The sequence below is a fragment of the Anabrus simplex genome, chromosome 12 (assembly GCF_040414725.1).
Source record: "Anabrus simplex isolate iqAnaSimp1 chromosome 12, ASM4041472v1, whole genome shotgun sequence".
NCBI lineage: Eukaryota > Metazoa > Arthropoda > Insecta > Orthoptera > Tettigoniidae > Anabrus > Anabrus simplex.
The window spans coordinates 74788403-75032418 of record NC_090276.1 but is presented as its reverse complement, the minus strand read 5'-3'; the positions used below and the strand labels follow the sequence as shown (position 1 = coordinate 75032418).

General features: G+C 39.6%; 2 protein-coding genes and 1 long non-coding RNA gene across 5 annotated transcripts; 1 reads left to right on the top strand and 2 right to left on the bottom strand.

Moving 5' to 3' along the window:
- Positions 1 to 28207: 28207 nt before the first annotated feature.
- Rab21 (RAS oncogene family member Rab21) lies at positions 28208 to 47133 on the bottom strand. Its single transcript, XM_067156569.2, has 4 exons — positions 46811 to 47133; positions 46531 to 46698; positions 34270 to 34388; positions 28208 to 28667 (listed from the first exon to the last, which is right to left on the bottom strand). Exons 1-4 carry the CDS (start codon positions 46955 to 46957, stop codon positions 28430 to 28432), a joined length of 672 nt encoding a protein of 223 aa, XP_067012670.2. The 5' UTR covers positions 46958 to 47133; the 3' UTR covers positions 28208 to 28429.
- A 31972-nt stretch (positions 47134 to 79105) lies between these two features.
- On the top strand, positions 79106 to 152596 carry LOC136884533 (SIN3-HDAC complex-associated factor). Of its 3 annotated transcripts, none has more exons than XM_067156774.2 (6): positions 79106 to 79138; positions 126280 to 126394; positions 129732 to 129885; positions 130616 to 130811; positions 138348 to 138558; positions 148178 to 152596. In XM_067156774.2, exons 2-6 carry the CDS (start codon positions 126321 to 126323, stop codon positions 148512 to 148514), a joined length of 972 nt encoding a protein of 323 aa, XP_067012875.2. In that variant the 5' UTR covers positions 79106 to 79138; positions 126280 to 126320; the 3' UTR covers positions 148515 to 152596. The 3 variants fall into 3 exon arrangements, with proteins under 3 accessions (XP_067012875.2, XP_067012876.2, XP_067012874.2); XM_067156775.2 differs by lacking the exon at positions 79106 to 79138 and adding an exon at positions 100770 to 100796; XM_067156773.2 differs by lacking the exon at positions 79106 to 79138 and adding an exon at positions 114422 to 114539.
- A 1748-nt stretch (positions 152597 to 154344) lies between these two features.
- LOC136884293 (uncharacterized) lies at positions 154345 to 240715 on the bottom strand. The gene is made up of 3 exons (XR_010861341.2): positions 240558 to 240715; positions 181639 to 181704; positions 154345 to 157526 (listed from the first exon to the last, which is right to left on the bottom strand). It is a non-coding gene; the product is annotated as an uncharacterized lncRNA (long non-coding RNA).
- Between the last annotated feature and the right edge of the window lie 3301 nt (positions 240716 to 244016).

Below are 244016 nucleotides of genomic sequence, written 5' to 3'. Positions count from 1 at the left end.
ACTGATCGATGGTTTTCAGTCCTTCTTACGTAAATTTTGCAGTCCATTGTCCAAATATATTTACACCCATGTTGCCGTAGATCCCTGGCCATCTTGTGAAGATAGTTATTCCCCGATGTCAGATGTTCGTTGATATATACAGCTCGGTTAGCTGCTTCAAATACAATGTAAATTAAAACACTATAAACATATCTGTAAAACACACACTAACATACAAAGAATGACATGTTTCGTTCTACAAGAACATCCTCAGATTCTATCAAATCACTTAAAAACAAGTTTATATATCTACAGTATTGTTTACGTAGCGTAAACTTTTCAATGTTAGAGAGATTAGTGATAACATGAAACAGAAATGCCAAATATAAAATATATACAATTATTAATATAATGAAAAACTTACGTATTTATCTAGACTGCCGATGTTAAGTCCGTTGTCACCAAACACTATTTCAGGACTGTGGTCATGGAAAGTTTTTGGTGAGCCACGCTGCGCGTGGAGAGGGGAGGCAGGAAAGGGAGGGGCCTTGTAGAGCGATGTGGATCTCTCCTACTGGATGATTAAATCGAGTAGACTATAGAGTGGAGAGGGGAGGGAGATGTAGGGTGGAGCGGCTGGAGCGGCTGGAGCGCTGTGGAACCTTCCATCAACATTGGAGAGGGGAAAGAAGTTATTGACCTATTTCATGTTAATTGTACGTTTATGTAATAAGGATGAATGCAAATTAATAATTTAATTTATTTATAGGTGAATAAAGTAAGGAACGGTATTATTATTATTATTATTATTATTATTATTATTATTATTATTATTATTATTATTATTATTATTATTATTATGAAAAAAACAATTTACCTTCTATCAACATTGGAGAGCGGAGAGATGTTATTGACCGTTTTCATGTTAAATGTACCTTTATGTAATATGGATGAATGCAAATTAATAATTTTTAAGTGAATAAAGTAAGGGACGTTATTATTATTATTATTATTATTATTATTATTATTATTATTATTATTATTATTATTATTATTATTATTATTATTATTATGAAAAAAGCAATTTATCTTCCATCAATATTAGAGAGGGGAGAGGTGTTATTGACATTTTCCATGTTAAATGTACGTTTATATAATATGGATGAATGCAAATTAATGATTTTTAGGTGAAAAAAGGAAGGGACGTTATTATTATTATTATTATTGTTATTATTATTATTATTATTATTATTATTATTATTATTATTATTATTACGATAGAAGAAATTTAATGAGTAGGTGTTGTAAGATATTATGTGAGTAGAGCGAATAGGGGGGAATTATTTAAATGTGAATGCTCATTCAGGTTATTGGCATTAGCATTTTTGCGACGTAAATTTCTATTGCTTCTTTTATATTCAAAGATTTACTTTTATTTTCGAAGTGTAAAATTTTTAGATCAGTGTTAATGTCTGTGAAATGGTGTGAACAGTCGTAGATGTGCTCCCCGAAGGCTGAATGCCGATTATATCTGATCGCGTTTTTGTGTTCTTTTTATCTTGTATGGAAATTACGTTTTGTTTGACCTATGTATGTGGCGTTGCAGTTAGGTTCTTGGCACTTGAGTTCATACACTCCTGACTTTGAGAAAGGGTCCTTTTTGTTTAGGTTGCACCTGCTGAAGTGTCTCTGTAGTGTGTTATTCGTTCGAAAAGCTACTTTTAAACCTTGTTTCTTGAAAATGTTAGCTACTTTGTATGTGTTATTGTTAACATAGTTGAGAACCACGTAGTTTTCTTTGTCGTGTGCGATGCTTTCCCGGCGACTTTTCTTATGTTTATTTAATAGTTTATCCACTGTGCCTGGAGGATGGTTGTTTTCTTTCGCGATTTGTTTAATGATTTGCATATCTTCATTGAAATCTGTTGTGCTCATTGGTATGGAAATAGCTCTATGTATCATTGTATTCAGTCCTGCTATTTTGTGTGTGTATGGGTGGTTCGAGTTGTTGTCAATAGTGTGCGACGTCTGAGTGGGCTTTCTGTATACTTTGTAAGATAGGTTGTCATTATTCCTGTTGATTGTGATGTCTAAATAGTTTATTTTCTTGTTATTTTCTGGCTCCATTGTGAAGCTGATGGATTTGTGTAAAGAATTTAGAGTGTTTAATAACTGGTCTGCATTAGTGACGTCATCATCATATATGCATATGACGTCATCCACAAATCTGCTCCAATGTAAGATTCCTTTTGAAAGCTGGCCCATTAAGAAGATGTTTTCGAAGTTATTCAGAAAAATGTTTGCTATTATAGCTGATAACGGTGAGCCCATGGCTATCCCTTATTTTTGGCAACAGATTTTGTTGATGCTTGTTGTTTAAAGGGGCCTAACATCGAAGGTCATCGGCCCGAATAGATTTTGTCGTTAAATGCAAAGCAATTTTGGTGTAGTGTTGTTCTAAGAAGGTTAATAATTTCTTTGGTTTCTTGTAGAGATTTAAAGTTAAGAACTTCATATTTGGGTTCCGTATTGAAGCAGAATTCACATCAAAGAAAAGTACTATAAGTTCCACCTTTTCAATACATTATATTATGTGACAGTTTTACGTTACAGTTAAACCTTCACATTTTTATACACTCGGGACCGGTTTCGACAGTGTCCCTGTCATCATCAGCCAAGAACAATTAATCGAGGACATTAAACCTTACAATATTTCAGGTATGATATAACAGTGAATATAAAATTATACATTATCTATCTACAAAAAGGTGTGAACATATCCAGGTAAAAAATCACGATTAAGAAAAATCATGTCCTGTAGGGTGTACATTTATAAAAATTTCTAATTAAAATAACGTGTTAAAAATCTGCTGTTATATTATAGCTATAGCAGAGTATGTTTATAGGTGTAAATCTATGAAATTTTGGCACTCAAGACATATAGCTATGTTTGACAAGTTAAAGGTGTTCAAGCATTTAGTTAAATGGTGTTCCACTTAAAATATGTAATGCAGTTCAGCTGAGGTTGTAGTAAATATGTTTGTAGGTTTGATTTTGGTATTTTTGAACACTCGAGACATATAGCCGTGTGTGACAAGTTAAAAGTTGATAAAACATTTAGTTAATGATGTTCCACTTAAAATATATGGTAAAGTTCAGCTGAGGCTACAACTTGGACTTGAGGAGCAGATGATTATGTAAAATATCAATATAAGTAGAAATGAACAATTTAAATGGGTCACTGCTTGTTGATGTAGATGATCAGCAAGTCCTATTAAACAAATATACATGTCGACATGTGGTTGTATATCATCTTGTTGAGAAGTAACAAAAGTCCTGGCTGAAATGGTGCTTGTAGATCTTATATTGTAGGTTGTAATTATATAAATTGATTAGAAGGGATCCTGATCCAAGTCGGAACCTATAAGAAATAAAACGCGATATAAAGTTACCGTATTTAAGAAACGAAAGGGAGTTAAATTTCGCGAAGTATTGGTGAATGAGAAACTCACCTCAGGTGCCAAGTTGATGGTAGCCGGAACGTAGTGGAACTGACAGGCTGAAGAGAGACGAGGCCTAGAAGGGAGCAGGGAGGGGCGGAGTTACTGAGTTAGGGGAAGGAGGCAACGCTGTAGAGGCGGGACTGTGATCAGGTGGGCGCGTGCGATGGTAGGGGAAATATGTAAGCGTGTTGTGTATTGTTTTGAAGATGGATCGGTTTTTTGGTATTTTAAGAGTGTTCATTATTTTGATAAAAGTGTCAAAAAGTATTGTAGGTTTTTCGGAGAGATCGTTAAGGTTAAAATTTGGGTTATTGTATTGATCGAGTGAGATGTAGAATTGTTCGGTGAAATCGAGTATGGGGCCTTTATTTATTATTTCAATGATGTCTATGTCGTTATTCATACCATAAAATTTATGTTTATAATCATGTATATGTTGGCCTATTGCGGAAAATTTTCTGTATTTTATCGCATTTACGTGTTCAGTATATCTAATTTTGAACGATCTACCGGTCTGTCCAAGGTAGGTGCTGAGACAGTCGTTACAGTGGAATCTGTAGACGCCTGATTTGTCAGAAGGGTTGGAGGTATTGATTGAGTTAGAATTGTATAGGATATCTAGATTTCTGTTATTAGTTTTGAAGGAGATGTTAGTCTTCTGTTTCTTAAATATATTTGTAATTTTGTAAATATTACGGTTGTAGGTAAAGGTTGAAAAAGATTTCGATTTAGTAGCTTCTTTAATTAGGTTCGATTTTGGGCGATGTCTGAATTTGCTGATTATATTTTCTATAAAATTCTTGTTGTATCCATTATGAGCTGCGATATTGCGTATGGTATGTCGAAATCAGACCTTAACAAAGAATTAAATAGAATGATGTTCAGTTGTTTGCTTAAATTGTAACTTGGCGCATCTTTAAAATTTACTATTGGTCTAATGGGACACAGCTCTTTGTGTATTTTGGGCAGGGCTCTCAGTGTGGGGAGATTAGGATTTCTGATGGTGAGGCTTTCTTTTCTTGTTTTGTGAAAATTAAGTCTGTTTCTTTGATAGCTTGCTTTATTTGGTTTTGAAATTTATTTGTAGGGTCGCGTTGCAATTCTTGAATACCGTTGTTGTTGATAAATTCTATTGTTTTTTCTATGTATTCGTCTTTCTTCATTATGACTGGTGTGTTACCTTTATCCGCTTACGTAATGATAAGGTTGTCGTTTTTAATTTTGTTTTCAACTGTTTTCAATGCCGAATATTGAGTGGCGTAATTCGGTTGTTTAGTGGAATTTTCATGTGCGATTATTTTTAGGGCTTCGTTGGTGGCTACGTTTTTTATTATTATTTTGTGGGGAGGGTATTTTGTCGCAACCAATTTCTACGTCAGTGATGATCTGTTTTTTGTTGTTTTCGTTATGACGTTCCTGGCAGTTGAATTTGAGACCTTTCTCTAGCAGATTTATTTCATTCTTTGAAAAGGTAGTGTCTGATCTGTTAATTAATCTAGGGTGAAATTTCGCGAATGTGTTGTGTAAATCTTTGAATATAAAAGAAGCAATAGAAATTTACGTTGCAAAAAATGCTAATGCCAATAACCTGAATGAGCATACACATTTAAATAATTCCCCGCTATTCGCTCTACTCACATAATATCTTACAACACCTACTCATTAAATTGTTTCTATCGTAATAATAATAATAATAATAATAATAATAATAATAATAATAATAATAATAATAATAATAATAATAATAATAATAATAATAATAACGTCCCTTACTTCTTTCACCTAAAAATCATTAATTTGCATTCATCCATATTACATAAACGTACATTTAACATGGAAAATGTCAATAACACCTCTCCCCTCTCCAATGTTGATGGAAGATAAATTTCTTTTTCATAATAATAATAATAATAATAATAATAATAATAATAATAATAATAATAATAATAATAATAATAATAATAATAATAACGTCCCTTACTTTATTCACCTAAAAATTATTAATTTGCTTTCATCCATATTACATAAAGTTACATTTAACATGGAAACGGTCAATAACGTCTCTCCCCTCTCCAATGTTGATAGAAGGTAAATTGTTTTCTTCATAATAATAATAATAATAATAATAATAATAATAATAATAATAATAATAATAATAATAATAATAATAATAATAATAATAATAATAATAATAATACCGTTCCTTACTTTATTCACCTATAAATAAATTAAATTATTAATTTGCATTCATCCATATTACATAAACGTACAATTAACATGAAATAGGTCAATAACTTCTTTCCCCTCTCCAATGTTGATGGAAGGTTCCACAGCGCTCCAGCCGCTCCGCCCTACATCTCCCTCCCCTCTCCACTCTATAGTCTACTCGATTTAATCATCCAGTAGGAGAGATCCACATCGCTCTACAAGGCCCCTCCCTTTCCTGCCTCCCCTCTCCACGCGCAGCGTGGCTCACCACAAACTTTCCATGACCACAGTCCTGAAATAGTGTTTGGTGACAACGGACTTAACATCGGCAGTCTAGATAAATACGTAAGTTTTTCATTATATTAATAATTGTATATATTTTATATTTGGCATTACTGTTTCATGTTATCACTAATCTCTCTAACATTGAACAGTTTACGCTACGTAAACAATACTGTAGATATATAAACTTGTTTTTAAGTGATTTGATAGTATCTGAGGATGTTCTTGTAGAACAAAACATGTCATTCTTTGTATGTTAGTGCGTGTTTTACAGATATGTTTATAGTGTTTTAATTTACATTGTATTTGATGTGTGTTTGAGAGACTGAAAAGCCTTTGTTACATTTAACTAAGTCAACACTGGAAAACATGGCTTCATTTTTAACAAATTGTTGGATTCAACAAATACAACAAATGGGACACAATGTGAGGATGGATAATATTCTTGATCAAAATTGGATGGGTCCTGTTGTCTATCACTGTCTCTCTTATTAGTGAGAGGTTGCACATTATCGTTTTTCCTTTGATTGATGGATGATTGAGCTTGTTCGGTTTCTCCCTGATTTATTGGTGTTTGCGAATGGTGAGAAGTCACAGAAGGAGGATCCACGATAGCGTCTTCCTCTATATTCACTATTTCTTCGTGACTTACTGGTAGGAGTAACTGTACAGGCGGTTTTAACCCTCCACTGGAGGCCGCCATCACTCACACTTAGCACAGTCAATAGGTATGTTACGACACACGCACCGGTTATTACACACACACTTCCGAATTCGTATTGGAAGAACCGACTTGTATCGCTGTTCAAAAAAGGATTTAAATACTTATTTGTGATTTATTTGGGAGAACACGCTTTCGCGAACATTTCCAAGATGGCTGCTGAACAACAATATGTTGTATTCTTTCCTTTGAGTATCTCAACGATGTCTGCTGTCATTATGTTGAACAACAACGAAATTATGGGGTCGCCTTGTAGGTCTCCATTGGTGATGGTCAGAAAATTTTACCTAGCAACTATGCAGGCTTTGTCTTACGGCTGGTTGCCATTATGAAATTAGCAGCCGCTGTTAGATTGCCATGACCGGGAGACATATGAACATTTGATTTTCGTATTTTCGCAAAGAGAAAAGTTTTTTTAATGGTGATGTCATCTTTCCAAACCTTCCGCAGACGGATCATTGTTACTTTTCCTATTTGGATCCTTCGGCTCTTTTTAATCTTTGGCACCACAAGAATTGGACAAAAGTAGTATAAATGTATGTACTGACCTAAAATTTCACGATCTACAATCTGCTGGATATGTGGACTTTTGTTGTTTGTATGATCAAGAATCATGGCCATGGTTTGCAGGCGTAATCCAATTTCTAGGCTGTTTCCTCCACTGTCTTGATCAGCTCTGTCAATTCCTCTTCAGATGATGCTATCAAGCTGGTGTCATCAGGAAATCTCAGGTTGTTCATCTAGCATCCCACAATGGAAGATCCTTTATCCCAATCATCTAATGCAGTTCCCGTTGTATGTTCACCATAGAGATTGGAAAGTTGTAGTGACAGGATACATCTTTGACGGACTTCAGCCTCTGTTCAAAACTCCTGGAACTTTTTGTATTGAATCTGCACAGTGGCTGTACTTCCCTTATAGAGAGACGGTTGGAGTACTTAATCCATAATCATCCAACATTTCCTAGCATAGTTCCGTTTGACGGTATCGAAGGCCTTGTCCTAGTCAATAAAAACAGGTATACCGGAACATTGAATTCCCTAGCCTTCTCAATTATTCGTCTTAGACTAAAGATCTGTTCTTTTAAATTCTGCTCAGTGTTCTTCTCCCTTTATCACGACTCGTGTCCGTTTCTTGAGTGACGCACAATAAAAGCATGTCGTATAAAAAGTACAATCGCCACTGCACGGACAATTACAACCGCAATAATGAAAGAGCCAAATTAAATGATTTGGCAATAAAGAAGGAAAGGAGGCAGTCACGGTCAGAACCCGTACATTCCGGTACAGATTAATGTTTCTTTAATTTGTTGCTCTGTCTTCCATCAATACATTACATCGCAGCCTGCAGGGTTGCTACGTTACACCTCCACTACACGTTTTGTGACGGATATTTTTCAGATGACCACAGGCATTAACTCCAAAACGGTCAGACTGGGACTCTGAGATCCAGCAGCATGTTATTATGCAGTTACCCCAAGGCCACAGCATTCAGACGTTCGGTCGTCTTTTTACCTTCCGGTAATGGTCATAGGAGTGACTTGCAGTTCTTATCTAGGAGCTACATCATTTAGTTTTTTCCTGTTACTTGCGCAAGGTAACAGTGAGTCTCTCGGGCGCGTCCCGACCGTTGACGCACCTAATTATCAATCTAACATGCTGACAAGGTTATTTTCTATGGTTTAAGTTTCAAAATTCTTACATTGTTCGTATTTCAATAAATGATAGCTTTGGTGTTTTAATAAAGTTTTGAACATGACAGCATCAAGTGGAAGGATTTAAACACATGAAATAGAGGAAATGTTTTACAATGAGTAATTTGACTATTTGGTGATAACCAGTGATCATAAATCCAATAGTGAGTTTAGTGAAGGAGAAGAAAAAAGATCAGAGAAGCAACTATAGCAACTTCCAGCGTTACGATGTTAACAGACGATTCAAATGCAGTTAGTACTCCTCATTAGTTTGTTGATGAAGACAGAGAAAAAGCTAAAGAATCTGACCCGGCTGGAACTTCTTTAAGTTTTAATGAATATTGAATATTCACCACCGCATTGTAATCGAAATCGACTTCCAACCTATTAGGTCGTGTTACGTACATTTAGTACGTGTTGAAGAGATGTTAAGTACAGAACAAAAATGGCCAACTGGACACCAGTGGGATCCGAACACACAACCTCCCGATTTCGCGTCTGCCATTTTTGTTCTGTACTTCAACACGTACTAAATGTACGTAACACGACCTAATAGGTTGAAAGTCGATTTCGATTCTTTAAGTTTTATTTACATGTTACATTTTGCTCGTCATATTGAGAATCATTGGATTCGTTTTTGAGAAATTATGTAGACAAACAGATATGCATTAAGTACGGTACATTCTGTTTGACACAAATTTTCATATCGGTGTATGTTTTGAACCCTAAGTAGTATGTTAATTTTTAGTTGACTTCTTTGAATTTGTTACGAAATAGAGAAATCTAAAAAATGTTCTTAGCATATTGATATTATTGTAAAATACCGCCGCATGTTTCCTGGATAAGCGTTTTTACGTTTAAGATTCAGTAATTAATTCTAATTATCACTTACAATCACGACCGACTTGATGCGTCGCTCTAGTTAGCTCCTTACCGGCCTTGACAAACGGGTCCACGCACTGTAATCGTAATAGTTACACAACTCGACACGTGGCGCTTGCGGCCTAACTATTAGCGGCAGAAATGCGTACTCCTTTATGGAAAAAATATTGATTTTCATTGTCAATTTATCGTAACTCGTATGGAGAATGTTACATAGGTCAAAGCTGTTAAAATGATTAATCCTAAAGGCTACTTTCGTTTGTATTTGTCAAAATAATGTCGTGAAATGAAACTGCGGAGAGATGGAGTAGACCAATTGACGTTCCTTAACTGTGAGGAATAATAGTAATCACTTTTTTATCCATAGCATTTAGATACATAGCAAAACTTACCACAACACTTTGTCTTCAGATTTTAATCTTGAGATTAAGAGTCATTATTAAATTAGAGTGCTATTAGGAGGGGGCTGGACAAAACATAAAAGTCTTACTTTTTTACATTTTCGGTGTATGGATAACAAACATTTTGACTAAAACATGCTTAAATTTTAATTTCAATATAGTTCCAGATTACATTTCATTCATACTTTGCAATAGAATTTTAAATACAGGGCGAGTTGGTCGTGCAGTTAGCGGCGCGAAGCTGTCAACTTGCATCCGGAGATAGTGGGTTCGAACCCCACGGTCGGCAGCCTGAAGATGGTTTTCCTTGGTTTCCCATTTTCACACCAAGCTGTAGCTTCATTAAGGCCACGGCCGATTCGTTCCCACTCCTATCCAACCGTAAGTGTCTGTGTCAGTGCGACGTAAAACAAATTGCAAAGAAAGACAGAAGAATTTTTAATACAAATGCAGTGGGGGAAACGTATTTTGAGTAAATACATTGTAAACTGTTCATTGAACACATTGGCCTTACCGTCATAACATAACTTGTCAGTGTTTAAATGTTTAAGTTCAAATTATCTTGGATATAATTTGTGTTACTCTCATGTGGTAAACATGACTCCGACTAAATAATATGATACATTTCTCACAATGTGCATTTAGTTCTTACAGAAACTTGTCAAAGAGTTTTGTCTTTTGTTGCACTAAAGGATTGTTCAATGAAATAAAATTTAGGGGTAATAAATATCAGCTTAGCTGCCACCCCCGGGGGCCCGGATTCGATTCCTGGCTCTGCCACGAAATTTGAAAAGTGGTAAGAGGGCTGGAACGGGATCCACTCAGCCTCGGAAGGTCAGCTGATTGGAGGGGGGGATCGATTCCCACCTCAGCCATCCTCGAAGTGGTTTTCCATAATTTCCCACTTCTCCCCCAGGCATATCCGGGGGCGGTACCTAACTTAAGGCCACGGCCGCTTCCTTCCCTCTACTTTATCTATCCCTTCCAATCTTCCCAGCCCTAACACAAAGCCCCTGTTCAGCATAGTATTTGCGGCCGCCTGGGCGAGGTACTGGTCATCCTTCCCAGTTGTATTCCCCGACTCGAAGTCTCACGCACCAGGACACTGCCCTTGAGGTGGTGGAGGTGGGATGCCTCGCTGAGTCCGAGGGAGAAACCGACCCTGGATAGGTAAACAGATTAAGAAAAAAAGAAAGAAAGAAAGAAAGAAGATAAATTCCCGAAATAGAAACGGAAAACTATAATGAAAGTGCTATCTGCTTTGAGCCATTCCGTAGTTTTGTCCTGCTCTACAGAGAATTCGTGAAATGACGGTGTCCATTTGCTCTTTTTTTTTCCTGTTTGAAGTGCAAAAAGACACACAGCAAAACATATTCGAATATTTCCAAACACCGTTAAAGAGATGTAAATCACTACACAATAAAAAAAGAGTTAGGGCATAAATAAAAATTCTTGTTTAGGACGAAGTTACGGCGATAAATCACTTTGAGCCTCTCATTACGTGTGTCCTTGTTTGCAGAAAATTTCTGTTCGAAGTACAGAAAGGCGCACAATACTATCATATATTCCTAGATTTCTAAACACAGTTTAAAAAATCAAATCGCCACACTACACAATAAAACAATAAACTGACAGCGCATAACTCTCAGGTCTCACTATCAAGCCAACAAATACCTCATTGCGAACATATTGCCAACATTTACGAGAGTAAAACAATATAAATAAAACTGGAAAAGCTGTCATTTTCGGTATACAGCTTCCTGTCAGTGTCTAGGCGGCCAGCACTCCAGCGGCATTATGGTGAAACTTTCCAATTACAACTTTATGCTGGGCTTCACAACCGATTGTCAAGGCCGGTATAAGATGCTATAATTGCAGCAACGGTACCAGCCAAATAAGGAAATCGAAACCACGGTTTGACACTGAGTGCTACCAACACCGAAGAAAAACGTTAGATGCCCTACACAAAGCAAGACTAAAAAAATGTAAAAGATGACCTAGAGGAATATGCTAAGAAGAGAAAGGAATACAAGATGCTCTTGAAAAGCAAGAAATCACAATTTATAGAAAAAGAAGCACTAAGAGAAGCAGATGAAGCACGCAAGGACCCCTACATAGCACTTAGAAGAAAGGTCACCAGAACATCAGATGAAATCCAAATGGAAAGTTGGTAATGCCACTTCTGTCGAATTTTAAATAAAAGACAGAAAAACAAATCACATGATAGTAGGACACCGAATGAGGAGGAAAAGACCTCCCAAATTACAACAGAAGAGGTTGAAACAATAATCAAAAACACAAAAAACAAAAAGGCAGCAGGACCAGACGGTATTTATAATGAGATGTTAAAGGAATCAACAGGAGTGTTAATTGAAATATGGACAGAGTTATTCAATAAATGCCTCAGCTCAGGAGAAATTCCAGATAGCTGGAGAAAGTCGAAAATCAAAGTCCTATACAAGGGATCAGGGGATACAAATAATCCGAATTCTTACCGTGGTACAGCACTTGAAAATAACATATTTAAAATCTATAAGGAGCGCAGCGAGGGATACAATCGGCCGTGCTCACAATAAATCTACTTCTTCACGCTATTTCATAGTCCGCGCCACTGCCTGCTCAATCTGCTGCAGATGCCATCGGATGCAGATCGAGCAGGCAGTGGTCTGCGATCACGTAACTTTCTACCGTTTAATTTCCTCTCTGTTTTTCCGATCACAAAGTCGAGGAGTAAACGGGCGAGCCATATAGTGACGTCATTAGTCACGTCCCTCTTAAATTGGCATGGCGGACGCCATAACCATTACAATATGTTTTGATATTAAACATGTATCGCTACAAATGTTTATATTAATGTTTTATATTGGGTCTGCCAGACACAGCCCGACCGTTCACGCCACGTTTCCCACCCGACCGCTCTTGGCTAAGGCATATTTATCTCAAAATTTCAACTTGTTTATCATAGCAATTATAATACACGGGAGAAGTGTCTCGTACATAACTACAGTTCCTGAATTATTTTGCTACTCCCAGGAAACGTGTGTGTAAGAGGACATATTTTCGCCCAGGATCTCTCATCTACTTGATCAAAAAGTAAGATGTAAGTTACCTAATACAACCTACCACACTCCTTGCTAGCTAGCCTTCATAGGTTTGGAATTAGTGGAGGAAGTCTGGTACTAGTATACACTTTTACTGTAAACACTGATTTTTACCTAGTGACCCAGCTCTCGAACGAAACGACGGATGCAATCACCGTTCAGATGTTCTACATTTTAAATGGCCATGGTTCCTATGTATTAAGTAATATTAAAGTCATTGGTAATAACAGCAGACGCCTTCTCAAGTTGGTGCCCTGGCTAGTTTACGTTTATGCCCAGGCATGGCCAGACTACACTAAAGTCCGGCCACGGCTCAGGTCGTTAATTCTGGCACGAATATGTCTTATGTTTCTAAAACGGGCCTTACACGATCAATAATATTGGTAGTAAGATTTCTTAAAAAATAAAACAACGTCCTCCAGTGAGGGTGACCATAAAGGTACCGGAACGTAACTATAATAATGAAATCATACCTTTTCTGGAAAATTCATCGTAAGGAGATTACGATTTCAAGTATAAATGCAACTGTATAATTTGCAGATAATCTCTTATGATCTGTAATAAGATTTTCTCTATGTCGTTAAAAAGGTATTGTTAAATTTTGAAGGATAGTGGCTGTGTTCTTCGGCAGGATACCTCTGGATACAAACAGGCGGCCTCTGACAAACCACTGACCAAGAGGAATATTATATTTGGCTGATAGAAATGGCAGCCATGGTGCATACATCGCTTATTTTTTTCAGATTAACGTCCTGAGCTTGTTGCAGGTCCCTCTGGGAGCGAATGGTAGCATCCAACACCATCGCTTTATTCTCTTTGTTATTGATGGCTATGATGTCCACACTTCTCGTCGAGTCATCGGTAGAAACGCAGTGAATGTCTTCATGCACCACCCATCCACGCTGCCTCAGGCCTTGAGCACTTGATATTCTTACTCGATGGCAGTAATTCGGTGCTTCTGCAAAACCCCAGCACATGTCCAAGCGTTTGGGTCTCGTTGAAACCATTTTGGCGACAACGGATTGAGCTGAAAGTTCTGCCGGGAACCGATCTTACTGCGGTCAAGTTGCACGACATTTTTATACCATTTAAGTATTCGGATGAAGATAAGGGTGACTTGTGAGACATCCAGGAATTTGCTTCCGGGTGATCAGCGTACAAAACCACTCCCCTCCTTTTATGGGGTCATTGGCACTATAATTGAAAAGATCGATCTCTCATTATCAATAAAAGTGAGGAGTCACCTACATGGCTCCAAACGGTTCCAGTAACATTGATTTAATCTTCTACCGAGGAAGAAATATTAAATTGATGGACATCGGATTATGAGAAATCAAGGTATCGCCGCACAAAGGAAACATTTACCAGTATCGGCAAAATTCTTAATTAGACAAAAGGTCCCACATGAAACAGAAAATATACACATAAAATCGATAAGTATAGACGAAAGCAAACTCAAGAAAAACAGCCAAAGGATAGAAGAGACTCATCAGCTCATTGAGGAAGGTAATCTCGAAACAGCTTTAGGTATCATCAATGGAATAATGAGGGATTCTTTGTCCCACAAGAAACCTCGGAAGGCCAAAGAATGGTTGATGTGGAATGTTACATAGAAAGAAGAAAAACGCTTAACTTACTACATATAGCCAGAAGACTTAAAACTGTGACCGTCTTACAAGCTTATGCAACACAACGACGAAGTTATAAAAAATTATTGAAAACGAAAAGGAATAATCATACCGAAATACAGGCAAACAAAAAGCACTTATAAGCTTTAAAAGATACTTTTCTGACATTAAAGAGGAAAATAGTGAATCCAGCGTATCAAATAAATATGAATAAATGGGAAAACCACATCAATAATGTATTAAATACAGAATTACGTACTTTAGCACTAGATATCTTGAAATGCATTTCGACAAAATATCTAGAAGTAACAATAGATGAAGTGATGAGAACAATTCAAGACACTAAAAACACAAAGCAGCCGGCCGGGATGGAATTTACAACGAGAATCTAAAATACACTTTACAATTGCTAGCACCTTATTGGACCAAACTATTCAATAAATGTTTAGAAACGGGTAGAATCCCAGAGAGCTGGAGGATGTCCTACAAAAAATCTTATATAAGGGAAAAGGAGAGCCTGATGATGAAAACTCGTATGGAAGGATAGCACTAGAGAACATCATGAAAGTAAAAATCAATACTCAAAAACTTAACGAATTAATAGAAGATCATCTTCCAGAGGAACAATTCGGGTTCAGGAAAGGCAGAGGAACTCTATAAGCTGTCGCTAATTTACTAGGTGAGGTGCAAGAAGCGCTTAGGCATCAAAAAGGAAAATTTTATGCTGTATTCATTGACTTTAGTAAGGCCTTTGACTTGCTCAACAGATCGAAGCTAATGGGAAAATTAGACGGTATGATTGGAGCAGACAATGCACTTAACATTGCAATAAATAATCTCCTAGCCTACAATAGTGTGAGAATAGATGATGGGATATCACTCTCTTCTTCCATCACTCAAACAAATGGTGTGTTACAAGGAGATCCCAATAGCCCTACGCTTTTTAACGTAGCTACAACGGACAGCGCAAGAATAACAGATAATCTATCAACAGTGCTTTATACCTATGCAGATGATATAGTAATAGGATCGAGAAACAGAAAAGACCTTCAGATCGCAGCAGATAGATTACAACACTGCCTTCGTGATGTACAGGCCGTACTGTACCTCCTATGACGTCACACAAAGAGGCGAACTGCTTCCTCCGTCCGACCCGTATAATGCAAGAACATGATGCGTCTGTACCTTTTGTAATTGTGAAATACTTATAAATGTTGTATTAATATTACAGGTGAGATCACTAAAACCTGTAATCGCATCATAACTCGTAAGTCAGGTCTATGTCTATGTCAAAGGATAGAAGAGACTCATCAGCTCATTAAGGAAGGTAATCTCGAAACAGCTTTAGGTATCATCAATGGAATAATGAGGGATTCATTGTCCCACAAGAAACCTCGGAAGGCCAAAGAATGGTTTGATGTGGAATGTTACATAGAAAGAAGAAAAACGCTTAACTTGAAGTGCGATCTACGCGGTCAAAGCTTCAGTGCTTTACTCGTCAATGTACCCAACAAATAATTGTTATGCATTAATACAAATATGGAGAAAATAAACGTCCAGTAATAAAGTTTACTTCCATACCACTAGATGGCCATAAATGCAGTAGCTTTCTCGGATGTTTTTTTTTTTTTGACACTTCTGGCACTATCCTTCAAAGACTTTCTTGATATCCTTTCTTCTATATATTTGTGTCATTTTTTGTTTAGGAATAGCCCATGTTTTCCCAAATATTAGTGCTCTGATCAGCCAGATCTATTAGTTACTTCCCACATTCACGGAAACTGCCGAGGAATGGTTTTTACTCGCATTAATTTTGGGGAGAAAAGGCAGCGCGTACTCAACATAACGAACCCAAGAAATAACCATATGTAGGTGCCATTGGTTACTGTCCACTTTTATACTTGTTTTGTACCAACAATAAAGCGCTCTGCTGTAAATCTGTGTAACAGGAAAGGCAAAAGCAGAACTCATCACCAGCTCCGGAAAAGGAGTGAAACATACACCTTTATTCTTCGTAACAAGTATTTTTTCGGTTGGGATTTTCGTTTTACATTAAGGTAACCTGCCTCCATACGAAGAAAATGAAAATATTTATGTATATTTACTTTTATAATTGTATTTTCGCCGTGGTACGCACACTGTTCTTATCATTGTGGCAAATACGAAATTTCACACACTGTATTCAAATTTGTAGCACATTATATTTCCACAAAACGTGGTATACGATAACAATGAAATGAGTAAATTACACGAGAAGTATTACGTCCCTTGAATTTACATTACTCACCATGTGAAGATAACATGCCGAACCTAAACTATGAGGTTTCATTTCATTATCTTATAACAGCTGTTTACGTAAATCCTGATGTGATAAATTTAAAGAAAAAACACGCAATATACTTAAATATAAATTTTTGTCTCTCAACGGTCAAAATTATCCTAAGATTGCCCCCAGTCCTTATGGATTACATTCACAAGTATAATTTGTAACATTCGCTTAGCCCGCCTCGATTGATCGGCTGATTGGCTTGGCGCGCTTTCTGCAGTACGGCCTGTATATTACAAAGGCAGTGATAACAAGAATGGGCCGAAACAAACGACTTCCAGGTTAACAATGACAAGACGGTCTGTATGGTTTTCAGAAAAGGAGAAAGAATAGCAGCGCCAAACAGTATTTTACTCTACAAACGCCAGGATCTTCGTTCAAAATACATGTGAGAGAAAGATCAGCAGCAGCAGCAGCAATAAGAGGAATTTACGATGTACAAGAACAAACCAAAATATCAATAGGCTCGGCAATGAAACTTTTAGGCTATTTCGCGCGAATGAAATGGTAGTTTAAGGGAAGGCTTAAAGTGTAATTCTCAAATATTTATGTTATTAGTGGCCCTACTAATAAATACTACACAACTAGTTATATAGTATTAAATTTCCGATCATCTGTGATTTTACCGTACCGGCTATGGTAACAGAGACATTCATGAATTTGGATTTTCGTTGCAAAGTCCATATCAGCGCCGATTCAAGAGAAATTGGGTAAAGAGAATTTAATTATTTTTTTTTTTTTTTGCTAGGGGCTTTACGTCGCGCCGACACAGATAGGTCTTATGGCGACGATGGGATGGGAAAGGCCTAGGAGTTGGAAGGAAGCGGCCGTGGCCTTAATAGAGAATTTAATGAAAATCAGTATGTTAAGTCGGGGAATAAGGAACTATAGTCCACGCTATAAATAATTTTATATAACTAAATGTGAATGCCTACAATATAGAAAGCTCATAATACTGATCAACAGTAACATTACTTTGACCATTGTTTGTTGTGACGTGCTTTGTGTCTTCTGTTCTTCTGTCATCAATTATCTCCGATAGTTGGTATTACTGCTGCGTACCGATTATAACACCCCGCCTGAATATTGGTGGGAAGTACATGAGGAGTTCGATCTTTTTTTTTTTTTTTTTTTTTTTGCTAGTGGCTTTACGTTGCACCGACACAGATAGTCTTATGGAGACGATGGGATACAAAACGCCTAGGACTTCGAAGGAAGCGGCCGTGGCCTTAATTAAGGTACAGCCCCAGCATTTGCCTGGTATGAAAATGGTCTCTCTTCTATAGCATGCCATTCCTCTGGTTCATGTATTTTCTGATAGTACTGGTATGTCCGCCTTTGCTGGCAAGACCTAGTGTTTACAGTGCACTATGTCTTCTGGTATAGGCTAGAGCAATTTTGTTACTTTCATAGATCTGTCTCTGTCTTATCCTTGGCTTTGGCAATATGAAAGTGACTGAGCTATGAGCGATGCTAGTAATGCCAATCCTTATGCAGCCAGTCCCTGCTATGAATGGTGTGAAAATGTTGCTCATAGGGTCGGTTGGTGTATGTATTTCAGTGGGCTTGGCAGACTGATATGTAATAGCTGATGATGATGATGATGCGTGTTGTTTTAAGGGGCCTAACATCTAGGTCATCGGCCCCTGAAGGTACGAAATGAGACGAAATGCAATGACAAAATAAAAATCCAAAATCCTCCACTGACCAGAATTCAAAGCGCGAGGACGAAGAATGAACGGTTAGATATGAAGTTAAAACAATCAGTGGAGCCGACCCGCAATGCCTGAGTCTCAGAAACTGACGGAATACAATAGTAATACCGACTGACCAAGGGACTGCTTCTATAGATCAATACTGAATCGATGAAGCTTACAAGTTAAAAGGGTCCAAAATATAGGTTATCGGCCTTTCATAATGGTACTTATCGCTTGGAAAGTAGAACGATGGTATTTGTCATGGCGCGGTACCAATCAAAAGTATCGTAGACTCGCGATATTCCACACATTATGGTACTACTCACAGGTTATGAAATTCGCACATGTAACCCGACCTGTGGTGTTTCGAACGTAGCGGCGCCATTTACAGGCAACGCAAACCTATGGTTTTCATCACATAGTGTACTAACCACAGGGACTCGTACTATCCCGTGGTATTCCTTACATAGTGGGTATTAGTCATAGGCAAGCCAGAACCCCGGTGTCGCTCATAAAGTGCTACTAACCACAGGTACCGTAAAAGCCTGACCGCGCGATGCTCCTGCGTGCTACTAATCACAAACCTATTTGGTACCTGACATAGTGGACTACGCCCAAGTAATTGCGACCCTTGGTGTTCCCCGCGTGGTGGTACTAATCACAAGTAGTTTCATGGTTCTAATCTAATTATCCCTTGGTCGCCCCTTTTAGTCGCCTCTTAGGACAGGTAGGGGATACCGTGGGTGTATTCGTCTGCGTCCCCCACCCACAGGGGGTTGTGTGTTTGGTCCGCGAGAGGTATTTTATTTCCCTCAAGTCCGCCGGTAAGCCGGTTAGGACCCACCTATCCGCCTGGGAGTATCACCTCTCCCCCTGCTACGCCAGCGTTGTAGGTTCGTGGGATTTGTAATAGCAACTCTGGCTCGGTGAGGAAAGCAACGGGAAACTACCTCACTCCTCATTTCCCTAGTACGCCTCTTCAGTGATGCGTATGCCATCCATGACAGCTGATGGCAGAGCTGTTTATTAGTAATGGGCAACGCTCTCGCTCGACACTCTCGTGACTGACGTCACAGATCTCGACAGTCTCGCGTGAATCTCGAGACCGATCCTCCTGAAGTGCAAACTGTGCGACGTACCAGTAACTATGACTGTAAACTTGATAGTATATCATTGCCAGTTATTGCGCGAAATAACGTTCTCATATGAAAACGTGTGAGCCAATACATTTTTCAAAAGCCTGGAAAAGTACTGCACGTTCAACTATGAACCCCTTAATACCATTAACGAAAGTGAAAACAGAATGTCAGTATCTTAAACTGTTCACGATTTATTTGGGGTGGTCATCTTAGCTGAATAATCCTGCATAATTTGTGAATAACTGTAGATATGATGTACACCTACTCTGGATAATGGAGGCGTGCATTATTCGAACTCGAGACGGGAAAGATGTACTTTGATACATATGCAACCTTCATTACACATGAGTGGAACGTGTAATCCAAAACGCCCGACTTTGCTCCAATTCTTTCAGCAGATGTGATGGGTAACGCTCTCGAGACCGATTCTCGTGTGGTGCAAGCTGTACGACGTTCCAGTTACTACGAGTGTGAGTTTGATAGTTATCATCAGCAGTTCTCATATAGAAACATGTGTGACTACAAATTTGGTCAAAAGCCTAGGAAAACCCTGCATGTTGAACTATGATCTCCTTAATAGCATTAACGAAAGTGAAGACAAGAATGCCAGTATCTTAAACTGTTCAAGAGTTATGTCAGGTGGACTTCTTAGCTGAATAACCCGTATAATTTGTTAATAACCGTTATTAGGATGTAAACCTACCTGGATGCCTCGCAATCTTTGTCAGCAGGGTAGCTTCCCGTGACTATTCCTCTTCATTTATAGTATGTGTTTTTAAGTGTCAGATCATCCCAGAAGTATATCTGCCGACGTATTTTACTTCTTTTGAATAAACAACACAGCGGGCTGTGCTATGTGGCATCTCTTCAAAATAACCGACATCCACGACTTACGTTGCATTTCGGACATCGTCTTCAAGTTGTCGCGTACAACTAGACACAATTACATATTGCACTGTCATATACCGAAGTACCTAATTATTATTATTAACAAATACATCGCAAATGGAAAATATACCGGTGGCAATGGTCACTTACGGTAGTGTAATAATAACCAGCATACTGATGTGGGCAAGTTTTCCTTCGTAAACAGGACCATAAGGGATTGGAATAATAATAATAATAATAGATTCTCTTCCGGTATCATATCGTTTAAGAAGATTAGCGCTAGTGTAAAGTGGGAAGTAAAAGCTGTAAGGCTAGTTACTTTACGTCGCACCGACACAGATAGGTCTTATGGTGACGATGGGACAGGAAAGGGCTAGGAGTGGGAAGGAAGCGGCCGTGGCCTTAATTAAGGTACAGCCCCAGCATTTGCCTGGTGTGAAAATGGGGAAACCACGGAAAACCATTTTCAGGGCTGCCGACAGTGGGGTTCGAACCTACTATCTCCCGAATACTGGCCGCACTTAAGCGACTGCAGCTATCGAGCTCGGTGTAAAAGCTATAAACGACGGACACTGAATTGGTGATTTTCTGCTGGATTTAGAGTGTTAAACTAGTAGTATTTCTTCTAATATTTTCTCTCCATGGAATTGCTTGTTGTACTCTTGTTGTTGTTGGGAAGTTATGTTTTAACTTTGATATCACCTGTAGTATTAAGCTAGTAGTAAGTTCAACCTATAGTATTGTAAGCCATATTGTTAAGTAATGGGAATGGGTAAGTTGTGTGTGAATTTGTGTATAATGATGCTGAATTTCGGTAGTCAAACTTCTTGTCATATTTCCTTTCGTTGTTGTTGTCGTCGTCGTTATAGTTGTAGGATAATGAATGATGGTTTTTTTAAGTTCAGTTTATTATCACTTGCAATGTTAAACTAGTAGATTGCTCAACCTATAGTAGTGTAAGCGGTAGTATTAAACACTGGAAATACTGAATTTGTGTATGATGAAGCTGGATTTAGAATGTTAAATTAGTGGTACCTTTTGTAATATTTCCTTTCCATGGAATTGCTTGTCGTACTCTTGTTGTTGTTGGGTAATTATGCTAACTTTACATATGACGCGAATACTCCATAACATGTTAAGGAATTATTTCCTTCGTCACCAAAATATCGGTAAATAAAAGCAGTGGTCATAATGTGATATTGAATGTGGGATCTGATAACGATAACATTTCGAACGAATTGGGGCAAACTCAAGCATTTTAGACTACACATCCCACTCATGCGTAATGGTGGTTGCATAGATAGCAGGGCACATCTTGCCTCGTCTCGAGTTCGAATAATGCACGCCTCTAGTATCCAGGTCGGTATACCTACAGTAGCCGTCAGTTTCTGTACTTAGCCTATTCATTCGTGTACTTACAATACCACTGCATACAATGCCAGAATGTGTAACATTTATACTTTGTTATACTGCGTCAAAATAGCCTTGGATAGAAATGAGAGAAATGAACGCCCTAGTCGCTTGTTGACATGTATTTACGAAATGGATTAGGTCCGTGGTTGGCTATTCGCATACTCGGCACAAACAACATTCAGCTCCGACTATCTGTAGACCTACGGCACGCTGCTCGCCGCACAACGCTCTCGAGATCTCCCGAAATTTCTCGCGAGAAATAGTGCCTGCGCTAGTCTCGAGAAATCCCGAGACCTCGTCTCAGACTGCCCATCACTACTGTTGAGGATCCCACCAGCGGCATCGCTGACGGACTGAACATATACACATACATACATACATACTGGTTCATCATAGCATTCCAGCTATACAGTCCCTACTCTGAGGCAATGAAAGGAATGAGCAGTGTGCACATTTAGCTGTCACCCTCTCCCCCACTTTGTGAAGAAAACATTACATTTGTATTCCATTTTAGCCAGCTGAAACTAGAAACTGCTAAGAAAGGCCGTTTGTACAAGCCCTCTTATCTTATCAGTTAATTTGTTCCTTTATTTTCTTTAATTAACAAAATTATGAATGGAAATACGCACAAAAAGTCGTTCATCCTGGCTAACCGATTTGTATAGCGCCACAGCAGTACTGTGACGGTAGCAGATGTGTGTGTGTGTGTGTATATATATATTGTCAACTGTGACAAACAGAGATGAGTACGAGGAGTACACCGGAACGACTAGTATCGGAACTGCTCAGTCCCTGAAATTAATAGTTCTTTGGGAGCAGTTCTTTTAGTTCCTACTCTTCTCCTTCACTAACTTCGCTGGCAAGAGTCCCAGATGCTGGGCTGCCAACAATGGCCCGTGACCAGCACATGGGTATGTTATACCTGCCCACGCTTCACACCACAGCAGCTGAATGTACCTTTAAAAATTAACGATCATGATTCTTGTAAAGGGCATAGCAATGAGATAAATATCTATAGAAACAATGCTTTCGGTATAGTTGAAAGGAAGCCACACAGCACTTCTTCAGTTGGACATCTTCACCTGTGACAAAGAAATAAAGGTCTACGCTTTGAAACGTATGAAAAGGTTAGGCCCCTACTTATTTTTTGTGATAAACTGCAAAAAAATATTGGAAATCTATTTGTAGAGTCTACTCATTCTTAATGGTATTTTTTCCCTAAGTGGGGGTCAGAAAAAGAATTTTGAAGGAAACAGCCATAGCTTTTGAAGAAGGTACTGTACTGTTCTAGCATGCTCCTGGAGGGAAAATGGAAAACTACGGAAAACCCTTAAAAGAACAGCCGATGGAGAGATTCAAACACACAGCGCCTCCCAATTCCAGGTTACAAACAAGCAATGCTTATCGTCACGCTACACTGGTCGGTGATAAACTATGAGTTCGGTGATTCCACATTATTAATATTTTGATTATGAAATCTGGGCTATGATTTCAAACCCTCAAAATATCGCATAACGTGCGTTTGAATTCGGCCTATTTTGGCTTTGAGTACTTTACTATATTCAAGAAAGGCAGCAGACGGAATTGTACCAACTACCATGGCATCACTCTACTCTCACATAGACTAAAAATTCTGGAAAAAATTATAGAGAATAGACTACGAGAAATAGTAGAACCACTTTTAGAAGAGGAACAATATGGCTTTAGGCCTGGAAGATCAACAACAGATCTTATATTTGCTCTAAGGATGCTGATGGAAAAACATTGGGAAAAAGAGAAGCCTTTATATCTACTATTCCTTGACATCGAAAAGGCCTATGACAGCATACCAAGGGAGCTTATTTGGGAGTGCCTGAGAAAGCTCAAAGTTTGACAAAAAAAAGGGGAGTACAACAAGGTAGTGCTTTGTCGCCCTTGTTATTTATCATTGTAATGGATACCATATTAAAAGCGCTAAAAGAAAAGGGGCAACAAAACTTAAGAGCATTTGCATTTGCAGATGATGTAGTAATTTGGGGTAACTCAGAGAAAGATGTGGAAGAGAGACTGCGGGGGTGGAGTCAGGAGTTTGAGAGATATGGATTAAACATCAACAAGGCTAAAACGGTGGTGTTGAAGGTACAGAAGGGTGACAAACAGCCAGAAATCATGCTAAATGGCACTAAGCTGGACAGTGTCACAGAATTTAAGTACTTGGGTAGTAAAATGTCCAAGGATAACTTAGCTAAATATGAAGTAAATAGTCGAATCAGCAAAGGAATACATTTGTACCTCCAAGGAAGACAGCTTCTATGGGACAAACAAGTACCACTCAAAACCAAGATGACACTGTATAAATCATACTACACCCCTATCCTCACATACAGCCTGGAAACCGGTACATTAACAAGAAAGGACAACTCGAAACTCCAAGCAGCAGAAATGAAGTTCCTACGCACAATGATCCAGAAGACCAGGAGGGATAAAATAAGGAATGAAAAAGTCAAAGAAGACGTATGACTAGAAGACTCCTTACTCCAGAAGATCCAAAAGGCAAGACTGAAGTGGTTTGGTCATGTGAAAAGAATGAGTGCCAACAGGTCTGCCAGAAAGGAGTATGAAGGAGAAATCAGGGGAGAGAGACCAGTGGGCAGACCTAGAGAAAAATGGATAGAAGGATGTAGAAGAGAGAGGTCAGGATTGGGAGCGAATTGTGAATGAAGAATGGTTCATGGACAGAACAATATGTAAGGGGGTTGTATACCACACTTGGGATAGTGGAGTTGGTCAACAATAATGATGATATCACAAACACAAAAATGTAAAAAATTGTGGTATCGATATTTACATAAATTTAGGCCAAGTATTATGGTTTCCCTATTGGTGTTTCGTATTACAATCAATCTACACAAGTAAATTTACCTTTCACTAGGAAGTTCTCTCCGCGCAATCCTGTAGAAGAGTCCCGGGCCAAACTTCTGGTGAGCCTTATTCCAACTCCTACTCCCAGTCCCTCTCACGTACCGCTCAAATCGCATACAAGCGTGTCTTTGGTCAGTTGGGACTTAAAGAACAACTTCGTAGCTAGTGTCCCGACGGGAAAATGTAATAGATTATGTCGACACTTACATAAATATAGGCCAATTTTTATGTTTTCGCAACTGGTATCACATAATACAATCAATCTACAAGAGTAAATTTACATTTCACTAATCACTGGCCAACCTTCTGTTCTGATTAGTCTTACTCCTACTCTTAGTTCCACCATACCCCACTCATATCGCATGCAAGCGTGTCATTGGTCGGTTGGGACTTAAAGAACAACTCCGTAGCTAGTCTTTCCTTGAAGAGTTACTTATCCCAAGGAGTTGTTCTTTAGGAGCAGTTCAGTCACGAATGACACATCACTTGGGACAAAACACACGAGCGAGCGCGACGTTAGATGAGGCATGAAAAACTACAATTTTCAGATCACAATACAGAATAAACATGGCTGCCGTACCGCACCGAAACTGACGTAGCGAGAAGTAACCTAATAATGTATGAATTGATACTCACCAATGATGCTGCGTAAATTAAGCTGGATGCATTCCGTGTATGGCGCTAGGGCTCACACAAAGTCTTCAAAATGCTGGCTACACCGCCAGCAAACGACAGACAGAGTCGGCAAATCTGCCGCCTGTTGGTGAGCTTCGAAGTGTCTGTTTTATCCCATCTGATATAATAGAAACACGCGCTGACTCGGAAAAAACGCTCTGTGTGTCATCAGCCTTACTGGAACGATAGCAGACGAGTGTTTATGGCTGTCTCCGGCCTGGTCATTCCAGCAGTGGAAATTTGGACTATTAGATCGGCATCGTAGTACTGTTAGTAAAATTCTTTCAAGAATAAAATTTACTGTGTCCACCTATTCAATACAATTATATTCTGTAGTGGTCAATTTCTAGTCAATGTGAACACATTTGCATAAACTTTCATCCAAACAGTAGGAGAAGTTCAGTTTATGCTTTGGACATTTTCTAGTCATTGTAAGATAATTTTAATTGCTTCCTTGTCACAAATTCTGGGTTTTAATTAATGTACACCCTGTAAACTATGTAAGCATCACCTAAAACACAACTTTTTATAATAATTTTTAGCATAAGACCATTGTATTTAGTTTTAGGTTCTAATGTTTAATAGGTTTAAAGACTTAACCTTAAGATTATTATTAGGCTGAAGATGCCCAAAACTAGGGCAAAACATGTTCCTAATTAGTGTTTGTAATTCATGTAGGATTAATCACTACAGAATATAATTGTATTGAATAGGTGGACACAGCAAATTTTATTCTTGAAAGAATTTTACTAATTGTTATCTTCAAAACGGAATAAAATGAGATTAGTTGCTTGTAACCGTAGTACTGCTCGATAAAAGTGAAAAAAAATGTGCGGTTTTTCGTTTGATCGAGTATTTTATATCATAACATTGCTTTTAATCGCAATGTCATTGTAATGGCCTATATTGACTTCAGTTGGGAAAACCACAAAGACAGTCTTTCTGAGAATTCTGTAGCGAAGCATGGGTACATCGGCTAGTTGTCAATATTTTTAACCATGTAGGGACAAGCGTAAATATTTCCATCTATCCTCAGTTCAAATCTCCCTTGGGAGAGACAAAAAAAAAAATATCAAGAATAAAATGTCCGTTCTCAAAGCTAAACCATGTACACTTTTGAGAAGCTCATCAAACCCTTCGGGAGAAAAATTACTGACTTTAGAATCCAGACAAAGAGTCAATCTTGTCAATCTTATGTTAATTTTAAGGTCACTTCCTCTAAAGCATTACTTTGCCAATTTTATATATTTTTCATCTAAACAGTGTTATGTGGCTGAAGATGTTGATAATATACGAAACATGTACCACTTTTGACCATTAAAAATTGCCTTAAGCAATTATTGTATCGACTAGGTGGAAAATAAATAAATACTTAATTGAGAAGGCAATAAGCGACAAACTTGGGAACTCTTCACCATTAATAATGGCACATTTAAATACAGTGGATCAATAGTCAACCAGCTGTATCTTAATACAGACATTTCATAGATTTGAGACATAACAAGAAAGATTTTCACGTTTTAATTTTTAATATTGTTGTATTGTCGTCATCTTGTCCGCAATCTGTCGGCACATAGTTCATTATAAATAAGGTCTTTGATACAAGTGATTTTACCAACAAGCTGAAGAAGAGAATTTGGTTTTCTCGAAACATGAACTTGTGAGTGTATGCAAGTGTGTATATAAGTAAATGATAGTTTAAATTATATTACATTCTGAATTGTATTGACAATGCGGAACCTGGACACAATTAACTGTAATAAATAAGTCAATATGGACCATTTGTGGCCATCATGGTAAAGTTAATAGATAGAGCCGACTAAAGCAAACAAGATATCATGCAGTACATCAGCAGTAAGAGTGGTATCAGGGTGTTCGCTGTCTACCATTTGATGTCACTACCCAGAATGTGAAGAAACATGTGCTGGGCCACTGCTCCAGCAACGGAGATTTACAGAGCAAAGTGTGCCATCACAAGGTCTGTTCTTTTATTGTGATGCCTCTGCAGAAGTCAAACTGGAAGTCCACAAGGAAATGCACTGCCTTTCAGAAGATGGAGCAACCAAGCAAGCAGATATCACCATCATCCACAAGAAAAAGAAATGCCTCCTGTTGAACCCACCTATACACTCTGAGAGGTCAACTCAGAGCAGGCATTGGTGGCGAATGAGGAGAAGAGAGCCATCTACTGCCCATGTGTGCCTCTACTAAGTGAGAGCTATAACACAATTGGATATGCATGGGGACTTTTCTTTGGAGTCAGGGGAACAGGACACGAGTTCCTATTGTTGATAGATATATGACATCTTTCATTAAATATGCTGAGGATTTGTTGACCGTATTAAACTACCATTTATAATCTTGTCATTAGATAATTTTTATTATGTATGAAAAAAGTCTTCTTCTGGATGCTTGTGGTCACCCGCGACTGTGATTGGATGAGTCTTTTGTTTAGAATAAATAAAATGATGAGTGATAAAACATCCCACAGGAAAATGTAGCATAGTCCCCTCCATATCTGATATGGACCTCAAGGTAATTGGGCAGCTAACCCTGTACAGGTGTGCTCACTGATGGGGTAGCCAGGGAACGCTGAGTCTTCTTTGCCCACCCAAGCACTTTTGCGAGGACAGGTAGCGCCTTGCTGCATGTGCATTGCAAAAGTATCTTAAATTAAAAAATATAAAAAAATTGTTATTTCTTCAGCACATTTTTTTGTGATGTCCAGCTTACCCTAAGTACTAACAAGCTTCTCTAATGGACATCTCTGTACAGGGATAGAGTTTTGGTTTATTTAACACTTGTTAATGGGGTGGAGCAATTTACTATATAAGACTATATATATATGTATATATAAATTTAGTTGAGAGATGGTTATAAAACAACAGAATAAGCCTTGATGAAGCCAAGGAGATGGTTATCACATCTCCTGGATAGAACACACGCACACATTCGTACACAGCTCAAGCATACATCAATCAGTTCAGTCAGGTTAGGACGCCACGCCACAGCAGCTGGACTTGGTCTGGGCTGCTTCGTCCTCCTCGTCTTCCACGACGACCACGTTGCGCCGGGTGCTGCCCGCCCGGCCCAGCGAGCTAGCACGCTCGTTTTCTTGCACCTGCGCCCGCTCCATCATGCGCTGGCTCAGTTCTAGGAACAATTCTTCTATGCCACGGTTCATCTTAGCTGACGTGTGAAAATGTTTCGCACCCACCGTGTTGGCATACCTGCAGCAGAAGACACATCTGTGTAAGTTTTGTGACAATGAAGTACTACAATGACTGAAGGCCATCGGCCAATACCACCGGGTAGTTCTTGAGGCTCGTGATAAGGAAGCTGGTTAACACTTTGCCTACCCAACCAGAATTACTGTGTTTTCTGACAGGGGCATTTAAATCCCAATAGACATGGCAACATAAATGTCGCCCTTTAAAGGAAACAACACAGAAGTCAAACAAATAAAAATGTGAATGTAATTTATTTTGCATTATGCTTCTAAATGATCAGTGCATACATATTTGTACTCACCCTTATTTTGAATCTAAATATTGCCCAGTTTCCTAAACCATGTCAGTGTCATCGCCTGCCTTGCTAATGGGCACACATAGAAGTCTCCTAGGAAGTAATCATCAGTTTTGGGTAAAACAACCAAACCCATATACATCAGAATAACATATACACCCTCATACCCTCAGTGTAAGGTATGGCCAGGTATTATCAACAGTGCCAGGTTTTTTGTAAATACAGAGGGGTCCAGAAAAATTTAGACACTCTCTGATAGTTAATATCCTTGGAACAAAATGACATATCATTGCAATTCTTGCGCAAAAGCATAGTCCATTGTTTTTTCAACGGATGATGGTCATGTGAATAACGCGAAAATCTTGGTGCGCATTTTCCAGCAAATGACAGTGTGGCAATGAATGAAACACAATTATCGTCTGAGCAACGCAAGGCCATATTGAAGTGGTACTGGAAATACAAAAACATGATGGAGGTACAACGGCATTGGCATAAAGTGTACGGAACTCAGCCACCAACACATACAACAATTTTTCATATTCGCCATAAATTTGAAGTTGATGGAGTGTTAGTAAGATACCTTCTAGGGGCAAAAGTTCCACAAGGGTCGACGCCCCAAATAGAAAAAAAAAAAAAAAGTACCTTCTGATTGAACAAAATCAGTAATTGCACCTATCAGGAAGGATTGCAACAATGATCAAGGTATCTCATTGATCAGTATACCAGGCAAGTTGTTTACTGGGATTTTCAATCAAAGATGGAGAGGAAGAGACAGTTATGTTTCGTAGATGTACAGAAGGCATATAACAGAGTACGAAGGGAAAAGAGGTTCGCCGTAATGAGGGACTGTGGGATAAATGGTAGATTAATAACATCAATCAACGGCATTTATGTTGATAATTGGGCTGCAGTGAGAATTGATGGTAGAATGAGTTCTTGTTTCAAGGTACTTACAGAGGTTAGACAAGGCTGTAATCTTTCACCTTTATTCTTCATAGTTTACATGGATCATCTGCTGAAAGGTATTAGGTCACAGGGAGGGATTCAGTTAGGTGGAACTGTAGTAAGTAGTCTAGCCTATGCTCACGCCTTGGTCTTAATGGCAGGTTCTGCCGAAAGACTGAAGTCTATTACCTTGGAACTTGAAAATAGGTGCAACGAGCATGGCATGAAAATTAGCCTCTCCATGACTAAATTGATGTCAGTACTTAAAAAATCTAAGAGAACCAACTTTGCTTCATGGGAGTGAAAGCTAGGTGGACTCAGGATATCTTATTCATAAGTAACAGGCATGAAATAGTGAGAATGATTGAGGGCACAATCAGGTGGGAACGATGGCAGGAAGGTTCTAGAAATGAGAAGATAAAGGCTACGTTAGGAATGAACTCTACAGATAAACTGGCTTCAGTGGAGTAGTCATGTGATGAATGGAGGGGGACAGGTTACCTAGGAGAATAATGGAGTCTGTTATGGAGAGTAAGAGAAGTAGAGGGAGACCAAGACGACTATGGTTAGACTCAGTTTCTAATGATTTAAAGGTAAGAGGTATAGAACCAAATGAGACCACAGAACTGTAATAGTTACAATTAGAGGATTGTGGAGGCAGTTTGTAAATTCACAGAGGCTTGTAGAAGTCTATAATTAAGATGTATGTATGTCTTTATTCAAGGATGTATACATTCATTAATGACAAACAGTTTCTCAGTATCTTTTCATATGTTACTCTGACAGCAACAGAACAATTTAATTTTAAGATCATACGTTCATAACTGAACAACAGAGTCCTGCACAGCAGCCCAACCCATGAGCTGCTTCAGTAATAAACGGCAACAGGCTTTAGAAAGCTCGAACATACGAAGCCCAGGACGTCATCGCACGGGCCGGTCTGGGCGGTGAGCCAAGGACAGAGCTGTGCTAGTGCTATGGGCTGCCTGATTCAATGCGTACAGTGTACTGCGTGTCAGTGAAGTGCGTTGCATTACGGTCGAGTGGAGACGATCAGGTATCAGGTTTGCTGTGATTTTCTGTTTGAGTCCTCCCGTCTATCCTGTTATCGGAAATGAATGTGGAGTGTGGTTCCAAAAGAAAAGAATCCGTGAAGTGAAAGAAAAACTAGAAACCGGACAATACAAAACTTCAAGCCTGTAGTTGACAGTGATGGAAGAGACGTTAATTTTGTGTGCTGCACGATCTGCGGTGAACTTTATGTACACACTAAAGGGTTGACAGGCACATTGTAAATTTCCTGTCATCCGTGTGTATCTAACAACAAATTATCTCCCGTCTTCCTAAATCTGCCGAGGACGTCATTGTTGCTCAATGTGTTGCTATGTGTGCTCGAGACTTAAGGTTGTGTGTGAGAGTTGGATGTGATGGCTTTCTGGATCTCGCTCAGACCTTGGTTGACACTGGATCGATGTATGGAAAGGTATCCGTAACAGATATTATATCTCATACGACAACCGTGTCCCGACACATAGCAGAAAGTGCTAAACGTCTACGAGATTCAATTATGCCAGAGGTACTCAACCTTACAAGTAGAAGGGAATGCACAACCACCGCGGATATGTGGACATGTAGCACAAAAAGATTATTATGTAACGTGCACGATTTCTTTTTCTTTTTTTTTTTTTTGAACGGGAACTCCTCATGTCTTGTTCACGACCAGGTTTCCAGACAAGCCTAACACAGATGATAATATTAAAAGAGAATTGGCGAGACAATTTATAGTCCTGGGTGTCACCGAGACCGAACTTAAAGGCATGCCTTTTACAACTGATCAAGGTGCCAACATAATTGCCGCACTGCGTGATTATAGGAGGCTGAATTGCGCCTGTCATATGCTCAACACGGTGCTAAGAAATGCGTTCAATTTCCAGTTTAAGTCAGTTCGTTGCCTTCACATTGATACCCATATGTCTGCGACGAAAGGACTTGTTACATACGTAAAACAAATTGGCCTATTAAACGCTCTTGATAAATCATTGCAACAATCCAACGACACTTGCTGGAACACTCATTTAACGATGTTAGAATCTGTACAATGTCAGTATTCGGCTTTGTGGGAAAAACTAGCTGAAAACGTACAGGCAATTATATGGTTGCAATCGATATCAAGCTGATGAACGAAGTGATCCCACTCCTTCAGGTATGTATTTTGTTATGTTATGTAGCCTTCTACATTCTTTTGATTTGCCATCTGAAATACCGGGCAATTTAAATTTGTTCCATTTAATACCTATTTTATGTAAGCCTATTTTACAGCCCTTCAAGGAAGCATCAAAGAATTGGAATGAAGTCACAGACACATCACCTTGTCTTACCATGGAAAATGACGCTCCTACAGCATCTGACTCAGGAACCTAATACCGGGGAGGCTTCTGAAATAGACCTTTTGGGGAACCACATCAAATTTTATATGGAAGAAAAGTTCATCATTCATAAGTACCATAATGTGGCGACGTTTCTGTGGGCACCATTTCGCCATCTGAAAATGATATCTGACAATGAAAGATGTGATGTAACAGCAGAGGTAAGGCACGTGATGCACTAACGTGTGTGTTCTTCAGGATAGTAGTTTGTCCAGGAATCAGATGTATAAGTACTTTCTTTGCTTCTGACTAATTCAATATTTCTTGCATGCAAATAGCGTAAGAGTTGATACAATACGTACCAATTCCTACACCTTCTCACCTACTAGCAGCCACTGTCTGCGTAATATTTTTACCTCATACAACATCCTCTGATGCCGACTTACATAGAGACGTATTTGATTTTTATTTCTTTTTTACGTAAAATGAGACGTTCATGAATGACGACCATTCTAATCTTCCCGGGTCATCAAACTCCACAACTATGCCACAACCTGCCAAAATAATGAAGTTTGCTTCATGGGCTATCGATGTTGGTCCTACGCCAACAGATGAGAGGAGCTGGAATAGTGGAATGGAAGAAGATATAGCATCCTAATGGAAAACAAATGGACAAAACTATTCAAAACTTCACCAGGTTGCAAAGAAAGTATTATGTATACAAGCATCAAGTTCAGCTTCAGGGGGAAATTTCAGTTCAGTGGGCTTCATTCTCAACGCATGACGGTCTCTTCTACACCCAGACAATGTTGATGCCCTCCTTTTCATTCACGGTAATTTCACCACTAAAAGAAATGTTCAGGATGTTTTTGTCGTTGGCATATTGCATGTCATGTCAGTTTGTATTTTATTTTAAGTTAAACGCAAATGAGGCCCCATGATTCGTGTTATTTAGATTCATTTTCATTTAAGTTGTTGTCAATTGCAGATGAACATTAGTTTATAATAAAGTTTCTGTTTGTTTTTAATTATTATTATTATTATTATTATTATTATTATTATTATTATTATTATTATTATTATTATTATTATTATTATTACAGTGCAGGAGAAATCTCTACCATTTAATTTCAAAATGCAATTAGCCTAGTTTGAAATATGTTATTAGCGTACAGGAATTCTTAGAGTGAGTGATCCGAATAGTTATGTGACGTGAACATTTCATTGTGCACGGCGCACAGGTTATTGTGGAGAAGTACTCAAGGTTATCCTAATGAGCCTGCCCAGTGCTGTGGGCCAGTTACGCGGCCGCATCAGAAGAGAACGGCAGTGCACGGGCTGGGCTGCCGGAGTCCGTGGGTTTGAAGTGTGGCGCGGTGGGCCTCACTGCAGGACTCTGACATGTACTTTATGTAATTCATCAGATTGAGCATGGAAAAGCCCCCCCCCCCCCCCCCACACACACACACTTGCACTCTCTCTCACTCCTAAGGTGAAACGCAATACTGCTCACGACAGCAATCACCAATCAATCACCACTAAACTGCCCAGGTGGCAGATTCCCTATCTGTTGTTTTCCTAGCCTTTTCTTAAATGATTGCAAAGAAATTGGAAATTTATTGAACATCTCCCTTGGTAAGTTATTCCAACCCCCAACTCCCCTTCCTATAAACGAATATTTGCCCCAATTTGTCCTCTTGAATTCCAACTTTATCTCATGTTGTGATCTTTCCTACTTTTCAGGACACCAGTCTAACTTATTTGTCTAATGTCATTCCACGCCATCTCTTCACTGACAGCTCGGAACATACCACTTAGACCCGTAGTTCAAATGGCCACACACCGGGTGCGAGAAACATTACAAAATCAGTTGGATATAAACCGAACGGCCTTCTGCATTATAACTACAATCTTTCCATAAAGCTGGAAGCCATAGGAGAAGTGTAGGTTTGATGACGAACTTACCAACACATGAATAAGATTATAATTGACTTACTCTTCTGCTTCCTCAACCGCGACTGTCCTCTGCTTCTCCAGGTCCACTTTATTGCCAGCAATAGTCAAGCAGATATCACTGCCTAGCATCTTCTTCAGTTCCTTCACCCAATTCTTCACCTACAACAAGGGTGAAGCAGTCGTCACAACATGCGGAGGATAAAAACGAGTGGAGATACTTAGAAAAGTGAGAGGAGTAGGAAGGTGTATGTGCAAAATCCTCCAAGAGCCTCAGTCTACTTGTGTGCATATCAGGCACTCTGTTAAATGGCATGGTCTTCCTACGAACTTGAAGTGGGAGCCATTTTCTTTTCAGTTTTGACATGGTTGACAGAAGATCATGCTGCACTGTTCTTTTGCTGTTAGCAGCTCAACTCACCTGCCCGCACAATGCTATCGACTGTTACTGAAGCACTCCTTGGTGTAACACGTCAGGGTCTCTCAAAGGAAGGGTGGACACTTGATCTAATTAATTATAATTACATACTATAACTTACATTCTAAGTTTCAATATAAAGTGGTGTGACTGTGCTGCACAGCTTCCAGCCATCGACTGTTGTCACTCTGATCTGATTATTGTTTTAAGAGGAAGTACAACGAGGCAACCATCCTCTATTAACACTATCAGAGAGAAAAAATGGAAGGGGACCGACACTTTGAAAAGTGAAGGTATCAGCCAAAGAAAGACAAGGGCTATGAAGAGAATGAAAATTAAAGACTCCATAGGCCTGGAGTGCTCTAATAACGTCGGGGTTGGAAAAGAGCAAGAGTTGACCAAGGGAGGTTGGATAGGATAGATGAAAGTGAGGAGCCTGCACAAGTAAGTGGAAGCAATGCCAGGACTTAGCTAATGGCCCCTTGTAGTCGCCCACAGCAGGGTCCTTTCAGCCATCCACCTTCCGCTCTCATCTCATGCATCTCCTGGATATAGTCTACACATGTCCACGCCAACTTAGCCTCAATTCCTCTAGCCTATCTCTCTGTGGATGGGCGCAGGAGAATAACACCCACAGTATCCCTTGACTGTTGTAAGAGGTGAATCAACTCAAGAACATTTGACTGCTGTGGGAGCGACATAGTTCAGCATCAACTACAACAGTTTTGATGTGTCATTTAGTTTCAAGTTTGGATGTATTGTTTGGACTTCATCAACGTTTTAAATTCAGATTGTAAATTGTGGTATACCAAAGTGTTTATTATTGGTTATATGTGTGCATATGTCTTCCAACTGTAGTGAGGCTGAAGATGACCCAATATATATGGGGTCGAAACTAGTCCCAGTTTTATAAGACAATATACAAGCTTATGGTTTTGAATAGGTGGACCCTTCTCTACCCTTTGATAGTGATGTTAGGTCATATAATAATTATTATTGTACGCTGACACATGTCAAACTTGTAACCTCGATAGTTTTCAGAACAATAACAAAGATTGTAATGGAAATTGTCACTAACTGACTCATGATACGAAGTCCTCGTTAGAGATGTAGTTCATTCCAAGTCCTCCAACTCAAGGAGGAAGATGTTGACGAGTGAACTATGGAGGGTAGCCATGATCTACCGAGTATATAGCCGTCACCTTCATTAAAAATTCAAGTATTAAGCAATTTCAATCGCCTCACGAATGATACTAGGTGTTAATTAATTCTCTTTACAAATGACAGATGTTACATCAAAATTGATTTGATGGTCATCATGTATGACATGCTCCGCCACAGCAGACTTCTCTGGCTGGCAAAGAATTAACTGCCTGCGATGTTCCTTAACCCTCAACGCCACCTTCGTACATGTTTGGCCAACAAAAACTGATCCACAAGAACAAGGATATCATATATATTCTATCACAGCTTAAACAAATCCGATCTTTAAACAGATTGCAAGCAACTGCCTATGATGATATTAGGCTTCAAGTTGGTCTTGATATTGTACCTTCTGAGAATATTGCCAATCCTATTCAAGACAAGTAAAGACTGTCCTGATTGCAGGTTTGAAACATGCCAGTGTACAATAATAATTATTACACAACCTAACATACCAAAAACAATAAAATATATATGCCCCAATGGATGGAAAAGGGCCTAAAGTTGTATTTTTCAGTTTTGAGGTTTTTGTGTTTAAAAAATTCACGTAAGATACTGCGCATTTAAAAAAAGAGTTTGTGCAATCCTTCAGAAAATATTACGTATCGACTGTTGTGACTAAGAAAACTGTATTTTGAGAAAAAAATCGATTAAAATCAATTACAGCAGACTTCTCTGACTGGCAAGGATTTAACAATTGTACAAGGTTTTCATTATGTCAAGTGGCGAAGATTTCAGCTGATGCATAACTTAGTTTGTTACGAAGACCCATAGCTAGCACAAGAAATCAAAACACAGAAATGCAATTTTTACACCCCAGACACTTTTGTTGAGCTCTAGGCCCCGATCCATGAACGAACTTTGCAACTTTTCACTTTGCTCTTTTCAGATTTGAAAACTTAGAAATCTTTTCAGTTTTCAAGCCTATTATGTTCCTCCATTGGTACAGAAATGCAAAGTGTAAAGAAATGAAGTGAAAAGTTCTCAGATATCTTGCAAAGAGTAGATTCACTTTTTAGCTGTTAATTAACAAGTATCTACACTAGTTTCTTGGCGTAGAATTTGATTTAGTAATATAAATTGTTACGACAAGAACTTTTATTATCATCAAGTGAGGATAGTGACGATGAATCCAACAAGAGAATGTACAAAGACAGGATTAATTTTCATAACCTCACTCTGACAGAATTTTGTGAGTGTTTTTGTGTTACCCCAATACAAGCTAACTAAATTCTTTAAATGATTGGTCATTTATTGACATCTGCAGCAAAAAGAAGTTAACCCCTTACAGAAAAGGAACAAAATCTTATATTCTTACACTGGTGAAGAAATGGTGTCCAGCTGCACGGTGTAGCAGCAATACATGGGACATCAAAATCAACTATTCGCAGAACTGTTACGAAAGTCGTATATGCTATGTAATATTTCCTAACATAATACGTTGGCCTTTCAATCCACATAATATAGTGAAGGAATTTCTAATGAACGGTGGCTTTCCTTCTGTGTTGTGTGTGTTGACGTTATTCTGGTTCATTTTTAATGCTCCTACTGAGCACGGATAGACATGGGCATCAATATTATTTTTAAAGTTGCCAAAAAGGATGTCCTATTCCTCCTCGACAACTTCTAGCACAGCCAGCTTCTTGTAATCATCCTTCTTTCCCGTTATCAAAAATCAAATCTTGAAAACTACTGGTACAACATTTATATCGTCTTTACCGTAAAAAAATAAAATATTAAAATCAGGGAGTATTATAAAGTTTGTTCATGGCATAAACTTGATCGATTCACACTTACACAAAATCTTTTCACTTTGCAACAACTGAAAAGTGCAAAGTTGAAAAGTTGCAAAGTTTGTTTGTTGTTTGTCAAATTTCCATTGCTGACTTTGGGTCACAAGTAATGCCATTCAGTGGTCGTGAAAGTCTATGTTTTAATATTATATAGTTTTGTCATTCCTATTCTACTTCTCATTGGTCTGGATCTTGCTTCCCTCCCTTCCCCTCATTACCAAAGTTTCTGAAACATGTCATACATCTGGTATATCACTCCTCTGCTTCTTTGGGGGACATCGTTACTCCACACTAAGCTTCTAACATTTTAAGGAATGTTTCTGCTCGACACTCCGACTGCAAAATCGCAGTGATTCTGAAAAAGTGGAAAGTAGACATTGCATGAGAGCAAGAAACATGTTGTGACATTAGAAATGCCTATAAACCAATCTACCATGGAACATCCAACAGGAATGGTGTTGCCGGCATCGTTTGTGCAAACCTCCGAGATTGAGTTGCTGAGGTCCAGTGCCATTCAGACCGCATTTTGTGTTTTCTCTGCATATGCACCACAATCTGGCTGTGATGACCTAGAAAAGGAACAGTTTTGGCAGGAGTTACAAGATCGTGTTTCAACATGTCCTCAAGATGTGTTCCTACCTCTCTGTGGTGATCTTAATGGGCATGTTGGTCACACCACGGACAGTTATAACTGACATATTGTCGATGGCTACAGTATCCGAAATAATGATGGAACTCAAATATTGCATTTGCCAAGGCAAATTACTTGGTTATTAGTAATACGTTTCTCAAAAATCGCATCAACTACCTCATCGCCTACACCAGTGTTGACTAAAGCAACCAAATTTATTTTATCTTTATTCGACGCCGTAATCTCCGACAAGCAACTTATGTCAAGCTCATTCCATCTGACTGTGTAGCCACTCAACATAAGCTGCTCATAGCAGACTTAAGAATCTCTAAACACTGTAGAGGTGGACGGATAAATGCCCCAAGAAGATCAAGTGGTGGAAGCTTGAAGACCAGAAGGAGATCCTAGCAGGCAGTATAAATTTTCCTCCAGTCGACCTGAATGTGACTCGTAACACGTGGACCGCATTTTGAAAATCTGCCACAGCAACCTTGGATGTAGCAAAACCTACTGACAAACAAACATGTTCATGGATAGTCCAAGTCCAGAAAAACGTGCATGAAAAGAAGGCATTTAGAAACTGGATTACACAAAAGATTCCAAAGAACAAGTAAGATATGTCATAGCCAAATATGACGCTAAGAAAGCTGTCACCAAAGCTAGGCTCAGTCATTATAATGGTCTGTATACAACACTGGACTCAAAGTAAGGAGAGGAAAGTGTCTCCCGGCTGACCAACACTAGAACAGAGTCACCAAAGGATACAGAGCACTATGTGTGCAACAACATTTTGAAGAGATTTCCAACACTGAGTTCCCACACTGTCCTACTCCAGAAGGTAATCCAACAGCAGGTCCTATCTTACACATCACGTAAGGAGAAGTCACCAGTGCCGTCAGGAGTATGAAGAACCAAAAACCGCCAGGACCAGATGACCTTCCAGCAGATTCTGGAAGTTGTACGATCAACTGGCTGACCAACATTTTCAATGCCGTAGTTGACTCTGGCTCTGTTCCCAGTGACTGGGTTACAAGAATTACTATTCCTATCTTTAAGCAAAAAGTTGATACAGCAGAATGTCCAAATTATTATCCAATACGCCTCCTGTCGCACACAATGTAGATTTTTGAAGCAATCCTTGATTGATGACTGCACGACATTGTCCGCATTAGTAGCAACCAGTGCGGCTTCTTCAAGGAACATCCGATGCAATCTCCGCTGCAGAGTTCTCATTGAAAAGCACCAAGAGAAACAACAGCCACTGCATACTGCCTTCCTTGATCCTGAAGTGGCTTTCGACCATGTTCCACTGCGTGTGATCTAGTATACACTTTGTGACCATGGTGTACCAGAAATGCTTATCAATTGGATCAAGATGCTATGTACAGACACCACAAATTGTGTACACTGTGTTGTCGGCACCTGGGAGAGCTTCCCACCAAAAGTCTGTGTACACCAAGGCTCCACACTCTCCCCACTGATCTCTGTCCTTGTCATGAACACAATCACATGGGACCTGCAAAGGAATGTCCCTTGGAGACTCGTCGCATTTGCCGATACCACCAGAAGAGGATTGCCGCTTCAAGTTGAAGATTGGAACAGCCATCTCTCACAATATGGTCTTAGACTTAACAAACACAAGACTGAATACCTGGAAACCATCCCAAGCAATAGCTCTATCCAAGTTGATGGAGAGAGCCTAACAAATTCTGTAAGCTTCAGGTATCTAGGATCTCGCCTACAGACTGGTGATGGGAAAGGTGATGAAGTGCGAAGTAGGATAAAGGCAGCATGGATGAGATGGAGGGAGGTCATAGGCATGCTCTGCGAGAGAAGGATGCCACTAAAGTCCACAATATATACTGCATAGTAGTACGTCCTGATGAATCTCGACCAGCTGACAAAGCTATGGAGCGCCAATTTCATAACATGGAAATGCATACGATACGTTGGTCGATGGACATCACACTCCTGTATCATATCTAAAACAACACCGTTCACCAGCATCGAACCCGTCACTGAGAAGGCGTGAAGGCCGCACCTGGAACAGTTGGCAATTTCACGCACTCCTTTGAAATTAATGGGCAACATCCACAGCACTGCTTACATGTCACAGAAAACGCTGATATGAAGACTTTCAACTTAAAACCACACAATGCTCAAGATCATGCAAAATGGAAAGCCAAGATTAAAACAATGGACCCTGAACCAGTGGGGAACAGTACGAAGAAGAAAAGAGCTCTGAGAATTGGAGTGGGTGAAGAATTATCTGATCCCGTACCATTTACAAAAACCGGACGAGTTGGCCGTGCGGTTAGGGTCGGGCAGCTGTGGGCTTGCGTGAATAATGGTGTATGAGAGTTGAAATTATGTATATTACTTAGACTTTGGTAAGGATTCTTTTATTATAATATTGATTAGTACCATAGTGGTACTGGCTGCTATAACTAAGAGTGCTCAGATTCCCTTTTCTTCATGACTACCAGCGGCTATGGCTGCTCCAACACCCGTATCAGCTTTAGTACATTCGTCAACATTGGTTACAGCGGGGGTTTATCTATTGATTCGGTTTAATAGAGCATTTGCTGATACTGCTTATAGCTGGTCTTACTATATTTATAGTGGGTTTAGGAGACAATTTTGAATTTGATTTAAAAAAGACTGTTGCTTTATCAACTCTAAGTCATGTCCAAGTAATAAAGAAATGTAATTAAAACAGTCAGGGAGTTTAGAGAAACCACTTCGTCCGGGATAATTTTTTTTGTTGTGAATTAGGATTTTGAGACATCATCATTTATTAATTTGTTAAATTCAGTGGAAACGTATTTTGAGAATTACCTTAAAATCAAGTGACTAACTTGAAAATTTATTCTGAAAATCTTAGTTTTATTTGCTAGGAAATTTGAACTTATTAACATAACGATTAAGTGGACATGCCCGATGACAAGGGACTTTGCTGCCACAAGTGTTGTGAGTGTTTGTTGTTGTTAATTTGATTTTGATCTCTTGAGCATCAGATGTGCTAGGGATTTATTAATGTGGAAATCTTGGTCATCAACTACTGCATCTTAATTGTGTTCAGCCTTCGGCGGGAGATAGTGGGTTCAAACCCCACTGTCAGCAGCCCTGAAGGTCTTCCGTGGTTTCCCATTTTCACACCAGGTAAATCCTGGGGCTCTACCTTAATTAAGGCCACAGCCGATTCCTCCCCACTCCTAGGCCTTTCGTATCCCATCGTTTCCAAAAGACCTACCTGTGTCGGACGACATAAAACAAGCTGTAAAAACACTGTTTACAAAAGGGGTTCCACAGGGAAGTATTATTGAACCTTTCTGTTTTCTTATGTATATAAATGATATGAGATAAGAGCTATAATGACAGATAAAGCTTTTTGCAGGCAACGATATAATGAATAGAGCAGTAAATACGTTACAGGATTGTGAGCGACTACAATCAAATTACGACACTGTTGTGAGATGAACAGCGGTAAACAGGATGAAAATTCCTCACAGTTTTAATTACTGTGTTGATCGGATGCTAATATAAGGAATGGTCTTCACTTGGGGTAACCATGTTAACGAGGTTGTACACAAAGGTTGCAGATCTCTTGACATGCTTATGAGGACATTTAAGGGTTTTAGTAAGGATGTAAAAGAGAGAGTGGTAAAATCAATGGAAAGACCCCATTTAAAGTTTGGTTCATATGTATGGGACTCACACCAGGATTACTTGATATGAGAGGAAGCAGCACAATTTGTTCTGAGTGTTTTCTGACAAAAGAGCAGTGTTATGAAAATGTTGCAACTTCAGGCTGGGAAGACTTGGGGGCAAGGAGACGAGATGTGAGCGAGTACAATTTGAGGGTCCACCTAATCAATACACAATATACAATTTTGTGAATTGGACAGATGGACCCTCAAATTGTACTTGCTCATACACAGTAATTTTCAATACGGATCATAACAATGAAATTTATTACTTGTACTACACGCAATGTTCCGAGCTGTCACTGGAGAGATTGTGTGGAATGACATTAGTAGACAAATATACCTGACGGAGAAGTGCACCACCTGCAAAATTACTGAATCAGTGATGGACTTGAAACACCTACTGGTTCTTCAGTGGACAGGACTCAACCCAACCCATCAAAATCAAGGCAATTTACCAGCCCTATACTGGAGAGTCAGAAAAAATGAAACAAGACTCTGTAATTTATTAATGTTATTTGTATATTACTGTTCTTCTGGAGTTACTTCCCAATAAAGCCGTAGGGTACACAACATTAGTAGCAAGTAAGTTTGAGTGGAGCTTTTAAAAGTAGGAAAGATCACAATTTGAAGATAAAGCTGGAAAACAAGAGAACACAATCGACCGAACACTCTTCTACGAAGAGGAATTAGGGATTGCAGCAATTTCTAAGGGGAAATGTGAAAAAATTTCCAAGTTTTTTGAAATAATTTAAGAAAAGCCTAGGCTAAAGGAAGCGACCATGGCCTTAATTAAGGTATAGCCGCATCATTTGCCTGGTGTGAAAACGGGAAACCACAGAAAACCATCTTCAGGGCTGCAAAAAGTGGGGTTTAAACCCACTATCTCCCGAATGCAAGCCGAGAGCTACGTCACCAAACTGCAAAGCCACTTCTTCAGTTTGTCTGGTACCACCCACATTCATGCCAAGAAAAATAGTTGCCATAAGAACTGAGGCCGCAACCCTTGAATTTGAAGATGAAAGTGAAGATGAAGAGATTGTCCTGGTCTATTATACCCTCTTCTCATGTTGTTGTGTTTATATTATTATGAGTTCCTTTTCATGTACCTATCTTTTTATAAATTATTTGATTTCACATTTGTGCATTCCTCTCCAATACTTAAAAGGCATTAAATGTTCTGAGAAGAAATTTAATGAGGCAGGGGAGAGCTGCCTTTTTCAATCAGTGGTAGAGATCGGGCCAGGTAGGAAGACGGCCGATGAGCAGAAACGTGAGAGTGAGAATGCTAATCCTCAAGCCCCTTCATGCTTGGTGTTGTGGCAAAGTACAATCAAACCAAAATATTTGTTATGATGGACATCTAATACTCCACAGATTTTCTTGACAGAAAACATTTTTAGGTATTGAAACTCCCTTCTGGCTGTAAATAAGAGACACAGGTAGACGTCCAACTAGCTACTTTTACAGTTTTCAGACACACTGATGTGCCGGAATTCAGTCCCACAGGAGTTCTTTCGTGTGCCAGTAAATCCACCGACATGAGGCTGACATATTTGAGCACCTTCAAATACTACCGGATTGAACCAGGATCGAATGTGCCAAGTTGGGGTCAGAAGGCCAGCGCCTCAACACTCTCAGCCACTCAGTGAGGCAACACAATGAAAAATTAGAAAGCAGCGCGCACACCTAGACTTATGGACTCTTCTGTCATTGTAGCAGAAGCTCTGGTTGGAGGGACTATGCTATGCTGTATTGTTCTGAGTCTGCACGCGCAGCCAGATGTCTTCCTAGCTGGCCCGATCTGAAAAGCGTCGACCTCCAGATCCCAAGATAGTGGATTCAAACCAACCAGAGGTAGTCCAATAATTTAAGAGTGGAAAAAGGTCCATCTGACACTTCATCTTTTACAATGTCGGCAAGTAAAAGTTTTCAGGCAACACGTTTGACGTTTACACGAAAAAACTCATTACCAACTCAGCCACAGACGCCCAAGACAGATTCGGTTTACTATGCCATCTATTGGGCCAAAAGTAAAACGGAACATTAAAAACAACTAGCAGACCTCCAGATGGCGTCAAATTAAAAAACGTCTCTACAAGGTAGCAGAGGCGAAACTATTTTTTTAGGGCGGAGTATATGTTCACCCCTTCAATGTCATGTCAATAAATTGCAATGTGATGCGGAATCTGACCAAAAAAGTGTAACATTTCTCCTCTAAAATGATACGTAACCTAAATGGTGGTAGTGGTGACTTTTTTTTTCTATTTGCTTTACGTTGTACAGACACAAATGGGTGTTATCGCGACAATGGGATAAGAATAGGGTAGGAGTGAGAAGGAAGCGGCCATGGCCTTAATTAAGGTACAGCCCCGGCCTTTGCCTACTGTGAAAATGGGAAACCACGGAAAACCATCTGCCGACAATGCAGGCCAGCATGCTAACCATTTAGCCATGGAGCTGGACTTAAGAGGAAGTACAATTGGGCAACTATCCTCTATTAACACTAATCCGAGAGAAAAAATGGAAGGGATCTAACACTTCGAAAAATGAATGTCTTGACCGAAGGAAGACAAGGGTAAAGAGTTGAATGATAAACACTCAAGATCACACCTGTAGTTCTCAACATTTTCTTCCAATCTGAAGAATGTACCAGGTCAAAGACAAGGGTCAAGAAGGGTGTGAAAATGAAAGACTACCTAGGTCTCCATACGTAATACCGTTGGGGTCGGAAAATATCAAGAGATGATCAAGTACGGCTGAACAGGATAGATGAAAGTGAGAGGCCTGCCACAAGTATGTGGAAGCAATGTCAGGACTCGGCTAAAAATCCTGTGGTCGCCAACCCACACTTCAAAATTAAGAGCATCTGGGACGAAACGATACGTAACCATTGATTACAATCTGAAATTGCAGGTAGAGCTCACCAGGAGGTCATAGATCTTGCGCACGGGTTTAGTTTCGGTCCGCGGATGCAGTACCACCGAGCAGCATCTGTTCAGACCGTAACTTCACTGCGCATGTTGGTGCTGTAACATTCCGGCCAATTAGTGTTCAGATAGTGAGAATTCAATCATCAAATTATCTGGCTCAATGGCTAACCAGTTAGCATCCTGGACTTAGGTCCAATGGGGTTCGATGTCTGGCCCGATCAAGAATTAATTTGTTATTTCCTCTGGTTCGGAGACTGTGTGGTTGTTTTGTCTTCAACATTAGATTTCATCCTAGGTAGAGGCAGATTCTCAAAGGAGTGCAGATCGCCCATCAGCATAAACAACCGGCCTCTCCAGAAGCCACACATTATTATTATTATTTTATTTTTTATTTTTTCAATTTGCTTTACGTCGCTCCAACACAAATAGGTCTTATGGCGACGATGGGATAGGAAAGACCTAGTATTGGGAAGGACGCGACCGTGGCCTTAATTAAGGAATAGCCCCAGCATTTGCCTGGTGTAAAAATGGGAAACCACAGAAAACCATCTTCAGGGCTGCCAACAGTGGGGTACAAACCCACTATCTCCCGGATGCAAGCTCACAAATGCGCACCCCTCTCCGCACGGCCAACTCGCCCGGCCACATTATTATTATTCATCAGATTTAACTAGGCCTATATACACTTTAATTTTTAATGTGTGAAGATCATTCAAAACTTCAATGCTCATCAGAAGAATTTTCAGAAAATGTGTGTGGACATCCTTTCAAAAAAGCTGTTTTTAGAGAAATTTATAGAAGTAAAAGGAGAAAGAACGATGGAAGGCCAGCATAACATGACACTAGAATTCGTAAAATTTTATGAAGTATACCTCAGCCTGCACGTACAGCTGTATAACACTCGTTTGTTGCAAGTCACACTTGGTTCGTAGGAACCGCCACCAAGCGAAGAAATGTGTGCACAGCTTGAGAGGCGAAGGTGTCCTTCCTATAAGGGGTTACAATTTGTTTAGATGCGAGTGTGTATTGATTTATCAACACTACTTTAGGAGTTTTTATTGTGACGTAGTTGGTAATGACATCCGAGTTGAATTCTGGAAGTTACTCAATACAGTACCATATAACTTTCAGCCAATGGCAGTGGCTGCTGATGCCAGCAATACAGAAAATGTTACATGATTCACAATATGATATTAGGTTACAAAAAAAAGTGTATTTCTGAGGAAGAGCTGGTAGTCTCTGGTCATGGCAACGGACACATTACACTCTTAGAATAATATGAGGCAGGATGTATATGATTTGACTTTTCAAATTATGTGATTCATGCTCCAGAGCTTTTCGGTTTTGACCTGAACTATTTGTTCTATTAAACCAGAAAACACACACATTTTAAAGAAATCAGCTTAAAAAACCTAAACTGACAACACGTTACTTCATAATTTACAATAATTACAAACATTTTGTCATATTTAACTTCACGTCTTAAAAAACTGGCCAACTAAAGATATGAAGAAATTTTCCACCATCCTAATCAGAGGCGTCCAAACTAAAAGAAAAGAAAAAAATAGGGATAGGAATATTCAGAGAACTGATAAAGGGTTATAGCCCATCAAACTCACCTTCTGAAAGGAATCTTCATCAGTAATGTCATAGAGCAGAACAGCGCCATTTGACATTCTGTAGTAAATTGGTCCTAAAGCATGAAATCGTTCTTGTCCAGCTGTGTCCCAAATTGAAAGGTTAACTCTCTTGCCGCCAATGTTCAATTTCTTATTCAAAAAAGATGCCTACAATGAAAAGAACACAGTTGGCAATTACTTATTAGACACCACCAGATAGTTACATAACCTTGTATTTGATATTTTGCTTCACTACGAAACAATAGAGATAAATACGAACATGAAGTGTGGTAACATGCTTGTCGTTGAACTTGTCTTCAACGTATCGTAGAACTACCGAAGTTTTTCCTACACAACCTTCACCAAGAAGAACGACTTTGAAGTTGTAACTTCCCGAACTAGACACGGTCCCTGTTGTACTGGCCATTTTTATATCTTACTATATGTTCGAACAATATTACTAGGGATCTTCTAAAATTAAGCAGTCTTTTTCCTTTTTACCCACAATATCCTTCTTTCTTTCATTTTGACATACGGGAACTTCCCATTTTTGATCAGCTGTTCATAGATTCATTGCCAGAGGAATAAACCGTCAACTCTGACCCTAAGACTTTGAATGTCAAAATCTAGCCGCATTGCGAGTCATCTAGTGAGAGGGCCTGAATACTAGATCTTATTTTTCCATATAAGTGAACGGTAGCTAGAAAGAACTACACATGTTATATAAAAAGACCAATAGATGGCAGTATGCTTGATTCGTGAAGCTATGCGGTACTTCTACAGCTTTATGCATTCCATAATCACTGCAACATAAGTCAACTGACGTCTTTTATTACCATATTATCATATTAATTGCCGAATTCTAATTAAAATGAAAAACATATTATTATTCAAAATATTTATAAATTAGTTTATTAGTCAAAGTAATTTGAGTTGTGATTAGAATAATGGAAACACCATCAAAATTTAGATTCTCTTTTTATAATAGGAAGCCATCGACACCACTGGTAGCGCCACTGACTGAATCTTTTCTATTTCATGGAACTCAAAGCAACAAACCAATCGTCGTCACAATATTATGCTTCTCGGGAAACAGATTACCCTTCCTAAATTGCTCGACTTCCTAACAAGGAATACAACAAGGCCAAGCTTGCCTTCTGCTCCTCAGCTCGAGAATCAATATCAATCAGAATCAATACCGGTACCGGTACTGATCTGCATTCAGGACAGTCACCCAGGTGGCAGATTACCTATTTGTTGTTTTCCTAGCCTTTTCTTAAATGATTTCAAAGAAATTGGATATTTTTTAACATCTCCCTTGGTAAATTATTCCAATCCCTAATTCCCCTTCCTATAAACGAATATTTGCCCCAATTTGTCCTCTTGAATTCCAACCTTGCCTACACATTCTGATCTTTCCTCCTTTAAAGACACCACTCAAACTTATTCATCTACTAATGCCATTCCATACATCTCTTCGTTGACAGCTCGGAACATACCACTTAGCTGAGCAGCTCGTCCTTTTTTTCCCCAGTCTCCCAGCCGAAACTAACATTTTCGCAACGCTTCTCTTTTGTCGGAAATCAGCCAGAAGAACATTAATCTAGGGACACTTTACACTGAAATCTGACACGACGGTTTAGTTCCGTTTATAAACTACGTTCAGACAGGTTCAGAAAGTGCCGTACGAGGTCTTACCGAATAGCTCAATATTAAGCTATTGGATTTTACCTCCAAACGTCTCACCACCCTTCCTTGCGGATCATAGAACGCTTCGTCCTTCGTCCCTTCATCTCATCCATCTTTCACCTGGTGGTTCTAGCCTGAAGACCCTTCCTTCTGGGTCAATATTTTGGTCAGTACCAGTGCACTAGCTAACCATTGCGGCATTCTCACTTTACAAATAAAGTCAATAACCGTCACTACGGAATGAGATTTATAACATGCAATTGCGGTATTCTATCAAAATGGATCGTAAAAGACGGGCATTTTGTAGCTATCATATTAGTACTGCACGAAACGCAGTTTTAAACGTAAACGATGGGTTAAAGATTGGCTTAGGAAAAGAGAAGAGTATTCTCATATGAAGTGTTGAGGGTAACACAATATACCGAAGCAGAAAGATTATCAGAACTATCTCCGAATGCGTGAGGGTATTTTTGCGAAATTACTACGAATGGTAGAGCCTTTTGTAATAAGGCAAAAAAAAACAAACATGCGGTGCTGTTTATCGGTGGCAGAGAGATTAGCGGTGACAGTAAAGTATCTTGCAACTGGTATAAATTTTGAAGATTGGTAGAGCCTTTTGTAATAAGGCAAAATACAAACATGCGGTGCTATTTATCGATGGCAGAGAGATTAGCGGTGACAGTGAGGTATCTTACAACTGGTATAAATTTTGAAGATTTAAAGTTTTCCGCTATAATGTCACCAGTTTCCATCAGTACAGCAGTTGTGGAAACATGTAATGTATTGTGTTAAGTACGTTTATTCTGGCAGCGTTTCATATAGCTCGATAAACTTTTGCAGTAGGCCTACTTGACGGTTCCACAAGCACCTCTACTTGGTAAGAAACGCATTTGTCGTCCACCGCTGCTCCGTTGATACTGACAGAAATAATGACAAGCGCACTCACACGGTCAGTATAACTGTCAGTATCCCCACCACTCTACAGTACTGACGCTCGCAGATCAGGAAATCCGGATCTGTTTCAGTACTGGCCTTCATTCCATCATTCCAGTCCACACGCGATCAGTATTACTGTTAATATTTTTCGGCACTGACAGTTTTATTGATCGTGTAGGGTCTGCTTTTAAGAAACTTCTAACATCTTCCGTGGGTTCGACTTGACCGGATATTTCTTGTTTTTGTTTTTTCTCCCACGACTCGGGAACACACCTGATCTGTGCCCTCCCCCCTACCTTCAGCCAAATGGATTAAACCTCACTGGCTCGTAAACACATTAATACTTATTCTCTTCACGACATCCACAGAATTCTAAGTTTGTGGTAATTCTAGAGGTATTAAATCAGCACCAGGTGATTAAATTATAGAAAAGTTAGCCAAGAATGGCGACATTACCTATATAAATTGTCAGGTGTCATAGCGAAGCACAATTAGCCTTCCAAAATTGACCACCTTCAGGATTTTATTTATTTATTTAGCGTACGGCTATATACAATACATACGTAGATGATTTTGTTAAAAAGCTATATCTGAATGTCTCGGTTGTGTATGTACCTAACTACAATAAATTGTCTCCGGAAACGGATGAGCAAAAAACGATGATGTCGCCACTGTACTTTCTTTTTGAACCCTTGGTGATAATAAGCTGAATGGTCTGGTTAGAGGCAACATAATCGCAGTTAGGTTTAGAAATTATTTTCCATTTGTAGTGGAAAACTGAGCAGTTACCATGGCCTGATCGTACCCTGTTAGGAGTAGACCAGGTTTTCCGAGGAAGCTCAATCCAGGTGGCAGCAACGAACGAATGTGTGGCAGAATTGACTCGTGCCTAAATCTCGTCTTCCCTGCTATTATTTACTTATATTGAAGTTGGTGTTTTTCAATTCTATTGCAGTTTTTATTGCTAACTAACGGATTTCGAGGCCGTAGACGCCATGTATTGGTACTCGAACTCGCTGAGGAGAGCGTTTTTTTACGTCCAAGATCTGGTGGGGAATTATGGCTGAGGATAGGTAGACAGTATGGAGGTGTAGAGCTTACTGTGATCCAACTGTGATCGACTGATCAGACGTGCAATACGTTTCAAATAACTCGCCTGCAGGCATTTGGCCAGTAAGAGGGGCTAGCAGCGTGCAGCTCGCAGTAGTCGTTGCCTTTCGAAATGACAATAATATTGTACAGCGTCCAGTTGCATCCTACAGTCTATGGGCTCGCTGATTAAATTGTCTTTTAGCTTGATGCAGCAATGAACCTTGCTATATAACGCTTCTTTCGCTCGTATCGTTTTTCTTGAGACCCCTAACCTGCCTATCTTTTCTACCAGTGCTTTTCTGTTGACGGTAGCAAAGGCTTTTTCAAAATCAATGGCCGCTAGGTACAAGTAACCTCTTTCTCTACTTAAACACTTCATCCTGACTGTCATAATGTTGTCTACTGTTTGTCTTCCCTTTCGGAATCCTCCTTGGAATATTGATATTGATTGGCTTTCTGCCCAGTTCTATAACCTATTAGGCAAAACCCCTGCATAAATCTTACTCAGCGAGTCCAGTAACGTTATTCCTCGATAGTTACTTGGTGTGTTCCTGCTCCCTTTCTTTTTGTAAATTGGGCAGATTATTCCGCTTTCCCATTCTTTTGGTATGATGCCGCTATCGAAGATCCTGTTGAATAATTAACTATTCCCTCCCTAAATTGACTGTAATTCCATACTTTTTTTTCAGCATGAATTATTTATGCTGTTCCTTCCCCCCGCCTATTTGTTCTTGAGTTAACTTATTACCTCTTGTACTTCTTGTATAGAGATCTCTTTGTCTAGTTTGTATATACTAATTCCTGAATTTCTGCAATTGTTCGTCATCCCGTTTTCACATTTCCATCTATTCCTGACACCTAACAAGCCACTGAAGTAGGTTACCCATTGATCATAGTCGATTACAGCTTTCTCAACCCTTTTCCCTCCTCTGTTATTTCCGTTTATTCTTTCCCATAAGGTACTCTCTCTGCTTGGTTTAATTTGCATTCCCTGTTAATCGCCTCTGTTTGTTCTGTAATCCATGACTTCTACCTGTCATCAGTTTTCCTTTTGTATTCCTTCCTTAACCTACAGAAAGATTCTGTATCCTCCATATCTTCACTTGATCTATATCTTTTTAAAACCTTCATAACTTGCCTCCTTAATCTCATGCATTCTTTGTCATACAATCCATCCATTCCATTCTTCCTCCATCTCTTTTCTTGCTCCGTCGTTGCCTCCCTCCTTATAGGATATTCAATTAGGTCCAAATCCCTATCTATATTATTCTCATCTGACGCTACTTCCCACCCGCATTTTATTAACTGCATCTCCTGCTTCAAGAAATCTTCTATTTCTCTATGTGCCCTATCGGTCCATATATACTTAAAATACCTTTTGCCCCTCTCTTCCACTCTAGTTTTAAGTCCTAACCTTTCTTCCCTTATATTCCTTTCTATCCACACCCCTATCGGTGTGTGGTGTGACTATCCAATCTGCAATTTCTATCCTTCTAATTTTCCTTATAATATCTCCCGAACACAACACTACGTCGATCACACTTCCCCCATCAGCTGCTATATATGTCAATTTTCCTTCTTTGTCCCCCTCCCAGGAGCCATTTAAAATATAGAATTTCCCGGCCTCACAGAACTCCATTGGCAACCCTCCATGCCTGTTTCTTTCCTTATCTTTGCTTTTTCTTACTACCTTTAAGCCTAATTCATCTTCTTTGCAAAACATTGAGTATAGTTCCCTTAACCTGGCGTTCCAATCCCCAAGTAGTAATATTCCATCTTCTTCGAACTTCCCCCTGATCATACAGACTTCCAAGAGTAGCTCCCCTAAGAGTTTATCATTAGCGTACGGAGATCCCTTAGGGTGCCAATAAACTCATGCTATACATATCTTTCTCTCTTTTCCCTCCTCCCTTCCTATATTAAATCTCAATCAGAACACTTAATCTAGATCGTTATCAATATACTCTACCAACTCGTTAATTTCTTCTTTAATTAGCACCACTATTCCTCCAGGCGCTCGTCCTTTCTCCTTTTGTTTTCTTCTTGCTTTGCATTTAACCGTGCAAACCCCCTCCCCCAAGTTATCTCTGTACCCGGTTGTATCCAAGTCTCCAGTAATGCTACATCATAGCTTTCAATTACCTTTATCACTTTGTTATTATTTCTTTTGCTTAGCAGGCCTTCAATATTTATAAATCCTACTTTCCGATCTAGTTATAACTTGCCCTCTTTTCCTCCTCCATTACCCTCTCTATTTTTGCCTCTCGTCATCATTAGCGTTTTTCCATCTGCCTCGACCCCTTCATATCTTGATGATTTAGGGCGTTCTTTCTTATCTTTTCCTTCCATATCCTTTTTTTCCTTACCACACAAATCTTTTAAACTCCTACATTTTCCCTTCAAGATCATGTCTCTCCCATTTTTATTGTCCTTCGATCCACTTCCTTCCTTATTGTACCCATTCCCCCTTCGTTCTGTAATTGATTTTTCTTGGGTGTCCCACTTACCCTTTCGTTGGATTCACTTCTAGTCTCTGTTCCTCTCTCCTCTAGGTCTTTCACCTGTCTTCCGTCTTGTCTTGAACCCAGGTCCTCTTCTTTCAGGTTCGCTTCCACAACTTTCAGCTCCGCTACAGTTCATGAACGTCTCCAATTTCCGTTGCCCACTATTATACGCTTTCAGCCCCTGCGCTCTGGCTCGCCCTTGATGTCACTTCAGGATTCTTAGGATCTCGCTGCCTTATCTCCCCGTGTCTCTCTTAATCCAGATTTTTTAATCCCTTGTAGGTTGCTCATGTTTCTTACTATTATGTCCATCATTATTGTAGAAATCAGTTGCACTTTCATCGGCCTCCTGCCCTTCACTTTCCCTACTCTTGCCACTTCGTCGATATCCACCTCACTGAAGTTTATTTTCATTTTGTTTTGAATAATGTCCACTACTTTATATATAATGTCTATCTTCAATTCTGCCCCCCTCTTCCTGCACTCCATATATGAAAAGGCATTTCTTCATCCTCTCCTGGCTTGTGGCCACCACCTCTCTCTTCAGTAGCACCACTTCTCTTCAAGACTTGTTACTTTTTCTCTTAATCCCTTTCTCAAGTTTGCCTGTCTTGGTCTCCACCTCTGCCTTAATCCTTTACACCCAATCTCTATGTTCCTCTTGTCCCTTGTTCAATTCCTCCAGCTTCACCATTATCTTTTCCGTATCGTTTTGCTCCTTCATCACCTTGCGAATTCTCTCTATATCTTCCCACTTCAAGTTGCCGTTCGGGCCGGGGTTCAATTCCACTCCCACCCCCATCACCAACAGTACCGCTATCACCGCCGCCACCATAAGCATCTCTCCAAACTTCCCCTTTCCATCATTACTTGCCGTCTTCCCCGCAGTTAACTTCCACCTCCTCTGCCAACCCCCGATAGCCGCCCGGTATTGTTCCACTTCCACCAATGTCTTGCCGCACTCCTCTCTCCACACGTCTGCACTTGTCGCTAGCTGATACAAGACTGTGGTCCAGTTGCATCTCTTACCTAATACCAATTTATTCTCTTTGATACCAACGAGCAAGAAATAAGTCTATACGAGTTGCCTATTTGAAAACCATCTATTTGCATTTTAATTAGGAATATGGGATATTAAAAAATAAAAGAACCAAAAAACCCATGGTGCAAGACCCCCGAAAGGCTATGGCCTACCAAGCAACCTCTGCTCAGCCCGAAGGCCTATAGATTACGAGGTGTCGTGTGGTCAGCACGACAGATCCTCTTGGCCGTTATTCTTGGCTTTCTAGACCAGGGCCGCTATCTCAAAGAACATGATGATAAAACGCCGATTGTACAGTTTGGCTGTATGTACTAAATTATACGGATATTCGACTGTGATTTTCTCCAAATACTTTATTGTTCCTTTTTCTATTGCTCCCTCTTCCCATTGTTATCCTTTCCAATTTCCTATCTCCGTACATACCGGTATTACCTGACCAAGGCGGGGGGGTCCTGCACAGCATAGAGCCACCAGTAACGAACATGACGTCATTGCAGTACAATCAGCCAAAGAGAACAACTGGAGCACTAACAAAGACCGACTACAATAATCAGACCTTAAGGCAGGTTTTGATTAGTGGCGGTATGGCCGCAAAGGCGGGCCATGCATAGGTTATAATTATGTGATCGCTGTTACGAGTTTAAAGTAATAATTGTAAAATAATTATTACGACTCTGCTTGTGATCGTTCTTCGTGATTTTTAACACTGATAAAGACGTATTTGAGGTACATATTTCAGTCTCTCGGTGCTTTTACATGGGAGCTCAAAATACCTGGAGGTTAATTATTTCGTATTTGCACGTTGTATCATATAGGTTTTTTTTTTTTTCCATTGGCTGTTTACCTAGTGAATGGAAAATAGCAAAGATAATAATGATCCCCAAGCCCAGAAAGGACCATCTTTTCCCTCAAAATTATAGACCCATCTTATTGCTGTCCCATATTTCAAAGATACTTGAGAGATGCCTCTTAAGACACCTCATTTCTCACCTCAACAGTCATGACATAATACGACCTGAGCAGTTCGGGTTCAGGACACAACGTAGTGCCACACTACAGGTACCTACTAGGACTGGCATACGACATAAGTGCCATAGACACCAGACATTTGATACAGTGTGGCACCCATTGTTGTCATATAAAGGCACTTTGATACCCATGTTCCACCTTACCTGACTCCTGGACAGAAGATCGTTCTTTGTGATTGTAGATGGTGAGCGCTCCTCCATTCGCGAAGTGGAAGCAGGAGTACCCCAAAGCAGCACACTTGCATCGGTGCTCTACAGCCTCATGGTGAACGATCTTCCAAGATTACGGCATGTACGTATAGCGCAATACGTAGACGATGTTGCACTTTACGTTATAGCTAAACGACATTTGAGCTTTAAATATGTATCTGAATATTTAAAGCTCTGGACTGGTGCGACGTTAACCGTGTTAAGTTTAACGCGACAAAGACGGTTGCCAGGACCTTTACTAGACACAAAATAGATCCCCCGCCACTGACTTTTAACAATACCTCCCTACCATGGCAACCCAGGACAAGATATTTGGGAATGACCCTGGATAGGAAACTTTTATGGAGAGATCATATTGCCCAGGTGATCGCTAGAGCGAAAGTCCGTATGTCCACTCTGTACCCTCTCGAGAGACAGACATCTGCCTGTTCAATTCAAAAAGAGGATGTACCTAGCCTACATTAGGCCTTTCTTAATGTTCGGCTGCGAAGCCTGGGGATATATCCCCAAGAAACACATTAGAGCAGTACAGGTCGTGCAAAACAGGTCCATATCCATTATGACCAAGTTAAAAACGCGTATCTATGAAGGGAAATCGTCACAGAAAGCCCCTGTTGGTGGGGGCAGTGTAGTAATACCCACGGTATCCCCTGCCTGTCGTAAGAGGCGACTAAAAGTGGCTCTTAACTTGGGAGCGTGGGTTGGCGACCATGGGACCCTCAGCTGAGTCATGATATTGCTTCCACTTATTTGTGACAGGCTCCTCACTTTCATCTATCCTGCCCGACCTCCCTCGGTCAACAGTAGTTCTTTTCCAACCCTGACGGTATTACAGCACTCTAGTCCTAGGGCGTTTTTCATTTTCACGCCCTTCGTGGCCCTTGTCTTCCTCTGGCCGATACCTTCATTTTTCGAAGTGTTGGATTCCTTCCCATTTTTTCTCTCTGATTAGTGTTGTATAGGGGATGATGCCTAGTTGTCCTTCCTCTTAAAAATAACCATCACCACCACCAATTGTCACGGAACACCTCCGGTTTGGTCTGCACCACAAGGTATGTGCTGTGTTTGGCTGCAGTAACTATGAAGTAGAGAAGAATGCGTGGTCTTTCTTCCGTTCCCCTCGTGAAAAGAAAATGTAAGTAATATTGTGTTTGCATATATATTCTTCTAGTGACAAAGAGATTTTTATAGTACTTCATAATCTTCTGACCTGCTCGACCCATATTTTAACTGGCTTAAAATATAATACGCATATTTTATTGTATAGTGCAGCAGTTAACCTTCGATACCGAGGTGTTGTTGTAGGTGTGATCTGTGGGTTTGATTTAATTCAGGAAAATACATATGCATATGAGTGTGGCTGGTTGTGTTCCAAGTTACCGTACCCCATTTGGAATGCCGTAATGCATTGTCAAGCACTGAAGAAAATATGGGTGATTTAAGAAATGTACATATTTTGTTGAAAAAATATGATGATGCAAATTTGCTTTACCCTAATGTAATGGCATTATGGCAAGTATTGCTTATAGGGAAAGTTTGAATGTTTTTGAGACTAAATTTATAGATTTTCTTTCTGTTAGTAGGCTTCAAGTTAAAAGGAAAACTGTCCAGCTCTTAAATGTAAATTCATTGAATCATGTGTGTAAGGAATGTGCCGATATTTTTGTTGACAAGTCTTTTTAATATGATGATACAATGCTTTTAAATGAGAAAAAAAGAAAAATCTAGCCGTGAACGTTCAGGCAGGAATTCTAAAGCTAAAAAAGTAATATATAAATGAAAGATCAAGCCCTTTCACAGCAGTCCATTTAACATCTTGATTATATCTCTAATTTCAGTCTTTAAATAATAACCTGTTAAATAATTCTTCATTCGTTTATCCAGAATTGCTTTAGCAACTTTGAAGTTAATATCTTAGTAACACTTTCCTTCTAGTCGTAATTTAGTTTTGTCCATTTCCGTATATACATTTTCATTGATATTTGAATTTAGCGCGATTTTTCAGGTCAAGCCACTAGGAGCGCCACTTGCGACTTGTCTCCCATTTTAACAAGGCTAAAACTGAAAGTGTCTCGTATTGTCTCTACTGCATTTGCTAGCAGTCACATGAGGAAAACATGATATTTGGATATGATGTTATGAGACCATGGTATCATAAATTTTTTAATGCGTGGGGAAAGGTTACTTATCTCTTAGTTGACGAATGACGACAGATAATGAAACTTGAGAGAGTAGCATTTATATTAAAAAGGAAGACCGTTTAATGAACTGGCCTGTTCTGTGTGTGGCCCTTGAGGTAGGGGATTCACCTAGTTTGCACCCGGCAGTAAAACGCCTACAAGTTTTAGCTCGCCGGCTCGCAAGCAGGGGGATAATCCCAGTGAAACTCACAGATCAAGTGAGTGCAGACATTGACTTTTATTATTATTTATTATTATTCATTATTTGAGATCGGATTTCTTGGCGGAATTTTAGCGGATTTTTAGTAGTATTTAGCGGATCTTAAAAATATAAGTTGGCAACACTGATCTCAAGTTCGAATATTGTGCGCCTCAAGTATCCGGGTACGGGTAGGTGTTCATCCTATCTGCAGTTATTCACAAATTATACAGGATTATTCAGCTAAGATGTCCACCTCAAAAAAGTCGTGAATAGTTTAAGATATTGACATTCTCTTTTCACTTTCATTAATGGTATTAAGGGGGCCATAGCTGAACATGTAAGTACTTTTCCAGGCTTTTGAAAAAAATTATCGGTTCACACGTTTCCATATGAAAATTTTATTTCACGGAAGAAATGCTTAAGGTATACTATGAAGTTCACACTCGTAGTTGCTGGGACGTGGCATAGATTGCAACACGTCAGTCTTGAGAGTATCGAGCGAGAGCGTTGCCCATCACTACTTAACAGCACTCCATAGAAATGAAAATATATTGAAATTGAAAGAACTGGTATGAATAATTAAATAAACTAGGTTTTTTCCTATTTGTTTTATGTCGCACCGGCAGAGGCAGGGCCTACAGTGTCGATGGGATAAAAAAAGGGCTAGGATTGGAATCAACCATGGTCTAGGAGACAGGCTACAGCCCCAGCATTTGCCTGATGCGAAATCACAGAAAGCATCTTTAAGGCTGCCAACAGTAGGGTTCAAATCCATCGTCTCCAGAATACAAGCTCGTAGCTACATTACCCAAACTGCACGATCCACTTGCTCGGTACTGTAAGTTTCACTCTGTGTTTAAATGTTAAGGCATGCATTAATAAACTGCACTATGATGTCAACATAATAACAAGCGTATCATTTTGAAACGAAGTTTGTAACTTGTAGAACCATGAGCCTGTCGATTTCCTCGATTGCACATCTGTCCTGTATTTTGATTTCAGGTATCCGACAATTCTGGTGGACGCAGATTCTTCTGTTTATCATTGTTTATCATTGTCCAATTCAAAAAATTTCAAATTGTCAGCTCGTTTAATTTTCAGACTATAGAGAAGTGGGTTTGACTTGTCAATGAGGGAAGTGAAATGTCTGAAAGCCCAAAGCTAACCAAATTCAGATTATTCTCATGCCTTTCTGTTAATGAGATTAAAGGATATGAAAAAAAGTAAAGCTCTGGGATTGGATGGGCTAAGCTTGACGAGGATGAAATGGTGATGAAGAGGACACATACACTGAGCCCCCGTGCCAGCGGAATTAACCAATTATGGTTAAAATTCCCGACCCCGCTTGGATTCGAACCCGGGTCCTCTGTGATCAAAGGCCAGCACGCTACGCATTTCGCCATGGAGCCAGACTCCTTCAGGGCACTGGACGCAAACAAACTGGTGGACATGATCTGACGGTAGGTTCATGTATTATCTGCTGATGGGCAGGAGTATCACAGGCCTCATTTCATCATGTGTGAATAGTCCCCATACGAAGACACTACCATGAACAGCCTGAACTCTTCCTTGCTGGTAAGAGGGCTCCTTTACTTCATGTGCTTGGCAACGCATACCCAGCATTGCCAACTTCCAAAAATTGAAAGACCAAACAGAAATTCAAAATAAACCGTATTATTGTAAAACTGTGCAGTACCAATATTCACTACACTAAAATCATATAGAATGTATGTAATAATAGCAAGATGCAATTTATAGGAATACTTAACTTAAACATATTATTAGAAGTAAGAAAATGCAACATATGTACACTTTGCCCTTTCTTCACATGTTGGATCAGACTCTCCCACGACTGCCTGTACTTTTGTTACCTTCTGGGTGTTTTAACAGAATTTTTTTTATTTTTGGGGTGTTGAAGGATCTGCTTTATTTTTGGAATCAGAAGTTAACCGCATCTTTACTTATTCAACATTCAAAATAAAAGCCAAAGAAAATAATATATACTTAGTAAGCCAACCAACAAGAAATTGAAGCACTGCACTGTCAAGCAAAAGAATTTGTAAGTACATCACAATATTATTAATGAGTTTGACAAAATCATGTTATCCATAAGATTTACACATAGACGCTGCACTGTTACATGTTTGATGTTACACCACACTTCACGATTGACAGAGTTCAATGTGGACTGATTCGAGAGTGTGACTGTGAACAAATATACGACTACAAGATTCACCGCTGATAAAGTTTGAAGTAAGGTAATCCTGCTCGCAGAGTGAGACAGAAAAAACCCACATGCGCTTCATTGGCTGATCAGAAACCAGCTCAAAGGTGAATCACAACATTCAAAGTTTGGGAGTCCCCTGCAGAAATGGAGGCCACGTCATACATGTCCAGGAATAAGCAGGGAAAAAAAAAAAAAATTTTTGCATACAAAATCTGAACATTTCCAGCAATACAAAATGTTCATTGAGAAATTTTGCAGAACCGTATATAACGAGTACATTTTGACATTCGAACCGTACACCGCACATAAAGGGCTGAAAACCGTAAATGTACAGTTCAAACTGTACGGTTGGCAACACTGAGTGTGCACCAACTGGTACCTTGACTCATCTCTCCAAGCGAAGATTTTACAATGCTTCGAGAAGCCAATGGCGCTGTTCTTTTGCCCATACAGACCCTGTATTTCCTCTTACTATCCGAGTCAGCCGACGGTGACCCCTGTCACCAACACACAGCATACCACCCTGGTGGTTGTGGTTTTGCCTAAATCCACGTACTCTGGGTACACTCTTGACGTATGTGTTGTCGGAACAACTGTGCGCTCATGGTTTCAGAGATTGAATGGTCATTACTTATGGCACTGAAAATTTGGTTGCAATCAACTGAGCTGAGATCTCATGTTTCACCCATCCTGTGCTCAACTGCTACTCACATGGACAGTGTGAGGTCTGACATCATCATAGTCGTGTTCCATGCTGTACCATTACATTTGCCTGGCTGACCACAGCATCATTTTGAAAAATAACAGCCACTGTAATTCAATCGCTCATTATCTTGCTGGACCATTCTGTTCGAATTCATATTAACCTTTAGAAATTTCTGCATCCACATGATCTTTACCACCCCACACAAAAATGTGTATAACAGTAAGGAAAGTCTTATTACTTTAATTCTAAAAACAAGAGCATGCACTTATGACTTTGTGGATTCCCATCAAGACATGCATCACAAGAAAGAGCAAGTACACTTAAGGTTCTTTTTCCCCCCTAATATAACTTCCTTTGATTTATCTCTTTTTAACTGTCCAGAGCACACATTGGGTAGTGCTACATCAGTAAATGTGCGTCGTGGAAAAGACCACAATTTATATTTCGCAGTATTATTATGGTAGCATTTCTTTTACTCATATTAATGTTTTATTTTCTTGGAAGTAAGGTACATAGCCACTTATTTATACTCATTTACATTTACAATGAGAGGCCAAAAGTCATGGGAAGGGGTGTCCCATTAGAAAATGTGCCAGTATGACCCCTGAGCATTACGGCTAGCTGCGGTGTCTGTCAAAGACACCAGTGTTGTGAAGATGGCAACACGTCGTGAGTTAACCGACTTTGAACGTGGGATGATCATAGGCGCATAGCGCATCCAATAAAATAAATACTTAATTGCCCAAGTAATCCCATAATAAGATCACGGCAGTCCAAAAATTGTGCTTTATAAGCGTGTTGCTGTTTTAAGCTGCAATTTTTCTTCGTAGCTGCTGCTGCTGCCTGAAAAATACAGTAAAATAATTGGCAAATTTCATCTTGTATAGAATATATTTCAATTGCTAAGGTTGGCTCAACTGTACACAACACTATCACTTGTTGGAGTTGCAGCCTTAAAACAAAACTGGAGCCTCTGATAAGAAATATACTTGCAGAGAACTAGGTACAAAATGGCAAGGTCTTTTCAGTTAGAACAAACAACAGGAATACTTCAGGGGCATCCGTTGAGCTCAATTCTGTTCAACATAGCGACGATGGACGCAGTCAGGGGAGTAAGTGCCGAGAATGTAAAAATGTACATCAGTGCGGGTGATATGGCAATTGGCTCTTCGTCAAGCGAAGATCTACAAGCAGCTTTTGATAGATTAGTGGAATGGGCAGGTAGAAACAATTTACAACTGAAACGCAAGTAAAACAGTAGTTTTGACATTCAGACCAGGAGAAAAAATTGCATTGAAAGACAATTAATTATAAGAGTGAGAGATTATTGATGCCTTGCTTCCTGCAAGTATCTGGGAATGACTTTACAGGTCCCGGGTACCAACTTTCACGGTACATACAAAAGACAAGGTCGCTGCCGCGGTAATAGCCATGAATGAAATCAAGCATCTGCAGTCTCTCTCAGTGCATACTGTGATGAAGCTCTTTAAAGTGAAGATCTCGCTAATAGTGAGTTACGGAGTACAGCTAATATGGGACCATCTTACCATGAGTAATTTAAGAGTTTTAGGGAAGACCAAAGCTGTTTATCTAAACAAGTTCTAAGCCTATCAAAATTTACTCCTTCATGATTGGTGTATGAACTAGTAAGAGAAAGGTTCTTCATGGATTATCTACAAAAATGGCTGCTTCCTTCATTGTACACCTGTCTACGAGAGTGTTCTACAAGAACTTCATTCAAAGAAGAAGGAAATATGGAGCACATTTTATACCACGGATGCCATGACGATTCAAGATTGGAAACAACCAAATTATGAGCTACGACATGTCACACAATTTGTGGTTCATGGTTTTCACCACAGAATATGCGACAATACAAAATATCATGATCCGCAGCAGGATTGTGCGTGTCGGCTGTGCAAGAATCATTGCGATCGCTATCACCTCCAGGAATGTGGAAAAAGAGTGGTGTCTTAGACCAAATTTTGTAGTGATTAACACAGAGAACTGCATACTGTGTTCTAAGTGAACATTTATGAATCTATTTCTTGGCCACTGGCTGCATTAAATTATATTATTAAAACAAAATGTAAGTTATTCAAGCTCTCCATCTGTTCGCAAGATCATTAGTGGCAAACAAGAAGAGCCCTCGGAAGATATTTCACCCAGCTAGTTTTAAAATATGTACCGGTGACTTCCTGTTGAACGTTCTTCTCAGCCTACAAGAGAATTGTATCAGATCAGCACCAAAACATCACAATAGAAAACATGAAGTACTTGGTGACACAATGTGCATCACGATAACAAAAGGTTACCATACTATTTGTATAGGGGTTTAAAGTCAGATTCTACATTAACTTTATTTAGTAACATTTAATTGTTTCATTTTCAGAGTATGAGGGCAATAGGAAATTAGCTACAACAATACATTGTGTAATTATCTCTGCAATTTACAGTGCATAATTATATTTTTTAAATATCTGAAGTATTTTGATCATGCCTTTTAGTGAGATTATTTAACACTGTCAGAATTAGTAAACAGGAGACTACATAAATTATCTAAAGGAACAGTGATGTCTCTTGTCATATAATATGGAGGTGTAAGTCATAATAAAAGGAATATACTAATTTTATTGTAAACTTAGTGCATTAATACTATTGCATATTTTATGAATATTACATATTTCGAACTTGTGTTAAACTCATTTGTCTTTTTTTCAACAGGATGCAGCGATATCCCCGTCAGTAACCTCCATCACCGTCTGCTTCCAACCAACTTTCGATGTCAGAGAAATCATGAGCCGCTCCTGAAACATACATTCTCATTATTATGTGTTTCAGTGTCCAGTCTGCAAGCCTCATTGAATTAACTAAATACCTCAACAATCCTCTATTAGAATCCTTTGTGGCCTCATTTTTTCCTATACATCTTATCTTTAAATCATTATAAATTTACTCTAACAACCACGACCTTGGTCTCCTTCTACTTAGCCTCCAGAACCGAGTCCACTATTCTCCTAGGTAACCTATCCTCCTCCATTCGCCTCACATGACCCCACCACCTAAGCCGCTTTATGCAAAATGCTTCAGCTGTAGAGTTCACTCCTAACATGATCTTGATCTACTTATTCCAGGTACCCTATTGTGCCGACCAGTTCGTACCAGCGAACATTCTCGCTACTTTCATGTGTGTTGCTCCAAAAGACAAGGTAAGACAAAACACTTACGTACTGCTCGGCGTTACTATCCATGTACGTCCTTGGTCTCCTTAATCACCTGCCTCCATTCATCTCGGTTCTCCGCTTTCCTTCTCCAGCACTTAACTCCCATCCTTCTAAGGTCATCTTCAACATCGTCAATCCATCTTTTCCTGAGCCTTCGTCTCCTCCTCCCAAGTTTTCCTATAAAGACCTTTTTGACAGTACAGGTTTCTTCCATGCTCTGGACGTGACCAGCCCACCTAATTGTTCCTTGCTTGATTTTAACTACAATATCTGGCTGGCCAAATAATCCTCGCAACTCTCCATCCATCCCGACCTCTAACTGCTCCACCGTAACAGCCTTTCTTCTTCTCTGGTGTTCATCGCCCAGCATTCTGAGCCATACATCGCTATAGGTCGCAGTACTGTTGTGACTATTTATTTACCCATTCCTACTAACATTTTGCAAGGCACCGGGTGAGTTAGCCGTGCGGTTAGGGCTACGCAGCTGTGAGCTTGTATCCGGGAGATAGTGGGTTCGAACCCCACTCTCGGCAACCCCAAAGATGGTTTTCTGTGGTTTCCCATTTTCACACCATGCCAATGCTGGGGCTGTATCTTAATTAAGGCCACGGCCGCTTTCTTCCCTTTCCTATCCCATCGTCGCTGTAAGACCTATCTGTGTCGGTGCGACGTAAAGCAAATTGTAAAAAATTGTCATTCTTTCCTTATTTCCACAGAAGTTTTATTGTCCAGTGTTATTATTGAGCCTAGATATTTGAAAGTTGTAACCCTTTGATATTCCTTCCCATGTAATCTTACTGTGATCCTTCCTCTTGCTCCCTCTGTATCTCCTGTCTTCATATATTGTTTTATTTATATTCACTTCAAGTCCTAGGTCCCGTGCTTTCTCTTCTAACAAAGCATAGTTCTCTGCCACATCGTCAGCAGTAATCTGTTCAGAATGGTTCCCCCTCCGTGTCTCAGCCCTCTCTCCACTGAAAATTGCCTCCGACGGATCCTGTTCCACTCTCACTTTGCATACTGTTGTTTACAAGGTCATTTCTGTCAAGGTAAGACAAAATAAGGAATGAAAATATTTGGCCATGACTTGGATTGGACAAGAATCTGTCGGAAAAATTAAAATTAAACAGAGTATGATGGTATGCACACGAGAAGGATGGCTGCAATTAGGGCCCTAAGAGCATACTATGAAAGAATGTTTTTGGTAAGAGGCCTGTAGGGAGACCTCGTAAAGGTTGAGAAAAGTACTTTTTGAAAGACCTTGCAAAATGTGATGTAAATTGACAGGAAAAAGTAGAACATCAGCTGTGGCTGGACAGGACAAACTGGAAGAGGCTTGTAAACACCCGTACTCGACTTGCTGGAGCGGAGAATTGATGATGATGGGATAGGACATGGTTAGGATAGAGAAGAAAGAAATACAGGCTTTAATCAAAGTACCGCTCCTGCATTTGCCTGGAGTGAAAATGGAAAACCAATTGAGGGCTGACAACAGTGGGGTTTGAACTCACTATCTCCTAAACCCAAGCTGACAACCACATAACCCGAACTGCACAGCCAAGCTGAGAAAGTTTGGTTGGGAAATAAAAAAGAAAATATGGTGTCCATCCAATCAAGAGGCACTGTGACAAACAGATAATTTTACCACCTACCCAGGCAATTCCAGAGCGTTCCTCCGTTCCCTTCCTAGCCTTTAGTAGATTTTTAAACATTTAACTCCTCCCCCCCCCCATCATTTCATGTTAATAACAGAAATCACAATCTATTTTCCTTCTTTTGAGAGCACTCTTGCCTTCATGCGGCTGATACCCAACAAATTCACACAAATCTAAAACAGCACTGAGCCGACAATGTGTTCTTCGTCAAACTTCCCTTCTCTGTAGCAATACAAATCCACAACAATTTCTACATATTTCAAAAATTATATTTGTTGAGGTTGAAATTGGATACAATTCTTAGAGTTTATGAACAATCACTGACATTCTGGTGTCAAGCTCTGATATCTAATGTTAAATTCCAATACGATGCCCAACGGTTTTATGAAATGATTCAAAGTGCATTACTGGGCCAGAAATATGCGGGGATGTCGTGTTCATTAGAATAAGAGGTTTAGTAATCTGTACCATATGTATATACCTTAACGTTAAGTTTTTTTTTCCTTTGGTATAGTGGCATTCACTAACATGTTTTTCAGCATTGATATTGACTGAGAATAAGCTATGTATCTGTAAACAGATTACTGAACCTCTTATTCTAATGAATAAGACGTCCCCGCATATTTGCTGCCCAAAAATGTACTTTGAAACATCTCATACAACCGTTTGACATAGTATTGGCATTTAACACAGATATTCGAACTTGACACCAGAATGTCAGTGATTCTTGATAAACTCTTAGAATTGTATCCAACCTCAGCAAATATGATTTTTGAAATATGTAGAAATCATGGGGTTAGGGAAAAAGCCCTCTAACCCCCAAAACTGTACCATATGTATATATTTTAATCTTAAGTATTTCATGTTTTTAATGGCATTCTTGTTTAATTTTAATTTTAGTAGTATTTATTCTGTACAGTTGCTATTAAGCAGGTTCTTCAACAGCTGAAGATGACCTATTTACAGGTCGAAACCAGCACTGTCCTTTTATGTAAATAATATTGACACTATGTAAAATAAAGTATTGATTAGGTGGAGAACTCATCCTTCATACTTTGTCTACATACCACTAAGTCGAACAGCTCGTCTTCTTTCTCCCAAGTGTTCTCAGCCCAAACTTTGCAACATTTTTGTAACGCTACTCTTTTGTCAGAAATCACCCAGAACAAATTCAGCTGCTTTTCTTTGGATTTTTTCCAGTTCTTGAATGAAGTAATCCTGGTGAGGGTCCCATACACTGGACCCATACTCTAGTTGGGGGTCTTACCAGAGACTTATGTCCTCTCCTTTACATCCTTACTACAACCCCTAAATACCCTCATAACCATGTGCAGAGACCTGTACCCTTTATATACAATCCCATTTATGTGATTACTCCAATGATGATCTTTCCTTATATTAACACCTAGGTACTTATAATGATCCCCCAAAGGGAATTTTCACCCCATCAACACAGTAATTAAAACCGAGAGGACTTTTCCTATCTGTGAATCTTACAACCTGACTTTTAACCCCATTTATCATCATACCATTGCCTGCGGTCTATCTTACAACATTATCGAGGACATTTTACAGTTGCTCACAATCTTGCAACTTATTTATTACTCTGTACAGAATAACATCATCTGCAAAAAGCCTTACCTCTGATTCCACTTCTTCACTCATATCATTGACATATATAAGAAAACCTAAGGTCCAATGTTATTGCCTTAATTATTACAGGGACAGATAAAGCTTCGCCTTCTCTCATTATCAGAGTTCTATTTTCTTTTTGTTTTTTTTTGCAAGTTGCTTTACGTCGCACCGACACAGATAGGTCTTATGGCGACGATAGGACAGGAATTGGTTAGGAATGGGAAGGAAGCGGCTGTGGCCTTAATTAAGGTACAGCCCCAGCATTTGCCTGGTGTGAAAATGGGAAACGACGGAAAACCATCTTCAGGGCTGCCGACAGTGGGGTTCGAATCCACTATCTCCCGAACACTGGATGCTGGCCGCACTTAAGCGACTGCAGCTATCGAGCTTGGTAGTTCTATTTTCTAGAAACATAGCCACCCATTCAATCACTCTTTTGTCAAGTCCAATTGCACTCACTTTTGCCAGTAGTCTCCCATGATCTACCCTATCAAATGCTTTAGATAAGTCAATCGCGATACAGTCAATTTGACCTCCTGAATCCAGGATATCTGCTGTATCTTGCTGGAATCCTACGAGTTGAGCTACAGTGGAATAACCTTTCCAAAACCCAAACTGCCTTCTAACAAACCAGTTATCAATTTTGTAAGCGTGTCTAATAGAATCAGAAAGAATGCTTTCCCAAAGCTTGCATGCAATGCATGTCAAACTGACTGGCCTGTAATTTTTAGCTTTATGTCTATCACCCTTTCATTTATACACAGGGGCTACTATAGTAACTCTCCATTCATTTGATATAGCTCCTTCAACCAAACAATAATCAAATAAGTACTTCAGATATGGTAGTATATCCCAACCCATTGTCTTTAGTACATCCCCCGAAACCTTATCAATTCCAGCTGCTTTTCTAGTTTTCAAATTTTGTATCTTACTTTAAATGTCATAGTTGTCACAGGTAAATTTTAATACTTCTTTAGTATTAGTCTCCTCTCTCTGGACATTATCCTTGTAACCAACAATCTTTTTATACTGCTGACTGAATACTTCTGCCTTTTGAATATCCTCGCATACACACTCAATCAATCAATCAATCAATCAATCAATCAATCAATCAATCAATACTGATCTGCATTTAGGGCAGTCGCCCAGGTGGCAGATTCCCTATTTGTTGTTTTCCTAGCCTTTTCCTAAATGATTTCAAAGAAATTGGAAATTTATTGAACATTTCTCTTGGTAAGTTATTCCAATCCCTAACTCCCCTTCCTATAAATGAATATTTGCCCCAGTTTGTCCTCTTGAATTCCAACTTTATCTTCATATTGTGATCTTTCCTACTTTTATAAACGCCATTCAAACTTATTCGTCTACTAATGTCATTCCACGCCATCTCTCCGCTGACAGCCCGGAACATACCACTTAATTGAAATAATAACATTAAGTTATTTATTAGACCACCTAATCAATACAAAATCGTCTTGGATGATTTACATAAATTTGTTAGCTAATAGTGGTACATGTTTCGCCTTCCCTGAAGGCATCATCAGCCATAGTCTTAACCTTAAATTAAAAATAAGCGTCTAAATAACATGTAGTAATGAAATGAATTTTAAAATCTTGAAGAGATTTGAAGTAAAATAACATTAAAAATAACAATGATGGTTTGAAAATACAATGTGATGAGATACAATAGTGGAAGTATTAACAAAATTAACATTAGAAGGCTGCTAAAATAAGTACAATGGATAAAACAACAGATTGTTATACAACAAGTAGTAAGATTGCATAAAAGTAAAGTTGATAGTCTGGCGGTTATAATTAGATGATGGCGAAAAATCTTATATAATCAAAGTAAAGAAGAGAGAATAAAAGTCAAAGTTAGTCGAGAGATCCGAAGTTAATCATGATCTTGAAGATCATCAAATATCATCAATACGGACCAAAAATGATATTTATTACATGTAACATACCACTTAGTCGAGCAGCTCCTCTTCTTTCTCTCAATTCTTCCCAACCCAAACATTGCAACATTTTTGTAACGCTACTCTTTTGTCGGAAATCGCCCAGAACAAATCGAGCTGCTTTTCTTTGGATTTTTTCCAGTTCTTGAATCAGGTAATCCTGGTGAGGGTCCCATACACTGGAACCATACTCTAGTTGGGGTCTTACCAGAGACTTATATGCCCTCTCCTTTACATCCTTACTACAACCCCTAAACACCCTCATAACCATGTGCAGAGATCTGTACCCTTTATTTACAATCCCATTTATGTGATTACCCCAATGAAGATCTTTCCTTATATTAACACCTAGATACTTACAATGATCCCCAAAAGGAACTTTCACCCCATCAACGCAGTAATTAAAACTGAGAGGACTTTTCCTACTTGTAAAACTCACAACCTGACTTTTAACCCCGTTTATCAACATACCATTGCCTGCTGTCCATCTCACAACATTTTCGAGGTCACGTTGCAGTTGCTCACAATCTTGTAACTTATTTATCACTCTATAGAGAATAACATCATCCGCAAAAAGCCTTACCTCCGATTTCACTCCTTTACTCATATCATTTATATATATAAGAAAACATAAAGGTCCGATAATACTGCCTTGAGGAATTCCCCTCTTAATTATTACAGGGTCAGATAAAGCTTCACCTACTCTAATTCTCTGAGATCTATTTTCTAGAAATATAGCAACCCATTCAGTCACTCTTTTGTCTAGTCCAATTGCACTCATTTTTGCCAGTAGTCTCCCATGATCCACCCTATCATATGCTTTAGAAAGGTCAATCGCGATACAGTCCATTTGACTACCAGAATCCAAGATATCTGCTATATCTTGCTGGAATCCTACAAGTTGAGCTTCAGTGGAATAACCTTTCCTAAAACCGAATTGCCTTCTATCGAACCAGTTATTAATTTCACAAACATGTCTAATATAATCAGAAAGAATGCCTTCCCAAAGCTTACATACAATGCATGTCAAACTTACTGGCCTGTAATTTTCAGCTTTATGTCTATCACCCTTTCCTTTATACACAGGGGCAACTATAGCAACTCTCCATTCATCTGGTATAGCTCCTCTGACCAAACAATAATCAAATAAGTACTTCAGATATGGTACTATATCCCAACCCATTGTCCTTAGTATATCCCCAGAAATCTGATCAATTCCAGTCGCTTTTCTAGTTTTTAACTTTTGTATCTTATTGTAAATGTCATTGTTATCATATGTAAATTTTATTACTTCTTTGGCCTTAGTCTCCTCCTCTATCTCGACATTATCCTTGTAACCAACAATCTTTACATACTGCTGACTGAATACTTCTGCCTTTTGAAGATCCTCACATACACACTCCCCTTGTTCATTAATTATTCCTGGAATGTCCTTCTTGGAACCTGTTTCTGCCTTAAAATACCTATACATACCCTTCCATGTTTTCACTAAAATTCGTATGACTGCCAATTATGCTTGCCATCATATTATCCTTAGCTGCCTTCTTTGCTAGATTCAATTTTCTAGTAAGTTCCTTCAATTTCTCCTTACTTCCACAGCCATTTCTAACTATTTCTTTCCAGTCTGCACCTCCTTCTTAGTCTCTTTATTTCTCTATTATAATAAGGTGGGTCTTTACGATTCCTTACCACCCTTAATGGTACAAACCTGTTTTCGCATTCCTCAACAATTTCTTTAAACCCATCCCAGAGTCTGTTTACATTTATATTTACCGTTTTCCACCGATCATAGTTACTTTTTAGAAACTGCCTCATGCCTGCTTTATCAGCCATATGGTACTGCCTAACAGTCTTACTTTTAAGACCTTCCTTTCTATCACATTTATTTTTAACTACCACAAAAACAGCTTCATGATCACTAATACCATCTATTACTTCAGTTTCTCTATAGAGCTCATCTGGTTTTATCAGCACAACATCCAGGATATTTTTCCCTCTGGTTGGTTCCATCACTTTCTGAATCAGCTGTCCTTCCCATATTAACTTATTTGCCATTTGTTGGTCATGCTTCCTGTCGTTCGCATTTCCTTCCCAATTGACATCTGGCAAATTCAGATCTCCCGCTACAATCACATTTCTTTCCATGTCGTTTCCCACATAGCTGACAATCCTATCAAATAATTCCGAATCCGCGTCAGTGCTACCCTTTCCTGATCTGTACACTCCAAATATATCAAGTTGCCTATTATCTTTAGAAATGAGCCTTACACCTAGAATTTCATGTGTCTCATCTTTAACTTTTTCGGAGCTTACAAATTCTTCTTTCACCAGTATGAACACTCCGCCTCCCACCCTTCCTATCCTATCTCTACGATACACACTCCAGTGCCGTGAGAAAATTTCTGCATCCATTATATCATTTCTCAGCCATGATTCAACTCCTATTACAATATCTGGTGAATATAAATCTATTAAATTACTTAATTCTATTCCTTTCCTTACAATACTTCTACAGTTCAACACTAACAATTTTATGTCATCCCTACTTGATTTCCAGTTCCCTGTTCCCTTATCATCGCTCCCTAGGCCATCCCGTTTCCCTGAATGTACCTCCCTATTACCCTTCCAAACAAATTTCCTAACTTATACGTACCACTGCGGTTTAAATGAAGGCCATCTGAGCGCAGATCCCTATCTTTTACCCACCCATTTGGATCTAGAAATTTCACTCCCAGTTTCCCACATACCCACTCCATAGTCTCATTTAAATCCCCAATCACCCTCCAGTCAGTATCCCTTCTACACAGTATTCCACTAATAACAATCTCCGCTTTCTTAAACTTCACCCGTGCTGCATTTACCAGATCCCACACATCTCCAACTATGTTGGTACTTATATCAGCTTGCCTTACGTTGTTGGTACCAACGTGAAACACTACCACCTTCTCCTTCCCCTCCTCCCTCTCTTCTACTTTCCTCAACATCTGCCTCAACCTAATTCCTGGATAACACTCTACCCTGGTACCCTTTCCTCCACACACTTTCCCCACGTGTCTAACGATGGAATCTCCCATGACCAGAGCCTCAACCCTACCCACCTCGTTTGATCCCCTCCCTTCCTGGTCAGCCCTATCTTTCCTGATAACTGCAGAAGCTACTTCTTCCTCCCTTTTCTCCTTCCCATGACCCTGTTCCACCTGTCTTTTCCTATCATCTACTCTACATTTTCCTTTCCTACCTTTTCCCTTCCTCCTACTTCCACACATCTCAGCAACAGTTCCCTGTCCCTCATCTTCCCTCTGTTGTTCTACCTGGAGTGACTCGTACCGATTTTGCACAGACACCTGTCCTGAATTCTGATCCTGAATAGAGCTCTTAGCCTGCAATCTCCTTCCCCTTAGAACATTAGACCACCTGTCTTCTACAACTCCTCCCTTTCCTTCCCCTCCCTCTTGTACACCTACTGTAACCTGTACATTGTTTGAGGGAGTCCTATCTTCCTTCCTGTCTTCTGTGAGAATCCTAATTATCTCCCTCAAACTTTCCAACTCCTCCCTCATACCCCTCAATGCCTCGCCACACCCACAGAAACTACACTCGAGCTCCTTAGCCATTCTTTACGGGGGGAGGATATGAAATTAAAAATAAAATAACTTATTTGCAAAAAATAAATGAATGGAGGGATATATTGTCTGGGATAGTACACAACAATAAGGTAATTAATATACGACTACACTACAATACTACTTAGTCGTGCTCTATTTTTTTATCCTACAACCCCTGACAGGATAAAAACTGCTGTTAATTACTGAATATCGAAAGTAATAACCTACACAAGAACTACACAATTCCAAACTGCAATTAAGCCTATTCTAATTACAACAACAGTATTTTAGTAAGAGTTTCTACGGATACCTCTACTACACCAGTACTACACAAATATTTTACAATAATAAAATAATCACACTAAATTCTAATAGGATATTACTCGTATACTACTGTACAGTACACTGCAGTAATGTTAAACTACTTTCAGACGTATCCTAATTACGGAACCGTACCGTATGTCACTAAACTAAGCACAACAGAAATGAATTTGCAAGAACTACTGTACTCAAAGATTACCAACAAAGCTAAATGCTTAGACAAATTATTATTAGTATTACGGTCTAATAGATACACACGAAAAATAACACACGAATATAGCAGGCAAGATACGGCACTATCTAAATGTACTGTATCTATACTACAATGTATCTACACTACACTACCCTGCGTTTAGTTAAATGCTCAAGTATCGAAAGGATTGCCATACACGAAGATTCCTGGAATATCTTTCTTGGAACCTGTTTCTGCCTTAAAGTACCTATACATACCCTTCCATTTTCACTAAAATTTGTATGCACACCAATTATGCTTGCCATCATGTTATGCTTGGCTGACTTCTTTGTTAGATTCGATTTCCTAGTAAGTTCCTTCAATTTATCCTTACTCCCACAGCCATTTTAAACTCTATTTCCTTCCAACCTGCACCTCCTCCTTAGTCTCTTTACTTCTTTGTTACAATATAGTGGATTTTTACCATTCCTTAGCACATTTAAAGGTACACTAACCTATTTTCACATTCCTCAACAAGTGCTTTAAACCCACCCCAGAGTCTGTTTACATTTTTATTTACCCTTTTCCACCGATCATAGTTAATTTTTAAAAACTCCCTCATGCCTTTTTATCAGCCATATGGTACTGCCTAATAGTCCTAATTTTATTATGTTCCTTTCACATTTATTTTTAACTACCACAAAAACACCTTTTTGATCACTAATAACATCTATTACTTTGGTTTCTCTACAGAGCTCATCTGGTTTTACCAGCACCACATCCAGAATATTCTTCCCTCTAGATGGTTCCATCACTTTCTGAATCAGATGCCCTTCCCATATTAATTTATTTGCCATTTGTTGGTCATGCTTCCTGTCATTCGCATCACCTTCCCAATTGTCATTTGGTAAATTGAGATCGCCTGCTACAATCACGTTCCTTTCCTTATCGTTCCCCACATATTATCTTATCAAATTATTCAGAATCAGCGTCTGTGCTACCCTTTCCCTGTCTGTACACTGCCTATTATCTTTAGAGATGAACCTTACACCTAGAATTTCATGTTTTTCATCTCCATCTTTTTCGTAGTTTACAAATTCTTCTTTCATCAGAATGAATACTCCCTCTCCAACCATTCCTATCTCTACGATACACAGTCCAGTTCCGTGAGAAATTTTCTGCATCCATTATATCTTTTCTCAGTCATGATTCAACTTCTATTGCATGTTATATGTAGGTCACTTTAGCAATGAAACAACTGCAGCTGACATCACTCAATACCTGAAGGAGAATGGTATTGATAAAGTCACCGAATGTACTATGTTGACCACCCAAGGATCAAATAAATCCTTTAAGGTTGGAATTCCCATCAAGTTTAAAGAGCGAATATTCAGCCCTGATTTTTGGGCAGAAGATATGACTTTTCACTGCTTTCGTATCCGACAGCAGTGAACTTATATGCCTCCTGTGGAACGTCGAAGGCGTCAAGTCACTTATGCGCACTCCTGAGATATCTGTATTAGTTCAAGATTTAATAATCATGACAAACTTTCCTCCTGGAACCAATGAGCATTAAGGGCTATTATTCGGTTCACTCACTGGCAACGATAGGACATCAAGGCAGACCGTCACGAGGAGTATCCTGCTTCTACAAGCCGTCTATAGGCCAAATAGTAAGTGAATACACAGAATTCAACATCGTGATCATCACTTTTAGTCACTTTGCTGTAATCAGAATGTACATAAGATCCAACGTTTCTGCAGAATTTGGCATAGAAACCATTTTGCATGCTTTACAGAAAGTGAGTAACAACATGCCAATACTACTAACAGACGACTTTAATTGCCGTCTGGACAAACCCAACAGTAAGGCTCTAGCTGTTTTCGAAGGCCTTGAAGAAGGATTTTCCCTGGACAACCAAGAACAACTCCCAACGTACATAGTTTACAATGGCTCGAGTGTCGGACTTAATATTATATAGAGGCAACTAATTTCACATACTACAACAGAAACACATTTGGTTACCGATCAGAAAGCACATTCCAATACATACTAGTTTTAAAATAGATGACTTGAACATCATTGACATTAAGCAACAATGGGCCCCACGGCACATCAACACAGTATTATTGGAAGAGTCACTAGACAAAAACTCAATAACCTCATGTCTATCTAGAGGGAATATCGATAGGGCCTTAGACCTACTAGAAAATACCTTACTAAACTCAGCGGGAAGGATGCCCCCGAAAAGAATAAGGATGAGGATTGTTACACCCAAAGGAAAGTAACCTTGGAGAAACTCTACAGATGGAGAGAACACAAAACAGATATAACTCTGGAAGAAAATTCAGAAGAAAGGAGGAAATACAAGGAAATAATCAGAAAGAAGCGACAAGACTTCATTGTAAAGCAAGAGCTGGAGACAATAGCAGTCGCAGAATCAAAACCGTACAGAATACTTGAACCATATAGAACGAAAGTAATTCCCACTATACCGATGAAAATATGGGAGGAGTATTTTTCAAGTATATATCAAAAGACCTAAATGGCCGACATACAGGCTAGGACCACGCATCATAATCCAATCGTGCCAATCACAGTGGAAGAAGTAAGGAAGGCATTTCGAAGATGTAAACAAGGAAAAGCACCAGGTCCAGACAACCTCACATACAAGCTTCTAAAAGAATCAATTTCTCTAACTGTAGTTATATGGACAGCAATATTCAATGAATGCATCGTATAGAGGAAAATCCCCAGGAGGTGGAGGGAATGTACAATCCAGGTGCTCTATAAAGGAAAAGGGCCAAAGGACTCACCTGATTCTTATCGTGGGATAGCCCTCGAATGTGCTTCTTTTAAAGTATTTACCAAGTAAATATTAGATCGCATTCTGCTACAAGCCATGATGTACATACCACAAGAACAATATGGATTTACTGCTGGTAGATCAACAGTCCAAGCAATTGAGAGGGTATTTGGCATCATATAGGATGCTACAAGCGTAACTGGAGACTTTGTTTATGCATCTTTGTGGATTATACTAAAGCGTTCGATGGAGTTAACAGAACAATTCTAATTAGGAAACTATCTGATATCTTAGGACCACGGAATCCACTATTACAGTTATTGAAAGATATACTAAGTTTTAATTGGCTTATGGTTAGTGATAAAGTAGGCCGGTCTGGACTTGTAACCCAGACTAATGGCGTACTCGAAGGGGACCCACTCAGCCCAATACTTTTTAATCTGTTGACCCACAATGTCATCAGTGAGGTGGCCTCGGAAGATATTGCAATGTTCCTGTATGCTGATGACATGCTATTGCTGTTAAAAAAAACAGAAAATCCCTGTAGCAAACTAAACGAATGGTCTCTGAGAAATGATCTAGAGATAAATACTGGCAAAACAAAAAGTTGTGAAATTTAGACGAGGAGAAAATATCTCCACAGAAGATGTTGAGTGCAGCAATAAAAAACTAGAACTGGTAAACTCGTATCGTTATTTAGACTTAACTTTGCAAGTAACTGGGAAGACGTTTACTAAACACATAGAGGAACGATGCACTGCAGTGATCAAATCCATATTTGAAAAAAGAACATTGAGAAACTATCAGTAAGAACTGCCCTCATTCTCTTCAACACTAAGATAGCACCAATAGCTTGCTATGCTATCAGCATAATATGGACACACCTCATTGTGGCCAATCTGAGGAGACTGGAAGCTGTGAAAGCCACCTACTTGAAAAGAGCATTATGGCTATACACAACAGTTCGGACACGGTTAGTGTACAAACTGGTAGACACGGACTTTTTCATCAGCCAGATAATGATAAGTAATAATCTAGAATCCACTGCAGCATGTGAGGCCCACATCGAATAAAGACAGCAAAAGCTTGCAGCAATAGATCCAGACTTTGTTTACCAGTAAAAAAACACAGGTTTGCAAATTCTTTAATTTGCCAAATGTGCAGCTGCTTTGCTTAATGCTTGCAGCGTGTTGCAACCTTACAATTTCTCTTTATGTCTGAAGAAAACAATTCCAAGTGTTTGTTACACCTTCATACTAAAGCCAGTCACCTAAAATTTACAACAGAACACTGCTATAAAAATATCCACAAAGACAATAATTTAGTAATTTATATTAAATAACTGTTTGATCTATTTCATTTCTTATATGATATTCTTGTAACTAAGAGGAAAGCAACGGGAAATTAACCTCACTCCTCATTTTCCTAGTATGCCTCTTCAGTGATGCGTAGGCGGTCTATGATAGCCTTTGGTGGAGCTGTGGACAATCAAACCACCCATCGGGCTGAATACCTAGCAGCTTGTAACTAAGGAGTTAGGGATGTAAAGGAATACTTAATAACAATGACTGCAGCATGGCTGTGTTATTTGTTGAGATTTCACAGTTTCTTTTATCAAGTAGTGGGAAAAAAGTTGAGGAATGTTACATATGTTACATATTCCATCTGCAGCCACCTTGTAAAAAGAGTTACACAGTGGGAGAGTTAAAAAAAGAGGTTGGAGGGGGGGATAAGAGATAAAGGAACAGTTACAGTACACACAGCCGCAAGATTCTTGGCCAGTGCTAGTTTAGACAGTGCCAATTTAATCATTAAACTTGATATATTCAATTTCAATTTTAACTGCAAATGGGAAGAATCTGTAAAAAGAATAACTGTGTTTACGGTTAACTTTTTTCAAGACTACAAAAGGTCAGCACTGGAACTATGGCGTGACCTATTAGACCAGAATAAAGGTTAACAAAACTGGACTACTGTACCATAAAGTTACTTCATAATACATAAACATTATGATCTTTCATGTTTAACATATGGGAAGGCCGATCTTTCTCTCGTGGTGAACATCTAGGAAGGCAGTTATTGCAAGAAGTGTCTAACTGAAGTTACGAAGACATTTTCCATGATCGGATTTACAGGTGCTCGACCAAAGGCATACGAAAAATTAGGGAATGAAAACGAAATGTTCACAGAAAGGTTATTATTATTATTTTTTGCTATTTGCTTTACGTCGCACCGACACAGATAGGTCTTTTGGCGACGATAGAATAGGAAAGGCCTAGGAATGGGAATGAAGCGGCCGTGGCCTTAATTAAGGTACAGCCCCAGCATTTGCCTGGTGTGGAAATGGGAAACCACGGAAAGGTTAAACTGCCGTATAACCTAAAAAACTTACCTTCTGAAAATAGTCAGTGATGCCTTATAGCAGAATAACACACTTTGACATTTTGTTGTAAATCGGTTGTATAAGGCATGTAATCGTTCTTGTCTAACTGTGTTCCAAATTAAAATTGGCGCCAATGTTAAATTACTATTTTTTAAAAAGAAAAGATGCCTACCATCGTATTTACGTAACATTACATATGATGTTATACTTCACTACGAAGCAATACAGAAAAAATATAAACTGTGGTAATGTACTTCTCACTGAACTTACCTTCAACGTCACACAAGGATCATATAAGAGAACTAGAACTAGCGACGTTTACCTACCCTACGCAACCCTCTCCAAGGATGGCTTTTAGCCTTAGCCATTGTAACTTTCTGAATTAGACACTGGCCCTGTTGTAGTGGCCATTTTCTATATGTTACTATACGTTAGAATAATATTAGTATGGGTATTTCAAAATAAAATTAGTTCTTCCTTTTTACCCACAATATAATTCTTTCATTTTGACATAAGGTAACTTCTCATTTTTGATCAGCTGTTCATGGATTCATTTCCAGAAGAGTAAACTCTCAAGCGTAACCCTCATCCTTTCAATGTCAAAATGCTAGACGCATTGCGTGTCATCTAGTGAGAATTATTGAATACTACGTAGTATTCGACCGTAAGTAAACTGTTGAGAGAAGGAGCTACACATGTTTTAGCTACTGGCCTGTAGATGGCAGTATACACGCTTCGTAAAACTATTCAGTACTTCTACAACTTTAGGCATTCCATGATCACAGTAACGGAAGTCAAGTGGAGTCTTTTATTAAAATTGTATGAGATTATCCGTGGAATTCCGATATAAAACAATAAATTCATATCGTTATTATATATAATATTTATATTTGAATGTATTAGTCAAAGTAATTTGAGTTGTAGTTTGAATCATTGGACCACTATCCGAATTTAGGATCTATTTTGAAGAAGCGTGCGCCATAAATCTGCGCAGTCAAGCTCTTGAATCTTGCCGTCACCTGTGTTGAAAAGGTAAGATGTAAACTGAATTTCAAATCTGTTTTGTACACACTTTACTTAATATTTATTGAAACTATGGATTAAATACCTTGAATATTGTTTGTTTAGACAATTTCTGTAATTGTCATAGTATATTATCATTGCACTTCTGTTATATGGGAGCCAAAAATTCGGCGTCTGAAACGTCTCCATTGTGCGTTGGTTATAGAAAACGTGAGATTTTGTAAAGGGGTCAAGCCGAAAATGAACGAGTTGTTTTAAATGATGTATCCTTATAGCTTTACCGTCGTTCCTAATGTATTGTAGGGATAATTTCATTGTGTATGGTTCGTTGGTTTTTTTCCTGTGATATGCTTCTGCCGTCAAAAGACAAACGTTTGATAGCTGCTTGTGAATTATTCTCAATCGAGCATCCTGAACATTTTAAAGATTTATATTAGTCGTCGTACAGTTCTGTTGAAGTTAATAATTTGTTTAGAAAGTATCCATAGAGTTTTCTTAATTCCTTCAAATTGTAATGTGTATGAAACGGATGTTGTTCTGAAAATCGATTGGGTATATTATTTGTGATTTTCTTGGTGTGTCTCAAATACACAGTTTCTTTCTTTATTTTACTCGTCTCCGTAGCTTGTATCTATATACTTTAGTCTAAACCTTTGTGGATGGCATCCCTTGAATTGTCTTTATTCAATTGTAATTTACGATTGCAGTTTACGATATTTTTCAGTTGAAATTTCACAGTCGTGTAAATTTATTATCTTTTCAGTAAAATGAGAAAAAAATTCTTGCTTACCATTGGACTGGTTTAAGGGGAATTCATCGGTATAAGTTCAAATGTATCTGGTTTGGCAACTCAGCATCTATTATTTGAATTTGGAGGGAGATACAATTTTTGTTTGTGACTTTCCACGTCTGTGAATTTTTTTATATTAAAGGTGCAGATTGTCCATTCTTGAAGAATGTTGATTAAATAATGAGATTCGAAATACAGTAACATGGTTTACATAATATGAATCTATGATTGCCAGCCAGTTGAAACCAAAAATCATGATTGTGAGTTTTGAGTGTTGGTTAGTAAAACCAAGGTGGTTTTTTTTTTTTCTTTTTTTTCTTTTTTCCAGCATAATATATTTTAAGAGTTGATACATCTGTTAAATTTTATGTCTTACATATTGCTGTATGTTGTTGACGTTTAGTGTACTTTACTTCTTGGTTGCTTCCCTTTGTCTGCAATATCTTGCCATTTGGGTGACTATAATTTTGCTTGATAAATTGAAATGATACACGTAGGAAAAGGGTTTTGAAGAGCCTCCATTGCAGAAACATGTTGCTGGATGTTAATTCTGTAAAGAATTAAGAGTTCTGTTATCTTCAAATTAAAACTGTTTTCATTTCTGCTATAATTACACATCAAATCTTAGGAGGATAATGGAAATCACACATGAAGGATAAGATGGATCACAATCAAGTTCAGCACCTTCGTGGGAATTGGCGAAAGGTTTGAGAAAGTAAACTTTTCACTCTGTAGACCTACTCCTCCAAGACTGTGTCCATAGCATTCGAATTCAGTTAAATAACAGCATCAGCAGATCTCTAGGTTTTGATTACTGCTCCCTGAACTGTAATTACTCTTTAATTTATTTTCCCACTTGTTCTGTTTGAGCATTGAATAGGTGTGTGTGAGAGGAAGGGGCAAACCGCAGCCCTGTCTCACTTATATTTTTGCTACTTTTTTCATATCCCTCAATTATTACTGCCGGCTGATATTTCGGCAGATTATGGATAATCATCCTTTCTCGGTATTTGATTCGGATCGTCCTCAGAATCTCATGTCAGTTGATCGAAACGTTCTCCATAACAAATTGTTTTCAGTAGCTTTTGAGGATTCGCTGATCATCATTTTGAGGTTTAGCTGATCCTCATTTGAGGTTGGGCTAATAATGTCATTGTGATCCAATCCAAGGCTGCACTTGGTCTTCCTCGATCTCTCTTCCCCTCCAGCTACGGTTCCAAACTTTGTTTCATCATCCTTTCTGTGCTCATCTGTGTGGTGTGTTCAACCTGTTCCTCTCTCTCTGTCTTATCGTTAAGATTTCCACTTTACTTTGCTTCTCTTATGCCCTCATTTCTAACTCTTGTTTCCTTTTGTCTTCTGAACCCTGATTCCTTTTGTCATAGGCCTAGTCAACTGTGTACTTTGATATAGGAATGTGTTCAGGCATACCTTTATTCCACAGTAAATTTTTTCACTTTCCATGTTTATTCTGCTATACACACATAGTCTAGCATTTGCCATTAGTTCACCTAAGTGCTACTTTTGGATCCACCGGGCGAGTTGGCCGTGCGGTTAGGGGCACGCGGCTGTGAGCTTGCATCCGGGAAATAGTGGGTTTGAATCCCACTGTCGGCAGCCCTGAAGATGGTTTTCCGTGCTTTCCTATTTTCACACCAGGCTGTATCTTAAGGCCACGGCCACTTCCAACTCCTAGGACTTTCCTATCCCATCGTTGCCTTAAGACTATCTGTGTCGGTGCGACCTAAGGCTACTAGCAAAAGCAAAAAAACCTTTTAGACTTTGCCTCCTATTGTTATTCCTCCTCTCCCCTCTGGTCATTACCATTGTTTTACTCTTCTCTGCACTGATGAAGGAATTGGTCATTGTTTGAAAATTTACCAAGATGCTGTAAGGAAAGTAATGGCTTTTGCCTTTTAGATAATTGACTTTTATTGGTATATTTCTCATTGTGGAACTGCTCCATCTTGGTTCCACTCTGAACATTCTTACAAGTTGCTTTACGTCAATCCGACACAGATGGGTGAGGGTGGGTGTGAACCCACCACCTCCCGAATACTGGCTGTAGTTGAGCGACTGCAACCCTTGAGCTCTGTCCACTCGTGAACAGTCAGCAGACTGAGCTGATGTGTGTCGTTCCCCCGCCCTGCTTGAGGATAGCTTACGCAAGCCTGGGGGAGTTTTCTGGGTAAGAAAACTTGCTGGGAAGCTGCTGGTGTTTAAGATGCAAATCTAAATCAGAAAATGTGGTTCCAAAACTTTTTATTGGTGATTTTTAACTTGTAGCAGAATTTCAACTTTCTAATTTCTTTGATATTATTTGAGGTATTCTCATTGAAAAGTTATTTTATTTTGAAACTTGGTTAACACTTTGGCATTTTCCCTCAGAAGATTGCGGTTTATAAATCTTGCTTCGTACCTATGCACGTGGAAGAGATATACATGTTTATTGCCACTGCTAAGAACCCCCTTTGGACTTACTCTTCTAGTTAAATATCACATCAGCAATATTTTCGTAAGTAGCCTGCTGAGCAAACACTATTGTTGGCTGAAATTAATTTAGTGTGATGTCAGTCCCAGAATTCAACACAATTTCATTACCAACCAGGGAACAATAAAAACCATCTCAACAGAATAGGTGCTAAAGGCCCCTTGGTTGTGGGGATTTGTCAGTGGCCAGGAGGTGCAGACCAATAAATAGAGTGCTTCGGTTGATATAATAGCCTGAACAGGTGAGTGTTGCGCTGACAACAAGAAAGCCCATCGCAGTGAATGGGGTGCTACTTGGGCGGGGGAGATACTGAAGTTCTATGGGAAGCTTAGAAGAGGGCAGTGTTGATCTACAGGATCCTCTGTTCTTGGAGTTCAAAGGAAAAGAATTTGTTTGGTCCTCTGCCCATTTCATAAGCCTAACTCTTTTACCCACCCTTCTTTTTCCAAAGTGTTTCTATGTTTTGTATTAAATTTTTTCTTGCTTGTTTTAAGTATGGAATTCAGGAACGTTTCATTTTTCTTGACCTGTGAGCTGTCAACTCGTTCACTGAATCCGTTTTGTCATTGGACAGAGGCGCTCGTATGTTGAGTCACACAACTTGTAATACAGCTCAAGTATGCATTATGCATACATGTTTTGCTTTTTAAGGGTTTCTTCACAGTGAGCTACTTTGGAAGAATGTTATCAACATTATTCATCGTTAGAAAATCTACATAGTTCTGTTATTTATAAAACTGTAAAATGAGAAGTTATTCAAGACAAAAGTGAAGTGTTTAGATTACATTAAAAGTAGGGAACTGAAGAATTATTATTATCGGCACACTTTATCTGGATGCATTTACACCCTAGTGCTGAATCGGTCGACCTCGGCAGTCTTCGAGATTCATACTGGCAACCTTTGAAACACACACTGTGAATCGCTTATGCATCGTTGTGCGACATCTGGCGTACACTTTACGGTCTAGTACTGTTATTGTTTACACAGCAAAGTCAAACTATAGAATTCATGCTAGGAACAAGATTCGAATCGAGAAATGTTATATAATGTGTATGTGACACAGTTGTTGGCTTAAGGTAACTGTTTAGAATTTTCATATCGATCGATCATATTCTCGATTCAATTCAGATTTCATTTTCATTCAGTTGGCAGTACTACCGGAACAGGGACAGCTCCCTCCTTACTCCTCACCCCCGTACACAAATGAACCAAGATAAAGTGTGCCGATAATAGATGCTGTTGTGTCTGGAAATATTCTAATCTAAAATTGTGTATATTTACTTGACAGGTGAAATACTTGTATTATGAGCTAGCCTAGTTGACAGGTCGGCAACATATGTGGTTCATGTAAATGGAGAAAACCAGTCTGGCTTGTGGCTATTAAGTCTCCATTGCTATCAGCACCTCCATAGCATGGATTGAACAGCTCTAATACTCTACCAGTAGTTACCAGAATACGTGGAGTGATAAAACGTTTTCCTTAATCCCCACCAGTATTCAAAGGCACTACAACTCTCTTTATGACAGTCCGTTCATTCAAGTACCTTTCTGCAACATTAAAACTGTAAAAGGCATTGGGCATAAGAATTACTATTTCTCACTTTTTTAACGAAGTATTCTTTTATAGGACATATGTAATTATAAGCAATATTAAATCACAAATATTTGTTATTCTTTGTTGAATAACTTCGTACTGTGCATATGACCGGAAGTGTCATTTTCCACAACTTTATGTAGCATGTATTGATAGTACAGTATTAACGGAGATGTTTGAGAATTAATTTTTGGGGCTTCCTCTTAACTGCTGTTTCACTCAGTTTTGAAAAAAGAAATTGTGGTCGAAATCACAGTGTCATCTCCCTTGACCTAAATACAAATTTTCACTAGATTCCTTTCAGCTGTTTTCTGGTGGTTCATGTACAGGCATACAGATAGACATAGCAGAAATTAAGAAATAGCATTTTCTCCTTGTTCTGGAGATGAGAGACAAATACCAATTATGACAGATGTGTAGACAAGGAAATGTCATTTATTTATTCATAATTAAAAAGTGGCGTTGAGTTTTAGACATTGATAATGTTAATCAATAATGGGTGGCATTTGCAGTGCCACAAACAGCTCAACGTTGATGCAGAATTATTTGGTTTCTATCAAGTAGAAATGTATTCCACAAGCAAATGTGCACAAAACTAAATTTTCATTGTGAGGAGTATGCGACACTAAAAGTGTCATTACTGATGAATGCTGCATGCATTACCACATACTTGTCACCAATGATGGAACTCTTTCTTATTCTTTTTGTGAGAGTATGGATGCTGTGTTAATTTGCAGATGCAGGAGAATAATTTTGTTGCTTCTTGTAAAGCAAGCTTTTAAATCTATTTGCCTCCCTGGACACCGTTTTTCCAACCATTATAATTCACATGTCTCTTTGTCAATTATACCTATTTCCAGCCCTCCATATTGTTTTATCATTCTACCACACTCTTCAATCTCTGTTCTCTCTGTACATCTTCATTCGGTGCTTTCCATTTTAGAGTCTACTCATCTCATTGGAGGTTGTACTCTGGTTTTCTCTCCAGTTACTACTGCAAAGCTAAGGTTGTTTGGACAAATGATGAGAATGCAAAACGAGACTTCTCGTTTGTCTAGTGTTATTTATATTACATTTGAACAGTCCAGGTAACTTTTACCTCCGTGAGCAATAACCTTTGTGCTAGATTGTGGACCATGTGCGACCCCCTCGTGTCCACCAGCTTCCTGCTAAACTTCTATCTTGCCACCACTTCTCCTGTATCTTCTGTCTTGGGCTCCTCGTGGCCAGGTCTTAGTCTCCCTCCCAATCTTTTTTAATCTGAGGCTTGGGCTTTCTTATTGCAGCCGTTCTCATAATGTGGCCAAACCATCGAGCACTTTGTTTCCTCAACTTAAGGAACCTCGTGTTGCTTGTAGTCAGCTGTTCTCCCTACTCGTCAGGTTTGCAGTCCATAGGTCAGCAAGTGAATAGCAAGTGGTTCATCATGGATACAATGCTTTCTCTAGACTGGTTGTGTTTTTACGTGTCTGTCCTTGATCCAAACTTTCCTCAAAAGATACAATCCATTTGTTATGAAATAATTTGTGGTTTCCTACATTGAAACAGGGTATCTTTAAGATAATCCATGTTTAAAGAACTGCAGGTTTACACTGGTACTTTGTGTAATGGACACGACCCTGTAGGAGTAAGAGACCAGGGCAACAATAGTTAGATTCAGATTTAATAAGTTGTTTGGAACTAACCGAGCCCACAGAGGATTGTAGAGGCTCATAGCTAATTCATAGAGGCTTTGCGGGCTGAACGCTGAAAGGTATAATAGTCTACAATGAAGATGTATGTAATGGTTGGTAGTCAAAATTTATCAGATAGTCCTTTCTGTTTTGCTGCATTGTTTGGAGACGTCTTTGAGAATGCTGGTACTAGTTTATTTGTAGAATAAGAACATTGGCAACTTTTGTTTGACATCAGTTGACTTTAAAAAGGTAGTCCTTAAGTGTTGGGTGTTCCTAGAACAGGGCTGAGTTATGTAAAACTAGGCTGCTCTTCTCTAGGTTCATCCGGAGGAAGGATTGATAATTTTCGTATTTCCCTTTCCTTACTGAGGGATGTACAATTATTGGTCACCGACCTTCTATTTTACTGCTTGCAGGCTAATAAGAATGGGTATTTTGAATGAACTGTGAAGAAATTTGATTTGTAATGCCATTCTCTGTTGGCTATACTGATGGATTGTGGGAACAGTGGTATGTTAAGTTACCGTTGTCATTCAAAAGAGCATTTATATTGACAATTGGTCCTCAGTAAGAAATGGTTGTAGATTGTGAGTTCTTGGTTTAAGGTAGCTCTGAGGTTTAGAAAAGGCTGGTATCTTGTTCATTTTGGTAGAAATGTGGCAAGCATTTTGGCCTGTGCCAACGACTTCGTTATCTTTGGGCTTGAGAAGAGGTGCAGCAAGTATATGAATATGATTAGAGTGATAGTGACCAGTTGAAACTGAATCAAGCTGTAGGAAAGCCAATGAAGTGAGCTCTCAGACAAAAGTTGGGACGAGAATGATTCCTGGTACAAGTAGGTGGAAGCAATGGCAGGAGGGCATTTGGGATGAGGATATAGATGCCAATTTAGAAGTGAACACTGGATGAAGCTGTATCTATAAACCGGCGCATGGAGGGCGGGGGTGGCATGTCAGGCAGATGAAGATACGTTACCCAAGAGAATTATGGAATTGGCTATGTAGGTTGAGAGAAGCAAACCAAGGTGTTGAATGGTGTTAGCATCGGCAGTAGGGCGCGTTTTAGGTTTCTCGCTGTATCTTGCACTGGGTTCGTCTGTACATGATTAGGTTTTAGAATTGAGGAAAATTATATTTTTCTTCCTCTTCTCTCCCAGTTATCCAGTGTCTCCTCTAATGCAGATTAAGCCTACTTTTACGATCGGATGCTCTTCCTGACGCCGAGGAGGAATGCGTTCACTATCATGTGTTTCTGTGGGGGATTGTAGTGTGATGTGTTTTTGGGGATGAATATGTGTATTAAGATGAACGCACACACACCGAGCTAGAGGGATTATTATACTGTAGTTCCGTCTGTGGAGCAGTGAATCCAAAGCCGGCAGAGGTCGGAGCTTTCAATGGCGAAAATGGAAGTCCATTCGGCACTCCCAAGTGAATGTGTACGTGTAAGAGATCTGACACTTTTGGTGTTTACTCGATAAAAATGAATTAAAACTCGTCTGTAGATCGCCCAACAGATTTGTGGATTCTCTTCCGCGTGGTAGAGTAAAACGGAATATCGAAATTGACATGCGGGCAGTCTAAATGGCATCCAATTTAAGTGCCTGATATACAATTATTATGACATATTCCTTTATACCACCATTTCATGCCACAGGCTAAATTTTCATGGACCCGTTTCATTTTGCGGGAATGGAGTTCACTCTACTTGACAGTCTATTTCTGGTCTGTGGCGTGTTTGACTGGATCTAGCAAGTGGAGAGGGATGCAATTTCATGTAACCAAAAGTTGTCTGCAAGCATTAGATTAGAAAAAAATGTGGGTACAAAATTACTTCGTAACTGTTCTGTCCGGCACTCTGCAGAGCCAGAACTCTTACGACACGTGCCATGCGTGTTCTGTCTTCGGAAGATAAGTGGGTTTGAGCCCGTTCTTTTGTGATTTCCCATTTTCACTTCCAGGCAAATGCTGGGACAGTTCCTAGCCGATTCCTTCCACCTCCTTACCAATTTCATTCTCCATTATTAATTTAATCTTCGTTAGGTCAATTGGCTGGCGTCAGGAAGGGCATCCAGTCGTAATATTATGCCGTATAATTCTATCTTACCTCCTCCCCGACCTCGTATCAGGAAACCCGACTCTTTTCATTGTGATCTCTGAGTAGCTCGTCCACGATCCTTCTGTTTCAAGACTACCATCCACACGCCGCACGAGTGACCAAAGAATTGGGACTTCTTTGTTAGTGAACTGCCGATACTGGTGCTTAACTCCTTGAGAAAATTGGTTCATTGCTATGAAGTGCGCTATGTAAGGTATGCGAAGCATTCATCTCTTACCACCTCTTCTCAGAGAGCTTGTTCTTTCATAGATCTACAGCTCTTAAGGTTCACGTTTCAGCAGCGTAGAGGATATTAAATACTAGAGCTTGTGCTAATCGCATCTTCAGTAGTACTATTATGACTTCCTCTTTGCAGTTGTTGCTACTCATAACAGAACCCATTATCTGAAATTGCTTCAAGTTGCCTATAGGCACTGGATACATTCGGTTTTATGGCCCTAACAACTGTTATCATTGTTGTCTTCGCATGTTCATCTGCAAATCCATGTTCATGCTGTCTCATTTCGGACTCTGTGCAGAAGCTCGTGTCAATTCTCCCTCATTTACTATGAGTAGGCACAGTGTTGTCTGCATATCGGAAATTCTATATATTTGTACCAACAACGCAAAATATAGCAGCCCATCCATCGAGGGCAGCTTTCGAAATGTATCCGTCATAAATATTGATGAACGCCGGTGCCAGTAGGCGTTCCCTTTGTGTGTTGAAGGTTCGAGATATCTTCGTTATAGGGCATGATGAATTAAGAACTTTATCTGTACTATATTCACTTGGCTTATTGCATCCTATACACCATTGCGATTGAGTTGTTCGTTTGCCTTATCTTTAGTGCTTGCTACATGAGGAGATACCCGTTGTAGAGTTTGCTGCACGTGCTCAATCGTCGTCGTAGTAGTAGTGTGTTGCGTACGTGAATTTTGATAACATACCTTCTTGACCAAGGTGCGGGCTGATACGCAAATATACACGCTACGGGAAGAATCGATAGGCGCGCTAACCGGAAGTTGTAATTAACATTACTGCGATCGAGATAAAATGTATTCAAGTGCAATGGGAATTTCGGTTAGAAGGATATGCGATAATGCGTGTTATCTTGTTTGTTTAATACCTTGCTTGTGACACATTAACAGTGGCTATTGCCGACCTGTTATGGAAATGAATAAAGTTATAGCATCGTAATTTGTTTTGTCTCGGATTAGCTATAGAAAAGACGAAAGTATGTTCTGTCCAATTGTCCGTTTGTTTGATACACGATGAAACAAGCTATCCGGAAAATCGTTATTGAAGTTCAGGAATATCCGGCTTGTGCTGTGACAGTGGCGTCATCTGTATCAAAACAATAAAAAGTTTTACAGAATATAATTTCCGATCTTTTATGTTGCATGCATTTATACCGTACATGAACTCATACCAGATGTTGGCGATTGTCAAATTTTTCACAAGCTTCTAAATATCTCCGGAAATATTACTTGTGTTTAAGTTTGCATAACGACAGTTGTATAAAATATAGTTGCTAAAATTTTATATAAATGGTACATTTTTACCTTGCGAGCGAACATGACTGGTACGGTATGTTACACATTTCACATAGAAATATTTTTCGACGTTTTGGTAGCGAGTAAACTGGCGATGATGTGACAGGGTGAAAATGACGTGATCAGCCACTGTTGATCAGAGTCCATGCTGTAAAGGATATAACCATTTTATAAGGCAATACAAGGAGAAAGTAGGTCGCTCCCATGAAGGAACAAATAGCGCATATCAAAATTAGAGTAGATTTCTGGAGAAACTGATTCATTATTTTATCCGCCTATGAAATAATTGCGTTCTTCTGTAGCACCACATCTCGAACACGGCATTCCATTGTTAATCGAACGAGCGAATTCCACACACACATTCTCACCGGACGTTGTCTTAACAATTTTATGCTGATACTTTCGGATGTGAATGGCTTGCTTTTCTTATTGAAGGCAGTTTTGGCTTTACTGATGCCGCATTTTTCCATCGTCTTGTTATTTTCCTACCGAGATATGTGAAGTCCTTGCACTTTGAAAACAATGACGGCTGCAGAGGATGTTTTAATCCAATCGAGCCTGTCGGATGATACCGAAGGGAAGAACTTTTCGAGTTTTTCTGACCGAGAAATCCGTGGTATATCTTCACGCTTGTTTGTTTTAGATAAGAGGGTAAACATTTCAACACTTCGTTTCAAAATATGTTTACTGCATTTTCGCGGAACGTGTCCCACAGTATTCGGATCATGTTGCTGTGAGTTTGCATTCGGGAGGCTGTGGGGTTCGAATCCTGCGTTGGTAGCCCCGAAGATGGTTTTGTGTGATTTCCCACCCTAAGATCACGGTCGCTTCGTCGCCATTATCACCCGTCCGAGTTGGTTTGACTAAAGATGTGTCGCGAGACGCCGGTTGGAAATAGCTGTGGTAGGTGTTTTGAAGCAGAAAATGCCGTACAGTTCTTCTCATTTTTACTTTATATTACAGAGAACCCTCAAAACCAACATATTCAGGGTTTTTTTGATACTGTTGCTGCCATTTGTAATGTGTTCCTGAAAGCTTACGTGCTCTATCATGCTGTGATGTTTTTCTCCCCATCGACAAGTTACAACCGAACTGATAGAATGATCAATTGAGGCATCCTAAACTGAGAATAGTCATATTGCCGCAAAATATGATTTTGTGATATGGAGGGTATCGATTGCTATGACACTTGGTACGACGATCAATAACACATCAGAACATAAGTTTCACATAGGCTGTTGGCTGTTTCCTTCTTCGTTTGTGCTAATGGCATGCATGTTTGTGTAGACGTCAAAGATTTAATACGACATAATATTTTAATAATAGTATTTGTTTTACGTCTCACTAACTCGTCGGAGACGCCGATGTGTCGGAATTTTGTCCCGCGGGAGTTCTTTTACGTGTCAGGAAATCTACCGACACGAGGCTGTCGTATTTGAGCACCTTCAAATACCACCGGACTGAGCCAGGATCGAAACTGCCAAGTTGGAGTCAGAAGGCCAGCGCCTCAACCGTCTGAGCCACTCAGCCCGGCACGTAATATTTTCGCTTCTATTATAAGCGATACAAAAGTACTAAAACCTTAAATATGTTGATATTTTCATATCGTGCACGTGTTAATAAAATAGTTTTGTACAGCGTAAAATTCTCGTGCTGTAAAATATAACTAATTTCCACGGTACATACGAAAAGTCATTCACGTATTTGCCAAGTTTTCCGAGCTCCGCCCCCCTCTTCCAGCTACCGTTGATTTTACATTGAAATTATTATCGTTATTGCATTTAGGGTAGATTAGTTGATTATTCTTCCAAGCCTCATCAAAATCTGTCTTGTCCAGCTCAAACAGTTCTGCTGTTACCGTATTGATATTGTCGGGCCTTCGATGCATGTTGCTTCTCCTTCACTCAACATCGAACTTCCTATCCAAGTTATTGAACTCTGGTATTAGGATCAATATCTGTATTATCACTATCCAGAGCCCACGCAAACGAGTTTCTTACACAGGAATGAGCTGTTGCTTGTAATGTATTAGTGTTACTTCTATTTACCACAATCATTCTGGACAGAAATACAGAAAGTCTAGTGAAATAGGGAGAGCCGTATGCACATATAAAGTGTTTTCTAGACGTAATCCAATGAAATCCTCCATTGAATAGTTCTCTGCCGAGACTATGTTCTAGGTCTCTTCTGTATTTCTCAAATCACATTGTATTTTAGTGATATAACTGCGCTTTTAAGGGGATGGTAGGTATACTAAGCGTAAGTGAATCCTGGTGTAATAAGACTAACGGAGTGAGCTCGCAGTTCCGATCAACGATCAGCTCTCGGAAGAATGTTGCTTCACATCGGTGTGTTGTTAGAAAGACTTCATTTTATTCGAGTGAAATTGGTGGTAGAGATTGTTTTAAGAGGAAACTGGGCGGCCATCCTTCATTAACACTAATCAGCGAGAAAAATATGGAAGGGATCCGACACTGCCACAAAAGACAAGGGCCATGAAGGGCGTGAAAATGAAACTCCCTAGTCCTCGAATGCTCTAATAGCGTCGGGGTCGGAAAGGAACAAGAGTTGACCAAGGGACGTCGGATTGGACAGCTGAAAGTGAGGAGTCTGGCACAAGTAAATGGAGGCAGTGCCAGAACTCAGCTACGGTCCCCGTGATCGCCAACCTACACTCCCAAGTTGAGAGGACTTTGTGCTTCTTTTAGTCGCCTCTTACGACAGCCAAGGGATACCGGGAGTGTTTTTACCGCCCCCATCCACAGGGGGATAATCGAGTGAAAGCCGGATGAGCTCGATGATACCTTATAAAGTAGCAAACATGAACGAAGCGAGAATCATTGCTGGTACCCGTATGGGAACAGTAGCAAGAGGAAGCAGTTGGAGGAGTTTGGGGAAAAAACGAGGTAGACAAAGCGTACTCATCCGCCTTCCGTGGTAGTGGTCAATAATGTACTCCGTCCAGGAGGGTAAGGACAATTAGAGGGAGAGTTGTAGAACAAAATTGCAAAAAGGAAGTTTTTGATGGCGCTTAGTAAATTCAGTCTTGCTGAACACTGAAATGTTTAACAGTCAGTAATGATGTATTTGTTTCCAGAGATTCCCTTTCTACTGTCTCTCCATATACGTTCTTTCGTGCATCGTTTTGATGCAACAAATTTGCGTTAAAAATATCATTAGGGTTTACAGCCACTTTCAGTAATACGTGACGTTACAATTTAAATAGGAAATTATAACCTGGTGTTACCTTTCGTTCTGTAATCGGGTCTGACCGTGCCTCAGCATAATACCTGCCGCGTAGAGGTTGATAAAATAATGGTTTAACATTGCGTGTGTCATTAGAAAATCAGTTCAAGTCCGTCGGTGCAGCCGTCCTTGTGCTAGTTCGCGCGAACGTGGCGGAGGCTCGTCGTGTGAGATAGCCAGCGTGCGCTCACATTGATCATTGTGGCAGTGGAGCCCGGCTTGCGCGCGGCTGAGGGATCTGGCAAGCTTTTAAAAGCGGTATGGGGAGCAGCAGATCGATGGAACCGTGCGTGTGTTTAACTTGGTACTTACCACGGGAGCTTCCAAGCACGGCTATTGGAATTACATCGTGCTCTAGCGTGCCTTCTGTGCAGAGAAGGCAAAGCAGATCATGTATGGTGGCATACGTTTGATGTGGTTTTTTTTTTTGGTCATACGTAATACTATGCTTTCGGAAGAACTGTACATAGGGGGAGATGACGAGACGTGGCAACGCTGCCGCCAGTGGAGGAGAGGACTGACAAGCTAACCATGTTGCATCGATCGATGGTGTTGCACCGCACGTGTCGTCGGGGCAGCAACGGGCAGGATAATTTGCGACTGCTCGCCCCTCTTAGCTCCGGTGGTGGTAGCAGCAGCGGCGTCTGCTCATCAATCAGACGTCTACGGTGGCGGCTGCGTCATCGCAAGCTGCCCGCCACTAGTATAGTAGTAGTAAGTATGCATCCCCCTGTTGCTAGGTTCTGTGTCTTATCTTCTTTGCGTGGCCGACTGACTGCTTGCTTTCAGGGGGGCCATGCGCCCGCGCGCGCGCGCAGTAAACTCTGACATTGGCTCTTTCTGATGGACAGCCGTTGCTTGCCTCAAGGCACAATACGTGACTCGCTTTGAGACCTAACCGACGCTCGGGTTTGGAAAATGCTTCGCGCGATTTACGGGAGAATCTTTCCTTTAAAAAAAAAAATCAATACCCACATTCCATTTAACCTGCAAAATCTATTAGTGGCTTGTGTTGAGAATTATGTGAAAATATAATTTCGTTGAGCTGAGGACGTATGTCACGGTGACAGATGAAAGTTAATTCTATATCCGTCTTTCAAATATAGAGTAACAGTATTAAAACGCGGCACCTTTATTTTGAAAATCATATTAACTTAAATTTGGTAACTTTTAACAGTGGTTGTTAATTTTCATTTGCTTGTTCTCCATGTTCTTAACTTTGGTGTGTTTTGTCGGTGCACTCTTTCAGTCACTTCAAGATTAATTTCAATTAAATTTTCAGCGGCAAAAATATAATAAAAACGGGTTTTGTATAGTTCGTGAAGTCTTGCTGAGGCGGTCAATTAATTCACAAAAGATGTTTGCGAGGGTTACTTCCAACGTTAATGCAGAAAACTGAAACTTTGCAGAGTGTTGCGAGAACCCAGCACCTAGCGTTCGTGAGTTAATTAAGATTGTCATCACACATTCATTATTTATGTGTCCGTTGAAATTCCTCCTATTGTAAGATGCAGACAACTGGCCCACAACATCGCACGTGCCTAGAAAATGAGAGTCTTGAGATCTGGTGGCTGATACTCAACCACTGATCCTCAGAGGGAATTGAGTAATTATAAAACGGAAAGTAGGGAACCGAACTGTTGAGTTCGCCCAACACAAATATTTTAAACTGCGTGTTCTCGAAATGAGCCTTTGTGGAGTTCGCACTTACTATTCAAAACGCATTATGTCTTCCTTAGAAGACGTTGCTTGGGGATTGGTGGTTTAGTTACGCTGACACATGTGCTGTGTTGTATCCTTAGCATTACTGACCAAATTTTGAAGCACAACTCACCGAACCGGTTGGCCGGCAGGAGGATACGTGCTAGAGTTGTAGTTTGACAGACCGGCTCTGTTACTCCATTGAAACTTTTTTCTTTCCATCCGAATGGACAAGAGGTTTCCCTGATGAGCCATTGCAGGATAATTAGTGTCATGAAAGCGCTATAGATGGTTTGTATTCCTCACGCATTGGGATATAAGACTCGAGATTCAGCACTACACTGGCGGACTAACAAACGAGTTCATCTGTCTCGGGCGGGAATGGAGGATTATAATTCACGTAAATCTTTGTGTGTGTTTGCGTGTGTCAGAAAGTAGCCTACAGCTTGTTCGTTACGAGGAAATGACTACTGCATTGGGAATATATTTTGAAACTTTCATAATTCTAATCGTAATTTTCTGATTTTTTTTTTTATTGGTTTCAATTCTTACCCCATCGGATCTTAGGCGACCGTGGACTTAACGTAAGGGCCCCAACATTTGACTGGTGTGAGAATGGGAAACCATCTATGGTTCCCACCATCTCCCGAATGAATGAAAAAACCACGCGATCCGAACTCCGATCGAACTGCTAACTGAATGCTATAGCATGTATACCAAATTTAATTTGAATTGGACAATTAGTTTTTGATCTAATGATTCCACACATTGTACCTCATAATTGAAACTTACCACTTTCATTAGAATTTTCGTTTGAAAAACGAATTGTTTATATTACATACACAGACCCTGATCAAAAGCTTCAGAGGGATATTTCAGATAACTTCAATTCAGCTGTAATCATTTTAATGCTATATATGACGTTTTCTTTTCATTGTTACTTTTTCAGGAAAATAGAAATCTTGCCACAGTATGATGGTACGTGAAATTATTATGGTCTGGAATTTTATAGTTGTGTACCTTACGGCCACGGCCGCTTCCTTCCCATTCCTTGGCCTTTCCTATCTCATCGTCGCCATAAGACCTATCTGTGTCGGCGCGACGTAAAGCAACTAGCGAAAACGAAAAAAAACTATGCCACCGAGCGAGTCGGCCGTGCGGTTAAGAGAGCGCATTCGAGAAATAAGTGGGTTCGAGCTCCACTCTCAGCAGCCTAGCTCTTTCCTATCCCATCTTTGCCATATCTGTGTCGCTGCGACGTAAAGCCAATGGTAAAGGAAGGCCTATGCCTAAACTCATCCGTGAATTAAAATGCTCTTCATTTTTCTTTCCTTTCTGGTTTTTAGTATTAATTTCCCCATCTTCTGCCTCCTGCTCCCCCTTGACAAAAATCACATTACAAGTTTTTGTATTGTCCCATTGTTACTCGAGTAGTCATTGGACTGTGTTTTACATTTCCTCAAACTTCAGCTTTGTTTAAATACTGGTAATTAATTTTTAGGTTTTTACTACATAAAACACTGGAAATATGAATGCAAAGTATGACATAAATTGAAAATATGACTTAAAAGAAATTAAATATTGTACAAAACTTGTTTAGAAGACCAAAAGCAAACTGGTCACATTTCTAACATTGTCCTTTAACCCTGAAGTATTTCTAAGGGAAGGAAATCCAGAATAATCAACTGCTGGAGTTGTATTTTTTTAATGGGTTCTACATATTTATGGACTCCTTTTGGTTCTTCTGAACTGGTAATCTGGTGCCATCTATCAGGACTTAACGCAATGAGAAGAATGAATAAGATACCAGTTTGCATAACTTGACTGAACATGTTCAGCGTAAATCACAGTATTTTAAGTTTTAGTGAGAACCCGTCCCGGAGCAATTTTGAAGGTAGGGGCTAGGCCTTAAGATTTCTTTGTTGACGGTATTGCTTGTCCTTCCTCATGTACGTGCACAGATCAGAACGATGTTTTTTAAAGGCCTACGTGTTGGTTCTCTTCTTTCTCACCATTCGATATTTAAACCATTATTGCATTTTACGAGGACGTTAAGACCTAAACTGTTGTTTCTTATTTGAGATTACAGTCCTTACCGACCGCAACCTTTTACAGTCAGGTGCGATATATACAATCGCGGACTCTTTTCATTGAACTTTTTATTGTCAACAATTTTCTTTCTCATATATTTGGAGTTTGTTGACAGTATAGGCAGCGTCAGCCAGGAAATTGCTCGGATGTTCTTTGACTTCATTAAGATCCCGACAGCTTGGCTCTTTTTTTTTTTTTTCAGTTGTAAGCATTGTTTTTATTGAAGTCCTTCGTTTCTGGGAACATGCGGGCAGTGATACGGATATTGTGATGCATCAAGGCTGGAATGAACGGCGCAGTTATGTTGTGTGCGCCCTGAGCTCCCCTCCCATTCTTATTGGCGTCACCTCCGAGGTCGTTGACCTCAGTAGAGGAGGGTTACATATTCCGGAGGGCGTTGTTTGAAGCGCACTCGTCCACCTTGAATTAAAGTGATTAACCAACATTGATGTTATAGTCTAGTGTTCATTTGTTTCCGTCTGGGGTACGAGAGTTTTAGAAGCCTTAACTCCCTAACTAGTTTGGACGAATGGTTCATACCGAATGGAAACAATATTTGTCGCGGTTAAATTGCAGACTCTGTACATTAAGGCTTAGCTTTTGGCCGTCTGTTCATATCCCCTATACATGGTTAGCTTTCCACAGACCTTACTCCTATTCTGAATTGGTAAAGGAAACGCGTTAATGATAGAGCACCCTTATATATGCAAATTGATCTTCCATTTGGTTGGCCTAGCACCTCGTTGTGGCAACAGCGTTGAGTACGAATGAATAAAGTAATGTCTGAGTGTAGGAATAATCGTTCTCCTGTAACCAGCACGAATCTACGTAATATGTTAACATTCTCCGCATGGCTTTCATTATCGGTTCAATAGATTAGCTCTAAATCCGTTCTTTTTTCCCGGGCAAAATATCTTGTACTTGAACTAGAATTAAGTATAGTGATACATCATCTTGGAGGATGAGTTTCACATCTTGACACTCAAAATGGAACCGGGACCGCACCTGGCGGCCCTATAAGGGAACTTTAATACGCTTCATTCCGAAACCTAGCTTGAAATTTTTGTCGCATAACTACGAGAAGATTAGGCGCAAAAAATAAGGTATGCTGGAATCCTATGGGGCGCAGCTGGACATCCCTCTAGCTGTTTCCTCGCGGATTTCTGCTCGCCGCTCCATTGCTGGATTTCTTACATAGAGGGATGTACAATCCAAGATGTAGCGACTAATATTACTTTCCTTTTGCTTATATGCATAATTCAGGAGTTTACTTCGGTGCCTTGCAGTGCAAAGATGCAGGTACTTTGTTGCATGTGGTTCTCTCGTAGCACCCCCCCTGTGGGTGGGGGCGGTAGAATAACACCCACGGTATCCCCTGCCTGTCGTAAGAGGCGACTAAAGGGGGCCCCAGGGGCTCTGAACTTTGGAGCGTGGGTTGGCAACCATGGGGCCCTCAGCTGAGTCCTGGCATTGCTTCCACTTACTTGTGCCAGGCTCCTCACTTTCATCTATCCTATCCGACCTCGCTTGGTCAACTCTTGTTCTTTTCCGACCCCGACGCTATTAGGTTTGCGACGGCTAGGGAGTCTTTCATTTTCACGCCCTTCGTGGCCCTTGTCTTTCTTTGACCGATATCTTCATTTTTCGAAGTGTCGGATCCCTTCCCTTTTATTCCTCTGATTAGTGTTATATAGAGGATGGTTACCTAGTTGTACTTCCTCTTAAAACAATCACCACCACCACCTCTCGTAGCACATCTGTTACGACAGCGAAGTTTTGTCATGAGAGTTGTGGCAACTTGGCGTGTTAGGTCGGTACTTCATCGTGGGCATATTTCCATATTAGTGCTAAGAAGTCGTCCAGTGCTTGGGTCGATGGTAAGAAATTTTCTCTCTTTGTTGTGGACGAGACGTTACGAAGAAAAAACACTTCTTGGTAGAGTGCGAAGTAGAAGCGATATGAACTAGTAAAGATCTACTCCAAGAGAGCGAAGTGGAATCTTGTCCAGAAAGTGCAGGGTGAGAGACGAAAATGGCGTTTTTTTTTTTTTTTTTTTTTTTTTAAGGAATAGCTGTGGGTGCGACGGGGTCCACCTGTTGACCAGACTGGATCTCACATTCCCTTTGGACTGGATGGGGACTGTGGCGACCTTCCGTGTCAGGTTGTGATTTCCCACAATAGCTGCCAACCCTCTTTAAGAGCAGGTAGAGAGCGGCAGCACCTGTTAACATGACCCACATTGGGGTAAAACCTCTCCAAGGCAGTCAGCCGAAGTGCTCTCCATAGTTCCTTCATCGTCCAAGAATGTCATCAATCATTTTTTTATATACGGTACGCTAATTAATGAACATGGTAGAACATTCTTCGACTCTGAAATGTAATAACATTTCCCAACGGTCCAGATATTCCAGGAACAGTCAAAAGGTATGTCCAATCCTTGTCCCGTTTTTCTACCGGGTCGGGTATGAAGTGGGATAAATCTTCGTAGCGAGTTTTTACGCCCAGATGTCCTTCCTGACAACCTCATGTGGCATATGACAAGAAGGGAGAGGGTGCCCGCACATAGTCTGTTCCTTTGGAACAGCGCCGAGTGGCTACTCAACAGCGTCACATGGAGCACTGCAGAGGGGTTTGGAATTAAATCCAGGCTTTTGCACGCAATCTACTTATTATACCACAATCTCTATCCTGCCGGCCAACATTCTGATGGCATTTTTTTGAACCAACGGGACTCGAACCGGCTATGTTCGGTGTCAGACCATCCAGATGATGTGATCAATGTTTCAATGTAACAGATAAGTTGTAAGGAAAATTATAGTCACGTACTTAAGGAGCAGTGTCATTTGTCCGGCTCTCGAAATGCCATATTTGAACTGCTTATAATCCATACCTTAACATAAATCTTTCTCTTCTTCTTTCAATGCCCTCACCCCATCTCTTGCGAATACCGTTATCCTCCCCCCTCTCCCGAGTTAAGAGAAGATTATTTGGTGTCCAGTCTGCAACAAGAGCCTCCACAATCCTGGCTCCATTCATTTCCACACCTCTTTTCTATAAATCATTAAAAGCCGAGTAACCTCCATCCCGTTTGTCTCCCTCTACTTCTCTTTTCTCTCCATTGTGATCCATTCACATCACATGACCCACCGCCCAAGCCGATACATGCGTTCATCTTCTTCCATCGAGATCATTAACACAGACTTGTCTCCTCACTCCGAATACCTCCTGCCATTGTCCCCACCTGTTTCTACCAGCAATAATTATCGCTGCTTTTATGTCCATTTCTTCTAATTTATGAATAACATAGGCTGTCCTGAGTCACTCAGGTTTCACTTCCGTTCAGTAGACTCGGCCTGAACGCAGGCTTGCTTCTTTCGCGTGTTCACTTCATTTGTTTCTCTGTTACTTCACTTTGTACACTACAATCCTGGAGAATGTTCATCATAAATATTTGAAATGTTCTGCTTGTTCCAAATTTGTATGTCTTATCTCCATTCTCTCCTGTTAGGTTTCCTCCCAACTTGAATTTTGTCTCGAAAATCCTAATTTTTATTTATCACACGCACTTCTTTTCCATCTCGAAGGCTTTGTTGAGCTTTGTTTGGATGGCTAAATTACGTAGCGGTACTGTTTAACCAAGCTGTGTCCCTCGCCCCGTCTACCATTTTGTACCTTTAGTAAGTGAACCCCGTAAACTGTGACAATCCCGTGTGACTACTATGAACCAAGAACTGATACTACAAATAAGTCCCACAGAGGCGCTATTGTCAACATTTAGATTGCCTGTAATAATATCGACCCTTGATCTTATAATTCCTCAACACTCTTTAAGTGCATTTTTTTCAGATCTGCGAAACGTAACTGTCCGTTCATGTATGATTTTCAGTTATTTCCTGCATATTGAAAACCCGTTCCAGACAGCTCCTCCGTGGTGTGGATTCTTGATAGTTTTCGTCCAACTTACTCTCCACTATTGATCGCACCTTCCTTTCCAAGTAAATATAGTTTGTAGCAAGACGCCAGAATCCCTCGATCGTTCAGTCTCGTTCACGGCAGTCTAACCTCGTCTACTCCTCCCATTTGCAACCAGTTTCGGAATGAAGCCTTTCTGTACATTTTTTAATTCTCTTTAATTCTCTGTTAAACTGTAGATATCATCCCAGTAAAGTAAAACACGTGTTCCAACATTCCACGTGCGAATTTCTCGGCCGTTGGTGCATTGTTTCGTTTAGTGATAACCTTATCTCTTTTTAAGCAGGTGGTTTCTTTTATTTCATATGTTCCTTTGTCGAACCATGGTGCATCACTTACTGGAGTCGTGAATACTTGCTGTGTTGGAGGAACGTGCAAGTCCTTAAATACAGCTGTCAGCCGTGTCCCCGTTGAAGTCTGCCCTGTGTGCAGTTGAGTCCAAGTCTGTCCAGTAGTAAGTAGAGATTCCGCAGCTTTTCGCATTCTAAGAATTTCTAACATAAAATTCGCAAAACTGTGGCGTGTGGACTGCGGTCTTTGTTGTGTAGATAGTCTCGCTGTGCGGGCTTATCTCGAGAACCGCCGAACAATTTCTATTTGGTTTTCACAGCTGAGGTCTCTATGGTCGTATATCATGGGTCACCGGTTGGAGTTAGAGGATAGGTGCGGTGCGGTGGTGGTACGCAATTTCTAAATACTAGATTGTGTGCCAAAAATCCTGGATTCTACTGCAGACCTCTCCGCAGTGTTCCTGTGGAGTGAGGGCATAAGACGCTGTTGGTGATTCGCCCGTGGGTGAGGACGTTCAGCCTTGAGCTGACCCCTTGATGTTGCTCCGACAGGAGTAGGCTGTGCCGGCACCGGGTTTCACCCTCTCCCTAACTCATCTCACAATCAGGCGCGCAGGTCGCCCATGGGAGTCAAATAGAAAGCCTTGCACCAGGTGAACCGAACCTGTCCTCGGACACTCCCGACACTGAAGTTCATACGCTAACGTATCGAGGGAGATGTAGGTGTGTGAAACATTAGTCTGATTGGAGCGTTTTGTCAGCTTACGCTGCCTGAACCTTCAACGATAGACCCTAACTTTGTGTAGAAGAACATTGTTTAAGGAAAGGTACTGGAGGTAAATCTGTAGAAGGTAGCTCCCAGTAAGTAGTCTGCGCAGGAGTAAAGCCAACCTTCAAGTTAGAAACCTTCTTTTGAGATTATTCGAATGTAATCCTTACCAAATGAAGTTGCTTACTCCCCTCGGTAACCTTATTAAGACAATATCTTTCAGAGTATGCTTTAGGAGTTATCGTATGTGGGAATAGTTTAAATACCTGGTGGAGCGAGCTAACTGCCAGGTCGCATACACCGCGCGTCAGAAGGATGTCGTCGACAAGGAAAACTCGTAAATTCAAAATTGCTCCGTTGGGAGGCCATGGCGGGTAGTTAACATTTTCTGACTTGTGAGTGTTTTTTATTTCAGTGACAATCAACCCTATTTTTCTTCTCAAATTTATTTATCTAAAATACAGAGCAGATTTCAGTCCTGATATTTTCGTCACAGAAGAATGCCCCTGTGTTCTATTCCGTGATTGAAAATGCAAGTGATTTTGTTCGCATCTGTACAGAACCAGGCCAGGAAGAGGGCGGGCATTCTTTTTCAATGGTACACCGGCGGCGTGAAGTACTGTATGACACGGCAGTGGAAAGCGAGCTTGCTTACGAGATGGGCAGACACGGTCATCCCGCTGCCGAGCGCCATGTTACATGTGCTCTGAAATTCATATACACTGCTCAAAGCTTCGTTTAGTACATTTTCCTCTGCTCATTTACTGAAAGAGTGATTCATTTACGTGGAAATGCAGTAAGCAGTTTGACGTGTGCCGACCACGTGGACTGTGCCGAAAGCCTTCAATCTGAAAGACGTACAGCGAATATAAGAAAACTAGCATTTCCGAGATTGAAGTGATAGTAAGGGGAAAGTGTGAAGAGAATTGAGGTCAGGTCGGGAATATGTGTATGGGTATTCTTCAACTATTGAATCAATATACTCGAAAGCTAATGCAGTGAGCTCGCGGTTGCGACCAATGATGTTCTGCAAGAAGAAAAAAGTCAAACACTTTGACGAAATGTTCTTTACCTAAGCAGGATTTACTGTACGGGAGTGCAAGATGGATGTATTTATTTATTTATTTTTGCCTTTTGTTTTACACACGACACAGATAGGTTTTACGGCGACGATGGGGTAGAACAGGGCTAGGTGTGGGAAGGAAGCGACCGTGGTACTACAGTAAGTTATCGGCATACACCTCATTCTGGGGAGGGAGGCAAATGTAGGATCATAAGTTACTTAGGAGAATAATGAACTGGGTCGTAAAGGGTAAGAGACAAAGAGCTCACAGAGGACTGTGCAGGTGTGTAGTTAATTCTCAGTGCTCTGTAATGAAGATGTGCATTAGTTTTTCATCGTTTTATCCATTCTTCGTTGCTCGGTGAGACTACGCTTCCTTCCAGTACGAGCCAACTAGATGCGTGACGGTCTGTACTGACACTTTCTCCGTGGAGAGGACGCGTTCAAGTCGCTTTCTCACCCGCTGTTCTTTCAGGTTCGAAAATTTGTAATTGAAGTTTCCACGTGTGGCGTTGCGTTGTACGAGACTCCCGAATTGTCTACAGCCTACTATCACATATCTTGTCCTTGCGTACCGAAAACGGTATGTCGTATATCAACATTTTGACCAACCTTTTGATCATTATAAGCAGAATTATGTCTTTGTTGTGTGCAGCATTAATAGCATCTAGCGAGAATAAGTGACAACAGAAGGGACAGTCACTTTGTCGGTCATTGTTATGTTATTGCTAATCAGGTGTAGGTCATCAGTCATATTTTGTTTTCTTGTGGCTCCGCGATATTCGAGGTCCAGGCTTTTTATCCTCTTTTTACTTTCATTCCATCTCATTTTCGAATGATTGTTCTTCCTTTCATTTCGATGATCATCTTCCTGATAACTATCAGGCGAGTTGGCTTCCTGCGACATCACCAATTAGTTCATTACCAAGAGGACTGAACAGTATTTTGTTTCCCAGAGATAGACTGAGCGAAAGGAGACGAGCTGCTCGACTAAGTGGTAGGTTCCGAGCTGTCAGCGGAGAGATGGCGTGGAATGACATTAGTAGACGAGTAAGTTTGAGGGGCATCTTTAAAAGTAGGAAAGGTCACAATATGAAGATAAAGTTGGAATTAAAGAGGACACATTGGGGCAAATATTCGTTTATAGGAAGGATAGTTTTCAGACGGTTGAGGCGCTGGCCTTCTGACCCCAACTTGGCAGGTTCGATCCTGGCTCAGTCCGGTGGTATTTGAAGGTGCTCAAATACGTCAGCCTCGTGCCGGCACGTAAAAGAACTCCTGCGGGGCAAAATTCCGGCACCTCGGCGTCTCCGAAAACCGTAAAAGAGTAGTTAGTGGAACGTAAAGCAAATAACATTATTATTATTATTATTATTATTATTATTATTATTATTATTATTATGAAGGAGAGTTTTGGATCGGAATAACTTACCAAGGGAGATGTTCAATAAATTTCCAATTTCTTTGAAATCATTTAAGAAAAGGCTAGGAAAACAACAGATAGGGAATCTGCCACCTGCCCTAAATGCAGATCAGCATTGATTGATTGAAAAGATTAAATTCTCCATTATTATTGCTCGTAGGTCACAAGGTCGTTAACGGGTTATGACTGCGCGGTTTTGCAGCTTATAAAAACAATGACGGCAGCGACCTTCTAGTTTGTAATTATGACGACTGATGATGCTGATGGTGTCAGCATTACAAATCTTAATATCTGCATTATTATTATTTTATTTATTAATGCCTTTTTTTCAGTGGCGAAGTTAGGGCTCGAGGCCCTCTCTTCCACTTAACCACATACTAATCAAAATCATAAATAAAATACTGAGACATTTAAAATAGTTAAAACCAAACAAAAATTAATAGAATTGAGAACAAATTTAAATGCATTACTCAGATAATAATAAAACTAATTAATAGTAAAAACTCTTAATGACTAATCCTCTGGCGCGCGCACATTCATACTTCAGCCATTCAGTTAGCTGTTCTCAGCAGGTGACCTTAAATCTTTGTAAAGAGCTAGTTTATTTGACCTGAGCTGACAGGGAATTCCATAATCTGGCACCGGTCACTACAAACGATCTATTAATTTTATTTGTGCGGTGCACTGGAATAGAAAGTGAGGATCTGGAACGTGTATTTAAGTTGTGAAATTATGATAAAAAGGTGAATTTAGAAGAAATATACAGTGGCTGACTTTCAGCTAGTACTCTAAACACCATCGTTAAAAGTGTGTAGCTGCCGACGTTTATCAGGCTTCAGCCATGAGAGAGCCTTATAGTATGGGGTAATATGAACATCGTACCCGATATTATAAATAAATCGGAGGCAGGAATTCAGTGCTCGTTGAAGTTTTAAGTGTTTCTTCTCTTGTCATATCAACTAGAACAACGTCACAATAATCAAGAATATGGAGAACCAGTGTCTGTATCTTTTTACAGACGATTTTCGTGTGATCAGACCAATCAAGTGTTTCATTTACAATTACGCCGTTGACGGTTACTCAAATAAGAACTAAAAAACTTAAGTGCAGCCAGGTCAAAAATTAGCTGTTCCATTTTCTTTATCATGGTCTGAACGTCTATAGTGAAGGCGCTACTAAAGTCAAGAAGGATACGTATAGTAACCAGTCGTTTGTTCATAGCATTTCTGATGTCTTCAGTAACCTTCAAAAGTGCTGTCGCGGTACTGTGCCCCTTCTTAAATCCAGACTGCAAAGGGTCCAAAAGAGCATTTTTATTTAGGTACTCCAGAACCTGCTCGTATACTAAACGTTCAAAGGCTTTAGAAAGTGCAGGGAGTATGGACACCGGACGATAGTCAGAGGGTGATTGTGGGTCTAAACTCTTAGGTACCGGTATAATATTGGCTGTTTTCCAGACAGTTGGGAAAGTTCCGTTTAGTAAACAATAGTTCAGTACGTGCATCCGTATAGGCAGGACAGCACCCATAATGTTATGTATAAAACCAATGGGAATATCATCTACACCTGTGGCCTTTGATTTAGGGCCGGTTCTACCACCTACTGGTAAAGTAGCGCGTAATTTGCCCTCCGCGTAAAAGGATGTTTCCGTCCGACCCCTCCCAGGTAGCGCTATCGGCAGCATAAATCGTCGTTAGTCGTTACCCGGCGCGTAATTTCTCGGCCACTTCGAGGGCCCGATAAGACTTTACCTGCCGGGCAAGTTCTGAGAGCTGAACATTATTAGCTGTATTTCTGGTGATATGCAACTCAAATTAGCTTAGTATACTGAACAAAGCAGTATACTGTAACAGTGATCGATAATGTATTGCAGGATTTTGAACATTAATGCTTCCCTTCACACCAGCCTCTCGCATCGGTTGCGCAGGGAACACATTTTATACGTCAAGCTTTCGTAAAGAAACTCTAAAAGGATGTAAAATCAAAATCTATTTGGAAATCATTTCAAATGGGCTTTAGTTTTGTACTTTTTCAGTTTTCGAACACGAGCTATATATTACTGTATGTGTCCTGCACAACCCAAGCGTTTTCGTAGCGTAATGGTTAACACGTTCGCTTCGTAATACGAAGTGTGCAGGTTCGACTCTTTATTATGACGAATCTTTTTTATTTCCATTATTAGCGTTGTGTTAATCTGTATGCCTCTTTTCATACGTTCTTATCACAATATTATGTCTACTAGGAAAATTGCTTTATATGTATGCTACCTATAGCAAGTGATGTTATGCTTAATAGCACATAGGACTGTCGCCCAGGTAGCAGATTCCCTATTAGTTGTTTACATAGGCTTGTAAATTATTTCGAAGAAATTGGAAATCCATTCCCGAATTCCTCTTCCTATGAATGGATATTTATCCCGATTAGTTCTTTACATTTACAGTACCTTCCAACTTTATCTTCATAAAGTTAAAAATTAAAATGAAATGCTTTATCAATAAATGGAAGCATCTGGAACTAAACGAGGTCACAGAACTAGTTGCAAATAGAGCATCGCGGAGATACTTAATCAATTCACAGAAGCCTGCAGATAGAATGCTCAAAGGCAATAAGTCCGTAAAGAAGATGTGTGTGTGTGTGTGTGTGTGTGTGTGTGTGTGTGTGTGTATACGTATATGGAAGCGCGTAAAAGAGAGTTAAGAACAACGGCAGGGAACGAAAATACACTTTAAAATGTAAATTAGAAATACGATGAAAACCTGCGTACCTTCTATTACGGAGCGAGCGACTTGACCAGTCTACTACGAGAATACCTTTCAAAAACGCTGCCTTGCATGACAGGTTATAACTGGCGTAAGAAAATGTAATCTCGAGATTTTAATCCCAATTAGGTATTGATATTGAAAATCATAGATTAAAATACGAAAGCTTGACATGAATCGTTGTCCATAACTCTTAAGACTCCCCTTATTAGGTATTTTGGTGATAATCAGCAGACGCAAGCACAGGGAAATAAGACAATCGAAATGGGTTTCATGCATCTGACGATAGATAGCACCACACTCGAAAGCGAAAAATCGCTGAAAATCAGTCTAGCCAACCTCGTATATCGGTGTCTAGCTCCGGGTAGCTACCTAGCGCTTGCGCGGAGGTGGTTGGACGCAAGCCAAAGTACCAGCCGATTTACACCTCCAGGTAGTTTACCTCCCGGGCAGCTGCCAGCCACTTTACCAGCAGATGGTAGAACCGGCCCTTAATCGAGTATAAAGCTCGTGGCCTAAAAATGTATTTTAAAAATTACAATTTGCATCGACAGAGATAACTCTTATGGCGACGAATGGCCCAGAAAATGTAATAATTGCGAATACCTCGGTGATTAATTCCTGTATACAAAACATTGTTGCCAGATCCAGAATAATATTCCTCTATATAGCACGGTTTGCCAGATATTTCGGAAGGTGTTTTAAATATATCATAGTTACTAACAATTATATTTGTCGGTTTTTCATATCAACATAGTCTATCGAACACAAGATACAGTTACTAAACACGAGAACATACCTGATAGTGTATTAGTGTTTTCTAAATTTGGTTCTGTATTCGACAGACTGGGTTATTTTTAATCTAAATAGTCATAAAGTCCACATTGAAATATTGTCTTTCACAATTTTCCCCTCATTTATCTCTGCTTCTCTCTCGTCCTGCCAGTCTTATTTGCCGCTGTAGGAAATGTAAACACATATTCATTCAGGCACATTGAATGATATTACTGTTTAATTATATATATATCAAGTGAAGACAGAGAATAATTCGGATGGTCTCCGGAAATTTCGCAGAGCCTAACAAGGATACAGCATATAATGTCGGAAGTTTTATTGTATCCTACGTTTTCTACGTACAGTTTTTCGATACAGCAAATATTAACAGGGAAATAATCAGATCATATACGGAGTGTGGGAAGTTGACGTGAATAGTTCAACTCCAAAACAACACAGATGTAAATATTCGTTTTATGGTCGTGTTGGTTATCGGTTGGAATGACACGCTATTTGATATTAATTTTGCAGCCTGGAATATTCTGTCTGAAGGCCCCGTATAATTTAAATTACCGTCTAATCGTGTTGAATTCCTCCATGACCAAATGAGTCTCTCATTGATAACATCATGCGCAGTTGGGATCAGTCGAAAATATGGTGTTCTGTACAGCACATCCTTTTAGCCGTTTTCCCGTCATGTCGCCAAGCAGCAAGCAAGCAGCTGCATGTCATTTCGACCTCAACATACCTAACTAAATCGGGATTAGAACAAAGTTTGAGGCATACATAAGTCTAAAGACGAAATTATAATGTAGATGTCATTTGGCAACGTCTGCGGAAGAGCATTCGCATCCCTCTCTCGCCGGTCGGCATGACAACCAACTGAGAGCGTGTGGCCCAGACAACATTCACATCGTCCCTCTTGTCGATCAATAGTCGTTCCCCTGGTACAGGTGGCTGATCCTGATGGGTGCGAGAAGTTAGCTGAGCCGAAAATATCAGTGCTTAAATCATGAACAAGATCAAAATAAACTATACCTTAGTTCAGGTAGCTGTGCTCGTACAGCTATGACCGCAAATGTGATAATGAATTTGTCCCATCTGTGGAAAGATCGCTGCCTCTTGTTACCGCTGAAAATTGAGAGTAGTATTGTCAACTTTCCTCTACGGACTCGTGCTACAGACCTGAAGAAATGTGGTGCCGGTAAAGAATGCTACGCCTACGCTGACAATATTTCGCACCATTTATTCCATTATAATCCAGCTTAACCCCAGAATCAGGTTATCTATAAGCAAAGAAATAGTTCTACAAATCGTTGAACAGACTATGCGACGTGGAAATGACAGCGTAGAGAAACTGATCGTTCTTGGAAATGTTCTTTGCAAGAGAGATCGTACATTATCTAGAATCTTATAACTGCGATGATCCTCTTTGGTGCAGCACGTCTGGCTGAAGACCGCGAGAAACGAAGACAACACAGCAATCCTCAGAATTGAGGGAACGATAAGAGAGGGACCCTTCACTGGAAGACATTCGAGATTATAATTATCTCTGCAAGTATCAGACAAGGTGTGCATAACAAAAGTTGTAGTGAATGCATTTTTTTTTCTCTTTGTACAGTGTAATAACGCGAACAATCAAGTTTCACTTGGATTATCAACGGTGAGCATACCGACATAGTGCAGCCAGCAGCCATTGTCTCCGAACACCTTGTCTCTGCCCATTCCGTTATTGCCAGAAACGCTTATAATTTATACTAATGGGAAGACTTTAGAATTCGCATTAACTCATTTGAATAGAAACTGGAACGAGATTGTGATAACTATGAAGGTCAGTATTGATCTTCTGCTATGTCGGTTTCAAAGCAAAATTCAGCCTGTTCTTTAGTACGTAGACACTCGCAAACAAGACCGGAAGATACTTGTTAGGATTAGGAGGGTACCGAAATTGCTTACAGGGCAAGTGTCTATTGGGCTGAGACCGTGGTCTGATAATTCTCTAGTGGATGATCATGAAGAATTCAAATAAAATAATCTCGCTCACAAGAGTAATGGAGTGTGCGTATTAATTCCTCTCTTTAGTCCGTGTCCCCTCTTGTAAATCTGACACCCCACCCCCCCAAGTTTGTAAACCATTGTAGTAGCTCGGTTCAGTCGTATGATGGCGCGTCCGTCTATCTTGTCTCTACATCAGAACTGCCCAGCAGCAAACACATGTGTATGTTGATAAAATAATGGCTGTGAAGAAATTAAAGATAAAGGTATGACGCCCATCGCTTGTTATTGTTTCTGTTCTTGCAATAACGAGAGCGCTGGCGATTGCGACACACTTTACAGTAATGTCAGCTGGGGTAAGTAAACATCGCGACCGGAGTGGGGACACTTTCTCCCGCCCGCTGAATGCGCCGCGGCCAGAACCTGCCGTTGTGGAAGTATTCTTTTTATATATATACATACAAAAGTTGGTTCTTCTTTAACCCTGTTTTTTTTTTTTTTTTTTAGGGCTCAGATTTCTGTGACACGCCATATTGTATCCTGGTCTCTCTCCCCTTCTGCTATCCCTAGCTGCCGTTTGCTGTTGTGGGTATCAATGGATGTCGGATCTTGTTGAAAAGCTCTTTCCATGGCTGTAATTCTAACATTATCAGGTTGAGTCTGTGGTTCCTCAAGTCATCTGTAACATGTTTGACCCAAGTTTTCTTTGATGCTGTCCGTTGAGTAGGTCTATTTTTCCTGGGTAACATGCTTTGATGTTTTACTCTATTATATTATCATGTTTGACTAAAGGTGTTATAAAAGCATACTATTGTACTGTACTTGTTTTAGCCGTTCTCCAAATGCCGTTCGCATGTTTTCTGCCGATAGTGCGAAGCGATTTTGTTTTTATTATGGATTTCCTTTCCATAAACATATATTGTTAAGTGGAGTTTGATTTTTAAAATTAGGGTGTGTAATCTGCCAGGATGATGACCTGAATGAAGGGGTGGCAGAACTAATGCAGTTAGCTCGCAGTTACAATCAGTATTATTCTGTAAGAAAGAAATCTGCTCCTGGAGAAAACTGACTCTACGCTGGTCTGTTTTTAAACTGACTTTCGTGTATGGGAGTGAAAGCTGGGTGGACGGTACATATTAATTAGAAACAACACAAATGAAATAGGAAATGCTCGCTGGTATATACATGTGGAAACAATGGCAGGAGGGCACTCAGAATGAGGCGTTAAAGGCCGCTCGATTGATGAAGCGGTACGCATCAACAGGCTTCAGCGGTGGGGTCATGTGAGGCGAATGGGGGAGGGTAGGTCAGTGATGGCGACTAAGAGAACTAAAGGGAGACAAAGACGACGATGGTTACTCAGTTTCTACAGATAGCGGTGTGGAACTAAACGATGCCACAGAACTAGTTACAAACAGAGAATTCTGCGGGTAGTTACTAAATTCACAGAGGATTGCAGACTGAAGGCTGAAAGGCATAAACGAACAAGTTCTGCGAGCAGAAAGTTGTCAAAATACCGAAGGCAGAAAGAATATTAAGTACAGTTTTCCGCTGGTCGGCTTGTCCCCGTTTGTCCTTTTAAGTGGTTCCAACCCCTCTGCTGCCTTGCGTTCGACATATTTCTCTTATTTTTTCTCATCCTTCCGTCGTCCCTAAAGCGAAGTGGGAATTCAGTTGTATAGAATACAAATCTGCTTTTAACACGCCGAAAGTGAAGTGCATTTTTGCGTTGGTTTTTTTTTACAGAGTTTGGCGAAAAATATGTTTAGTACGGATGGGATTCTCTTTTCCAAAATTTGTGTGAATGAAGTTTATGGCTCAGAAACGTTTTAGGACGTAACATTATATTACTAAACATCAAAGCTAATGTGTAGGACACACGTTTTAAATAATTTCTTTCCTTTGCGTCTTATTTCCAGGTAATGTAAATACCAGCGCTATTAATGACTTGCTTGTCATAATAATAATAATGATGATAATGATACTACTACCATGACAAATAAGCCAGCTGGTTCCAGAGACCCCAGGATTCATATTGGGAAAAGCTGGCGAAATTGTTTATTTTAGAAAAGGAAGTCCTTTCCTGAAATCTGCCAACAGTCACTTCAGAACTAGTTGCCCGCACCTGCTTACGAAGCATTGTTCCTATTATAGGAAACTCAACCAATTACTAACGAAATATAACGAAATCCGTTTGTAGATAAATATACGGACATCGCTCTTGCACAACAACCGAATTTATAGAGCTTTCGTGCATTTGGTTTTGAAACTTGCCGACTACCGCCGGGCGTATAGGCTAGTGTTAAGTTATAAATTTAAGAGTTCATTCCCTTGTTACTGTGGACATGACCAATACAGAAAAAATCTTTTTAAATTTTGAACTGTGTACTGACAAAACGATTTTATGTATATATACTGTTGATCGCCTCTGCGGGCATATTGGATTAACTTTGCTGCACTTTAATATACTGCCAGCCACTTGATTGTGTAAAAATTCAATAGATGTCGAACACGCTGAAGCTTAGGCTATCATATGCTCATAAGGAATGGAGATCGACGTGATCGTTGTCACATCTAGGCTAGCTTTTCTTCCAGATTAGTCTGACGAAAAGCCTATTTTTAACAGCGTGATGCACGTCTTCGCGACTCTGTATCAGTCGACGAGGTTTATGTGCCTTTTAATTATGGTTAGTTAACTTACTGCACACGCAGGTATCGTCGTCTCAGTGCCCTACTTATGAACTTTTTTTGGTACGTTTGTTGAAGTGTAGAACTTCTCCAGTGGTGACAGAACCGGCCGGCAGGTTCGCGCGCGCGCCAAAGCCGTCGCTGACAACTGGCGCTCGTCTCGAACGGCGGCTTCTGTCCGCACTGTCCATTTGTGACACGCGTGGGCTGCGCTTATAAAACTAACGGTGGGGGCTTCCTCGAAAATATGCCTGGTTTCTTAGAACTTACGTCCTGTGGGACGGCGTTCTGTTTACCATGCTGTCTACTCTTTAAGTGCGCATGTTGCAAGTTCCCTGCACCGTTATTTGGAAATGTTAGTTGCAGACTCAATATGACGTTCCTGATTCCAGGAAATGCTGGAGTCACTCGCCCTCTATCCATAAACCTGTAAATACCTACAACAAAAGGCGACCCTCATTAGCGGTTAAGAAGCTGCATTGCAAAGTGCCATATTTTCACTTTTCCTTTCATTCTTCAATTTTGTTCGTGTTGAGTGCACGTTAGTTGGGATCTAGTATCAAACATGTCGATCTTTTCCCGACTGTGGCGTACTAATCATTAATCAATCTCGCTCTGGTGATGTTGAAGCAATGCAGTGAAAACAGGTATACGGGGAATACCTTAAGTATCCTTATTTGCGCAACAAATCTTAATTTTCAAATGTCGGGCTGAGTAGCTCAGACGGTCGAGGGCTGGCGGATTCCATCCCGGCTCAGTCCCATGGTATTTAAAGATGCTCACGTACGTCCATAGACTTACTGGCACGGTAAAGAACTCCTGCAGGGCAAAATTTCAGCACCTCAGCTTCTCCGAAAATCTTTAAGTAGTTGAAGGGACGTTGAGCCAATAACATTAATTTTCAAGTGCAGGAGATTTTATATTTACCGAAACGTGTCGACAGCCGCTGTTATCAGGATTTAGCTGAGTATATATATAATGAAGATAATAACGAATTAAGTTATATAAAATGGAAGTTACGAAGTTTGGGTTCTGTGTAAATTATTACGGATACTTAAAGTAAATATTGCTGATAAAATTAATCTAGTAATACATAAAGATTAAAGCAGTACAATTAATTGTAAGCATTTCTCTAATTTTAAATGAGTCGTAATTGGGTGGAGAATTTATCTCCGCGTTCTTAAGGCTTTAGTAGCAGAATGCGTGGGGTGAGACGAGGCAGTCCTATTCGCTACTACGGTATAATGTTAAGTTGTAAACCGAGGTTAATTTTCACTGATAATGAGAAGCTTCTTGCACCAGATTGTAGACATAATTGCCCTAAATGAAAGTATTTAATAACCGGCAGAACACACATGTCGATGACAATCTGATATTCCGCGATGTCGCTACATTCCTACATAGGAATGACCCTTTCGAAAGGGTTGAATAGTTTAAAATAATCCTTTATGTCAATTGAACATCTCAGATGTGTGCCCATACCAAATGTCAGCTCATTCGGGCGAGTAATTTTGACGGGGTTGCTCGTAATCCGCACAGCCGCGAGCGTTCGATGGGCAAGGCTCGCCATGTGCAGGTCTTTTGATTTGATTCCCGTAGGCGACCTGCGCGTCGTGGTGGTGGTGGTGATGATGATGATGATGATGAAATGACAATGAGGACAACACATACACCCAGCCCTTGTGCCAGTGAAATTAACCTATGATGGTTAAAATTCCCGACTGTGCCGAGAATCGAACCCGGGACCCATGTGACCAAAGGCCAGCACGCTAACCATTTAGCCATGGAGCCAGACAAAAGGTTGTGACAGTGGTACTTGGAATGTGGTGATCGAGGCTAAGATAGAAATCGACTTCCAGCTGTGCGCATAAACCAGCTTTGGTGGTGCGGTCGTTGGAGACGATCCTAGGAGAAAAAATCAGCTAATTATGCAGGGTGTGTGAGAGAAGCAGATTGTTTGCATAGGCTTGCGGAATGAACGCTATAACAGTTTATAATGACGTGTTTTTTTGTTCACTCCGAGGCTGCTGGGTTTCGAAGATGAGCCGTCCGAGAGCAGAACTAAGCTACTGCTCTATAATCTGGTAGATTTTCCCTTCCTCAGTTATTTCGTTTTCCCACATCTGTTTGAATTTTAATGGTGTACTGACATGGAGGCTCGAGGTGTTGAGTTTACGGTGGAAGCTACAGTGCTGATCCACCTGTTGAGGCTGTCATGTGGGGTCGTCTGGCTAGAGGTCATCCCCGAGGAGCTCCATGCCAGACGACCTGACTCGCACGTAGCGCTGAGCGTGCCCCAACTGAAAACATGGTATAGTGTTGTTTCTCTGGATCACGTTCAGGGAACTACTCGCAGTTCACTTAATACGGTCATCGATTACACACACTAGCAGATTCTTATGTGTTCTTCAGCGGGTCTTTCCGAGTTGGGAGAAGGTAAGGCTGTCGCATTTCATTTATCATGTCCACTTTCTGTTCCCTCGCTGTCATTGTAGTGTGTCTTCTCTCGGTCGCTTATCGTGTTGGAGGACACGTTTTCTGAGGCTAACACAAGCCGTGGAGTACATCCACGCTACCCCGCACTGCTCCTCGAAACTCATTCTTGTGGGTTCGAGCTCGCGTCATTCGTAAGGGTTCGTGGTTCTCCATGTACCGGTAACACAGATACGGAAAAGCTCCTTCGGAATAGAACTCGCACCCTCCGAAGTCTGTGTCGTCGACTGTTGCCAGGATAGCATTTATTGTAGGATGCAACTTGTAAAGTTTGCATGACATATTGTAGGTTTGTGGTCTATTAGAATTTGTGACATTGTCCTACCTCTGCCATTGTATATTCACATTACCACAATAATGCTGTGGATAATTAATCATTTCAAAGTTCCAGCTGAAGCAGTCTCTGAAAAATGGAAACTCTTATGTGAAAAAATAGTTCTACGGAAATCGCTGTCAAATCACTGTGCAACCAGTGTATGCAACGCTATGTCTTCTATAATTCAAGAGAAACCTTAATAAATTATTATTTTGCTTTACGTCTCACTAACTATTTTTACGGTTTTCGGAGAATCTTAACCTTCTGAAGCTAATAGTTTTTTTGCATTTTTAATTGAACAGGTGTTCGCCAACTCAAATCACAGGCACTTATTTTACAAGTTATTTAAAACTGATAACATTAATGAAACTACACCAAATCAAAAACTTCGGAAGTTTTATTATCCGCGCCTTTCTTGCTCCCGTTCATAATCCGCTTACTTGTTTCGGACGGAAGATCTAAGGAATATTTCCTCTTATGTTGAACCTCTGCGCTGTGAAAATGAGGGTGTGTGCAGGGGGAGAATTGGTTGTTGATTTGACCGGCAGGTGGGCCAGTTATCTCCATAGCAACAGAGCATCCCTCCGTCGGTGGTGGGTCAGAGTCAGCGGCGACCACATCGTTTTCACATCCCTTATGCTTCTAGGCTGATTTTCTTCTTCACTGTTCAGGGGCGAAGTATGAACTAATTCAGTCAGAATATCTCGACTGCGAGTTGTGTTTCTTGATGTTTAAGTGAATAATGATGTGATGCGTTTCAGTTACGAGGATCAGGACGTGGTAAGGTCCACCCTGTAGATCCGTATGTAACACACTCCCAAACATCACTTGGAACAAAATCAGATCACATTTTAAAACAAATTACTTTTAAGTACAATTTTAACTGAAGATATTACTTTTGAGTCTTAACTCCTTTTTAGTGCGAGGTAATAATACTAGCAGTATACCTAAAAGTATTTTACGCACTCAGTTTGATTGTTCTGGAGCTTATGGTTCGTGAGAAATATGTACGTCACTTTCGAAAATGTATTTGCTTACAGTACCGCAGCTCAGTACACTGCCTAAGGGCTGCAAGAGATACACACGAAGTATTATTTTTATCATTAGTATGGCATCACTTCCGAATTTTTAGGTGTGGGTGGATATTTTTGTAACAGTTTTTAGTAGCGCAAAATATGTTTTTGGATACAGTTGTCGCTATTGCAACTAAATGTGTTATTAACTTCCACAGAAAGAATGAAATTATGACAAATTATCTTCCGTGAAAATTGTACCGGAAGGTGTGGCAGAAACTTGAATGCGATTTATTACTTTCCCCGTCCATGCTGTTGAACGGAGGGAGGTATTATGCATGAATTTTGTTAAAATATTAGCAAAGTTAGACATGAGCCAACGAAGTGGGCACTAAAGCGTGCAGGTGCAAAGTCGTTCCATATATTGTTGCAAATAAAACACCGACTGTTCTGTTGAACTAATTTAATTCAATACAAACACTTCTCTAATTACTGGCTGTCTCTTCTCACAGCTGGCCGTCTTTATTTGGAACGGCGATCCTTCCGTAACCTTCACTGCACACGCACCACAATCACTTCACACAGCAGTGCCATGAAGTCAGGTTCGAACACATGTCCGTTGGCTACCACTACGAACGACTGCTATACACTTGGCTCGACTCCAGACAAGACCGATAACTCTCACATTCAACTCACGTGACGGTTCTTAAGCTCACCATTTGTAACTTACTACTTAACTCTCTTCGAGGCGTGCCTGCTTTTATATAGCTGGTGATGAAGTTCTAATATCTTCGGTGTGCGGCCAGAATACGAGTGTTATAATTTCGCCACGGACGCTCCAGACGAATGGGACAACAGAAGCAGACCGGCCCGGTTAACACCCACTCTTCCCTTCCAGGAACTACCGAAGAGAGCTAACATTCGCCTTACGAGGCAACAATTTAATAACTATCGGGATCCGAAAGTAGATTCACAAGACGTAAAAATAGCCGGCTAAAATTTCAGAAATGGATTTCTCATAAATATCTGTTTCTTAGTTATGGCTGTTTTCTTCTGTAGTTTTTTATTTGGTCCGAACAAAAGATCTGATTACCTTCGTATCAAACAATAATAGAGTTTAGTCATCCTTGGTTGTGGTCAGTTTTATGCTGGATACTTCGTTGGACAGTTCGATAGCAAAATAGTTTCTTATAACGAATTATGCAACGCATGCACATGACATTCGTAGGTCGGAGAGTTATGTAACTCTCGTCTAACTCGTAGATTTTCAAATTCAAGACTAGGGACAGTTTGGCTATTAGATTTTTAAAATTTGAAATTATACATACTTAGACAAATATGGAATATTATTTTTAAAATATAGGTTTAGACATGAATAACTGCCCTTTACTACTTTTTTTAGGATCTGCAGAAATGCATCAAACTACCGAAATTCGCCAATTAATTAATATTGCTGTTTCGTTTCTTAATTCCGTCTGATACTGAAACGGTGATTCACAGCTTGTGTTTCTAAATGTTCAAATGTAAAGCTTGTATTATCCTGCATAAGTTATTTGTACTCACTGCAGCTACATCATGATGTGATTGGTACTGACTTAAAATTGCAGATTAACACATGTCCATCTGTTGCAAGAGCTTACTACCATGTTTTTTAAAAAATTTGGCAATTATAGATCAAGCATTTTGAAGGTAGTAAGCTTGCTGGACAATACTGACTGACTGGGTTAAGTGATGGATTGTCTTGTCAATAACTTTCTCTGCTTGACTCAAAGGGATGTGTTCAAGGTACTGCTGCATACTTTAAAATCTATCTTTTTCTTCTCAAAGAATTCACATTCAACAACTATTTTTGCTTTTGACTGCAGAAGAAAAATGTATGAATATTGCTTTAAAACTGATAAATATGAAAATGAAAAAATATCCATATTTATATGTGCTAAGCCCAGAAATATGTCAAACAAATTTGTATATCAGATATGACAATTATAAGTTAAAGATATATTTGTGTATTTATTATGTAGTATATATACTAGTCCTGGTTGTGAGTTTCTAGTTTAGCATAGTAATAGGGATTGGACAAAGCTATGATCTACCGGGCGAGTTGGCCGTGCGGTCAGGGCCGCGCGGCTGTGAGCTTGCATCCGGGAGATAGTGGGTTCGAATACCACTGTCGGCAGCCCTGAAGATGGTTTTCAGTGGTTTCCCATTTTCACATCTGGGGCTATACCCTAAGGCCACGGCCGCTTCCTTCCAACTCATATGGCTTTCCTATCGTATGGTCGCCATAAGACCTATCTGTGTCGGTGCGGCGTAAAGCCGCTATAAAGAAAAAGCTGTGTTCTTCCACCTTTGTTATTCACAGCATACAATATGTACTGGCGTTGATGAAGGCCCTTGGAGGGGTGGAAGATAAAGGCTTCCATTATCCGAAACCTCGGCCGCTGTGGGGTAGAGTTGTTAGCTCTACACCCGGCCACCTTTTCCCCCAGGAATTAACGTGGTACTCATTTTGGTGTAGGCTTAAATGTGCACGGTATAAAATTGCAGGGAAGTGTAGTAAACTGTTAGCCCTGTGCGCATGATTTCGTCTTGATGGAAGACCGTGTTGAAAGCATATAATCTAATACTGTATCTTAGAAATACATTCATCGTGTGTGATACAAAAATTCGATAAACTCTTAGTGAGTGAAACTAGATCTAGATGCTGCAGAGCTGCAGCTTTGAGCTCGCAGTTGGAAAAAATATAGTTACTTCGATTGTTTTCAGACCGACTTCTACGGGTGGAGTCAAAATAGCGAGAATGATTGCAGGTATAAACAGACGCGGCAGGAAAGTACTCGGAATGAGGGGGTAAAGCCTACGTTAAAAAATAACTCTGTTGATAAAAGTGTGCGTATAAACAGGTTTCGGTGGTTGTCAGTTGCGTTGAATGGAGGAGGACACGTTACCTAGAGGAATGATAGATTTTGCCGTGGAGGGTTTGAGTCAGGCGAGTCGACAGAGCTTGTTGCAAATAGCGGATTGTGGAGCAGCATGGTTAATTCATAGAGGCTTACAGACTGAACGCTGAAAGGCGTAACAGTCTATTATGAAGAAGGATGTACGTTAAAAAAAAATAGATTACTGTCCATATTATTTTACGAAGTTCTTTTGAACAAAATCGCTTACAGAGTATTACTGGCCCGCTAGCTGTTGAGGAACTGTTGGTTCCATGCGAACTCTACGTTAAATTGATGTTACCGGGGTTTATTTACTTGCGTGTAATTATTTGCTAGGAATATCGGCGAATCGTTCGGTGCCGTCTGTTACTGTAGCTCGTGGCGCAGTAGTAACAGGTGTTTATAAATAGCGTGCTGGCGCGGTTCCAAACGTCTCTTCATTGGTTGACTGGGAGGCAAGACCCAAGACCACGAACCAACGGCGGCTAGAGTTGAGGTCTTGACCCCAGTACACACACGCACACACGTGCGCTTCTCCAGGGAACAAAGAAGGTTTGTGTTGGGCGTGTTCTTAATCGTTACACCCCGCTATTCATGGACAGGAAATATTTTATGTTGAACATACTGTAATTTTGACTCTATTTCTGCGAAACCAGGGGTTTCCAACTAGGGTGCGTGGGTTGGCGATCACGGAGCTCTTAGCCGAGTCCTGACATTGCTTCCACATTCTTGTGCCAGGCTTATCACTTATCACACTTCCGTTCAGCTTCTAACTCAATTGCAGTTTCCTTTACGTTTTCTTCTTTATCGAATCTATTTAACGCTTCTAGTTTAATCTCCTTAATCCTATTGTTTCTTACTCGACATCTTTATAAAACGACACAGCACTCAACTGGAAGATTTTCCCGCGTAACGAATCGCTTAAGAAATAAGTCCAATCGACGGATAGTTTTCTGAGAGAAAATCGTGTAGGTAGTCCAAGCAATTCAAACATTATAGTTCATCTATCACTGGAAAATCCACCATATACGACCGCTCACCAGTTGTGTACCTGAGAATGGTTCTCCATTTATACTTTTAAAACAGTAATCACCACCACCATTCGTGTCAATAGAGGATAGTTGCTCAGTTGCACTTCCTCTTAATCTTCCAAGATTAATCAAGGTTAAGAAAACACATGCAGATTACCAAACAGAATATTGTGTATTTCTCCACATTTTATTTAAAAAATTAAAATATTGTCAACTTACACACCCTAAATTAATCATGCTTATGAGACCTAAGTCACCCTAAACAAGTTTTGATTTTTTCCAGCGTCTGAATGTTACTTAAAAGCAAAGGATAAAAACTGAATACATTTCTTTTTACTGAGCTCGATAGCTTCAGTCGCGTATTCGGCACATTTTGAACCCCACTGTCGGCAATCCTGATGGTGGTTTTCCGTGGTTTACCATTTTCACACCAGGCAAATGCTGGGGCTATACCTTAATTAAGGCCACTGCTGCTTCTTTCCCACTCTTAGCCCTTTCCTGCCCCATCGTCGCCATAAGACCTATTTGTGTCGGTGCGACGTAAAGCAACTTGTAAAATTAAACGTTTATTTTTCGGATTTCCTGTCTTTCTTCTTTGCACATTTATTTCACAGTTTAATAGTAGAACTTGTTTCCACCATACTTTTCTCCGCAAGTTGGGTTCTCATAAGTCACTTCAGTTCAGTTACCATGGTTCATGGTGTGGGTTACTGTAGTCCCGTCCTAGTTTGTGAACCATGGGCAACGGCTGAGTGGCGTAGTAAGTGGTCCTGAGAGATACCAGTTGCTATGGAATGGGAGTCGGCATCTTGGGTCATATTCTGAGTCATGGCCCTCCTTGTGCTCAGGCGGCTAGGACTATACAATCCACCGTGGTCCATAACCCGTTGAAGGAGATATCCTCACCTGGACTATGTGAAAGTAGGGTATCATCCTGCTTCATGAATTTACCGAGCTCAGAACATTTTAAGTTAGCCTCGGACCTATGGGGATAACGGAGTCCCACCCCCATTTCACTGGCGAGGGATTCCTTGGAAACAACTTGGCGAACGAAATGGAATTCGATGGGGAGCTATCAATATTAATCGGGCTTATAGAAGAAAGTAGAAACTGGCTGAGTCAGCAAAGAGGATGCATCTGGATGTGCTGGGAGTAAGTGATATTCGGGTAAGGGGAGATAATGAGGAAGAGATAGGAGATTATAAAGTATACTTGACGGGTGTTAGAAAGGGAAGGGCGGAGTCTGGGGTAGGGCTCTTTATCAGGAATATCATTGCACGCAACATAGATTCTGTTAGGCACGTAAATGAGCGAATGATATAGGTACATTTGGCAGTTGGAGGAATTAGGATTAGAATTGTGTCCGTGTATTCACCATGTGCGGGTGCAGATGAGGATGAAGGTGCAGTAAAGCTGATGCAGTGAGCTCGCAGTTGCGAACAGTATTCTGTAAGAAGGAAGTCAGCTCTCAGACGAAACTATCTTTACATCGGTCAGTTTTGAGACCAACTTTGCTTTACGGGGGCGAAAGCTGGGTGGACTCCGATATCTTATTCATAATTTAGAAGTAACAGATATGAAAGTAGCGAGAATGATTGCTGATACAAACAGGTGGGAACAATGGTAGGAGGTTGCTCGGAATGAGGCGATAAAGGCTAATTTAGGAATGAACTCGATGGATGAAGCTGCACGCATAAACCGGCTTCGGTGGTGGGGTCATGTGAGGCGAATGGAGGACGATAGGTTACCTAGGAGAATAATGGACTCTGTTATGGTGGGTAAGAGAAGTAGAGGTAGACCTGGCGACGATGGTTAGACTCGGTTTCTAACTATTTAAAGATAAGAGGTATAGAACTAAATGAGGCCACAGCTCTAGTTGCAAATAGAGGATTGTGGCTACGTTTAGTAAATTCACAGAGGCTTGCAGACTGAACGTTGAAAGGCATAACAGTCTATAATGATAATGTATGTTCCATTACCATGTTAGTCGAGTACTCCCGAAGAGGATCTGCATGTTGTTTCAGTTTTTATGTTTGGATGTTGCTCACAACGAAGCACGAGCACTTATTACACCTTTCTTTCTCACACACAGTTTACAGTGTCCGATGCTTGATCTTGTTTGCATTCTCTCTGCCACATGTTCTGCTCCCAAAAGTTTGTTTCTTCATTGCAGTCAGATGTTACTCTACCAAGCTGGGTACAAATATACCTCACATCATTTTCAGATGCATACTTTTGAAAATGCCGCTTTGTTTTTACTTTTGTCTGTATCATGCTATTCAGCAATGCTTATTTAGCAATTCAATCGTTTATGAAAAACCTACAAAAATATTAATGCATATAATAATTATGAAATGACAACTGGGGTACAATTGTACCTGGCTTGTTATATGTAGATTTAGTTGTACTTCCTCTCAAAACACCGACTGCACCATCATACTGGAAACTAGTTGTCGTGTAGTTGACGGGTTAAACATTTTAATTGCAGCAGTAATGCCATCTAGTGGGCACGCTTGGCAGCAACAGACACAAAGGCCATCTGAACATTCGGTTTGACGTTTGATGTTAAGCTCCATACACAATGCAAACGTAACGTTAGAAGTTAGCGGTCATGTTATCTAATGGAACCATTCACATTGCGCCGACGTAAACTTGGCGAGTCCGTAAAATTAAGGGATTGCAAACTCCAAGTTCTTGCGGTTAATTTTACGTTAGGTTTAAGAACCAGCCAATCAGAGCAGACGTAAACATTGTATTTTGTGCGCGATATAATTACTTCTTTCGACGAAACACTTGTAATTCTCTTTCAGAATAATCTTTGTGTATATGATAAAAGGAAAAGGAATTACAAAGACGCTGTACCGAAAAAGAATACGTGGAAATAATAATATTCTGTAGCAATGAAATCTGACGGTAAATGGCGGGAGACACGCTCGCAGCGCCGGCGACCAGACCAGAGACAATCCCTGTCGTAGATAAAACAGTGCCCCTGTATATTTCTTAACATTATGACAAGACTACTAGTTTAAGAAAACGATATCATCCAAACATCTCATCGGAATGTGATAGCTAGGCGCATAGATGTCGATAAAGGAGATCTTACACTTCTTTGTATTAGGAAAGGGGAATCAAATGGTAAGATGGTGTCAAACACTTCAGGTTTCATCCGCATGTACAAAATGAACTTATGGGGGTTTTTTCTTACAGTAGATTACCAAAATCGCCCTGAGAATAACTTCCTTTGATTAAAGGAATGAACCCATTTTCTGTACCGTTGTTTAGTTCGCCTTTTCATGTACACAGCTTCCAGGAGTAAAGCAAGAGATGTTTGAAGTAAAATGTATTCCGCTACCACGTTGTTTGATTCCATCGAGATATTAAAATATAAAACTGCGAGATAGCCTAAAACCCGACTTCCGTACTATATAACATGGCAGTGTTTTAATTGGCTGCTGTGTACTCTTCATGTTCATGTTACGTTCCTGCAATGTGAATAGCACAAATTTTACGTTTACGTTATGTCGTTAAGTTCACGATTACTTTTGCATTGTGAATGGGCCCTTACAGTGGAACTTCGTTATCTCTAATCACCTCGGGAGCCAAATTTGATTTCGAGTTATGGAAATTTCGAGATATAGAGAATACTGTTTTTGAGCTTGTATAGCACATAATTGAATCATATGCATCTACGGGTTTATATTGATTACATTATTTTTAACAGTATTTAAAAGAGAGTCTATACAAACAAACTATTTTACGGCATCACCTTTATTATAACCGTTATTATAGTAACTTTTTAAAGACATTGTACAGTAGTGAAGTAAGAAACATACCTCGTTAAACACCTTTCGAAAAAATCCATTGGTGTCTTCTGTTTGGTACTGTTAACCTTTCCTCCCTTCACGTTGAAACTTCTCGTCATTACTACGCAACCGAGATTCGTAAATGGAGCTTGTCATCCGCGACTTCGGGGGTTGCTTTTGCACGTGACCGGTAATGAATTCACACCCGAGAAACAGCGAGGCTTCGCCGATTTTCCAGTCATTAGAAGTTTTAGTTTTTTGGTTCCCGTCATATTAGCTTCCAACATCGCTTCAAACTTTTCTCTACTTGTTAACCCGTTCCTCATAAACCACAAATGCCGTATTGCACACTTAATTTTGCATAAAATTCGAGTTACAGAGTAGTTTTTGCTTCAAGGGAGGAAATGTTTGCTTCGAGAAATTCGTGTAACCTCATTTCGAGTAATGTGGAAATAAATACATGTGAAGAATAGGACAAACGGCCGGGAAATTTAAGTTACTTCGATATACAAAATTCGAGTAATGGATGTTCGAGATTTCGAGGTTCGGCTGTAATAAGTTTTGGGCTGGGGTCATTGTACGCCAGTAGACGAATAAGCCGTAATGGAGTTTTTACAATGAAAATAAGGTTGGAATTCTTCAACAAGACAAATGGGGGCAAATATTCGTTGTCTATAGGAAGATGAATGAGCTATTCGAAAAATTTACAGAGGGAGATCTTTGCTAAGTCTTTGAAATCATTTGAAAGAATATGAGATAGACAACTGATAGTGAATATGTGCTCGGCGGTATTAGGCCTGAAACACACACACACTATTATTTGTTCCTGTAATTTTTCAAGTGATCGTTCCTTCACGTGTTTCATCATCTTCTATCAATAGGTATCTTCAGTTTTTCGATACAGCCAGTATTAATGCCGAACTTGGGACAGTCCCTGTTTTGGCATCGCTACGCCACTGTGTAACATATAGTCCAGCTATCTCTAAGAAATTATTTTGAGCCTTAGTCCCGCGCTGTTGGAATGGACAAAAATTGAAAGGGACGTACTTTTGTGATCTAATCAGAGATGAAAAGGAAATATGAGGTAGAAATTTGAAGAATACCAAAAAATTATATGGATGCGTCATTAAATTTGTCCGGCTGGTTGGCGAATAACCACCTCGGGGGCGCGTCTGGCTCGGGGACTGCGTACTCGTGTTACCTTTTTCATAAACGCAAACTAAACAGCCGACAATAAATTGGGGAAAATGTCAATAACAAAGGAGTTATTAATTTTGCTCTGGCAGCAAACATACAGGTAGGAACACACAGGACTGAGGTTGCCATTGCCTGGTGTACTTGCTTTCTTCATTGGATAGAAATGTCTGCCTGATCAGCAACAGGATGTGGAATTCTTTGTTACAAGAGTTGAGTTTGAAATCAGTACAATCTCTATTTTTTTTTTTCTCCAAGAGACTTTCATCGTGAATTATTTTCGCACTAGTCCACTGTTGGATGTGGAAGCCTTTAGACTGGACATTTCTGTAACTATGGCAACGTCGGCGGTTGAAGGCAAATCGGTGTTTTACAAACTGTCGGTGGTAAATTAAATAAAAATTGATTTGTTCAGCGAATGGTTTGCCTGGTTAAAAAACTGTTATACACTCCAAGTCGGGCGATGGTAATAATAATCATCGTATGACCTTACCGCTTGCAGATCTTACAGTTCGATGCCTTTTAGGCTGCCTGTCCACCAATTTCGACATTGCATTCAACTCTACGTTGATCCACATAAGGAGTTTAAATGGCATAGTACAATGTAGAAAAATATGCTTTTATATGACCAAGAACATCTGTCATCCTGTTCACACAAACTGGAAATGTGTTTAGTTTAAATTTATAAAAAAGGGATCTGGATAACAATTACTTAATAGAAATTCGACCAATAATTTATTATTATAATCATCAACAACAACTACGAAGGCGGACTATTTGTACTTCTGTCATCTCCCCCCCCCCCCCCCTTCCCTCCCGGTATACACGTGTGCTCGCCGACGGTGTTGGTGGAGGAGTGTTTACTGCGCAGTTGCTGGCTACGACGCAGAAAGTGCGTACGTGCGTGGCCCCACGAGAACATAGAGCTGGGTGGACTGTGTTTGTGTCGGTGATGTTCTCTCTCTCTCGCCCTCCGCCTACTACAAGCCCTTCGTCTACAGCTTCTGCCCCTTCGCTGGGCGCGCTCTTTCCCCCTGTCGATCATCTGGTATTATGTAGCATAGGAGTCTGGGTACTGTGTTGCCAGACCGTCAGACGAGTTCGTTGGTCGCCAAGGCCGACTACGTTAGCTCTCTAGGGTCAATGTATTTGTGAATAGAGATGGCAACGCTGTTTCGCCGCTTGCTGCCCCAGCGTCAACAACAAAAGCAGATGCAGTACTTTTTCGTTTCAAAACACTCTCTTACAACGGGGTTGTCTTTCACGGACTGTTGATGACATATCTGTGTGTTGTGATTATGTGACTGAGCAAGTTGTTGTGGACGATCATGTGGAGAAGGAGTGTTGGACACATGTTGACAAAAGCCGTTGTATTCTGTTGTTTTAGAAATTGCCACCAGCGACGAGGAGAAGAAGCAGCTAACGACAATGTTTAGCTTTCACAAACCGAAAGTGTATAGGTCTTCCACGGGCTGTTGCATATGCAGGGCAAAATCTAGCAGGTAAGTTTCATCAGTACCTTCATTGCATGCGTTTCTTTCTTTTTTTAAAAAAATAGGATGCCGTCGCCTGCTATTTCGTTGTAGCTGTCATTGCGCGACGGCGGCATCAAGAAGGTTGGCCCGCGGGAGTGTGCCATCTATTTATAGAATTGTTTGTGTGCGTGTCAGGTTTTCTTCCTAACGAGCATTTCCTAATTCATCTCGGTGGAACTGTTTTAACTAATGCTTTGTTCAATAATGTTTCATCATATGGGACGGATGTGGCAAAGCCGGTTTGCAGTATTTTCTCTCGTTACACTAGAAACTTACCTTCCGCTAATTGTTCTACTCACTATTGACATACCAATTTTAAAATAAAGTTATCAATAAAGTGCAGAAGGTTTTGGTTTCGAATCCTAAAGCGTCCTCCAGTAGTCCTGGTTTTGAAATTATCGTAATGTTAATTATAGATTGTTCCCTTCCGTGTTCTGTCGGCTGTACTGTAAACTTTCTTTGAAATTTTATAACGGATTTTACAGTTAACTTATTACGTAGTGTCTTTCACCGGGTGAGTTGGCCGTGCGGTTAGGGGAGCGCAGCTGTGAGCTTGCATAGTGGGTTTGAGCGCCTCTGTCGGCAACCCTGAAGATGGTTTTCTGTGGTTTCCCATTTTCACACCAGGCAAATGCTAGGGCTGTGCCTTACTGAAGGTCACGGCCGCTGCCCTCCCACTCCTAAGCCTTTCCTATCCCATTGTCGCCATAAGACCCATCCGTGTCGGTGCGACGTGAAACAAATCGAAAAAAAACAGTCTCTTTTAATATAGTTACGACAATTCTGGTATAAACTGACGCTATTCAGATGCTGTCTCTCCACGGAAGGTTGGCGACCATGCCTGTATGTTTCAGCAGAGTTATGAGAGGGGAAAAGTATTTCTATGAAATACCGTAGCCCGCGAGGGATAGGAACACTCCCGTACGGAAGTAGGCAGAATGTGTTGTACTTTTTGTGGCTGCTGGTGTTTAATCTTTTGCTCAGTTTCACATGTCATTTTGATACTAAATTTGGAACTGAAACTTCTCAGTTAATAAGGCATCACTGTCCTCTACGAAGTTTTTTTTCCTCGCCGGGCGAGTTGGCCGTGCGGTTAGCTGTGAGCTTGCATCCGGGAGATAGTGGGTTCGAATCCCGCTGTCGGCAGCCTTGAAGATGGTTTCCGTGAAGGAGCTGTCATCTTTGTTGTTTAGCTTTTTCAGTCGTACTAATGTTTGTGTGGCACAAATGTGAACCATTTTCAGCAAGTGCATCCCAAATTCACAATACGTTCACGTTAGCTTTTGTAGGACTTAGAGGGACCGATTTAGGTCTCATGTCGAAGCAATGTTCACTTTAAAAGATTTGGACTAAGCGTGTTGACCACACAGTTCGTGACGTGTAGCTTTGAGCTTGCATTCAGGAGATGATGCATTCAAATCTCACTGTCTGTAGTCCTAAAGATGGTTTTCCTGGGTTGCCCCATTTGAGACTGATGCTAGGGATGTACCTTCATTAAAACCACAGTCCCTTGGCAAAGGGTCAAAGTTCCACAGCCTTAAAGTAACATTAAATATACCATTAGTTTGTTATGCACTATTAGGTCTTTATTCATGAAGATGCGCAGTGTTAAACTTCCCAGTGCTGCTTAGGCAACACCAATTCTTTTCTCCATATCCTGTTCGCAGATTGTCTTGGATAAGATACATCCTACAGACAAAAAATGGTCTACCTGCTCTCCAAAATGGTGACGGAAGTGGGGGAGGGTTTTTCGTGATGGAGATTGAGCAAGTGCTTTGGTTTTATTAATCGCTGGTAGAGAGGCCAAAGCGACTATACCCATTCTTGATAAGACTTCGGTACGCAAGCCAGCACTACTGCTGTCACACTCCAGCTACTCCAACTTTGCTTGTGATTAGCCTCCTTTTATATTGGTGATGGAGTTCAAGAATCTTCGGGGCTCGTTTAGAGACAGATCTCTTTTCGTCTTGAGAAGCCGCACGGAGGAACCAAATGAATGCACAATAGGACAGTGTGGCATATCCTCGGGCTGACTGAGATGTGGTGGGGATTATTATTTTAAGAGGAGGTGCAACTGGGCAAAGGGAAAAAATGGAAGTGTTCTGGCACTTGAAAAATGAAGATTGACAAGGGCCATGACGGGCATGAAAGCAAAATATTTCCTAGGCCGTGGGGCCTGAAAAGAACAAGAGTTGACCAAGGGAGGTTGGATAGGATAGATGAAAGTGAGGAGCCAGGTGCTAGTGAGTGAAGTACTGCCAAGACTTGGTTAAGAACTCCGTGGTCACCAACCCACGCTCCCAAGTTATGAACCCCCGGGGCGTCTCTTATCCGCATATTACAGCAGGCAGGGGATACCATGGGTGTTATTCTACTGCCCCCATCCAGAGAGTGTCGGCTGGGAATTCCCTGGCCTGGCTTACTCGTCCCTTTGAGGAAATACTGACGGGGAGCTACGAAAGGGCTGGCGTATAACATTATAAATCAGATACGTATTTAATCTCAAAATGTATTTCGTACTTGATTGGTATATATATTTAGACATTATTATGGCAGCCTTGTTCCAGAATCATTACACAAGTAGCTTTGTTTCTCTTCAATAGTGTATCACATGTCCGGCTCCTTGACTGTACTGGCCTTTGGTTCGTGAGAACGCTCGATTTGGGGACCGGGCGTTCCACTTCCTCCACACACCACTTACTGTATTGTGTGAGAACTCTCACACTTTTGAAGATAGTATTGTTAAATATGATCTTTTTTTTTTTTTTTTTTAAGCACATTTACCAAGACAGATGTAGAAAAATGACTGGAAAAACTTTGACATTAAAATCTGTTCTGCAAGACAAGTTCTTTGAGCAAGTAAAAATTTTAAGTATATTTCTGAAGAGGGTTAAGTCAGTTCAGCAGGTTGAATAATTGAGTCAAACATTCTGAAATTCTAATGTTTGTAATATTTTGATATTACAAATAAAGAAAAGCATAATCTTTGACTTTTTCTTGAATGACCGTAATACATAGCTATGTGACTTAAAACATAGATTTTTATTGTACTTTTTAAAAGTAAACAATTTTGGATGTTTATAAATATTATTAGCACCTTGAAGTTATTCTGCCCATGAGGCTGGTTGTAAATACCACCACCACCACCAAACTATTGGCAGCACTTCAATTAAGAGTGAAGTAGTTGACCATTGCTTTCCCACAGCTTAATTAGCAATTCGGTTTATATTATTTACTATAGAAATTAGATTGTGTATTCAAATTCTTCTTTTTCTTGACTTCAATTTTCTCATGTTAATTGCAGCTCAAGGTTCACAGATAGCAAAAAGTACGAGGATGACTTCATGGACTGCTTCCAGCTGCACGAGAGACGTTCAGGTGAAATCTGTAATGCGTGTGTCCTGCTGGTCAAAAGATGGAAGAAGTTACCCCCTGGCAGTGAACGCAACTGGCGACATGTGAGTAATTTAATTGTGCAGAGATCTTTTGGGAGAAATCTACTGATGTGGGTTTTCACTGCCTGCGCCAGGTTTTTTTCTTGGCTGTTAGATTGTAGCCCCTTTTTTAGAGACATTTTGGTCTGTCTACACTGGTCAGCATGCAACTGTAAATTACCTGTATGCATACCTCGTTTGCTTAAGGACTTAAGTTATTAAGGTAATAAATATGACCATGGAAATAACTCTGCATGCAATTTTTGTTGAGGAGAATGAAACATGATTGTGATATTAATCGTATGTACTTGGCAAACGTGATGCAGTAAGAATTTAATTCAGTGCTACGAAAAAACATCTTCCTCATTTTATATCTCTGTATGATTAAATAATTTCAGTTGGGCAGATGGCCAAAATAAATAACATTGCAGACTGGGCTGTATATTGTACAAGCATGATATAGAGTAAGAAGTACACTATTATATAATCATTGACAAATCTTAGCGTTTTAATTACCTCACCTTGAAGAGTGATTCCTTTTCCAAATTGCATTTGATTTTCTTTACTCTTTTCTGTTTTGTAAGGGTAAAAACAGATCTGTAAGAGAGATGAAATAATACTTTCTTTGATTATCACTTAGTGGAATTTGGTGACTTGGTTTTAGTGTTCCAATGTTGTGGAAAGCCTGACTAGGTGGGTCATAAATGCAGCTGCTGAGCCAGAAGTTGTCACAGTGGTGTTTTGTGTTCTTTAGGTTGTGGATGCGCGGGCTGGACCAGGTACCAAATCCCTCACCAAGTTCAAGTCAAAGAATAAGAAGAAACTGAAATTGAAGACTGAAGCCATTCCAAAGGTAGAGAAGCTTGTCAAGAAAAAACATATCTACCTGAAGAACGACCGTTCGAGTCGTGAAGAGAGCCCTGGCGTTCTCAGCGGGGATGAGATAAATGGTGAGTTGGACATGTTATTGCACTTGAAATATGTGTTACAACCTCACAGGTTACATTGATAAATGAGTCGTATAGCACCCTTGTCACAAAAGAAAGTAGAGTTTTAAAAGTTCATGTCTGCGTTTTTATGCATGACTGAAGGGGATGGCACATTGGCTAGTTAATATGTCTCTCTCTGCCAAGAAATGAGCACTACTTTAAAACAAGTTTTGATGATACCATTTACAGCAATTTAAAAAAAAAAAACATTAATTGTTCAGTCTTTTTCTGGGCTTTTTTGCATGGTTACTTTGTAACATGTTGGATTTGCCCCAAACACTTGACAGATACCTCTCAATATCTTGAAACGAATATGTAATTTAGTCAGGAACCATCTTCAAATAATGACCTGTACTTCTGCAGAGTATGCTATTATGCCAAATTATCTGCTGCTGTCTTTCGGTCATATTTGTGTCATTCACTGTGTCACGCCTCCATTAGTACATGAACCCTTTAGCTGTGGCATCACCTTCAACAGATGATATACACGTCCCTATTAGAATGCAAAATTAAGTGTGCAATACGGCATTTGTGGTTTATGAGGAACGGGTTAACAAGTAGAGAAAAGGCTAATATGACGGGAACCGAAAAACTAAAACTTCTAATGACTGGAAAATCAGCGAAGCCTCGCTGTTTCTCGGGTGTGAATTAATTACCGGTCACGTGCAAAAGCAACCCCCGGAGTCGCGGATGACAAGCTCCATTTACGAATTGTTCATTCCTCTATTACTGTACCCATTGTAATTACAGTAAAAGCTTGTTAAAATGTTTCTGCGGGGGACAAGGAAAAAGAACGTGTTATCGAGAAAACATACTACTGAATACACAAATAAAAACTATCCCACACTGATAATGGAAGCAGTAGATATGATTTTTTGCCCGGCATGACTTCGTTTTACATTTTGTATCCACAGGTACAATGAAAACTATATGAGATGAGAGTATTAAAAGGTGTAAAAAAAAACACGAGAGAACAAATATGAAAACCTCTTCCACTGGTCCTTTTAAAATAACTGTGCACTGGAAGACGTGATAAACAACAAATATGATAACATTTGCACGGGGCCCTTAAAAATATAAAGTATTATTGCAGATTACACTCTTAAACAAACGTTAGTAGCTCGCACTTTTGATTTCCTAGTACCATATATAGACTATGGTTACGATGGTGTTGCCACTCCCTTAAAGTACTCTAGGGATAGTGAAGATATTTTAAAAAAATGCAGCTACACATACAGTGAACCATGGCACACCGAAAGAATCGTGGGCACAAGCACATTCATAGACCTAGTAATAACAAATAACCCCCCAAAAAATCCTTCACCACGGTCAAGTATCTTTTCCTGACATATGACCTTGTATACTTTCTCTTCGTGTGCCAAGTACCGACGGAAATATGTAACGTTTAGATGCTTTAAAAGCATGAATTTAAACATCTGAGACAGTATGCACAACTCTGCCCCTGGTATGACAATGATAAAGAGCGACATTGACAAGAAAGTGGAAATATATAATTTCCATCTATTCTAATTGTACTACAAACACGCACGAATGCGTAATGTGAGAGTAACACGCCCGCCTTGTCTTTGGGTGACTACTGATGTTAAGATTATGATGAAAGAATGAGAGGCACTACACCGACAATAAGCAGACTCAATTAGCTGACGTACATGAGCAGTACCGTGTTCTTCGAAACCGAATTAAGCCTCTAATTTGTAATAAGAAAATTAATTATTTCCAGCATTTAACCTTTTTGATGCCAGGCTGTAATGTAGTGGTTGCGCTGAGAATCCCAGGACAGTTTTAATGAAAATGCACGCTCTAAGGAAAATCATTCTCCTGCATATATTTTGGTGGCAAATCTTTTTTTTTTTCCTCCCACAGCACACATGTGAATAGAGAACGCATGAGTGTGTCTATAATTGCAATAGAGTTTAATCTTCATAATTTAAGTGTTCTTTTTTAAAAATTAAATTTCAGATTTGACCTAATTTTTACTTATATCGTGTATTTTTATTACAGGTATGGTACCTTTGTGAGAATATCCACTTAATTTTGAATAGACAACTAAAGTCTTATGTAATTCTTGGTAGTAGTTTTTGAGAATGACAAATTTTTGCAAACTCATGCACACGCAAGTTAAATACACGACCTCTGGTATGGTGGTATTAGGTGGATTATCTGTGTCACCTGGAACTTCCTCCCAATCACTGTTTGACCTATCAACAGAATCTGAGGAAACATCTCTCAGTTCGCATTCACAATCAGAGCTACTTGGAATTATTCTTACCTACGTCGGAGATACATTCGTCATATGGCATTGCCTAGGTAGCGGCCTTACTGAAATATGACTGTAGTCAGAAGATGCAAAGTCATCGCTGTCATCGGGCTATGAATCACTAATGAATCGCTAAATATTAAAACATTGCGTATTTCATCCTTTTTCATATACTTGGCTATTTTTGCACTATCGGAGGTAAATAAACGTATAAACAAGCGAGATAACAAGCAAGTGACACAAAGCGGCAGAGCGCAGGGCTACCACGAGCAAAACTTGCAATGCGTCTGAAGAAAGCTTTTATAAAACTTCACTGATGTCGATATCGCACGTTATCGATATCTCCAGGAATAAAAACTTCAATGTTTCCGTTGGTATTATTTATGCTGCCACTGTGCAGCAGGGAATGAAGATACAGGTGATAGAAAAACATGGCCAATAGATCGGCCCCCGGGATTTTTAGCAACAGCTCGCGTGGCCGATAGATCGGTCGGCTGGCACTCTTAAGAGATAAACAAAAATATTAACACTGTTTCCACATGGCAACAACTTTGGTCCCTGGGTATTGGCAAACCACTTGCAAAGCATACTGAATTAAACACGCAATTCTCCACGGAACGTCCTACTCCTGACGCACTGATGTTACAAAACATCATTGACAATGTATTAAGGCAACAATCTCATACTGTTACAGAGCATGAAGTAAGAAGGGAAGTTATGTCAATTAAATCTCACACAACAGGAGCTGATGCAATTCCCATTTCATTTCTGAGCTACGTAATCGACATAACATTGCCCATCATTACACATGTATTTAATACCTGCCTTACTTCAGGCAATATCCCAATTAAATGGAATGATGCACTCATTGTGCCAGTCCCAAAAATCTCTCCTGCGAGCAATACATCTGACTACCGACCTGTCTGTATTCTCAGTACTTTGTAAGGTTCTGGAGAAGATAATGCAAAAACAATCGATAAATACTTGGAAAAACATTCTGTACTTGATCCCTTACAGTCTAGTTTTAAGATAGGGCACAATACTGCAACGGCACTAATCAAAATCACGGGTGACATTAGCCGGACTATGGACGAAGGAAAACTAACTATACTTATCCTTCGAGACTTCAGCTGTGTGTTTGACACTGTAGATATAGACATATTGTTAGCCAAGTTACAAAAACTTCACATGGCTCATTCTGATATATTCAGCTCTCGGGCTCATACCTCAGAAATAGAAGACAGCGAGTTATATCAAGCATAACGACTACAGAATGTAGGACCAAGCTATCTGGCGTTCCTCAAGGGTCTATTCTTGGACCTCTTCTATTCTTAATCTATATTAATGACATTTCTTCTTAACTGAAGGACTGCAAATATCACCTTTACGCTAACGATCTTCAGATATACTCGCACTTTAAAGTCTCCGACATTGACCAATCCACCAAATGAACTAGACTTTAACTCTTATACGCTCAGCGAGCCGATCTATCGGCTCGAGTGGTATTGCCTAAAACACTCAGCGTGCCGATCCATCGGCTCTGTGTTCGGATGGCTGTTATTTATTTATTTATTTATTTATTTATTTATTTATTTATTTATTTATTTATTTATTTAGTATTAGTACCTTAATGGACTCCCACATGTAAGAAAAGGCAGCAATAGTACCTTTTGGATTTAGTGTACACTTTTCTCTAAAGATAGAGACACTAAGTACATCTGTTCGAAACAAATGAAGTTATCAAACCGCGTATGTTTACCGCATGGCGAGTTGAAGTCTTCTGCTTGCGAGTATAGTCGTCTTTAGGCTTTAAAATACGTATTTTCCTTCGTAATATTGTTTCCATTTTAATAGTAATTTATTGTTTGTTATCGGTGTTCTCGAGTGAAGTTCGGTTTAACATTCCGTGTTAATAGATTATCGTGCCACCGGTAGGCCTAATTTTTTTAGATGGCTGGGCCAAATTCTAGACTAAATAATTCCGAAGTCTGGGATTATTTAGATGCTTTAGACCATGACGGTGCCTTTATAGCCGATACTGATTCAGATTTTAGTCCGACTCTTTGGCTGAATGGTCAGCGTTGAGACCTTCGGTTCAGAGGGTCCCGGATTCAATTCCCGGCCGGGTCGGGGATTTTAATCGCCTTTGATTAATTCTTCTGACCCGTGTACTGGGTGTTTGTGTTTGTCCCAACACACTACACTACCAACCACCACAGAAACATGCGATAGTGATTAAAGCCCTTCATATAGGTTTGGCGTCAGGAAGGGCATCCGGCCATAAAACAGCCAAATCCACATGTACAACACAGTCCGCAGCCGCGACCCCACAGGTGTGGGGAAACCGATGGCAAAGGAAGAAGAAGAAGAAGGGTGATTCGATTTTACAGATAGTGATGATAGGAGAATGTTTTCCAAAACATAAATGCGGACTCCAGAAGTACGTGTACAGTTTTTTACGTCAGGTGCTATAACTCATGACTAAATAAGAATACAAAAACCAAAATTATATTATGTTATACAGAATTAAATGCTCTTATTTTCAGAATGAGTGATCAACAATATCACTAAAGAACAAATTACTTTTTTAGTATTTGAAAACCGATTTTTATTTTTTGTAATATATTTTTCAAATTTCAATTTATTTTGTAGTAAAATATGCCGTGAACAATTTTCATATATTTTTTTCCTAAAACTATATTGAATGGTGTACTATGGCAAGCTTTTTCAATTTTGTATCTGAGGATTTCTCTATACGGCAATTTTTTTTTTATCATACCTAATCATGAAAAATGGTCCGAGTGTTTTGGGCTTGACTGGTGAAAATAGCCTGAGAGCAAAAGGGTTAAATTCAGTTAGCTCGTATGCAAAAGAGAACTGCCTCATAATTAACCCGAAGAAAACGCAAGCAATCGTAATAGGACAATCTATGCTTGTAAATACGCTAATCATCACACAACAGCCTACTCTCATGCTAATTCAATTCAATTATTACCAGGTTCTAGATAAGTCATAAAACTTCTGCAATCTTTCAAATATACAGCTTCTTGCATTGTCAATTGTTTGCAACCATTATAAGAATTTTTACTACGACACCAAACTTTAGATAAAATTTCTTTTTAAGTGTATCTTATTCAGCTGTTAAGGGCGTACAATTAGCCTTGAAGAGGCATAAAAAAAATTTTTAATTTCTGTCGGACACTTTTTTAATTTTAATTTTTTTCACTTAAAAAGAAAGACTTTTCTCAAGAGCTTCGTTAGCTCAATATTGCTTCCATTATTAATGTTAAGGCACTGTAAGTTATAAAAGCGCTTGAATGGCCATCGTTTCTTTGATGTTTTTCACTAAAATTGCACCGCTCAGCTCTTTTTTTCTTTTAGATTTGTTTTGTTCACCTAAACTACAACAGTGAAATCCGCATTAAAATCAGTGTAGTGATTGTCGAGATTAACTCGCACTAACAGAGATACCTACAGGGGACGTCATTTTATGATATGTATATTCTGGTATCGTACCAGTGAAATTAATTCTGAAATTAGATTGAATGTATTGAATTTGAACTGTCAAAATCTGTGTGCATACTAGATATTTTAAGCGTAAATTCAGTGAAAATTAGGTCTCTGTGTAGCTTTCAAGTAATTTGTACTTTCTACACTATCTATGATCCTAAAAATAATGTATGTTTTATATAGACAACTGTACCTAATGGGAAAAGTGCAATTTGTTACATTTTGTGTATCAGTTAGGACCTTTGCAGCCTATTATCCTCTTGGGGTCCACTTGCATCTCCTTCCGGTATGGGAAATAGGAAAAATACTTAGAGGTTTATTTGATACAATTAGCACTTCAAAAATAAATCTGCAAAATTTTATGTTGACAATTCAGCAACACTGAAGTGAATGTTTGTCATCACATAATACTTACTCAACTATTTCTTAGGTTGAGTCCTGCATCCAGGGACATGTTCCACAGAAAAATGATGTCTCCCTTCAACTATCCTGTCTGAATTTATGGTACAATCTTTTTTTCTTGTGTAACTCCATGTGGAAATGAAAATCAACATCAAAGTAACTATTACCATTATTCCATAGATGATGCAAGTTTCTCTTTTCAGTTTGCTGGTAGTCACACTCCCTGCTCTGCAGCATAGCAACAAACACAACACTTCCCCTCTTTGCCCGTACATTACACGGCATAACAATTAAAATTATGAAAATAAGCACTTGCGTTACGACAGGAGTTGTTGGAAACGTTCTCGTACATCCACACGTTTTTGGCATCGTAACTCCAGTTTACGCTCATTAGTTCGTCTTCTGTAATTGAGGCTATGTCTCCCCTGATGTGTTCTGTTGCTCGCCATACTGAGCTCTTTGATACACCGATTTCTTGTCACAGTCATCATAAAAATTTTGTTGGCATGTGTTCTGAAAATTTTCTGCGATTTCATTTACTTCTCATTAAGCACATGTTTTTACCCTCAGCTTCTTATTAAGTAAAGAACCCTTTCAATTTGTTAAAGAGTTTAGGTGCGTTATCTCTACATGGAAGGCGTACGCCTAGAAATTGTGTTACAAAGCATCTAACACTTTCCCTGCAAGACTCGCCACTAAGTATCATCCACTTTCCTGCACTGTGTATACTTGGAGGCATTACGAGAATTACTAACACTTCGTAACTGAAGAACAGTTGGAGTGAGAGATTAGCACGTTCTAAGCCTGGAGCACAACCAAGACAATGAAGGAGTTGCCGTGTCAGAGGGGGGAGTGAAAAGCAAGTGGCAGACCGGCCCTTTGCACCCGTGAACTAACCTATGAGAGAAACTCGCTGTGCAGACGATTATAAAACATAACAGATGAATCACACTGCAAAGGAATAGCTATGCTATATAGAGGGTTAAGCACATCCACCATTTTCCCCCAAACGTTTCGAGAATCCTAAGCTTAAGGTAAAGTTGGACCAGTGGTCCTGAATTGTGTGTTAGCAATGTTCAACCAAGTCCAACAAAGGATCCCAACATTTGTGTGACAGTACTTTTATATGTTGTAGTCATATTTCAAACTGTGTATAAATGCACATAGGAACATGCTGAAGTGAGTTATTGCATTCAATGTAGAAAGTCAAATGTGTGATGAGCTGTCAGAGTTGTGAATTATCATTGGAAAGAGTTTTCTGTATTCTGGTTCCAATTATGAATGTGTATCTTTGTTTGTTGTGATAGGAGATGACTTCCTGTCTGACCTCAGTGGGTTGAGCATTCCGTTGAGTCCAACTCCCAGCCCCACTCCAAGCGAAGACTCGGCAGTTAGGCCAACCAAGCAGCGTACAAAATCTCGTTCTCCGCACCGGCACGGGGAGAAAGGCAACAAGCGTGGACGACTTTCCCTCTCTCCAGCCATCAGCAGCTTCTTGGATATGAGTTTCTGGAAGAGGTCAGTATTCAGGTCCTTCACTTTTCTATAGCATTTTTACTTGAATGCTTATATTTAGTGCCCATTCTCACGAAAAGGGCAGACTGTTACGAGTGCACAGTGAAGTGCTGATCAAACTAACATCTGTCATAATATTAAAGACAGAAATGTGAAAGTAATTCATTGTATTTAGACCTCTTGTTTACTCTTAAGTCCTTTTGTATATTGTGGAAATATTTAAGGGCTCATTGCAACTCGTCATTACACCAGAGGAGTCAGCAAGGATCCCATCAACTTTATACATACAAATAATCGAGTTGTGCTACCTAGCGTTGACCTTGGTATTATTTTTTCTAATCTAAGCATTTGAACTGTCCAGAAATATGAAAGGGAGAGAGTAGGATTATTAGCTGTAAATGCTAGTTTCAGCTTTATGTTACAAAATTCTACAGGTATTACAATTACAGCTTTACAATGTTGCAGAATAATTACATAATTCTTGCATGGCCATTTTTGACCACGGAGGTTTCTTATGGTCTTGCTACTAAGAAAACTACTGGTCCACATCCCTGGATCAAATTCCTTTACTGCATGTCAATTCATGTGTCATCAAATTGTGCAAAATGTTTTTCTAATGCCTATGTATCTGTCTTTGAGTAAATACTCGTTAACATGATACTGTAGAGTTCGGAAGAATGCACACAATATATAGTATCTGTCCCAACAGGTCAAACAATTTTCTTCCAAGAAATATAAAGATGATTTTGTATGGATTGTGTGTAGTTCCTGCCATCTTCACATTTTACAAGTGGTTCCCTTGAATGTACTGCCAACATTGAGACCTCACAAATGGCATAATTATCCAGATAAGTTCCAGTTTGTCATGCAAAGGTATCAAATATGGTTGTGCACTTCTGTACGGTACTCTGAATCTGAAATTTTTTGGGCAAGTGTCTGACACTGTAATTATTCCGTTATTCTTTCTGCAAATCGACAGCAGAATTAGTAACGGGGCTAACGCCATTCAGCTGTCTTGGAAAGTGCCGCTAATGCAGGTGGTTGTTACAAATTTCTCTTCATTTGGGTCAGGAGTAGTTTTTGAGTAATTCAGGTGGTGCATGTAGTTCAGTAGTGCTGAGAAATAGTTGCTCGCTCTGAACAAAGAGAGTCAATACTTCATGATTTAAAAAAAGAAAAAAAATCCAGAAAATCAGCATGTTGTGGACAAGTTTAAAATTGTCAATAGACCTTTTGCCACTGGAGCTGCAGTAACACTTCCCAAGTGAACATTGACACATTTCTTAACAGTTACTAGAGCTGATACACGACCAGCCTTACTGGCCACTGTGCTAATATTGAAATTTCTGAAATCTCATCTTGAGTAAGAATGTTTTCAGTTCTAGCCTCTTGGGAAATTGCTGGTAGTATTTGTACAGCAACTTCTGCAATGAATCAGGTTGATCAACATAGTCCACATTTTGAACAGATACTTAATTGAAGCCCATGCGCTATGCAGTTCGTAGCAACAATATGTTTGACCTTTTCTCTAATGTTGACTTAGTCCATTTTGTGCACCAAGTAGAGAAGCAGCACCATCTGTTCCAATACAAACAACCTTTGAACAAGCTAACCATCTGAAATGCCAAGTTCCTGTGCTTAATGCTCACTCCATTTTTCGATTTTATAACAAATCTAGGGTGCATTTTTTATGCAAGGAAAAAGGTATGCCAAAAATTAAGAAAACTAGACTTGTTAAAAACACACCATCTGAAATGTGAAATAATCAGTAGCATCATAGCAAACCAGCAGAGACTGTAAACAATGTATTTATGTTCTCGCTACAAACCGATTGGTAGCTAGCTTCATCTGTGTAACTTGAGTAACGGAAGACAGATGCCATATAGCATACCACTATTGTGCAGCAGTAATTACTATCTGTAAAACGGAACATTATTAACTTCTTATTTATTTTGTTTCTCAACATGTTCTTTCTTCCTCAGTGTGTGTTCATCTTGTACTATAAGCTAAATAAATAAATAAATAAAATAAAACTTGTTAGAAACACAAACTCACCTCACTTCATTCCTGACTACTGCAGCTGTTTTTAACTGTACACTCCTGGCAAGGGCTTCATTTTTAGCTGAGTGTATTTTTTGGGTGTTAGAAAGAATCAGTCATAATTAGTTTTTTCATTGTTTAAAAACTTTCAAGTTCAATATTACAACTCTGTCCTTCGTTTCTCACTATACAAACTTGGATGTTTTAAGGGTACATGGATCCGCTTGTTTTAGTTATTTCAAATTGAGCATTCATACCAAAGTCAGGATGGATGTATGGGTAAGTCATAACTTCCAATGGAATGAATGCAGAATTTGAGTGTATTACCTTTATTCGTTAGTATTTTCTGCAGAGATTTACAACGGGAAGTCCACTACAAACAAGGGAAAGTTCACCACCTCGTGAGTGTTTGGTTCATATATGTTAAATGAAAGAAGATTCACGCGAATATTTTAATCCATCATGACATAGTGCCATATCACGTTGATGAACGTTTTTCAGATTTTTATTGGATTGTTGCATCAGTGAATCTAATGTATTTATGACATAGACATGTTTATCCATTCATTGAATTATGTTTGGTTTGGTTAATATACAGAGTATCTAATGGGTCAAGTACTTGATGCCCAACAGGGAAGTTGGGAAGATTTCCGTCATTTAACCCTGTAATGTTTTAATCGAAAAGGTTTTGTTCTTTTATAATATGTCGTGGTTGAAGTTGTCCAAAATTTGGATTAAAACCTGTACTACTAACTGTTTAGTCCATGATTAGAGGCTAATCCATACATTGACTACTTCACTTAAAGAATTGGTGGAATCCCCTATAGATGCACAAGAGGCAAACTTTGAGCAGTATTCTGAAGAAAAAAAATGATGAACAATATTAGTTTGTCTGTAAAACAACATTTTTGATAATACAGACTCTCAAACTGCAGAACTCCGATTACCCAGGTTTGAATCCATGATACAATCTAGGGATCGATAGGTGGACGCACTTCCACCAACAGGTAATTTCCTAAGGAAAAAGGTGGAATTAAACAAGGAAAGTCAGTTTAATTTGGCAAACGGACAGTCCCTGAACCGTTGGAATTAACCAAGGAAAGTCAGTTTAATTTGGCAAACAGACAGTCCCCGAACCGTTGGAATTAACCAAGGAAAGATAAAATCCTCGACACAATCGAGACCCCTTGAACCAAAGAGGAACACGTGCTAACCATTTAGCTCGTACTATACATAACAGTACCAAAATATTGCAACCATGATATAGGCCTACGAATTGAAAATAAAACGTGTGACTTTTACGCCGCTTTGTTTCACGTTTCGTTACTTATTTCGTAATAATTGAAAACCTTTAAGTTCAGTTCTCTTATTGCAAACTAGCTGATGTACCCGTGTTCGCTACGGAATTCTACATTGTATACAGAATTGCAGGTTATTTTAGAGTACACGTTGTGAGCAAAACTGTATTAAATTGCATAGCTCTTAACGTTACCCTAGAAAAACGCGCTGGAGAAATCACCAAACGTCTTTTCTCATATGAAGACTGCGTTAGGGAATTTTCATTCTAATGGTAGGCCCGCCTGCCTACTATCAGTCACAATTAGGTTGGAGAATTGCATGATAATGACAGAAACTCACTCTCCACCTGCCTTTTTACATCCTTAGAAAGACTATCTTAGTGGTTTTTCCCAACTGAAATGAACATAGGTCATTACAATGACATCAGTAGGAATGGCGCGAGTAAAAGCAGTGATTTCACATTAAATACTGCATCAAATGATAAACCACACATTTTCTCACGTTTAACGAACAGTACTACGCTGCCGAACTAACAGTCCAAAATTCCAGAGCTGGAATGACCAGGCCGCAGACAGCCGTGTTCCGTGAACATTCTTAGCCTTTTTTTGGAGGGGGAAGGGGGTTGAATAGTGGAGATTCCTAGGGCAAAAACTATGCCCTTTTACTAGTCTGTTTCCCAGGAGTACCCGTTGTGTTGGAAAATCTCAATTCACTACAATGGCGGCGGAAAAATCTACCTGACTTGGCAATTTTTCCTCAAAGCCAGAGGAGAATCCCCTCCTCACTGCTAATTTTGAATAAAATGAATGTAGAATTTAATAAAAGTGAAGAGGAAGAAGCTATTTTTAAGAAACGGCTCTTTTCAGGGTTGAATTTTGAGTTTTTTTAGTGAATTGTGATGCTATAATTTGGAATATGCCTAAATTGTAAATCTAGACCAGGTCCTACCTCTACTACTACTACTACTACTACTACTACTACTACTACTACTACTACTACTACTACGTGATCCTCTGCCTTAAACGCCTGTTTACAAGCGGACAGTAATTTAGTAACTAAAATTTAAACTTAATTTTAAGTGACTTGCAGCGTGTGAACTGCGACTTTAGCGGCAAGTGGTAAGTAAACGATTAAGTAACAATTTAGTCAAGTGGAATAGAATCCAATCTATATTTCCTTTCAAGTAGACTTCTCAAAGCGTTGCGCGCATCCGTCGGAGTAGTGGGGGAAGCACTGTACTTGCTACTTACCCCGTGTGAACAGGCGCAGTTTAGTAAAGTTCATGAGTTGTAGGTGAAATTACGGAGTTGACCATCACTGTGAGTTCGTTTTTCTTTTGATCGTTCATTCTAATTGCTGAGAACAATGACTATATGAACATAAGATACATACATGCATACATCATCATTATAGACCGTTATGACTTTCAGCGTTCAGTCTGCAAGCCTCTGTAACACACTAAAATTCATTAGTGAATACGTTCATCACGAGTAGCTTTGGAATAATAAAATGCACTGCGCATGATAGTATCTCTCTTTTGTATCAAAGGCTCAATTTTATGCAGTAACTCATTAAATGTTACTTCTGACATTTGCAAGGTTAAAAAATAAATTGTTATTCACTTTCCATCCCAACAACTGCGGTTTCCAGAGAGCCGCTGTGCCGGAATTTTGTCCCGCAGGAGTTTCTTACGTGCCATTAAATCATCCAACACGAGGCTGACGTATTTGAGCACCTTCAACTACCACCGGACAGAGCCAGAATCGAACCTGTCAAGTTGGGGTCAGAAGGCCAGCGCTCTACTGTCTGAGGTGCTTAGCCCAGCTATTAACAAATATTCCTGTCGATCCTCCTCGGCTAATTATTTAAAAAGAATTGTACTTGTTCCGACATAATTTCTTCTGGTTTTCGGTCACCTAATCCTCAGTTTCCTCTAAAATGTCATTTAACACGCAACAAATAACGTCACTAACAAGTTTTACTCGCTGTTGATGGCCGATCATCTTATCTCTGATCTAGTTGAACGACTGAATGAACTGACTTGAGTGACAAATTGCCATTTGTCACTGTACTAAACGCTGTCTTAGGTTTAAACTGGCCTACATGAGTTAAGTAGTAACTTTCCACTTACTACTGGACTAAACACTGTCTACGTGTAAACCGGCCATTAAAGAGTGCACACTGCTCATTCAAAACAGCGCGTCAGAGTAGGGATCGAATAGCTGCAATACTATGATGAACTGGTGAGTTACGTAACATTAGTACGGTATCAGAAAAAGTATGAACCAGAGGAATGACATGCTAAAGAAGAAAGTTTTCTAACTCCCCACCTATTTCCCTTCAATATTCAGGCAGGCTGTTATTCTCAGTACGCAGCAGTACGGTAACCCCATCTATCGGAGTTGAGCGGCAGCATAAGAGCCAAAGAACATCCCCTCAAACAATGGTCAATATAATGTTATTGTTGATCAATGTTATGCGCTTTCAATATTGTAGGTCTTCACATTTAGTTTTCTCCCAACTCTGAAATACCACTCTTATCATAGTCAGTACGGTAAAATTGAATAAAACATAAATGGTCGGAAATTGTATTCTTTATAACTTTTGTTATGTAGTACTTTTTGATACGACCAACAACATGGGTATTTAAATTTTAGGCGCCTTCCCCTAAACTACAATTTCATACCGGGCGAATAAAATTGTTTATAACTTAAACTGTAGTTTCTTATTCCCTGACTATATACCGACTTTCATTAACCCATTTTCTCGTGGCTCGGCGTTGATATGGACTTGGCAACAAAAATACATATCAATGAATATCTGTGTTATCAAAACCGTTACGGTAACAATGTATGACGTAAGTGATTGGAAATTTAATTCTAAATAACATTAGTTATGTAGTATTTATCGGTAGGACCACTAATAATATAAATATTTGAGAATTCAATTTTAGGCCTTGCCCTAAACTACCATTTCACTCAGCGTGAGTAAAACTATTTAAAACCTAGACTGTAGAGGCTTGTTCCCCGACTTCACATACCGATTTTCATTAAATTCTCTTCAGCCATTTTCTCGTGATGCGTATACGTACAGGCAGACAGAAATTACGGAAAAGTAAAAATTGCATTTCCTTGCTACTATGAACATAACCAATACAGAAATACCATTCTTTTCAAATTCTGAGCAATGTACAGACAAAACTCTTTATTTTATATATATAGATGAAAGATATAGGTGGATATTACCGCGATAACCTGTATTTAGGACAAGATTCCGTAGACCCTTTGCGAAAGATAGGTTAGATACCCAACACTGTGCGGCTCCCGCAGCTCAGCTCGGACGATGTCACAGCGGCTTGTGCGAAGCTGCGAACTTAGGAACTAGTTACAAGACTGGGCTATGAGGAAAGATTATTGTTCTGGCTTGGTTAGGTCCGACTTGTAACAAGACCATTGGACAGAGGGCAATTGGCGGTCAACAGGCCTCTAGCATTCCACACACTCCACAAGGTACGACACGATTAATCACCCTGTGAGTAATTAAAACGAATCTGGCGCGCTGCACGATTTTCTCTTTTTTTCAACGATGTTGGCAGCCCTAACCAGACTGTACCAACACAGAAAATGGTGGCAAATTTGAGTTTTGTAAATAAGGATTCTTCTAGGGGTCGGTTGGTGGGTCGAGGGGAAGTGTTTGCACTAGGAGGCTCATAGTAAGGTTGCGCATGAATAACATGCGCACAGCACTCCAGCCTACAAGATCCTTGTTCAAGACAAGCAAGTCCGAATCACTCATATATTCTCGCATAACAGGTTGCCGCTGTTCTATGCTAAGAGTATTGAGCAGTCCCTCTAAATTTAAAAAAATGTGTATATTTTTCTTACGTACGATTGAACAATACGGGAAAATTGTGACAGAGGACAAATAATTTTTCGACCATCGATGCGATAAAATGATAGTTTGAGAAACGATAGGTGCAGGGAAATTTAACATTGGTTTATATGCAACATTTTTTGGGCCGAATAAATTCAATGATGAATACGGGAAAACGACAGTTCCGGGAAGGATTCATTGAGGTTCTGCTGTATTTGACTTGTATTAGTATTGTTTATAATCCCCAGACCTTGCCGTCGTTTTGATTGTCTCAAGACTCTTACACATGTGCGTGTTAAAAATTTTCCACTTAAGGATCTTCTGGATTTCTCCTTTTTGAAAGTTGGCAGGTATGCCAATGGTTTTTTTCCTACCGGTCCCTCACCTCATTGAAAATTCCGTTGTGAGGGAATACAAGATTACAAGACGACCATCAGCAATGATCAGCTATTAATCCACCAAGGCTGGTATCCACTACATCCTGCTGGAACATTATTTCAACTTCATACCAGGCCTGATTGCGAGAATGGTGTAATAACTTTGGTGGTAATTATTTTAAGAGGAAGTACAAGTGGGCAACAGCGCAACACGTCTAAAAATTAAGGTATTTGTGAAAAGGCTGTAAAGGATCTTGCTAGCTTAACACCATCAAGTTCGGACCCTGGCACAAATTTATTTATTTATTTATTTATTTATTTATTTATTTATTTATTTATTTATTTATTTATTTAATAAATGTGCCATCAACAGAGACACGCTCCAATTATAGGTGGCTTTTACAAATTATTTGAACAAATAACATAGAAATACCATGGATGGAGTGTCAGACTCGGCTCGTTGACAGCCCCTGGGGTCGCCTTCTAGTAGCTTCCTACGACAGGCAGGATAAACCCTGGGTGTGTTCTACCCCCCACCCCACCCTTAGAATGACCTCCGTATTTTTCTCCATGCCGGTAAAAGGAAAAGCATGTGAACTTGATCTGCATCGTGGGTGTACTCCGCTCTGAACAAACTATTGGGTAAGTGGCTACTGTGGAGTGTACTACTGGACTTCTTCAAATGTAAACATGCAGTGCACTGGGTGAGTTGGCCGTGCGGTTTGGGGCGCGCAGCTGTGAGCTTGCATCCAGGAGATGGTGGGTTTGAAGCCCACTGTCGACAGTCCTAAAGGTGGTTTTCGGTGGTTTCCCATTTTCACACCAGGCAAATTCTGGGGCCGTACCTTAATTAAGGCCACTCGGCCCTTTCCTGTCCCATCGTCGCCCTAACACCTATCTATGTCGTTGCGACGAAAAGTAGTATTGTAAACATGCAGTGCGGCTTTGATGTTCCTTGCATTGTGCCACACCAGTGAGAACGTGCAATTTCCTATGTAAACCTGAAAATGCTGGTTGACTCTTGCTTGTCATGTCTGCTTTCACTAGTTCACTTGAGCAGCAAAACACTGCGCTGCGGAAAGAAGTCTGCTAAGTCCACTTTCTCCTCTTGCCATCCCACCCACTTCTAGGCAACCCTTTGAGGTTCCGATTGTCAACTGTAGACTGTTAATGTCTCCAGATGTAATAACTTACACCACATTAAACTGGACAGCAAAAGTTAGACAGAAATCCATAAGAACACAAGTTCATGTTTTTTTAATTATTATTATTTTTTTTTTTTTTTTTTTTATGTAGTAGCATTGCATAATGCCATCTGCTTATTAATAATAATATCAAACTACATTGTTGGCAAATTTGATCTCTGTATATAAAAATATCCTAGAATTGTTTAAGGCATGTGTGAGAAATATGATATGGTGTGATAGTTGGATTGTTTGCTTAGTAGTTGTGGTTTTGAAGTGTTCCTGGTTACTTTCCCTTAAAACGGTAACAATCACTACAATCCTCTGAAAAGCTTCTGGAATTGTAGGATGTGGTGTCTTGCTTTTTTTTATATTTGCTGTGAAAAGTGCAGGTTTTACTGTTCTTGCTGTTGTTTCAATTGTCCACGACATATGTATGATCTAGGTCCATTGCCATATAGATAGATTGAGTCTTACAACTGTCCAGCCTGCCTGTGGAGCACCTTGTGGTTCCAAGACCTCAGCTCTAACCCAGCTGCAGTTGCTAGGTGTCAGTTTGTGATAAGGACTTAGAACCTAATTAGTTTAAATCATCAGCTTTTAATTGATAATTTGTAAAGGCTTTTAACTTACAAGATGTTTGAGAAACAGTAGCGTAAAAATCTGTAAAATAATCTTCTCCCAACTAGCTTTCACCTTTTTAGGTAGAATACATTCTATATGAATTAGTTCTTGGTTCTGTACCATATTTCTTTATACTTCTTTGTATACTTTAGAACTTATTCTGGCATACAATAAATGAAATCCATCAGAATCATCATATAACCCTCCTGAATTTCTGCTTTTTAGGGAGAAGGTGTGTTGTGGGACAATCTTCAAAGGTCCATACGGCGAAGTCATCGTGGATCCTCGTTTTCTTAAGCCGTGCAGAGGTTGCAGCAGTAGTAAGACGGTGCAAGACCGCGGGACGGCCACTGCAGACCCATCAACGAGCGGCGCTGTGAGCAACTCGGGCAGTAGTCCTAGCAAGCTCACCAAGACTTACAGTGATTCCTCATCGGACTCTGGGTACGACGAGTCTTCAAATCAGGGTCTGGAGAATCGCCGGGACACTAACCCGCTGGCAGAGTTTGCCATGCACGCAGCAAAACGGTGTCCGCAGGAGGTGGGTGTGCCGACTAATTAACGAATGCTCGCTCATAGAATCGTCTTAATTTATTAATTCATTGAATGACTTACATTATTTGTGTAAACTCTTTTTTAAAAAGAAGAAAGAAACTATACTTTTCCTGATGCCAATCAATCAGAATTGGGTCCAACACTTGAAAGCACTTCTTCACATCTCTTCTTTACCAGATAGGTATTATTTTTACCCATGACTTGTACCCAATATATTACTTCTTTTTTTTTTAAGAAACATTATAACGTAGTTCCAGATGATATCTGGAAAGCAATAATAAACCCTCCCACTTGTTGCAGCATATCAAAAATGTTTCTCCTTACTCTTGATGCAGAGGAAGAGTGATCACAACTATTACTGCCATTTGAAATCATTTGTGCAATGAACTATCATTGCATGAGATTTTTGGAATAAAATGATATAAAAAATAATTTATATATAAAATAATATACAGTATATATTAAGTTCCTAAATTGGATGAATATATGAGAGTGATTTGAATCTTACCATTGGATGTGGACACAAACAGTGCAGTGGTCTTAGTCTAGTATTTGCTTGTGTCTGCATTTTTAAAAAAATGTTCCGGTCTTCGTTGGATAATTTTAACGTTTTAAATTTTCTCAAGGAAATATACAAGTACTATAGATGAATGCATATTAGTGTTTTATATGTATATGAGTGTCCAGTATTTATTACCAAAAAAAAAGTTGTAGCTGGCAAAGGATGCATGCATAGGCAGTAGCTTTACAGTCATAGTTCTTGGTAATGCAACTAATTGTCATGAATATTTACTTCTTTCCAGACAAATAATTTCTATGCTGTGTGTGCAATTTCTGAACTTTCCATAATCTTTTTGTTACAAATATTAGTCTTTAAGTGGACCTAAACTGGCTCACCTTCAAGTTCCATGGTAGGTGCAGGATTAACCGAACAGCACTGCAATGACGTTCGTCCAGGAAAATCATTCATTACAGCGAAACGCTTGACTTTTCATAACTTTTTAGTCATTGAGGTTCATATTTGTGAGTAAGCTACAAGAATAATTATAGACAATTGTTTTGACTGATATTCAGTTGGTAATAAACTAAATATTTTGTAACATAGGTTAGTTAATTAAATATAATTTCTTTCTATTGTTTTTACGGGGCCTGTTGAGAAAATTCTTTAATGGGTTTACCAGCAGCCTGGTTAGCTTTTGTCTGTCAACACAGTCCTGGTTGGCAATTTGGGAGATTGCTGAATCATCCTCTCAGAGCGAATTTCTGTTTCAGAAATAGGAAAAGCTCTGCCTTGGCTAGGTCAGACGAGTGGTTGAGATGATAAGTACGGTTGTCTTCATGTTCAGGCTTCAAGAGCTGTTCTTCCACGAATCTGGTCTTTTTTCTCCTGACATCCCCTGCTCTCTCAAATGTCTGAAGGCTGAGATAATACCAGCAATTCACCATTGATCCTCAGATAAGAATTCACAGTGTACTACACCAGTAATGTCATCAAGGCTTTCACATTTGACCTGACCTGCCATGCTTTCTCCAGTTTCAACAAATTGCCATAAACTGTCTTCATCATTTATTATGTCTGTAAACGTTTTTCCAGTTTGAAGCGGAAGTGAATGTTTATACAATCTCAACACATACTCTCCGCACTCTTAAACTAACAGCTACTGAGCAGTCACTAAATGCTTCTGAAATATGTGGCAAATGACTCCTTACTCAGAAAGGATGCTGCTTACCAGAAACCACGAAGACTTTGCATGTTCACGGTATTTTCCAAGCTTGGATTATATTTTGAACAGGCCTCACACATCAGTATCCGTATTTATTTCCACTGGAGATAAAAACAGTGGATGAGACGGGTGAGCGATAAACAAGGTACCGAGCTGATGGCTTTGATGTTAGGTCCCTTTAAACAACAAGGTTATCCAATGATAGGTTGAAGGCATAATACTTATCTAGCTGTATAAGGAAAATCCACTCCAGTTTAACTATTCTTCTTACCCTCTATAAGGACAGATTCCACATCTTTGTCCACTCATAGAAGCCCATGCAATCGGTACATTCTGTCTTTCATGTATGCCTGCTGACATTGTTTCTGTTGGGTGTTCTGCTCTTCAAATCAATATATACAAGGTTAAGTTTAATAAATTCCCGGTCTGATTTCATAAATACTTCATTTTGTATCCTAGACATTATTGGCCGCCATTACTTTGAAAACAATAATTTTTTGAGGCTAACATCGATTCCAGTGGTGCTGCCAGGATCAGAAGCTTCCAGGAAGTCATTTTCTCACAGTGTGTTCAAAACTGACTTGTTCAATTTGAATTTGTGAATTTGACAAAAGTTTTTGCGCAAATACAGAGAACGTGGTTTAGGGTCACATTTATGGCCAGAAACCATTTAATTGGGAGAACTGGTGGTCAGATCACTTCCTCCTCATATCCTCGCTTAGATATTTCAAAACTTTGATGGGGAAAGGAGCATTAACTGTTTTGTTGTTTTTGTGGATAGTCTCTTGCTCCTCCGCGATCATTGCTGGCCTTGAAATGGATACTGGATAGGAAAACCATGGAACATCCCTTAGCTTGCTCCCTAAATGCAGTCTTCAGCATTTCATAACATTCTGAAGCTGTTTTCTCTAGCTTGAAGACAACAAAGATGTAATGTCACTCCTGTTGCTCAGAACAAGCTGATCTTCACTCGCCGACTCCTCATAAGCACAGCGATACTGCTTTTAACAGGTGACACAGAAAGTACAGTCCAGTAATTTTCAATTATTAGACATAGTACAACTTCTGCTGCACATGGAGATTACACAGCAGTATATAAGGTGTCCCTCGACCTGTTTTCATCAACTTCGCCCTTCTCCACTTCTCTTAAGCCCTCTGGAGTAGGCACTAATCTTCCTTATTTGGACTCTAATGTACATTACTGGACAGCTGCAGAGAACATGTTTTCTTACTCATCTTAATATAATTCTGCTTTAGGGAAGCTGTGTTGTGCAGCCGATTACGAGCTTGCCTCTTGTGCCAAAGTTGTGATACCAAATCTTGGTACTCATTTAATAGTGCTTTTTTAAATTATTGAAACTGTATATGTTTATCGCCATGTTGTACTTCAATTTTTATCTTTGGAAAAGTGACAGGATTGATGAAAATAATGAAATTAACTAAAGCCAAGGATAGCCTACTTGGTATTCACCGAGTAAAGTGGCATTTGAGTGAGTGAGGATTACACACAGTAAACTCACCAACCAGATTTCAGGCATAAATAATGAAACTGTACATTCAGGAACTGGAACAGTATACTGGAGACTTGAATAAATCGCCAGCTGCTTAATACAATAGTTTTACTTCTAGTTTTGTGGCAATCGGTATTGTCATTTTCTGTCTTGTTTCTTGATCATTCCATCAGTCATCTCCAATAAACCATCAAATTGGGCTCTGTCTAAAATCAAAATGTTCTAGTGGGCTGTAGGATCTTCATCCTTCAACACTTTCAATAAAGTATTGGATGCATCAATTTTCTTCATCTTCTTACTAACTTTTTTAATCACACTGTTCTACATTTTCTCATTTTCCAACTCCTTTTGAAGTGTGAGGGCAATAATTCCTGCACAAATTACCTCCTTGGACATTTTACAACTGCTGAAAACACATGTTAATTTCACAATCTGGTATATTACACAGGGCAGATTTACTAGCCACATAAAAACTTCCTGTGCGTAGCGAGAAAAACACCACAGGCGTCAACTTCACTACCAGAGCGAGCAATGAGTTTGCTAGTTCTTCTCCTCGTTGTGGAATGTCCCTTATCAGACATCGGCTATTATAAATTTGTTGGTGGCAGCCTGAAACAATTGTTCACAGTGTCCTTTCCCAACAGCTGGAGCACCACTCCATTGCAAATCATCTTGGTTAAGCTGATCCACGGCATTGGAGTAAAGATGCAATTAAAAGCAGCCGACTTGATTAATATTTCTGTGAGTGTCCAGGCTTCCACACCATATGTAAGGGCAGAAAAGACACAACATCTGGCAATTTGTACTCGCAGGGACAATGCACGATCATGAATGCAAAGGAATGGCTTCATGGACAGAAATTGTCAGTCTGATTTCATGTTTCATCTGTTATACACACACATACCCACCCACCCACCCACCCACCCACCCACACTCTTGCCAACAGATATGATCTTAGTTGGATGTTCCTGAGGAGATATTATTACAGAGCATGAATTTAGTGTGTGTATTCATGAACCCTTGACAGAATGTGGTGACATGTCATGTGGTTTTTGCTAGGATCTCCTATTCTCATATGACTTGGTAGTACACCCACATTTCCATCGCTTCAATTTTGTGTCTTCAATTGTCCACCCAAGCTTTTTCCAGTTGGGAGTGTGATGTTGCTAGTGATAGTTCTGGCCTCCAAATTTAGTAGTAGCGAGTAAATTTGCAAGCAAGTTGCCAGCAGACGTTGAGGTGTTGGTTCCAAAACTTACCGGTGTTATTTCCATTGCTGTGTTCGTGATAGTCCTATATGGAACTATTCAACGTATGACCTGTTGAACAACGTTAGCTGTAAAGGTTTCTGCCGATGCCAGTATAATGTTATAAAAATTTACTTTGGCCTAATGTGAGAATTCTGACTGTAAAACTGTTTTTGCATGTGATTTTTATACCAGTCTTAAGACATGGCAGCATTGTTTTCCTCTCCATTTACAAAGGAGTAAAATACTCATAGTATGGATTTTTTTTTTATACATTGAAAAGATCTAGTCTGATTAAGAATATTATGATCAAGTCTTTGGTGTAACATTAATAGTTACGTTTTTTGGAGTTGTGCTCTTACCCATAGTGTATTAGGGAAACATCTGAATCTCGCTAATGCTGTCATGAAACAAAACTTCCTCCCATGTTCTTGAATGAACCATTTGTGTGGTGTCTCATTTTACTTGAGTTTTTTATATAGTACCTTATATTTTATTAAGACTTTCTTTTAAGAGACTGATGAATCGAGGGTATTATAAAATACCAGTAATCAAAAATGGTTACATTTGTTTGCAACTGCCATAATAATGTGAACTCGAAGAGCCCTGCAGCACTGACGATCATCATGGGATTCAGGGTGCACTAGTAGTGTAGTTAATACCAGTCTTCCTTGTCGTTTATTTTGACGTCGTTGAACTTTCCATGGAAATTTGTTGTAGCTTCTCTTGAGTCGTCTTTCTTACTTGAAACCTTTGAAATTCTTGTAACTCTGAACACTTGGCTCCAGAAAATGTTTATGCCCCATGAATATCATCAAAGTTTTTGTGGAAAACCCAACAGATGTGTCTAAAGCTTGTATTTTATAATGAAAAATGACTGTTGACCATTTATCTAGTCGTAATGAGTGTAAGTTATGTATTGGTACTGTCAAACCTCTTATTTACGGACATCGAAGGAACATAACCATTTGTTCTCATCTGTGAGGTGTCATTCATAGGGTGGGAGGTTTTTCAATCTTATTGCAAACTGGAATGTTTTTCCTTCTTGCAGCTGGAAATCACTCAAAACAACCCTATCGAATGCAAGACTTTCCATGTTTGGGGGTATTTTTCCTCATCACTGTTTTCACGCCACCTTCTTAATATTGGCTTTCTGTTGAAAACTGCTCGTAACTGTGCACAGAACTTACCTGCAACCTTAAATAACATGCAAGTTTTACATGGGATGTCAAAACCTCACATTTAGATTCCATGACACTAGAATTAGCCTACAGTTTGTGTCGAATTGATTGCAGTAACTGAATCAGTCAACCAACCTGTTATGACTTTCAGCTAACAATACTGGAGGGCAATGCACTTCATTTCTGTACAGTCGTCAAAACTATTTTTCTCATTTTTATAACTTGCAGTCCAGGGTGTTGGGTCTTGAAATTCCGGTTCTGTCCATGGTCAACTGATTTAGCATGCTGGGCGTCTAAATGAGAGTTGATTTTATTATTAGCCCAAATTTGAGGAGTGACTGAAACAAGAGGTTTCACTGCGCACATTCAGTTTTGAATTTGAAACTTGCCCTAAAAGTTGCCCGTCTACTACACATTTTTAGATGTAGAAACTTAAGCAAAAACAACTATTCATATCTTCTCTTTTTCACTGTTCATTATCCACTCGCAGATTATACCCATCAGTGTTTTGTCATCACAGATTTTAGAAAAAATCAGAGGATAGTTTGATTTGTATGAAGATGATGTTTGCGTAATCATCCAGTATTAATGACGGCACAAGCAAAATGACTTTGGCTGTTATTCTCCACATGTTCTTCCATTGTATGTATTGTAAACTTCTGCATTGTGATATGGGCCATTGGTAGGGCATCTACATGAATCCCCATCATGATCGTAATGCTGCATTTAATCTTCTGCACCATTTTTGTGATCTCAGCAAGGGATGGTATTCGTGGAGGACCCTAAGTGGCTACGAGGAGATGAGTGCTGACCTAGTATTATCACAGTATATGAGAGTATTAGAAACCAGAAGTGAAAGTGTTTTTTTTATTATTATTAAGGTTGCACAGAGAAACTTTAAATAACTTGGAACAGTATTTCTTATGCACCTCATTTTGTGTGTCTGTCAAATTTTCTAGGAGAAATGTTCATTGATGTATATTTATCAAGTGCAATTCCAAATTGTTTGTCAGAAGTGTACATATTTTGTTGTACATAATATCTTAAGATATATATAAATGGACCAGATTTTCCTGGGACATTAGAAATTTTGATTTTCACACAAGAGATACTGGTTATAACAAAATTCAATGCTTTAACTTCCAGGGATGGTGGAAGACACCAAAAGAATTTTATTTTTATTTTTTTAATGTATTTGTAGACTGGACATTGATGAATCAGGTACTTTTTGCTGTGGTTGAGAATGGAACTATGATCTTTTCAGTTAAATTGTAATCCTTTGCTGCAATACAAACTCTGCGGCGATGTTGTGTAGGTTCACATGTTGTCAAGAATAAGCGGATACAAGCGCGAGGACGGCGCACTGAACAGTCGTTGTAAATTACGCCCAGTTCTCAATTTCCAGTTAATAAATCGTGTTTGTTCAGGTCCTCTTCTCTCTTCTCTACAAGTTTGAGTATTGAATTTTGTTACATCTGGTATTTGCAATAACTATTACCTCCACGTTCATGTCTTATTTGTGTAACAGACCTATTGTTAAAAGGGTACTGGTCCAAGAGTGTTGTATTCTGTATTGTTTTCTCAATATTGCATCACATGAATTCTCATGGTTGCTTCCTCTTGGGCTTGAACCCTTCAGGATGATGCCAGTTTCTAAAAAATGAAGTTATATGGATTTTTTAACTATGTAAATATTTTCTCTTGCAACACGAATTTTGGAGTAAAAAGAAAATTCTGAATGTAATGAGTTTTTGTGTCCTTTAATTTATGGCAATGTTCCATTGTTTTCTTTCCTTTTCAAAAAGTTGTTAGGGAGGAATGCGTAGTATTGGCTGTCTGCCGTATAACCCTGAACTACGGGCAAGTTGTCCGATCCCCTTTCAAGGGGTTACGTGTGTCATGTTTCCTATTGTTGGCAGGATATCAAACGCACCTTGTTCATGGTACAAGTGACAAATATTTTATTATAATTTTATACTTAGGGGAATAAAACGTGCACACTGATCTCAGGTTTGTCCGGGGAAGGAAAAGGATGAGAAAATACTGTTACAGACTGAAATTGTGTTACGGTGGTGGCAACAAATGAGATAAGAGGATAAAAGTTGGCCAAATTGTGCATTTAAGACTCTGTTGATGTGACTAAATATTGTACAGACTCTTCAGAAGTGTATTGTTTATACATAATGGTACTTGCCTAATTTTCTTTGTATATTTTGTTATTTTCTCTCTTGCTACACCATATGTTCCATATTGTGTGATGATTATAAGTGAAATATGTTTCATATCTTTATTTCACCGAATGGTCGTTATTACTTAGTCTGTACATAGAAAAGATGAATGTGAGTCTATTTCCACAAGTAAAATATTATAATGGGCTTAAGATATTGACATTTTATGTATATATGATGTACATATTTATTTTTACTTTAGATGAATAGTTTCCTTCTATTGTTTTAACGATTACCTGGCCAATACTGCAATATTGCTCACTTCTCACATATGAACACCTTTGTACCACAGCAGCACATGTACAGGATTGGGACCTGCATTCAGGCAGACCCAATCTCGAGTAATTTAATATAATGGTAGTAAATCAAATTATGTCATTGAGCCCAGCAATCCCAATAAATGGCTTCTAGAAATATATGACAGGTTCTTCAGCATAGTTCTTGCATGCAATTTTATTTTAATTATTTAGAATTTTTATTTTATTTTTGCCGCTGAACTATCCTCAACCGATGTTCTCTCTTCCCTCATGTGGAATCATAATCTGTTGCTCTCGAGCGAAACTGCTGTGTTATTTACAGAACTGATGAATCTTTTTCGTTGAATGTGAGGAGGTGTGTTCCATTTAGGAAGTCATTGAAACTGTTGGGAATAAGTTAGAAGTATTTGTGGCCCATCTGTTGTGTGTCATATGAACCACAAACATTTTAAAATTTGTACAGAAAAGTTCCATTTACCAGCTTCCGGTCTTCAAGAGCCATGTACAAAATGGTTCCAGATGTATGCACTAAAGATTTTTTTCAGAAATTGGAAACACTGTGGGGTTCATTGAAAAGTTTTGAATCAGACTTGGGGAGTTCTCTTAAAGTTAACCTGTGAAAGATATAAGGTACAAGTACATTCCCCACCTTACAGGCGAGTTCATAATGGCTGCACTGCAGTCTACTTTGTGATCAGTCGTGATTCCAAGGGTTGACCAAATGTACTCGATTGATCCTGGCGGACCTGGCTCGTAAAATCATTAGATGTCCCTTTAGACACTAGATTGTGTTACAGTTGATAATCAGTTGTATTCTGGCAGTGATTCCATATTTTATGATTCTCACCCAATGGCTGTTGACCCAAGTGCTCTGAAAAATAAATAAATACACAATAGAACTTGGTTATAATGACATTCAAGGTTCCTGATAAATTGGTCATCAAGATTTATGCTACAAGTCTACGGAGGAGGAAAATGATCTAGAACAAAACTTAGGCATATATTATATTTTTGTACATCTTTACTCTTTACACTCGCATTAAAGTGCATACAAAATACACTATGTTTAGTTTCTGTTGACTTTTTCTAACATGCTGGCATTAATTCCCTAAGGTCAGAGTCAGAAGGGGAGAGTAAGGAATTTGTATCAACACCAACTTGTGAATATTCAAGTGGTGATAGAGATCTTAAAATCTTCTAAAATTCTAATAGAAATGGAAGTTAAAAATGACATATTCTAGGCAGCGCATATATGTTTGTCGTATTCAGTAAAGCTGAAAAACACTTTCCCTATGAGTAATGCCTTAGTACCACCGAATAGACGAGATGTTGCTGTAATCTAAGGTCTCCTGTTTTTCTAAGGGACCGGGTGAGTTGGCCTTGCAGTTAGGGGAGCGCAGCTGTGAGGTTGCATCTGGGATATAGTGGGTTCGAATCCCACTGTCAGCTGCCCTGAAGATGGTTTTCCTTGGTTTCCCATTTTAACACAGGCAAATACTGGGGCGCTACCTTAATTATGGCTACGGTCGCTTCCTTCCAACTTTTAGCCTTTCCTGTCTATGTCAGTGCGACTTAAAAGTAAATTTTGTTCTTATTTGAAAGGGTGGGTTGGTGGGTCCCTTGCCTTGACATTGAATACTTCACTCTCCTTCAAATAATATGAGGTAAAATTTATATGATTCATGTTTTGAAATAATGTCAGTTTTGCTGCAGGATTGAGCCTTCTAGCAATCATACTTGTATATTTATAGACTACAGTTTTTTTCTGTAATATTTCAAGCACCTTATTCATTTTTGTACTTTGCATCATACTGTCTGTATCCATTGGCTTAAGAGTAGCACAATGTGCATGGGACATCTTGGTCTGTGTGCATCAAACCGTTCCCCGCTTCTCTACAGGGTCGGATATGAAGTGGGATGAACCTTTGTAGCAAGTGTGCACTGCAGACTACTTTGTGATCAGTCGTGATTCCAAGGGTTGACCAAATGTACTCAATTGATCCTGGCGGATTCCCTTCCCGGCGTCAGCCTCTGCTTGAGGAGTTAATGAGACGAAATTAATTTCGTGATATATGATAGTAGGAAGGAAGAGGGTGAAACCTGGTGTTTGCACAAAGTCTACTCTTGTGTGAATAGCACCATGGGGCTTGCTGAAGGCTTACCGTAGCCATCCGACTGATGAATTCCCATCAACCGGGTCATATGCCCCCAATTCATATAAACACTGCAATTGAATCCAGCCTTTTGGCACTCTGTTTAGGGCCGGTACTACGACAGCCAGTTAAAAGTGTGGTATAAATTTATTTGGCAGTTTGGACATTTATCTGGAAGTTCGGTTGAAACCGCGTACTACGACTTTCGTTTATGTGCAATCTGGGAAAATATTCTCGAGTATAGCTATGCCGAAGTTGGAGAGGCTGTTAACGCTCTTATCTGGGACTTAGCTCTTTTCGGGGAAGCTGCTGTAAAGAATCAAGATGGCTACTCATGAAGATGAATCTACATCTGCATGATGCTGTGCGAAATTAAGTTGTTACAATGTAATTTATGTATATATTTATAAAGTATGTTATGCTTCCTGTCCAGCTATCACAGAATTCTTAAAGATTTCGCAAGCTAGCAAGTTGTTGCTACTGAGTATATCAGTAGTACACAAGCAGTCAACCGTAAGCTTCGTGGGTAGCCGTGGTCGTTAGGGCAGCAAAGTTTGCTGATAAGCAGTTTTTCATGGGTTCGAGTCCCAATAGTCTCTAACATTTTTTTACCTTGTAAATGGTAGTCGGTAGGGTACTAGAGGTGATAGCACTCATTTCCTAATCATTAAAATGCGTGTCAAAAGTGTGGGTTCTATTCCAAATCTATCCGCGACGCACATATGGAGTAAAGGTATACGACGTTCATGGCGATTCGTCCATCGAATGAGGCTGTTAAGGAGGTTATATTTCTTTTACTTCATAACAACTTGCTACAAAAGTATTTACGCTAAAGTGAGATAAATGTTTGCCAGTTACTATTCTCACGTTGTATTGAAAAGAAAGAAACTAACTACTTATTCAATGAGCAAACAATTTTTGAATTAATAATAAAATTAATGATCCCATGCTGCATCAGTGGCATTAATTACGAATATAAACGTTACTTTCGTCGTAACGCGCAACCTCGTCAATAGTACTAGACAAAAAAAATACATAACCTGATTAACTTGTGCGTCCACGTTACATTTTCAGTCTTTTTATTTTCTATAACAGTTTCAGTTTTGTTATACAGTCAATTAATTTTAACATTTCTTCGTATGTGTATATTTCAGTCCTAATTCTGTTTTTCACCTGGACTTCCGAATTATAGCTTAATAAGAGTCTGATATTGGATTCTAGTAATACAATTTCAAAAGGAATAGAGCTAAACAAACGAAAACACCATGGAACACGTATAACACCGCGCTAAATTTCACTATGTTTTCAGTAACCTTATTACCAACCCAATAAAAATGTTACTACATCTGCCGCATTACAATACCGTTGTTAAAATCCGTTGGTAGTACGCAAGAAAATATTTAACTTCTAGTTTGCAAAACTGCAGCCTACATATCTGGCTGTCTGACAGTCGTAGTACAGGCCCTTAGTGATTAGAAATCCAGGTATGTCTTGGTGTCTCAGTTTTAAAATTTTATACAATTGATTAATCCTCTCGGTAGATCATAATGGCTGTTCAAGAGTATACGGAGCAAGTTTTGCTAGAGTTGACCAAAAAGACAAGGGCCACGGAGGGTATGAAAATGAAGTACTCCCTTGACCTCCGTACGTAATACGATGGGGGTCGGTAAAGGCCAAGAGTTGACCAGGGGAAGCTGGATAGGATGGATGCAATTGAGGAGCCCGGCACAAGTGGAAGCAATGCCAGGCCTGGGCTATGGGCCCCATGGTCGCCAATGTACGCTCCCAAGTTAAGAGCCACTGTGGCACCTCTTATGTTGGGCAGGGGTTACCACACACACCCACAGGGATGCCCTACATGAGAGATCTCTTTCCACTCGCTGATTTCTAAGCCAACATAATATGTACGGTATTCCACAATTTGGAGTATCACAGTCGTTCAGGAAATTGAAAATTTTGACCAACTTTTGCATCAATTCTGGGAGTTTCAAATAATACAATTTACTAGACTTCTAATTAAAAAATCTCATTTACTGAAGATACTTTGAACAAGTCTTACCCGTTTAAAATTAGAATTAACTTTTGAACTGATGCTGTTGGCTAAAGTTCCAAACTCCTACCACAAAAAACTGTTATTCATCGATGTTTTCAATTAAATTGACTAGAGTAAGGAAAACTGTGTTGTAGGCAAGGTTTCTTATATGAAATGCTAGTACTGTAGAACAGTCCTGACATATGTAAAGAGAAGTACAATTTCACAAGGACACATGAGGAATATTTTCATCTGCGACTGGACTCCCAGACACGATGTACAAACAAGGAGATATTACTGTTGCTGGTGTACAAAAATGAGCCTGTCAACAACATATGCAACAGTACAGTGTTCTCATTTTATAAGGAATCCTCCGCGCCCCTGACCACATGTCGTGCTTGTGGCAGGGAGCTTGTTCCATTGTTACTGGCAAATGAAGACGTTAACTAAGCCCACAATTGTAAATATTATTATTAAAAATACTGTACTTATTATTCACCACTTATTTCAGACTAGCTGATGTACCCGTGCTTTGCTACGGAATTCTGCATTATATACAGAATTCTAGGTTAGGTCGTTTACACGTTGTGAGCAAGATTGTATTAAATTGCATAGCTCTTAACATTACCCTAGAAACGCGTCGGCGAAGTCGCCTAACGTCTTTTCTCGTATGAAGACAGGGTTAGAGAGTTTATGGTAGGCCTGCTTGCCTACCATCAGTCACAATCAGGTTCGGGAGTTTTCATTATAATTGCAGACACTCGCTCTCTACCTGCCTTTTTACATCCTCAGAAAGACTGCCTTAGTGGTTTTCCCAACTGAAATGAACATAGGTCATTACAATGACGTCAGTAGGAATGGCGCTAGTAAAAGCAATGCTTTCATATGAAATACTTGATCAAATCAAAAACCACACATTTTCTCACTTTTAACGAACAGTACTACGATGCCGATCTAACAGTCCAAATTTCCAGGGCTAGAATGACCAAGCCGCAGACAGCCGTGATCCGTGAACACACTTCTTTTTCCGGTGGGGTGGGAGGGTGTCTAATTGTGAAGATTCTTGGGGAAAAAATATTCCCCGTTACTAATCCGATTCCTAGGAGTACCCGATAAGTCGGAAAATCTCAATTCACTACAATGGCAGCGGAAAAATCTGACATGGAGGCAAATTTTTCCTCCAAGCCAGACAAGAAACCCCCTCTTCAACGCTAAAATGGCTTCTACTAAGTAAGCCTCTGCCTTAAAAGTGTGCACACTGCTCATTCAAAACGGCACGTCAGAGTAGGGATCGAATATCTGGAATACTATGATGAATCAGTGTGTTACATACCAGCAGTGTCAGGAAATGTATGAACTACAGGAATGGCACACTAAAGAAGAATGTTTTCTAACTCCCCAGCTATTTCTCGCCAATATTCAGTCAGGCTGTTATACTCGGTACGCAGCAGTAATCCCAACTATTGGAGTTGAGCAGCAGCATAAGAGACAAAGAACATCACAACAAACAATGGTCAATGTAATGTTATTGTTGATAAATGTTATGCGCTTTCGATATTGTAGGCCTTCGCATTTAGTTTTCTTCCGACTGAAATGCCACTCTTATCATAGTCGGTACAGTAAAACTGAATAAAACATAAATTATCGGAAATTGAGTTCTCTATAAATTAGTAGTAACAGTAGTACTTTTCGATAGGACCAATAATATAGGTACATAATTGTCAGGCGCCCTCCCCTAAACTACCAACTTCATCCAAGGTGAATAAAATTGTTTATAGCTTAGACTGTAGTTTCTTATTCCCCGACTATACTAATTTTCATTAAATTCTGTTTACTCATTTTCTCGTGGCTTGGCGTTGATATGGACTTAGCAACAAAAATACAAATTCTTGAATATCTGTGTTATCATAGCTGGTACGGTAAAAATGTATGACATAAATTATCGGAAATTTAATTATATATAACTTAGTTATGTAGTATTTATCGATAGGACCACTAATAATATAAATATTTGAGAAGTAAATTTTATGCCTTTCCCTAAATTACCATTTCTCTCAGCGTGAATAAAATGATTTATAGCCTAGGTTGTAGTGGCTCATCCCTCGACTTTACATACCGATTTTTTTTAAATCCTTTTTAGCCGTTTTCTCATGATGCATGTACATACATACATACAGACAGAAATTACGGAAAAGTAAAAACCACATTTCCTTGTTGCTGTGGACATGACCGATACAGAAATACTATTCTTTTCAAATTCTGAGCCATGTACAGACAAAACTCTTATTTTATGTGCATAGATAGTGTTGAAAGTGACCTACCGCAGTAAGGCATGTCCCACGTCGTTTAAAAAAATTTATTCTTCACGTTTTGTGTATCCGCTTCGTTAATAAGACTAGTGCACATGTTATTTCCGCCCTACTACGGGGATTTGTTTGGTAAACTTTGCCCTTTAGGGTTCCCCAGAGATAATTACCACAGTAAGTTAGATCAGCTGATATAATAGGCCATAAACCTGTACTAATTATCTGGTCACCAAAAACTGGATCTAAAGTGCCTGTAGAATTAAGAGTGGTATGGGCTGTGGAATCTGTGGATTCTCAGTACTCCACAATTGCACAGAAAGTTAGAACCATGCCTTATGAGACATAAAAACATTTGCCTTGTATGTCGTATGGTAAATAAATGAAGCAATCGATCCACTTTCAGCGAACCAATTACACAACCTTATTTTTGCGGTAAAATCTGTTTGGCAAAGTTCCTGCATAAACCTTCTTTTATATGGTCGAAATTTCAGCAGTCTGGTCCTTTCATGAGCTGACCCCATGGATAAGTTTGTTTCCGGTGGTAGGTGATTCAGCGATTTCCTGGGACTTGCTTCTAACTGCTCGTGAATATGCCAAAGTTTTTCTTCAGTTGAAATGTGTCTTTTTTGACTTACGCTGTACATCACGAACTGCTCATGTTTTATGACACTCTATCATCAGCTTTGAAATGTATGATTTTGTTCCAATGCTAGGGTCTGGACGTTTAAGAGCTAATCTCGGAACGCTTCGTCTATAGCTCTTACCCCCCCCCCCCCCCATATATGACATTCCACCAAATACTTCATTTTCCAATCGATGATACATAAGCAATACACACAATAAAACATGAGCAACAGTCGCACGTGCGTTCTGGTAATAATCTCGGAAACAACCAACTATGGCAGTCAGGGGACCGGAAATCATCGGATGGCGGGGAGAGGAAGAAAACTGTGGGACTGGAATTTCGTTGGTGGACAGTTCACTGCCTAATAGTATTGTCATAAATTTACGCAATTTAATTATTCCTGGATTATTGGGTAAGTTAGTTGTCCTGGGCATTCAACTCTTTAATCTTTTTACAAGTTTTAGTGTATAAGTTAGGTGAAGTAACCAACTAATTGCTGCCAGGTAAATTGCTCTTAATTTCTGGCTCAAGCCATCATTTTTGTCGTGTAGATATTAAATAGTGGAAAAAATGAAACCACTTTTACCTTTGCAAAAATGAAATGATCATAAATATGTGTCTCAATCATGGCCATCCATCAGCTGCTGCTAATTTCAGATGGCAACCCGCCATGAGACGTAACCTGCACAGTTGCTAGGTAACATACATTGGCCATCCGTACCTTACATCACAGCCTGCATTGTTTTGTGACTTAATTTTGTAATCCAAATTTTCAGACAACTCCCACCAGTAAGACGTTCATGTCCAACTGCCACCAATTTGTCATCCCTAATGCAGCATACTAGTTCTGCATAATATTAGATAGTAATGTGCTCAGGGATCAGCTTTCAAATATTTGTCCCTTACAGTAACTGATACAATAATTGTTTGTATTTAAATGAGAAATGCAGTGCTGCGACTTCTGATTGTGATTTTCCAGATTAGCGTTACGTTCATTGGTGCCATTAGTGTACTATTATCCAAAAGCCATTTCTCCAAGGTATATGTTGCCGTTTTTCTCTTGCATCTTGATTTTGGGATGGAATGAATGGTACTCTTACCATTCTACGATTTAATTCAAACTGACATAATTACTACCGCTGCAGGCTATGACCAGAATGTGTTAAAATAGGAAATTTGCTGGGTCTGTACTGAAATATCATATACCAGCAACTGGATAAGTACATGTGGAAAAATGAAATTTAGCATAACCAGGTGGGGGTGCTCCCAATAGCTCATACATGCAGTGGTGTGGCCAGTGTGTAAATGTGAACAATCCAAACCAAATCATGTTCTCTACTTTTAATACTGTACTTAACTTCATTCTGTATTTATTTTCTGATTCACTTGCCTCTTCGAAGGCTCGATCAGATTTGTATTGGTGCTCAGCAGTTTATTCCATCTTAAAAAGAGATTTATAAAGATAAAAGGTAAAGTACAAAGAAGCTAATTGGCTTCACCAATATTAAGAATGTGGCATTCTGTGCAGGACTTAAAACTTGTTAGCCTGAAAATATTAACGTGCATTTGGTGATACAACTCTGCATTTACATTTCAAAGAAAGCCAAGAAAGGCTGTTCAGCAAGCAAGATTTCAGAAACTTAAGTGTTCAAATGATTACACTCTGACGATAATTTATATTCTGACTTTTATCAAAGATTGTGCCTTGTGAGAGCTGATATTCAAACCACTCAGTGAATAGCCAATACCAATGCTTCAGGCTGAGTTCAGTTGAAAACTGGACAGATAGATTTCTAAGAGGCACTGAAAAATTATAGGGAATCCTCGGTATTGTTTTTAAACTTCCAATAATGAAAGAAATTCAACGTTCTGAAAGTCTAGTCATTTGAACACTTCTGTACACAAAGATAGTGTGCAAGTAAATCTTACTTATTGGACAAAACTTTCTATTTGTAGTTTAGTTCTTTCACTTATGTTTTGAAATGTGTTCATTTTCCTTGTAAGTACCTGCCTATGTATGTGTTTTAGTTTTGTATGTCTTCTATTATTCCCTCATTCATTCTATTAATAGGTTTGATAAAGTTCTGTAATATTATTTCTTGATTTATATTAAATAAAAAGTCTTTGCTTAGCAGCAATGGTTCGATAGTTAAAGCATATATCCTTCCTATCCATCCTGAAATATGTAACTTTGGGTGGTCTGTGATGGAACTGAAACTTGGACCTTCAGTTCTAGTTTTGAAATACCTAAGTTCTCCGTCCAAATCATGTTTAACTTTGTTTGTGAATGCTGGGATAATGTCGTAGGAAGTTATTCAGGAGATCTATGGCCTGCTTTACCCCTAGTCCAGCTATATTTCCATTTGCATTCCCTGAAGATCCAATTTAAAATTGGGAAAATGCGGTTAAAAATACATGCATTCATTTTATTCAATTAGCACCTTGAAAGTAAATCTGTAAACAGTTTTTATATTGTCAAACAAATCTAGTTGCAATATTACTTCAATGTGTGGTTAGTCCTGGGTTCCTTGGATAGGTTCTACAAAAAAATTGACATCTACATTCCTTCACTTTCTGGCACAATCCTTTGTTTTCTTGTCCTCTAATATCAGTGATATGTAGCCATGGAGACAAAAATCTGATTGGTTCTGTAAAATGGCCCCGGTGAGTTAATACATCCCTTGTTGTCCTTGTTTGAGAGCAAGGTCAGATCCGTGCAATGAGCTGTATTTCCTGATCTCATGCCGATAGATTGTAATAATTACATCTCTTGCCAGAATAACGGGGCTGTGCGGTGATGATTATAAGGCAACATTCAGTTGTTCATTAAACACATACTCTGAAACAGGAGCAAATTGTTGGCAATATTGTCATGTTTCAGTTGCTGGATTCTGATGTACTGTGCATGTCATGCTTCGTAATGGAATATATAAAGAATTTGTGGAAAAACAAAGCTTTTTATTCTGTGACATCAAAGGTAGTTGAGAACTACAAACAATATGTGCCTCAAGGATTGGAGCTTAGTGGTGTGATATGTGAGAAGTATGCATAGATACTATATTGGTGTGTTTCTTTACTCCAGATTTGTTCGATTATATTGCTTGTAACACTAGTGTTTCCCAAATCATCCTGTACATTCAAATAGCATAGAGCCAGACATTTCATCTGGACTTACGTGTACCAATCTTTCTGAGCTGGTCTTTATATGTATTTATTAAAGTTTTTCAAATATTTTTACCTCTGCAGATGGCTATTTGGAGCTTGTTTTTGCATTAGACTGAGTTGCCTGTCTACTTTCATTTGGTTTATAAAATTATGTCAAACACAGTTGGCACAGGTTATCTCTCTCTATTTTTAAAATAATGACCATGATTGCATTGAAACAAAAGTCAGTCATTGAATATTGCACATCTTTTTCTTGTGAAAACAAAAAAAATTATGAGTTAAATAGGCATTACTTTATTTTTTATGACAAACAATTTGAATAAATAACACAGTAAATATTTACTAGACTGTTGGGATTTTCAGCGCAATATAATATAGGCTACAGCCAAAACCTTATTTTTCCTGTGAGTTATTTCTACTACAATCCCATGTATTATAAGTACTTGCGTCTCTCAAATCTTCAGCCCAGAGGCTGGTTTCATCCTCAGATAGCACCACCAGAAAGGGCTGTTACAGCACACCGCCTCCATAGCACTCAGACGCACTAGTCATGCCCAGAATGTTGCCTATATTATCACAGCCATAAGTGAGACTGGGACTTCAGTGGTAGCTACACTTAGTGCCAAGAAACAGATGTAAAAATACTGCAACATGTATCACAATGTGTGAAAAAACATGGCTAATACATCTCCAAATTGAGTGGGCATTGTCTGAGATATATCAATAACAATGCCATCTAACAACATATATCCCAAATTAAAGCTTTGCGCATGCTAATGGCATGCAAAATCTGTTCTCAGTTTTTAGTATCTCATCATAGCCTACTGTAGGATATGCTCACAGCGCAACCGGAATCTAATTTCTGCTGCCGCTATAGACTCAGATTGATACGTATCAAAAGTGAGGTGCTGTCCTATACAGTGATGATCAGGTGAATTAGACATACGTGATACCCACTTATGATGGCATGGACTCCATAACACGCCAACAGCCACTTTACACCCTCCCATAATGTGCAGAAATTGGGCGAAGCATGGTCAAGTGTGCACGCATTTCTCTTCATAGCATTCCAGATTTATTCAATAGGAATGAGGTTGCATGACCTTCGTTGTCTGGCAAGTAACCGTATATCTATAGAGTATTCATTGACCAACTGGCCACAGTTCGGATGCGATGGGCCAAGGCATTCTTGCTGGAGGTGAGCAGATGTATTGGCATGATTTGACAGCAGGTTCAGCTATCGTTCATTGCTGAGGGACATTTGGCAGATGTACAAGAGTTTCCATTTCATCCCATGTGGACAGTCTTCATACGAGGATAGCGCCACCATGAATCTGAAATGTGTCTTGCCTCGTGTGCTTGGCAACTCACTCGTACCATATCATCAGCGTGTACCGCCTAGCACATCGTGTCATTGTCCAGCCGACCTGTTTCCAAGCTTCACGAGTCCAATGGTGGTGCTTCTTTGCCTATGTCCATTTTTGTGCCATGAGTGGTGGTACACTAATGAGATGATGGTATGATTAGTATAGTTAATCGCATCCCATTATTATCCAGGATTGAATTCGTGAGACAACTGCTGTACTGCGGACTGTCTGTCCGCTCTTGCTATATAGGCTAGGCGATGACAACCCTTGTCATAAACACATACGCCACAGCTGTTGACTTGAAGGCAATGGTTTTGTTGGAATTCACGTTCACACAGTACACTCCTGCCACCATGTCCCTTGGGTAGCCCAGTGCTTGCACATATTCAGACGTGGAGTAACCTATACGTCTGGCCGCAATGATATGTATAGAGATCTCATCTTAGACATTACGTAGTAAACTATTACAGACATGGGCAATATTAGATCTGAAGACTCCTCACATTCACCAGGCCAACCACAGCAATCTCCAATTTGGTTGCTGATCAGTGTAGATTTGAACTCCTTGAAATGTGTGAATGTGCAACTTTACTTCAGATGTTGGTTGAATCACATCATGTTGTTCTCTGAGGAATGACAAGTACTGTCTTCAGCCAAAGAGTATTATCAAAATTCTTAAGAGCATCTATGGATCTAAGGTTTGCACGTTGGTGGAGGTAGTCTACTGTCACGATGTTAAAATATCTTTGTTGTCGCCCGGTCAGTCTGCAGCTCGGTTTGCTGAGGCCACATGATTATCATTTCTCTCTTGAGAGCCCAATGCTTGCCAGATTCTGCGAAGGTACAGTGGACAATTTGGTTATCAGTTTGGCTTGTGTCGAGTCATTACAGTTCCCTTTATCATAGATTTACTCGAGAAAGAGAAAACGCATCAAAAATCAGAAGTAGTGGGCACCAACACTGATAGGTCTTACGGCGATGATGGTATAGGAGTGGGAAGGAAGCGGCCATGGTCGTAGGGCTGCGGACAGTGGGGTTGGAAATCACTATCTCCCGAATGCAAGCTCACAGCTGCATGACCAACTCTCTAGTATGATCACAAATATAAAGATAGGAACTTCCACACAACCAATACATTTATTTATTACAAGGTACTTAAGATATATTTTTACATAGCAGTACTGGTTTCGGCCTTATCTTCAGCTGCTGAAGAACCTTAATCTTATTAAAAACAACATATGATATTAAAACACTACTTATATTAATTACGAATGACTAATGCCAAATTACAATGATGTGTTGTGGTATTAAAATATGCATGTTCACCAGTTCATTGTAACGGCACTGACAATGACACTGGCAGTAGTCTGCTGTGTACGGCGCATTTCCGACAAGCACACAAATGACGGCTAAGGCGGCAAGTAATTTGACAGTCCAACAATGCAGTTTTGAAGAGAGGAACATTTGCACCTTAGTTAATGGGACATCAAACCCAAACAACTTGACCCTGAGCAAATGAGAATTTATTACCAAGCTTCCTATTGACGCGCATTTTACAAAAAATACAGTACCTTTCAACTTAGCATTAAGACGTTTGTAATTTAAAATAAGTGTATCAACATTGTAACACTGCAATCAAATTAATAAACATCAAGATCGGTGTTGTCATAAGGAACTGGTGAATATTTTAGAACTTCAAACTATTCTTCCAAACATATTTTAATACCACAACACATCATTGTAATTTAGCATTAGTCATTCATCATTAGTATAAGTAGTGTTTTAATATTATATGTTGGTTTTTAATAAAACAAGTTCTTCAGCACCTAAAGATGACCCACACAGGGCAGAGAATACATAGCATCGCAACATCCGAACTCGGAGCTGAAGGTTGAGGTCTCTTGTACTGTTGAACATATGTTTGGCTTGCCTGATCAAGGATGCAATTTCATTGTTGGGATTGCAGTGCTTGGTCGCTTTAGTCCCACATTATTAAATATCAAATTTTGAAGGATGACACTTGGTGAACAATTGTATTGTACATATGTAGGGAGGCCTGCTTGGGTATTTTTGAAAATGCCATCAGCTTGGTGTAGACCAAATGCTGTACCGATTGGCTAACACAATTGTATCATCAGCAAATCTGAATTTTATTAATGACATTGCCATTTATCGTGATACCTATGGTAACATACTGTCCGTCCCCGCGATGTAGGGGGCAACGCACCCGGCGGCCCTGGGTTCGATTCCCGGCCGGATCAGAGGTTTTTAATTTTAAATGATTAATATCCCTGGCCTGGGGACTGGGTGTTTGTGTCGTCCTTAATGTTCCTTTTCTCACATTCAACACCTTATACTTCTGCGATTTCGAAATACACGCAGGTTCCTAACATATGGTGCAAGTAGGGACAAAAGATCTTTCTAGGTCGACGCCTCGAACAAATAGCTTTTTTTTGAATGGTAACATACTGGACAGCTTCTCTGAACACAGCCTCAGATTAGATATTAAAAAGGAGAGGGAACAGGACGCAGCCCTTTCACATACCTCTACGTATAGCTGTGTTCTCAGTTGTGTCTCCCTCTATTTTGACCTCTGCTATTCGGTTTCAGTAGAGCTGAGTGATATGTAGATCAACCGTCCCCTCTTAACACTAATCAGAAAGTAAATAGTCTGATCATTCGAAGAATTGAGATATTGGGGTGAAAGGAGGAGAAAGGGATCACGTACAGTGTGAAAATAACTATAGACATGTTAGATCTCGCAAACCGCATCAGTCAAAAGAGAACTAAAGTTGACCAAGGAAGGTCGTATGAGAAAGATGAAGCCGAGGAATCTAGTATACCCAAACAGTGGCAGACTCAGGTAGGGGTGTGTTACTAATTTTCACAAGTTTTTATTTTCGATGAAGAAACTTTTCACTGACATTGCATCACTGTAATTTGGATTTCTCACAAGAGATGAGAATTACCTATTTAAATCTTATCAATTCAGTTTCTCGAAGGGCATTAACACTGACAAATGAGAAAACTAATTACAACTCGTGAACCTTCAGAAGAGCACCCGTTGCCCGAGGAAGGTTGGGGCATGGAGGATGACTCCTGTAATGAAGTGCGCATGTAAATTATTACTGTTATGACTAAAGTTTAGCACCAAAGATGTTCGAGTGTAATTATTAAAGATGCGTACAGTGTTGGCATGTAAAAGATTTCTGGCTACAGGTTGGTTTGCCTAAGAAGAGGTCTGATAACTCTCCCCTCTGGTGGTGTAAAACAGAATGTTGATGATGCATAGGCAACCTAAATGCTGTCAAATTAAAATGTCAGCACACGGTAGAGACGCCAAACAATTATAATATTTATTGATGACCTTGTTGGAATATAAAGCTAGAAGTTTCTTGATAAATTATGACAAAAGGATTTAGTATACTTGAAAAAAAATGTTGTTTTGAACATGAAAAGAATACTGCTTTTAATGAGGAGAATCTGTTTATAAATGTCTGTGGACAAGTTTTCTGTGAATTAGCTGTAGTCAGGCCAGAAGACATGTTTACAAAGTAGATATTTTAAGATGGTCACACTCTCAGTTGTGACGATGGAAATGGTTTGGGAAGCACAAATCCTTCACCCTCTGTACTGATAATATAACTTGTGTTTTGCAGTCACTGAAGATTTTGGCTTAGTTGATGTATTTTCATTAACCACACCAATAAGCCAAGCTCTTCAGAGGGTAGTTCCTGTAATGAAGTACACATGTAAATTATTACTGTTATGACTAAAGTTTAGCACCAAAGATGTTCAAGTGTAATTATTAAAGAAGCCATATTTTTTTTTTCTCTTTTTTAATTGGTAGAAAAGAGTACGTGTGTAAAGCAATATTCGAACAATGTAAGCTGGTACTTCACATTCCAATTTTAATTTTCTTCTGTCATAAAACTCTTCATAATGTACTATCTGTACGCGACGTGCATGAATAACCAGTCCAAGAGCAAGGAAGGGCATCAAAGTGCACAAGAAATATTGTGTTTTTGTTAGGATATATGTATTTCTAAAATACCGCAGTTGCCAGAACAGACAATTTTCTATTACAGAGTTACCAAGTAACGGAGAAGAAGAAATGTCCTAATATTTATAATACAGTTACCTTGTGTCTGACGATACTGGATCTTTTGGGCTGTCACTTCGTGTATCGTGTGATAAAAACTGGCATGAAATCTTTGTGAATGCTAGACAGTTTATAGATATTTCATGTTAATAATTGAAGCAAATTGAGCCATTTTCACCAGTCTTTCATAATGCTGCTTGACAAAATGATTGATATGCTAGCTAAGTTATGTTGATTGCAAGTTTAAGTTCCACCAGACCAAGTACAATTCAGCATTTAGAGTATGACATTCGTAAGCCTGTTGGTCATGTAGGGTGCTGAGCTACAACTGTATGCCTATTGTAATGTCAGGTTTCATGCTGCTTGGGAAACGGTAATTCCTTGGAAAAGACTGTGGTGATGAGTAGCAAGGATGAACTCTTCCTCAGCACAGATGGGAAAGGTTCGAACAGTATAAGCTCAAGTTGGTGGTTTGATCCTGGCTTAATCCGGTGGTATTTGAAGGTGCTCATGTCAGTAGATTCACTGGCATATAAAATAACTGTAGTACAAAATACAAAATTTCAATTTCCAAAAACCATAAATGTAATTACTGGGACATAAAATCAATTTTCTTGAATGTGCGCTATCACGTCCCTCTGAAGTTAGCTGTCAGTCTTGTTCAGTCGTCTCAGTTTTCTACAAGGCAAAGTAACTTCTCAGGGTTTGTATAGCCTACCCGTCAGTCTTCAGTGTTTAACTCTGAGGATGCTCACCGTCTTCCAACACCTCCACGTTCTTTTGTTTTCCATTGTGATTCGTACCAGTTACGTCCTGGGATGTTGTAGGTGATCTTAGGGGCTCTTATCAGCACTTCCTTAATTGGATTTTCAATCAGTTCACTGAATACAAAGCATTCTCTTGTGAAGCTATATTTCAAATTCTTCTGTTCAGCTGATAAAACAAGTAACATTATTTAAGTAGCGAAACTTGAAGTTTATGAGGCAAGGAAGTAAATGGTGTTAGGACAAGATGTTCACATAAAGAGGGAACAACAGACCAGATACCTCACAGGAGACTAGTATTGTTTTCCTGTGTTTACAAATTTACTGTCCAGACACGTTGAAAATATTTAACAGTAGAAAAAATCTTACATTCCAATTTCTTTTCAGTATTGTTAATTGTTCACTCTGATTTAGAGAATTACCTAATTTGTAACAATAGATTTTTCACAAACAATTAACAGGATGCTCTTAATGTGTTGAAATGAGTCAATAAAACAGTGTGAACATCTTCAAGTCATTTATGACCTGTAGGGTATGGTCCAGCTCCCTGGCTGAATGGTCAGCGTCGAGACCCTCAATTCAGAGAGTCCCAGGTCCGATTCCCAGCTGGGTGGGGGATTTTAATCGCGTGTGGTTAGAATGAACATTGGTCATTACTGTATAACTGTCCTCTTCACCGTCTCTCTTATCTACGTCCGGAAGGTTGGAGAAATTAGAGTTGTCAATGGTCACCGAAATTCTGTTCACGGTAGGTTTATAAGGATGCACAACATGACTACTGCCATTGTCATTGTGTACAAGAAATATGCAAAGTTTTGGATGAATGGAATTCATCTGGTGACTATCCACTGCTCTTGAATATGAATTGTGCCATTTATATAGCGACACTGAAGACAGTGCTGGAGAATCAGCAACACATGTGATCCCTAAAAGAAGGAAGAGAGAGCATTTTGACTAAAAAGGTCTTACTGGAAAAAAAATAATCGTATGGCCTCTGCTACTGTATGCATATATTTCAATTTGACGTCATCTGGATAGATGAATGTAAGGAACCTAAAACAACTAAATGCAATGCCATACTCAGTAGAAGCCAAGAAATTGAACCTTTCGGAAACTTGTACAGGATTTTGGCAAGGAACATTTTATTATAAAAGCACACAACACTATATCTTGCAAAGCTTGCAAAAAAAAAAATTTAAGGCATAAGGAAGTTGACTCTTTATAAAAACACTGGAATAACGAAAGTCAAAAATAAAATATATCATGCCACCATTAAAATCCCTTTCAGCAAGGTTCACAGTAAATATTATAGTAATTTTTTCTTAAATTACAGGGCAAGAAAGTTTGCCAAGAGATCTTTTGTTTTCAAGCCATGTATGGAAGAAACAAGAAGAGGAACACACAATAGGACAGACGTAATGGTAGGTCAGTATGGGAAAGGAGAGTAGCAGAAAGATGAGACAAAACTTACTATCACAATGCTTTGAACCAGATGCGAGACGCGGTACAAAATCAGAAAATCGAGGTTTCATTAGACGAAACTACATGTGTTGGTGGCCGATTCGTAGCAAGCATTATTGTGGGGATTTTGTTGCCTAGTCATGTTGGAATGAAGTACTAGAAGAAGTTAATCATACTGTGATTGAAAACTCACTGCATCTGTATCTTGTGTCCTACTGTTCTTGAAGAGTCAGGGTATGCCCATGACCAACACACCAGTGGTCTCTGTGCTCCTGCCTTCATCTGTTTTGGGTACCCACTGACGAATGTATACATACGCTAACCAGGGTTGCCAACCTCAGAATTCTGAAATATCGTACAGAGACTTCAAAATGATGGACTTTTACTAATATCATTGTATGTTTTAGAAGAAAATGTTTAATGAAGCTAAGTATTTTATTACTCAGGGTGGTGGAGTGGTCGCATCTTCAATATCATCTTTCGTGGTAGCATACAAATTTGTTTACATCATTCAGTTGAACCTTTATTCGGTGACCTTGTAGCTTTCATATTGCCCTTGTGAAGATAGCTCATTGAGTATCTGTCGATTTCAAATGTTGATTCTTACTAGAAACTTTTGGGAAGCTTTGGCAGTGTTATTGAAGGACCTCTATGGATGGATACAGAGGAGAATTACCTCCACATTGGTTTTGTTCATAGCATCTACACCTTAATGGTCATTGATCACACTAAGTAAACAAACAAGCAAAAATTATGCAATGAGACTGCATGGGCAGTGTAGTCATGAGCTTTAAGTTCTCCCAGTATCATACCACCTACTGTCTTACATTGTACCAAGCTGAAATGCTGACTTTGTTTATATGAACCAAGCCAAGGGAATTTTAACTGTTGACCGGCTTAATATAGTTAGTATTTAAGTTGTACAGATACTGGATTTAGTAAATTGGATACCTTTCCTGTTGCTTTTGTTTGCATGTAATAAGAAATGATGTCAGTCATAAGAAATTGTGCCATACACTGAATGTAAAATGAAATATTAGAAATCTTACTAAATTAGTATGAGCCACAAAATAAGATGTAAGAAGGCTATTTTCCAACATAACGTAATTAGCATCTTTATGGCAGTCTAGTGTAAAGGTTGTTGAATTTGGCAATTTTTAATACAGTGGGAGTCAAAAAAGATGAAAAATACATTTACATAATTATATGTTGATGGGGTTGCTTTCTTAATATATTTATACATATTTGCAATAGCAGTGAAAGATGGTAATGATAATAAGTTTAATCTTCCAGGTGAAATATTAAAGAAACACACTGCCTAAATTTTAAAATATACTCTTCCAATAATCGAGTTAATCTGTAAGGATCCACACAATAAAAAATGAACAAGTACAAGGACTTAAGTCAATAATAATATAATATTGTAGACTAGATTATGTTGACAGGCCTGTGAATCAATGAATGGTGCAATTTGTACAAGTGATCTGCATATGCAACAGATTACAGTAAAAATTTTAAAATGTCCACAAGGATGAAAGAAGATAAATGCCAGTATTAATTTGTAAGTTAATAAAAGACAGTGTGTTTGTGAATTTATCTGACTCAGTCCATTGTACATGGTATACAAACAATACAAAGCAGCCAATCAAATAGTTGTTAATACTTTTTTAAATCTCTTATATAAAAAATCATAGATTGCAAAAATTATATGTATTGATTGTTTTTTATTAGGTTTCTTCATTGAGATGATTTGCTGGGTTAATGGAGAACAAAAGATGTGTATTTTTGTTGCTTGATGTAAATTTTATGCTGCCATAGATTCCTCCTTAGGTTGGGTGCAAACGAAGCCACATGAGGTTGAACATGACTACGACAGCCACCACCTACTGCCACCTGTGACTAAATATGTCCACTAGTGGTCCCCACTTGCAGACATTTTCTCCAGCTGCGTGTCAGTAACAAAGTGCACTCCAACATGGTCGCATTAGTAACACTGGTAATAGTACAATAACAATGGCAAATAGTGCCGTTTTTGTTTACTTCCAATATTAAATAAATGCCCATTTGGTACCCTTTTTGAGGATCTAAAGAAACCTAATGAGTTTGACAATATTCATTGAAATACTGTCCAGCATGTTGGCTGTGTTCAGATGATGGGCTCAAGTGGCTGAAACAATGGTTGAATGCAGCTACAGTCACCATGACTGCCATTATCTTCATGCACAGCTTGTGGTTCTGTTTGTGCCCGACCTTAATTTTAGAGTTCAGCTTAAGAAAAGTAAATCAATCCAAACAAACACTACTACAACAGCAGAGTGATCACACGGTAGATTTATTAGTAAGTGTGTAGGAAAAAAAATCCCCCTCCTAGTCCATTCTTGAAATATAATAGTATTGTATGTTATTTTTGGTGGAGTTTTTATATATAAAGATGTTCACTGTACATTTTCTATCAGCTCCTCTTTACTACATAATTGCCAAATCAAGAAATGAGCTCAACGATCCAGTTGGAACTAGTTATTATGTCTTTCAGGGTACCAAATGGTTAGCAATAGAACTACAGTTTGGCTACCGTCTTTGTGGTGAAAACTTGTGACTGGGTACCTATCTTGTTTAGATAGCTGCCATTTTCGGTAGGATGTCTGAAGTGAAAGTCTGCTTCATAAGAATGGAGTATTGTACAGGCTGTCTCAAAAGAAATGTACCTGTTATTTGTTTGCCCATTACTCATCCCTTTTTTTCTTATTTTATAGCTGTTATTAATGTGGAATAATGAGAGGTGCATCCATTCCTCTCTCTCTCTCTCTCTCTCTCTCTCTCTCTCTCTCTCTCTCTCTCTCACACACACACACACACACACACACAAGATTTATAATTCCAAACCAGCAATAGCCTAGGAGTTATACCATATTTCACAATTCCAGGTGCAGTGAGTTGGTGGTGATTATTGTTTTATACAACTAGGCAAACATGCCCCATTAACACTGATCAGAGAGAAAAAATGGAAGGGGTCTGACATTTCAAAAAATTAAGGTTTTGACCAAAGAAAGGCAAGGGACACGAAGGGCATGAAAATGAAAGACATGCTCTAATACCGTTGGGGTCTGAAAAGAACAAGAGTTGACCAAGGGCGGTCAGAAAGGATAGATGAAAGTGAAGAGCCTGGAACAAGTGGAAGCAATGCCAGAACGCAGTTAAGGATCCCGTACTTGGCAGCCCACGCTCCCAAGGTAAGATCCCCTGGGGCCCATTTAGTCACATCTTACGACAGCTCTCAGTCATCCTATGGATCAAGGGTCCTTATTCTGGGTTTCGTACCTGTATCTCCTTTGACGTAATCGTGGCCTTCCAGGTCCTCCTTTGCCACTCACCATTTCGAGTGTGACATCTTTACCAGGGAGATACTTCTCACTATGTGGCCAAAGTAGGAAAGCTTTTGTCCCATTATACTCGCAACGAGATATCTGGAGTGACCTTGTCCAGTGTTTTCTTATTACTAATTCTGGCTGTCCGTAATATTCTCAGCTGATATTCCCAACTCCTAAGCTTCTCCAGTCAGCTTTCTTCAGGGTTCACGTTTCGCAGCTGTAGGGAAAAAGATGGCACTGGCCAGTCTACATGTGGTTCTTTCAATGATGTCCCTGCTTTTCCAGGTATTTTCCAAGCAGTCTTTCCAAGTGGCAGCCTCGCCTTGCCTTCAGCGATGTAGTCACCTTCGTGATTAATCTAGAACTATTTCTTCGGTGTTTGTTTTGAACTTAACATCATTGTTTTCTGTTGCTTTCACCATGATCTTTGTCTTCTGTGGTGTATACTGAGGGCTACCAAGTCTAAAGCACATTATAACAATAGCATCATACACATTGTTTCATTTATAAAACTTGAAAGCAGTGAGAAAAAATTTTGCACGTATTTCTGAGATCAAGACATTGAAGACTGATATTGCGGGCCAGATTGTCGTCCCTCTCCCCTCGACTCACCCCATGCGGCTTGCTGCTGTATACCGGATATGAGCGGGGACCGGGGCGGATAGGTGTGCTAGGCTTCGGTCTGTCAGATCGCCATTGCTAACTATCAACCATGCGTTACTCATCTTATATACTTCTTCACCTCATACTTCTGACTTACATAGATAACAGTCTGGTATTTCAGTCCCGTTTACTTCTACATCCTTGTAGGTTGACACTGCAGGGCTGCTGTTATAGGAGTAACACAGTTTTCTTTTTATAGGTAGATCTGCTAAAATGAAATGAATTCTTTCAGGTTTAGTGTTCTCTTTTGTTGATTCGAATCGAACCCGTGATTATGGGTCGGACACCACCACTGATCTCCCGAGGAAGCTAATTAACCAGTGAACGATGGGTACGTCCACTGTAAAATTTGACACTTTTATTTAATGTAATAATAATGGTGCATGGCATGTGTATAGGCTTGGTGGTGTCCTAATGAGGATAAAATTAATGACGAAGACGTCATAAACACCCAGTCCTCAAGCCAGGGGAATTAACATTATGAGGGGGGATGATTCTGAAAATTGAACTGGGGCCATCGAACCGAAGGCAAACATTCTATCCCTTTAGCCACAAAGCTGGACTTCAATTTGCTAAACCTTAGGCCACCATCTCCACTAATCAGGTGTTGAGTATTGGCAGTGGTAGAGGCCAGGGCAGTAGCTTGTGAAGCGGCCTTGACAACACAGCACGCTTCTCGGTTGACCATTGGCTGCAGCTCAAAACGCTGAACGCTTCACATTCACTAAACCAACTATCGAAAAGGGGTAACCTAAGTCTAGTGATAGCCCACGTCTTGATCCCAGCATATGCCACTGTTTGTCTTCTTGATATTTAAGTCTACCCCAACTTTCTCTCTTTTGTCTTTAACATTCCTAATCTATTGTTCAGGGGAAGATTACTTGTGAAGTTTCACTATTAGTGCTGAAGGAGACTCGGCTAGTAAAGGAAAACATACATAACACCTGAAATAACCTTACCGGCCATGATTCTAAGTTGAATGTTAGTTTTTTTTTCATAGTTTACCCAGAGACAAAATTTTCACCAAGTATTTGTAAATTATTGTTGAAATTTAACTAAACCTTTTAACTGGTGGAAGGATAACTTCCATTGTTATTGGTTACGAGTGAAGTGTATGATGATATTTGTATGTGACCGAGATATTTTATAAAGTTAATATATAAAATCTGTAATAGCTGGTTTCAACTGTGTTATATAAAATACTATTAATAGTAGAGTGTACAATGTTTTTTCAGTATGCATAAATATTATAAATAATTGTCAAACATGTTGAAAATATATTTTATTTGATATAAGCAACTTTATATAGAGTTTTGAATGAACTGCTGAATTTTATTCCTAATTTTTCCTTGTATGTGCATAACTTCGGTAATAAGAAATTCTGATGATATTGTTAGGTTGTTACAGTGTATTTGTGTTGTGATTTTAATTTTTTATTGCTTATGTTGTTTCCTTTTGAAGGACATAACATAATTTGTAGATTGTAATATTATATACATTACAATAGAATACCATTGGAATAAGTCTTCTGTTATTTATTTCTCTCCATTTCTCACCCATAATTGTTAACCTGTGTAGTTGCCACTTTTGTCTACAAGAAGAGTGCATGAAGTTCCTGCATAGGATTTTGATCAAACACAAACACTCGCACTTGACGAGTTGTCTGTGTCCTATCCGAGGCTAGCAATATGTTATGTTTCTCAAATTTCTTAGCACAGTCCCCATACTACAAAAAACATAAAATTAAACAATTTCCTCGATTATGTTGAGAGTTGAAGGGCTAAAGAGCCTGGAAAGGTTACAAATTGTCTTAGATAGATCTATCAAACTAAAAAACCAAGTTTTGAAAGTCATTTCTGGTCTAAATACAGTTACAAAAAAACAGCTTCAAATTGCTTGTTTCTTTACTCATTTCCTTTCTTATTCAAATTCTAGTCAAATTAACTTATTTATGTAATTCTTTCTGTAATGTGTTCAGTGGTTCAATAGCCTCAAGCTGTTTTTGAATTTTCGAAAAATATCCACATCGAATGTAGTTATTATTGAATTTCCCATACAGAAAAGAACCTTACTTTACATAGTATATTAGGGTTATAGATGAACAAATCAAAATATACATTATTTACACACACAAAGTATTATCATGAATTCTTACTGAAGATGTGAAAATGATAACACTGCCTTTTAATGGTAGAGTACACAGGTTTAGCCAGTTCATTATTGCACGAGTTTAAATGGCATTCTAGAGTAAATCTTGCTCTTCCAAAAGCAGGGCAGTCAAATAGAAGGTGATGCACATATTGAGATGATCCACAAAAGCAAGAGTAACCATCTACAGTCTTAATCTTAAATCGCTCAAAGTATGACTTTACCATGGTGAGGTAGGAACTGAAGCACGAAGTTCAGTATAAGATTTTGTCGCTGAGTAGTAGTATAATCTTTAATCTTCCTCTTCAAGAAACATATTTGAGCTTTGTTGTACGAAACTTCCAATGTAGATTTTGTAGCTTGTTTTGCTTCAGAATCTGCCTTTTCATTTCAGGTAATCCCTGTGTGTCCACGAACCCAGGACATACAAACATGGATGTAGTTATAAGGGCTTGAGTGAAACTCTGCATTGACTCACATTAGCACTCATAGTGATAGAAAAAGGCAAATTGCTGATGTAATAGACCAGAAAACGATTAAGAAGAGGATTGTAATCTTTAGGAATAAAGAAAGAATATATTCTCATACTTTATTATCATAGCTCATATTCTTAGGATGTTTTCAACATTGAGGTGCCAACCTGAAGAATTTTTTGCAGCCTGATTAATCTGCTTTATTGCTGATATGAGAGCATGAATTTGCGATTCTAATGACTTCCAAGGCTTGTTTACTTCCAGAATGTGAAGTTAGTGACTGCATTTATTGTGTGTTCTTGGTGCAAGGAACAGCTCTGTTTCTAGCAGTGGCCATTATCATGATGTGAACTTACCATACAATTTTTTCATTTTTATATCCATCTTCGAAGTTCTAATCCAGATTTATAATACATAGAGATCTGAAAGGCAAAAGATCCATTATTATTTACAGTTGCAACTGACATTAAGACGTAAAAAACCTGTTCCTTTTGTATCATTATAGTACAGTAGAATCTCAGCAGTCCAGTACGAAATTTTCCTTGCCAGAGAACACTCTGGAAACCTCTTTAAATAAATACATATATACATAATCATTATAGACTGTTATGCCTTTCAGCGTTCAGTCTGCAAGCCTCTGTGAATTTACTAAACGTCGCCACAATCCTCGATTTGCAACTAGTGTTGTGGCCTCATTTAGTTCTATACCTCTTATCTTTAAATCGTTAGAAACCGAGTCTAACCATCGCCGTCTTGGTCTATCTCTACTTCTCTTACCTTCCATAGCAGAGTCCATTATTCTCTTAGGTAACCTATCCTCCTCCATTCGACTCACATGACCCCACCACTGAAGCCGGTTTATGCGAACAGCTTCATCCATCGAGTTTATTCCTAAATTGGCCTTTATCTCCTCATTCCAAGTACCCTCCTGCCATTGTTCCCACCTGTTTATACCAGCAATCATTCTTGCTACTTTCATGTCTGTTACTTCTAACTTATGAATAAGATATCCTGAGTCCACCCAGGTTTCGCTCCCGTAAAGCAAAGTTGGTCTGAAAACAGACTGATGTAAAGATAGTTTCGTCTGGGAGCTGACTTCCTTCTTACAGAATACTGCTGATCGCAACTGCAAGCTCACTGCATTAGCTTTACTACACCTTGATTCAATCTCGCTTACTGTATTACCATCCTGGGAAAAAACACAACCTAAATACTTGAAATTATCGACCTGTTCTAGGTTTGTATCACCTATTTGACATTGAAAATACATGAAATTACACACTACTTTTTTTTCTCTCCAATTCATCTTTACGTTAACCAATCTCAACATTAATAAAGAGGTAAGTGTTTTTACACACTTCAATTTCTCTTTGAACACGCCTTTCATTCAAATTAATTGTTTAACACGTAAATCTCCTATTGTTACAGACTTCAAACCAAATTTCCCTTTCGACTTTATACAAGAGGCTAAAATCACTCCTTCCAGCTAATATTCAACACAGCTGCTTACCATCAAGCACTCTTCTTCACTCGTGCTTTTAGAAGACTACAGTTTTATCTCTTCACATGAGAGTTACAACAGTCTAACCATTTTTATATTATTATAAACCCCTCTTGATGTGAACAGCAGAAACGTCTATTTACTAATTTTAAAAAAAAATGTGTTTAAACTCCACTCAGAGTTATTAACTAATTCTTCATCATTTTCCTGACATTTGAACTGTTTAAGACCCGATAATTTTATCCAACACCCTCAATCATCACAAGGCCCCGCTTTACTTGTTTCAACATAACAATTTATTGTAAACCTCACTTGAAGTGAGCAATGGTAAAGTCTCTTTACTAGCTTTAATATGTATTAATACTCCATTTGGAACTATCAACTACATTTTTTATCATTATTCTGACGTTCGATCTGTTTAGGATCCAAAAGTTTTTTCCAACGCCCTCAACCTCCACAGGGCGCCACTTTACAAGATTTAACGTAACATTTTGCGTTCTTATAAAACTACAAGTATACAATTTGTTACCAATTTTTAAACAAGGACATTCAAGAAAGTGTATAAATTTATGACTATTTGTACTTAAGCGACTGAATTGGTGGGCTATATTTCTAGAAAATATCTTTATCTGACCCTGTAATAATTAAGAAGGGAATTCCTCAAGGCAGTATTATTGGACCTTTATATTTTTTATATATATATAAATGATATGAGTAAAGAAGTGGAATCAGAGATAAGGCTTTTTCCAGATGATGTTATTCTGTATAGGGTAATAAGTTAAAAGATTGTGAGCAACTGCAAAATGACCTCCATAATATTGTGAGATGGACATTAGGGTTAAAAGTCAGGTTGTGATTTTCACAAATAGGAAAAGTCCTCTCGGTTTTAAAATAACAACATTGATGGGGTGAAAGTTCCTTATGGGGATCACTGTAAGTACCTAGGTGTTAATATAAGGAAAGATCTTCATTGGGGTAATCACATAAATATGATTGTAAATAAAGGGTACAGATCTCTGCAATTGGTTATGAGGGTATTTAATGGATGTAGTAAGGATGTAAAAGAGAGGGCATATAAGTCTCTGGTAAGACCCCAACTAGAATATGGTTCGTGTACGGGACCCTCATCAGGATTACTTGATTCGAGAACTGGAAAAAATCCAAAGAAAAGCAGCTCGATTTGTTCTGGGTGATTTCCGACAAAAGAGTAGCGTTGCAGAGTTTGGGCTGGGAAAGATTGGGAGCAAGGAGACGAGCTGCTTGACTAAGTGGTATGTTCCGAGCTGTTATATTTCTCATATTTTGGTCCGTATTGAAATGTACGATGAAGTTAAACAAAAACGCTACCACAGCAACTACTTAACACTATTACAATTCAATACTATACAATAAAATTTTCACTGAAGGAAGAATAATTACACGTATTACAATTAAATAGAAGTTCGGCATGATTATACAATTAAAATGTCATTTAGTATTTGACTACAAAGTAACAGACACGTTTATGGAGTGAGGCTGCCAAACTAAAGAATGCGCGCGGGAACTGGGTGATTTATACCTGTGTCCATGACCTACCCCTGCTACCCTTCCGCACAGCACATGCCAAGTGTCCACTACTTGCTGTGATGCTGTACGAATCGGTTAGCCACAATGAACATCATTTTATGCTTATTTTTCTTAATAATTAAAGAAATTAAAGGAAGGAATTGACTGAAAAAATAATAGGGATGGTACAAATTGCTTTTTTTTTACTAGTTTCAGGCAATTTTTTAAATAACTTAGGTTCTTCAGCCTGCCAAAACTTTAAATAACCGCCAGCCCCCAACCTCCCCCCCCCCCCCCCCAATCGCCGCTACTGGATGTGATGTGTCAAATTTCAGCGTATTATATGATTCACTTCGATGAACATAAGGTTATACTTTGATTAGGTGTATGTATTAATTTATCACCACCAAGTGGGCAAAATAGTTAGACTTTAAGAGAGAAGGCTCTCTGGCCACTTTTAGTTACATACTTTCTCGTCTTTAAATCCTTAGAAACTAAAGCAAACGTGTGCGTGCGCACATCTATGTTGGTCGAGATTGGTAGCTTGTGTTGCTCACTGATCGAGAGTTTTACCAAAACAAGTTCTTAAGTATGTCATAACAATATATAGGAACATACATATTCATTCCGCGTTCAGTCAGCAAGTCTCCGTCAATATTTACTAAATTCTACCTTAAGGCTCTCTGACCACTTATAGTTACATACCTTAGAAACCGAGTCTAATCATCATCGTCTTGGTCCTCCTTTACTTCTCTTAGCGTCCATGACCGAATCGATTATTCTCTTAGATAACCTAACATCCATTTGCCTCACATGTCTCCACCACTAAAGTCAGTTTATGATGCATACAGCTTCATCTGTCCAGTTCACTTCTAAAGTAGCCTTTATCTCCTCGTTCCAAGTACCGTCCTTCCATTGTTTTCACCTGTTTGTACTATGTTCTTGCTGCTTTCATGTCTGTTACTTCTTTCTAACTTTGAATAAGATATCCTAAGTACACCCAGCTTTCACTTCTGTAAAGCAAAGTTGGTCTGGAAACAGATCGGTGTAAAGATAGTTTCATCCCAGAACCGACTTCCTTCATACCAAATACTGTTCATTGCAACTGCAAACTCACAGCATTAGCTTTGTTGTAACTTGATTCAATCTCAGTTACTATACTACCATCCTGGAAGAGTACACATCCTAAATACTGTACTTGAAATGGTCTACCTGTTCCAATTCTGTTTTACCAATCTGACATTCACTTCTCGTAGGTTTCTTACCTATTGATATCATTCTTGGAAAGGCTGATTTTCATATCATACTCATTGCACCTATTTTTAAGTTGCAAGATATTAAGACTGCAGGCTTTCAACACAATCTGCATTAAAACCAAGTTGTTGGCATAGTTCAAACTGCTTACTACATTTCCATCTAACTGAATCCCTCTTTACCACTTTATATCTTTCAGCAGATGATCCATATAAACTGTGAACAACAAAGGTGAGACATCAAAGCCCTATAAGTACCTTGAAGCAAAAAATTGTTCTACTATCAATTCTCACCGATTGTAAACATAAATGCCTTTCATTGCTTTTAATAATCTACAATTAACCCTTGGGACATCGCACTGCGGTCTTTTCGACCGTACGCATCCTTCTTTTGTTACTCTGTCTACGATTGTTACAAGACAGATTTCTCCCTCCACCATATTTACCCTGCCACCTTCCTCTAGTGTTTATAGCCAGGTAGTGCTCCCTAATTGCTCTTCTTTTGTCGCTGTGGATGTTTATGAGAGTGTGTGGTGCTTTCGACCGCGGGCGACTACTGCTATTTGTTGAAATTGGTTCTAACCCTGGATTCGCAACTGTTCGTATATACGAATTGTTTGACTGTTTACTTGTGTTGTGAGTGAAAATGGATTCCGAAGAAGTTGATAGGATAAACAAATTGACTGATGGTGTGGAAAAGGAAACAAAGACGAAGACTTTGTGTGCTACCTGCTCTCTGTGCATACGCCGGGAGCACACTATCTTCACCTGTCAAGCCTGCAGTATGGGGACAGCAGGTGAAGATGAAGAAAATGAAGATGACCATTTTATTATCTAAGGACACAGTCAGCTCACGAATATAATGAAGAATGACAAATAAATTGTCTGTAGTGAACAGTAAATCTGTAATTGCTGTTACCCTTCCATCTGATAAGGGTGATAAGGGAACAGGGAACTGGAAATCAAGTAGGGATGACATAAAATTGTTAGTGTTGAACTGTAGAAGTATTGTAAAGAAAGGAATAGAATTAAGTAATTTAATAGATATATATTTACCAGATATTGTAGTAGGAGTTGAATCATGGCTGAAAAATGATATAATGGATGCAGAAATTTTCTCACCACACTGGAGTGTGTATCGTAGAGATAGGATAGGAATGGTGGGAGGGGGAGTGTTCATTCTGGTGAAAGAAGAATTTGTAAGCTATGAAAAAGTTAAAGATGACACACATGAAATTCTAGGTGTAATGTTAATTTCTAAAGATAATAGGCAACTTGATATATTTGGAGTGTACAGATGGGGAAAAGGTAGCACTGACGAGGATACGGAATTATTTGATAGGATAGTCAGCTATGTGGGAAACGACATGGAAAGAAATGTGATTGTAGAGGGAGATCTGAATTTGCCAGATGTCAATTGGGAAGGAAATGCGAACGATAGGAAGCATGACCAACAAATGGCAAATAAGTTAATATGGGAAGGACAGCTGATTCAGAAAGTGATGGAACCAATCAGAGGGGAAAATATCCTGGATGTGGTGCTGATAAAACCAGATGAGCTCTATAGAGAAACTGAAGTAATAGATGGTATTAGTGATCATAAAGCTGTTTCTGTCATGGTCAAAAAAAAATGAGATAGAAAGGAAGGTCTTAAAAGTAGGACTATTTGGCAGTACCATATGACTGATAAAGCAGGCATGAGGCAGTTTCTAAAATGTAAATATGATCGGTGGAAAACGATAAATAAAAATGTAAACAGACTCTGGGATGGGTTTAAAGAAATTGTTGAGGAATGCGAAAGCAGGTTTGTACCTTTAAGGGTGGTAAGGAATGGTAAACACCCACCTTATTATAATAGAGAAATAAAGAGACTAAGAAGGAGGTGCAGACTGGAAAGAAATAGAGTTAGAAATGGCTCTGGAAGTAAGGAGAAATTGAAGGAACTTACTAGAAAATTGAATCTAGCAAGGAAGGCAGCTAAGGATAACATGATGGCAAGCATAATTGGCAGTCATACAAATTTTAGTGAAAAATGGAAGGGTATGTATAGGTATTTTAAGGCAGAAACAGGTTCTAAGAAGGACATTCCAGGAATAATTAATGAACAGGGGGAGTGTGTATGTGAGGATCTTCAAAAGGCAGAAGTATTCAGTCAGCAGTATGTAAAGATTGTTGGTTACAAGGATAATGTCAAGATAGAGGAGGAGACTAAGGCCAAAGAAGTAATAAAATTTACATATGATAACAATGACATTTACAATAAGATACAAAAGTTGAAAACTAGAAAAGCGGCTGGAATTGATCAGATTTCTGGGGATATACTAAAGACAATGGGTTGGGATATAGTACCATATCTGAAGTACTTATTTGATTATTGTTTAGTCAGAGGAGCTACACCAGATGAATGGAGAGTTGCTATTGTAGCCCCTGTGTATAAAGGAAAGGGTGATAGACATAAAGCTGAAAATTACAGGCCAGTAAGTTTGACATGCATTGTATGTAAGATTTGGGAAGGCATTCTTTCTGATTATATTAGACATGTTTGTGAAATTAATAACTGGTTCGCAGAGGCGGCGCGTGACTTTCATCACTGGGGGTTCAAAAGAAGAAAAAATTGCCTCCCCCCCCAACCTCTCCTCTCCCCATCTCCGCCAGCTTCTCTTCCGTCGTGGGCCGTAACCTCCTAAACTAAGATGACATACGTTCTAGAAATGTGATCAAATACGAGAGGAGCAGAAAATACGGTAGGCCTACATGCCGAGTTTTACCACATGCAAAATAAGAAATAACTGCTTCATTGAAGTCCGCAGAGTCTCGAACAAAGTTCCTTTCAATTGACAACATAGCAAGAGCAATAAATCTATCCTCGGTCATTGTGCTGCGCTAGAAAGTCTTTATTCTCTTCAGGGTAGAGAAACACATTTCTGCTTCCGATGTCATGGGAATAGTAACAACTATATTTAAAAGTTTTCATTGGTATTGCCTTGCCGCTATTCTTTGCCTCAATGATTTTTGAGTTAAGTTTCTCTCCAAAAGGTAATTATTCCAAAGAAGGCAAATTAATAGGTGTTTAGTAAGTAATGATATATTTGGGACAAGGTATTAATTGGAATTTGACAGTTTAATGTGACATTTGGTAGTAACGATGCTTTTCAACACTAGCGCTAGTTACGTGCACTATTCTCTGTTGCCTAGTCAAATTCCCGTAAGGCCAACAGATGGCAGGCACATACCCCAACCCCAACAACACGACTAGCTAGTCTTGAGACAGTGGCCTATTGCGCATGCGTAAAGAACAGAGATCCGTTTCTGCGATATCCTGGTCTTGCCTTAGTGCTGGCTTTCGTCCCCTCGCACCTCGCCACTCCCTTTCTCCTATGTACGGACGGAGAGATCGCCTTTGCAAGGGGGTTCATTCCAGACAAGTATCCAGCCACAGACCTTGCGCAGCTCACATGAATTGAAAGCCAGTACGAGTATATTGCGGATAGAGGGATTTAGCAAGAGCTTCGAGATTGACAAGGGAGTTGTGAAAATTACGTAGTTGAGTACAATTTGATATAAACTGGAGGTTCATTGCGCTATACCAGAAACCGCCACTGCTGGTTCGATAGAAGGCTTTAGGAAGGTTTTAGGAAAGGTTATTCCACTGAAGCTCAACTTGTAGGATTCCAGCAAGATATAGCAGATATCTTGGATTCTGGAGGTCAAATGGACTGTATTGCGATTGACCTGTCTAAAGCATTTGATAGGGTGGATCATGGGAGACTACTGGCAAAAATGAGTACAATTGGACTAGACAAAAGAGTGACTGGATGGGTTGCTATATTTCTAGAAAATAGATCTCAGAGAATTAGAGTAGGTGAAGCTTTATCTGACTCTGTAATAATTAAGAGGCAGTATTATCGGGCCTTTATGTTTTCTTATATATATAAATGGTATATGTAAAGGAGTGGAATCGAAGGTAAGGCTTTTTGCAGATGATGTTATTCTCTATAGAGTGATAAGTTACAAGATTGTGAGCAACTGCAATGTGACCTCGAAAATGTTGTGGGATGGACAGCAGGCAATGATATGTTGATAAACGGGGTTAAAAGTCAGGTTGTGAGTTTCACAAATAGGAAAAGTACTCTGTTTTAATTACTGCATTGATGGAGTGAAAGTTCCTTTTGGGGATCATTGTAGGTATCTGGGTGTTAATATACGGAAAGATCTTCATTGGGGTAATCACATAAATGGGATTGTAAATAAAGGGTACAGATCTCTGCACATGGTTATGAGGGTGTTTAGAGGTTGTAGTAAGGATGTAAAGGAGAGGGCATATCAGTCTCTGGTAAGACCCCAACTAGAGTATGGTTCCAGTGTATGGGACCCTCACCAGGATTACCTGATTCAAGAACTGGAAAAAATCCAAAGAAAAGCAGCTCGATTTGTTCTGGGTGATTTCCAACAAAAGAGTAGCGTTACAAAAATGTTGCAAAGTTTGGGTTGGGAAGATTGAGAGAAAGAAGAAGAGCTGCTCGACTAAGTGGTATGTTCCGAGCTCTCAGCGGAGAGATGGCGTGGAATGACATTAGTAGACGAATAAGTTTTTGAGTGGCGTTCATAAAAGTAGGAAAGATCACAATATGAAGATAAAGTTGGAATTCAAGAGGACAAACTGGGGCAAATATTCATGTATAGGAAGGGGAGTTAGGGATTGGAATAACTTACCAAGGGAGACGTTCAATAAATTTCCAATTTCTTTGAAATCATTTAGGAAAAGGCTAGGAAAGCAACAGATAGGGAATCTGCCACCTGGGCGAGTGCCCTAAATGCAGATCAGTATTCATTGACTTTATAACCATTACTTTGATCTGTTGTAGCCTTGCTCTTACCATTGGACAGTGTACCTAATTAATATTGCTGTAACTTTGTTTTGTACATATTTTTACTGATAGTTGTAAATTACTCATACATTGCACTATACTTCTTTTACCAGTTTACTTTTGTGAATTATGTAAATAAATAATATTTGTATTTTTAATGATGAAAATAGAGAGTAAATAAAAATATAGCAACATAACAAAAATAAATTGCAAATTGAAATACAAAAACGATATGGAATTCGTGCACGGTCTTTTCCACCGCACATGACGACTGACGTTACACTGTCTCGCACGACGTCCTGAAGTTTAATCCCATAATCCCCTGCTATGGCCAACATCTTTTCCCTCAGTACTCTTGCCATATGCCTTCTCTAGATCCTATTCCTCTCGTAGCACTTTTTCAGTTACTTGGCGCATGCTGAAAATCTGAACCTGACCACAACCTTAGTAGTCTGAAACCACACTGGTTTTCATACAACTTACTCCCAACCACTCATCGCACTCTCCCTTCCAAAATGCCAGTGAACAGCTTGGCATTCTAGTAAACGGTTTTGATTCCTATTAGCTTTCATAGCTTCCCCACATTTACCCATCACCTTCCCATATTCTTCAGTTCTATTTCCAATTCTCGCATTGAAATTGTCAATTAGCACTATCCTATCCTTGCTCTTGACCCTGACTATATCACCTAGTGATTCATAAAACTTGTCAACTTCATCCTCATCTGCACCCTTACATGGCAAATACACTGAGATAATTCTCGTCCTAATTCCTCCAACTACCCACATCATTCACTCACTGATCAATGAAATACCTAGATAGTTGTTGCAATCCTTCCTGATAAGTGCAATTACTGTTTTTGTCCACTGTTTCTACTTCAGCTTCCCTGTATGCCATCCATTCTCTTTCTATATCCTGAACCTGCTTAGTGTCTACTGTTTGGAACTTTTCACCGGTCATATCCATGTACTAATTTCCTCGTCTGGAGATTTTCTACACTTATTCGTCTGCAGAGAGATTTCACTTTCTCTGTCCTAGGCCTCCAGACCCTCAGTTCACTACATATCAGACAGTAGTCTGTATCATCAAAAAATCCCCGAAAAACCTGTACTTTCCTGAATTCAAAGTCGATTATGATATAGTCTATTATGGATCTGGTCCTCCACTCTCCCATGTGTAGTGGTGAATAGCCTGTATGCTTGTAAAATGTATTTGTCACTGATAATACCATACTATTACAGAAGTCCAGTAAATGCTTTTGATTCATATTAGCTTTCATAGCTTCCACACATTTACACATCACCTTCTCATATCCTTCAGTTCTATTTCCAGCTCTCGCACTGAAATCGCCCATTAGCACTATCCTATCCTTGCTCTTGACTCTGACTATGATATCACCTAGTGATTCATACAACTTGTCAACTTCATACTCAGTCTGCATCCTCACATGGTGAATACATGGAGATAATTATTCTCATCCTAATTCCTCCAACAGCTAAATCCACCCACATCATTCACTCATTTATGTGCCTAACAAAAGCTATGTTGCGTGCAAATAGTATTCCTGATGAACAGTCCTACCACACACTCTGCCTTCTCTTTTTAACACCTGTCAAGAACACTTTATAACCTCCTATCTCTCGTTTTTGCTATTTGTTTTACATCGCATAGGTCTTATGGCGACGATGGGACAGGAAAGGCCTAGGAATGGGAAGGATGCGGCCATGGCCTTAATTAAGGTACAGCCCCAGCATTTGCCTGGTGTGAAAATGGGAAACCACAGAAAACCATCTTCAGGGCTACTGACTGGGGTTCCAACCCACTATCTCCCGGATGCAAGCTCACAGCTGCGTGCCCCTAACCACACGGCCAACTCGCCCGGTCGTCCTATCTCTTCCTTGTTATCTCTCCTTACCCAAATATCATTAACTCCTAACACATCCACATCCAGATGCATCCTCTTCACTAACTCAGCCGATTCTGCTTTCTTTCTTCCATTAGCCCCATTAATAATGATAGTCCCATGTTAAATTCCATTTTGTTTGCCAAGTTGTTTCCAAGGTGTCCCTTGCCTGTCAAGTGGAAGTGGAACTCTGTTATTCCCATACGTTTGAGGCTTGCTTAAAACGTTCCGAGCATGCTCAATTAAAATTCTGTGAACCAGGTAGCTACGCTACTTACTTATAGCCCCAATGAATGGGCTAGGGACCACCAGCGGATTGTATAGCCCTAGCTGCCTGAACACCAAGAGGGCCATGACTCAGAAAATGTCCAAAATTCCCACTCCTATTCCTTAGCAACTGGTATCCTGAATCTCAGGATCACTTACTAGGCCACTCAGTAATTGTTCATGATTCACGAACTAGAATGTGATTACAGTAACTGACACCATGAACAATAAGGTTTGCATGGTTTTTTAAATTTTAAATTCTGAGAATCGAGGGGTATCGGCTAATATGACGGGGCGATGACCTAGATGATAGGCCCCTTTAAACAACAAGCTAATACGATCGTTAAAAAGTGGAAGGAAAAGGTCCTCTTGTATACTATGTATAGAATAAAAGACAAAATTACCGTTGAACATTCGCAGAATAGGGGTTAGAGTAGTTAAGCACTACTTGTGGGAAAGATAGTTTTGTTTAGCACAAACTATAAGATGCACTTCGGTACGTTCTCCTAAACAATTTTGTGAAATGTCCGCTACTATTTCTAATACGTACCTCTGCAACTCTTAGTGGCTTATCCAAAACAGATGTATATATTCTGTAAGTATTGTACAGTTAATTTGGCGTTCTTAGACATAGGTCTACATGAGAAATAATACCTTGGAATCCTTCGTATTGACGTACAACATTAATATAGTATGCGTTTATATGCTCAAATACTTATTAATATTTGTTTATACACAGTTTACATTTAGCTAGTGCCCGCCAGATGTAATGGCCCGTACAATTCCTCTGTATGAGCTTGCAAGCTCGTTGGAATTACCTGAAATAATTTAAGTGAATTGAAACATGGCGCGGTTCGGACGACGTCTTTAGTAATAAACAAGGGTCATCAACGTTAGATAATTAAGAGACGACCATTGGTCTAGATAGTTTAGGATATGATCTGAAGGCAAGCACAAGGTGTCTACAGCCTCTAGTATCCCGTGGAGTCCAGTTAAAATGTGACGACAAGAAAGGTTATCCGACGCAGGACATGGCAAAATTCAAATTGCGCGGTTTCCTTATTTTTACCGAATGTGGCAGCTGTGAGGCCACACATTATGCGAGCTCTACCGGAGACAACAGAAAACTTGTCTTTATAACGGCCAACTGGATCTCTCGCTGCGCTAGCTAGAGCAACGCATCAAGTCGGCCATGTATCGCAGCTGAACCGTTGCCTCATCGGCTGAACCAAGCCGGCCAATACGAACACAGAAAATGGTTTCATTTATCAGATTTACAGAGTCTCCGTTTTAATTCTCCTATATAAATAAGAATACGATACGTACTTATAAGGGCGGTTACGACACGCATTAGTGTTAATGAAAGTTCATGCTAATTTATGTTTTGAACACAATATCATAATGAGTTTAAGGTAAATTAAAAGAAAAATTCGGTGACCGTTAATAAAAATTATTATTAAAACGTCGAAATATATGTACCGGTACATACACATGACTGTATCGCTGCAGACATGGCTTTCTTCAGTGACATTGCGCTCGAACTGGACGTCGTTTGTTACCTGTTGACGTCCAGGGCTGATACTAAAGAATGGCAAGTAGTACTGTATGTGAAGTCTGAATATCCTCGTCCATGACTGGCGTGGACAGTTCCAAGCCACAAATGGAGGTAAAATATTTTTAAAAAATAGCATGACCCCTGGACCAATAATACTATTACCCAATTATGGGCACAAGTCTACAACACGCCCGAATGCAATGTCGTAATATGTAATTACAAACAAGGAGTATCTATAATGAATTAAAGCAGAGGGCAGACTCAACATTTTCTCAAGATTTCTACATTTTAAAAACAAAAGACTTCATAAAGCTCAGTGACCAAGTAAAGAATGTTGTGTGCAATGTACATACAGTGTAGGCACAATGTCGCTTTACCCAACCAGTAAGCACAGGTATCAGCGAGCGTTTTATTTATGTGTACTAGGACTGGCACTACTGTGTCTCAGTGTGGCTTGGACTGGTAACTGCTGGTAACACTATCTTCGTACCGGTACGTATTTTGTAGTTGTTGTTTTGGAACACTGCCCCACTTTGAAGTAGTGAGGAAATTCATGGATCAACATTTCGATTACTGAATTAGTCGTCGTAATACGATAGATTGGCCACCGCATTTATGTGACCTCACCCCTTGTGACTTTTCCATGTGGGCTACTGGTATTGTCAAAGACGAAGTGTGTTCTGGTTTTCTGAGAAACCGCAGGATTTGGACCACCGAAAAAGCTAATCGAACAATCATTCGAGAGATTGGATTGCAATCCTCGACTTCATAATTATATTTCCAAGTCAGTGCCGAAGAGATGTACATGATTCATTGAACACAGTGGGGTGGGGTTGCCGTTTGATCATTATTCTAAATAAAAATGACAGTTTGAAGTACAATCAAGACTGTCAAGACTAGTCACATTCATCTAGGTTCTCTTATTTTATTTCATCAAATACTGGGGAAAACGACTTTGTGCCCACCCTGTATAGGCCTATGTAATTAATAATTTAATAATATTATATACTAAGGGTCATCGAATTTTACTCTTCATTTAGCTTAAAAGCATTATAATCATGTATTAAAAACAGAGGCTATCATGAAATCTCACTAATGTGTGCTGTAACTACTGCCCGATTTGTTCTGGGTGATTTCCGACAAGAGTAGTGCTACGAAAATATTGCAAAATTTGAGCTGGAAAGATTTGAGAGTAAGGAGAGGAGCTGCTGGACTGAGCGGCATTTTCCGAGCTGTCAGCGGAGAGAGGCGTGGAATGTCGTCATTAGGCGAATAAGTTTGAGTGGACGGAAAGTTCATAATAAGAAGATAATATGAAGGCAAATTAGGGCCAATATTCATGTATAGGAAGATGAATTGAAATAATTTATCAAGGGAGGTCTTCCATAAAATTTCCAACTTCTTTGAAATCAGTAGGGGGCGTGATTAGCTCAGTGGTTTAGCTGCTGGTTTCCCACCCGAAAGTCTGAGGTTCGAATGCGGTCCATCCTGAGTTGAGATGTTCATCTCAAAAGTTACGTGGTGTCAGGAAGGGCATCCGGCCTTGAAACCCCGACCAAAACCAAAATGAGCCGGAGTGGCTCCAACAACCCCAGCAATATCTGGTATAAGCTGAAGAAACTTTTGTTAAAATTATTTTTATAAAAGACTACGTAAAGGATTGATAGGGAATCTGCCACCTAGGCAGATCAATGATGATTGATTGATTGATTGATTGATTGATTGATTGATTGATTGATTGATTGATTGGTACATCTTACTTTAAAAGCACATCAACAATCCACAAATGGCCAGTAACCTCCATTGCCGAATATAAACGTGATATTTTCCAAAGCAATTTTTGTTAAAAGGACTGATTTATAGACGTTTAAACTGTAATGTTCCATTTTAATTCATATGATATATGAAAAATTACGCCCTTTTTTCAATGCGAGCGCCCATAATTGTGGAAAATAAATAAATATAGAGTAATTTAATAATTAGCACTAAAATCATGAAATTATTGAAGTGCAATGCAACGTTTTGTCATGAAATGAGAAACCAAGGTTAATGTTAGTATGCTAAAAGCACACTACAACGTTACTCTCTTTACGAAAATAGAATACCTACATACAAATAGTGAATGTGCTGGGGCTAACAACCAAGAAAATAAAACGAAATAAAAAAAGAAGTAAAAACCCTTCAAATAAGTTGCTGAAGCTTACCTGACATTTCTTTTATCTCCATTCCATACTCATATGTAAATGAAAGGATTGTCTATGGGCGAGTGCCTTTTGCGTCGATTAAAATAATTGCGGCGTCTCGAGTCTCTTTCTGCAGCTGACATAGAAATGAGCTATTTAAGACAATATCACTAATATGACGTTTCGTATAGCTTACGGTATCAGTAACGTAAATATATAATTTTTCTACAATTCATCGCTTGACGAGATGAAATGAATTCATTATTTCATAACAGAATCGTCGTGAAGCACTTACAACGCGAAATCCTGTCAGGCCCAGTTAGTATGTGTACAAACAAAGCAATCGTATAGCAACGCGGAATTACTTATGTCTAGCGCCTGACAATGATCCTTGATGCAGCCACTCGGAGTAACTCGGCTAAGTTCGGTCCGTGACCTATGAAATACAATATGGCCAGCAGATAAGCAGCTGATGGTAGTCGGAAACTCGGCCGACTGGAACCCTCGCTGCGCCCTAGAGCGACGCATCAAGTCAGCCGTGTCGACAAGCTAATATTGTTCGACAATCACTCACCACGTTTGCAGTTAAGCTCCCTACATTGCCCTGCTTCCTCAACTTTCAAATGCGCACAGTTCGTAGAAATTATTTTAATCTTAAATCCCATCATAGCTCACACCGATATTTACAAATCTTAATTTCTACACTACCTTCTTAAATCAACCATGCAACTCCAGTATGCGAAGGTTTTTGAAAGTAGGTAAATGAATAAAAAGTTACCACATTAACGCTGCGTATGTTTCATAGATTTCACTTAAGTTTTAAAATCTTCCTGTTGAGAGGTTTCTATTGAATTTTATAAATCGCTCGCACTTCTGTAAATAATTTGTGACAATGTTAATTAAAAGTGGCTTTAAAAATATTTCTAAAAAGAACTGTGGAAGCCCATCATTACAAGTGTCACATTATATTTCTCTCGTGAATTTGTCTTTCATGAGACTGGAGCAGTTTAGTAATTCATTTCGAGGAAGGTAATGCAGAGCTGCAATAAGAAAATCAGAGACAATTGTCAGAAGCGATACAAAAGATGACTAGATTCATAACAAAGAAATAGTGACCTTCCATTATCGGATAGATGTGTTATTTCATGCTTCAAAAGTACCACGTCCCCCACATAATGTTTCAAAAAACTGTTAATTATCGGTTACTATTCGAAGAACTTGAAAACCACCGAGTGAGTTGGCCGTGCGGTTAAGGGCGCGCAGCAGTGAGCTTGTATTCGGGAGATAGTGGTTAGAACCCCACTGTCGGCAGACCTGAAGGTGGTTTTCCGTGCTTTCCCATTTTCATACCAAGCAAATGTTGGGGTTGTACCTTAATTAAGGGCACGACCGCTTCCTTCCCACTTCTAGCCCTTTTCTATCCCATCGTCACCATTAGACCTATCTGTGTCGGTGCGAAGTAAAGTAACTCGTAAAGCTTGAAAACCATGTTCTTTGACTGCTTCAATGGCATCTAATGTAAATTTTGCCACCTGCTTTCCAGTTAGCGAATAAGTGAAATATAACGAAACCGGGAGACTATTCTATAAAATGTTGGCAATCCCTTGAATAGAATACATAGTAGTTTCTTAGCCAGCTTGACTTCAATGCCCAGTTCATCTCTGTCGACATCTCTCATGCCGAAACATGTCTCAAGCTTCTATCATATTGTAGTAATATTTGAATACTGGTGTCCCATTGCTATCGGAAAGTTCAATGTTGCAAAGTCCATAACAAATATACTAGTTAGTAATTGTAACGAGGGTATTGCCTAATATTTGGACACTGATATTCCATTACTATCTTAATGTGCGCCAATAGAATATAGCCGACAGATGTTACCCGAGCACGGCCGAGTATAGTCGACAGATCTCCCCGAGCACGGCCGAGTATAGCCGACAGATCTCACCCGAGCGTAGCCGAGTGGCTTCACATTGTCAGGCCGTTGCCTACGTTATAATACAAGGCCTGGAAATAGAGCCCGTAAAACGCTATGGAAGTGGTTACACTGAAGTTCAATGCCGGGCCGCTAGGATCGCTATCTTGCCCCTGTCTACCAGGCTCGCGCCTTAAACGTGTTCATTAACTGAGTTGGTTGTGAATGTATTATGTATTTGTCAGATGTTAAGCATTCGCAGTTCCAGTCATGGTTTATTCACGAGAAATTAAAGGTAGTGGAATTTCGTTTCACAAGTTTCTAGTGAATGTTCAATGTTCGAAACATTATACAGAGGAAGTATTAGGTATGAGATACGGCTTCAAGCTGATTAAAGTAGGCCTCTGTTCCTATAAGTTTTGATCCGAGTTACGTCATAAGAATCGGGCGATCCCAAAATTTGTCACTGGACTTTTTTAAAACTATGCTACCGTGACCGGCAATCATTTAAGAGGCATCTTCAAACTCAGAAATTTTAAATTAGGAAACCAACGAGGAAAATAATTTGCCCAACAAATTTCACAAAAATGAATGTAGCAAGAGCTAAAAATATTGTATTTCCCCATGAAACAATCTCTGGTTTGAAAAGTATGGAGGTGGTTTTGTCCCGAGAGCATAAAATACAGTTTAAAATAAGCCATTTGTTTTATGGAGCATTTTATTAAATTGTTCAATGCGCATAACGTCTGCAACACCTCACATGGGACATATTCAGGAACGAGAATAAACGAGCATCTTTTAACCGGGCGAGTTGGTCGTACGGTTAGGGGCGCACGGCTGTGAGCTTGCATCCGGGAGATAGTGGGTTCGAATCCCACTGTCGGCAGCCCTGAAGATGGTTTTCTGTGGTTTCCCATTTTGACACCAGGAAAATGCTGGGGCTGTACCTTAATTAAGGCCACGGCCGCTTCCTTCCAACTCCTAGGCCTTTCCTATCCCATCGTCGCCATAATACCTATCTGTGTCGGTGCGATGTAAAGTCACTAGCAAAAAAAAAAAAAAAGCATTTTTTAGTACTGAAGATGAACTCCTCAGTTGGTTAATTAATGATTTCCTGTCATATATTAAGAAACTTAAAATGCATTCAGAGAAAGTAAACAAGAAACATGAGAGAAATGTATCAGGTATAGATCTTGACTACCCAGTCCACTGTGGCCTGCGTAAAATACCTCATAAGTATACATTTGCATTATGCATTGACGAGGAACCTAACGAGCTATGACATCGAGCTCTTCTTCAGTAAGACGCCAAGCGGAATACAATGACATTATGGTTCGTGTGGCAAAAGAAAAAACAGACTGTAAAGGCTGTTTAGAACATATCTGTTCTCCAGCTATTCAAAGTCCAACATTGTGTCTTATTCGTTTTCAAGATCGAGGAGCCCTCAGATACCGAAAATCATCGTCTGTGGCAGTTCTGCACTGAACGACGGAATTTGTCACCTCCGCTACGCAGTACTTGTCTCGAAGAGAGTTACTAAAAGGTGTACGTTTATTTTTTCGAAAGACATGTTCAACAGTGAAATTAAGTGTGGAAAGTGTAAAGGCGACAAACCAACACTTTTTCTACTATGAAATATTTCTGAGACCTCTGTTAGACAACATTGCTTTGAGCCACTCAAGTAGGAGAGAGAAAGTTTTGAAACTTGATAAGAAGCCCCTCAGAAGGAAAGTTTTGAAACTTCAATGACATATCCAAGCCAATACAGCACCGCTCTATAAATAAAGTACTGTCAATACTCGCAAAAACATTCAGTTCTTTTTATTTAGGATATACTTTACTTATTGACATATACGGCCATGCGAATACAAGGGGGCAAGACCGCGATCCTAACGGCTGAATGGTGAACTAGGAAGCAACCCGTTTCCACGAGTGCATTTCAAGGCCTTGTATTATAGCGTAGGCAACGGTCAGGCGCTAGACACAAGTCGCGGAATTTATTGCGCTTCTGACCAATATGGCGCCTGGTGAGTTACTTAAGCCCAGTGATGGGAAAAGTAAAAAAAGAAAAAGGAATTGGGCTCAATTACACTTATCTCAGAAATGTTTTACCCATTTACAATTACAAATTACTTTTAAATATGCCCTTATGTCTGGGGGTCAGGAGAAATTTTTCGTTACAGAAGTTAGCGTTAAAACTGTTTAAGAGAAGTGTAACTCTAGCAACCGTACAGGCTGTCAGTACAATTACAATGACTCCACAGAACGTCATTCTTGAGGAAATCACTGACGTTATTTGTTCATGGACCTGGAATGACACATAAATTATCATGATCGTGCTGAGAGAGAAAGAGAGAGAGAGAGAGAGAGGGGTCATCGCTTCAACATTAACTTTCATGGAGAACGTGATCCAACGAACGAAATGAGCATTGAGGAAGTGGAGGACTTCTATGCAAATATTCAAGAAAAAAAAATCTCACCGAGAATTACGAACCATCGTGCAACCGTGCTATACGGCAATGCATTCTCGCCACAGGCTGCACGTAATTCTCGATAACATTCTGATGCATTTTTGTTACGGGGAACCTCGATTTTAATCCACGGACGCTGATCACCTTTTGAAAACATGCTTCAAAACGGTGAAATCGACACTCTTCACTTCAACGTCACACAGCAACAACACTCCCAACTGGATGCTCACTACACAGCTTCCTTTCTATCACATTTTCTTTTTGACTACGACAAAAACTGTTTATGATCACTAATACCATCTATTACTTCAGTTTATCTATAGAGCTGTATATATCAATGAACATATGACATCGGGGAATAAATATCTCCACAAGATGGCCAGGGATCTACGGCAATATGGATATAAATATATTTGGACAAGGGACTGCAAAATCTACGTAAGAAGGACTGAAAACCATCGATCAGTGCGAATTAGGAGCATTGATGATATTAGAAAGTTGCAGAGCGAAGACATAAGTGTAGCGGCACCGCCAAGATATCATACTAACACTCATTAATGGCAGTACCTAAGGCCCGGTTTCTTCAACTCTACGTTGAATTTTGCTTAACAAATGTTAACTAACAATTGTTATTAATTTAACACTTCGTTTAAAACTATCCTGTTTCACGAACATATTTCCAACATTTGTTACGAAACAATTGTTAAAGACAAATTAACACATTTCCGTAAGATTTCTGAACGCGTTTGGCAGTGAGCGTCTTTACATATAGCGCTCCTAGTGACGTGTTGAAATAGTATTTTGTCACACAGACACATGGTTGACATTATTATAGGTTATGGTTAGCGGAGACCGCTAAGAAGTAAACATGTCAAGTAAGAGGCAACAACAGCGTTATTATGATGAATGCGAGACAAATGTTATAGTTTAAATTTAAAATTATGCGAGAGTGCTTAAAATATGAAATAACGGACTGTTATATCACAACATTCTATATAGCCTATTCTTATAGGAGTGCAAACTAAGGTTCCTACATCACCGGGAAAATGTGATAATTGATATGTTTTGAATGATTTTCGGGCATTCTTTTATTGCGGGGAAAATAATGTTGTGCCTTGTTAATGCTGCAATGGCAGCAAGAATTCTTTGTAGAATTCTACACATTCTTTTCTTGCCCTCGTGAACATAGTCGCCTACAATTAGGCCTTTTTTCTTTTGAAATAAATACTATTTGTTCGGGATGTCGACCTATGAAGATCTTTTGCCCCTACAATTAGGCCTACATGGAAAGTGTCTCGAGGTCAGATGTCATTACAAACCTCCGCTTCGGACGAAGTGGAGGTGATATAACACTAAAGGCGAACAAATTTTACTTATACATGTCAGGTCCGCAACCTAATAACTTCTGAAAAAGTGATGAAACCTCGATTCCAATGCAAGGCGTATATATTTAGGAGTTGTGGCATAGTGGTCATCGTACTTGTCTGCGAGCGTCGTAGACGTGAGTTCGAGTCTCGTTTCAGGGAACGTTATTTAAAAATTGGAACAAAAATAAGATGTACAATATAATAGGTTAGGATCCACCTTTCAATACTCCGTAATAAGATGGTAAGAAGTAGTTACAACCTGTTTAATGGGACCGGTTTCAACACATTTTAAGTGTCATCATCAGCCAATTTTCGAAGATCTTAAAACAACTAGCACATTGAATACAGGCAAAAAATTAACAATGTATCATAACGTAGCAATTCAGTAAATGTTCAAAACACATTTACTGAATTGCTACGTTATGATACATTGTTAATTTTTTGCCTGTATTCAATGTGCTAGTTGTTTTAAGATCTTCGAAAATTGGCTGATGATGACACTTAAAATGTGTTGAAACCGGTCCCATTAAACAGGTTGTAACTACTTCTTACCATCTTATTACGGAGTATTGAAAGGTGGATCCTAACCTATTATATTGTACATCTTATTTCTCTATTCAATACGGAACAATAATGAAGTTTTTAACTTTAAATGGAACAAAAATATTACGCAAATTGCAGTACCGGTACACTTTGTTTTCTACCTGAAATTAATATAGGTCTAAACGTTCTCACAGTTACTGCTGGATCTCTTCTTAATCTGTTTATCCTCCAGGGTCGGTTTTTCCCTCGGACTCAACGAGGGATCCCACCTCTACCGTCTTAAGGGCAGTGCACTGGAGCTTCAGACTTTGGGTCGGGGGATACAATTGGGGAGAATGATCAGTACCCCCCCAGGCGGCCTCACCTGCTATGCTGAACAGGGGCCTTGTGGAGGGATGGAAAGAAGATTGGATGGGACAGGGAAGGAAGCGGCCGTGGCCTTAAGTTAGGTACCATCCCGGCATTTGCCTGGAGGAGAAGTGGGAACCCACGGAAAACCACTTCGAGGATGGCTGAGGTGGGAATCGAACCTTCTTTACTCAGTTGACCTCCCGAGGCTGAGTGGACCCCGTTCCAGCCCTCATACCACTTTTCAAATTTCGTGGCAGAGCCAGGAATCGAACCCGGACCTCTGGGGGGTGGCAGCTAATCACGCTAACCACTACACCACAGAGGCGGACTATATTAATTAGAGGTAGGAAATAAAGTTCCACTGCAATTTGATCATTACTTTTATTCGCATTTTTACCTTCACATTCCCTGAAATAATTAATTATATTTGAATTTTAAAAAAAAGTGTTCTAACGCGGGACTCGAACTCTAATCGTCGTGGCTCGTAGACAAGTACGATGACCACTCGGCCACTGCTACACCTGACTAATGTGCAACTTTTAAAGTATATACGGGGTGCTTTACAATCGGGAATTCGTATTTTTTTTCGGAAATTATTAGGTTACGGACCTAACAAGTACAAGTTAACTGTGTTCGCATTTTAGTGTTCTATCCCCTCCACGTGGTCCGAAGCGGATCCTGCCTCATGACATTTGTCCTCATTTATTTCGAAAACGAAACTGTACGGTATTGACCCAAACCCTTCTACACGAGTTACTGTTGAGTGTCCCCCAACAGGTACATTAAGCTAGTTGAAATCGATTGGACGCAGGGTCTAACCCATCCTTGTAAAGTCTATAAGCAACTGCTGCACTGGAGAGATTAGTAAGTTGCAATCTGTTGGAAACTCTAACCTATATCGTCTAGTAGGTACCTTGTTCATTACGGCTTCGGTAATTACAAATCATTCTTCTGACAACTCTAAAAGGTCGTCATTTCTTAGTATGGGTCGTCCTTTGCCGTCTTCAGTTTTTAAATAGTCCTCATACAGCAGTAAAGCTTCAAACTTACGTCTTCTACATGTCTCCATTTTGAAATTTTAGCAACTGTTAAGAGGTTTAACACAGGGGTGCTGCTAGGTTAATTTAACACAAGATTTAACAATTGTTAGAGTTAACAATTCTTGATGAGACGACCATTTTGTTAAATTGTGTGTTAAGTCTCCTTAACAGCAGTGTTAACGCTTAACATTCGTTGAAATGCTACAACAAATATTCCATTTTTCCATTAGGCTGTTATGAAATTCAATACGATTCCAAAAATAATTTTGCTTTACAGAACATCAGTTCATATACAGTTGCTTCTCACCTGGACGGAAACAGCTCTACTGCTCCGTCAAAATCTTACAGTGCGGTTAGGTGCTTGTACCTAAACAGCAGGAGTATCCGAAACAAACTTGAGGAAATAGAAATTCTTTTGCACATTCTAGGTCAGGTAGATATATTGGTCGTGACAGAAACCTGGGTAAAAAGTGAGGAGGCGAAATATTACAATATACCAAACTATAGAAGCATCTTTTCGCACAGAGACGGCAAAGCTGGAAGTGGCTTAGGTATTTACATTTCGCACTGTTGGAAAGTAAATGTGAAAATGAATTGTGAACTTGATCATAGCTTGATATGGATTGAAATTTATAGGGATAAATTTAGTAGTAGTAAATATAAAAGTATTGATGTAATTGCAGGATATAACCCAAATAGGAATACTGCCACACCATTTCTAGCCTCCCTCGAAAATTTTCTAAGTAAAACAACTAACATTTTATGCCTATTTTTGGGTGACACGAATATTGTTATATTAACTAGTCACCAACTAAAAAGAAAATACATGAACCTGCTTTCTTGCTAGGGTTTCAAGCAATGCAATAATGTATATCCAACACGAATATGCGATATCACAATCAGTCAATCAATCAATCAGTCAATATTGATCTGCATTTAGGGCAGTCGCCCAGGTGGCAGATTCCCTATCTGTTGCTTTCCTAGCCATTTCCTAAATGATTTCAAAGAAATTGGAAATTTATTGAACGTCTCCCTTGGTAAGTTATTACAATCCCTAACTCCCCTTCCTATAAATGAATATTTGCCCCAGGTTGTCCTCTTGAATTCCAACTTTATCTTCATATTGTGATCTTTCCTACTTTTATGAAAGCCACTCAAAAACTTATTCGTCTACTAATGTCATTCCACGCCATCTCTCCGCTGACAGCTCGAAACATACCACTTAGTCGAGCAGCACTTCTTCTTTCTCTCAATTCTTCCCACCCCAAACTTTGCAACATTTTTGTAACGTACTCTTTTGTCGGAAATCACCCAGAACAAATCGAGCTGCTTTTCTTTGGACTTTTTCCAGTTCTTGAATCAGGTAATCCTGGTGACGGTCCCATACACTGGAATCATACTCTAGTTGGGGTCTTACCAGAGACTTATATGCCCTCTCCTTTACATCCTTACTACAACCCCTAAACACCCTCATAACCATGTGCAGAGATCTGTACCCTTTATTTACAATCCCATTTATGTGATTATACCCCAATGAAGATATTTCCTTAGATTAACACCCAGATACTTACAATGATCCCCAAAAGGAACTTTCACCCCATCAACGCAGTAATTAAAACTGAGAGGACTTTTCCTATTTGTGAAACTCACAACCTGACTTTTAACCCCGTTTATCAACATATCATTGCCTGCTGTCCATCTCACAACATTTTCGAGGTCACGTTGCAGTTGCTCACATCTTGTAACTTATTTATCACTCTATAGAGAACAACATCATCCGCAAAAAGCCTTACCTCCGATTCCACTCCTTTACTCATACAATTTATATATATAAGAGAACATGAAGTTCCGATAATACTGCCTTGAGGAATTCCCCTCGTAATTATTACAGGGTCAGATAAAGCTTCACCTACTCTAATTCTCTGAGATCTATTTTCTAGAAATATAGCAACCCATTCAGTCACTCTTTTGTCTAGTCCAATTGCACTCATTTTTGCCAGTAGTCTCCCATGATCCACCCTATCAAATGCTTTAGACAGGTCAATCGCGATACAGTCCATTTGACCTCCAGAATCCAAGATATCTGCTATATCTTGCTGAAATCCTATAAGTTGAGCTTCAGTGGAATAACCTTTCCTAAAACCGAATTGCCTTGTATCGAACCAATTATTAATTTCACAAACATGTCTAAAATAATCAGAAAGAATGCCTTCCCAAAGCTTACATACAATGCATGTCAAACTTACTGGCCTGTAATTTTCAGCTTTATGCCTATCACCCTTTGCTTTATACACAGGGGCTACAATAGCAACTCTCCATTCATCTGGTATAGCTCCTCCGACCAAACAATAATCAAATAAGTACTTCAGATATGGTACTATATCCCAACCCATTGTCTTTAGTATATCTCCAGAAATCTGATCGATTCCAGCCGCTTTAATAGATCATGTGTCTAGAAATAATTCTGGAATATATTATTTATCAAATGCTGGTACCGGTAGCTATATAAGTGACCATAATATATTAATATTTGATATGCTTTCGCCAAATTCTAAATATCCATCACAATCGCTTGAACTGAAAAGGCTGAAAGCAACTAATGTAGACCGAATAGATGACAGACCTGAAAATAGTAATATCACTGAACATAACACAGAAGTCATAAACAACACTACTAGTAGGATTGACATATTATATAATTCCTTTATTGACCAACTACCGCTTAGTACACAAAGACAGAAAGCACAAAGTTATCGAACACAAAGAACTGGTAGCTCGCCATGGATATCTTCTGAACTTCACAGCCTTATTAAGCGACGTGACATTTTACGTGCGAAACTTAAAAATCCCACCCTAAAGAATAACATCAATCTCAATTAGGAATATCGCAGGTGTAGAAACAATTTAACAAATCTAAAAAGGAGCTTAAAGAACAAATATTACTCTGAAAATTTTAGAATAACAAGAACCCAAAGGAAACATGGAAAATAATCAATGAAGTCATACATAACAGAAAAACAACAAAAGGCGACAATTGTACATCTCTAGAAATAGATAACAAGATAATTACAGACAGTCAGGAAATATGTGAATCATTATATTTTTCAAATATTGCTAAAACCCTGGCTTCAGCAATCCCTCCCCAGAGCACTGAAACACAAAGGGTTCCTAGTTACATGAACTCATTTTACCTATATCCAACTGATGAAACAGAAGTAAGATCTATAATATCAAATCTAAAAAAACAAGGGTAGCTGTGGGCAGGATGGTATAACTGCCAACTTTCTAAAAGAATTCCAGGATTCTTTAAGCGAGATGCTAACAGAGATCATTAACGAATCCTTGGCATCTGGTACAATACCTAGTGAGCTAAAAGTAGCTAAATTAGTTCATGTCTTCAAGGGTGGGGATGGGAGGAATCCTAGTAACTATAGGCTTATCTGAATTCTCTCCATAATCTCCAAAATATTAGAAACTATTGTTAAAAAGAGACTTCTTACATTTTTAAACAAAAATAATTTATTTTACAATGCACAATATGGCAATAGATTTCATAAATCTGCTGCAAGAGTCAATAGATTTTAATAATTTTGCTGGTGGGTTGTTTATAGACCTAAAGAAGGCCTTTGATACAGTGGACCATGAAAGACTGTTAACTAAATTAGAGAGACCAGGAGTTGGTGGTGTTGCTCTGAAGTGGTTTGATAATTATCTGTCTGATAGAGAACAGTATGTAGTGTTGAATAACTGTAGGAGCTCAGCAATTAGGGTAACCCATGGCGTTCCACAGGGGTCGGTATTAGGGCCGATACTCTTTCTAGTCTACATCAACGACATTGCAACTTGCCGTTTGAAAGGACGTATCACACTATATGCCGACGATAGAAACTTGTTCTATACTGGTTGCAATATAGACTCCATTGTTAAATATATGCAGGAAGACCTCAATACTCTGTGCTTTTGGTTTCAAGCAAATAAATTAACAATTAATGTGCAAAAGACTAATTATATGATAATGACAAAACAAGGTCAGCATGAAATCCCACACAGTAAAATATATATGCAGAATACTGAAATAAAACTAGTTAGTACTGTCAAATATCTTGGGTTGGTGATTGATAGGAACTTGAACTGGACAGAGCATGTTGAATACATTACTAAAAAGGTCACACCTGTTGCAGGAATTTTTAAAGAAACTTCTTCAAAAGAGACCTGCTACTCTTTAATTCATAATCAGCTAAAATATTTGAATGTAATCTGGATGTGCTGTAAGAAGTCTGACTTGAATGAGCTAATGGTAGTACAAAATAGAGCTGTTAGAAATATACTTAATCTTCCCTACTTAACGCCAATAAAATATCTATACCTAAGTGCTAAAATACCACGCCTAAGCATGAGTACAGAATTCAATACAGCTGTACTCATGTATAAAATAAAACATAAATTTATACACCACAACACTACATATGCTCTGAATTCTGACAACCATCCATATAGTACTAGGCATGCAAATAACTTTGCCTTATACAATGTTCGCTCTTATAAATATGGTATAAACAGCTTGAAGTTCTCTGCGATCCAGTTATTTAATAACATCCCTGTGGAGGTAAAAGCAGCACCAACTTTGGCAAAATTCAAACAAAGAGTCAAGCATTATTTTTGGGAAAGGTACAGTGCTATTTAAATCAAAATATCAGTTGACATTTAAGTCATTCTCCCAAACAATCTTGCAAACTGTCCGGAATTATTCTTGTACCTCTGCAACTTTTATGTTATGTAAACACTCTGTAATCTGCTCTTGTACCTCTGCAACTCTGTGTTATGTATATGTACTGTAAATACTCTGTAATCAATTCGTGTACGTCTGCAACTTTTATGTTATGTAATTGTAAATAATCTGAAATCTATTCTTGTACTTCTGCAACTCTTATGTTATGTAAATGAAAATACTCTGTAATCTATTCTTGTACCTTTGCAACTTTCATGTTATGTAAATGTAAATACAGCCAGAAATAATTCTCTGTAATCCTCATATTGATGATGTACATACCGCTATTTTATATATTGTATGTGTTTATATGCTCGACCATTTACTAATAACCTCATATACACAAACTATATTTTGATGTGTAAGTGCCCGCCAGTATGTAATGTCCTGTACAATTCCTATGCATGAGCCTAGGAATTAATTGAAATGAATGAATGAATGAAAGTTGAAAAGTTGAAAAGTTCGTTCGTGGAACAGGCCCCAGGTGAGGCCGCCTGGGCGAGGTACTTGTCATCCTCCCTGGTTGTATCCCCCGACCCATAGTCTGAAGCTCCAGGACACTGCCCTTGAGACGGTAGATGTGGGATCCCTCGCTGACTCCGGGAGAAAAACCGACCCTTGAGGGTAAACAGATAAAGAAGAAGAAAGATCTTCGAAATATTGTACTGTAGGCTCAGAAATTGCCCTCTTTTCTAAATCAACCTCCTCTGGTTGACTGGAGGATACTTCAGATCTTGCGGTAGGATCTAGTAGGCCTATACCGGCATATGCATTCTTCTTTTTACAATCAATGGCTATGATGTCAATCCGTCGGTTACTACCACCGTCAACACTTCCCAACTCTGGCTCGGTCTACCTGCATCCTCTGTAGTTTTTCAGGAGACCCATTTTTGTTTCCTATCTTGAGAATTAGTGTGTATGAGGTTTATTGTGTTATTCACCAATACATAAATCTTTGTCACATCGTGTCTTGTTAAAAATTAAATAACTGGAAAGGAGGTCTTGAACTCAAGGTGCTGAAATAGAGCACAGTTATCCCTCTTTGAAACTAACCCGAAAAACCCTGTACTACAAACAAAAACGCGTGAAAACTACATTCATCGCCCCTAGCAGCAGTGGAGTGACTATTAGATTGACAGCAGTATACTATTGGCTATGCAAGTAATTAAAGTTGCTCTTATCGTAGTTTGTTCAAGCTTCAGTATAATATGAAATTACCTCAACATAGCTGGCCATATATTAATGTATCGACATTCGACGGTGTGAAAAATCGATACTTGAACGGTTACGCTTACTTTACATTAATGTGCAATGTATGTACAGTAGGCCCAAAAAGTCTTAGCACACCGGCATATTCGTGGGTGGTGGGTACACAAGCTATATATTTCCGTACACACCACATGTAAGCCTAACCTTCTATAACATAACGTACCACGGCCTCCAAGGCACCTGCCTATACCATCAAAATACAGTTTTACAACAGTAAAACAAATTACAACAGGTACAAACAACGCCATTTGTTAACGTGATAACACTACGTTCTTGACCACGGCCGACTGGATCCCTCGCTGCGCTCCTTACACCGGCCTTGACAGTAGCTTGTGAATCCCAGCATAAAGCTGTAATCACTGCCGTCCTCAAACTCTATATATGGTTGAGACGGTCCACCTGTCACTGACAGGAAGCTGTATACCGCAAATTACCGCATTTCCAGTTTAATACTGTTTCGCTATCGTAAGTGTTGGTAATTTGTTCGTAATGAGGTGTTTGTTGTCTTGTTATTGAGAGTTGATAGTTATGCGCTAATTAGTTTACTTTTTATTTTGTAGTGTGGTGATTTGATTTTTAAATTGTGTTTACTAACCTTGGAATATCTGATATTGTTGTTGCATTTTCCGTACGGTACTTCGAACAGAAATTTTCTGAAAACAAGAACAAACGTAATGAGTGGCTCAAAATGATACCCCGCCGTAGCTTCGTCCTAAACAAGAATGGTAATTTATGCCCTAATTCGTGTTTTTTTAATTGTGCAGTGATTTGTTTTTCTTTAACTGTGTTCGGAAATATTCGATCGTGTATTGCTATGTGCCTTTTTGTACTTCGAACAGGAAAAAGAGCAAAGGAACACTATCATCTCGTAAATTCCCTGTAGACCAGGACAAAAACTAAGGAGTAGTTCAAAGCAATTTCTCGCGATAACTTTGTCCCTAACACTAAGTCTGCTTCTCCTTTTGTCTGTAGTCCTCATGTCAAAGAACCTGATTATTCATTTGTAGGCCAAAGTAGAAGAGTACTAAAGAAAAGTTCTGTACCAGCATTGTTCCGCAACTATCCTAGTTATAAGGTGACTAGTACCAAGAGTCCTAGAAGAAAAATTACTAGAACCGCACTGCCCTCACTTAAGAAACGCAAAAGATTTGAAGCCCGCAATAACGGAGGTACAGGCAATTTTGAATCTAAAATTGATTTATAGGTAAGCCATAAATCCACCCAAATTAACGTTCTCTATACAGTAACATCATCAGTATGCAATGTCGTACGGCTTTTAGTGCCGGGATATCCCAGGACGGGTTCGACTCGTCAGGTGCAGGTCTTTCTATTTGACTCCCGTAGGCGACCTGCGCGTCGTGATGAGGATGAAATGATGATGAAGACAACACATACACCTAGCCCCCGTGCCATTGGAATTAACCAATTAAGGTTAAAATCCCCGACCCGGCCGGGAATCGAACCCGGGACCCTCTGAACCGAAGGCCACTACACTGACCGTTACACTAGCAGTATGTCATTACACGTGGACAACATTATTTTACTGGTTTCTCTAAATCAAATATTCTTTCAAATGTACGAGAGGGCCGATGACCTTAGATGTTAGGCCCCTTTAAACAATAAGCATCATCATAATCATCAAACATGTAGCCTACGAGGAGTAAGTACGGTTTCTTATTGAGAAAATTGTTAATAATATTCCAGTATAAGGAGCGCAGCGAGGGATCCAGTCTGCCGTGCTGTAATTGGAAACATGTTTGAGTCAAAATATTTATGTTCGAAGTGTTTTCCTTGGCAACCGTATAGAGGTGTTGTTTGAACTTCGGCAAATAGTTTGAAGTTTCTTTACTGATATATCGTTAAGAACTTTGTGCGTCCACTCGCTTCCTAGTACTTAAACAGTGCTCCGTGTTTTCAGTGCTAGTGCCGTGTGTTATAATGGCTGCCTCCAGTGGAGGTGACAGCCTTTTGGTTAGGAGATAAGTTAGTTGTCGCGCAAGAGGTAGAAGCTATACATTTCGGAAATGAGCGGTAAGAAACGCCTGCAGTTTGCGAAGGAATACAACAGCAAGCCTATCAAAGTTTGGAACACTGTTATATTTTAGGACGAATCGAACTTCAATTTTTCGGACCCGATGAAAAGAAAAAAGTGTGGCGCAAGCCCAACACAGAGCTCCCACGGTCAAACATGTCAAGGTATGGATGGGGATGTAGGGCGGCGTCTGGTTGTAATCCACGATACAACGAATCATATGAAATACATCGACGGGTGCGCGATGTTGCATAGAAGCAATAGCAACACCATCTATAACTCAAGCCGTGTTATTGCATGTGGCAAAATTGCTCATCTGTCAGTCTGTAACCTTAATGGTAGACGATGACATACACGATGAATTGAGACGTTATTTTTTCTTCAAATAAACAAAATATTAAGAAAAGAAGATACGAGGGGGTCTGCCAAGCTGGATTTTTGTGACAATCTAAGTGGTCAATGATAAATGAGTATTTATTAATTAGTATCTTGCCTTCTTTATTGTCATATAAACCCTGTGTAATATACGTACATTATTTTATTCTAGTTGATTCTATTGATATTTCTGTGGAAGAAGACTAAAGAATGGTTGAGCAATGCAGGTGTGGGAACTGTCGGTGTGAGTGGACATTAAGGAGTATGGAGGAAGAGTTAGAGTCTGAGGGAGATAATTAGTCTTCTAACGGAGGACAGGAATGAAGGTAGGTCTCCCTTAAACAATGTTCAGGGCACGGTAGATAGACAAGGGGGAGGGAAAGGAAATGGAAGATATGTGACAGACAAGTGGATAAATGTGTTAAGGGGAAAGAGTCTGATGGCTGAGGGGTCTAGTCAGGGGGTGAGTCACTGCTAGCAGATCAGCAGAGGGAAGTTTTACAAGGAATGAAATAAGTAGAGTAGAGGATATGAGGAGGGAGTTGGAAGTAGTTTCTGTTGTTAGGCACATAGTGCCCCCTCGTGTGTCCTTCTACAATTGTAGGGGGATAACCTCGGTTACCCTCTTCAATTGAAGATCCTCTGCGTGGTGAGGGGGACTAGTAGCTCCTTTCTTGCGATGCCGAATGGAGCCCTTTTGGGTAACCATTCGGTATACAAGGAGGAGGAAGCTAAAGCACCACCCAACCCTAAGGTGTAACGCGACCCGAGCCGATGGGGTGTATGGCACATGGGAGATGTGTCTTGAACGGAGCCTTTGAGATACTTGGCGCCCTCTCGAAGTAAGTAGCCATGCGGGGCTCTGCCTGGGCGGACATTATATTTCCCTAGCTACTAGTGGGACCTACATGAGTACCGTAGCCACCCAAGAATCGGAGAGCTCTTCTGGGGCCTCCGAGAGAAATACTAGTTCAACAATAACCGATGGGGACTCTTCAGAGATACCCTCGGATAGTACGACCTCGACAGTAAGAGAGCTCACTCTAGAGGTGGGCAATCTTCTGGTCCAGAAGAAGAAGAAAAAACAGCGCTCCGGCACTGAGAAGAGGAGGTATAAGAAGGCTTTAAAAGCCCGGGAGCAGGCCAAAGAGGGCTTAACTCCTGGAGCTGAGAGGCCTTCTGCTGCCACGACAGCGACGACAGTGGGGGGATCCGATGGGCACAAGAGGTGGGACCCTGAAAAGGGCTCTGCTTCTAGGGCACAGAGGAATCCACCCACCAAGACGCCAGTGGGGAAACGACTTCTGTCGGGGGCAACCCCAGAAGAAGATCGGCAGGCCCACAAAAAACCCAAGGTGGAGTATGCCAGGATAGCTAAAGCTGGGATCAGGATAGCCATAGTGCCAGTAGGATATCCTGACCAGCAGCTAACTGAGAAACAGGTGGAATCTGTGGCTATCACCAATCTGATAGATGAACTTCCGGAGCAGGGGCCCATTAAGCCTCAGTTCCTGGATTGCTATCTGTCGAGAGGTTCGGCCATCATTATCGCAAAGAACGATGAGACTGTAGCATGGCTTTCTAGCCTTGTTACAGACATGCAACTGTGGGAAGGAGCCAGGCTCACAATTGTGGGCATGGATAAACTCCTTTCCTATAAGAGAGTCATGGGGGCCGATGACCTCGATGTTGGACCCCTTTAAACAACAAGCATCATCAACATCAAGAGAGTCATGGTCTGGATACCAGGACAACCAAAGGACAACAACGTCCTTTTGGGAAGAATGGCACGCCAGAACCATGGCTTAAATCCCAACAGCTGGAGAGTCTACGACCGCAAGGTGGAGAAGAGAGGTGTCCGACTTGTGGTCAGCATGGACTCCAGAGATGTGGAAAAAGTGGTGGGGAAGAAGATCTTCTGTGGGGTGCATGTTGCTACTTTCACCCTGGTGGAGGGCAAACGTGACAAGCAGAGGACCAACCTCACCACAGACAACACTGAGACCAACAGAGGCGAAGAGCGGGAGTCTGGGCAGGAGCCGGGGCCAGCCAAACCTCAGGATTCATCGCGGGAGACGGAGCTGCACATACCGGAGACCGCATAAGGTAAAGTATTGCATGAAAGTAAGGAATAATTACTTTCATACAAGCAAACATACAACATTGTATAGCGGCCTCTAGGGTACTTTTAAGAAGTATCCAGAAAGGCAGGTTTTCGGTTGCCCTGATACAAGAACCCTGGCTTAGACAGGGGCATATCATGCGACTAAAATGTGCAGGCTTCACTCTATTCAGTGGAGTGGCAGAGGAGAAGCCTAGAGCATGCATACTAGTTAAGGATCATAACGCTTGGGCTATACCGGGCTTCATTACTAGAGACCTTGTAGCAGTTCTAGTGAGATATGAAGAGGGTGGACAGCCAAGAGATCTGGTTGTCTGTTCGGCATATTTCCCAGGAGACTCTGAATCTCCACCCCCGCCGGAGGAGTTCAAGATACTGGTGATATACTGTAGGAGACAAGGACTTAACCTCATAGTAGGTTGTGACGCCAATGCTCATCACGGCATTTGGGGAAGTAAATACACAAATCGAAGAGGAGAGCATTTCTTTTTTTTTTTGCTAGGGGCTTTACGGTGCACCGACACAGATAGGTCTTATGGCGACGATGGGATAGGAAAGGCCTAGGAGTTGGAAGGAAGCGGCCATGGCCTTAATTAAGGTACAGCCCCAGCATTTGCCTGGTGTGAAAATGGGAAACCACGGAAAACCATCTTCAGGGCTGCCGATAGTGGGATTCGAACCTACTATCTCCCGGATGCAAGCTCACAGCCGCGCGCCTCTACGCGCACGGCCAACTCGCCCGGTGAGAGCATTTCATAGAATATCTATGTACAGTTGATCTTGAGATCATGAACGTAGGTGATACCCCTACCTTCATCAATAATAGGAGTGAGGGGATCATAGATCTTACCCTGGATTCCATGGGAATCATACAGGAATTTAAAGACTGGAAAGTTTCGTTGGAACCTTCCTTGTCAGATCATAGACACATTGTGTTTCATATAGAGGGCTCCTTCGAGATCTCATCTTACAGAAACCCTAGACGAACCAATTGGACGTCTTTCAGGGAGGACGTGAGGAGGGGACTGGAAGCAGGACCCTCAAATATAATTAAGAACAAAGAGGAGCTGGAGCACAGTGTGAGCTTTCTCACACAGACACTAGTTACCTCTTATGAATTAAACTGCCCAGTCGTTAAGGCAAAAAGAGTAACAGGAAGCTTCAAGTGGAACAGTTATCTTGAACACCTGAGGAGAAACACACGAAGGCTCTGGAATAAATACAGGGAATTTCAGGATCAAGAAAGTCTAGATTCTTATAAAGAATCACAAAGAAAGTGCAAGTCAGAAGTCAAAAAGGCTTCTAAGAAATCTTGGAGACAGTTTTGTGACTCCATCGAAAGTCAACAAGAAGCGACAAGGCTTCATAAAATTCTAACCTTGGATGGAAGGGCAAGGCTGGGCTCATTGGAGTCACCTTAGGGTGGATATACATCCACAGAGGGGGAGACCCTGAGCTTCTTGCTTGATGCCCACTTTCCAGGTTCAGTAGTCATAAATAGTGAAGTAGAATCAAGCGGATCCTTCAGACCCGATAGAAGTGGCTGGAAGGAAGCCGCAGAGATTGTTACCCCAAGAAGGGTGAAGTGGGCATTAGAATCTTTTGCCCCTTATAAAAGCCCAGAAATGGATGGGATCTTCGCAGCACTTCTCCACGAAGCGGGCGCGGTCCTTATACCATACCTGGTCAGAATTTTTAAAGCTTGTCTCACTATGGGGTACGTGTACTCCTTGTGGCGTCCGACGAAGGTAGTGTATATACCTAAACCTGGAAGGTCTTCATATACTAGACCTAAGGATTATAGATCCATTAGTCTAACGTCTTTTCTTCTTAAGACTTTGGAAAGACTGATGGATAGAATATCAGGGAGAAAGTATTAAGGAGACTTTCCCCTGCATCCTCATCAACATGTATACCAACCAGGGAAGTCGGTTGAGACGGCACTACACCAGCTAGTTTCTAGGCTGGAGAGTGCCTTGGATCAGTAACAACTTGCTATGGTGGTATTCCTAGATATAGAAGGGGCCTTTAATTACACATCTTTGGGCTCCATATAACTTAGTCTAGAGAGAAGAGGAGTGAGCAGGATGCTCATAAAATGGATTATGGCCTCACTGCAGGGCCGACAAGGTCTGTTTACCCTCAACGCAGTATAATGTTGAGAGCTAATATAGACAGGGAGTGTCCACAGGGAGGAGTATTATCACCAACATTATGGTGTCTGGTAGTGGATGAACTACTTACCACGTTAAGTGTTGGAGGAATTTACGCCCAAGGCTATGCAGATGACATTAGCCTGATGGCGGTGGGAAATTTCCCCAGTACGGTTTCGGAGCTCGTACAGAGCTCCCTACGTAGGGTGGAAAGATGGTGCCATGACAAGAACTTGTCGGTTAATCCCGACAAGACGGAGCTCGTAGTATTTACCAGGAGGAGGAGACTAGATGTACTGTCAGAGCCTTTCCTATTTGGGAAAAAATTAGTTAAGACAACCTCAGTTAAGTACCTAGGGGTAATCCTTGAGGCAAGACTGAGTTGGAAGAAACATATAGACCATAAGGTGGACAAGGCTTGCAAGATCATGTGGGCCTGTCGCAGGGCCGTCGGAAAGACTTGGGGCCTAGGATCTAAGGTGGTCCAGTGGCTCTATATTTCTATTACACGGGCCACGATCACCTTCGCATCTTTAGTCTGGTGGCCAGGCTCGGAGAGTAAAACTGTGACCACCAAGTTAAACAGTGTCCAAAGACTTGCGTGTCTAGGAATAACAGGGGCACTGGATACTGCACCATTATGTGCAATGGAGGCCATCCTAGGTCTTCCCCCCTTACATTTATATGTTAAGGAAATAGTGGGAATGAGTGCTTACCGCCTCGGTCACTCGGAGGATGGTCCTTCAAGAATCCGAATAGAGGACATGCCTCTATTCTTACAAGGCTTCACCAGACCTGCCCTACGACAATGATGATCGGGGACATGATGAAGCCTAGTTTTAATCTGAATTATAAGTTCACAGTGGTGATACCCACAAGGGAAGAGTGGGCAGCAGTTGCTGGGGCCCGTCTTAGGTTTGGGGGCTATACGTGGTACACAGATGGGTCGCGGACAGAGACGGGCACAGGCACCGGGGTCTGGGGGCCTAAGACAAGGCTCTCCTTTCCCATGGGTAAATATGCTACTGTTTTCCAGGCCAAAGTATATGCAATACTGGCCTGTGCTGTATATATATGGAACATGCCTGGACATAGAAGATGCATCACCATTTGCAGTGATAGCCAGGCAGTGTTAAAAGCACTATGCGCAGTTAGAACAACATCAAAAATGGCATGGAAATGCCAAAGGATGTTAGATCAGCTGTGTGAACTTAGCTCAGTTACCCTATTATACATAGGCGCCGGCAAGGGGGGGCACTTGCCCTCCCTGGAATTCTAAAGATGTTGATGTTTAATTGTTTAATATCATACCAGATTATTTCATAAACTGAAATTACTGACAGTCATCTAGCATATGTTATAACTGGAAGTTTCTGTAAACAATTTAATGTTGCTGACGTTATATTGGCTTTTATATTCAAGAAAATTGTTAATGTGCCCCCCCCCACTGGAAAAGATCCTGCGGGCGCCCATGCTATTATAGGTTCCTGGGCACACAGGTATCAGTGGAAATGAAGAAGCTGACAAACTAGTGAAACAAGGCTCAAAACGTCCTTTCATAGGACCAGAGCCTTTCCTGGGAGTGTCACTCCGAAGCGTGAAACTGGTAATGTCCCAATGGACAAACCAGTCTCACTTAGACATTAGGAAGAGGTTAACCATAGCAAGACAGGCACGTGAACATATCAAAGGGCCTAGCCAAAGTTATAAAAAGGTCCTGATAAATTTGAATAGGACCAGAATGCGAATGGTAGTTGGACTGTTGACAGGCCACAATACCTTACAGAGACACCTACACATCATGAAAATCGGCCAGGATTTGATGTGTAGAAGATGCGGTAGGGAGGAAGAGACCTCCGCGCATGTGTTGTGTCAGTGCGAGGCTCTTGTAAGCAATAGACATCGATATCTTGGCTCACATTTCGTGAGCCTGGAAGACATCAGGAATGCCAACATCCGGACACTGGTATCCTTTATGGGAGCACTAGGGCTGGACTAGGCAAACCCGTTTAAGGGACACAAAGGGTCTTCACAGACCTACGTGTGGAGCCCTGCCTTGGCAGGGCTCACCCATTCTTTATCTATCTATCTAGGCACGTAGGGTAAGTGTATCGAGGAAAGAATGGAAAGAAATGTGATTGTAGCAGGAGATCTGAATTTACCAGATGTCACTTGGGAAGGAAATGCGAACGATAGGAAGCATAGCCAACAAATGGCAAATAAGTTAATGTGGGAAGGACAGCTGATTCAGAAAGTGATGGAACCAACCAAAGGAAAAAATATCCTGGATGTGGTGCTGATAAAACCAGATGAGCTCTATAGAGAAACTGAAGTAATAGATGGTATTAGTGATCATAAAGCTGTTTCTGTCATGGTCAAAAAAAATGAGATAGAAAGGAAGGTCTTAAAAGTAGGACTATTAGGCGGTACCATATGGCTGATAAAGCAGGCATGAGGCAGTTTCTAAAATGTAAATATGATCGGTGGAAAATGGTAAATAAAAATGTAAACAGACTCTGGGATGGGTTTAAAGAAATTGTTGAGGAATGTGAAAACAGGTTTGTACCTTTAAGGGTGGTAAGGAATGGTAAAGGCCCACCTTATTATAATAGAGAAATAAAGAGACTAAGAAGGAGGTGCAGACTGGAAAGAAATAGAGTTAGAAATGGCTCTGGAAGTAAGGAGAAATTGAAGGAACTTACTAGAAAATTGAATCTAGCAAAGAAGGCATCTAAGGATAACATGATGGCAAGCATAATGGGCAGTCATACAAATTTTAGTGAAAAATGGAAGGGTGTGTATAGGTACTTTAAGGCAGAAACAGGTTCCAAGAAGGACATTCCAGGAATAATTAATGAACAAGGGGAGTGTGTATGTGAGGATCTTCAAAAGGCAGAAGTATTCAGTCAGCAGTATGTAAAGATGGTTGGTTACAAGGATAATGTCGAGATAGAGGAGGAGACTAAGGCCAAAGAAGTAATAAAATTTACATATGATAACAATGACATTTACAATAAGATACAAAAGTTGAAAACTAGAAAAGCGGCTGGAATTGATAAGATTTCTGGGGATATACTAAGGACAATGGGTTGGGATATTGTACCATATCTGAAGTACTTATTTGATTATTGTTTGGTTGGAGCAGCTATACCAGATGAATGGAGAGTTGCTATTGTAGCCCCTGTGTATAAAGGAAAGGGTGATAGACATAAAGCTGAAAATTACAGGCCAGTAAGTTTGACATGCATTGTATGTAAGCTTTGGGAAGGCATTCTTTCTGATTATATTAGACATGTTTGTGAAATTAATAACTGGTTGGATAGAAGGCAGTTCAGTTTTAGGAAAGATTATTCCACTGAAGCCGAACTTGCAGGATTCCAGCAAAATATAGCAGATATCCTGGATTCAGGAGGTCAAATGGACTGTATTGCGATTGACCTATCTATGGCAGTTGATAGGGTAGATCAGGGCCTCTCAGGGTGCATGCGCGTGGTGCATGCACTGTGCACGGTGCAAAAGACGACTTGGCTTGGTTGACCAGAGTGCAGGACCCCCCACTCCTCGATTTGGAGCAATAGCGCTTACTCTCTCTTTCCTCACGCCTGTCTCGCTCGCTCCGCCTGTCTCCCTCTGCCCCACTTTCGCCATAGCGCTCCAAATCCGGGATGACTTGAGCCGAGTATAGGCGAGTTGAGCCGAGCTTAGCCGAGTAGCCCAGAGACGAAGCGTTGATCCAAGCCATGCCGAGCGGCAGCGATGCATAGTGCACGGAGCTCTTGCGCCTCTATTTGCACGCATGAGATTTTGGGCGTTTGAGAGGCCCTGGGGTAGATCATTGAAGTCTACTTGTAAAAATGAGTGCAATTGGACTAGACAAAAGAGTGACTGAATGGGTTGCTATATTTCTAGAAAATAGATCTCAGAGAATTAGAGTAGGTTAGGCTTTATCTGACCCTGTAATAATTAAGAGGGGGAATTCCTCAAGGCAGTATTATCGGACCTTTATGTTTTCTTATATATATATAAATGATATGAGCAAAGGAGTGGAATCAGAGGTAAGGCTTTTTGCGGATGATGTTATTCTCTATAGAGTAATAAATAAGTTACAAGATTGTGAGCAACTGCAACGTGACCTCGAAAATGTTGTGAGATGGACAGCAGCAATGGTATGTTGATAAATGGTGCTAAGAGTCAGGTTGTGAGTTTCACAAATAGGAAATGTCCTCTCAGTTTTAATTACTGCATTGATGGAGTGAAAGTTCATTTTGGGGATCATTGTAAGGTATCTAGGTGTTAATATAAGGAAAGATCTTCGTTGGGGTATAATCACATAAATGGGATTGTAAATAAAGGGTACAGATCTCTGCACATGGTTATGAGGGTGTTTAGGGGTTGTAGTAAGAATGTAAAGGAGAGGGCATATGAGTCTCTGGTAAGACCCCAACTAGAGTATGGTTCCAGTGTATGGGACGCTCACCAGGATTACCTGATTCAAGAACTGGAAAAAATCCAAAGAAAAGCAGCTCGATTTGTTCTGGGTAATTTCCGACAAAAGAGTAGCGATACAAAAATGTTGCAAAGTTTGGGCTGGGAAGATTTGGGAGAAAGAAGAAGAGCTGCTCGACTAAGTGGTACGTTCCAAGCTGTCAGCGGAGAGATGGCGTGGAATGAGATTAGTAGACGAATAAGTTTGAGTGGCGTTTATAAACGCAGGAAAGATCACGATATGAAGATAAAGTTGGAATTCAAGAGGGCAAACTGGGGCAAATATTCATTCATAGGAAGGGGAGTTAGGGATTGGAATAACTTACCAAGGGAGATGTTCAATAAATTTCCAATTTCTTTGAAATCATTTAGGAAAAGGCTAGAAAAACAACAGATAGGGAATCTGCCACCTGGGCGACTGCCCTAAATGTAGATCAGTATTGATTGATTGAATTATCCAGGAGAAAGAGTTATCCAGGAATTAACATAAGGCAAACATTTAAGAAAAGTAGAAGGGAAGGAGGAGAGTAAGGAGAAGGTGGTAAATTTTCTTGTTGGCACCAACAAGGCAAAGCGAGCAGGAAAAAGTACCAACATAGTCAGGGATGTGTGGGATTTGATTATGACAGCGTGGGAAGATTAAGGGAGCGGAGATTGTTAACACTAGGAGACGAGCGTGATCGGGGATTTGAATGAAAATATGGACTGGCTGCGAGATTCGTAGATCGCAATGGGTGTATAGGAGATATGGATGTGCGCTCAGATGGTACATGTAAGTCAGGAGGTTTGGTTTGAAGGTTTATAAGGAGGTAAAAAGCAAAACAGAGCCATCTCCGTACAGGCCATGAAGGGCCCTGGAGGGGTGGAAGGCAAAGGCTTCCACTATTCGTAACCTCAGCACTTGGTTTGGTAGAGTGCTTAGCTATACGCCCGGCCATCTTCCCCCCAGGAATTAATCTGATACTCATTTTTGTGCAGGTTTAGTGAACCTCAGAACCATATGCTTCACCAGAAGCAGAAATCTCGTTTTTTAAATTGTTTGACTTGCTAACGGAGAATCGAATTTATAGGGAGGTACATTCAGGCAAACAGGGTAAACTAGGAAGTAGTGATGGAAAACAAGGAGCTGGGAAACAATAAAGTTGTTGGTGTTATACTGTATTGGTATTGGAATATAATTACATAATTTAATAGCCACATATATATATTGTAATAGGAGTTGAATCATGGCTGAGAAGTGATGTTATGGAGATGGAAATTTTCTCTAGAACTGGAGTGTTTATCGTAGACAGCAGGATAGAATTGATAGGAGAGGAAGCGTTCATACTGGTATAAGAAGAATGTGTAAGCTATGAAAATATTAACGATGGGAAACATGAAATTCTTGATGCTAGGCTCATATAAAGATAACGGGCGACTTGATGATTTTGTGGGATAAAAACCCAGAAGAGTTAGTGCCGATTCGGAATTATCTGGTAAGATGTTCAGCAAGGTGGGGAACGACACGTTACCAGATATTAATAATAAATAACTAGCAGTTTCCCGCTGTATCCGCCCACAATATACAAAGTATGGTGTTGTTCGTTACTATCCTCACGGATGTATTTGCAAAGTTTCGAGTTAATGAAATAAAGCACATGATTTGTTGTGGTAATAGAATATAATATTATGTCAACAAAACACTTGAAAATACATCACACAAAGAAATTGAAAAACATTCCTTGGAAAAACACTACGCGCCGAACTGTTAAAAAGTCCTTCAAAGATCTTCGTCATGGAGACAAATGAAATGTACTCATCACTTTTTTCAGAATCTACCAATTTACGTAGTTATTACCTCAAAAGAAAGCTCTTGATCCACTGAGTGTTTTTAGACCAAAACGAACTACGTACCTTAATTAGAAGGAAGGATATGATTGCTTCAATGAGAAAAAATGTTGAAGAAATGAGACGTCAAGTTGAATGTGCACTCATAACTTTCCTCAGAATCAACCAATTTGAATAGTTAAGAGCTGAAATGAAAGAGCTTGATCCACCGAGTGTTCTTAGGCCAAAACGAACTCCGTATCTCAATTAGAACCAAAGATACGATTGCTTCAAGGAGACAAAAAAATTGAAAAAATCAAATAATTTGAGGAAGGCGAAAGTTAAGTGATTTATAGTACCTGATGACAAATCTGTGCATGAATGCCTTGCAGTTACAAAAAAAAAAAAAAATTAAGTAAATCGACCGGATAGAATGGCCGGACTGACTGACTTTATTTTTCATAATTTTTAATATATTGATAATAATGTTATTTGTTTTACGTCCCACCAACTACTTTTACGGTTTTCGGAGACGCCGAGGTGCCGGAATTTAGTCCCACAGGAGTTTTTTATGTGCTAGTAAATCTACGGACACGGGGTTGACGTATGTGAGCACCTAAATGCCATCGGACTGTACCAAGTTAGGGTCAGAGAGCCAACACCTCAATCGTCTGAGTCACTCAGCCAGCAACGGAAAAATCATGACCAACAAATTGTGAATAAGTTAATGTGGCAAGGGCAGCTGAATTAGAAAGAACTGAGGGAAAAATATCCTGGTAAAACCAGAAGAGCTCATCAGAGAAATTGAAGTGATAGATGGTGTAAGTGATCATGAAGCTGTTATAGTCGTCGTTAAAGCACCCAGCGAGTTGGCCGTGCGGTTAGGGGCGCACAGCCATGAGCTAGTGTGTTCGAACCCACTATCGGCAGCCGTGGAAGTGGTTTTCCGTTGTTTCCCATTTTCACACCAGGCAAGTGCTGCTTCCTTCCCACTCCTAGTCTTTTCCTGTCCCATCGTTGCCATGAGACCTATCTATGTCGGTGCGACGTAAAGCAACTGTAAAAAAGAAGGAAGGCTGTAAAAGTAGGACTATTTTATCAAACAAACAGAACAGTAATACAAGTTGTTTCTCAAGTAGAGTTCTGAACGAGTCTTATGTACGGAGTTTTCAATAATATTCACAAGTAAGCAGAAAAACAGAACTTGATTCATAAATATTTTGCAGGAAAATTTTATATACGAAGTTACCAAAAATAATCACAAGTAAAAAATTAGAACTTGCTTCATAAATAGATTTTCTTAATAAATGTCCTATTACTGTACATCGGCTTCTTGCCTAAGATCAAAGTCCATTTCATGATACGAAATGTGGAAAGCTCTACCACCACATGTACCAACTAAGCAGTCTCCATTGGGAAATGCACTTCTCTGAAGGACCATCTAGCACCTTCTCCACGTTTTAACATCTAGAAGGAGAAATGGTGGCAGGGGGGAAAAATGACACTCTGCCCCTCAAAGATCCCCTGACGAAGTTTCAGTGCGAACGGCGTCTAGCGCTTTGACGACGACAGTCATGGTAGCGATGTTTTTTTGTTTTTTGTTTTTTTTTTCAAAATGGCGCCCGGTAATGACGACGTAGTGTTTTATTCTCCGAGTAAATTAACCGTAAAATGTGACGAAAAGTGCGGAAAATGTCGAAAATTAGTGAAAAATGGAATGTTGTGTGATTCATGTGATCGATGGTGGCATTATAAGTGCGGAAATTTCCCTAGAGACGTAAAAACTAATGAAAATGTTCACTGGATTTGTGAGCAGTGTGTTCGGAATGTTGTTGTTGGGGACGGCGTTGACGAAGCACCGAAAACAGTCGATGAGGAATATAAAAGTGCATTAGAAATTATAAACATTCTAAAAAAGGACAATGAGACTCTTAAAGTTGAAAATCAAGAATTAAAAGAAAGACTGCGGTCGCTAGAATTTGGGACTGACCATTCTTCGAGTGATATACCGGTACAAGTAACAAACTCGAGCACGTGGTGTCAAGTAGTTCGTGGATGGCCGGCTAAGAAGAAATCTACAACTGAATTTCCGGAAATAAACATTAGAAATAGGTTTTCTGCCCTAAATAATTTAATCCTGGAAGAAAGTGATCGCGCGTGTGAAACCAAATCATCGCGATCCGTTGCCGTGCCGAGTTTAAAATTTAGGCCTAGAATTCAGATTCAAGACCCAGTTAGGCCTAAATCAGCGAAGGTAGCTGTGTTTGGTGATAGCCAAGGAAGGGGAATTGCGGGAGTGATTAACGACGAGAATATAGCAGCAACCGGAGAAATATATCCAGGAGCTTCTATCAGCAGTGTTGTGGAAAACGTAGAAGCAGCAACTAGGAACTTCGGGAGCGGCGATGCAGTGCTTATCATCGGTGGGACGAACGACGTAGCTCGCGACGACGCCAAGAATGTTATTTCTGAACTTAAACATACACTAGGGAAGCTGACCCACACTAACGTTTTTGTAGTGAACGTGCCCCACAGGCATGATTTGAGTAGAGACTCATGTGTGAACATTGAAGTGGACAAGGTCAATACAGATATTGTTAAAATTTGTAAACATTTTCGGAATACTCAGGTTATTGAATGCAGCAGTTTTGAGAGATACTGTTATACAAAACATGGCCTCCATCTAAACAATTCAGGTAAACGAAAGATAGCAAATATTGTTCTAGATTTTATTAATCTTAAGATATGTACTGTAAAACAGGCAACTCCCTTGAGTTATAATACTGACCAGCAAAACTAGTAGAAAGAGCCAGCTGTACTTCAAGCTGGCTCAGTCAACTAGAAAAATAAACTCAGGATAGTAAGGAATTTCAAGTTACCCAGTTGCAACAGTCAAGTTTTAGGGAGGAAGGGGGTCTGAGATTGCTCTTGGTAAACTGTCAAAGTGTAGTAAATAAACAATTAAAATTCGGTACATTGATGGAATCTTATGAGACTGATGTGGTGATAGGAGTGGAATCGTGGTTGAAAGAAGGGGTGGGTAATAGAGAAGTATTTCCAGAAGGGTACACAGTCTATCGTAGAGACCGAGGAGATAAAAAGGGAGGGGGTGTGTTTATTCTGGTGAAGGAAACTTACTGTTCACATGAATGGTTTACCGATGACAGGGATGAAATATTAGGGATAAAATTAGTTTGTGATAATATGAAGGAGGTGGGAATTATAGGAACATACAGGCCTGGAAGAGAGGAAAGAGACATGGAAATCTTTGAAAAAATAATAGATTATACTCATAAAAACAATAATAATGATATGGTAATAATTGGGGGAGATCTAAATTTGCCTGAAGTTGAATGGAAAGGAGCTGCAAGTGAAGCCCATGAACAGAAACTGGCAAATAAGTTAATTTGGGAGGGAGGATTTACACAAGTAGTACAAGAACTGACTCGTCTCAATAACTTACTAGATGTATTCTTGGTTAAACCATGGGAAATTGTTGATAAAACTGAGGTAATTGAAGGAATAGGAGACCATAAGGCTGTAATAATGGATGTAGGACTCGTACCAAAAAGGCTTAATAAGAGGGTTACACAAGACAAGAAATTGTACAGAAAAACTAAAGTTGATGAATTTGGGACTTACCTTAAATCACAATTCAGTTGTTGGATAAGTGAAGGGAGTAACGTGGATACACTTTGGGCTAAATTTAAAGGAATTATTTGGGAAGGAGAGAAGAGATTTGTACCTGTTAAGAAGGGTAAAATGACCTCAGACCCTGTTTATTATACAAGTGAAATAAGAAAATTAAAAAGAAAATGTAGAATAGTAAACAGGAAAATCAAAGAGGGTAGGGAGAGTAGAGAAACTAGAAAACAGCTAATGAGGGAACTGAATAGAGTGAAAAAGGAAGCAAAAGAGAATTATATGAATGGCATACTTCAAGAGGGTAATGACCACAAAGGGAAATGGAAAAAGCTGTATTCATATATCAGGAATCAAAAAGGAAAAGGAGTCCAAATTCCTACAATGGTGGGAGAAGGGGGTGAACACTATTTAACAGATACTGAGAAAGCAAACCTATTTAGTAGGGAATTTAGAGATTCAGTCGATGATTGTCAAGAGTTGGAAACCGAAACAGAAGATAGAGAGGGAGAGAGACAGAGGGAAACAAGAAGCTTCTCATTCACAAACGAAGATATTTTCAGAGAAATCCAACTGCTTCAGCAAGGAAAAGCTGCAGGAAGTGATCAAATTACTGGGGAGGTATTAAAGACAATGAGGTGGTACATAGTGCCTTATTTAAAATTTCTCTTTGACTATGTCATAAATAATAGTGTGATACCAAAGGAATGGAAGGAATCTATAATAATACCAATTTATAAAGGAAAGGGTGATAAAAGGAAACCAGAGAACTACAGACCAATCAGCCTGACCAGTATAGTTTGTAAAATTCTGGAGAGTTTAATATCGAAGTACATCAGAGGGATATGTGATGATAAAAATTGGTTCATGAGGAGCCAGTATGGATTTAGAAAGAAATTTTCTTGTGAGGCACAACTGGTGGGATTTCAGCAGGACATATCAGATCAGTTGGATTCAGGAGGTCAGTTAGATTGCATAGCCATAGATCTTTCCAAAGCCTTTGATAGAGTGGAACATGGAATATTATTAAAGAAATTGGAGGGAATAGGATTGGACGTAAGGGTTACACGTTGGATAAAAGCATTTCTAAATTCAAGGGTTCAGAAAGTCAAAGTAGGAAATAATGTATCGCAGGAAGAGAAAGTTTGGAAGGGAATTGCACAGGGTAGTATAATCGGTCCGTTACTTTTCTTAATATACGCAAATGATTTAGGGAACAATATAACATCAAAAATAAGATTGTATGCAGATGACATAATTGTTTATAGAGAAATTAACAACATTGAGGATTCTTCAGAATTACAAAGGGACCTTGAAAGTATCCAACAATGGGTTGAAGAAAATAATATGAAGGTTAATGGAGGCAAATCAACTGTTACAACTTTTACAAACAGGAGCTTGAAAACTGAATTTGAATATACTTTGGATGAGGTAGTTATCCCAAAAGATGGCAAGTGCAAATACTTAGGTGTGAGATTTGAAAGTAATTTGCACTGGAAGGGTCATATTGATGACATTGTTGGGAAAGCATACAGATCATTACATGTCATAATGAGGCTACTTAAAGGATGCAACAAAGAATTAAAAGAAAAAAGTTACTTGAGTATGGTTCGTCCATTATTGGAATATGCAAACAGTGTTTGGGATCCTCACCAAGAATACCTAATAAAAGAAATAGATAGTGTGCAGAGGAAAGCAGCAAGATTTGTAACAGGGGATTTCAGGAGAAAGAGTAGTGTATCAGAAATGTTAAAGGAACTTGGGTGGGAAACTTTAAGTAAGAGAAGGGAGAAAACTAGACTTACAGGATTATATAGAGCCTATACAGGAGAAACAGCATGGGGAGATATCCGTGAGAGGCTTCAGTTGGAAAATAATTATATCGGCAGGACTGACCACAAATATAAAATTAGAAGGAATTTTAGCAGAAGCGATTGGGGTAAATTTTCATTCATTGGGAAGGGTGTGAAGGAGTGGAACAGTTTACCAGGGGTAGTGTTTGATCCTTTTCCAAAATCTGTACAGATATTCAAGAAGAGAATAAACAGCAACAGAGAAAATAAATGAAGTGTTAGAGGGCATTCGACCGGTGCAGGTTATTGTAAATAAAAAAATGTGTGTGAATAAATTAATTCCATCCCCTGGTCTAAGGAGTTTGGACAGCCAAAGTAGGGGACTGCCTGTAGGGGTGAAGTACAGTGGGGACTTCGAGGGCCCTGGGACCGCTACGGTAGCTGTGAAGGCCCTTCAGGAACTCTGAAAAGTGGTGGCAAAAGGGGCTCTGGTTAAGACGCAGCAGGTCGTTATGCTACTTAGGATCCAGAACGGGTAAAAAAAAAAATTGTAAATAAATAAATGCAATGTAAATATTATTGTTATACCAGTTTTATAGTATCATTTGAAGCAATTCCACATACTGTATATCAGTTGACTATATTTGTAAGTAGTATAGGAGATATTATAATTAGAATTTTGTAAACAATATAAATTTATTAAGGATGAGCTGTGTGTTTAATAGAAAACATTGTTAGCGTAAATTGTATAATATTGTATTATAGGAAAAATTTTCTTCTCTTGTTAATTTAATATTTAGTGCTTGACAATAATGTATTTTAGTGTACCATTTGCCACCGAGGTAGACACCTCATTTGCAAATAAAGAGATTTTGATTTGATTTGATTTGATTTGATGTTCTATGACACATATGATGGTAACTATGTGGGGAAGTAGTTTAAGTTGTGTAGAATCCAAAGAAACGAAAATGTTTCCAACTAATGGTGTGCTTCTTTAAGAAAGATGGTGGCACTTAACCTCATATATTCATATATTTTAATACAATGAACCACGAAAACCTACATTCATCAACTGATAGCGAATCTTCCACCTGGGTGACAGCCCTGAATGCAGATCTTTGATATTATATTACATATCTTTATTTCTAAGCACCATCGGTATCTGGTAATGAAGAGGTTGAGCAACTACTATCTCTCTAAATCTATAGCTATCTACTACATCTACTCTGTAGCATCGCACACATGCAAGATCCTACCTCGACAACTATCTACACTAACTACTTAACTACCTTATTCTAACTAAGTTTAAAAAACTGACTGGTTGCTGCATCCCCCCCTGGTAAGGACACATGCCGTCCAACCCGCGGATACCACCACCAGCCCTGCCTAGTGAGGCCGGATACCGAACCTCACAGACCCTTGCTGACAATGTGTTCTTCACCATTCCTTACACTACACACATATACACAATCCAATCTTCTACATAGTCTGCCACTCCAGACACACAACAGTTCATCATTCCAAACTCTCCTTTATCACTAGACCTTAATCCTCTTACTACTTACTATATTCTAAATACACTTACACTGCATCCTTACCAACAGTTCCTCATTCAATCCTCTAAACAATCCATCGTTCTTCAACGCCTACCCCTTCCAAATTCTACTTTGTTCACTTCTTCTCACAGTTCTTTCGCCGAGCTCGATAGCTGCAGTCGGTTAAGTGCGGCCAGTATCCAGTATTCGGGAGATAGTAGGTTCGAACCCCACTGTCGGCAGCCCTGAAAATGGTTTTCCGTGGTTTCCCATTTTCACACCAGGCAAATGCTGGGGCTGTACCTTAATTAAGGCCACGGCCGCTTCCTTCCAACTCCTAGCCCTTTCCTGTCCCATCGTCGCCATAAGGCCTATCTGTGTCGGTGCGACGTAAAGCAACTAGCAAAAACAGTTCTTTCCACACTCTCCATTACATTATACCTTAATCCTCTTACTGCTAATACTTACGTGTGGTATTTCTAGCCGAGTGCAGCCCTTGTAAGGCAGACCCTCCGATGAGGGTGGGCGGCATCTGCCATGTGTAGGTAACTACGTGTTATTATGGAGGATAGTGTTGTGTGTGGTGTGTGAGTTGCAGGGATGTTGGGGACAGAACAAACACCCAGCCCCCGGGCCATTGGAATTAACCAATGAAGGTTAAAATCCCCGACCCGGCCGGGAATCGAACCCGGGACCCTCTGAGCTGAAGGCCAGTACGCTGACCATTCAGCCAATGAGTCGGACCTCTTACTGCTTATTCACTATCTTCTACATAAATGTACACAACAGTCATGCAAACAGTTCCTTATTCACACCACTACTCTGTTCACTCTTCCTTATTCTTTCTTATGACATATTACAATCATCTCTAATTTCCCATACTGTCCTCTTAACACATAAACTTCTATATATATATACACACAACCTCCTTATAACTACTTCCCTACTCAATCTATTATAAAACATCTCGCTCAGGACAGCTTACCATTCCCATGCGCAAGATGTTACCTCTCATCTAATTAAATTACCTACTCAGCCCGGCACCTGCTCTTATCCAAATTACCCAACCTTCCTTATCCTATCTAATACTACTTATTAAAAACTCTTTTCACAATCACATGAGTTCTAGTATTACATGCTCGTCTCTTAATACATTTAATTATGCACAAATCTCCTCTTAATACATATACCTTAATATATAATACAACATTCTTATACTATTTTTTCTATTCAATCTACATAACAGCATCTTGCTCAGGGCGGATGACCATTCCTCTGGGCAAGGTGTTTCCCTCATTTACCAAAATCTTCCTTCACTACTGCCTTTATCTTAATCCTACAATCTTTCGTTGTATTCCACCAATTTTGCCTATCTCTATCCACTTTTAATTCCCCTCACTCTTCCTATTATTCCCTCAATTTCTTTAAAAATCCTGCTCTAACGACATTTAAAAACTTCGATATATTTGCTCATCTCTCCTACTCTCTGCACAGCTATGATGACATCTTGTAACCTTTAACTTAACTTTTCTAACCCCTTATGTAGCAATTTCCTTTTTATCTCATCCAAGGCTCTGCAGTGGTTGAATATATGCAAGCCTAACCAACCCTCCCCACACAAAATACATATATCCTTATTTTCTCTTCCTACCCACACCTTATTTCTCGGAACTCCTAACACTCACCAATGCAATCCTCTCAGCTCTTTTACTCTCAAACTCCGTTTTCGGGTTAGTTACTTCCGCGAATTTATTTAATATTGATAGATAATCTCTATTCCTACATTCCCTTATTCAATTCTACTTTTCTATATCTAATATTCTCCCGTTTATCCTTTTTCATATCCATTTTTCCTCCCCCGCACCACACAACACTCCCATATTCCCCAGACCTATTTTGCAACCTTTTTTTTTACACTTATTTACCCAATATCCTTCATTCTCTATATTTTTCTGAAATCTATACGCTTCCTGTAATAATTTCCCTCCCTTCCCTTCCTCCAGTCTTATCCAATACTTAATCACCCTCTTCGCTATTTCAACCAGATATTTGATATGAAATGTTTATCAACATTTGCAGGGATATTTCAATGAACAATCCGCTGAAAATCTAACTTAAGATATTTGGAAAACAAGGCTCATCGGCAAGTATATTTCCCCAGCAATTCAGTTAACTTACACTTTCGCTAGTTTTTATTGAGGAACGCAAGCTAATTAATTATCCTCATTATCATAAAGTATCGAGAGTGGCATGAACTTCGTAATCAGAAGCAAAACATGCGCTAATGTGGCGTATTATTAGTTTGTTGCACGTTAGAAGTCAGTGGCGTACACTGAGGGCTACCAAGGCTATCGGTGAAGACCTAACCTCAAATGAGAACGATAGAAATCTGGAGTACATTGTAATGTAAGCATCTGATACATTTTTCCATTTACAAATCTTGAACGCAATGAGATAAAACGATCGTATTTCTGAGTGCAAGGTATCGGAGAAAGATATCGCAGCCCAGGCACTCCGTCCCTCTCCCCTCGCCTCACCCCGCATGACTTGCAGTTGAACGCCCGATAGGACTGGGGACCGGGGGGAATATAAGTGTGCTAGTCTTCGGTCTGTCAGATCGCCACTGCTAGCTCAAAGACTCCAAAATTCTCCAGAAGTTTCCGAATTGACACACGCGTCCCTCATCGTATATACTGTACTTCCTCGCCTCATACTCAGATAAGAGTGCTGGTATTCACTCCCTCTTGCTCCTAGATCCTTGTAGAAAGACACTGCAGGGCTACTGTTCAAAATGAGACGCAGGTCCGTGAGGTGACGCAGGCAGGCCCCGATTTACAAATGGGCGGACTGGGCATTTGCCCAGGGCGCCAGTTTTTGAGGGGCGGTGGCTGGCGGATCGAGTAATTGTGGCCTGCGTGAATTACGTCTTAAATTCATTACACTCAAATTAATTTTACATTCCACAAATTATTCCAAATATTTTATTAGCCTATATAAAACACTTTGAACTATTCTAACTTTAAAACCGGGCCGATGACCTTCGATGTTAGGCCCCTTTAAACAACAAGCATCATCATCATAACTTTAAAACATGAATTTAATCTATATATTTAAATTTTATAAATGAAATGTGTCTTCTTTCTAAAATTATTTACTTACATACAAACCAACGGCTTTTTAAAGAAAAAGAAAAACAGCCTGATTCTTATTTGGCTGTTACCTTTATTTGGCTTGATAAGTTTAATTATGAGAATTAACTGTATTTGCATAATGTGCTGTTTTAAAACTCATAATCTTGAAAACTGTAATATCTAATTTGTAAACAATTATTTTTAGAGGAACAGGAAAACGAGCAGGGGGTGGGGGGCGGCTAAATATTGTTTGCCCAGGGCGCTAACTACTTGAAATCGGGGCCTGGACGCAGGGTGACTGCGAACCACAGAAATGACTGGACCCGCGGATGTTACGGCGCAGGGTGACGTGACGCAGTTGCTGCCCGTGGTGGCCCTGCGGACCGCAGTCTCTCTTCCGCAGTTTCCTGCAAGACTCACGGTGATTTTGGTTGTTCATATTGTTGCTGAACCATTTTACTGACTCAGGAATTATTTTTTGAAAAATCATATTAAATGTATTTTTTGTCTAAACTACCATAAACTATATATTGTGTTTTGGGGAAGAAATAATTTACAATATAAAGCAACAAAATACCAATTTACTGCAGTTAAATGTTTTATGTATCGATGAATGAAAAAATAATTGTTTTGAAATGAGAAATTCCAAAAATAAAGTCATGTGACAATTACAAAATATTTGTAATGGTTAAACTGAGATATACAAATTGAAAACTGCTTATTTCCATACACAAAAAGTGAGTTTTAGTGAGAAAAATAAGTAACAAATAATGTGACGAAGTTATGATGAGGGGGTATGAGGGAAGGAAGTAATTGTGAGCATTATTTCTTTTTCTTTTTACAAGTTGCTTTACGTCGCACCGACACAGATAGGTCATGAACTGCGGTCCAACTTGCGACTCACTCTGCCGTGAAGAATTCGACGTGTCACCCTGCGTCAACTCACGGATCTGCGTCTCATTTTTCGGCCGGTCTTATTGGAGTAACACAGTTTTATTTTTATAGGTAGATCTGCTAAAATGAAATGCAATCTTTCAGGTTTAGTGTTTTCTTTGGTTGGTTGGAATCGAACCTGTGATCATGGGTCGGAAACCACCACTGATTTCCCGAGAAGAAAGCTAATAAACCAGTGAACGATGGGTAACACTGCTGGCAATGCTGTAAAATTCAAAATAATAATAATAATAATAATAATAATAATAATACTGCATGGCATCTGTATCGGCTTGGTGGTGACCTAATGAGGATAAAATGAATGGCGAAGACGTGATAAACACCCAGTCCGCAAGCAAGGGGAATTCAGAGTACGAGGTGTTGATTCTGAGAATTGAACCCGGCCCATCGGACCAAAGGCAAGCATTCTATCAATTTCGCAACAAAGCCGGACTTAACTTTGCTAAACCTTAGGCTACTATCTCCACTGATCAGGTGTTGATTATTGACAGTAGCAGATGGCAGGGCAGTAGCTTGTGAAACAGCACTGACAACACAGCAGGCTACTCTGTTGGCTATTGGCTGCAGCTCAGAACACTTAGGGCTTGACATTCACCAAACCGACTATCGAAAATGGGTAAACTAAGTCTAGTGGTAACCCACGTCTTGATCCCAGCACACGCCACTGTTAGAACTGAATAGTTGAATTAAGATTGCAACGCTAAGTTACGTGCGTGAGACATTCGCTACTGTGCCATAGTAACTTTGAGAGAAGCCTCATATTTATCGAAGTGCAGGAGTTCACTAACAGCAACATATTCGAAACTTGCCATGAGATGCGTGACCCACACCATCGGAAACTGTAAAAAAAAAAACACATTTGTTTGTCATGGTGCTGACGATATTAGAGAAACTGAAAACAAAGCAGAGAATACGTTTACTCCTCCAGTGGTGATAAGTTTACTTTATATTTTTCATGTGGTGTCAGCTGATTTTGAAGATACCATTCGCTGAGCATTTAACGTTGCCATTTGCCGGCCGGTCAGTCAGCTGTTTCCCCAAGCCTTGAGCTCCCTTCCGCTTGCGCACAAAAGCAAATCCCTCCCTCCGCTCAGGCTTGTTTGGTGGCGGCAGACAGCAAGCAGAATCGTCTTGTGCTGGTTCGCGACGGACAGTTTCAGTGCGAACGGTGTGGCGTGAGAGGCTATCGATCTGTGATACCGTGCCGGCTTCAGTCCTTAGTAAATCCAAGTGCTACTGGGATCTGACTGCTTGGGTGAGTAACCTGACAATACGTGATCTTGTCTTGTTTCGTGCAACAGCTAAAAGGATAACAAACATTATATATCAATAGTCGTCAAAGGATTTTCGCAAAAACTAATTCTTTTTAGTACTGTACATACAATTACTCATTTATTTTTTGCGCTCGTAAACATGTTACTTTGACGATAGTGAAGGCACCTTTATAGGTAATCCCGAGAGAGCACCCCATCATGCATTGCCTGTGTTTTAAAGGGATCCATACCCTATACCTGCAACGAATTGAACTTGTATTTGCAAGTCTCTATGAACAACAGCTGATTAATCCGTTAAAATGAAACATCCTTGGATAATTACATTGTATTCCAATTTATCTGGGATATCCAGTCAAAGAAGCATTTGAAATATTTTCCCGCATGTATTTATATGAAAAATACATTTGTTTTTTTTAAAATCCCTTAGTATTAATTTAATGCAATATTAATTATTTATCGGATTGCCTGCACTCAGTGTATTAGGGTAGCATTTCACTCGTTCTTTGTGCTTAATGCAGCTGCTAAACGTCAGTGTTCCGCTTTGTGTCCGTTGCATTTGATTGATAACAAAAGATGGACCTGTTCTGGTTGGGGGTGCCTTTGTAGTTTCTGTCGGGCATTTTTAAAGAGAGCTTTGCTTAATTCAACCGAGGTGGTTGTGAATCTTGGAACGTTGTTGCTTTCCCAAGGATATTTCCTTGATGTGACTTTAAAAAAAAAAAAAATGTATTTATATAATTATTATGCCTTTGTAAGTGGCGAAGTTACGGCTTTTGGGCGTACTTAAAAGGGATTAAAACTGCTGTTTTTAGTTGCTAGATAGACTACGTTACTGGTATTAACGTTTAAAAGTAATGCATCTTCCTATAAAATACTTTGGCCCCCTTTATTGATATTTGGCTGTTATAGGAACAGCTTCACGATTGTTATTTTGTGTACTTATAATTCAGTTGTTTTGTTGGTTAGGCGAAGTAGAAGCAATAGTGTACTATAATTTCTTCCCGAAACTTCCTTTCTTTTCTTTTTCTGCTTAACATATTAGTTGGTATCATTTAATATGTAAACATGAACATGCTTATTACAATAATAATTTGGAGGGTAACGAAAACTATGAGTGCAGATAGACTAGCGAAAAATATTAGAGATACAAGCACACTTAACTGTCACGAGCAAGATAGCAGAGTGGACTTAGCATGAAGCATTATTTACACGCAACACATTGTGGACGTATGTGACGACTGGGATTCATGTTGTGTTGAACGTTTTCCAACTCTTGTCCCGTTTCTTTTACGAGGTCGGGTATGAAGAGAGGTTAATCTTCGTAGCGATTTTTTTTACGACCAGGTGCCCTTCCTGACGTCAACCTCATGTGAGGTGTCATACGTGATACAGTATGAGGAGAGAGTGAAACCTGGTGCAGCTCCCATGACCTACTCCTGGTGAATAACACAAGGCTTAATCTCCCCATCCGACGGATGAATTGCAGTCAACTCCATATGAACACTGCGGAGAGGTTTGGAATTTAATCCAGACTTCACTTTTCCCACCCTGCCGGCCAACATGGGACTCTGACTTCCCTAAACGATCACGGCCACGTGCGGGCTTGAATCATGTGTGTACTCTTATGTTTTGTTTTATGCTCCTCATAAATGCTGTACTCCCTAGAAACTACATCTAGTTCTTTTTAATATTTATTTAAATGTCCGACTCGTTGGCTGAACGTTCAGCGTACTGGCCTTCGGTTCAGAGGGTCCCGGGTTCGATTCCCGGCCGGGTCGGGGATTTTAACATTAATTGGTTAATTCCAATGGCACGGGGGCTGGGTGTATGTGTTGTCTTCATCATCATTTCATCCTCATCACGACGCGCACGTCACCTACGGGTGTCAAATAGAAAGACCTGCACCTGGCGAGCCGAACCCTTCCTGGGATATCCCGGCACTAAAAAAAAAAGCCATACGACATTTCATTTTTTCATTTAAATTATCCGATGGAATTATTTCTTCATCTGTCTGTTTTCAGAATGAAGGATGAGTGGTCTCAGGATAGGACGCGTCTGTCTGCTAGGTCATCAGTTAAGCCCTGCACGGATGCGGATATCCGCGGATCCGCGAACTTAGTGTCTTGGCGGTTACAAAATGTATGGCAGTGCGGGTAATTTTGCTGATAATTTCTAAATAATGACTTTTATTGATTTTCACTCAGGTATACTCATGTTTTTGCCTGTGATTAGGCGACCCTTGAGATTGGTATGGGCGAAGAGTGATATATAAAGAGCCTTGAGACCATAAAGCCTACCTGGCTCCTGTCCGCAATTAATGGAAGGAAGAAACAAAGGTCAATACGTCGGTGGTTGTCGCAAGAGAAAATTCATCCTACACCTGTGACTATAGGGGTTCTGGTGCCAGGTCTGTACCTTGGATGTAGTATACCTACTGTATTTAAATACGTATTTACAATATCCGCGGATAACCTTTCGCGGATGCGGATATAATTTTGTATATTCGCGCAGGACTCTAGTTATCAGACGGTAGGCTACTTGGACCCTCGGAGCATAACTGAAGATTATACAGAAGGAACCGGGAAAAGAAAAAGAAAAAAAAAAGAAAAAAAAAGAGCGATGGCGCGCCACAATGAGGCGTGCAGAGGAGTGAGCTAGACTGACCCTGCCCGTAACACTCGGGCGCACTAGTGCTAGAGGCATGGTTTTTTTTCACATTCATTTATCTAAGAATGGCTGTAGTGGGACAATCACATAGCATGTCCGTGATTCCTCGCATTGATTTTTTTTTTTGTTCTTCCGGTATAAGAGGAAGCCAAGTGCCAGGTTAATGTTCGAAAACTGCTGTCAGGTGTTCAAAGACTTTAAAGCGTTGCCGAAACGATCTCAATAGACCCTCTTTACAGCCTATAGAGCTAGTTACCTATTCTTGGACTTTCATAGATATTTAAATGTTAAGCGACTTCCCATAAACTACCATTTCATCCAGCCCAAATAAAATTATTTGTAGCCTAGACTGTAGCGCCTTATTTCCCGATATTACATATCGATTTTCATTAAATTCTGTTCTCCCCTTTTTCTCGTGACTCGGCGTTGATATGGACTTAAAACAAAAATCGAAATTTATGAATATCTTTATCATAGTCGGTACACCGAGCTCGATAGCTGCAGTCGCTTAAGTGCGGCCAGCATCCAGTAATCGGGAGGTAGTGTGTTCGAGCCCCACTGTCGGCAGCCCTGAAGATGGTTTTCCGTGTTTTCTTATTTTCACACCAGGCAAATGCCGGGGCTGTACCTTAAGGCCACGGCCGCTTCATTCCACTTCCTAGACCTTTCCTATCCTATCGTCGCCATAAGACATATGTGTCGGTGTGACGTTAAGAAAAAAAGCAAGAAAGAAAGAAAGAAACGGTAAAAAATGTGTAAGACATAAATGGTCGGAAATTTAATTCTGTATAATTTTAGTTCTGCAGTATTTATCGATAAGACCACTAATAACATATATTTTTGAGAATGCAATTTTAGGCCTTTCACCAAAATTTCACTCAGCATAGATTACACCGATTTCATTAATTTCTCTTCAGCCATTTTCAATTGATGCGTCTACATAGATAGAGATGCCGGAAAATTTCAAAAATGTGTTGTTTTCTTCTTACTGTGGACACGCTGGATACAGAAATACCATTCTTTTAAAAAAAAAAATCTGAGCAAGGTACAGACAACATTCGTATTATATATATAGATAGATAGATTTCGCGAAAGGAACGCATTTTACGCGTTAAACAAATATAGGTCAAAGGCAGGCATTTATTCGAGTAGAAGCACGGTTCCCCTAGTGCACCGTCACTGCATTGCCCTACCTAGGAGGCTTGCAGTGGTGCCTCAACGGCGTAGCATTCAAACTGATGAGCCCGCTGCTACACTGGGGCGAAAGACTGGTAATTTCACGATTGAAAAAGCCTAAAGACTTAAAGAGCTTAGATGTTTTTAACATTTTACGCGTTGTTTCGCGAAACACGACTCTCCTCCTCACTTGTATTTCACTCGTTTAATTTGTGAATCATTTGTGTGAAATATATAAGCCTACATAGAAACGATATTGATAATCATTATTCCTTTAGCCTATGAAACACTTTCACTCTACCATTTAAGGGCTTTCCTAGAATATTAACATGAAGGAGCCGAGCTGAGTAGTGGAGCGGCCAGGTTCGATCTTCTAGTCCGGTGCCTTATGTGGGTAGATTTACTGGCAAGTAAACTACCTCCTGAGGGACAAAATTCCGGCACCTCGGTGTCTTAGAAAACCATAAGGTGGTGGTGGTGATTATTGTTTTAGGAAGTAGTACTAGGCAACCATCCTCTGTATAACACTAATCAGAGAGAATAAAATTGAGGGGATCAGACACTTCGAAAAATGAAGGTATCGGGCAAATAAAGGCAAGGGCCAGAAAGGGCGTGAAAATCAGAGCCTCCCTAGCCCTCGGAACCTAAATGCGTCAGGGTCCGGTAGGATAGATGAAAGTGAGGAGCCTGGCGCATGTAAGTGGAAGCAATGCCAGGACTCAGCTAAGGGCCCCGTGGTCGCCAACCCAGGCCCCTGGGGCCCCTGTTATGTTGAACTAAGAGGCGCTGGGCGAAGGATTGTGGAGGTGCTTAAGTCAGAAGTTTGCAGTCCGAACGATGAGGGGGGGGGGGTTACGTCACAGTGAAGATCTGTTGAATTCCCTGTACAGGTACATACAGTATTAGACATCGCCATTGAGGATGACTAAGTGACGTTTCACCAGTACATAGTTTCATTCAGCCGAAAGACTGAGGTAGTGGTGGTTATTGTTTTAAGAGAAAATACGACCGGGCAACCATTCTCAGTTAACACTAAACGGAGGGACGATGCAATAAGCTGACAAATGAAGTTAAGTAAAAGAAAGACAAGGGCTACGAAGGGCGTGGAAATGTGACTAAGCCTCGAAATCTCCTCAGATTTGAACAGAAGAATGAATTCATTTCAGGAACTTTCTTTAGAATGTTCAAATATAATTTTCTTATTTTTCGTTTCTATGCGCCAGTTGGGCGCACTAAAAAAAAAAGAAAAAAAAAGAAATGGACACCGCATTTCTACCCACTCCACACAATAAAGCAAAACAGAAAATTATTCTAACGAGATATCCGCTTACCTTGTCGTGAAACCGCTGTCAGTCCTCCTCATATTTTGAATAACCGTTTCCGCTTGAAGGCAGTCGTACGTGCTTAAAGGCACTTCTAGATACCAGACGCCCTGGCGTGTATGGTAATAAAAATGTTTTTAAAACCAGGGACAACAGGAAAGGCGCTGCCTCATTGAATACTTTGCCAACTGTGACCTTCGAAGTTACAACTACGCTTAGGAAACTGTTTTTTATTTGCAGTCTTTCCTGCAGATGTATAGTTCCGTTAAAAAAATAGTACTTCGATATAAGAAGTTGTTTTAAACACATTACAGTCGATTCTTCAGTGTTTCGTTTTTGTGCTACTGTATAGGCTAGGGCCGTGCTGCCTCGTGGTCTGCTCGGGGCTGACCCCACTACTGTCTGGGGATGTGATGTAAGACCACACACGCTGGATTCCTAATCTTGCATTTTTTAGCTGACATCACAAACCGTTTGAGTGATTTAAATGTTTCTTTATAATGTACAAAATGTTTCCGTGTGGGGCAGAATTCGTGCTTTAAAGATGGAATTTTTATTTTCGAAAAATAAAAATTACAGGAAAAACATTTTGAAGACTTTCCATCTTTAAAACCATGTGAGTTGTCCGACTGAAAGGCTGGTAGTTACTGTAAAGTCCTTAAACAATTCTACAAATGGTTTACAAATATCGAGGAAATGTCATATTTTTAGGACGCCCTTGCCTATACATTTTGAACAGATTCAAGTCAAATTTCAAAGCTTACTGATAAAGTTTCAGTGTAACAGAGTATTATATTCCCGGCAGCCTCCTTGGAACAAGAAGTTTCTGCGTATCGCGTACCTGTGAGCTTTCATTCACGTAGATGAAGATGGTTTTTCACGGTTTTCCATTTTCACACCTGGCCTTAAGGTCATGGTCGTTTCTTTCCCGCCACTATCCCTTTCCCTTCCCATCGTCGCCATAAGACCTATCAATGTCTGCACGACGTAGAGCAGATTAAAAAAAACGTTTCGGTTCTATGTACCTTTGCAAAGACACATTCTCAGTGACGAATCAGAATGAGTCATATTTGACCGATCTCACGTTCGAAACGAGAGTACACATTTCATTCTGCTCAAACAAGTTTGTGAAAACAAAGAAATGCCGTCCTAAATGCAGAAAAATGACAAATGTATTATTATTATTATTATTATTATTATTATTATTTTAAAGGCTGACGACTTTTTAAAAACATTTGTGACTTCCCTCTACCTGTAACATATGCCGGCCGTGTACATCACTGGCTATCTCTCTCCTTCGGGAACTTGCTATCACCACTGAGCCGGGACTGCTCACTTGCCCTGAAGTTGATAATCAGACATCTAATTTATATGCTGTATAAATCACAAACATAAGCAAGTAATTATGATCCGAAAAGTGCTGAAATACGCGCTTAATTATGCACTTATTTTCATACTATTAAACACGTTTATGAAATGCAAACTTAAGATTTCTCTACTAGACTCACACATTCAGCCAAACCACAATCATGATCATGAATAAACTAAATAAAAACAAACACTACTCCAGCTGCGGCTGTTTGCGAGACGTATCAGTGTTCACTGTTAAAACATATGCACACGTCTCCTGGATAAGACCAAGACAGACTCCAATCCTCAGACCGTAATATTAAAAAACATGGCGGCTGAAGTAGCCGGACTGCTGGTACTGGCTAATATGAAAATACCACGAACAAACGGCGGTAATTTAACATGGTAAATGTAACATCACAGGGAAAATAACTTTTTCACGCGTGAAAACTCTTCGCCAGCAAGTACGCACCACATATAATCAGATAGGGAATCTGCCACCTGAGCGACTGTCCTATAGTGATTGAACTAGAATCACATATATTCTACTAGAAAAAGAAAACAAGCTGATTATTTAGAAATTTCAATTAGTCAAGTAATATTTTCTCTTATATTTCACTTCACTGGAAAGATGAGAATACATGATAAAACTAACATCATTTTGATGTTTCAAATAAATTAAGGTGTGAAATTCTTCAGTTTATTCGCTCTCATGAGAACTATGAAACATAATTTGCCTTAGTTTTGAAGTTGTGAAAGATTTCTTATGTTCAGCACCTCAATGAAAGGAAAGTACACCCGAAATAATTGATGTTTGTTGTTTAAAGAGGCCTAACAACTAGGTCGTTGGCCCCCGCAATAATAATGTTACTGGTTTTACGTCCCACTAACTGCTTTTTTACAGTTTTCGGACACGCCGAAGTGCCGAAACTTAGTCCCGCAGGAGTTCTTTTACGTGCCAGTAAATCTACAGACACGAGGCTAGCGTATTTGAGCACCTTCAAATACCACCTGACTGAGCCAGGATCGAACCTGCCAAGTTGGAGTCAGAAAGCCAGCTCCTTCACCGCCTGAGCTAACAGCCCAAGTACACCCGAAACGATCGGCCCTGGTAATGCTAACATCATAGCAGCACTTCACACAACGATGGTAACCTTAGTAATGAAACGTTCAGACACTGAAGATATAATAGGCTTTTACTCGTTAAAGAACATGAGTGCAGAAACTCTATTGACTCTAAACATTGATTTTTAACCGCTTGGACGAGCTTCAGTTCGGTGTAGTATGCTTGATAACTGATAACCACAGCATGTATCAGGTATTGGTAGTGTAAAACCCTGCGTTACAAACCCAGCTAATGCCTCGCCAGTCACTATTCTGTGTAACAGTGTACAGATTGCTCCATCGTCACACTTATAAGTTTTGTTATACTCCAAGATCCTGCCAAACATTTCCGCAGGCAGCACAGATTATTGTAAAATATACTTGCATTTAATCATTCTATCTTTGAAGCGCACAGACACTGACGGAATATCACAGTATCAGTTATATTCTATCGAAGTTCATATTTTTCTAGGAACACGAATAGGTTTCATCGTTTGCAATTAGAGAAAAGTAATCCCTAACCTCAGACTTATTCTCAAAATAATGTATGCACACTACAGTTTTGTCATGGATTTCAAAATAATCACGATGTGTATTCCTAATCCACTTCGCTCTTAATGTTTTATTCCATAGAAAACTTAAGAATAGCAGTATGAGAGGCCTTGCCATAGTTAGACTTAAACCTGGTTCACAACACGATCTAAACAGTCTCACATTACTGGGTATAATTACAGCTCCTAAGTGTCCGCTGACTCATATAAATCAAAGAAACTAATATTTATCGTCAACTTTAATGAAATTACACCGAATACGTATGATAACAACAAACCAAAACAAACCCACATTTCCAACATGTCCAGCTACTCGATTCGTCATTTTTGAACGATCGAGAGGAGGAGGATTGGAGTCTCTTAATCAAAACACACGATTATTCACAATTAGTAAAATTGTAAGAAAACAAACGTGAAGAAACACACTTAAATACACATTCCTCTTTCATTTTAAACTGCACAC

Bases quoted from the DNA above. Each gene is read 5' to 3' on its own strand.
- LOC136884533 (XM_067156773.2), top strand. From the start codon at position 114,503: ATGTGTTCTTCAGCGGGTCTTTCCGAGTTGGGAGAAG. The intron at 129,886-130,615 runs GTGAGTAATTTA...TGTGTTCTTTAG, and splicing joins GTGAACGCAACTGGCGACAT to GTTGTGGATGCGCGGGCTGG. The intron at 138,559-148,177 runs GTCAGTATTCAG...TCTGCTTTTTAG, and splicing joins GATATGAGTTTCTGGAAGAG to GGAGAAGGTGTGTTGTGGGA.
- Rab21 (XM_067156569.2), bottom strand. From the start codon at position 46,957: ATGGCCAGTACAACAGGGACCGTGTCTAGTTCGGGAAGTTACAACTTC. The intron at 46,699-46,810 runs GTTCGTATTTAT...TTTTCATTGTAG, and splicing joins AGCATGTTACCACACTTCAT to GCATCTTTTTTGAATAAGAA. The intron at 28,668-34,269 runs GTAAGTCAATTA...CTTCTGCTGCAG, and splicing joins GCGGTTGAGGAAGCAGAAGA to GTATGCCAACACGGTGGGTG.